At 36.4% G+C, this 288,358-nt stretch overlaps 3 protein-coding genes, 1 non-coding gene and 2 pseudogenes across 15 annotated transcripts; 5 read left to right on the plus strand and 1 right to left on the minus strand.

The window, feature by feature from the left end:
• Nucleotides 1-55,075: 55,075 nt before the first annotated feature.
• Nucleotides 55,076-109,693, plus strand: G2E3 (G2/M-phase specific E3 ubiquitin protein ligase). 6 transcript variants are annotated; one of them, XM_077908886.1, is made up of 17 exons: nucleotides 55,095-55,227; nucleotides 64,219-64,343; nucleotides 68,799-68,890; nucleotides 69,552-69,592; nucleotides 74,589-74,686; nucleotides 77,081-77,182; nucleotides 79,879-80,003; nucleotides 81,183-81,348; nucleotides 88,207-88,313; nucleotides 89,012-89,128; nucleotides 91,984-92,108; nucleotides 92,210-92,342; nucleotides 95,020-95,327; nucleotides 97,491-97,672; nucleotides 101,399-101,571; nucleotides 105,226-105,416; nucleotides 106,255-109,693. In XM_077908886.1, the coding sequence occupies exons 3-17, from the start codon at nucleotides 68,829-68,831 to the stop codon at nucleotides 106,509-106,511; spliced, it is 2,187 nt and encodes a 728-aa protein (XP_077765012.1). In that variant the 5' UTR covers nucleotides 55,095-55,227; nucleotides 64,219-64,343; nucleotides 68,799-68,828; the 3' UTR covers nucleotides 106,512-109,693. The 6 variants fall into 6 exon arrangements, with proteins under 6 accessions (XP_077765016.1, XP_077765012.1, XP_077765017.1 ...); XM_077908891.1 differs by lacking the exon at nucleotides 68,799-68,890; XM_077908888.1 differs by lacking the exon at nucleotides 64,219-64,343 and having other exon boundaries at nucleotides 55,136-55,227.
• On the minus strand, nucleotides 61,002-66,428 carry LOC144320403 (large ribosomal subunit protein eL31-like). Of its 2 annotated transcripts, none has more exons than XM_077908900.1 (2): nucleotides 65,048-66,428; nucleotides 61,002-61,458 (listed from the first exon to the last, which is right to left on the minus strand). In XM_077908900.1, the coding sequence occupies exons 1-2, from the start codon at nucleotides 65,136-65,138 to the stop codon at nucleotides 61,070-61,072; spliced, it is 480 nt and encodes a 159-aa protein (XP_077765026.1). In that variant the 5' UTR covers nucleotides 65,139-66,428; the 3' UTR covers nucleotides 61,002-61,069. The 2 variants fall into 2 exon arrangements, with proteins under 2 accessions (XP_077765026.1, XP_077765027.1); XM_077908901.1 differs by having other exon boundaries at nucleotides 61,004-61,458; nucleotides 66,125-66,427.
• Nucleotides 109,694-111,624: 1,931 nt separating the features above from the next.
• Nucleotides 111,625-218,269, plus strand: SCFD1 (sec1 family domain containing 1). Of its 6 annotated transcripts, none has more exons than XM_077908893.1 (25): nucleotides 111,626-111,761; nucleotides 117,419-117,489; nucleotides 120,150-120,238; nucleotides 123,472-123,562; nucleotides 128,020-128,142; nucleotides 129,451-129,538; nucleotides 133,273-133,362; nucleotides 135,241-135,296; nucleotides 136,302-136,387; nucleotides 138,553-138,652; nucleotides 148,080-148,219; nucleotides 151,229-151,319; nucleotides 151,866-151,939; nucleotides 152,638-152,719; nucleotides 172,055-172,151; nucleotides 176,769-176,839; nucleotides 179,041-179,120; nucleotides 182,319-182,381; nucleotides 188,529-188,604; nucleotides 196,775-196,828; nucleotides 198,823-198,875; nucleotides 201,250-201,283; nucleotides 202,774-202,839; nucleotides 212,746-212,814; nucleotides 218,051-218,269. In XM_077908893.1, the coding sequence occupies exons 1-25, from the start codon at nucleotides 111,704-111,706 to the stop codon at nucleotides 218,072-218,074; spliced, it is 1,926 nt and encodes a 641-aa protein (XP_077765019.1). In that variant the 5' UTR covers nucleotides 111,626-111,703; the 3' UTR covers nucleotides 218,075-218,269. The 6 variants fall into 6 exon arrangements, with proteins under 6 accessions (XP_077765022.1, XP_077765019.1, XP_077765021.1 ...); XM_077908894.1 differs by having other exon boundaries at nucleotides 111,704-111,761; nucleotides 120,167-120,238; XM_077908895.1 differs by lacking the exon at nucleotides 123,472-123,562 and having other exon boundaries at nucleotides 120,167-120,238.
• LOC144321383 (U6 spliceosomal RNA) lies at nucleotides 131,152-131,251 on the plus strand (annotated as a pseudogene).
• Nucleotides 218,270-244,029: 25,760 nt separating the features above from the next.
• Nucleotides 244,030-244,147, plus strand: LOC144321470 (small nucleolar RNA SNORA18). Its single transcript, XR_013387127.1, has one exon. It is a non-coding gene; the product is annotated as a small nucleolar RNA SNORA18 (small nucleolar RNA).
• Nucleotides 244,148-270,811: 26,664 nt separating this feature from the next.
• Nucleotides 270,812-272,872, plus strand: LOC144320404 (transketolase pseudogene; annotated as a pseudogene).
• Nucleotides 272,873-288,358: the final 15,486 nt, after the last annotated feature.

Raw genomic sequence — 288,358 nt, forward strand, 5'->3', positions numbered from 1 at the left:
GAGTAAGTGACATAGAAGACAAGTTGATGGAAAAGAAGGAAGCTGAGGAAAAGAGAGAAAAACAACTAATTGACCATGATGGGAGGCTTCAAGAAATCAGTGTTGTCATAAAATGAAACAATATTAAAATTATTGGGGTCCCCAAGGAAGAAAAAAGAGAGAAGGACAGAAGGTATATTTGAGCAAATCATAGCTGATAACTTCCCTAATCTGGGGAAGGAAACAGACATTCAAGTCTAAGGGGTAGAGAGAACACCTCCCAAAATCAATAAAAATAGATCAACACCCTGACATATATTAGAGTAGCTTGCAAATTTCAGAGATAAAGAGAAAATCCTGAAAGCAAGCTTGAGGCAAGAACTCCTTAACCTACAGGGGCAGGAACTTAGACTGGCAGCAGATCTATCCATAGAGACTTGGTAGACTAGAAAGAGCTGGCATGACATATTCAGGGTACTAAATGAGAAAAACACACAGCCAAGAATATTTTATCCAGCAAGACTATCATTCAGAATGGAATGAGAGATAAAAAGCTTCCAGGATGGACAAAAAACTAAAAGAATATGTAACCATTAGACCAGCCCTGCAAGAAATATTAAGGGGGAATCCTGCAAGCGAGGAGAGTCCAAAAATAACATAGACTAGAAAGAAATAGAGACAATCCACAGAAACAGCAACTTTACCAGTAATACAATGGCACTAAATGCATATCTTTCAATAGTTACTCTGAAAATAAATACGCTAAATGCTTTAATCAAAAAACATAGAGTATCAGATTGGATAAAAAGCAAGACCCATCCATATGCTGCCTACAAGAGACTCATTTTAGACCTAAAGACACTTCCAGATTGAAAGTGAAGGGATAGAGAACAATTGATCATGCTAATGAACCTCAAAAGAAAGCTGGGGTAGCAATCCTCATATCAGACAAATTACATTTTAAACCAAAGATGAGGGCAGCCCAGGTGGCTCAGTGGTTTAGCGCTGCCTTTGGCCCAGGGCGTGATCCTAGAGTCCCAGGATTGAGTCCCATGTCAGGCTTCCTGCATGGAGCCTGCTTCTCCCTCTGCCTGTGTCTGCCTTTCTTTCTCTCTCTCTCTCTCCCCCTCCCTCCCTCCCTCTCTGTGTCTCTCATAATAAATAAATTTTTTAAAAAAGATTTAAGCCAAAGATGATCATAAGGGATGAAGAGAGACACTATATCATACTTAAAGGGTCTATCCAACAAGAAGATCTAACAATTATAAATATTTATGCTTCTAACAATTATATAAACCAATTAATAACAAAATTAAAGAAACATTGATAATACAATAATAGTAGGAGACTTCAACACCCTACTCACGGCAATGGACAGATCATTTAAGCAGAAGATCAACAAGGAAGCAAGGGCTTTGAATAACACAGTGGACCAGATGGACTTCACAGATATATACAGAGAAATCCATCCTAAAGCAACAGAATACACATTCCTCTCAAGTGCACATGGAACATTCTCCAGAATAGATCACATACTGGGTCACAAATCAGGTCTCATCAATACCAAAAGATTGGGATTATTCCCTAAATATTTTCAGATCACAATGCTTTGAAACTAGAACTCAATCACAAGAAGAAATTTGGAAGGAATTCAAAAACTTGCAGGTTAAAGAGCATCCTACTAAAGAATCAGTCAACCAGGAAATTAAAGAATAATTTTTAAAATTTATGGAAACAGATGAAAATGAAGACTCAACTATTCAAAACCTTTGGGAAAAAGCAAAGGCCATTCTAAGAGGGAGGAACATAGCAATTCAAGTCTCTCTCAAAAAATTAGGAAAATCTCAAATATACAAGCTAAATGTACACCTAAAAGAGCTAGAGAAAGAACAACAAATAAAGCCTAAACTGAGCAGGAGAAGAGAAATAATAAAGATTAGAGCAGAACTCAATGAAATAGAAACTGGAAGAACAGTAGAACAGATCAATGAAACTAGAAGCTGGTTCTCTGAAAGAATTAATAAGATCAATAAACCCCTACCCAGAATTTTCAAAAAAAATAAGAGAAAGGACCCAAATTAATAAAATCAGGAATGAAAGAGGAGAGATCATGACCAAAAGCAAAGAAATAAAAACAATTTTAAGAACATATTATGAGCAAGTATATGCCAACAAATTAGGCAACCTGGAAGAAATTGATGCATTCCTGGAAACTTCTAAACTACCAAAGCTGAAACAGGAAGAAATAGAAAACCTGAACAGACCCATAACCAGCAAGGAAATTGAAATACTAATAAAATATTTCCTGACAAAGACTCCAGGGCCAGATGGAATTCTACCAAACACTTAAAGAAAAACTAATACCTATTCTTCTGAAGCTGTTTCAAAAAATGGAAATAGAAGGAAGACTTCCAAACTCATCCTATGAGACCAACATTACCTTGATCCCAAAAACAGGTGAAGACCCCATCAAAAAGGAGAATTATAGACCAATATCCCTGATGAACATAGATGCCTCACCAAGATACTAGCCAATAGAATCCAACAGTACATTAAAAGGATTATTCACCACAACCAAGTGGGATTTATCCCTGAGCTACAAGGGTGGTTCAACATTCACAAATCAATCAGTGTGACACATCACATTAATAAAAGAAAGAACAAGAAATATGATCCTCTCAACTCAAACAGAAAAAAACCTTTGGCAAAATACAGCATCCTTTTTGATTAAAAGTCTCCACAGTGTAGGGATAGAGGGAATATACCTCATAAAAGCCATCTACAAAAAGCCTACAGTGAATATCATTCTCAGTGAGGAAAAACTGAGAGCTTTTCCCCTAAGGTCAGGAACACGACAGGGATGTCCATTGTCACCACTGTTATTCAACATAGTACTAGAAGTCCTAGCCTCAGAAATCAGACAACAAAAAGATATAAAAGGCATTCAAATTGGCAAAGAAGAAGTTGAACGCTCCCTCTTCACAGATGACATGATACTATATATAGAAAACCCAAAAGACTACACCCCAAGATTGCTAGAATTCATACAACAGTTCAGCAATGTGGCAGGATACAAAATCAATGCACAGAAACCAGTGGCATTTCTATACACTAACAATGAGACTGAAGAAAGAGAGATTAAGGAATCAATCCCATTTACAATTGTACCAAAACCCATAAAATACCTATGAATAAACCTAACCAGAGAGGTAAAGGATTCATACCCTAAAAACTACAAAACACTTCTGAAAGAAATTGAGGAAGACAAAAAGAGATGGAAAAATGTTCCATGCTCATGGATTGGAAGAATAAATATTGTTATACTACCCAGGGCAATTTACATGTTTAATGTAATCCTTATCAAAATACCATGGACTTTCTTCACAGAGTTGGAACAAATCATCTTAAGATTTGTGTGGAATCAGAAAAGACTCCAAATAGCCAGGAGAATACTGAAAAAGAAAACCAATGCCAGGGGCATCACAATGCCAGATTTCAAGCTGTACTACAAAGCTGTGATCATCAAGACAGTGTGGTACTGGCACAAAAACAGACACATAGATCAATGGAACAGAATAGAGAACCCAGAAATAGGCCTTTAACTCTATGGTCAACTAATATTCAACAAAGCAGGAAAGACTATCCCCTGGAAAAAGGACAGTCTATTCAACAAATGGTGTTGGGAAAATTGGACAGCCAAGTGCAGAAGAATGAAACTAGACCATTTTCTTACACCATACACAAAGATAAACTCAAAATAGATGAAAGATCTAAATGTGAGATAAGAATCCATCAAAATCCTAGAGGAGAACACAGGCAACACCCTTTTTGAACTTGGCCACAGCAACTTCTTGCAAGATACATCTATGAAGGAAAAGGAAACAAAAGCAAAAATGAAGTATTGGAACTTAATCAGGATAAAAAGCTTCTTATGCACAGCAAAAGAAATGGTTAACAGGGCAGTCCCGGTGGCGCAGCGGCTTGGCGCCGCCAGCATTCTGGGCTGTGATCCTGGAGACCTGGGATCCAGTCCCACATTGGGCTCCCTGCATGGAGCCTGCTTCTCCCTCTGCCTGTATCTCAGCCTCTCTCTCTGTGTTTATGAATAAATAAATAAAATCTTAAAAAAAAAAAAAGAAATGGTTAACAGAACTAAAAGACAACCTACAGAATGGGAGAAGATATTTGCAAATGACATATCAGATAAAGGGCTAGTATCCAAAATCTATAAAGAACTTATTAAACTCAACAGCAAAGAAACAAACAATCCAATCATGAAATGAGCAAAAGACATGAACAGACATTTCACCAAAGAAGACATACACGTAGCCAACAAGCACATGAGAAAATGCTCCACATCACTTGTCATCAGGGAAATACAAATCAAAGCCACAATGAGATACCACCTCACACCAATGAGAATGGCAAAAATTAACAAGACAGGAAACAAAAAATGTTAGAGAGGATGTGGAGAAAGGGGAACCCTTTGCACTGTTTGTGGGATGTGAACTGCTGCAGCCAGTCTGGAGGTTCCTCAAAGAGTTAAAAATAGAGGTACCGTATAACCCAGCAATTGCACTACTGGGTATTTACCCCAAAGATACAGATGTAGTGAAACGCCGGGACACCTGCACCCCGATGTTTCTAGCAGCAATGTCCACAATAGCCAAACTGTGGAAGGATCCTCTGTGTCCATCGAAAGATGAATGGATAAAGAAGATGTGGTCTATGTATACAATGGAATATAACTCAGCCATTAGAAATGACAAATACCCACCATTTGCTTCAACGTGGATAGAACTGGAGGATATTATGCTGACTGAAGTAAGTCAATCAGAGAAGGACAATCATCATATAGTTTCACTCGTAGTGGGAATATAAGAAATAGTGAAAGGGATTATAAGGGAAAGGAGGGAAAATGAGTGGGAAAAATTAAAGAGGGTGACAAAACATGAGAGACTCCTAACTCTGGGAAATGAACAAAGGGTAGTAGAAGGGGAGGTGGGCAGGGGGATAGGGTAACTGGTGACCAGCACTGAGGAGGGAACTTGATGAGGTGTTACACTATATGTTGGCAAATCGAACTTCAGTAAATAAATAAATAAATAAATACCCAATAGACTTCATTCCAAAATTGCTAGAACTCATATACCAATTCAGCAGTGTGCACAAATCAATGCACAGAAATCACTTGCATTTCTATACACTAACAAGAGACTGAAAAAAGAGAAATTAAGGAATTGATCCCATTTACAATTGCACCAAAAACATAAGATACCTAGGAATAAACCTAACCAAAGAGGTAAAATATTTGTACTCTAAAAACTACAGAACATTTATGAAAGAAATTGAGGAAGACAAAAAGAGATGGAAAAATGTTCCATGCTCATAGGTTAGAAGAAAAAATATTGTTAAAATGTTTATGCTACCCAGAGCAATCTACACATTCAGTACAATCCCTATCAAAATACTATCAACATTTTTCACAGAGCTGGAACAAATAACCCTAAAATTTGTATGGAACCAGAAAAGACACTAAATAGCTAGAGGAATATTGAAAAAGAAAACCAAAAGTGGGTGGCATCACAACACCTGACTTCAAGCTATAGTACAAAGCTGTGATCATCAAGACAGTGTGATACTGGCACAAAAACAGACACATAGATCAGTGGAACAGAATAAAGAACCCAGAAATGGATCCTTAACTCTATAGTCAACTAATCTTCAACAAAGCAAGAAAGAATATCCGATGGAAAAAGGACAGCCTCTTCAATAAATGGTGCTGGGAAAATTGGACATCCACATGCAGAAGAATGAAACTGGACCATTCTCTTGCACCCTACACAAAGATAAACTCAAAATGAATGAAAGATCTGAATGTGAGACAAGAATCCATCAAAATCCTAGAGGAGAACACAGACAGCAACCTCTTTGACCTCAGCTGCAGCAACTTTTTACTAGACACATCTCTAAAGGCAAGACAAGCAAAAGCAAAAATGAACTATTGAGACTTCATCAAAATGAAAAGCTTCTACACAGCAAAGGAAATAGTCAACAAAACTTAAAGGCAACCTATGGAATGGGAGAAGATATTTGCAAATGACATCAGATAAATGGCTAGTATCCAAAATCTATAATGAACTTATCAGACTCAGCACCCCCCAAACAAACAATCCAGTCAAGTGATGAGCAGAAAACACGAACAGACATTTCTCTAAAGAACACCTGTACATGGCCAACAGACACATGAAAAAAATGCTCAACATCACTAGACATCAGAGAAATATAAATCAAAACCACGATGAGATACCACCTTACACCAGTCAGAATGGCTAAAATTAACAAGTCAGGAAACGACAGATGTTGGCAAGGATGCACAGAAAGGGGAACACACTTACACTGTTGGTGGGAATGCAAGCTGGTGCAGCCACTCTGGAAAACAGTGTGGAAGTACCTCAAGAAGTTAAAAATAGAACTACCCTATAACCCCCAGCAATTGCTCTACTAGGTATTTACCCTAATGATATAAATGTGATCCTAACAGGCACCTGCACCTCAATGTTCATAGCAGCAATGTCCACAATAGCCAAACTGTAAAAGGAGCCAAGATATCCATCAACAGATGAATGGATAAAGAAGATGTGGTATATCTATACAATGGATTATTACTCAGCCATCAGAAAGGATGAATACTTACAATTTACTTCAAACTGGGGGGTATTAGGCTGAATTAAATAAGTCAATCAAAGAAAGACAATATCAAATGGTTTCATTCATATGTGTAATATAAGAAACAGTGCAAAGGATCACAGAGGAAGGGAGGGAAGACTGAATGGAAAGAAATCAGAGAGGGGGACAAACGATGAGAGACTCTTAACTCTGGTAAACAAACTAAAGGCTTCCTGGAGGGGAGCTAGGTGGGGACATGAAGGATTTGGGCAATGGGCATTAAGGAGGACACATGATGTGATAAGCACTGGGTGTTATACTCAACTGATACATTATTGAACACTCCATCTGAAACCAATGATGTATTATATGTTGCCTCATTGAATTTAAATATTAATTAATTAATTAATTAATTAATTTAAAAATCTGAAATAAAATAAAACAAAAATGGACTGAAAAACTAAATGTAAGAGCTAAAACCATAAAACCTACATGTAAGACCTAAAACTTCTAAAAATACACAAACAATTGGAACTATATCCAACTAAAAAGTTTGTACAGCAAAGAACCATCAACAAAATGAAAAGGCAAACATATTTGCAAAGGATAAACAGTAAGGGGCTAATAGCCAAAATAAGTATAACCCCAGCTGTTTATCTTTGTGTTTGTTTATCTTGCCTGGGGAGATATATCCGGAAAGATATTGCTAAGATTGGTATCTAAGAGTTTACTGTCTATGTTTTCTTTTAAGAGTTTTATGGTTTCCAGGCTTACATTTAAATTTTTAATCTATTTTTAGTCTATTTCAGTGTGTGGTGTAAGAAAGTGGTCAATTTCATTCTTTTGCATGTAGCTGTCCAGTTTTCCCAATGTCAGTATTGAACAGGCTATCTTTTCCCCATTATATGTTATTTCCTTCTTTGTTATAGATTAATTGACCATATGAACATGGAGTTATCTATGGGTTCTCTATTTTGTTCTATTGATCTATGTGTCTACTTTTGTATGAGAATCATACTGTTTGGATTACTGTGGCTTTCTGGTGTAATATGAAAAATGAGATTGTGATACCTCCAGTTTTGCTCTTCTCTCTCAAGGTTGCTTTGGCTTTATGGAACTGGATTTTACTAACCTGCTTTTTGTCCTGACTATGGATCACATTTTCCTATATCTTTGCATATCTGTTGTGTTTTTTCCCCATCATATACTGGACATTGTGAAAACTATATTTTAAATACTCTGGATTCAGTAATATTTCTTTGAAGGGTATTGATTTTTATTCCATCAAGCAGTTAACTTGGTTCTTCTTAGAATCCAAAAATGTATCTCCCTGTTAGTGGGCAGCAGCTAGAATCTCTGTCCATGTCTTTCCTCTTCCAGCTGCTGCATTTCACCAGGCAAACCAGAGCATCTATGGAGCATGTATACATTTATATACAGATCCTGAGTTTCACTTCTTTCGCAGCCTCCTTTCTTTCTTTTTTTTTTTGCAGCCTCCTTTCTTTCAGGAATTCTCCCTAATTTTTTCTATCTTCTCTGCCAGCCTAGAACTCTGTCTTCTTTTACCTCAAGCCATAAAGTTGCAACTTTCTGTTACCAACAGCTTAGTACAGATTGGGATGTACCCTCAGGCAAAAAGTACATATTCCCAAATCTTACTAGTTGCAATCCTTTCAAGGGTATGCTTCCTCCAGTGTGTGAGGTTTTTGTGTTTTGTGTTTCGTGTTCTTCAGTACTTTTAAATAGTTGTCATGGAGGAGGTTGTTATATATATATTTGTTATCTGCAAGAATATTATACTGGCTAAGTTACTCTGTTATTCTAAAAGTCTAATATATATTTTCATATTGTTCTTTTTTTCAAATTATTATTACATCATCTGGCTTTTCACATAGATGTGTTTTGTGTGCTCTGATAGGCATATTCATTACATCTGTTGGTTTTCTGGATGGAGAGCTTTTAAGTTGACCTTCACATAAAAAAAGTGTGAAGTCCTAACATTAGTCTATGCAAATCAGCTCAGTCTATAAAACCTGGCAAAGCATTATTAGAAGGTAAAAAATCATTTTATAGCATTAATCCAAATTGAATCCCTTAATGAATTCAACTTATAACAACATAATTTAATATAAATAATGGTATAGAGCCACAATCAATAACAATCAATAACAAAAACTTTTTCTGGTCTTTCTCCTTAAAAAATTTTCTCATTCTTTGGACTTTAAAACATTGATTTTTGTTCTTCTATATAAATTTATAAAGAAGTGCTATTTGTCTGTTTTACTTTTGCAGTCCTCAGCAAATTTTGGTATAAAAGCATTCAGTAGTGTTCAGTAGTTGTCTTTGAGGCAAAAAGTTCACTTTCCCACAGATCATGTTAAAGTTTATGCAAGAAAGATTCAGATAAAGCCTCTTCATTCATTTATTCAGCAAATGTTGCGTATTATTTATATATATAGATAGATATAGATATATAGATATAGATATATAGATATATAGATATATAGATATATAGATATATAGATATATATATAGAGAGAGAGAGAGAGAGGGTACTAGAATAAATAAGACACCATCTAGATCCTCCAAAGACTCATAATCTACTAGAAAAGTCAGAGAAGTAATTTAAAATGACAACAAATTAAAAGGATAAGTATTTTTTAAATGATAAATTCAGGGGCACCTGGGTGGCTTAGTTGGTTAAGTGTCTGCCTTTGGCTCAGGTCATAATCCCAGGGCCCTGGGATCAAGCCCCACATGGGGTTCCCTGCTCAGCAGGAAATCTGCTTCTCCCTCTCCCTCTGCCCCTTCCTGCTGCTTGTGTACTCTCACTATCCCTCTCGCTCTCTCAAGTAAATAAATGACTGTTTAAAATAAATAAAATAAAATGATAAATTCACAGGAAGAATTTAATTCTGCATGGAGAGATCTAGAAAATCTCGTTAAGGATCAACAGTGTGCATGAGCTTGAAAAATGACTGTGTTTGCCAGAAACAAGAACTTGAGGGAAAACACTGCAAATCCAGGACATTGCAAGTACTTTTTTCATGCTAGAAAACAGTAATCAATTGGGAAAATAGTAGAAGATGAGACCGGAAAAGTAGACAGAGGTCAAAAAAAAATAATGGCCTGGAATTATACGTGGTATACAGGTATATGAATTTTCTTCTATGGATAATGGGAAGTTTCAAGAGATGTTAGGCAGGAGTAATCATCAGATTTGAGTCTTTGAAATATCACTCTGGCTGCAGAGTGATATTGGATCACTATACTATGATCCAATATTGATATTGGAGAATGAATTGCCAAATGTTTCTGAAGGGCCAGATAGTAAATACCTGGGGCTTTATGGGCCATGTAGTCTCTGTCACAACTACTCTACTTTGCTGTTATAGCATGAAAACAACTACAGACAATAGGTAAGTGAATAGACATAACTGTGTTCCAATAAAAACCTTATTGGGGGGGGGAACAGGCAACAGGCTGGATTTGGCCCATGAGCTATATAGTTTGCCAATCCCTGGATTAAATTATTTGTCCCAAAGCAATGAGATCAGTTAGGAAGTGATTGCAATAATCCACATGAGTGGTAATGAGAGCTTGAATTAGAGTAGTGGACATGAAATTACAGAGGAGACAATTCCAGACACATCAAGAGGGTAGAAATGGCAAGACTTGGTGACCAATTGGATATTGTGGCTGAGGGGGGCAGAAATTTGAGAGGACTCCAAAGTTTATAGTTTAAATAACTGGAGAGATTATGCTTCCATCAATAAAAAGGGGGGGGGATTAGAGGATCAGGATGTCAGTGATGCCAGTGATGCCAAAGATTTCACCAGGTCATGAATTATAGTTTTTTTCTAATTGTTGCAATACATTAAGTATTTTTAATTACAAAGTATATACTAAACATCTTAAATAGAAAATTGTATTTTTCCACCTAATCTGTAGAATTGTTATGAGAAGTTAAATCTGCTCATTTAAGCTGTACATGAGCTAACTCAGTAGTCCTGTATTACTTAGGTTCCCTTGATAAACAGAGTAGTTAAGACTCTCTTGGTCTAGTTTTTCTTATGGACTGCTTGAAATAAAGAATACTTCTAGCAGTTTCAAATCTACAAAACACTTTCTCCTACATCTTGGAGGCCCTGTTTAAACAAAATGTTGGGTTGAAAGACCATAAATCTCACCCAAATGCAGTAATTCCTAAATTCCTATATAATACGCTTGATCTGTAGTACTTTCATAAGAATGAGCATTAGATCATGGGAAGGGGGATTGTGTACAGTGTAAGACAGAGAGGAGGAAACTCAGAAATAAGTAAAGCCACAGAAAATTAATCATTATACTATGTATCCTACTCATAGATATTGTAATTTATGAAAATCAACTGTTAGTAACAATTTATAAAGCCAGTTAGTATTTTTTCCATCCTCTCCTCTTGCTTTTTTGTTTTGTTTTGTTTTCTGCTAATTCCTTTCTTTTCTTAATTCTCTTCTCCCTTAATTTTCTTTCTTCTCCTTTTCAAATTTCACTACCCCTCTTTTCATCTTTCCCTCATCTTCTTTATTTCTAATCTTCTTTTGAGCTCCCCTTCTTCACTCAAATACAAGTCTTTTTGAGGAGCTATCACAATTTTTTAACAATTAACTTTCGTCAACTAAGGATTTCCTTCTAAATTGGAGAGGGAAAGAGACAGAGAGATAATTGTTTCCTGATTCTTTTAATCTTTTTTTTTCTTTTAAGATTTTATTTATGTATTCATGAGAGACAGAGAGAGAGTCAGAGACACAGGCAGAGGAATAAGCAGGCTCCATGCAGGGAGCCTGATGCAGGACTTATCCCAGGACCCCGGGATCATGCCCTGAGCTGAAGGCAGACGCTCAACCACTGAACCACCCAGGTGTCCCCTTATGCCTTTAATCTAGATTAATATAATGGGAACATATAAAAGAATACTGCTCTAATTCATTTTAGGATCTGTATATCAAGGAGAGAGCCAGGTTTTGTGTGCCTACAGCTAAATAGTACAAAATTAAGTATGAAAGCAAATATTGATTCTTAATGAGAGTAATCAAAACAATTTAAAAACATTAAAAGTTTACAAATACTATGTATATCTCAAGTTCCAGAAAAATAATTTAAAATTTTTGTGAATTAATGACCTGACACACCTCTATGATACTTTTTCCCCACATCTTTTGGCTTCATATTCTTTGAATCCTTATTCATATGGCAACAATTTTACAATACTCCCTATAGAAAGAATAATACTATTGCTACAAGTTTGCACCCTACAGATAGGAACATGAAATAAGTTCTATCTTATGCAATTCCTATTAATAAAGAAAAAATGAGTGGCACATTTGTAATTGTAATTGTCTCTGCTCTATTATCAAATATATTTCTGACAGGAGAAAAATTGATTTGTCAGTGAGAATCAAATCCTATAATTTTCCACAGATGATGACTGAAAGAATGTTCCACAGATAGTTCTACTCAATATGTGTCCAATGTATTTCTCTTCCACTACCCATATGTTCCTGGTGGTAGCCTGCCATGATGATCCCAAGCAGAGGAGGACTGCAGGCTTAACAAGAAAGGACACTGAAGGACTCCAAATAGGACTTTACTCATCCAACATTTCAGAGAAAATTGATAACAAGAAATTGAACTGTCCTGATGATTTACTGAGAATAGTTGACTTGTGGCAACACACTGCTGAAAACCTCCTAAACTTCTCAGAGAGGGAAACATTTTCATCCTGGGGAAAGTTTTATTTCTTTTAACAATGTTTGGGTGCAGCAGAATTGTCGAAAAACAGTCCCCAGTAATGCCAGGTAATAAATATTGCCTATTTCCCCCCTTTCTTATGAAAGTTCTTTTTTTTAAGATTTTATTTATTTGTTCATGAGAGACACAGAGAGAGGCAGAGACATAGGCAGAGGGAGAAGCAGGCTTCCTGTAGGGAGCCTGATGCAGGACTTGATCCCAAGACCCTGGGATCACAACTGAGCTGAAGGCAGACACTCAACCACTGAGCCACCCAGATGTCCCTCCTTTGAAAATTCTATCAGGTAACAATTAGCAATTAGCACACACCAACCTCTAAATGACTGAGAAGAGCCTGTCTCAGTCTGTGGTCCTTGGAACACTAGTTTCCAGCCATGTTAATGGCTGTAATATGTTTTAGTTATTGACTTCTTAATCTCTGACTGATTCTTGTTTATGTTTTCCATCTCTTTGTTGAGGGTCTCGCTGAGGTCCTCCAGTCTTTCTCTAGTCTGGCAAGTATCTTTATGACCATTACTTTAAGTTCTGTATCAGGCATGTTACTTACCTCTGTTTCATTTAGCTCTCTTGCTACGATTTTGTCCTGTTCTTTCACTTGAGACATATTCCTCTGTTTTCTTATGTTGTCTAATTCTGTGTCTGATTCTATGTGTTAGGAAAGTCAGCTACGTCTCCTGCTTTTAAAAGTAGTGGTCTTATGAAGAAGAGATCCTGTTGTGCCCTGCAGTGCAATGTGCTCTGTTCACTAAAACCTGGCACTTCATGGGTGTCTTCTGTGTGGGCTACATGCTCCCTACTGTTGCAGCTAAGCTGCGTCTGCCTTCAGTCCACCTGTCTGCAATGGTGCTGTCTGCCTGTTGTGGGCAGGGTTTGGTCCCTGTGTTATCAATGGGCCAGTCTGGGGAAGACTTGGGCTTCAGTTGAGTTAGCTATGTTATAGGAAATGCTGCATACTCTCTTCTTTGAGAGTCAGAAAACATTTGTATGTTAAAGGCTTTGTAAATTTTGCATAAATAAACGTATTTAACATTATTTACCTAGGTTTTCCCCAAATTTATATGACCACAGAATCAGACATACATACATACACACCATACCCCCCCATTTCTGGGTGTGATGGGGTGGAAGGGGGTTAGTAGAACAGCTATAAAGCTAGTAGTGTCCTGGGGTGCCTGGGTGGCTCAGCCTCAGTGTCTGCCTTCAGCTCAGGTCGTGATCCTGTAGGATCGAGTCCTGCATCAGGCTCCCCACAGGGAGCCTGCTTCTCCCTCTGCCTATGTCTCTGCCTCTCTCTGTGTGTCTCTCATGAATAAATAAATAAAATCTTAAAAAAAAAAAAAAAAAAAAGGAACTGTGGATTGTAGAAAATGACCTCTCCCAAAGGCACAAAACTAAAGCTGCAAGAATGATACTGCAGGTTGGGATTCTAGGCATATGGAGACAATAGGCATTCTTATTACTGCTAAAATCATATCAACAGGCAGTCGTTTGTCATTTTTCAGTATAAAGACCCTGATCAAGCCTACTGCTATGTCATTAATTCTAAAAGGATATGGCCAGTTAATTTACTCCATCTGATTTCCCAGGCCTTAGGAATATCTGTTTCATTATGACACACAGAAAAGCTATAGCAGATTGGGCATATTTTGAGCCACAGGCAAAATATTCTAAGTTCAAGTACTTACTGAATTTTACTTGCCAGTTTTCATGGCATGTGTGATATTTTTAGCTGACTACTGATAGTCATTAAACCTAACAATAGTGCACATTTGATATGAGAAATGCGCTAGTGTTTTGACAAAGACTCTCTCCTTGACCAAACTTTAGTCAGCCTTCTCTGAACTATCTTCTCAACTAGGCTTCAGCCTTCAGACTACCCTGTCTACCTTTATATCACCCAATTTTTGCAAAAACTCTGGTAAGCCAGTTTAGCAAGCATCCCCACCCTCAATGTCTGATCACCCTTGATATCTGATCAAATTCCTCATTCCCCAGGTGATATCTGATGACCCAGGCCTGTGGCAAGAATCCTATCAAGTCAGGTTAGCTGGAAGCATTCCTTACAGTTGATGTTTCCTCTTAGTCATTCTCCATCCACTGCCCTCTACTCTGCTCCTTACCCATGCTGTATTTAGAATTGATCCCAGTTTTCTATCAAGGATTTTTTTTTCTCAAATTGCAACAGTTCCTGAATAAAAATCTGGTTTTACTGCTTTAAATACAGCCCAGCTCTGGTTTTTCTTCAACAAAATACAAACTTGCAATATTACTTTGCAGCAGAAAGTAGTGAATACTTGCCTCAACTTGGAGGCGCCTTATTAAAAAGTACTTGAGTATATTGAAAAATTAGACTGACAGCTTTGAAACACAAGTCTTCTGTTTATCCATAAAACATATATATGATTGCCACCAGCAATTCTAAGTTTCCTTTATGAATGAACCTCTGTCTGCCCTTCTAGAAAGTGAGAAGAGGTTCAGATCCCAGGCCCGTTCGATTCTTGGCTCCTCAGCTAAGACTGCCAATTAGAGCATTTTGTGGTATGGACATCTGTCCACTGGACTGAAACCAGCTCATTTCACAAAATAGTTGTCAAATGGTATCAACTTTCTCTGACAACCTTCGTTGGATTCAAAGGCATGCTCCTGGAAATTACATGGCTTCCTCTTCTATCACTAAATCCTTTAAATACTCAGAATAGGCACACTAATTTTCAAAACTAACTAATTATAAAATCAGAAAGTCATCCTTTTTCCCTTAATTCATGTAAATTTTATTAACGTTCACATTTATTATAGAAAAATGATTCCCTAAACACATTTTTATTCTTGGAAATCTTGGCATTTTTTCAAGTCATTTTGAAAGAAATTTATGTATTTAACATAGCTTTGATGAGTGCTTTTTGAGCACCTACTAACTGTTGAGCACCTACTAACTACCAGTTAGTACCAGTAGAAACTGGTAGAAAATACTACCAGTTTCCATTATTTTTTTCTAAATATATCTGCTGAATAGCTGAAAAATTCATTTCATCTCCTCACTATAACTATTTCTTTTAATTCAGTATAGTGCAAGTTAAGAAGAGCAAAAAGTTTCATAAGGGGAAAGGTAATGTTTGAAGTTACATTAGTTTGAAGGCAGTTTAGTTTTTCAACTATATATAATTACTTTGAAAGGGAAAAATCGGAAGAATAGCTTTATTGTTATATTTTTGCCAGTGGGTGTGTGAAGTGATTTAACTTACAGGTAATGATTATGTAATTGTATTGATACAGGGCATACAGCCTACCAAGCTTAGTGAATCATCCAGACTGACAAGAGGAGGTGTAAAAATTATGCCTGCTTCTTTTCTGTTTCATATCCCTGCCTCTACAAAGGAGAGAAATCTTTCTCACAAGGTGGGGAGGGCAGTGGTAAGTGAAGCATCAAAGCTTCAAGATCACAGATATAAATGCATCAAGACAATGTGTCAATTCCTTGTGGTATAATTTAAAAATTAATTGGGTGGTGGTGAAACTACCCAGCCCAAATGACGACTCTGCCATAAAGAGGTACAGTGCAAATGGCTGTCAGAAGCTACTTACCATTCAGAAATTAAGTTCTAAACTTGACAAAGCTGAACTAAGATACAAATTAATCTCACTGAACTGTTCCATGTTGTCTGTCCCTGTTTTACCTCTTTAGGACACGTTTGTTGCCTAAATGTAACCATTTATTTGAACAGGAAGAAGCAACACAAAAATATGAAGGTCTAGTGGTAGCACTGTATCCTGAAGTAATTAAAATTCCTATTTGTGCAGCCAATGGCCCCTGCAACCATAGCTGATTAAAAGTACAAGAATTTAGATCTGGAGATTAATCGTGCCAAGGACAATGCTTGACCAAATGTAATTAGCTGAATTTAGATAAATTCTCAATCTGGCTTTCTTTAACTTGAATAGAAAAATCACACACTTCATTGAACATGAATGGATTTGAAAATGAACATTTGGATTATATGTGAGGATATTTTCCCAGAATAATAGGCTCAAGATTTTTCAATGTGCTAGGTAGAAGCTCTTTGTTGGCCCAAAGACTATATTGGCCTTCTGTTTTTACTCTCTAGTTCTATTTGCTGATTTTTGTTAATATTTATAATAACAGAAATAGTAGGTGAGGGAAAGCAGGAGAATAACAGATCCATTTAAATCTTTATTCTTTGTTTTTTCAGTGCTTCTTGTTCTTTTTCTTAGGGATAATTAGAGATAAATGGTATGGTATTATATTTGCTCAGATAGCAATACAAAAATGCCTATTTCCATCATTTTCAGTAATAGACTTTCAAGCTATATTTTCCTCAAACTTGATCCTCATTATTCCAGTAATATTTAAGCTATTAATTTCTCCAGAGAGTGCTTTTTGAAAATGGTAAATTATAAGACAAATCCCAAAATTACATTTTCTTTAATTTAGAGTATTGTTCAAGCTCTACTGTTAGCATAAATGAATAGTCTGAGCTGCAAGCCGAAATAAAGCCTTGAGCATTAAACAGTTGGCTTGGAAACAGAAACATTAAGAATATGATTGAAATTTTTTACAGAAGATGAAATAACAGCATGCGCAAAAGCTCATTTATGATAATTCTAACATTTCTGCTAGAGTTATAGAAAAGTAACAACATTTACAGAAAAAAAAGGAAGAAAGAAAGAAAGGTGAAGGGTTTCACTTTCTAACCAATTGCAATGATACCAATTTTGCTCTCAGTGAAAAGTGATTTTCACCGTTACATAGACTTCATTTTTTTCTAAGTTGCAAGTTTACCTTTTTGAAGGAACACAAAGGGCTTTTCAAAACAAAAGTAAATTGGAGCAAAAGTTGGCGTGTTTGATGTCTAAAATGCAACACTAGTAATAAATACAGTCAAACAGCGTGTTACCCTGAAAGACACTGAAGCCTTTAAATGTCTATAAACATCAGCACGTTTTTTTCTCTCATTATAAAAGGACACTAATTATGCTAACATGTGATGAAATCATAATGAAATTTTTTCCTGAGTCTAATAGTATATTTTAAATCACTTATTTAGTGGGTTTCATTTCACATAAATCATATCTGTTTGCCTTTTTTTGTTGTTTTGTTTTGCCTTTGCTAGCAGTGGGAGTTTAGAAAGGAAGACAGAAAATCCTCTTTATAAAACTACAAAGAAAACTAGTTTTCTTAAAGATATTGGTAATCTGATAAATTCCTATCCAAAACAATTTGAGGCCTAAACAAGTATTTGTAATTCTTCAAAAGAAAAACTTCAAATTCAAAAACTAAGAAAATCACTTCCTCCATCTAGTGGTAAATGATTGTAATTCTCCCAAATTCTAAAATACATTTCACCTTTTCTTAAATGTCATTTTGTTTTTATATACATGCTTATATCAGATAATTGCATTTATGTGAAGAATTAGGCTAAATTTGTAAGTCTTTTGAGAGATTTTATTACAGTCTGTAGAAACATGGCACTGCTATCTATAATATTTCTCTCTTCAGTCCAATGAATAAAACACAGTCCCTGGTTACAAGTCAGAGAGACTTGGGGCACCTGGGTGCCTCAGTCCATTAAGCATCTGCCTTTGGCCCAGGTCATGATCCCAGGATCCTGAGATGGAGGAGATGGAGCCCTCCATCAGGCTCAGCGGGAGGCAGTCTGCTTCTCCCTCTCCCTCTGCCCTCCTCCCACTTGTGCCGTCTCTCATGCACTCTCTCTATCTCAAATAAATAAAACCTTCAAAAAAAAAAAAAAAAGAAAAGAAATCAGAGAGACTTGACATACGGACATATAAAAAGGTGATAAAAGAGAAGATGTATTATCAACTGATAAAGACAGATATCATAAGAACTCTGAGGAAGGTGTGGTTTTTGATGGTCACCTTTGCTTGAAAAAACTTCAAAGGATACATGGAAGTAAAATGGTCTTTGGGCCACCTGGGTGGCCCAGTCAGTTAGTTAAGCAGCCAACTCTTGATTTCGGCTCAGGTCATGTTCCCAGGGTTGCGAGATCAAGCCCTGAGTTGGGTTCCATGCTGAACATGGATCCTGCTTAAGATTCTCTCTCTCCATCTTGGCCTTTCTCTCTGCCTCTCCCCTTCTAAAAATTAATTAATTAATTAAAATAAAAAACAAAATGGTCTTTAAAGACAGGGTGAGAATTACATAACCAGAGAAGACTTAGAATAGTATTTCAGGCTGCTGGAACAGTTACAAACAAGATTGGGAGACAAGAATTTTCTGGGTCCAGCATTTTTGAAAGACAGTGGATAAATCCTTTCCCTGCAAAAATGAGTCTATGTGTGTGATCAACAGGTAGGGAGGATAGAAAATGAAATGTTTGTAGATCTGTTGTACAGGGTCTTAATGTCGAGATTAAACTGGACTACATTTCATTAGATTCAATCCCAGGAATTATGATAGTGGCATCCATACATGGTTCATAATGGGTTTTGGATGTGTCCAAGAATTTCTTAGAATATAGGGAAGGTAATCTGTTCGTAAATATATATGCATTTCTCTAGGGAGGATATCCATAACTATCGTCAGATTCTCAACAGGGTTCATTGCTCTATTAATAGGCAAATATTAAGGGTTTTGAGTGGCAAACTGACATATTGAGATTTGGGAAGATTTCTCTGGCATTGGGATGTAGGATAGCTTGATATGAGCAGAGAATTTATTATTGACATTTGGGCCCATATAATTTCCCTAGCATGAGCAATGATGAGATGTCTGCTGCCCTGGCTACATAGTACATTGTTCCTCCCCAGTCTTGGCTTAATACTTCCTTATAATGTGTTATAAGTCTCGAATTAGCTCTATGATAATTTATAGAACCATATATTATCCCTTCAAAAAATATCCATAGGTATGTCTAAAATTAAGTTTGGTGAATACATCTTTCTCAATACTGATGTTCATTCAGGCTGTTCTTATATTTGGGACTCAGACATCATAATGATAGTAATAATCATAAAAAAGTTCTATTTGTTGAGGATTATATGCCAGACACTAAACTAGGTACACTTGTTCAATAATATTTACTGAATGCTTATTATGTGCCAGGTAGATTGTTAGTAATTCTTTCTTTTTAAAAGATTTTACTTATTTATTCATGAGAGACACAGAAAGAGGCAGAGACATAGGCAGAGGGAGAAGCAGGCTCCTCGCAGGGAGCCCGATGTGGGACTTGATCCCAGGGTCCTGAGCCAAAGGCAGATGCTTAACCACTGAGCCACCATGGTGCCCCTCAGTTCGTAGTAATTCTTATGCTACTTCAATGAGCTGGTTATGGTCCCTCAATTTTATAGATGAGGAAACTGAAGTTTAAAGGGGTTAAATAACAGTGCCTTGGTCACCTTGTTGATAGCTAGTATAGCTTTGACTTCAACCCAAATCTCTCTGATTCAATAAGATGTGTCAAAGGTGGAAGTTAAACAGTATTTGGCCAGGATGCAAGATTTTTGAATACCTTCATTTTGTCCTGCCGTAACCATCCCTCTTCTTTTCCTTCCCTTCCTTCTGTCCAAACTACCCCTACTTCCCTAGCAACCTTTGCAAGTTGCTTTAAGGGATTTAAGCAGACCCTAAAGCTGGGTAAATTTCCCTTCTTTATTACTATGAAGCTTTTGCCCAAAGCTACAGAGTTTGGACTAAGCATGAACCAGTAGCCCAGTCCCTTTCTATAGCTTGATGTTTCTCAAACTCTTTTCCTAGGAAACTGTTTAAAAGATGTTAATTGGTATGCCATATGAAAATATCCTACGACTAAAAATATAATGGAAATACTGCTTTGTGTGTTTCCTTCTTGGCATTTAAAATGCATATTAGGAAAAAAAATAAAATAAAATAAAATAAAATGCATATTAGGAGCACCTGGGTGGCTCAGTCAGTTAAGAGCCCAACTTGTGATTTTAGCTCAGGTCATGTTCTCCTGAGTCCTGAGATCAAGCCCCACAGCTTGATCAAGCCGACACCCCAAAGCCCGGTGTCCAGGGCCCCACTCAGCAGGGGGTTTGTTTGAAGATTCTGTCCCTCTCCTCCAAAATAAATAAACCCTAAAAAAATAAAAATGAAATGCATATTAACAGATTAAAAAACGGAGACGTTCTGCAGGAAAAGAAAAATGGGGTAAGTCTGCTCAAGAGAGCTTTTTTTTCCACACTTGTTTAGCCATGAACTCTCTTACCATAACACTTCTACTGAAGGCACTGAAGAATAGTTTCCTGTGTTTGGGAAAAGTTGGTTATCACAATGATAGGCTTAAGCAAGCTACAAATGCAAAAATAGGCCCCCTGCAGTCTTCCACTAAAATTAATATAGCTCCTTCATCTACAAAAATTGAATTTCTCTGACCACAAACATATTATGTCTACTTTCTTTTAGATGCCAGAGGTACAGCACGGTGGAATAAAGAATATGATTGCAAACCTCACACTCAACAAAAAAAGTACAAAACACAATTAACTTCCAGAATAAATGTGACCAGTTCTTCAGCAATTTACAACGCAAGCATCAATTACTTGTTAAATATCATTTCCCAAGCAAAACCAATGCAATCAAATCAGGAAATACTAAAATCAGGACCCACATGATGCTTGCCAGCCATAAACTATAGCAAAAAAAAAAAAAAAAAAAAAAAAAACAGGAGAGAGGGGAGAAAAAGCTTCTTGGTTTCAGTTTCACTGGGATGCTGTCTGTCAATCCATGCCAGTTGTCGCATCGTCGCAAGTCTCCCAACTGTGAACCTAAATTTCACTTGGGAGAAAGAACTCATGAGGAGGTGTGACCCTAGAATTCCATATCCGGAAGGAAAGGGAGGAGCCAATGGGAAATCCACCATTTATGCATACTGCATCACTGCCTCTCTCAAAGAATACATACTTGATTTTAAAAATTGCATTTTGGGCACCTCCTCTCATAAAGTGTTTTCTTAGGCCCCATTCTCCACCTACCATCTATGACATTTATTTAAAACCTCAAATGTTCTCTTTCCATCTCTCTTTGGTCCCTGAATTCCTGGCACCAGAGTCTGAATTGACAGTGGTCTCTCTTGTAAACAGCTTCTGTGCCTTCTTATGAGCAAAGAGCACCATATTTATATCAGGCAATTCACACACTCCTGATCTCCTGCACTTCCCTCCATGTATCTTCATCCCCAGTGAGATCCCAGGATGTTGATGGCATATGGCTGCAAGAGGCTGCTGCCCCTGCCTTCTCTGAAATTCCTGCAGGCCAATCCTCCTGTCTCATAGCAGAAGTCATTGGTCCCACCTTTGCCCCAGCTGAAAAGAATGACTCAACAGGTTCCTGAACTGGACCTGCTGGTGGTGATGTAGTTTAAGGGGTCAAATGATGTATAATCTCACTGTGCTCATCATACATCTAGGCCTGTATTGCTGTTTTTAGCTGAGAGTTCTTAACAGAAGTCATGTGGAGAAAGCAGATAGATCCCAAATATGGAAGAGAGAAACGTAAGAAAAACCTCATACTTTCAAGTTTACCAAAGTATTTGTCAAATTAACCTGGGAGAATAAGCTAGAAGAAACTCTAGGAGGAATTTATCACTAGAGTATTTTAATTTACCATTACTTGGTAACTTTTTTTTTTAAGATTTTATTTATTTGTTCATGATACACAGAGAGAGACAGAGACAGAGACAGAGGCAGAGACACAGGCAGAGGGAGAAGCAGGCTCCATGTAGGGAGCCCTACGTGGGACCCCATCCGGGACTCCAGGATCACACCCTGGGCTGAAGGCGGCGCTAAACCGCTGAGCCACCCAGGGATCCCCCGTTAAGTGGTAACTTAATGGACAGGGCTTTAATTTTTGTTTTGTAGAAAATACAAAAAGAGCTGATGAGGCTTTTAGCTTTAAAGACATATTCTCCCACCTTCCATAATTTATTTTGATACTTTTATGTATCCCACAGTATTTGCTGCTAACACTACATAGTGAATGGCAAGCTCAAAGTTACAATAAATTATGCATAATTTAGTCTCTTGGAATGTCTATAAATACAGTGTGAAGTGTTCAGCTTGTTATTTGATGCAACATCTGAAATCAAATTACTTTGATGCAAATGTTTATCTCAATGTTATAATTGTGGCATGAATTTTGCCGAATTTACTTTGTTTGCAAAGAGCATTTCATTAATTAGATACCCCAGTCTCAAGGGTATTGGATTTTTTTAAAGACATCGTGTCAAAAACTCTGCAAATATAAAGTGATAACTCATTTTTATTTTTAAAGGAAGAGAAATTTTATTAAGTGATTTAAAAAGATATCATTTGAAAAGCATAAGTACTCCTAAGAGGTATATTTTCCAAACAATTCTAAGCATTGAAGAATTTACTATTTTATTATTTATTACTTCTCATTATCATCCCATATTCTTTCTTTTGACAAAACTAGAATCCAAGGATCCTATCTTTGTGTTGTTGTTATGAACTAAAATACCCAAGAAATTTTACCTTATTTTATGATAAAATTATCTGTAATTCTTGCTTTCGTTCCATTTATATGCATTATCAAACTATCAATTGTGATGAATCTTTGCATAGGACAGTATTGTTCCATTCCCATTTACGGGTATGACTTTTATTGTTGAAAGGCATATATTTCATGTGTTTTATGATTTTCTTTATTGTGAACTCACACTTATTGGAACTTTGCATATGAAATTTGAGAACCAAATTTAAAGTGAGTTTCTTCGGAAAGATTTGGGTTTGCATCTAAAAAGTGCCCATTGAAACTACCAACTTGGAATCACTTTAAAAAAAAAAAAACCTCACCTTTGATTTGGGGGGCAGGAGCACACAGATAGTAGGAATTCCTGCTTCACAACCCCACTCTCAGGACTAGTCATGTTAGTTCAGGTCTTCCAAAATTCAAATGCCCTCCCCAGAAAAAGACTAGATGTATAAGAAACTACATGGGAAAACAAACTAAAGAAAACACCTCTCGGGGATCCCTGGGTGGCGCAGCGGTTTGGCGCCTGCCTTTGGCCCAGGGCGCGACCCTGGAGACCCGGGATCGAATCCCACGTCGGGCTCCCGGTGCATGGAGCCTGCTTCTCCCTCTGCCTGTGTCTCTGCCTCTCTCTCTCTCACTGTGTGCCTATCATAAATAAATAAAAAAATTAAAGAAAAAAAAAATTTAAAAAAAAAAAAAAGAAAACACCTCTCAAAGATAAAGGGGGCAAGAACAGGAGTAGATGAGAAGAGCTTTTGGATCACAAGGCAGGAACATTTTCAAACTACAGTGTCATTCTGAGAAAGCCTTGACCAAGCTGGTGAGCAAAGGTTGCCCTTAGAGGAGTTTCATGTTGGACTGAGGTAGCTCGGTTCTAGTACCTCAGCCATGCTCAGTCATTGACGGGGAGCAGCCCATAACCTCTGCATAAATGCCACAGCAGATCCAAAGGGGCAGAAGCTGGAGGTTATCAGTCAGTAAGCACATAACAACAGATTATCTTGAAGGGACATGTAGGAGGCACACCTCCATGGCCACCATACAAGTACTGGGGAGAGTATTTTTTTTCTTATTTCATCATGATGGTGTCTCCTGAATTAGAATGGAAGAACAGCCATGCCACCTTCAGAAATTTCAGAGTTGTTATCTCAGCATTGTCATGGGAGCTCCATGAGGTCTCCATGATGAATATGAAAAATCAAGGAATGAAACAGAAACAAGAACTGTCTTGAAGAATCAGTGATGGGGTGCCTGGCTGGCTCAGTCAGTGGAGCTTGTGACTCTTGATCGTTGGATTGTGAGTTTGAGCCCTATGTTGGGTGTAAAGATTGCTTAAAAATAAAATCTTTAAGGAGCACCTGGGTGGCTTGGTCAGTTGAGCATCTGACTCTTGATTTCAGCTCAGATCATGATCTCTGGCTCATGAGATCTAGCCCCATGTGGAGCTCCACACTCAGTGTGGAGTCTGCTTGAGTTTTTCTCTCTCCCTTTGCCCTCCTCCCCACTCTCATTCTCTCTCTCTCTCTTTCATTCTCTCTCTCTCTCTCTCTCTCTAAAAATAAATAAATAAAATATTTTTTAAAAATAAAAAAGAATCAGCACTCAACCACAGTACTAGTTCCTCATATGGATAGCACCAAGGGAAAATGCTGCAGGGCAGGAAGAAGTGGTTATTACTACCACCTGCTAGGACACATTAAACAGCTCAGAAATATCATTACACCAGGAAATAAAACAATATGAGGCTAGATTTCCAGTTAGTTGGACTCTCATTTGAATATTATTTTATGTCCCAACCTATGGCCCCTAGAAAAACCAAGGCCACATACATCCAAATGCCAGATGTGAGTGGCTCACACACAAAGCATATCCTGACCTCCATATTTTCTCTCATTCGATGATCATAATCATCATCTAGTCACCCAACTAGAAAACTAAGAAGAATCCTCACCTTCACTTTTAATCCCTAAGATTTAATCTAGTTATCAAATCCTATCAATTCCATCATCAAAACTTTCTCTTTGGTCTTTTATCTCTTCCTCTTACTTCTACTGTCTTACTTTACTCTTGCAGTAGCTTCCAAACCAATCTGGACTACCAGGGTTCAATCTTTCCCCATCTCAATCCATTCTTGTTGTTACAAGAGTTCTTGCTCTTAAACACATCTCTAATTACATCACTTTCCTGTGTAAAAACATTATATAGCTCCATATTGCATGTAGGATACAATCGAACATTCTTTACATGACATAAAGATTCACAACCCAACATAACCTCACTTTTCTAGGCTGACCATCCAACACTCTTCATCCATTCATTTATTCAGCAGTTTATTTTCTGAATGCCTACTCTGTATCAAGGATATATTTTAGCTAGTCATCTGAACTTTTGCAGTTCTTTTACTCAATCATGGTCTTTTGTGCTTTTATATTTTTGCATATATTTCTGATGCCTCTTTATTATTCGAGATCTAATTTTTTAAAGATATTTTGTCTATTTTACAGAGAGAGAGAGAGAGAGAGCACACAAGCCAGGAGAAGGGCAGAGGGACAGAGGGAGAGGGAAAGGGAAAGGGAGAGAATTTCAGGTAGACTCAGTACTCAGTGCGGAGCCCGATGCTGGGCTCAATCTCTGAGATCATGAGCAGACACCAAGAGTCAGAAGTTTAATCGACTGAGCCACCCAGACACCTCCAGGACCTAAATTAGATCCCACATCCTCTGCAAAGTTTTCCATGATCCCCTTATGGTATATTTCTCTTTCCTCTGTACTTCCTCAAATATTTGTATATAACACTTGTTACAGTAGAATATTCAACTGCCCAACATTTGTTAAGTATCTAATATGCTGCAGGGACAGTGCTAGGCACTGAGGATGCATAAGTCAGAAATGGGCCCTTCTATTGACGACCTCATAATCTGTTTATGTATTTGCTCTTCATTAGATCATGAGCCCTTCAAAGACTTAATATTTGCATTTTGGGGTTCCTAAAATGTGACAAGGATTCAGCTGTTTGTTCGGAAAACAAACTATCAAGTTTGGTTCTGGTGCTTTCTCTCTTTTTTAACCTTGTATTTCACATGCTTTTCTTCCAAAACTATCTTCTTAAAGCTAAGCAAAGAAAGTTTGTTTTATCACGGCCTAGAGATATTACTAAGGCCGTCCATCCAATCTGTCAACTCAACTTGTCTCAGAGTGGGCTTTGATGTTCTTCCTATCAAAAGGTGGCCACTAATTCCCTGCCTCCTGAATATAGGCTGGCCTTACAAACTTGCTTCTAAGGACTAGAAGACACCAGAAGGATTGTTGCATGACTTTCAAGGCAAGGTTAGAAAAGGTGATATCGTTTCCATGTGGCTCACTCTTGAAACCCGGCCACCATTGGGATACTGGCTCTTAGAACTATGCCACCATGCTGTGAGGAAACTATGGAGCTACATGGAAAGATTACATGTAAATATTCTGACCACAACCACAGCCAAGGACCCAGCTGACAGTCTCAAATGCCAGATGTGAGTGACCCAGCCTTCAGATGATTCCAGCCCTCTCAGCTGTTGCCAAATGGAACAGAGATCTGAATTGACAAGCCCTGCCAAAATGACAGATTTGTGAACAAAACAAATGTCATTATTTTAAGCCTCTAAGCTTTAAAGATATTTATTAGGTAGCAATAGATGACTGGAAGAATACCAAAATGAATTTCAACCCAAATGCTTAGAACAGTTCCTCAGAGAAGCTGCCAAATGGACACAAAGGCCATTTTACAGAGCTGCAAACCCAGAAAGCTCTAAGGTAGCAATGGTTCAGTTGCTCCTTAAATTTATACTTGGATTATATTATCAGCAGAGCACAAGGTGCATAGAGTTGATGCACAGCTTTTCTATGTCATGCTATTTATCTTTGTAACATGTTTCCCTGCTACTTCTCTTGATGCTCATTCACTCTATTCTCAACAGAATGGCCGAAGTTATACATTTAAAACACCAGTCAAATAGTGTCCCTTCCCTGCCCCAAACCTGTCAGTAGCTTTCCATCTCACATAGAATAAAATGTGAGTCATTATTATAGACCAAAAGTGTACATAATCTGCTTCCTCCCAACTACCTCATCTCCTCCAATTCTGTCTCATTCACTCTATTTCAACCAGTTGATACCCTTCCTATTCCTAGTACATGTCAAGCACATTTCTGTCTCAGGGTCTCATTCTCTGACCTTATTCATATCTATTAAAATGTCATTTTGTCAGAAAGGACTTCAATGATTTCTCACTTTAAAACCTCCCTCCTCTCTATTGCTTTTCTCTGTTATATTTTTCTTCACAATACTCACCATCATCTGACTTATTATATATAAATGATCTACTTATTTTATGTCCCTTTCCACTAGAATATAAGCTCCATAAGAATAAGAATTTTGTTTACTCTCCTCTCTTCAGGACTTAGAACAGTACATGGCACTCAGTAATCATTGTATGAATGAATATTTTTTTAAATAAATGAATGTTTTAAAAGAGGAGATCCAAGAAATAAATAGGTTCTCTTTTTTTAGGGGGAGGAGTGGAAGAGGGAAAGAGGGAATCCCAAGCAGACTTCATGCCCAGCACAGAGCCTGACACAGGGCTTGATCTCACTACCCCAAGATCATGACCCGAACCAAAACCAAGAGTCAGATGCTTAACTGACTGAGCCACCCAGGTGCCCTAAAACATAAATGGTTTTAAACCATATATTACTGGATTTTGTTCAGTCAAGATGCTATTTATACTCATTCTGATTATCATCAGAGTTTTAGTAAACGATGTTAGCCCTATGATTTATGTTTCTGTTTACAGAACACAAGCACTTGTAAAGTTATTTTTTTAATTTTTTTAAAGATTTATTTATTTATTCATTCAGAGAGAGCGAGAGACAGGCAGAGACACAGGCAGAGGGAGAAGCAGGCTCCATTCAGGAAGCCCGATGTGGGACTCGATCCCGGTTCTCCAGGATCACACCCCGGGCTGCAGGCGGCGCTAAACTGCTGCGCCACCAGGGCTGCCCTGTAAAGTTATTTTAATAGGAAATATTGATATGAATTCCATATATAAGATGAAAAATATTACATACATAAAAGATATGGCTTGAAAAACTTGAGGTGTACAAAAATGAAATGGTAATATTTTGGAGGATAATAGGAAATGTTTTTCCATTTATCTTATCTATCATAAATTTTCTCAAATATATTTAAATTTTTATGGCATAATTAAAGGCTGAAGAGGCATGAGTAATGGACAATTCCTGGAAACAACTTATAATGCTGTGCTCATTCTAACCTATTTCCAGAACACTTCATCTCTTTGCATAGATCTAAATCCCCATCTGGTATCATGTATATGTTCTTTCTTTCTGAAGAAATTTCCTTAACATTTCTTATAATTCAGGGCTGCTGGCAATAAAAGTCTGAAAAAGATTGGAAATATTTTTATTTCTCTTTTATTTTGAAAAAGATTTTCATGAGGCATGGAACTCTGCTGGCAATAAAAGTCTGAAAAAGATTGGAAATATTTTTATTTCTCTTTTATTTTGAAAAAGATTTTCATGAGGCATGGAACTCTGGGTTGACAGTTATTTTTATTTTGGAGGGTTTTTTTCAATACTTTAAGGAAGTTGCTCAACTGATTTCTGGGTTTGTGCAATTTCTATGGAAATGTAAAAGGATAAAATATATATATATATATATATATATATATATATATATATATATATATTTAATGCTTACAATAAACAAGCAAACCAAAAAGCTATCATTGCTATATTAATATGTTAATATCATATAGAATAGACCCTAGAATAAGGATTACCAGAAATATAAAAGGCCATTTTATAAAGATAAAGGTGTAGATCCTAAAGATTATGTGAAAATCCTAAACATATATACACCAATAACAGAGTTTCAAAGTAAATAAAAGAAAAACTGATAGAACAGCAAAGAGAAATACACAATTTTATAATAACGAGCAGAGATTTCAATACCACCTCGGCTCCATAACCGCATGGAGTCTGCTTTTCCCTCTCCCTCTGCTCCTCCCCCCTGCTCACTCTCTCAAATAAATAAAACCTTTTTTAAAACCTAAACAACTGTATTATAACAGAAGAAATGTCTCAAATAAAAGGGCCTCAGTTCCTACCTTAACAAATTTTTAAAAAAAGGGAGTTAAATAAACTCAAGTAATCAGAAAGGAAATAATAAGGAAAGAGTAGAAATTAATTAAATAATAAGTATAAAAACAATAGAGAAAATGAGTGAAACAAAGAACGATTCATTAAGAAAATCAGTAAAACTGACAAACCTCTAACCAAACTGACAAAGATAAAAAGAAGATACACATTACCAATATCATGATTACCTTCAAGTGACATCACTACAAATACTACAAACATGTAAAGAAATACAATTAATGACACCATTAATGACACCATGAAACAAATTTGACAATTTAGACAAAATGGATAAATTCCATTTAAAATATAAACTACCAAAACTCATTCAAGAAGAAAACCAAAAATAGCCATATGTATATAATATTATATAATTAAAGAAATTGAATTTGAGGTTAAAAACCTTCCCAGAAACAAAACTCAAAGTCCAGTCAGCATTCCTGGAGAGTTATATCAAGCATTTATAGAAAAACTAAAACCAAATCTACAAAAACTCTTGCATAAAATTGAAAAGGGGATATCTCAAATTATTCTATAAGATGCCAAAATTACCTTGACACCAAAATTTAACAAAGACATTACAAGAAAAGAAAACCATAGACCAATATCTCTCTTGAACATATATATAGAAATTCTAAATAAAATTATAGCAAAAGAAACTAAATAATATATAAAAAGAATTATACATTGTTACAAAGTAGGGCTTTTTCCTAGAAATGTAAGCTTGGCTTAGCATTAAAAATCAATCAAATAAATAAATAAATAGAAAAATAAATAAATAAATAAATAAATAAATAAATAAATATCAATCTAGTTCAGTATATTAATAAATTTTAAAACGACAACCATTTCATCATCTTAACAGACCAAGAAAATGCATTTGACAAAATCAAACATCCATTCCTGATCAAAACTCTCTGCAAGTTAGAATAAAAGAGAACTTTATAAACTTGATAAAAAGAATCTACCAAAAAAAAGTCCTCTAACATCATATTTAATGATGAAAGACTGAATAATTTTCCCCTAAATTCAGGAATAGGACACGTGTTACTTCTGTGCAACATAGTATTAGATTTGGGAGCCAGTGCATTAATGTAATTAAAAGAAAGAAAAGGCATTCCCACTAGGAAGGAGGAATAAAATGTCTTTATGCACATGCAATGTGATCATCTACACAGAAGACCAGAAACAATGTATACAAAAACTACTAGAACTAATAAGTGAGTTTAGTATTGTTGATGCACAGGAAATATATCTGTTCACTAGAAATAAACAATTGGAAATTAAAATGAAATCATTTATAGTAACATAAAAAATATGAAATGTTAAGGGGAAAACTGACAAAAGATGTGCAAAGCTTATATGCTAAAAACTACAAAACATTCTGAGATATAGTTAAAAAAAACACATTAAGATATATACCGTGTTCTGTGTTCATAGTCAGAAGACCCAATATTGTTAATGTCTACTCTCTCCAATTTGATTTATAAATTCAAAGCAATATCAACCAAAATTCAACACACTTTTTTTGTAGATATTAACAAGTTTATTCTAAAATTCATATGGAAATGAAAAGATCAAGAAATAGCCAGAACTTTGGTAAAAGAAGAATTAAGTTGGAAACCCAAATTACCAGATTTCAAGAGTTGTTATAAAGCTATAGTAATCAAGAAAGTATGGCACTGACATCAAAATAGACAAATAGATTAGTGGACAGAATGGAGAGTCCAGAATTAACCCACTTATGTATTCAAAACTGATTTTTAAAAAATTTTAAGTAATCTGTACACCCAATGTAGGGCTTGAACCCACAACTCGAAGCTTAAGAGTCACATGCTCCACCGACTTAGCCAGCCAGGCACCCCGGAAAACTGACTTTTGATAAAAGTGCAAAGGCAAATCTATGGAGAAAGGATAATCTTTTTAACAAGTGCTACTGGAACAATTGTATATCCATATACAGAAAACAAACACAAAAAAGAACCTCAGTACATATTTCTTACTATATATAAAAACTAACCAAAAATGGATTATAGAAAAAAAATATATAAAGCCTGAAATTATAAAATTCCTAGAAGAAAATACAGAAAAATGTTAGTGACCTTAGGTTAGACAAAAGTTACTTTGATACAACACCAAAAGCACAATTTATAAAAAAAAAAAAAAATCAACGACGTGGGTATCATCAAAATTTTAAATTTTGTTTTTTTTTTTAAAGACATTGCTAAGGGAATTAAGGACAAGCTATAGAGTAAGAGAAAATATTTGAAAATTGTATGTCTGATAATCTTCAGTCCAGAATATGGAAAGAACCCTCAGCATTCAGCAATAAGAACAGGAACAACTCAATAAAAATTATATATATATATATATATATATATATATATATATATATATATATACATTTCATTTAATAAAGTACATACATAGAAGATGCTCACAATCATTAGTTATGAGAGAGGGGCAATTTAAAATCACAATGAGATGCCACTATACACCTATTAAAATGACTAAAATTTTATTTATTTTATTTATTTATTTTTTAAAAGATTCTATTTATTTATTCATGAGAGACACACAGAGAGAGGCGGAGACACAGGCAGAGGGAGAAGCAGGCTCCACGCAGGGAGCCCGATGTGGGACTCAATCCCGGGACTTGATCCCGAGACCCCAGGACCATGCCCTGAGCTGAAGGCAGGTACTAAACTGCTGAGCCACCCAGGGATCCCCTAAAATTACTAAAATTTTAAAGACTGGAGTAACTGGAACTTGCATTACTACACACTTGTTACAATAACTAATATTAAAACGCCTAATTGGGGTGCCTGGGTGGATGAGTCAGTTAAGCGCCTGGCTCTTGATTTTGGCTCAGATTATGATCTTGGGGTCATGGAATTGAGCCCCGTGTCAGGCTCTATGCTCAGTGGGGAGACTGCTTAAGATTTTCTCCCTCTATCCCTCCCCCTCAAAATACATGAAATAAATCTTTTTAAAAAATTTTTTTTTAATTTTAAAAAGCCTAATCATGCCAAGTATTGTCAAGGATGGAGAAGAACTGTAACTCTCATGTGTTGGTGATAGAATGTAAAAGGATACAACATTTTGAAAAACTTAAAAAGTTTCCATACACCACACCTATAGTCCTAGGGGTTTATCCCAGAGAAATGAAATGCTATATCCATACTTGTGACTTACATATAAATGTTGTAGCAGCTTTATTTGTAATAACTCAAAAGTGGAAACAATCAAGGGTTTATCAATAGGATAAACAAATTATATATCCATACAAAGGAATACACACACACACACAGACACACATAAAATTGGTGCATCTCCAAATAATTACATTGAGTGAAAGAAAATATAAAAAAGAGTACATACTTAGGGCGCCTGGGTGGCTCAGTTGGTTGGATGGCTGAGTCTTATTTTGGCTCATCTCATGATCTAATGGTCATGAATCAAGCCCAGTGTCAAGCTCCCCACTCCACCTTCAGCTTGCAGTCTGCTTGGGAATCTCTACCCACCTACCCTTGCTCGTGCACACACACACACACTCTCTCTTTCTCTCTCTCTCTCTCAAGTAAATAATTAAATAAAACCTTTTTAAAAAGAGTATATACTCTATGACTCCATTCTTATAAAATTCTGGAAAAGGTAAACAAATCTTTAGTGTCAGGAAGCAGATCAGTCATTGCCTTAAGACAAAATAGGACAGTGGAATAGGTTGGATTAGAGGGAGGTACTACAAAAGGGTCCAAGAGGAAACTTTTGGGGATGATGGATATGTTCATGCTAAGTTAATATAGCATGTGGTGATAGTTTCACAGGTGTATACATAAAATGTACAGTACTGTATGCCAATCATACCTTAACAAAGCTGTTAAAAATGGATTTAACAAGATAAATAATAGCTTGGATATTTAAATTTCGTCCAGTTTTATTAAAATACCATTGAGATATAATGCCTGGATATTAAAGAAATATTTTTTTAAAAAATTCTTTAAGTAAGCTCTATATCTAATGTGAGGGTTGAACTCATGACCCCAAGACCAAGAGTCACATGCTTTACTGACTGAGCCAGTCAGCAGCCCCAAGAAATATTCTTTCAAAGGATTTTAAAGTGATTGAAGATGGGAATTTCTGAAAGTAAGGTAAGAAAATATACTTTATAAAATAAATATAAATGTATATTATTATTTATTCTTTAACATTTCAGTTGACAATATGCCAGAAACACTTGTGCTATGTGAAGTCAAGGGCCATGGCCTATTTCAATCATACCTACCAGGTAGAATGATACTGAGAGATGGCAAGAATCCAGGTCCCCAAACACCCTAATTTCATTATGCCATAGCTATATGCCCTTGACAGACTCCCCAGAAATGTATATGCAGAGAAGATAATGCTTGACAAATGTATAATCTTTTTTACCATGAAGCTTTTGTTCCAAACTTGGAAGTCCTCATTTGAGGGGTGTCTGGCTGGCTTAGTTGGTGGAGTATGCAACTCCTGACCCTTGGGTTGTGAGTTCAAGCCCCATGATGAGTGTAGAGATTACGTAAAAACAAAATCTTTTAAAAAACAGGCCTTGGGACACTTGGGTGGGTCAACGGTTGAGCATCTGCCTTCGGCTCAGGGCGTGATCCTGGGGTCCCAGGATCGAGTTCCGCATCGGGCTCCCTGCATGGAGCCTGCTTCTCCCTCTGCCTATGTCTCTGCCTCTCTCTGTGTGTGTCTCATGAATTAATAGATAAAATCTTCAAAAGAAAAAGAAAAACAGGCCTCAATTGAAATGGGCATGACCCATTATGGTCTTCTTTTGTGTAGGCTAAAAAAAGTCCATGTGTTTGGCAGAGCTGCTACTGCTGCTTCTTTTTCCTAAAGATTTATTTATTTATTTATTTATTTATTTATTTATTTATTTATTTATGAAAGAGCTCATTGCATGAGCTAGGGAGGGGCAGAGAGGTAGGAGCAGACTCCCTGCTGAACACGGAGCCTATAGTCCAGCTGAATCTCAGGACCCTGAGCTGAAATCAAGAGTCAGATGCTTAACCAACTGAACCATTCAGGAGCCCTCAGAGCATCTTAAACCCTTGGAATCTCCTAGGTGACAAGAGGATAAAGGTGTGTTTTGTTATGTTAATGAGATGACTTTTGGACCCCCACCTAAGGAGAAAAACTGGCTGCCAGGAGAACTTACTATGTGATTAGACCTACTGACCTCCAGGAAGGGGAGAGGTGCTAGAGATTGAATTGATTGATGCTGATATAATGAGGCCTCCATAAAACCCCAAAAGAATGGGATTCGAAGAGCTTCCAGTTTGGTGAACAGATGGAGATTCAGGGAGAGTGCTGTCTGGAGAGGCATGGTAGCTCCACCCCCTTTCCTCATATTGTTGGCTGTTCCTGAGTTATATCCTTTTATAATAAAATGGTAAGTGGGTAAATCTAGTGAGCAAATGAATTTCCTGAGTTCTCTGAGCTATTCTAGCAAATTAATCAAACCCAAGGATAGGGATGTGAGAACCTCTGATGTGTAGTCAGTTGATCAGAAGTACAAGTAATGACCTGGACTTTTGACTGATTTCTGAAGTCCAAGGATGGGATTGTTGGAATCCCCAATCTGTAGCACGTAGGTCAGGAGCAAAGGCAATATGATGGGCTTTGACTGGCATCTAAACTTGAGACAAAGAAGCAGTCTTGTGGGACTGAGCCCTTAACCAGGGGAATCTGATGGTATCTACCAGTAGTGTCAGAATTGAGTTGAATTGCCAGACATCCAGCTGGCATCTGAGAGTTGCTTGGTAGTGTGAAAAACTCACCCCTCTCCCCAACACAACACACTGGAATTGGGTTCAGAATTGGGCTGTGTTGGACATCCTTTATGTGTTGTCTTACATGGTCTTGGCTTACATTTTGTTCCAGAACTGTTGCCACAAGAAACTATATGAAGGTGTGCCCTGGCAGCACCTTGTCTGAGGTGCATCAAGGCTCTCTTGGTTTCTGCCAGTCTTCTCTTCTGTCAACATTTGGGATGCCCTTTAGGAGCCTTTTCAGCCATTCTGGCACACCTTCAGAACCCTCGATAAATGGGAGAACAAGAGCTTGAGAATAAACATCATCTCTTCTGTCTCTCCAGCAGGTAATTCAAAGGCACATTCTACTCAGTTCTTTTCTCATCTGCCTCACAATAGAGAGAGAAAAATTCAGAAACTGAATGCCTGGGTGGCTCAGTCAGTTAAGTGTCTGCCTTCGGTTCAAGTCATGATCCCAGAGCCCTGGGATCAAGCCCCAAGTCCGGTCTCTACTCAGCAGAGAGCCTGCTTCTCCCTCTCTCTGCCTGCCTGCTGCTCTGCCTACTTGTGCTGTATGTCAAATAAATAAATAAAATCTTAAAAAGAAAAAGAAAAAAGAAACTAAAGCTCAAGAAAAACCTTGGTGGGGTAACGAATAAAAATGAGGGGCAGGAGAGGAGTCTGACTTCCTCTCTAAGCTATGTCAGCATATTATACGTTGTAGTATCCCTCTAATAGTTAGCTAAGTATAGCTAACATTTAATAAATTTGTGTTGAAAAAGATAATACATGAAGTACAGTAAGGTAAAATGAAGGCAATATTTTTCTGGCATATACTTGACTGCAAATTTTTTAAATTTTTTTAATTTAATTTAATTTGCCAAGATATATAATACCCAGTGCTCATCTCATCACGTGCCCTCCTTAATGCCTATCTCTCAGTTACCCTATCCTCCCACCTACCTGCTCTTCTGCAACCCCTTGTTTGTTTCCCAGAGTTAAGAGTCTCTCATGGTTTGTCTCCCTAATTTTTCCCCACTCAGTTTCTCTCCCTTTACTTATGGTCCCTCTCACTATTCCTTTATTCCACATATGAGTGAAACCATATGATAATTTCTTTCTACGGTTTATTTCACTCAGCCTAATAGCCTCCAGTTCCATCCACGTCGATGTAAATGAAAGGTATTCATCTTTTCTGATGGCTAAGCAATATTCCGTTTTATAGGTATATCACATCTTCTTTATCCATTCTTCCATTGAAGGACAACATGGCTCCTTCCACAATTTGGTTATTGTGGACATTGCTGCCATGAACATTGGTGTGCAGGTGTCCCATCATTTCACTACATCTGTATCTTTGGGGTAAATACCCAGTAGTGCAATTGCTGGGTTGTAGGGTAGCTCTATTTTTAACTTCTTGAGGAACTCCAGACTGTTTCCTGAGTGGCTACACCTGCATGCATTCCCACCAACAGTGTAAGCAGGTTCTGCTTTCTCTACATTGTCGTCAACATTTATTGTTTTCTATCTTAACAATGTTAGCCATTCTCACTGGTGTAAAGTGGTATCTCATTGTGGTTTTAATTTGTATTTCCCTGATAAGTAGGAATATGGAATATGGAGACACATTTTTCATGTGTCTATTGGCCATATGTATGTCTTCTTCGGAGAAATGTCTGTTCATGTCTTCTGCCCATCTCTTGACTGGATTGTCTGTTTTGGGGGTGTTGAGTTTGTTAAGTTCATCATAGATTTTGGAAACTAGCCCTTTAACTGATATGTCATTTGCAAATATCTTCTCCCATTCTGTAGGTTGCCTTTTAGTTTTGTTGACTCTTTCCTTTGCTGTGAAGAAGCTTTTTATCATGATGAAGTCCCAATAGTTCATTTTTGCTTTTGTCTCCCTTGCCTTCATAGATCTATCTTGCAAGAAGTTCCTGTGGCCAAGGTAAAAAAGATTGCTACCTGTGTTCTCTAGGAGTTTGGATGGATTCCTGTCTCACATTTAGATCTTTCATCCATTTTGAGTTTATCTTTGTGTATGGTGTAAGAGAATAGTCCAGTTTCATTCTTCTGCATATGGCTAACCAGTTTTCCCAAAACCATTTGTTGAAGAGATTGTCTTTTTTCCATTGGATATTCTTTCCTGCTTTGTCAAAGATGAGTTGACCATAAAGTTAAGGATCCATTTCTGTGTTCTTTATTTTGTTCCATTGATCTATGTGTCTGTTTTTGTGCCAGTACTATACTGTCTTGATGATCACAGCTTTGTATTTCCCTGATGACAAGTGATATGGAGCCCCCGGCTTTGGTTTTCTTTTTCAACATTCCTCTGTGTATTTGGGGTCTTTTCTGATTCCATGACTATAAATTCTATGGACGATCTAATGTATTAGCTTTCTAGAAAAATCTGCTTTAAAAAATCATTTAAAATTAAGAGCCCTGGGGCACCTGGTTGGGTCAGATGGTTGGACATCTGCCTTTGCCTGAGGACATGATCTCCAGGTCCTGAGATGGAGACCTAAGTCGGGCTCCCTGCTCAGCAGGAAGTCTACTTTTCCCTCTTCCCATCCTCCTGCTTGTGTGTGCTCTGTTGCTCACTCTCTCTCACAAACGAATAAATAAAATCTTTTAAAAATATAAAAATAAAGTAAATAAAGTTAGGAGTCCAGAAAAATACCATGTGTAGTATTTGGCTTCTAATCAGAATTTTTATTGGAATAAGCCTATTATTTCTTCTTCAATGAAAATTTTTATTTACATTTTCTCTCTGCAAACAAGATGTTAGCAAGAGTTAGCAAGGGTTGATTGGAGGCAAGAGAAGGATAGCAGGAGGGAACCTGAATAAATGCTGGCAAGGACTCCTCTCCTGCTGACTTTACTGTTTTCAAAAGGCAAATGAGGAAGTATGGAATTTATTTAGTGGATGGTTAATAGTTTTTTAAAAGCTTAGTTTCAATGTAAAAACATTGATAAGGGCTATTGACATTAATTTACTTGAATAGACGGAAACATAGTGAAACTTTTTTTCCAGAATGTTATAAACAATAAATTTCATGAATATTTATTGCAAAATCACTAAATTATAATTCTTTACAGTGCATTGTTCACCTAAAATTTCACTGTCATAAAGTCATAGCACAGTCAGAGTCTGGAATGCCTGGTATAAATATTTACTAAATGAATTAGAATCGGGGAAGCTTCAGTATTCTCACGCCTTCTAATTCCACCAGGGTTTTCCCTTCTTTACCACCATCACCCACAGGGACGGTAGGAGATTAAGGATCCCATTCTCCAATAGGGGAAGAAGCTTACTAATGTTCCGCTAAGAAAAACAAAGTGTTCATACAGTGCATTAATTTGTATCCTCAACAAAGTCTTAGGGCAGAGCGAGGTGTCCTGAGGAGGTGGCAAAGGGCCTTGGAAGAAATTAGGTATATCTGCATCTATTTTAGGATTTTATCTTTGCTTTGGCACTAATTTTGTGTTTCTATCCTTTTAAGACTCTAGTATTTTATTCTTAAGAGACTTAACTGAAGGGGCACTTGGGTGGCTCAGTCAGTTAAGTGTCTGCCTTCAGTTCAGGTCATGGTTCCAGGGTCCTGGGATCGATGCCTGGATCAAGTTCCCTGCTCAACAGAGAGCCTGCGTCTGCCTCTCCCTGTGCTGCTCCCTCTGCTTGTGCTCTCTTGCTCTCTGTGTCAAATAACTAAATAAACAAACAAACAAATTAAAAAATGAAATAAAATTAAAAAGAGAGAGAGACTTAGTTGAAGTCTTAAAAATAGTAAAACTTGGATTCATTTCTACTGTAACAATTCTAATGTTCTCCAAGACAATAAAGATAATGTGGTTGGGGAGCAAGAATTCCTGTCCCCTTCAAGGGTCTTCTAACTGGACTAAGAATCAAATGGGCATGAGTCAGATTAGCAGGATTAATCACATTTAATAGCGTACACATTTAAAATCCACACAGACATGGAAATTCCAAAGACGGGCAAAACAAGGCATAGTCATTCTGGACTAAGGGGATGGGGGTAGTGGCTGGGACTTCAGAGGAAAGAACTGCACTTCACAAGGCAATAGGAAGAGTACATGTTTAGTAATTAGATTTTTGCCCTGTCAGATAGAGGGGTCACTCAGATGAAACTTATCTCTGCTGATAACCCTTATTCTGGAAAAAGATACTCAATTTAGATCCTTCTATATAGTTTGGGGAGGGGGGGGAGGAGTTTCTCTTGAGCCTATTAGGTCTGTTGCCCAAGCTTACCCTTGGCGCCTACCTGTCAACTAGAAAATAAGTTAGGAAATTCAGGAAAGAAAAAAAGCACAATGAAAGAATGGATGAGTCAGAGAATCACAAAATTTTAGTGTTGGAACCTGCTATAAAATAGTGGCTCCTAACTACTGGTCCATGGACCAATGCAGAAGAGTGAAAGAGTTTTTACCAACCTTTGGTTGATGAGAGAGAGAGAAAAAAAAGAAGAAAAGGAGAGAAGAATAAAAAGGAGTCACATTATTTACAGGGTTTCTTTTTGAGGTCATCAAAATTGGATTATGATGATGTTTAAACAAATCTGTAAATACACTATCACTACATTGTACACCTAACATGGGTGAATTTTATGATATATATATATATATATATATATATATATATATACCTCAATAAAGATGTTTTTTAAAAGTTAAAGAAAGATCAGTAAATTCAAGAGTTTGCAGAGCACTGGCAGGAGATGCGTTGTTCTGATGTCTAGAGAGATGAAATTGAAGAGCTCATTTAAGGCCTTAGAGAAATATTAACTAACAAAGAACCCCCTGATTGCATTAGCTGTTTCCTTTACTGAAATGCTCTTCCCATTCTTCCACCCACTCCGACCTCCATATTCACAAGGCTGGCTCCATTTTGGCATTAATATCTCTGGTTTTGTAAGTAAAATAAAAAAATAAAAGGTGTTTTCATGGGGCACCTGGGTGGCTCAACAGTTGAACGTCTGTCTTTGGCTCAGGGCGTGATCCCAGGATTCGGGATCGAGTCCCACATCCGGCTCCCTGCATGGAGTCTGCTTCTCCCTCTGCCTGTGTCTCTGCCTCTCTCTGTGGGGTCTGTCATGAATAAATAAAATCTTTTTTTAAAAAAATGTTTTCATAAAATTCTTCTCTGAATGCTACACCTAGAATAGCCACCCATTCACTCTATCACACACTATATTTTATTTTTTGCATTGCAGTTTTAACACTCTGATGTGTGTATGATTGAAATATATGTAATATTGGTTTTAAAAACTGAAACTGTAAACCCCATAAGTTAACCGTCTGCATACATTGGCTTTACTATTCTGCTGTCTTCACTAACAAAACTTTATTATTCCTTTGTCTTTATTGACATGACTTATTTTTCCAGGAAACTCTTATCCAAAAAGACAAAAGTTACAATTTTTTAAAGTAGCTTTACAGATATGTAATTTATGGTAATTTACATACCACAAATTCATTCATGATAGGTCTACAATGCAATGGCAGTTATTGTGTTTAGAGACTGGTACAAAAATCCCTACAATCTAATTTTAGGATATTCTGATCACTCAAACAAAAACTTGTGCCCATTAGCAGTCAATCCCCATCTCCTCCTGACAGCTCCAGACAATCACTGATCACTTTCTGTCTCTCTATAGATTGGTCTTTTCTGGACATTTCATGTAAATGGAATCATACAACGTATGATCTTTTATATGTTATTTCTTCCACTGAATATAATGCCTTTTGAAACTCATCCATGTTATAGCATGTATCTGCACCCCATTCCTTTTAATTGCTAAATAGTATTCTTTGTGTGGATACACTAAAGTTTGTTTATCCATTCAACAATTGGTATTACATTTTGGTAATTATGAATAATCCTGCCATGAACATTTGTGTACAAGTCTCAGTGTGAGTACTCATACTTCATTTCTATTATGGAAACTCCTAGGGGTAATTTTGTTGGATCGTATAATAACTCTGTTTGACACTGTAAGAGACTGCCAAACTGTTTTTCTGAAGAGGCTGCACCATTTTGCATTCCCACCAGCAATGCATAAGGGTTCTAATATTACCTAAACCCAAATTCAGCTTCTTGTCCCTGAACACCCAATACTCCAGAGACTAGTGTTGGTTAGAAAGGAAAGGTTGCTTTATTCAGGAGGCCAGCAATCTGGGAAGGTTGCAGATTAAAGTCCAAAGATCATCTCCAGGGTTCCCTGGGTGGCGCAGCGGTTTGGTGCCTGCCTTTGGCCCAGGGCGCGATCCTGGAGACCCGGGATCGAATCCCACGTCGGGCTCCTGGCATGGGAGGAGAGAGCTCCTGCCTCCCTCTCTCTGTGACTATCATAAATAAATAAAAATTTAAAAAAAAAAAAGGAAAAAAAAAAAAGAAATGAACAAAGATCATCTCTAAAGTTCTAGACCAAGCAGGTACTTTTTAAGGGGAGATACGGTGAAGTAGTAAGCGTTCACATTCAGGGGAAGCAGTGGTATAGTGGTTAATCATTCTTGATACGATCTCAAGCAAATTTGCTGGTATCAGGGAAGGTTATTTTATAGCATGGTCAAGCTTGATCTTCTAGGAACCTCTGGTTTCTTGTTTCCCAGAGTCCGTTTTCTATTGAAATCTCCAAGAGGCTATATATAATTAGCCAACTTATAAGCTAAGTACCACAGATCAGTAAATTAGAGATATGTAGCCTTTAGGATGCTTGGGACACAGGTACAAATCCCCATTGTCATTCCTTCATTTTGTTTCTATGGAATATGGGCAGCTATAGAATAGAATTCAAGTTGAATCTGGACATAGAAGGGATTTTAGAATCAAAGATCTTGACATGGTGTAAGATATAAGTCTTGGTCCCTTGTTTTAAAGGGGGAGTATATCAGAGGTAGTAATTATATAACACTTTGGACTCTTTTTGCATAATCTGTTGGCAAATAACATTATTAGTTTTGCCACTAAGTATATTCTAATAAGTATTGGTAATATTCTAAGACCCATCTTTATTATTCCCTCTAAAATAGATCTGATACTAGAGCATGTCCAAGAAAATAGGCCAGTATACCAGTCTTAACTCCCACAAAGCAGAGGGGTGTGATGGTCTAAGCTCTGCTGCAAACAAGTGACCTGCTGTCTAATTTTGTCTACTAGTTTTAACCTGTGTGGCGGTGTTATTGTAAGTACAGCAGGAAGAGTTTGCCACTACACATGTACCTCCTTGTTCTGCTAAAATAGTCTAAGGGTATTTGGTTGTCTAGTACCACTTTAACCAAGGAGTCCAAAGATTTTTGCAGGATGATAAGAGAGTTAATTTTTTTAATTTTTTTTTATTTATCTATGATAGTCATACAGAGAGAGAGAGAGAGAGGCAGAGACACAGGCAGAGGGAGAAGCAGGCTCCATGCACCGGGAGCCCAACGTGGGATTCGATCCCGGGTCTCCAGGATCGCGCCTTGGGCCAAAGGCAGGCGCCAAACCGCTGCGCCACCCAGGGATCCCAATTTTTTTGTTAGTAGTAAACAAATTTTCTTTTTTCTTGATTTCTAATTTAAATTCAATTTAATTAACATATAATGTATTATTAGTTTCAGGGGTAGAATTTAGTAATTCATTAGTTGCATATAACCCAGTGCTCATTATATCAAGTGCCCTCCTTAATACCTAATAGACAAATTTCCTAACACATGTTTATGAATTGTAACTCCCCACTAGGGGAGCAAAGTATACCCAACAGAATATTCATCTCCATCTAGTATTTCCCCAGGGAGGTCCCAAATGTTCTGGATGAATAATCTGAAAGAGCTAGTCCAACAGGCAATTTTAGACTTATCATGGACTGAGAAAGGAGTGAGAAGAAAGCCTAGCAAGCACAGCCTCCCATTGTCCAACTGTTCAAACAACCATAGCCCATGGAGTCCTCTTATTATCCCTACAGCTGAAAAGGTGTTAAGGCATAGTAGGTGTTAAATTTTGGAACCAGGATTTTGTGTGGGGAGTTTACTTCCTCCTTCTTAGCTGACAGGCAGTTAATTTCCCCAAATCCTAGGGAATATTCTTTACTGAAGTATTATGTTACAAATGGGGGTCTGATAATCTCCATCTGAGTAGTTCAAGCGCTTCTTAATAAAATAGCTTAGAGAGGGTGGTTCTGCAAAGACCGTTAGCAGTAGAATTTTTACATGGGTAATTAATTTAGGGATTCTGTTTGGCCAATAGAAATTTGTAAGCTTATGGGGACTTCACTACTGCTTTGAACAAGATGTTTGATGAGGGATTGAGTAAGGAAGAAACAGGACTTCTGGGTGGTGGGTTACTAGATGGGCCCAGTTAAGTGACACAGGAAGCAGATTTCTGTAAATCTATTGTGTGAGGGGGTACATGAGTGAGATTATATACAGAAATAATGGTAGGATTAGAATAATCATACTGACAAAGGTTTTCGATGACTGATCCAACAATTGGTGGCATTAGCAGCAGTGGCTAGTGTTCCTTGTTTCCCCAGAGTCAGTGTTCTATTGAAATCTAAAAGAAGTTATAGGGGATCCCTGGATGGCTCAGCGGTTTAGTGCCTGCCTTCGGCCCAGGGTGTGATCCTGGAGTCCCAGGATCGAGTCCCACATCGGGCTCCCTGTGTGGAGCCTGCTTCTCCCTCGGCCTGTGTCTCTGCCTCTCTCTCTCTCTCTCTCTCTCTCTCTGTTTCTCTCATGAATAAATAAATAAAATCTTAAAAAAAAAAAGTTCTAAAAAAAATAAAAGAAGTTTTAATTAGTCAAGTTATAAGCTAGAGGCAACCTCTAGGCTGCTTGGGACACAGTTACATTATTTTCTCCACAACTTTGCCAGCACTAGTTATTTTATGTTTTCTTGTTTGTTTGTTTGTTTGTTTGTTTGTTTGTTTTTACCACTATTCCAATGGTTATATTTCTTGTGATATCTTTTGTGGTTTTTTAGAAGATTTTCCTTATTATTTATTGGAGAGTGTGAGTGGTGGGGAGAAGAGGCAGAGGGAAAGCAGACTCCTCACTAAGCAGGTAGCCCAATATGAGCCTTGATCCCAAGATCTCGAGATCATGATCTAAGCCCAAGGCAGATGCTGAACCAACTGAGCCACCCAAGCACCCTTCTTTCTGGTTTTTGATTGGCATGTCCCTACCGCTTAATGATGCTGAGCATTCTTTCATGTGCTTTTTGACCATTTGTATATTTTTCTTTGAGAACTGTTCATTCAAATCTTTTGTCTATCTTTTAATTGGGTTGTTTTATTGTTGAGTTAAATGTTCTTAGTATATTATGGATATAAGTTCCTTGTCATTGTTACATGACTTGCAAATATTTTCTTCCAGCATGTGGGTTTGTCTTTTACCTTTGTTAGTGGTATTCTTTGAAGTGCACGTGTTTAAAAATGATGAAGTTCAGTTTATCAAATTTTTTGTTTATCACTTGTGTTTTGGTGTTGAGTCTCAAAAACCATTACCTAATCCAGATAATTTCATGGATTTCCATTTCCAAGTGTTCATTGCTAGTATATAAAAATACAACTCATTTTTGTATATTGATTGTATATCCAAAAACCTGTTAAACTCATGTATTAGCTCTAGCTGCTTGTTTGTGGATTTCTTCGAAATTTTATGACAATCATATTTTCTGCAAATAAAGTTTTACTTCTTTCTTTCCTATCTAAATGCCTTTTTTTAATTTTTCTTTAAAAGCTCTTGTTCTTAATATTAGTTTTTGTGCTTTTAGTCACTTAATGGTATGAATCCAACACCTGGCTGCAATTTACTCATGAATTGACTAAAGCATACAATCTTACTGTATACATTTTGTATACATTTTGGGAGACACTCAGCATTTCTTGGCACTAGTTTCTTGTAATGAATCAAGGAAATCCAGGGTTCCTGGGTAACTAACTGGACTCAATCATTAGATGAATATTTAGATGGTAAACAACATAATAGACCAGATAGTCATAAATCTAAAATCCCCTATCAGCACTTGATGGGATGAGCACTGGGTGTTATGCCATATGTTGGCAAATTGAATCCCAATTAAAAAAAATAAAAAATAAAAAAATAAAATAAAATCCCCTATCATATCATCTCTACGATAGATGGAGTTTTCTATCTTAGCTAAAATAATAATCAGGGTGCTTCCATAGGAGCTAGCTTTTATAGCCAATTATTTAGAGGAATAGAACTTTAAAAAGTTCTAAGGAGCAGAAAATGTATATTTGAAGGTTGTCTGACTGCCACAGATTTTATAAATGAGACACACTACCTCTCTTCTGCTTTAAATCTACCTAAGCATCCCTATACTACAGATAGCATTGCCTGATACCAGCAATGCTGAGATGTTTACACACTATTTGACAATTCCTGTGAGTATTTTAGTAGAAAAAAGATCATCAAGTGGTCCTTAACAACTGGTATGGAATTTGTGCTATAAAAGCATACTGGTCACTATCTGAAATTTGGGTAGGGACTGTACCTTGGTAAAGTGATGCCAGACATCAATCAGGGTTCATTTTAGACATTGATGCCACTCTTAGAAAAAGAAATATTTAGATAATTAAATGAGCAGAAAACTGGAGCTTGATTTGAGAACTGATTCCCCTATCTGCTCAAAAGGAATTCTGGACCTCTTTCTTTTTCCCTCAATTCTCTTAAATACATGTTTTACCTAAGGCCCAGAAAGTTGGGAGGATTTTACATGCTAAGGGGTAGAGAATAGATGATATATCTAAGATCTTTTACCAAATTAATGTCCTATAATTGTGCAGGTAAGTAAACAGATTTCCCATAAAAGTCAAGCTATACTATTAGTTGATTATTTTAGATTAATGTCAGGTTTCTTACAGCTGGTCCTATCTCTCATGGAGTATATGAATTAAAATACTGTGATGCATAAAGAACAATCTTCGTATGTAAACGAGCTGGAGTTAAATACCAGTTCTGTCTACTGTGGCCTTGGGCAAATTACTTAATTGCATTAAAACCTAGTTTTGTTACCTATTTTATTAGTCAGGATTAAGTAAATCAACTTTTGAATAGTTTTAGTATGGTGTTTGGAATGTGGAAAGTATTAAATAAATACTAGTTCCCTTTTTCTTTTCAAATCATATGCCTTTCATTAGTTAATCTCATTTATGAGAAATCTGATTGTCCTTTATATTCACTGCCCACATACTAAAGTTTATTTATTTTTTTAAAGATTTATTTATTTATTTTTATGATAAACATAGAGAGAGAAAGAGAGGCAGAGACACAGACAGAGGGAGAAGCAGGCTCCATGCCGGGAGCCCAACGAGGGACTCGATCCCGGGTCTCCAGGATCGCGCCCTGGGCCAAAGGCAGGCGCTAAACCTCTGAGCCACCCAGGGATCCCCCATACTGAAGTTTAATATCCATTACTGTACAAATGCCAAAAAAAAAAAAAAAAAAAAAAGATGTGAACTGCTTCTAAGTTACCAGATTTGTAAACCCAAACTATGGGGAAAAAGAAGAGGGAGACTTAGATGCCAAACATCGTATCTGACTAGCCACAAATCTCTCACTATCCTTATGAGCTACAGGTAGTTTATTAAAACGAATCCATTGGCTCTTTATATTAACAAGAATAAATTTTCATATTAGCTACCAAGGTAGAAAGTAGAGAACAAGTCACTGAGGAATTAATCATAGGCTCTGAGGGAAAAGGAGAGGAGCCAGGTAAAGATCCACTTGGGAGGAAAGTCTGGACAACTCAAAGTAGACTACCCACCTAAAGGAACTGGACATGACATGCTTCATGCCACCAAGAGATGGAAGAGGATGTTGACTATATGAGATGCCTATTTTGCCTGCTCATAATTGGCTATAAACATCCTGACATGTAAAGTTTACAACAAATCTGTGAGGTAGTTACTATGATTTACATTTTATGAGCCAATAGTGATGCATAGAGGATTGGGTTCTTCATAATTAGCTTGTAAGTAACAGTGCTAGTATTTAAATCTCAGGTTCTCTGGATCTATAGGCCAGTTCTTAACACTGTACTATTGGTCTACTTGAAGAATTTTCCCTGAAGACCAGCCATCAAGGTCTAAGCTAGGCTTTAAGCAAGTGGCTGCTTCCTAACTGGCAAGTCTGTGCCCTGGACCTTAGTGAGAATTTGAAATTTTCTTCCTCTTCTATCAAAACACGCAGGTGAGAATCCGGCTCATTATAACTGAATCACTTTATCAATGCACTTGAGAAGTCATTTCCCTAGAGTATTCTGAGAGGGATTAAAAAAATCAAAGTACACAAAATAAACTGAAACAGTTTTGATTGCCAGCAATTGTATCCAAGAATTTTTAAGATTCAGTTCAAACATGTTGTTCATTACTTGATTTATTCTGGATGGCATTACCAATGTGAGTGCCTACATGTAGAATTACTCGTAACTGGAAAAGGGCTCTGATTTCTATATAAACACTTCAAGCCAAAAGACAGCAACTATGAAAAGCAATCCAGACAACTATTTGACACCCCAACCTGGAGAGAAAGAATATTAACAAAACAGATCATAACTTTGACCTATGTTAGAACACCATGTCTCATACTGGCTACAAGCAAACTTCAAGCCCTTCTTGCTAAAATCATGCAGTTACCCAGCAGGAATGGTATCATTCCAAATCACTGTTGTTAATAAACCTACTTATTATCCAAACAACCCTGAAACAAGAAACCTGAAATTGCTGTTTTGGGTGGTGCTTCCTGCTGCCAGGAGGTGGTGTGTTTGACTTAAAAGACAGCAAACCACAGTTAGATTAAAAATTTAGATCAAAACATTTATGTGACTGAGACATTGAGAAAAAGAATTCTGTTTGGTAGCAAACAGCCTACTTCTCCTAAACTGTATGCTGATTCAAGTTCAAAAATTGATGTAAAAAGACTGGTCAGGAAAACTAATATAAGGAATATTTTTAATGTACACAGTGAAAACTCCATTCAGAAATTTATTAGTAGTGATGATAGCATAGTAGATGCTTAATAAATACTTCCTGATCGTGCAGTCATACACTAATAATGGTCAAATACTTATTTTGTACAGTATTTTCATTATGACTTGTACACAAGAAGGGATCATTAGAAATGGTCTAATTTGTTTTACAAATAAGTATATTCCAAAGTATTTGAATATTACTGAGAATCATAGAAGAAAGCCTATAGAACAGATAAGGAAAATGAGCACAGAGAGGGTCAAAAGAGGGAAGTAAAAACAACAAACTTGAGGTATATATGGAAGAAGTAATAAGATACTCCTACTCATAAGTAGAGTAGGAATAGTTAAGATATAAAATTAGTTGGGGAAAAGATAATTACTTCTATTTCATACTTTGAAATGTTTGTTAGAAGTCATAGAAATAGAATTTGGGAAATAGAGTCTCTTGGTAGCCTGTATTCTTCAGAGGGACTAATTGTGACATATTTTAAACCTGGCCAATATAGAAACCACTAGTCACATGTGGTTATGAACACTTGAAATAGGACTAGTACAATTAAGATGTGATATAAATGTAAAATATAGAGTTGACCCTTGAACATTGTGGGGGTTAGGGACACTGACCTCCCCATGCAGTCAAAAATCCATGTATGACTTTTGACTCACCAAAAACTTAACTACTAATAACCTACTATTGACCAGAAGCCTTACTGATAACATAAACAATTAACACATATTTTATATATTGTATGTATTATACACTATATTCTTACAATAAAGTAAACTAGGAAAAAAAGTGTTAAGAAAATCATAAGGAAGAGAAAAGACATTTAGAATGCTATAACTGTATTTATTGAAAATAAAAATCCACATATAAATGGACCTGCACAATTCAAACCCATATTGTTCAAAGGTCAATTCTCTATCAATTTTGAAGACTCAGCACCAAAAAAAAAAAAAAAAAGAGAGAATGTAAAATATCTCATTGCTAATTGGTTCTATCAATTACATATTAAAGTTAAAATATTTTAAATAAATATTTAATAAAACACATTATTTTAGTTAAATAAATTATTTTAGTTAATTGCATCTGTTTCCTTCTTTATTTTTTTAATGTGGCTACTAGAAAATTGAAAACTCTATTTGTGGCTAACATTCATGTTGAGCAGTGCTGTTCTAAAGAATTGCCGAGAGACTAAATGGGACCTGTTCTAGTTTGTTGCTTTCCTAGCATAATTTCCAAAAGAAATACCTTTTTGGTAAAGCAGTATATTGATATTAGAGCTAAGTCTATAATGACATAATAAAAGATGTCGAAAAAAGAAGTGTGAAATCAAGACTGGAAAACTTAAAAGTGATACCCTTTTTATGTTTGCTTACTCCCTTACCTACCTACCAACCACTCCCTCTCCCTGCCTCCCTCCCTATCCTAACCCAAACAGAACCATGCTCTGTTTCTAGGCTAGGTATCCTATTGAAGAACCTGAGTAGGCCTTGATTAGACTCTTTTTTAGAAAAAAATTTTTTATTTATTCATTTGAGAAAGAGAGAGAGAGCACGAGTGGGGGGGGGTGCAGAGGGAGAGGGAGAAGCTCCCTGCTGAGCAGGGAGCCCAATACAGGGCTCAATCCCATTACTCCGAGATCCTGACCTGAACCGAAGGCCAGTGCTTAAACTGACTGAGCCACCAAGCCACCCCTGATTAGACTCTTTGAATGGTCCCTTCTAGAAGTATACTTATCATTGTATGACTCTAGTAGGGCTCTGAGTAGCAGGAAACTTGAGCTGATAAAAAGTCTTATTCCAAGTTCTCAGGGACGGTAACTAGTCAAGGGAAATAGGTGAGGTAACCTTGGGAACCAGGCACAATATTGATAGGGATGAATAAGAAATGATTTAAGGGCCGAAAGCTAGAAATTTATCCTCAAGGTGAACAGATATTCAGGGATCTATCAGGGAATAAGAAGGGGAGACCAGAGTCTGCCAAAAGTCTGGGTCAAGTGTTTGCTTTAAGTGTGAGTAGGAGATGAGGATCAAGAAAATTGGGGCACCTGGATGGCTCAGTCAGTTAAGTGGCTGCCTTCAGCTCAAGTCATGATCTCAGGGTTCTGGGATTGATCCCCTCCCTTTGGTGGGTTCCCTGCTCAGTGGGAAATCTGCTTCTCCCTCTCTCTATGCCCCTCCCCCTACATGAGTGCTCTCTTTCTCTCTCTCTCTCTCATTCTCACTCCATCTATCTCTCTCAAATACATAAAATCTTGAAAGAAAGAAATATTACTCATGTGAAAGGCAGAAAGGATTATCAGAGGTTCAATATGGCTAACTCAGAGGAGGAATTAGCTGCTGTAAAGGACAATTTAGTCCAGCAATGTGTGTCAATTCTTGGTGAATGCTAATGTAAGAATGAATGCCATTTTGCAGGGCCAGGTTTATCAGCATTACTGCGGAGCAGAATATTATTACTTTTTAAATTAAGTAATGTCATTCTTCATTTTCACTTTATATACTTTTGAGGGTTCAGTAGCCCAAAGTTTGGAGGCAATAATTGAAGAGGCAAAGCAATACACCTTTGTGAAGTCTCTTGATAGTATAGATGTACCCTAACTTTCAATCACCTCCTTCCTGATGGACAGTTTTTTCTAATTAGGAGTGCCTCAAAACACACTATCGTGTTTATTTCTATAAGAGAATCACGAAGTTGAGAAAACTTGGTCAAAGAGTTATTTTTCAAAAGAGTTGTAGTAATGATGGCAGGAATGTACATTTTACCACCACACCCTCTCATTATTGGATGTTATGACTTTTTAAATTTTTTCCAATCAAAGGAAGAAAAATTAGTTTTTGGTTGTGTAGTAGTAACATTGAGGGTCTTTTTGTTATTTTGTTTTTTCTCCTTCTCATTTTCTCTTTACTTGGTCACTTCTTTTGCCCATTTTTATTACTTTTTGAAATAACTGAATTATAAAAATTGTTTAGAGTTGTTAACCCTGTATCATAAATATTATCACAACTCTTTCATTTATCTTTTGAGGTTTTATGGTGAATCTTGCCAACTGCCAACTAAGTACTTTAGAGTTTAACATAGCCATGTGTTGTATTTGTGAGGGAGGAAAGATTTTTCCTCTGCCCTCTTGGTAGAACTTGGAGTCCTGCAAATTAAACTGGCAAAGACAGACTAAAGGCATAAAAGTTTTCTTTTTAATGTTACACGCACAGTGGTCCAGGGAAAAATGTAAAACTCAAATAAGTGGTTAGGCTTGAGAGCTTATATACTATTTTAATGAAGGGTGGTAAGTTGTGAAATAACTAGACAAAAGAAGAAGGGTGTGGGCTTCTAGGAGTGGTAAATTGAGGGAAGGTAAATATATGGGGGAAACTAATGGTAGATAAAAGTTATTTAGTAAGACTTTTTTATGCAGACTCCTCAGTGTCATCTCCATCTCTAGTGCTAAGGGATGTTCTCCTTTTGGTAGGAGAGAGGAGGGGAACATCTCCACAAAGGGAAATTTATGCCCTGCTTTTGTTAGATGGCGGAACGCAGACAGTTCTTCCTGTGTCTGCTTCTCAGATGCCTTCAGCTCAAAATAATTTTTATGCCAAAGTGGCATATTTTGGCATGGCTTACTCATCTTTTATTTTATGGCTTCTAAGTTTCCTTCCTTAAGAAATCTCTTTAGGGCAGCCCTGCTGGCTCAGTGGTTTAGCGCCACCTTCAGTCCAGGGCGTGATCCTGGAGACTGGGGATCGAGTCCCAAGTCCGGCTCCCTGCAGGGAGCCTGCTTCTCCCTCTGCCTGTGTCTCTGCCTCTGTGTGTGTGTGTGTGTGTGTGTCTTTCATGAATAAATAAATAAAATCTTTTTAAAAAAAAATCTCTTTAACCTACAGTTAGTTATTCTTCTAATTTTTCACCCAATACATTTTTGTTATATTTTTTATATTTCAACCTATAATTCTTGTAGAATTTACCTGTGGTACAAGGTAGAGGCCTAACTTTTTATCTTCCAGATAGCCAGTTATTGTCATTTCTTGCTAATTTATGAGTGAAAATATTCCTTACCCACTACACTGTAATGCCACCTTTATATTAATATTCTATGTACAATTGAATTTTTCTGGATTCTCTATGTATTTATCTTTTTTATGCTAATTTTTTCATTACTACTCCTTGATCATAGTAGCTTTTTGTGAAGTTCTATTATCTAGTAAGACACATTGCCTACTCCCAGCCTCTGCTAATCTTATTCTAAACCATTCTTATTTATCTTCCATTTGCAGACATTAAAATCACTTGTTTCCAATGACAATGTTTTTTACATATCCTATACTTTAAGCAAATTTATTTCTAGGCATTTTATTGTTCTTGTCAGTAATGTTGCTTGTGATAAGAACCTTTCAAAGTAAGTTCTAGGAGCTCTTCTGCCAAGGCACTTTTGTATAGGCTCTTGTGGGTGAACTGATGACCATTGGTCCCAGAAGGTGTTTTTGTCTTGTGTCTGTAGTACGAGGAGTGAACAGAAGGAAGAAAGCAGGGAAGAGAAGGTTATATTATCTATGATTAAAATTTTCTATGGATTCAGTTCTCAGTTAGTTCAGATTACTGAGGGGTTATCAGAAACTAAGACTTTTTTGTGTGTTTCTTCAGTTTTTGCAGCTTTTAGTAGGTGGAATACTCATATCAATGCATTTTACTGAATTTAAAACTTTTTTAGCTCTCTGAATGCTGGTTTGATGGCCAGATTTGTTAGATTTAAATATATCTTGCAGGGAATATTTTCTTTAAAATGTTAAGTTTGCAGTTACTCAGGTTCCTGGATTTAGTCAGTGGGTATTTATTGCAGTGGGTATTTGTTAATGAAATGCCACAACATTACTTGAATACTGACTGTATTCAAATTCATTTATATTCACTCTTTGTGAGGGGAGCAAGGAGTAACAGTTTAAAAAGTGCAAATAACCTGATATTCCACTCAATAAACACTAGCCATAGACAATTTATACAATCAAGCCTGGCTAGTCCTATGGGAAAAAATATGTCAGTGTCTTTAAGGGACCTTCTACTGGGGATGAGAAATCAGTATCACTGGTCTGACTGATGGCAGGGCTGCCATCATCAATATCTTGGTGGAAGAAATTGAAGACTTTATTGAGAGTCCAAAAAGAAGAACTGAGTAAGGAAAACTTAGAGGACAAACATTTAAATAAAACATTAGAACAAAACAAAACGTATGCCTATACAGTTGTATAAAAAATCATATTTTTATTATATTTTATAGTTGTCTTGGGGACTTTTCAAGGGCAATTTGAGTATTTAACTTTCGTTTGCTGATTAACTTGAGAATTTCATTCATGTGAGGGATGAAATTTAATGGTGCGAAGGTGCCAAGAATGATGAGAGACACAGGAAAATACATGACATCCTTTCCGCCTTGAAAGAACCCGAAGGAGCAATATATTTAATGGGGCCACATTAGAAGTGTGGCGACATTAAATAATGCAACATATCATGAATGACAAAATGTGTGATCAAACCATTACCATATAATTGTTGAAGGAATGTATGAATGAATGGACACAGACTATTCAAACGTTATACCTTTATACATTTATTAAACGATACTGTATCTAGAATACATTCGATTTCTAACCACCTTCATTTACAAAACACAATTGCAAGAGTAAAACACGTTATTATTTTTAAAATTCAGCTGGTTAAAAGGCAAAAAATAAAAAGCTTCTTCACATCCCCATTCATCAATCTACCAGAGAAATAAATTTTTACAGTTTACTATCCATCTAGAAATTCTGTATGCCATGCACATACTTTTTTTTTTTTCTTTAAGGATTTTATTTATTCATGAGAATACGCGGGGGGGGGGGGGGGGGGGGGGCAGAGACACAGGCAGAGGGAGAAGCAGGCTCCATGCAGGGAGCCCGAGTCTCCAGGATCACGCCCTGGGCTGAAGGCGGCGCTAAACCGCTGAGCCACCCGGGGCTGCCCGTACACGTACTTGAAAAGGATACAATGTAGAGTCCTTCTGCAGTGGATTTTTTTTTTCATTATTTCATTTGAGTACCTACCGCTATACGTCATTATTTTTAGCGCCTGTACAATGTCAGTGTATTAGATCCTAAAGTATCATAACTCATTTAATCATTTTCTTATCGAGAGACACAGGTTATTTCCCATTCTCTATTGTTCAAAGAGTACGCTTGTTAATAGCTTTACACTCTCTCCTGTCGGATTATCCGTACGATAAATCCATAGAAATCTAATCTTTCCAATTGCAGTCTTGACAGAGGCTGAAGGCGTTCTGGCTTGGTTTGAAATGATGTTTTTAAGTTAAGTCAATACTATTAGATGCGAGGATGATCCGGTGGCCACCTCAGAATCAGAGCAGTTTAGCTTCCTGGGGGGGGGGGGGGGGGGGGAGGTGCTAAAACACATCCGACCTCTCCTTTCCTTTCTTAGAGCTCCCAGATGTGTCCCTTCGGAAGCGGTCGTTGGGAAAGGAAAATGACACTGTTGTGCTCAGAATCTCCCAGGACAACTACGTAATAATCACGTAAAACAGTCTCGATTATTATCAGAGGGGCCCAAAGATTCGTCGCTTTCCGACACCTGCCCTCCTTGCCCTCGTGTATTTTATCTGGGACCAGGCACGAGTTCGCCACCCCGCATCTTCGACTGTGGTTCGAACCAGTGTGCCTGGCGCCCTTGGCTTTTTGTCTCCCCGAAACGGGGGGTGGGGGGGGCGACAGAGGTCAGACGTCCCGACGGCGCCGGGATCGAGGAGCGTCCAGGGAAAGCAGGTTTGCGCAGAGTTTGCTGCTTCCTCCGCCGCAGCCGTGGTTCACGCGAGAGCGGCGCGGGGGGTAAGAGCGTCAGGGGTCCCTGAAGGAGTGACGGGCGTCGGCGCGCCTCTGTCCGTTCCAGAAACCAGGGGATCCTCTCCAGTCACCGGGCAGGAGCACCGACTCTGGGACCTGTCCAGGAAGCACACAGACAAGGGACACTGCAGCGGAGGCGGCGCGGCACAGGCGACCCCCGCCCCCGGGGGCAGAGCGGGGGTCGAGGGGGTCGCGGGGCCCCTCCCCCTCCCGCTCCCGCGCCCGCGCCGCCCGCGCCGCCGGCGCCGCCGGCTCCCACCGCGGGGGGGCGGAGCTTAGCGCACCTTCCGGATTGCAGGCGGAAGTGGACGAATTTGAATCTTGTGGGCCGTTGCATGGGGCTGCTCGCCGTCGGCTTTGCGGCTCGGCGAAAGGAGGGCAAGGTGACACGGCCTTTCGGGAACCTCCGCCCGGCGCTCCTGGGTGAGTGGATGAGGAACGGGAAGAAACTAGAGTTTCCCAGGGAGAGAGTTCGAACGTGGGACGGGGCAGGGCTCGGGAGGCGGGAGCGTGTAGCGGAGGCCTCGGAGCGCCCTCGCGGACGTCGGGTGGCGGAGCCGGGCTCGCAGACGTGGAGGAGTCGCCCGGGGCGCTGGGAAGCGTCTCCCGGGCGGGCGCCCACGACCAGCGCGGAGCACCGAGGGCTCCTCGGCGCCCCCGGCCCCGAGGTTAAGCCTCGTTTAATCCGCCCTTCCGGTCGGTTTCGTATTCCCGCCAATGCGACTCGGAACGCTGAAGCTGTAAGAGTACTTGGGTCTAACTGCGAAAGCGTTCCCGCAGGCAGGAGAACCTTCCTTTATGAAAGATGGAAGGCTGGGGGCAGGTTAAGAGCGAGGCGACGCGGTACGTGGCTCCAGAGTTCCTCTTAGGGAAGTGACAGTCTTCGAAATGCCCGGTGGGGATTTAAACTGAAATCTGAGTATCCTTTGTGTTGAAAACCCGGATATTTTTCTTTCACGATTTTTCTTGTGCCGCGAAAATCCGAGACTCCTGTAGGAACCGCGGTGCTCCCCGGAGGTCTTGGTTTTCCCTAACAATAGGGGTAAGGTTTGGGGAGTCGCACGAGTCGGCCTTTTCACCTCCTCCTCTCGCTGGCCAGCTGGGTCATTGTGCGGTCTTTGTGGAAGCGCTCCACCAACGCTTCCGGGACTCGGGCGGGTTTTGTTTTGTTGTTTGTTGTATTTATTTTTAGTGATGAACTGCCTCAAATATCAAATTGTCTGACCCCATAGCAAAGTCTGCCTTCTGGAACAGCTTAAATGCGTACGCTACAGCTAAAATATAAATGAGTTTAATTATATAGAGATTTTCTATTTTGCCTTATGGAAGACTGTCAGATTAATAGTGTGCTGTTTTATAGGAACTGATACTTTATGTTCCTTTTAAGATTTTAACACCAGGGTATCATACCATGGAAATTGCACAAATATCTTTTAAAAACTAGGCATTCCTTCTTCCTTTACTGTCTGCTCCTACTCTCACGTCCCTGCTAGTGAACTTTTGTTTCATTATTAGCCAGGAAAAATAGGTTGAAGTATTCAGTATTTCTGATTGTTGAGATTTAAATATTTGTGTGAGATTGCAGCAAAAGCATTAGCTGTACTTTCCTAAGAATTGCAGACAGCTGTTCTCATTTTATGGAAACTACCAGCAAATAGTAATTTAAAAAAAAAAAATAGTCTCTACATTTTAATCTGTTTCTTGCCCGTACTTGGACTTTCTTCATTGAATTTCTGCTCTCTCTACGTAAATCATTAGCGAATTTCAAATTTTAATGTGTATACATTATCTCGAAGGGTTTAAGTGCTGATTCCTACACTTCAAATCGCATAGATTCTGGGCCCCTTAAGTCTGCAGGAGGAGGAATCTGTAAACTTAATTGGAAGGTTAGAACATTTGACAAGAGTTTTTTTGTTTTGTTTTGTTTTGGTTCTGTTTTTTAAAAGATTTATTTGTTTATTTGAAAGAAAGAAAGTCCCAAGCAGACTTCATGCCCAGTACAGAGCCTGTGGAGGGGCTGGATCTCCCTACCCAGGAGATCACCACCACCGGAGACCAAGAGTTGGCAGCTCAACCAAGTGCTCCACCTTGGCGCCCCTTGACAAGAGTTTTTAAGAGCACTGGCTTGATCTTTCCTATAGAGACATAATGATACACTGTTAAGGGCATGGAACTGGAGTCAGATTGCCTCAGTTCGAATTCCATCTCCACCAGTTGGTAGCTGTATGACCCAAGGAAGCTGTTTTACCTTCCTGTGTTTCAAATTCCTGACCTGTATAATGGAGTGATAAACAATACCTGCCTTGTAGGATTATTGTGCGAGTCAAATGATGCCACACATATAAAAATCTTAGAATACTGTGTGACACATAGTAAATGATTCATATATCTCCAATTATATTGAGTTATTAAGCATTGGACAAACCACATTACATACATTATCTCAATCTTCACATATAGCACTGCAATATAAAATAGATAAAACAGAGGTCAAGAAGGTTGTCACACAACTACCAAAATGTTTGAACCAGGTTCAGCAACTAGATGTGTTTAGAAAGTTTATGCCTCTTTTTAAATTATTATTATATTAAATAATACTTCCTGCTTTTCTCTGCAGTCTATCCTTTCAAATGTTGCCTCTTAAAAATCTCTGATGGCTCCTCCAATATAATTCGGATTTCTCAACTTTTTTCCTTTCCTTCCTTCCTTCCTTTCTCTTCTCTTCTCTTCTCTTCTCTTCTCTTCTCTTCTCTCTCTTCTCTTCTCTTCTCTTCTCTTCTCTTCTCTTCTCTTCTCTTCTCTTTTCTTTTCTTTTCTTTTCTTTTCTTTTCTTTTCTTTTCTTTTCTTTTCTTTCTTAACAAAGCCCTTGTCAATTTGGTTCCAACCTCTGTTTGCAGGCATCAACTTCATAATATTCCACTACTCTTTTCCAACCTGTGATGTTCTATCCATATTGCTACCATTATCCAAATCTGTTCTCTCTCACTTTTATATACACTTAGCCACCAACATTTTATGTCCCTTTAAGATTTTACCCAGTGGGTTTCCAATACTTTCCTAGACTTCCCCAGGTGGAGTTCTTCCTGTCCTGCATGGGGCTCCCTGCAGGGAGCCTGCTTCTCACTCTGCCTGTGTCTCTGCCTCTCTCTCTCTCTCTCTCTGTCTCTCAAGAATAAACAAATAAAATCTTAAAAAAATTTTTTATCTTGTGGAATTTTTTTATTATAAGAATAATAAATGTTTAGTATAATTAGATAATTAACTTTGTAATAGGGAAGTACATATAAGAATATTCATTTCTATGTTAATTCAATTCTAAATTAAAATATTGGAGAGTTAAAAAATAGCAAAATTTGCCTTTCCTTTTGAGTTTGAATGGCTGTTACTTGATGTTTTTGACCATAACCTTTTCCTTAAAAAGCTGCCCCAAAATAGACATCATTTTAAATGCCATTGGGCAGGGTTTGGTAAAAGGAGCTTATGATCCTAATATGCTCCCTCCCATTCCATACACCTTCTCCAGCCAAAGTAGTACCAGGTATTTGAATCTGAGCTGAATATCTAGACCATTCGCATTATTTCTTCTTGAATTTTGGAATTGGGATACCAAAAACTATTAGAGCTAAGCCAGAAAGGTCTTTATATCCCTGAGATCACAGTGAAATCATGAAGAAACAAAAAAAATGTGGCATACGGAGCCAATGACAGTGGGGTATGGCAACCTGTTTTCCAGAGATTAATTATAAAAGTCAGCAAAACTTATAACATTATTGCTTCCCTTTTTGGTTTTTTGTTAAGACTGTATTTTTTTTAGTGCAGTTTTAGGTTCACAGCAAAATTGGCGGGAAAAATAATAGTGATTTCCTCCACATATGCATAGCGTCTCCTATTATCTCTATACCCCACTAGAGTGATGCATTTGTTGAAATTGTTGAACCTACATTGACACATTATAAGCACTCGAAGTTCACAGTTGAAGTTAGAGTTCACCTTTGATTTTGTACATTGTTTAGGTTTAGACAAATGGATGACAGGTGTCCATCTATGGTATCATACAGAGTATTTTCACTGTTTTTTTTAATTTTTTTTTTATTTATTATTTATGATAGTCACACACACAGAGAGAGAGGCAGAGACACAGGCAGAGGGAGAAGCAGGCTCCATGCACCGGGAGCCTGACATGGGACTCGATCCCGGGTCTCCAGGATCGCGCCCTGGGCCAAAGGCAGGCGCCAAACCGCTGCGCCACCCAGGGATCCCAGCATCCCTCAAATTTTGATAAGTTGTGTTTTCCTTTTTATTTAGTTCAAAATATGTTTTATTTTTTCTTGAGATTTCTCCTTTGACTCTTGTGTTACTTAAAAATGCGTTAAGTCTCCACATATCTTTCACATTTTCCAGCTATCTTTCTTTTATTGATTTCTAGTTTAATTCCATTGTGGTCCGAGAGCAGACATTGTGTGATTTCGATTTTAAATTTGTTAAGGACTGTTTTATGGCCTAGTATATGGTCTGTCCTGGCAAATGCTCTGTGTAAGCATGATAAGAATCTGCATTCTGTTGTTATTGGATAAAGTAGTCCATTATATATAGTAGTTTGATGATGATGTTGAGTTTAGCTGTCAACTCAGTTCCTTGCTAATTTTCTGCCTACTAGGTCCATTTCTGATAGTTGTTAAGGTCTTGTTTATCTTTGCAATTCTATTAGTTTTTGCCTCCCATAGTTTGCTTTACATAGTTTAACACAGTTACACCTAGTTGTTAGGCATATACATAATAAGTACTGTTAAATCTTCTTGGGGAGTTGACTCTGTTATCATTATTTAATGCCCTATTTATCCTTTATAATTTCCTTGTTTTAAAGTCTGCTGTCTCAAATTAATATATCTACTTCTGCTTTCTTCTGATTAGTGGTAGCATGTTAAATTTTTCTCCATTTATGTTTAACTTCTATTTAAAGTGGATTTTTTTTGTAGAAAACATATAGTTGGGTCTTATTTTTAATCTACTCTGCCAAATATGTCTTTTAATTGGTACATTTAGACCATTGACATTCAGCATGACTGTTGATATAGTTGGATTCATGTCTGCCATATTTGTTATGTTTCTATTTGTTACCCTTGTTTTTTGCTTCTTTTTGTCTCTATTCTTTTTCTGCCTTTTATAGTTTTAATGGAGCATTTTACATGATTTTATTTTTTTCCTTAGCATATCAGCAATATTTCCTTCCTAACTTTTTTTAGTGGTTACGTTAGATTTTGCAATATGCATTTACAACCTAATATAGTAATTGAGTATGTTGTTGCTATTATTATTTTGAACAACTGTTAGATCAATTAAGAATAAGAAAAATAAAAGTTTTTAAATTATATTCACATTCAGTAGTCTTCTTTATGTAGATCTGAATTGCTGAATATTATCTTCTCTTTCAAGAACTTCTTTTAACATTTCTTGGAAGACAGGTCTACTGGCAACAAATTCAGTGTTTGAGAAGATCTTTGCTTTTTCACTTTTTTTTTTTTTAAGAGAGAGAGAGAGTGTGTGCGTGTGGGGGTGAAGGTAGAGGGAGTGGGGGAGAGAGAGAATCCCAACCAGGCTCCATGCCCTCACAGAGCCTGATGCACAACCCTGAAATTGTGACCTGAACTAAAATCGAGTCAGATGCTTAACAGATTGAACACCTAAATGCCCCTTCTTTTTCATTTTTGAAGGATAATTTTGTAGGATACAGAATTTTAGATTGGAACTTTTTTCCCTCAACATTTTAAGTATTTCAGTGTACTCTTCTTGCTTGCATGGTTTCTGAGGAAATATCATTGAATTCCTTCCTTTGTTCCTCTATAGGTAAGGTTTTTTCCTCCCTCTTTCAGGTTTTTTTTTTTAGATTTCATTTATTCATGAGAGACACAAAGAGTGAGGTAGAGACATAGGCAAAAGGAGAAACAGTCTGTCTACTGGGAGCCTGATATGGGACTTGATCCCAGGACTCTAGGACCATGACCTGAGCCAAAGGCAGGCAGACACTCAACCCCTGAGCCATCCAAGTACCCCTCAGAGTTTTTTCCTTATCTTTGATTTTCTGTAGTTTAAAATGATATGCTGAGGTATAGTTTTTTTTTTGTCATTTATTCTGCTTGGTGTTCTCTGAACTTGGTGGATCTGTGGTTTGAAGTTTGACAGTGATTTGTCTAAATTGTCTTTAAAATTTTTTTTAATTAAAAAAATTTTTTTTGCAGTTTTATACCTTTATTTGACAATCAGCGATTAGTTCTGATCCACATTAACAGTCTGTAGATTTTTGAAAGTGGTGACAGGTACGTAGGTAACCAGCATGCAGAGCTTGTTTGGTGAATCTTCATCCTCGTTACGTTTTCTGGACAACTGCACATGGATACGGTATGGAACATTCCTTATTCCTTTGGCCCAGACAGCTTTGTTGAGCCTGGTGTCAATGTGCACATCTGGAGTTCCCATCTCCTTCATGGCAAATTTCCGGATCTCTTTGAGTGCCCGAGGGGCACGCTTCTTGAAACCCACTCCATGGATGCGTGTGTGAATGTTGATGGTGTATTCTCTGGTCACTACCTCGTTGATGGCAGAACGGCCCTCCTTCTTCTCGCCACCCTTCTTTGCGGGAGCCATTCTGCCAGGCCCTAGTTGGAAAGGAAGTAAAAAAATTTTTTAATGAGTTATTTATTTGAGAGAGAGATAGAGATTGTGACAGAGATAATGAGCAGGGAGCTCCCCACTCAGCAGGGAGCCTGATACTGGGCTTATTCACAGGACCTTAGGATCATGACCTGAGCTGAAGGCAGATACTTAACCAGCTGAACCACCCAGGTGTCCCTAACTTTTATTTTTTAATTAGGTAAGCTTTATGCCCAGCATGGAGCTTGAATTCATGACCTCAAGATCAAGAGTCACATGCTCTACCATCTGAGCCAGCCAGGCACCCGCCATTAAATTGTTTCAAGAATTTCTTCTGTTCTTTTCTTTCTTCTGGTATTCCCAAAATGTTTATGTTACACCTTCTGTAGTTGTCCTGAGGTCCTTGAATATTTTGTTCTGTTTGGGTTTTTTTTTTTCCTTTTCAGTATTTATTTATTCTCTTTGTTCATTTTTCAAAGTATCTGTTGAGATGTCTTCAAGCTCAGAGATTCTTTCCTCAGCCATGTCCAGTCTACCTGGAATCTCCTCAAAGGTATTCTTCATTTCTGTTACAATGTGTTTGATCTCTAGCATTTCTCTTGATGCCTGCTTGGAATTTCCATCTTCTTACATTGCCATCTGTTCCTGTACTGTGTACTTGATCTGTTAGAGCCCTTAGCATATTAATCATAGTTGTTTGCAATTCCCAGTGTGATAATTCCAACATTCTTGCCATGTCTGGTTTGGATGCTTGCTCTGTCTTCAAATTGTGCCTTTTGCCACAATGATTTGTAATTTTTTCTGGACAGCCATACTGGGTAAAGAAATTGTTGTAAAAAGGCCTTCGGTAATCTGGTGGTGAGGTGTGGTGGAAGGGTGAAGGGGAAGAGTTCAGCAGTCCTCTGATTAGATCTTCGCCTTTTCATGAGCTATGTCTGTGGTTGGTGAACTTACAAGTATTTCTCAGCTTCCCTCGCATACTCCCTTACATGGGATAGGATGGCTAGAGTACCTTGGAGTCAGTTATTTCCCTGACTCCAGGTCAGGTGATGCTCTGGCTAACTAGTTTCTCCTTTGGGCAGGCCTTATTACAAACAGAGTGTTTTGACATGTTTCAAAATGGTACCTTTCTCCCCTCCTCCTGCCAGAATGACAAGATTTTTCTCTGATGTTTACTGTGGGATCCTCTAGTCAAGATCTTGGTCAAGTTCCTGGTGATAAATCTCAACAATATGGTAGAAAGTCCCCCTGAAGTTTTTAACTCTCAAAATTGTTCACACTGAGCCTCTAGCCGTTAGTCGATTACAGTTCAGGTTTTCCTATTCCAGAACTGGATCCAGCAGTGGTTCCAGCTGATTAAGTCTCTGCTGAAGTAAGCTGTGACTCCTGTGCTCACTTATCTCTCCATTCTTGGGGGCAGTGGTTCGTCTGGTGTCCCTCCCTCCTACTGATCCAAAAAAGGTTGATTTTTCAGTCTTTTCAACCTGTATTGTTAGGATGGAGTGGGGACTTAGAAGCTTCTTGCATGCTTTTTTAAGCAATTCTTTTCTTTTTAATTTAAACAAATCACCTATTTTTAATGAAAGTATTAACTTTATGTATCTTTCTAGTGGTAGAGTTGTATAGAACAAAATTCACCCATTTATGGGTACAGTTTAGTTTTAATAAATGTATTCCATTATATGGATATATCACAATTTATTTTATCCATTGTCTGTTGATAGGCAATTGAGTTACAGTTTTTGGCTATAAAAGTAGGACTTTTTTTAGCCACTATGGACTTCTGTGTACAATGCACATGTCTCTGTTACTATTGGCTGCATCATATGATTGGTATACATTTAACTTTAGTGAAGTAAAACTCATAAAATTAATCATTTTAACTACTTAATGATATTTAATACATTTACAGTGTTGTACAATCACCATCACTTCGATCTAGTTTCAAAATATTGTATGACCCCTAAAGGAAAACTCATAACCATTAGGCAATCATTCCATATTTTCTATTCCCCCCAGATCCTGGAAACCACAAATTTCTGTCTCTCTGGATTTACCTATTCTGATTATTTCATATAGATGGGATTATATATGTGACCCTTGAGTCTGCCCTCTTTCACGTAGCTTGTTTCTAAGATTCATCCAGGTTGTAGCATTTATCAGTGCTTCATCCTTTTTTATAGCTATGGATATATACCACATTTTGTATACCATCAGTTATATGGACAAATGAGTCCTTTCTATTTTTTAGCTATTATGAATAGTACTGTTATTAACATTTGTGTACAAGTTTTTGTTTGAAAATCTTTCAATTCTTTTTGGATAAATACCTAGTATAATTGCTGGGTGATATAGTAGTTCTACATGTGGATGTGTTGAGCAGCTGCCAGACTATTTTCCATAGTAGATGCTCCACTTTACATTCCCATAAGCAATGTATGAGGTTTCCAATTTCTCTATATTCTTGTTTTTTAAATTAAATCACTTGAGTGGGCATCAACTGGTATCTCATTGTTTAAATTTGCATATTACTAATAATTAATGATGTTGAGCATCTCTTCAGGTGCGTATTGTTTATATAAATATTTTCTTTGGAGAAATGTCTATTCAGACCATTTGCCTGTTTTTAAATTTGGTTGTTTTGTTGATGAGTTCTAAAAGTTTCTTACATATTTCTGGATTTTTGCTCTTTATTAGGTATATGATTTCCAAAGATTTTCTCCCATTTTGTGAATTGTCTTCTCTCTCTCTCTCTTTTATTAAAGATTTTATTTATTTATTCATGAGAGATATAGGCTCCCTGTCAGGAGCCTGATGCCAGGACTCAATCTCAGGACCCCAGGATCGTGACCTGAGCCAAAGGCAGATGCTTAACCACTGAGCCACCCAGGTGCCCTTTTTACTCTCTTTATTGTGTAGTGCCAGTTATTTTTTTCTTTTTGTGTGTGTGTGTGTATGTTTTGGTTTTGTTGTTATTTTGTTTGCTTATGGTTTTGGTGTCATACATAAGAAACCATTGCTAAATCCAAGCTCATGAAGATTTACATAACCCTATGTTTTCCTCCAAGATTTTTACTATGTATTAAGTCTTCAATCTGTTTTTTTTTTTTTAATTTTTATTTATTTATGATAGTCACACAGAGAGAGAGAGAGAGAGAGAGAGAGAGAGAGGCAGAGACACAGGCAGAGGGAGAAGCAGGCTCCATGCACTAGGAGCCTGACGTGGGATTCGATCCCGGGTCTCCAGGATTGCGCCCTGGGCCAAAGGCAGGCGCTAAACCGCTGCGCCACCCAGGGATCCCCTTCAATCTGTTTTTAGTTAATTTTTGTATATAGCGAAGATAGGGATCCAACTTCATTGCTTTGCATGTGGCTACCCAGTTGTCCCAGTACCATTTGTTGAACAAACTATTCTTTCCCTATTGAATAGTCATGGCACCCTTGTCAAAAAATAATTGGTCACAGATGTATGGCTTTATTTCTGTACTTTTATTTTCACTTGATCTATATGTTTATACTCATGCCAGTACTAACCTTTTTCAATTACTATAATTTTGTGGTAAGTGTCCAAATTAGGAAGTATGAATTACTCACTTTTTATTTTTTGAATCCAGAGTTCCTTGCAATTCGTATGTGGAGAGACACTCCACATTTTGTGTTTTTTTTCCAGCTTTCCTTCTTTCATTTGCTTTTCAGCCTTGTTCTATTTCTTTTCTAAAATATATGTTCAACTCCCAAACTCATTTTATGAGGCCAGCATTACCCTGATACCAAAGCCAGATAAGGGCACTACAAGAAAAGAAAACTACAGGCCAATATCCCTGATGAATGTAGAGAAAAAATTCTCAACAAGGTACTATCAAACCAAATTTAACAGCACATTAAATGATCATAATACCACATGTTCCAGTAGTTCCACATCTGGGTATTTGCCCAAAGAAAATGAAAACAACTTATTCCAAAAGATACCTGTGTCCCTATGTTTATTGAATTATTTGAAAGATGTGAAAGCAACCTAAGTGTCCCTCTATAAATAAATAGGAAAAGAAGATATGATGTGTGTATATATACACATTGGAATATTACTCTGAATTTTAAAAGAATGAAATCTTGCCATTTGTGACATGTCAACTCTACTTCAATTAAGAAGAAAGGATCATATACCACCATCAAGTGGAATTCATTCCCAGATGCAAGGATGGTGCAGTCTATGCAAATCAATAAATATGACACATCATTTTAATAGAATGAGAAATAAGCATCAAATGGTCCTATCAATAGATCCAGATAAGGCATTTAAGAGAATTCAACATCCTTTCATGATAAAAATTCTCAAGAAATTGATACAAGAGGAATATATCTCGACATATTAAAGGCCAAACATGACAAGCCCACAGCTAACATACTGAATGGTAAAAGGTTGAAAGCTTTTCCTGTAATATCAGGAATAAAACAGAAGATGCCCATTATCACCATTCCTATGTAACATGGGTAGAATTCTTAGCCTGAGCAGTCAGGCAAGAAAAAGAAATAAAAGGCATCCAGATCAGAAGGGAAGAAGTAAAATTGTCTATTTGTAGATGACACAATCTTATATACTGAAAATCCTAAAAATCTCACCAAAAAGCTTTTATAAAAGCAATCTGGATATAACAAGGGAATTTGGCTTACTTTATTGTATTAATTATCTGTTGCTGTGTATAACAAATCATCCAAAACTTGGTGACTTAGAAAAACAAACATTATCTGACAGTTTCTGTGGGTCAGAAATTTAGCAGCAACTTAACTGTGTGGTTTTGGTTTAGGCTTTCCCATGAAGTTTCTCTCAGATTGCTAGTCTTTAGTCATATGAAGGTATTTTAATTGGGATTGGAGGATTTGCTTCTAAAATGGCTCACTCAAATGGCTATGGATAAGTGCCTCATTTCCTTGGTAAGTGGGCCTTTCCAAGGAGCATCTTCAAAATCTCTATGACTTTGCAGCTAGCTTTAACCATGATAGAGAATACGGAGGAAGTCACAGTGCCTTTTATGACCTAGTCATGCATTGTCATTTCTGCCAGACTTTTTGGTAGAAACAAATTACTAAGCGTGGCCACAATCAAGGAGAGGGAAATCAGGCTTCCCCTTTTGAAAGTATCACTGACTGATCAAGTGGAGGTAAGCAGTGGAAGAGACTCAGAATACCTCTTGACAGTGGCTTCTTGGAACTCTTTAGTAAATTGTTCATGGTGTCTCAAGTTTGGTATTATTTAGAAGACCAAGTCTTAAGACTTGGGCTATTATTGAGACATATATTTACATAACATTGTTTTATTCTTTCCACTTAGAAAGTCTCAAAGTTCATGCACTGGTAGGAAAACATGATAAAATTAATTAAAAATATGTGAATAATCTTTTTTTTTTTTTTTAGGTTTGTTTTGGATACTGTTTGAAATAAAGCAATTATCAATCAGGCTTAAGAAAAAAGTTTTATTTCAGTTCCTGAGGATTAGGAAGAGGCTAATGTCAGCTGGTCAAAAGTATGAATTACGCACTGTCTTTAGAACATCAATTTGGGAGGAAAAAAAAAAAAGAACATCAATTTGGGGATAGCTTTTAATTTTGATATAATTTTAAGCTTAGAGAAAAAATACAAGAATAGTATACAGAACTCCTGAATAATTTTCAGCAATTGTTTGTTTTCTGTCATTTGCCTAACAATTTTTTTCTCCTAATATCTAAAAGTCAGCCTAAAACCATAGGAACATGTCTTAACATATTAAAGGCATGGTGCCTCCCAGGCACTCCTATTGCTAAGTAGTATTGTATTTTATCAATAAACTGCAGTTTGTTTATCCATTTTCTTAGTGGTGAACTACTGGGTTTTCAGCTTTGGAGTATCATGAAGAAGGTTGCTGTGAACATTCTTGAATAAGGTTTCTGTCTATATATGTTTTTATTTCTTTTGAATAAATAACTAGAGGTGAAATTCTTGAATCAAACGTATGGGTATACGTTTAACCTTAAAGTGTCAGAACTCTATTTTACATTTCCACCAACAATTTAGGTGAGTGTCTCAGTTGATTCATATCCTTTCCAGTGTTTGATGTTGATAGTCTTCTTAATCTTAGCCATTATTTTGGGTATGAAATGGTCTGTCATAGTAGTTTTAATCTTTTTTTTTAAATATTTTATTTTTAGGGGTACCTGGGTAGCTCAGTTGATTAAGCATCTGCCTTTGGCTCAGGTCATGATCCCAGGGACCTGGGATTGGCCCGAGTGGGGCTCCCTGCTGAGGAGGATGTCTGCTTCTCCCTCTCCCTCTGCCCCTCCACCTCCCTCATGTTCTCTCTCTCTGTTCTCTCTCTTTCAAATAAATAAAATCTTTAAAAAGTTTTTATTCTTAAGTAATCTCTAAACCCAGTGTTGGGGCTCAAACTTATAACCCTGAGATCAAGAGTTACATGCTCTACTGACTGAGCCAGCCAACAGCACCATGCTGTTGAGCAACTTTTCATGTGTTTATTAACCATTCACATATCTTCCTTTATGAAGTGTCCATTCATATTTTTTGCCCAATTTTTTTTATTGGATTGTTTGCTTTATATTTATTGAGTTGTTGGAGTTCTTTATATATTCAATGTACAAGTCTTTGCCAGACACATCTTTTATGAATACTTTCTCCCAGTCTGTGGCATGCATATTTACTCTTAATTATATCTTTTGATGAGTGGAAGCTTTTAATTTTTATGTAGTATAATTTACTTATTCTGGTAAAAGTTTTGTAATTGTACCTTTTACAGTTAGGTCTGTAATCCACTTGAAACTAGAATTTTCATGGTGTGAAGTATGGATCAAGGTTCATTTGTTTTCCATATGGATATCCAATTTTTCCAGCAGTGTTTGTTAAAAAGATTTTTCTTTTCCCCATTGATTGCTTTGTTACCTTTGTTGAAAATCAAATGACTGGAAAATATCTTTCTTGGCTTTCTAGTTTTGTTCCATTGGTCTATGTGGAATTGTGTATACTAATATACTTTGGAAAACTACATAAAGTGCTTATTAGATATTGGCATACATAGGATAAACCTTTCCTATACATGTTTTGCTAGCATTGGAGATCTTTCTTATAATCAACTTCTAGCTAATGAATGACATTTGGAGGCTTTTCAGCATGATTCTCTACATACTCCTATGGTACTTTTCCCCATCATGTAAGGTTGATGTTCACTTTTAATTCTTTTATATTTATTTTTAACTATGAGAAAGCTCATTTAGGGCAGGATTCTGAGAGTAGGAATAACAAAAATATTTAGACACCTTTTTTTTTTTAAGGTAAACGTAATTATCTTACAAATATCTAGGCAGAACTTCATCACAGTGTCCACCAAGAGATGCCTTGGGTCCTTGCAGTGAGAAGGAGAAGAAGAGGAGAAGATGTAACCACATACAAAATGTAATTTAGAACCTTGCCCATCATATCAGTATCTCTGGAATAAGTGCCGGTCCTATTCAAATATTTATTAACACTGTGCTGAATGATACAGAATTTTACCCTTGGGGAGTTTGCCGTGTAGCTGAAGAATTTAAAAAATTCAAATAAACATAATACAAAGTAATATGTGATAATGTTTGCATTAAGGTCATTGATAAAATTTAAAATATTTTTATTATAGTTGTTTGTGTTGTGGACCTGAATCATTATTCTGAATTATAATTTTAAGTTTTAGGTTAATGTAATTACAATAGGGTTTTGTTTTGTTTTTTTAAAATATTCAAATGTCCAGCTGGAAATTTGAAAATTTAGACTATTGTATCTTTTTGGTGCATTATAGGATATCCTGTGATGACCTCTTTCCACTAAATGCCAGTAGTCATCTTAATCTTTTTGACAACTAAAAAACATTCCCTTCAATTTTAACAATGTTCCCAGACTTTAACTTGCTTGTTGAAAACTAATGCTTTTAGATGTGTGAAAGATAAGGAAATTAAGTACTACGGAAAGAAATAATTATGCAACTTATTTGTAATTTTGCAGTGACTAAATTTTATTAAAGTGGATAATTTGAAGCTTTAGAAATTAAGATGGCTATATTGTATGTTCTTATTTCTCCTAGTAAAATGAATGAAAATAAACCTGGTGCCTCACAGAATCTTGGTAAGTAAAATATTTAAGACATTTTCAAAGCTAATTTAAAATATTAAGATATTTTACTCTTGCTTTTTTATTACAATAAAACTTTTTGGAATGTTGACTGAAGGGGCACCTAGGTGGGTCAGTGGTTGAGCTTCTGCCTTTGGTTCAGGTCCTGATCCCAAGGTCCTGGGATCGAGTACCACATCAGGCTCCCTGTGGTGAGCCTGCTTCTCCCTCTGCCTATGTCTCTGCCTCTCTCTGTCTCTCTCATGAATAAATAAAATCTTTAAAAAAAAAAAAAAAAAGAATGCTGACTCAAAAAGTAGGAATGAGTTCCTTGATCCATGCTTTGTTCATACATCTGTATACAAAAGTATAATATTATGTGTATTCATTTCAACAAAAATCTGTTGTAAGAGGACAGTTTGCCAAATTTTTTTTGTATCCTCTATATGTATTTTTCAGATATGCTTTGTATCTGAATAAAACAGCATTATTTATTTAATAAACATTTTTTTTCATCTTTTTGTATGACTTTCTTACATAAGGAAAAATGCAGGTGAGACCATTTTAAACACAAAACTTAATATGAAAAGGAAAACTTATCTGAAGGTGCTCATAACAATATCAAATAGATTCAGAGACCTTTGTCTTTGTTGATTTCTTCATTTATAGTTTGTACAGTATATGTTAATTTGCTAACATGGAATGTGAGAAATTTAAATTCTTATTTTATACTCTTCTGCCACTGCTCCCCTCATCTATCCTCTTTTTAAGATTTATTTTTTTATTCCTTCACAAATTAAAATATTACACTTAAAACTATCTTAACCTTCACTGATAGAGAATTATTTGTTAACTCTTTATCATCTCTCCATCATACTGGATGAGGAAATTTGTGCTCTTCTCCCTCTGCTTTGCTTTTCTGCTTTTACCTAGCAGCTTCTATCAACTGTGCTAATTGTTCTGAAACTTAGTAATTCATGGACTACCTTCATATATTTGTGGACTGCAAACACTACCTTTACTGTTATTTACTTAATATTTTACCTAAGATTGGCTCAGTTTTTTACTTATATGAATGTGTTTATATCATTATTTTAATACAACCAGTATGATTTGCCATAGTTAAAAGGTGATCTTAATACAATGAAGTCAGAACAATGTTACTGAATTTTAAATATTAAAATTAAAAAACAACTAAGTGCAAATACAAACAAAAGCAGTCTACTTAAAAAAGCATGCCTGTCTATTTTGTATCCAGTGTCTCCATATACTGGGTGAAGGGAGGAAGGGAACAAATGGAAAAGCTGCTGGTCCACAGCATAATAGCAAATGCAGCTCCATCCAGCGCTCATCATGAGTACTTCTGTTCTTCTGTTCTGTAGTCTCAGCTAATTCATTATATTCCTTTTCCCCTTGATAGTTGCATGTACACTAGACGATCTACAGAACTAGAACTAAAAATATAGGCACTGGAGATGAAGGAATTAAGATGAGAGCTGCTGGTATAAGATGTCCAGTAAACAAATGGCAATTTGCTGGAGTTGATGTGGTCAGAAAGAAAAGGAGTTGAAATCTTTTGAAAGATTGACGAAAGGGCTTTCGTTTGTGGCTTATCTTATTAACCTGTAGTGAGGGAGGGCAAATATAGAGGAGGTATTTTACAACATTAAATATTATTAGCTCATGACGTTTTTTTCCAGTCCTGGAATCATTTTGTGAGTAGCTTGTTAACGAACATACCATTTCATGTATAACATCCATTCTTGATTACATGTATTAGTTAAAGGTAAATAAGACTAACTGCTAAATAGGTAAATGCCCAGGTCTTACTGGTTTAGCACAACAAAAGTTTATTACTTCCTTATGTTACTATTCAGTGTGTGGTTTGGTTAGGGGAGTTGGAATAGATGGGGAGTTTCTGCTCCATGCAGAGATTCAAGCTCCTTTCATCTTGTATTGGTTTGCTGCCTTGAGATTCTCAGTCTTTTCTCTTCAGCTAGTGATTTTCTTATTGTTTTATTTGTATGTTATTAGAAATTTTCTGTACAAGTAAATATCATAAGTTAGAAAAATAATGTTTATTCAGTTATATGTAGCTGTCATACATTTTAATTATATTTGTCACTTTTCCAAGGTTACACGGCAAGAATGTAGTGCTGAGATTTTAACTCAGATCTCCCTGACTCTACAGTTTGCCTTTTTAAAATTATTATTGTGGTAAAATACACATAACATAAAATTCACCATTTTAACTATCTTAAAGTGTACAATTTCGTGGCATTTAGTACATTCACAATGTTGTAAAACCATCACCAGTATCTAGTTCTAAGATATTTTCATCATCCTCAGAGGAAACTACCCATTAGGCAGTCACTTTTCATTTCCCTTCTCCTTGGTCCTTGGAAGCCACCAATCTGCTTTTTTGTCTGTCTTCTGTGAATTTACCTATTCTCGATAATGTGATCTATTTATATGGAGTCATATAGTATGTGAGCTCTTGTACTTGGCTTTTACCTTCTTTTACTTAGCATAATGTTTCTAGGCTCATCCATGTTGTAGTATGTATCAGTACTTCCATTTCTTTTTATAGCTGAATAATATTCCATTGTATGGATATAACATTAATTTATCCATTCATCAATGGACATTTGGTTTGTTTTTCCTTTTCAGCTATTGAGAACAGTGCTATTATTAATATTAGCGTACAAGTACTTGTTTGAACATAATTTTCAGTTCTTTGTCATATGCTACACAGTGGAATTGTTGGGTCATATGGTAACTATGTTACACGTTTTTGAGGAACTGTCAAATTATTTTTCCTAAGTCACTGTACCATTTTACATTTCCACCAGCAGTGTAAAAGGATTCCTATTTTTCCAGATCCTTGCCAACATTTGTTAATTTTTGACATTTTAATTGTAGCCATCCTAATGGATGTGAAGTGGTATCTCATTATGGTTTTGATTTGCATTAACCTGATGATTAATGATGCTAAATATCTTTTAAAATGCTTATTGGCTATTTATGTATCTTCTTTGGAAAAATGTTTATTTGGATCACTGCTCCATATTGTTGAGTTATAAGAATTTCTTATGCATTCTGGACACTTGTTGAGTTATAAGACTGTTGTTTTTGAGTTTTGAGAATTTCTTTTGTTGAGTTATAAGAATTTCTTATGCATTCTGGACACTAGACCTTTAACATGTGTATGGTTTCTAAATACATACTCCCATTCTGTAGATCGTCTTTATACTTTTAGTGTCCTTTGATACACCAAAGTTTAAAGCTTAGTTTGAATCCAATTTATCTATTTTTTTCCCATTTTTACTTTGCTCTGGGTTTCATGTAAACGCTAAGAAACCAATCCAAGGTTATAAAGCTTTGCCCCTATATTTTCTCCTAAGAGTTTAGTTTTGATGCTTACATTTAGGTCTTTAAAATGTGTTTTCTTAAAGATTGATTGATTTGAGAGAGAACGTAGGAGAATGCAAGCTGGGGGAGGGACAGAGAGAATCTTAAGCAGACTCCCCTGCTGAGCACGAGCTTGACGTGGGGCATGATCCCAGGATCCCAAGATCATAACCTGAGCAGAAATCAAGAGTCAGACACTTAACTGACTTAACCACCCAGGCACGCCATCTATAATCTGTTTTAATTTTTGTATATGGTGGCAGGTAGGGTTTCAGTTTCATTACCTTGCATGAAGAGACTATATTTTCCCCAGTGAATGACCTTGGTTGGCATCCTTGTTGAAAATTAATGTCTATAGATATATAGATTTTTTTCCTGGACTCCTCCCCCACCATTGATCTGTATCACTGTTCTTATGCCACTACAACACTATTTTGATTTCTGTAGCTTTTGCCTAAGTTTTGAATTTTCTTTCTTTTCTAGATCAATCTGGCTAAAGTTTTCTTAGTTTTGTTGATCTTTTCAGAAAACCAACTTTGGTTTTTATTTTCTATTGTTTTTCTGTTTTCAATTTCATTTATGCTATAGTCTTTATTTTTTCCTTCTGCTAGCTTTTGGCTAAATATGCTTTTATTTTTCTAGTTCTTTAAGGTTAAAATTGTTATTGATTTTTGGGGGCCTTTCTTTTTTCATATTGGCTTATATGAGGATCAGCCAGAGGTGAAAACTTAAGTGTTTCTGGGGTCTTTTCTGAGCATGCATCCAGTCTTGACCATGTGTGTCCTCCAGATTCCCTGGTATCTTTGGGAGCTTTTCAAATCCCTTATCTATCTATGTTTCTCCTTTTTCCCAGCCCTTTGTTTCCTAGGTCTTTTGGTCTGTCACCTACTTGTCTTGTCTTTACCCTTTACTCCATGCTGCTTCATCTAGTATATTTGTCTTAAATGCTTTTGACGGAGAAAGTTCTGAGACCAGCAAATCAGGGCAAGTATCTGAGCCCATCCCTCAGGATTCCACCACATAGATCAAAACACACAATCACTTTTCTTTAAGAGAAAGGTTCATTTTCCTCCTCTTGAACAATCCAAACCAGGAACATGGGCATGGGCCATCATACCTAAGACCATTGCTCAGCTGGAGAGTGGGTGATGGTAGGCAGGTAAGTTAAAATGAGACAAAGTGCTCATCAGAATATATCATTCTATTTCTTAATTGAGCATTCTCCTAATTTTATAAGTTTTAAAATTAGATTTCAGTTTCTGAAGAATTGATTCTGACAGTTTTTGGCAGCTTAATTGTTGCTTTAGTGGGGCAGTGAGAATTTTGTAGTTTCCTAATCTTATTTTCTGTGATATTACCCTGTAAGTTGCCATTTTAATTACACACTGAAATTCATCTTTAAAATGTAAAATCTAAAACAATGATGTTTATTGTTTTAGAAATAGGTGTTAGAAATTTTAAGTTACTGATAATAATATAATGTGATTTGCTGTCTCTGAAAGAATGGAACACATCACTTGAGAGAAGCTCCAATTCCATAGGTTTTATTTTAAAAATTTAAAAATATTTTTTATATCTATTTACTTTTTTCCATTGTTAGCTTGTGTTTTTTGTCGAAAAAATGATGACTGTCCTAATAAATATGGAGAAAAGAAAACTAATGAGAAATGGAATATCACTGTACATTACTATTGTTTGGTAAGTATAACTTATAATTAAATCCTGGAAATTTTATATTCTTCTAAAGAAGACAATTAGATCTTGGTGGTTGGTTTCTGAGATTTGGATAAGTCATTTTACTTTTTCTTGATCTCATTTTGCCTCTATGTAAAATAAAGTTTTTCATTTATCAAATCCTAAGATTGTGAAATTAGTTCATATGTATGAAGGAAGACCGGTCATCATTATCTATATATTTTTGCCTAACCTTTTAGGGCCAAAGTGAAAAAAGGAAAAAATGATTAAACCTCTTAAGGGAATTGTCTTTTTATCACTTTCTTGTTTCCATTGTTGCTAGTGATAAATCTCAGAAAAGAGTCCTTTGAAGGTTCAGGGAGTAAAAGGAAAGTATTTTATTTCACAGAGAACTTGGAAGAAAGGTTCTGAATAAAGAAAGAAATATTTGTGGAAAAGGAAGTAGGTGAATATATGGGCCACTCAGAAGAAAGAAAAAGTGATTTCATACTGAGAATTAGTCTCATTTGTTTGCCCTTCCTTCTACCAACTTTTCACTTACTGAATCTATACCATAAGATATTAATGGCACCTTCACTGCCTTGGTGTGCCAAGGCTGCAGTCAGTAGTAGCACAATATTTCTCGATACTCTTTGAGTTACATATTGCTACTTAACAAATTATCCTGAATTTTAACAGCTTAAATAGTTATTATCTCAAACATTTTCTGAGGGTCAGGATCCTGGTATTGGCTGAACTGTAGTTCTGGCTCAGGTTTCAGTCATATGGAGGCTAGACTTGGGCTGGAGGATCCACCTCTGATACCTCACTTACATGTCTTCTGCCCTTAGTACTTAATTAACCCTGTTGTCAAGAGGCCTCTCTATTCCTTACTTCCTAGGTAGCTCTGTAGGGTACTCACAGCATGTTATCTGGCTTCTTCCAGAGCAAGTGATGAAAGAGAGGGAGAGAGGGATAGACAGACACCAAGATAGAACCATATGACCTAGTCTTCACAGTTGCATACTACTGTCACTTTTACTTTATTCTATTTGTTAGAAGTGAGTCATTAAGTCTAGCCCATGTTCAAGGGGAAAGGAATTAGGATCCACAAATTTGTAGATCTGTTTTTATACCTACCGCAGCATCCATGTTAAAATTCTAGATGCTTCGAGAAAACATCTAACATATTTCTTGGTGGTTCTTTAAGACTATAGTTTTGTGTCTCAAGTGCCCTGTGCATTAGACAGACTTCTAGCTAATCTAAGAACCTAATTACTTTGTACCAAGATTTAAGAGAACATGAATTTGGCATTCCAAATTTATTTGTAAGTTGGGAGTCTTAAATTTTGTATCACCAAAGAAAACCTTTTCATTTATCTGAGAGTTTAGTTTACTTTTTATGCAGTAGAATTAGGAGAGCTATTTTATTAATCATTGTTTTTTTTCCATAACCAATTCTTAAGTAATGTGTATTTTTTGTTTTCTCTAGGATATATTATTATATTGATAACAATAATCTTCTCTAATCACAAATTTGAAGTATTTTTGAATTATTTAATATATTTAATTTGATGAAAATTTCCTTTATATTGTTTTTCATTAATGAGTATAATAATTCAAAACATACCTACCCTAGGCTCAACACTTATATAAGATTCTATTTCACTATAAACAGTACAGTAATGTTACAAATGGAATGGCAGAGCTTAGAAAGACAATCTAGTCCACTGTTTTTATTTTTGTGTTTAAGATGAGAGACATTAAATTACTTTTCTGTAGTTTCAGAAAGTTGGACATAGAGCCTGGTTTGCAAACCAGGATTTCTTATTCACAGTTCCATGAGTTTTCTTGATTCATATTTCCTTAACATTTTTAAACTGAAGTTAAAAAATTTTTATTAAAATTCAAACTTCTATGTTAACCACGATTCAATAGGTTTCTATAAATACACCTTTTATGATCCAAAATCAAGCTAGATTTAAAGTTAGCCTGAAATGTCACTGATGAACTGAATTATTTCCATAATATTTACTGTACTGTTACTACATTTATACCTTTTAGTATTTACTACTTTTTTTCTAAAGCTTCATTACAGGTGTTTTTTGCCTTGTATTTTTTCTTCTAGTTCCTGGAATACTTTTAGAACCTGTTTGGTTAAATGTATAGTGTTAATGTATAGTGTCTTCCAAATCAAAGAATGTGATTAGCATCTTACTTTGACCATGAAAAATAACTATAAGAGGTCCTTGAAATTCAAGTTACGTCCATTTTTTTTATTGGAACATTACATATGTGTGTATATATATTATATATTCATGCAATATATGTATTTTTATACATTCACAGATTTTACATATATATGTATTTCAAGCTAGTTTCTTAGAATCTGTTTTCTAATTGAAAATATATTTACAGTTGATGTCAAGTGGAATTTGGCAGAGAGGTAAAGAAGAAGAAGGAGTTTATGGTTTTCTAATAGAAGACATCAGGAAAGAAGTGAACAGGGCTTCTAAACTGGTAAGTAGATTGTTTTACTCATTACACTAAATATGAAAAGTGTCATCATACTAGGGAATGTTTTTTCCACCAGTTTCCCCATTGGAAATTTATAAGACTTTTATGTTTAAATGCTTATTTCTGTCAAATAAGATAAATTTTAGAAGAACTTTTTGAAAATTTGCAAATAAAAGCAAGGTTAACCAACCCTGAATAATACGTATGACAATGCTGATTCTATTTATTTTATTCCTGACTTCACTCTGCTGTTCTTCAAACCTTTAACCCTGAGTCAACCCAGATGTTTACTTTTTATTTTTATGCCTCGGTTGCTGAGTTGGCATAGTGGGTTGAGGTGGAAATTAAACAGTTATGCAGACCAGTAATTTATGATATCTCCACCTCTTGTGACCATCCTGTGATACTATGTACCTTTGTTCATTGCCTTCTCATGTTCTCCAAAATAAGTATTCTAAACTTTAACCCTTTTTTCATTCCGTTATAGTTTGTGAATCTATGGTATGATACCTATTGTATTAAATGCAAGAAAAGGATTGCAGGGTTCTATCTGGTCTGAGTAGAAGTAATAAGAGTTAGAAAATGAGAAGGTTAAAAAAAAATGAGAAAGTTAGAAGTATAGAGAATTCTGTCCAGAGAATGATAACTGGAACTGATAATGGTGATAAGAGGATTCATTGTTACTCTGGAGTAGAGATGAAGGACATTGACACATTATAGTTGAAATCAAAGAAAGGTTGTCTCATCAATGTAGGGGTTATTTACAATGGTAACAAGAATTAAGATACAGAGAAAAGTGCCAAAGTCTGGAGGTGGAAGAAGTTACATCCTACAGAGGGTGTAGATGTCATTAGGCTCAAAGAACCAGATTTTGAAAAGTATAAAGGCAAAATTGTGACCTACAACCTGCAACAGAGAACTGAAACAATGTTGTGATTGTCTCTTGCCTTTTTCCATATTCTATTCCCAACCCTTGTCAAGTCTGGATGAAAATTAAGGAGGATGGGAAAATAAGGATAGTTTTATTCAAGAAATTCTGTAAGGGAAGCAAGCATTTAGAGATCTTTTTTTAGTTGATGCAAAAAAAAAATGAAGGCAATTAGTTTTGAAGATGTTGAGGATACTGGAGATTAGATGGTAAGATAGAGTCTCTGGGATGCAAGAGAAAACCTTGGGAGAAAGGTTATCAGTGGCATTTTTCTTAGGACGGTGTGAGAGTATTTGTATCAAAATTCTTCAACCTCCTGATGATAGTGAGCTTGTGAAAGATGACTTCAAAAGGTCTCCTTGTAGGGGGATCCCTGGGTGGCTCAGCGGTTGCGCACCTGCCTTCGGCCCAGGGCGTGATCCTGGAGACCCGGGATTGAGTCCCACATCGGGCTCCCTGCACGGAGCCTGCTTCTCCCTCTGCCTGTGTCTCGGCTTCTCTCTCTGTATCTGTCATTAGTAAATAAATAAAATCTTTAAAAAAAAAAAAAAGGTCTCCTTGTAGTTTGGAAATAAGTGGCTTTTAAAAACATTTGAATTTTCTCTGAATATATTACGAACCTTTTTTTTCTTCTTTAATATTTATTTATTTTAGAGAGAGAGACAGAGCACAGCAGAAGGTGGGGGGGGAGAGAGAGAGAATATCAAGCATGCTGCACTAAGCGTGGAGCCCAACTCAGGGCTTGATCCCACAACTCTGAGATCTGAAAACCAAGAGGTAGACACTCAACTGTGCCACCCAGGCTTTCCCGTTGTGAACCTTTGAGAATATCTTGATCCTGAAGAAGTTCTTTTCATCTGTGACATTAAGCTAGAGTTTCATATGCGAGTTTACTGAAAGAGCCACAGGTTGGCAAAGTTATCTCCAACGACCTAGTGGTACTCCATGGGCCAGCATAAGATTGTATGAGTAACCATTTTAAAATGGCTATCTCAAGAGTTCTAAGATGTTTTAGATTCCACTCTGTATTTTAGTAATGATTGAATCATCTAATAGTCTTTGTGTTCTTATTATGAACTCTCTCTAAAAGAAATCTTTAAAAACAGAAACAAAGACCCTAATTATGAACTCTCTCTAAAAGAAATCTTTAAAAACAGAAACAAAGACCCTATTTCTAAATAAGGTCACATGCATAGGTACCAAGAATTAGGACTTGAACATATCTTTTGCAGGGGATTGGGGTGGGGTGGGGGGGCAGGTGTTACTATGTAACCTATTATGGGTATCTTAACACTTTCATTTGGTTAGGATAGGGTGATCCTAGCCAATTTTTTTCACAGATTGTTTTTTTATATTGTTTTGCTATTCTTCTTGATGAATATTTCCTATTTGTGTTTTTTTATTGAGATTTGAACTTTAATGTATAGCCATTGTATTTATACAAACCCTTTAGTTGAAAATATTTCAGCTAGGTAGAAAGGAAAAGAAGCTTCTCTGTCCCATCCACATGTTAGATTAGAGATGACTCTTTTATCAGAAATTGTTACAGGAATGAATCTTTAGTGTCTTTAGACTGTTTCTAGGTAGAACATTTTTTTTTTTCAGAAATTGTTTTAATAAGCCATCATCATAGCTGTAGTATGATGAAATAATTTTCTGACTCCCCACAGGAATATTTATATTCCTGGTATAAATAAATATTTATACCTTGGTCATATTATATTACTCAGATTTTGTATGTTATGACCTCTGTTTTCATATTTTCTTCTAGAAATGCAGTATTTGCAAGAAAACTGGTGCTTCAATTGGATGTGTTGCACCCCGATGTAAACGAAGTTATCATTTCCCCTGTGGACTTCAGAGAGAATGTATTTTCCAATTTACTGGCAATTTTGCGTAAGTTAATTGTTGAATATGAAAGATGAATGTTAAGGAAAAGGGGAAAATGGACATGGATAGCCCAATGATCTAAATCCTTTGTAAAATTTCTCTTCAGAGCTACACTGAGTTTACACATACATGCTACATATATGTTGTTTTATATATATGTTTAAAATTGCTCACTTCTTCCTTTATGGAGTCATTTCTATCTGCAAAGTCTTGGGAATTGCCAGTCTTCAATGGACTTAACAATTAATATTCACCTTCAATTTTCCGCTCTAGGATATAATATGAAACTTTATTCATATTATATGAATATTCATGTTTTGTAAAAATTTCCACCTTACATAAGTTTAGATTTTTATATCACTCTTCAGATTTATGGTCCACTTTTTCCACAGGGCCGGGCCATATGTATTTCTCATTGAGTAAATTGACAGCATTTAAATTTGGAGGAGTCCAAAAAATAAATCACCCCAAGGCCCGAAGTGCCCCTGACAGTATTTACTTCATGAATCCAGCTTTAAACATCCAAGATTTATGAATTTTAGTATTTTTTAAATATTTTATTTATTTATGAGAGACAAAGAGAGAGAGAGAGGCAAAGACACAGGCAGAGGGAGAAGCAAGCTCCATGCAGGGAGCCTGATGCAAGACTCGATCCTGGGACTCAAGGATCACGCCCTGGGCCAAAGGCAGGCGCTAAACCACTGAGCCACCCCAGCGTCGAATTTTAGTATTTGATATTACAAGTGTTCTATTTCTTTTAGTCTTTGTGTTCTTGACCTGTTTAATGGATTGTTAGCATGTACAAAACCACAGTTTAGAAAATACAAATGGAAATAAATTTAATGGGTTAGGAATAAATTTTTATTTGCATTTTATATACTACATGATTAAAATATTTATTTTTAAGGTCCTTTAATTTTGTACATTGTTGAGTATAATGCTGTTGCTAACAATATTACATAGGGTTCTCAACATAATACTAGTTATTGGAATTCTAGGAGTTTCTGAAAGTCCTACTCTCCTTGGTCAGAGATTATGAGACTGATTTACAGTGCCAAAGTTCCAGTCTGTTGTAGGTTAATTATGAGAGAAATACAAATGAATTTCCTCTTATAAATGTGAATTGCAGTTCTATCCTCATACTTTGTAACTTATTAGATGTTTCTAAATGATTTACACTTTTAGGTCATTTTGTTGGAAACATCGACCTGTTCAAATAATTACATCTAATAATTATAGAGACTCCATGCCATGTACCATTTGCTTGGAATTTATTGAGCCTATTCCATCTTACAGTATATTACGAAGTCCTTGTTGTAAGAATGCTTGGTTTCATAGAGACTGTTTACAGGTAAGTAATTTTGTAAGCCTTTTCTGATATAAAATTTGTTCCTTGCTGATTTAAATTTTATTTTATTTTAACATTTTTTATTAGAGTTTATTTACTTATTTATTTATATAGTCTCTACACCGAGTGTGAGGCTCGAACTCATGACCCCAAGATCAAGAGTCACATACTCCTCTGACCAAGCTAGCCAGGCACCCCTGCTTTGAATTTTAAATTGTAAAGATTTGACAGTTACTTTATCTCTACTTATAACTTAAAAACAGCTTTATTAAAGCATATTTTATGTAAAAAGTTTACTGTATTGAACTGTACAACTAATACTTTAATAAATACTTTAGAGTACTACCCACTTAAAAGATTTTGTTGTTTTAACCTAAGGATTTTGTTTGTATTTCACATGATTAAAACAGATTTAATCCCCAAGTTTATTTACATTTTAAGCTTAAAAACCAAGACATGTGAAATGATAATTTAACTGTAAGCTAATATATTTAAATGTTGAGGCCTTTGAAAGAAAAAAAAAAAACTCTGGTATACACTTTATCACAGCTTCTTGACAGAGACTGATGACCGTTTAATGATTTAAAGGACTCTTTGAAAGCCACCTTGTATGTGAAACTCAATGACCAGTTTGAGTTTTTTTTAAGATTTTATTTGAGAGAGAGAGTGCATGCGTTGTGGGGAGGCAGGGGGAGAAAGAGAAACAGACGCCCTGCTGAGCAGGGAGCGCAATGTAGGGTTTGACTCCAGGACCCCAGGATCATGACCTGGACTAAACACAGACACTTAGCCAACTGAGGCACCCAGATGCCCTCAATGACAAGTTTTTAAGTAAACATCATGAAACACGTAATATTAAGCAATTTAATATTTATTTTGATTCAGAAGATTCATGAATATTTTAAGATCTTGCTTATTGATAGCATCAAATATAATAGTATACATGCATGAAAGTGCCAACTGAGAGTTACAGTTAATAGAATGCCAAATAACAAAGGATTAATTAAATTTGACCTTTTTTTGGAGCTTGGCTTTTATTATTGTTTAGTAAAAAAAGTTATTATTTTTTTAATGTTATTATTGATTACAGGTTATCCACAAAAGTATTTTTTAGAGTTAGGAGATATTATAAATCCTCTTGTATTTCAAGAAAGTCTTAAAAGTAATAATAGTCAAAAGTATGTGAGTCAAACAATAGACAATAATTCTTCTTGAGTAGTGAAGTAGCAACTTCTTGAGTAGTGGTCACTCAACCTAATACTTAGATATACTTTCAAAATTGTAGTTTATCCTAATAAACCACCTGCAGTTTCATCAGGAGTGGTTGTCGTCTGCCTTTGAATTTAAAAATCTTCTAAGCTGTCCTGATCACTATGTAGAAACAGAGAATATTCAGCACCTCATGGACCCTACATGTGGATAGAATGAATGATGCACAGAAGTTGAGTATGGGTTCTTTTGCTGCTGCCTACACTCAAGCTCTATTGGTACGCCCGAACGCCAGAATAGAGTAAGGAGATTCTTCAAGGAGAATTTGAGATTCAAAAGAAAAACTGGTTAAAATAGAATCAGAGGTCAATGAAATGGAAAATAATCTAACTCAAAGGCTCCTGAGAAGATCAAATCCATATCCCAAATCCCTTCACTCAAAGAAAGGCAGCAGTTGAGTTCTCCAGATTGACGTTGACATTAACCAAAGAAATCATCTTTTTCAAGCCCGAGGACCACATTTTAATTTTAGCACTATTCATAATTTTTATAGACAATATTGGATTTGTTGATCCTCTACCACCCAAACTCCAAGGACTCAAGACACAGAAAATGACAAGGGGTCTCAGTGGAATTGTACTGCTTGTATTTTTTTGAAGTCCGTCCGTCCTTCCTTCCTTCCTTCCTTCCTTCCTTCCTTCCTTCCTTTTCTTTTTTCTTTTCTTTTTTCTTTTCTGTTCTTTCTTTCTTCTTTCTTTCTTTCTTTCTTTCTTTCTTTCTTTCTTTCTTTCTTTCTTTCTTTCTTTCTTTCTGCATGTGTGAGCAGGGGGAGGGGCAAAGGAAGATGGAGAGAGAGAATCCTGGAGCAGACTCCACCTCTTGACATGAGGCTCAGTACCAGGACCCTGAGATCATGGCCTGAGCCAAAGTCAAGAGTTGACTTAACCTACTGAGCCACCCAGGCACCCTTGTGGCTTGCTTTTTGTTTGTTTGTTTGTTTCAAAGCTCTTGGTGAAACACTACTTATATGAAGAAAAGAAATAAGTTTTAGCTCTTTAAAAACTGTTGACTGCATCATGGTGCCTGTCAATGGGCAGAGGAAGAACTTCAGAATTTCATGGTACTCTTGGCTTTGTCTTTGTCTTCCCTAAAAATTTTCTACTCTGCGAAGCCAACATCTAGGATCTAAAGATGGAAAGGAAAGCATCATGCATTGTCTGTAAAAAATAGGCAGTGAAATATCCCAAAGCTTTTCCCACTGTCTAGTCTCTCGAGTTTGCTTTAAATGATTTATTTTTCTTATTTTCTCATATTTCTATAAGTATAGTTTAATAGTCTTTTAACTGATTTTCTTTCCTTTTAGTGATTAAGCACAATCACGTCCTTTTTTAAAGCTGTATCTGAGAGAAACTGTGCCTTAAAATAAAAAAGCTTTAATGAACTGAAACTGCACAAAATAACTTTCCTATACTTATTCTGTACTTTGTCCTCGTGAGTGCCGATTTTCTGTGAAGACATACAGACAGATGGTGCCCAGTGAATTGCAGGAAATATTACAAGACTTCTGTCTATAAAGTCACACTGTATGCTGACTTTAGCAGTGGGCGACACATCACAGTGTGCGTTTTTTGTTAAGATTTTATGTATTTATTCATGAGAGGCACTGAGAGAGGCAGAGATATAGGCAGAGGGAGAAGCAAGCTCCCTGCAGGGATCACAACCTGAGCCAAAGGCAGATTGGCACCCTTTTAAAAAAAAAACAAAAAACACAGTGTTTAATCTTCCACAGGGAAGATTGAAAGATTTTTAACCCACTGACAGAGCAACAAAGTTAAGCTTTCTTCACCTGCCCGGTGTCCCACAGAACTTTCACAAGAGATTTCTATTGGGAAAGTACAATTTTCAAAACTAGCAACAGTACTTACACCCCTGGTTTCAGGAGAGATTTACATGCTTTACTGTTGAGACCATCAGTATCTAATATGGACTTGATGGTAGTCCCATGTATTTATAAAATGAGGCTATCCAGATTTAGGACAATTGAAGAAAAGCTAAAAAAAATTTTAAAAACAAACTTGAACACTGAAGCAACCTTAAGCCATCTCTTTATTTTGATGATATATTTTTATAAAGAATGTAAATATTCAGATGGTCAGAAATGTATGTAAGTAAATGAAATCAAGGAGAAGAAATAACTTATGCATTTTAAAAACCAGAATTAGAAAGTTACATGTCAGCGCATACAGTGGGGCAGGGGGAAGTGCTGAAAATATAACAAAAGGTAGGAGATAATGATGACTATTGCCCAATGGAGATGTTTGCAATTTTTAAATAAGTTAGGATTATTGTAGGTGATCTGTAAGAATGTCAAAGCTTTGACTTCCAGGCTTTGCATCTAGTATATTGGAAGAAATATGACAATCCTAGTTAAAGACCACAGAACCAAAGCCCTTACATATGGTGCATTTTGTTTTAAAACCAGGCCTTCATCTGCAGTTCTGTGTGAAGATTGATAAATCAGGTTTGTTTGTTTGTTTGTTTGTTTTTAAAGATTTCATTTATTTATGAGAGACACAGAGAGAAAGACAGGTAGAGACACAGGCAGAGGAGAAGCAGGCTCCATGAGAGAGCCCGACACGGGACTGGATCCTGGGTCTCCAGGATTAGGCCCTGGGCTGAAGGCGGTGCTAAACTGCGGAGCCAGCTGGGCTGCCCAGTTTTTATTTGTTTTATTAATAAACTAGTTTGGGTAAAGAAAACTACTTGAGTATATTTTTTTGCATGAGCCTTGAACTTTTTTATATTTAGGATTATGCCATTAAAGGTGGCAGGATGGAGCCTATTTTGTCGGGTAAATTTTATAAATTCTGTTAGTTCTTTTTGTTTGTTTGTTTTTCTGTTAGTTCTTATAAAGAAGTGTTTTGTAAAAAGGATCCAGGGAGTGTAGTTCATAAATATCATGAAAATTTATCTTTACCTAATAAGTTTAAACTGAGAATTTTACAAAGGAAATTTATCTTACGAGTTTGTATTTGTGTCATCTTGTTAATTTTGGGAAGAGTATGTTATTTTTCAAAAACAGTTAAGAGGGATCCCTGGGTGGCGCAGCGGTTTGGCACCTGCCTTTGGCCCAGGGCACGATCCTGGAGACCTGGGATCGAATCCCACGTCGGGCTCCCGGTGCATGGAGCCTGCTTCTCCCTCTGCCTGTGTCTCCGCCTCTCTCTCTCTCTCTGTCTATCATAAATGAATGAATGAATGAATGAATGAGTGAAAACAGTTAAGATCTGCCCCAATCAATATATAAGAAAAAGGAAAAAAAAACTGCTTCAGTTTTTAGTAACAAAACACAGAGAGGTTCTCAAACTTGACTCTATTTTCCATAGGGCTTTTTGTGAGCACTGAAAATACAAAATTTCTAATCCTGTCATTAAAAAGTCAATAATACAGAAAAATAAAATAAAAAGTCAGTAATAATACTTACAAAAACGTAGGTCTACTTTATGCAAATAAAAAAATCACAGCAACAGGAGCACTTGTTTATGAAATAAATAGGAACATGCAGTTGTTCCTTCATTAGAGACCAGTAAGAACTAATTCTCGAGTCATATTCTATAAAGGAGCTACAGCGCCTTTTCCATTCTGTCACAAGTCTTAACTGAAGTAGTAAATGAAGTCTATCCTATTAAATAACAAATACCTGAAGAAAAATTTTTAATTCTCTGAACTTCATTAAAGGAAGAACAGTCCTATGCAAGAGAATGAGAATTGTATGTAATTAAGCATATTTCGTCATTTGTGACCACTATAAATGCAATATGCTTTCAGATTTTGTAAAAGAAGAGTGCAGATTAATATCTTAAAATTGATGGAAACTTTTCACTCTGTATGTAGAGAATTGCCACTATACTTGGTCAGTTTGGATTTCTCCATCATCCCAGTGGTCATGTTCTATCTTCCTTATCTCCTATGTTTTTTGTTTTTTTTCCCCCTCCATACTATCCATTTCCTTGTGTCATAGCTAATACTAAGGTATTGATAGCAGTGTACAGTTGGCTCCTGAAGGCCTTTAGGTTCAGAGATTTCAGTGATTTGTTTCCCTCCCACACTCTGTGTATGTGTCCCACTTGCTACTAGTGGGTTGTTTTTGTTTTTGTTTTTGTGTGTTTTTTTAAATTTTTGTTTAAGCCACTGGGGCTCAAACCTATGACTCTGAGACCGAGAGTTACATGCTCTTCTGACCAAGCCAACCAGGTGCCCTGCTACTAGTGTTTTTGAACCTCAGTTCTTCTGTTTTCTTTATCATTTATAAATCATTCCCTAAGTCTGTCAAGTCTACCTAATAGTTATTGTGTCTTTTTTTTATTGCTAACCTCTGCGACTTAACTTTAGATGCTTTCAAAAAAAATAAATAAATATCTAGACTTTTGAAGGAGCCCACTAACTGGCTTTTTTCCCTGCATACCTTATTCTGTATTAACTTTTTATATACAGTGCTGGCTTTGATTTCCCTAATTCATAACCTCATTACAGAATTAGACATGCAATGCAATTCTTATCATGTAATCCTAAACATATTATTAATTAGTTCCCTAATCATATTGTCCTTTCTCTTACCATGGAGACTTGATACGTGCAATTCCCTATCCTTATAATGCCTTTTGTTCTATTTCCTAGCAAATCTTTGTTTCCTCTTCCAAACTTAGCTTTGACCTCACCATTCTTGTGACATTTTTGTCAAGGCTCTTAGACTTCCATGTTTATACTTGAAATGCACACACACTTTTACAAAGTGTTGTATCTCATCATTCCAATCTAAGTTATTTGTTTCTATTTTTGGTACATAGCATAATGTTTGCTACCTATACAGCAGGGGTTAAATAGTTGTTAAATGAATGTGTGGTACTAGTTTTCTGGGGGGGAGGATTGGCTACTCTTTCTAGTAGGTTTGTAGTTTTCTGTCCCTGAGAGTACCCTCTGCCTGCTGGTTCTGTGTTTCTATTTACAGAAGCAGTGAGAATAGCTTAAAGCTTTTCCCCTTTTAGGAAGAACACTAGCTTAGAGATTGAGTTAAAAACAGAACCAAGGATATTTTATAATAACATGTATTTAAACATCCTTCCTAGGTGAAGTAAGTCAATATTTTTACTGTTTTAATCAGTAAGTGATGGACAACATGATATGTGGGGACCGAAATGACATTGGATAGCAAAGGTTGAGAAAAAAATATGAGATAGATGTAAAACTAAGAACCGTCAATTCATTAACTTAATTTTTTGGTGATTAGGAAAAAAGATCTCAGAATTTTAGCAGAATAACTTCATTTATCAAAGCCTGAGAACTAGCATAGAAAGTGTTTTCATAATAAAGTGAAAAGTAGCACATGTTCTGTTAGCTATTATAATCTATAACCTGATACCTTGTTAAATTATTATTATTATTTTTTTAAAGATTTTATTTATTTATAGAGACACAGAGAGAGAGGGGCAGAGGCACAGGGAGAAGCAGGCTCCATGCAGGGAGCCTGACATGGGACTCGATCCAGGGTCCCCAGGATCAAACCCCGGGCTGCAGGCGGCACTAAACCCCTGTGCCACCAGGGCTGCCCCCCTGTTAAATTATTAACAATAGGTTTTCTCTTTTCCACTATAGGTTCAAGCAATAAATGCAGGAGTGTTTTTCTTTAGGTGCACAATATGCAATAATAGTGATATATTTCAGAAAGAGATGTTGAGAATGGGAATTCATATTCCTGAAAAGTAAGTAACCATTTAGCCTTTTGACAAAAAGATAATTTAAATGTAAGATTTTAATAACAATGGAAATAATTGTTTATGTTTTGATTAAGTGATCATGGACAAGTAGTCATCTTAAATGGGGAAATATAAAGCTGCCTCTACCACTGCCTCCTTCTCCTTCCCAGATTGCTAATTCTTGAGAGCAGGGACTGTGACTTCAGTATCTCATTAGTTGATTTGTAGTCTCTTAATAAATCCTCAGGTGTGTACAATAGTAATTTTTTTTTGTACAATAGTAATTAATTGACTTAGATACTAGCATAATAGACTTTTAAATGGTATGTATAAATTATCTAAAAGAATCAAGATATGGTTTAAAATATATAACAGGGATTTTCTTTAATACTTAAAGATGAGGAATCTGAAATAATGTTACTAAACTTGAAATTTAAAAATTAGAAGTGAAATATTGGGAAAAATATAAATTTTAGAACATTTCTAATTTTTCATTTAACATTTGAAAATTCACTGTGGAAATAATCAACTGCAGGATAAAATGACACTGACAGATTTATATCTTGAAGAGAATGATTAATCCTGAAAAGAAATAGGTTTATCCTTATTCCTAAGTATGTGAAAAGTTTTTGTTTTTAGATTTCATTACTAATCCTTTTATGTAACATTTTAGTTGAAAGTATATTTTATATCTTCATTTACAGAGATGCATCTTGGGAATTAGAGGAAAATGCTTATCAAGAACTTCTGCAGCACTATGAGCATTGTGATGTCCGAAGATGTCGTTGCAAAGAAGGGCGAGACTATAACGAACCTGATAGGTATAATGGGAAGTCCCAATTGTGCTTACTGTCCTTATTTAAACCATCAGTTGAAGAAGTAGCTTTCTAGTTAATAAAGTGTGGTTTTGCTTTTAGGATGTTTGAAGTTTTAGCTTGAGAGGAAATATATTTATTAAATGCATGTTTACATCTGTTTACAGAGAAATTATTGCTGTCAGCATGGTTGTAACTGATTTATGTGGTGTATTTTCATGAGGCTTCATTTTCTAGAGCTGCACTGCCTTATATGATAGGCACATGTGGCTGTTGAATACTTGAAATGGGGCTATTCCAAATTGAGAGGTGTTGCAAGTGTGAAATACACAGTGAAGACCCATTTTCTTAATTTACTAAAGCTGCCGTAACAACAGAAATTTGTTTTCTAACAATCCTAGAAGTAGAGGTATTGGCAAATTTTATTTCTTCTGAAGCCTCTCTCCTTGGCTTGCACATGGTTGATTCCCTGCTATGTCCTCACATGATTATCCCTCTGCCAGGTCCTAATCTTCTTTTCCAATAAGGACACCAGTCATATTAAATTAGGGCCCACCCATATGACCTCTTAATTTATCTTAATTATCTCTTTTAAAGGTCCTAGCTCCAAATATAGTCACATAATGAGGTGTAGTGGGTTTTAGGACTTTAACATGAATTTGGAGGGGACACACAGTTCAACTCCTAGCAGTAAGACAAAAAGAACTTAGAGTATCATGTTAATAACTTTTTATATTGATTACATGTCAAGCAAAATGATATTTTGGAAATGTTGAAATTCATTTCACCTATTTCTTTTACCTTCTTAAATCAAGTTGCTAGAAAAGCTTAAATTCGTTAAATGACTTGCATTATATTTCTATTGGATGGCACTGTTTTGTTGAATTTATGGAGGATGTTTCAATAAATTTGTAATCCCAGTTACACAATCATACATGGCAAGCTGAAACTTAAGTGCAAAGCAGAATATTGGGAGCCTTATTTCTCATGGAAGGTGATTTGGCTGGGTAAGCTATCTTATTTGCAAAGACTCAGCTGCCAGCTTTGAAAATTTTCCGAAAAAAAAAAAAAGAAAATTTTCCGTAAGCAGCTCTTACCACTACCATATCCCTGATTTCCCGTTCTGAACTGGGCTTTTTCTTTTATGTGCATGTTACAATGTAATTTACATTATTTGAGTTTGTTTTTGTCATTAGACTAAAAATTATTTAAGAGCAGAGATCTCTAGATTTCTAAGAAGCAATATATTCATTAATATTGATATTTTCTAAATTTATTTTGGGCTATTTTAGTTAACCTACATATTTGCTTATATATCACTGGTCGCCCAGTCAGTAGTTACCAAACTCCCTTTCTCTTTCTGACGGCTATTTGAAATTGCTATCCTTTGTCTTTTCTTCTGGGACCTAATACCTGCAATCTGAATGTTTGGGGGTGTTTTTGTAATCTCACTCTCTCATTCTAGTGATAGGAAGATGGTTTTGCTGAGAGGCACCATGGTGTAGTGGTTAGGAGCATGGGTCTCAAGCCAACTAAACTAGGTTGGAAGCCTCACTATGAGACTTAACTAGCACTGTGAACTTAATTGGACAAGTCATTTACCCCTCTGTGCCTTGATCTCTTCTCCTTTAAAATTAAGGATAATAAGGACTTTTCCTATCACTTAAAATTATGAGGATTAAACTTTTTGTGTAAAGGCTGAGAACTGGGCCTGGCGTATAGTAAGCACTAATGTTAGCTGTATCTTTCATCTTTCTCTCCATTATTTGGCAGAACTCTTTGGGAAAGTGGGAGAGACACACAGAGAAGACATATACCTACATACCCATATCCACACAGAAAGATTCACTTAACATCTTATGGAGTGAAGAGTATCCAAATACCTCTTTTTCCTTCTTCCTTTTCTTTTTCTTTTTCTTTCTTTCTTTTTTTTTTTTTTTTTGAGAGAGAGGATATATGTGAATACATGGAGGCAGGGAGCTTGAGGGAGAGGGAGAGAGAAAATCTTAAGCAGGCTCCACACCCAGCATGGAGCCTGACACAGGGTTCTGTCTCATGACCCTGAGATCATGACCTGAGCCTCAAATCAAGAGTTGGATGCTTAACCAACTGAGCCACTCAAGCATCCCCCAACTACCTCTCTTATCACCTATATATCCACACACCTAGGGAGTATATCCATTATTTATTCATAGAAGGAATACTTATAACCAAATAAAAAATAGGCCCCACACCACAACCCACACCCACACCTACACCTATACAGAAAATGTGAGTGTGGACTGGCATATATCACAATTCAGTGGGGAAACTTGGAGGTGGGATGGAAGGAAACAAAAGACTCTAAATATGGGCAAGATCATAAGTCTGGATATTGTTGAGCTAAGCAATACTGGATTTCTAAACAAGCATTTGTAGAAAACAATTCCTCACATTGAATATGAAAAGTAATATTTTAGGTAAGATAATATATTTTCTGATGCTTCTTCAATGTTGGATGCATTTATATAGCAAATTCCCTGTGAGCTAGTAATTTCTAGATAATAAAAGAAATTTTTTTCTTTCTTAATTATATTCTTTCTGGTGTATATATTCCTGTGTATGTACATGTACATGTTGATATTAAGGTATTTTAAGTTAATGAGTATTTAGAAGAGGAGGTTACAAACATAATAAGTGAAATAGAAAAAAAATACTTTAAGAAAAAAATATAGTGCAAAGCAGGTAATCTGTTTCCCCTCCTTTGGTTGAAGGGTTGATTTTATGTGAGATGGACAGTGTAGCCTGTGGCAGTGCTAGTGGTTGGAATTAGACCAAGTTAATACCAAAATGTAAATATCTGCTTCTCTTTATGTCCTCAGCAAATGGGAAATAAAGCGCTGTCAGTGTTGTGGTTCTAGTGGAACACATTTAGCTTGTTCCTCATTACGGTCATGGGAACAAAACTGGGAGTGTTTGGAATGTAGAGGTATCCTCTACAATTCAGGTAATATTTTGTAATTGTGAATAAAGATTTTTTCAATTGTGTATTATTTAAAAATTTCTTCTGTATCTCTGTAATGCTAACATTGGGTTTTAAATCTACAGAGGATTTCCAAAAAGCCAAAAAGCATTCATTACCCAACACTAATAATGTGGGAATAACTGATTGTTTGTTGGAAGAATCATCACCTAAATTACCCAGACAGTCACCTGGAGCCCAGCATAAAGATCTGCTGAGGTATGTATTGTATGTATTTTGAATAGAAGAAAAATATAAAACTCTGTTTTTTTTTAAAGTAAGCTCCTTGTCCAGTATAGGCCTTGAACTCATTACCCCAAGATCAGGTATCACATGCTCTATTAACTGAGCCAGCCAGATACCCCTATAAAGCTCTGTTTTGAGAAAATTACAATAGGAAGTGGATATATACACACTTAGAATATTGATCTTAATATTCTGGACAAATGTTTTTTAAACTGCAGGACCAATGTTTGGTCATGAAGTCAATGCAACCAGCATTAAAAAAAGAAAACAAAATAGGATAGAATAGAATTATAAGATTGCATTACACATAGAATGTATATAAAATTTATTTTGTATACTGAATCATGATGTAAAAAATATAGATCATTTTCAAGGTAGTTTAAAATATATCAAGTATACCATGTAACTTGGTTCAAAGGAAGGAATTGTATTTAATATAACGATTTTTAAAAAAAATTGTCATTTGCTTGATATATTTGCTGTCAGTGTCAGAGGTCTAAGTATTACCTATTTAGAAAGTTTAAGGTATACTTACAAGTATTATTGTATTAATGCCTAAATATTTTCCTACCTGGGCTGATTCATTCCATCCTTAGGCAACTTGGTGGTACCCAGCTTCTGGAAGGTCACCATACTGATGCTACGCTTAGTGCAGACACCCAGTTGCCATTGCACACTACAGCCCAGAACTCCTGTGCTCAAGCCATCCTCATGCCGCAGCCTCCTAAGTAGCTGGGACTACAGGCATGTGCCACTGCACCCAAAGCAAAATAAGTAATTTTCAAAATCATTCATAAACATTTAAATAAGACTAGAATTAGAACTTAGTATCAGGTATTTACTCAGCTGAAGTTAAGATTTTTAAGTATGTGTGGCTTTGCAAAGGTGTTTATAGAAAAATTAGGCAAAACTAACATTAGTAGCTAAGCATGATGAACTACTTTTTTGTTAAAAATAGTATCAAGTAAAAAAAAAAAGGTATCAAGTTAGTGGCGCCTGGGTGGCTCAGTTGTTCACATCTCTGTCTGACTCTTGATTTTGGCTCAGGTCATGATCAGGGTCCTGAGATCTAGCCCTGCATGGGTCTCCATGGTCAGGAAGGAGTCTGCTTGAGATTCTCTCCCTCTCTCTCTCTGTCTCTCCCCATCTCCCTACCTCCCACCTTGGCCCACCCTTCATATGCATGAGGGCTCACTCTCTCAAATAAATAAAATCTTTTTAAAAAAATAGTATCAAGTTAAAACTTAGAAGATAAAGAGAATTTCTGTGATATTTGATAACTAGATTTATAGATAGATAGAAGTGGAATATGAAGTACTATTAAAAAAAGTGAAGAATTGCTACTTAAGATACCACTTGTTAACTGAAAACTTGTTACAGAAGTTTTTATAATATTTTTAGTATCAAGAAGGATGTTCACATTAGTTTAAAAAATTTTAGTATGTAGGTTTCTAAACATGTTATACCAGGAAAGTTTGATTCCTTGTTCCATGCTTTAACATCATATTTTAAAAGAATAGCATCAGCATTTCTATTCCAGGCAGGAGCAAGGAATCAACCTGCTACATGAAGGCATATTTCTGAAGAATTGTCTTACTTCCAGAAGACTTTGGTTTTCCTGCAACCTGGATTAATGAATAGGGGTGTGTGAAGAAAGAAAAAGCAAAGCCTGGTCTACATTGGAGCATTGTAATGTTTAATCATGAGAAGGATTTATACTTGCTGTGGAAAGATGATCCATAGACATTGTTCCAAACAAGATTATTTTGAGTACATTAATTTCAGTTACAGATAGAAAAATTGAGGCCGAGAGCAATTGATTTGGTCCATGCAATTGCCAGGAAGTATTGATAAGTACAGATTGCTAGGCCTCATGCTCAGAGGTTCTGATTCTGAGAACCTCAAGAATTGCATTGTGGCTCAAGAATTTGCATTTCGGGGGCACCTAGCTGGCTCAGTCAGTGGAGAGTACGAAACGAAACTCTTGATCTCAGGGTTGTAGGTTTGAGCCCCACAGTGGGTGTGTAGATATTACTTAAAAAGAAAGTCTTGGGGGGGAATTTGCATTTCTAACAAGTTTCCATATGCTGCTGTTGGTTTGGAACTAAACTTTGTGAATTACTGCTATAGGCTAAAAAGTACTATTTAAACGGTTGTGAATTGTGTTTATAATATTAACTCTACTGTTAAAACTAAATTTATAATTAGAAATACATTGTGAAATCTTAAAACTGTGGTTCTCACATAGAGTAAGCAGAGGTGACATTTGTTCTATTTCTAAAGGCTCTAGTAAACTTCAAATGCCTGTAAGTAACTGATTGTTATAGCCATTGGCCAGGAGTGTGAGATTCTGAGCTTCTTTTATATCTGAATCCACTGAATTGATCAAATTTGATATAATCTATCAACATTCTCATGAATCATTTATGACATTAGATTTTAATTGGTAGGAAATTGGGGAAGGAGTCAAAAATTCAGAATTAAGTCAAATAACTTTTTGGTTCTGGTGGCAGCTATTGTCTGATTTTGGGTTGGAGTTGGGGAAGAATTTTCTTCTTAATTTTTCTATTTTTTATTGGCTGAACTACTGCTGTGTCATGTAAAGTACGTGGAATACTTAACCTCTATGTTTTAAATTCATGTTTTATAGGCAAGGCAGCAAATATAGAAGAGATATTTCAACAATTATAATGGAATTAGGATTTCAAATAAAAAAAAAAACTAAAAGATTATGGATTAATAAAGCCAATATCTGGAATAGTGCCTTAGATGGATTCAGAAATCAAAACTTTAATCCTTCACATACAATTGAAGTAGCATATGTCAATGAAAATGATAATTTTGGAAGAGAGCATCCTGGATCAAAGCAAGAATTCCTATGTCTCTTAATGCAACATCTTGAGAATTCACCAGTGTTTGAAGGTTCCTTGTCAAAGAACTTGTCTCTAAATTCTCGAGGTAATTTTATTTATTATTGTATGTACTGAATATTACCGTGTGAAAGAGGTAGCTGGTTAGAATTAATATTCAATTCCTGTGGTCAAAATGTATAGTTCGCTTTGTTAGTAAGCTACTGATTGAATCACAGAAAAGTGGAGAAGAGGGAGTGGTATTTTTTAAAGTAAATTTTTAAAGTAAATTTTGTAGTGAAACATTTTCTGTTTAAGAATATGCTTAATTTCTTTTAGCTGTATCCTCCTTGGAATGAATTTATAATTGAGTGTAACTTCTTTAAAAATGTACTTTATATTCATTCTAATTGCATTTGAATAGAGTGGCCAAATGGAATGGATGATTATTTGAGCCCTTTTTGTTCACTTCTTTGGAAGTTGCAGATAGGATATTTCTTCACAGCCTAGGACTTTTATCACATAATTTTCTGGTCCACATGTAACACATTTTTAAATATACTTTTGCTTTCAGGAATTTTTCATGCACATTTATGCATGTGATACTTTTCTGCCTTCTGGTGAAGAATTAAAACATGCATTTCAGAAGAATGATTAATTCTAGCAATTCTTTTTTAGGAGCTTTTATATCACTTTTGCTATAATAGGAAATTTGAAAGAGTGTGAAGACTTCTTTCATTGCATTTGAATTTTCTCCTGTATATTCCCTAGAACTTCCTTACTATTGCCTGAAGCATCATTAAAATAATTGAGAAACTACCAAGGTTTATTTTTAAACCTTCTATATTATTTGTACTATACTATGTATAGTACACAGTTTAATTCTAAAATCCCTTAATAAAAAGATCACTCCAAATAATCAGTAATGTTGACTCAAAACAGTTTTGGTATAGTGGATGAGTGCATAAATTCACAAAATCTAAATTCAGTTTTGTACATTATATCTTTAATTACAGAGTCTCTTTGGAACTCAGTTTCTGTATCTGTAAAATGTGACTGCTATGTAGCATATAGGTTATTGTTGAGTTTTTATTATTAGTTCATGTATTGATAATATTAATAATTTGCTCTGAACAATATTAAGAAAAATAAAAGAAAATTTACATGATATCTTTTTGATTTATCAAAGTAGCTAAAACATTTTATTAAGTTTTTATTTTAATTCAATTAGTTAACATACCATGTTGTGTTAGTTTCCGATGTACATTATGGTAATGCAACACTTCGTGCATTACCCTGTGCTCTCCTCAATCCCCATCAGCTATTTCACCTATGCTCCTACTCCTCCTACCTCTCATACCCCTCTCCCCTCTGGTAACCATCAGTTTGTTCTCTATAATTTAAGAGTCTGTGCCTTGATTAGTGTGTGTGTGTGTCTCATTTTTTTTCCCTTTGCTTATCTGTTCTGTTTCTTAAATTCCACATAATGTGTGAAATTATATGGTATGTGTCTTTCTCTGACTTCTTTTGCTTAGTAGCTAAAACATTTTAAATGATAATTTAAAAAATATTGAAAGCTATGAAAACATGGTATGACTACATATACTCTTGGGAGTAAATTTGTGCCATTTTGGAAAATAATTTAGCCCTATTTATCAACAACCTTAAAAATGTTTGTATCCTTTGAATTATTAATAACATAGGTAGGAACCTATACTCATCGAATAATAAAAGATTTATAAATAACAATATGGAGGTAAATACTGATTATAATATTATGTCTCATATGGTTGAAAATACAGCTTACCCAAGGTAGCTAGTAATAAGGAGATGATTTACATTGCAATGCATCTATAAATTAGTCTTAATGCGGTCATTAACTGTAGATTTGAATAATTTTGTATAATATAGAAAAAGTTTACAATATAGTAAGTAAAAAAAAAACCCAGGAGTCAAACTATTTGTGTAGATACTAATATGCATTTGAGAAATACATATCAAAGTGTGCACACGGGTTATTATGGTGATAGGATTATAAATAATTTTTTTAAAGAGTTTCTGTATTTACATTTTTTCTATTATGTTATTTTGTATTCAGAAAAATCTAGGTAAGATCTTTATACATGATTCTAGTTTCTATGAATTATTTTACATTTATCTAAGTCTTAGTTTTTTGCAATTTTTAATTTACTGTATATATATTCAATATATTTGGTAATTATTTATAATAATAAAAGAATTATATTTGATGTATTTTAATCTGTATTTACAGCTCTGGAGGAGAATCTTTACTATGAAGCTGGCAAAATCCTTGCCATTTCTTTGGTTCATGGTGGTCCTTCACCTGGTTTCTTTTCTAAAACCTTGTTTAACTGCCTTGTTTATGGGCCAGAAAATACCCAACCAATTTTAGATGATGTTTCAGACTTTGATGTGGCACAAATGATAATCAGGGTAAGAAATGTACTTGTTAATTAAAATATAGACTATGTTCTAGTTACATTTAATGTAAATTATGGATCTACAATAGAATAATATTCTGTGCAGTAGTCAAGGGATAACAGTATTTCTGTTTACCAGCAGAGTTCACAGCCAATTAAGAGATTTTTTTTAAAGATTTTACTCATTCATGAGAGAGACAGAGAGGCAGAGGCATAAATAGAGGGAGAAGCAGGCTCCCTGCAGAGAGCCTGATGCGGGATTCAGTACCAGGACCCCAGGATCACGACCTGAGCCAAAGGCAGGTGCCCCCCAATTAAGAGATAGATGTTAAAGTCATACAGCTAGAGATCAAAGAACCAGGTTTGATGTTACTAAAACCAATTAGATAATATGACTTTGTGGGCAAAATGGTTTTTTAATATTCCTCAGAATTAGATGGATTTATCTTTCCTGCCAGAGACAATATAAGGCAGGTTCCTTTTTTTTTTTTTTTTTTTTTTTAATTTTTATTTATTTATGATAGTCACACACAGATTGAGAGAGAGAGGCAGAGACTAGGCAGAGGGAGAAGCAGGCTCCATGCACCGGGAGCCCGACGTGGGATTCGATCCCGGGTCTCCAGGATCGCGCCCTGGGCCAAAGGCAGGCGCTAAACTGCTGCGCCACCCAGGGATCCCAGGCAGGTTCCTTATTGTCTGCTACAGAGCAGATGAAAGTGTGCTTTATAGGCAGATAGATCTGCAGAGGAAGGACTTGGCTTACAAGTCAAAAAACTTACTCTAATTCCTACTGGGAGATAAGTGTGATAGGTGGAGAGAAGAACCAGGATAAATTTCTTCTTATGGAGCAAATGGGGAGACTCGGTGTTTCTACCTAAAAATAGTTACCATTTATTAAGTCCTATACTACATATTACATGTACAAACTCCATTTAGTTCTCATAATGCTCTATAAGTATCATTACCTACATGCTACTCATTTGGAAACTAATGGAGACAATGAAAGTCATCCAACTTTTTTTCCCTTAACCTCTTTCCTGCTTAAGCCTACTCTATCCATTGTCTCCATTAATACATAGTATAGTTTAACAGTTAAAAGCAAATGCCCAGGAGTCAGATTTTAGTTTGAAATGACTGCTATAAGCTGTGTGACCTTGGGCATGTTAGTTAATTTTGTTAAGCCTCAGTTTCAGAACCACAAAGTAAACAACATGGACATGTGTTCTTTCATTTGGCCCAAGGTGCCTCATCCTAAAATGGAGTTTAAATTGACCCTTTAACTCTTCAATTTATTTCTCCTTTACTAAAACATTTACTTTAGTATAACTTAATTGTCTCAGCTTCCTCTTTCCTACCCATTTCTTAACTTTTTATAGTCAGGCTTCCATTCCTACCACCGTTCTTCCTAGTTAGCTAGTTTGTAGCTGATATCCAGAAATCTAAATTACTACATTCAAAGGCCTTTCTTTCCTAATTCCTCATCTCCTCCTTTTGTAATTACCACTGTCTTTGAATTCATCTCTGCTGTTTTCTTTAATATTGTATTTCTTCCTACTATTGAAACTTGGGTTTCAAGTGTTATCTTAACAGTCCTCTTTCTGTATATTTGGAAAGCTTCTTCTTGACCATAACCTTTCTGAATGATTCTCAGACTTGTGTTTTTGAGCCGCTAGACTTTTATATCCAGATAGGGTCTGAGTCTTTCTCACACACTGAGCCCAACATGTTTAGGACAAAACTGTTTTTTTCCCCAGAATTTATTTTTGCCTGATTTTTCTTTATTAAGAGATTTCTTATTTCCGTGCCTTTCTAGAGAAAGGGTCATTTTCATTCTTCCATACTCCATTTATCAGTGTGCTAAGTTATCTGTATCTAGGAGTGTTTATTATCTTCAGCTTTTCCCTCTTATTTCTAATGTACTTACTATACCAAACTCAAATTATTTCTAGGCTTAAACAATTAGGATATTATTTAATATTCTTATTCAGGATGATTCTTATAAAAGTATAGTTTTGACAACATCCCTTTCTTCTTCGGGAATCTTCGATGGCTTCTCATTGCCTATTGAAGAGAGTTCAAGCTATTCATTAGGGCATTTAAGACTTCCTGTTCTTCTCATGGCTTTATCTACTCCTGGTTCTGTGCTCCTATCCAATGTTTGTTCATTTAGTCAATGAATAATTATGTACTCCATATTGTTTCATCACTGAAGATACAATAGTGATCCAAACTCCCTGCTTCCTTGAAATTTACATTTCAGAGGGAACACAGAAGATAAATAAATATATAATATACTGTCATGTATTAAGATGTATTATAAAAAGAAAAAAGAATAAGAGAAAGGAGATACTGTTTGAGATATAATAAGTGGAGCCTAGGCTAAGTTTTTGTAACAGACCCCAGTAGATACATTTTTCAAAATTTGTTATCTAGATTTTAGTGTAGGGCTTGGCAAATTATGGTTATTGGCCAAGTCTGGCCTGCTGCCTCTTTCATTGTAAATAGAGTTTAACTGGAACACAGCCATACCTATTTCCTATTTGTTGTGTTATGCTTTCACACTATAGTGGCAGAGTTCAGTAGTTGTGACAGACATCCAATGGCTCACAAAGTGTAAAATGCTCTCTGGCCTTTCAGATGGCGTATATTTTAGTGGTATAGTTATGATGATATACCAAGTTATTTAGGGAATTGGATTCCTTCCTCTCCTTGTGTAATCACTTAGGATATTGTCTTCATCTATATGAAGCTTTTTCTTTTTTTTTTTTTTTTTTTAAGATTTTATTTATTTATTCATGAGAGCCACAGAGAGAAAAGCAGAAACTTAGGCAGAGGGAGAAGCAGGCTTCCTGCTGAGATCATGACCTGAGCTGAAGGGAGATACTCAACCATTGAGCCACTCTGACACTCCATGAAGCTTGCTCTTAAGGGAGGAAATAGAGTTCAGGAAAGCTTGACACATTTTCACTCACATTCCTTTGGACAGTTCTTAGTCACATATAGCCACATATAGCTGAAAGGAAAGTTGGCTATGTGCCCAACTAAAACTCAGGGTGGTGGTTTTGGGGGCATAAGGTGATAATATTTACCCAACTATTAGTCTCTGACAATGTGTGAAAGTAGTATTTTGAACAGGATAGTCAAGAAACTTCTGGAATTTCAACAGAAATCTAAAATGAATGAGGGAAATCATAAATCACTGGAAAAAGAATTTTTTGGAAAGAAGAAATAAATTTTACATTCAAATGGGCCATTGCTTCCTGTTTTTAATCTTTTTTCCCCCATGTAACTTTATTAAAAAGCAAGCTATATGGAAGTGTCTGGCATATAAATGGTCAAGTATTGCTTTATACTATTTCCCAAACTATTCTCTTTTGATTCTATCCTTCCCTCTTTGAAGTTCCTCGTTAAGTCTTTAAGGCAAGACAGCTGATAATTCTTTCTCTTTCATGAAATCTCCGGTTACTTCACTTCTCTAGCACTATGTAACTGTTCTGTGTCAATTATTAATATCTTTTATGTTAATTTCTTATATTAAGGTGTTATTTTACTCTAGATTTCTTGAAGGCAGAAATTTACAGTGTTTATTAAACTAGATTGTCATTTATTCTAGAAAAATAATTGAACACTTCATGCTGGTGCTCTCCAGAATAAGTATAAAGTAATAAGTGTCACTTGAAATGTAAATATCATTCACAAGTAAATGGGCAAACCGGATATATTTTCTAATTTGTTGTAGGTAAATACTGCAACAAATGTGGCTGACTTGAACTCAGTAGTAAATGAATGCTATAACTACCTAGAGCTTATTGGATGTCTAAGAATTATAACATCATTAAGTGATAAATATAGGTTGGCCGAAGACATACTGGTTTACCATGTAATTAAGAGAGTCCAAGCACCCTTTGAAAGGTAATTTGTTTATATGAGATTCTCTCAAATTACATGTTTAAAGTGATTGTCATATAATGTGAGATATATTTGATAAAAATTTAAGTGCTTTTTAACATAACGCTTTTTTTTTAACATAACGCTTTATAACTAATGTCTTAAGGATGATTACCGTTCTAACCATTTTATATGGAATTGTGCACATGTGTGATGCTTGGATAGGAAAAGTAATCCTTAACTTAGTTACTTTTCTAAATCAAAACAATTTTAAAATTCTTAGCATGTAAACCAATTATTCCATTTCTGCTCATCCATTTAATAACTATTTATTGAGAAAAAAATAATGTTATTGAGGACCTGTTATCTGCTAGGTAATAGATACTAAGCATTCTTTAATTAACAAGGTAGATAAGAGCCTTTCTCTTCATTAGCTGAGAACACTGATCTTTAAACTTTTTGTTCTAGTAATCCTTAAAAGTTGTTTAAAAATATACATTTGTTCTCACATTTTTCTATTTTTTTAATAATATAAAATGTATATGAAAGTAGGCAGAATGGTACACTATGCAATTACCACATAGATCTATAATTATTAGTCAACCTATGGCCAGTCTTGTTCATCTATCCTACCTTTATTATTGACTCCAGGATTATTTTCTTTTTAAATTTTTTTAAAAGATTTATTTATCTTAGGGAGAGAGCATGTGCAAGCACTAGTAAGGGGAGGGGCAGAGGGATAGAATCCTTAAGCAGACTCCCCGCTGAGTGTGGAGCCCCCACATAGGGTTCAGTCCCACAACTCATGAGATCATGACTTGAGCCAACCAAAGAATTGGCTGCTTAACCCACTTGATCACCTAGGCGCTCTGACTCCAGGATTATTTTCAAGCAAATTCTAGACATAATACCATCTCAGAAGTGATCATTTTTTAAAAAGATTTCAGTATCATTAACTCATAGATTTAAATATATTTGATGTGTTTTCAGACATTATACTTAACTAACCTTACTGAAAGTTCTCATTGTCTCCATGTTTGGTCATTGCAAATCTTTTTATGTTGTTTTGTTTTGAGTTCTTTTGATGTTGACCTTTTCTTGGTATATGGTAAAGTATTTTAGGCTCAATTTGTGCATTTTGGACTAAAGAACTTTTGTTTCTTTGAATGGGGAATGGTATTTCAAAACAACAATCTGGATGCTAGGGATGCTTATTTTTGCCAGATTGGTCATTGTTTCTAGGCCCTTTCAGTAGACTTGGACTAGGACCTATGGGGTTTTTTTGGTTTGGTTCTGGTTTCAGTTTTTTAAGGTAAAATACATCTTGAGTTTTACTGATACTTCAAATTCACTACTAAAAGATTTTTAACTTTTTCTTTGTCCCATGTTGAGAATCTCCATTATCAACTTAAAACAACACAGGAGAATTTAAGAGTATGAAATAATTACTCACTTGATTTATTCTATGTTTCATAAACAGTAGTCTCAAATAATATTGCCAAAATTATCACCAATAACATTATTATTGAAAACAGCTTAACATTTTTCTAGAGTTGTATAGTCAAATTACTGTATTTTAAAGACATTTGGAATATTTATAAACGTTTTCATTTTTTATTTCATTTTTAGTGATTTTTAAAAATTTTGTTTTATTTTAAAATTCTGTAAAATATTTGCATGGTTCCAAAGCCAAAGCTGTAATAAAAGTATATTGAAAGAACTCTGCTCTATGATACAAATTGTTTTCAAAGAAGTATAGCTTTCATCCTTAACACATCTACTTTTCATCCCCCTATAAAGTCATCATTTTAGTGGCTTTTATTGTTTGTCTTTGTATTATTTGTGGGTTTTTTTAATGATAACAGATAAATATATATAGGCATGTGTACTAATTTCTTTTATTAAGTAAATAGTAACATACCAACATTTTTTTCTAGTCATTTTTTAAAATTTGCAATATATACTGGAGATCACTCCATAGTAGTAAATACTTCTGCATCACATGGCCTTTTTCCTCTGTGTGTGACATTTGTCATTGAATTTTGGGCCAGCCCAAGTAATCTGGATAGGGTGATCTCAAGATCTTTAATTATATCTTCTTAGACCCTTTTTTCCAAATAAGATTGCGTTCATAGGTTTCAGGGAGGAGGATGTAGACTTATTGGCAGGAGGTGGGGGGCCTGGGGCTCCATACAGTCTATCTCAGGATGAATGACAGTATTGGAATCTATTTCTGGGACATGCCTAGAGCTGCAGCATGAAATGAGCTTGGGAATTCCCACACCTGGTAAAATAGTTCCTCTGCAGGTGGTTTGTAATAGGGTGGTGAAGGGGTATATGAAGAAGTGAGTAGATAAAAGGGATTTCAGATAAGGAAATTCATAGGACTTGGTAATAAGAAATGGAAGAGAAAGTAGTTGAGGACTTTTAAAAAGATTTAGCTATACTAATTTGATGGATAATGGAGGCATATACGATCAGTTATGGTTTAGTTTTTAGTAATAAGGTGATTAACTTTCTTTAGCACTTAATAAGTTTGGGTGTTTTGAACATTGTACCCATTAGGCTGTTGGATATATTTCTGGACTAGAGATAATAGATTTTATCATGATGAACGTATACCTGCTAAATACAGCCATGGGAGAGAATAAGGGAGATGGGAAATTGGCCTTGTTACAGATCCATGAGGCACAAACAGCAACATTTTAAGGCAAAAAAAAAAGAAAGAATAAGCCTTATAAGAGACTTAAAAGATTGGGCGAGAGAAATAAGAGAAACCAGGAAGACTGATGCCAAAGAAGGAAATCATTCATAACTTAGGGCAATTTTTCCTCAAGAGTGGAATAAAAGTGAATAGGAAATTAGCAAATGAAGACGGTGGCGACAAGTCTTTCAAATAGCTTTTCTCAAAGGAAAACATGGAATGAAATGAAATTTCTTTTTCTATTTAAAGATTGGAAAGATAAGCATTTTTGTGCCCTTGAGAAAGCCAGTAGAAGGTGATAAATCTGTAGCAGGGTACCTGAGGAAGTTGGTAGGGGATCCAGAGCCATAGGTAGGACTTAGTCAATCTACTAGACAAAAATATACCTCCATTCGTTCCTAACAAGTAAAAATGTGCATTTAAAAAAATTTACTTGTTATTTGTATTTTGTAAATTATCCATTCATATTTTGCTAATTTCCTATTGTTCTTTTAGAAAAATGATTTATATTTTGTATATTAGAGAAATTAGTTTTCTGTCATGTATATTAAAATATATTCCCACTTTGTTTTGTCTTTGGTAATTTTTTTTAGCAGTACATAAGTTTAATTTTTTTATGCTTAACATTTTATTTATTGCTTTTCTTGGCAATTTCTAGGAAACTTCATTTTCATACTAAATTTAGCTTTGAAGAGTAAAAATACTTCATAGTGTACTTTTTTTCCTCTCAAAAATTGTTAGCTAATTTTACTTTTTTATTGTTTGAATTTTAAAACTTATAAAATCAAATAATGTAGGCAGATAAAATTAATTTATATAATATACTTGTTATTGATTTAAAACTATATCATATATATGTCATATATTTTTCCTTGTATCTAATATATGTGGTAGTAAATTAACTAGAAATGTTAATTTGTAATTTTAATACCAAACGTGTATAAATGTTGACTTATTGTTTATTTTCTCTTAAGTTTTAAGCAGGGTCTGAAAACTCTTGGTGTTTTGGAGAAAATTCAGACTTACCCAGAAGCATTTTATAGCATCTTCTGTCATAAACCTGAGAATCTTTCTGCAAAAGTCCTTAGTGATCTTTTTACAGTATGCACATTATCTGATGTCCAGGCTTTGGGGTTTTGGAACAATTATTTACAGGCTGTTGAGGGTATGTGGATGTTTTATTTTTACTTAACTGTCGTGGAACATTTATTTCAGTATATTAATCTATTTATTTGAGTTTTGTTTTTTGGTAATGAGAATTTCATCTGCTAACTCTACATTTATAAAATTTATTTCAAGACAAGTGTATATGACTGAGTTCAGTGATGAGGAAAGATTACAGAATTCAATTCTGCAATTTGTTTTCCTCTAGATAATTTGAGGTGAAAGGCATTCTTCCTAGAAAACTTTAAATATATGGGTGATTGCCACAGTATAGAATAATCTTAAAGCTAATTATCATCTATTTCATCTTTTTCAATTTTAAGTTGAATTATTCTTCATCTATTGCTTAGGGCTGTGATGATGAGATTTATAATGGAGCATTAGCTATCTATAATCGTTCCATTTAATAGAGCGGGAAAAGATTTAACCTTGAATTGAAACTTCGTTTTTAGCCAGTTATTCAGTTGTTTTATACTGTTTAGTTTATCACTTTGCATTTGATGAACTAGCATATCAAATAGTGATGACCTAGAAATGGCTTAAAATTATTTTTACTATCATGCCCACTGACCTCTTGGATTATATGATAATTTTATCTTAGAGAAGACATTCAAATATATAATGAGTAGTTCAACTAAATGATTTTCTGAGTTATACTTTGAAGTTCAAATAAACATTTATTGAATGTACTGTTTTCCTGTTACTACACTTGACCTGGTGATTTATTTTGCCCAAGATAGATGTGAGAGTCTCTTAAATATTCCCTGTCTAGTTGGGAAACAATCTATGATGATAGTAATATATATAACACAGATTTTCTTTTCTGGTAAACTTTTCAGATGGTAAATCTGCAATAACAATGGAAGACCTTCTTATTTTTGCAACTGGTTGCAATTCCATTCCACCTGCGGGATTTAAACCCACTCCTTCAATTGAGTGCCTTCATATGGATTTTCCTATTGGAAACAAGTGTAATAACTGTTTAGCTCTTCCAATCACCAATACCTATCAAGAATTTCAAGAAAATATGGACTTTGCCATAAGAAACACTCTAAGACTAGAAAAGGAAGAAAGTTCTCATTACTTTGGACATTAAAATGTTTTGAACAAAGACATGCTTCTTTAAAAGCTGCTATTGATATTTTTTATTTCGGAAATCTGTCAATTTTTAAACAAACTTGTCAGCTTCTTGGCCCAATAAAATATACGATATGATCATAAAAGAATGTTTTGGCCATTTAAGCTAGAAAAATTTTTGTTAACATGTGCCAGTCAAAGTTGATGGTATTTTTCTATTAATATACATGTGTCATAAACTGTAATATAGTTTTAAGACAGCTTTACAGACTTTTTTCAAGTATACTAGCATGATGTGTATATATATATATATATATATATATATATATATATATATATATACACACACGGAAAAAAACCTTATATTCACTGTTTCTCCAAATGAGGATTAGCTATACGATGCCACAATGATTTTTCTAGTTTTATGTAATCTTTGAGTTATTTCTTATTTTATTTTAAAGCATTAAATAGAAAAGCTAATTGATAAATCCTGTTATATGAATCAAAGGCATATTCTGGAGCATGTGTTATAAGCATTTTTTCAAGAATGGCACTAAATTGGTTAAAAATGTTTTTAAATTACTGGTTTATATTAAAACAGATCCACACTGCAATTAGATTATGCCTGATAGGAAGTATTATATGAGAAAGCAGAATTGCACAAATATTCTAGAACCTACGGAGATTCCATAGTCTTCAGAACACTTCCAAGGTGGAAAAATAGTTGAAAATATCTAAAAAAGTGTTTAAAGGCTTGGCTCTAAGCATAGGATTTTTTTTCTCTGTATCCCATGTGTGGTATTAAACCACATTATGTCTGATCCAGCATCATTTGGGTGTCTCAGTTATCTCTGTGGATTGCCTTTTGGTAGGTTTGAGTATTTGACAGTTATTTATTATCTAGTTGGTTGTATGATAGGTAAACTGGCACCATTGCATTATATAGTTGCCTTCTTTGCTCTTGAAAGATATGTTATTGTATAAGCAATGTAGAAATATGTAAGAGAAATACAGAATGAAAAACCCACTCTAATCTCACCATGCAGAATTACCTACCGTATTTCATTGTATCTTACTATAAACTACCTTTCCTTTCCTTTTAAGCTTTATTAATGTTACTAAAAGTCAAAGAATACCTAAAAGTAACAAGAAATCATGTAATAATGATTTGAAGATATATAGTCCTATAGTCATGTCCCCATGTTTATACTCTTGCAAAAGAAGAAAGTGGAAGTTTTATGTTCCTAATCTATTATCAAATATAAATGAGTTTTCCACCAAAGTAAATTTAAATTGGATGAGAGGTAAATCATTATGAGAAGTTGGACTTAACCACATTTTTTTTTTACTTATATACAAAGCAGGTATCAACTATAATCATAATCTCATCCTCTTTAAGACATCTTTAAATTATTGAAATTTTCAAAGAAAAACAGCATAATACTGGTGATAGATCTAATACCAAAGGAAAACTAAAACATAATCCTGGTATAATTTTCTTTGTTATATATATTGACAGACCCAGCAAATTAAAGTTTCATTTTAACATGAAATTTTAAAGAACATTATACAAGGCATTTCTTTGTCTTGTCTTGAATTGTTAGATCATCAAAAGTAACTAAAAGATTAAGAGTTTTGAATATCTAATATAAACTTCAAATATGCCATACAGCTTTTATTCCAAAAGTGTTGATAAATTGGATATTTTTCAGTTATACCTAGTTTTTATAAAATTTAAAAAGCCAGTAAACCATTAGAAACCAAAAAATTAATTAAAGCTATTTTCTGGTCCTTTGTAGTTTTAATTTTTCCTACAGTGGTAATTAAAACTAATGAACATTCACACAGTTGTGGGTGGGGGGTGGTAGGGAAGCAATGTGCTTGGGTTGGCTATTAATAAAAACAGTTATTTCCGTTCTTCATATCATTATTTTATATGTAGACAGGGCCTTCAGGATAAGGTCTGATGTAAATAATAATTTAGGGTATTGACATTTTAAAGTGAAGCATACTCATTACAAAGCATTTTCTAGGTTTAAGGATGTTTCCATTAGCTTGATTTTTAGGTTAGTCTGTATAGTAAAGGAGAATCCTATAGGTTATTTATTTTCTGCAATGTTACTATGTCAAATGGTTAATATTGTGATATTCTTTTTCTATTCATTGTTCTAGCCAGTGCACAACTCTTATTGACATTGTTAAAGTAATTATGCTATAAAGTCTTATAAATGTATATTTGTATTTCTTAACTATTTCAATCCTCTAAATGCCATATATTTCGAGTTTGTTTTCTATTGCTCTCTACTGAGGAAAACCATAAAGTCATCTATTGTATATCTACTGTTAATCTTTGATTAGGTTTAAATTCATTGTTTTTAGACACTTTTTAAACCTTTTGGTATGGGAACTTCATTTAAAGGCCTTTTATACAATTCTTTACTATTCTTATGCTTCATCATTTTAATGCTTTAGTATTTAAGGTTAAAATTTCTTTAAAATGTCTCATCAGAAGCTGGGTTATGATTTTATACTTTATAATATTTAATTTCCATATTATGAATAAGCCATTATTTGGGTCAAGTAAAAAAACCTGAGTAAATCAGTCAAATCACTTTGACTTCTACTTTATGCCAGAACTTTTAATAATTTTTTCCTAAATTTATGGAAGCTATTGGAACTTTTGTATTCCATGCTGAATGCTAAGTAAAGGAGATAATAATAGGTAAGTTTTCTCCGTGACTTTGCCTTTAGTATTTAGTCATTATAAGAAAATGATTAGAACAAAATTATATTTTATGATATGTAATTCTTTTATATAGGGATTATCACATTCTTCTAGTTTTACAATAAGCTATTAAACTAGTGTTTATGCTTTAAGTAATGCAATACAAAGTTTTATGCATTCAAAGTAATGCAACACAAAGTAAAGAACACATTGAATAATGGATTACCTGAATGTATATGTAATTTAGAAAAATTTGGATTGTTTTGAAAAGACCCAATTTTCAGGTTCTCATTTTGACTGTTATCGTTTCCAATTGCCAAACATATTCCAATACCTACTGTATGCCAGGTATTTTGCTAGGTGATACTTGATGTGGCAGCCTATTCCCTCTCCCCTTTTTAAACAATTTCAGATGTAACCAGAAAACATGATACTTATAATGACGTTTCCTAAATAAATATGTTCATGCTACTAAATGTGAAGTGTTTACATGACCTAAATTAAATAACACGTTAGGATTTACTGAAGTTAAGATTCTGACAACACTAAATAGATAAAATATCTTTTTCATATTTGAGAGATCCTAGAAGAGTTGTTGGCTGACACCTGAGTACCTCTCTTGAATGAGCCTTTCTGAGGCATTCTGTGTTAAACTATTCCCTATTGGAAACGAATAAATTATTTAAATCAAAAATCAGGGTAGGTAGGGCCAGTTAAAAGTCTACAGATTAACTATCTGAAGCCATAGTTTGATTCTTCCTGATTCTAAGAGCGCATAACAAATTCCTTTCTCAGTCATGGCCTTACTGGAGTTGTCTACTGCCACCATTTTGTGGGGTGTTTGTTTTTTATGTCTTGTGCCCACCCCGTGTGCACTCCTTGGTCAGGACAGTTTTTATCATTTCATACATAGAAGCTGTATATAAATGGTAAACATTGGCTTAATGTTTTAGATTAATATAAGTTATAGTTTTGGGAAGAAATTTGTGATAGAACTGAAATGGTTAGCTAATTGATTTACATTTGAAAGTGAAAGTACCCAAATGAACAAGAATCTGCTCTCAGATGTTGGAAAATGGGAAAGTGTATATTTTACATTCCATGAAGACAGTAAAGTAGAACTTTCCCCTAGGGCAGGAGTTGTCATTTCTGTTTCATTGCAGTACACCTAGATCATTGGTGATTCCTTAAAAATACTCGATCAAAATAACACTGAAAAGAACAACAAATATTCCAATAGTAAATTTCTTGGTGAATATGCCAATTAGCTGTAAAAATGCAAGGATAGAATTCTTAAAGGTAAAAGTTCATAACTTTATCAACCTCCCTATTTTTCCCCACCCATCAGTCCCTAGAGGCCACTTTTTTTGTTTTCATGAATTAGACTTTTTTTTTTTTTTTTTTTTTTTTTAAGATCCTACATACATAGTTCATTTGATGCAGGAACAAACTCTTTCAGCTTTAAGATACAAGGTCTGAGACCTAATATATAACATGGTGACTACAGTTGATAACTGTATTGTATAATTGCAGTTTGCTAATAGATTTTAAATGTTTTCCACCAAAACGAAGATAAATATGTGAGGTAATGGATGTGCTAACTACATGGGGGAAACCTTTTCACAAAAGTGTTATATACATCTAGCAAATCATCACGTCGTAACTTTACGTTCCAAATTTTGTCAGTTCTACCTCCATAAAGTCGAAAAACTTTTTTAAATTAAAATAACTAAAATTAGTTATCAATAGCAGATACGTCTTGTCATCATACAGCTTCACCTGTACATTAGAATACCAGCTGTGTCTGCTATCCTCCCACACCCGTTAGGTGATTTTTGCAGTTACTTGAAGGAAAATAGGTATCAGTTTGCCGATTTGCACCTTTCTAGCTCCTGTGTTCATGTAGGCAAAACATTACCATAAAACTAGACCATTTTGCCTAACAGATGAGATTGAAATATCTGCCAGATTAGAGCAATGCTCCAAAACCGCCTGTTTCCCGGAAAGGGGGGGAGGGGCAAAGGGGAGACTTCTCTTGCTGCTCGGGGAAACAGAAATGAGCTCGCATTGAAACGCCTACTTTGTTCCTGGAGCTTCATTTACTTTAGTCCAGTGATCCTGAAACCCCTAGCTCAGTCTCAACATCTAAGACATCTGAAAACGACCAATTTAGTATTTAATTAACACCACGACCAATTTGGTATTTATTACAAACCCCACGCTCCTCCCCAAGAGTTCGGCTTAAAGCAGCTACCATTTGGGAAGCTGTGGCTTCTTCCTTAGGGTAACAACCCTGGTTCCCAGCTGGAAAGTAAACCCCACGAGGTGCTCGGGTGTGAATCCCCTGGGTCTCCCGAGTCCTGGGGAGAGCGGAAGCCGCCGCGATCCGGCCCCCGAGAGCCTCCCTCGGCCCCGCCCCGTGGCCTTTGCTTCCGGGGCAGTCGGGCGGCCACGTAATCGGGCTGTGCTCGCCAACCGGGCAGTGGATGGTGGGAGTCAAGATGGCGGCGCCTGCAGCGGCGAGTATTCGAGACAGACAAACCGGTACGATCTATTCCCTTCTCCCAGCGGTTTTATGCCTGCAGTGGGGACATCCTTCTTTGCCTGTCGCCCCGCCTGGGTCGCGGTGCGTGCAGCTTGGAGACGGCCTTCCAGAGGCTCATTCCAGGTCCTAGAGCATCGAGAGCCCCTCCCCTTTTGAGTTTTTAGGGAAGAGATGCCGGTAGCTTGAGAACCCGGCCCCTCTTACGTGGTTCAGAAGAAGGGGCTTCCAGGTGGGCAGTTTGCTACAGCCCTGCTCTTGCCCCTTTTCTACTGGGCCTTAGAAGGCCATCGCAAAAAGATCCGGCAGCTGGCATTTCTCCCCCTCTGTTGCTACCCATGAAGTCTCCGGGTTTGTTTCTCTGCGGGATTCAGTTCATTTAGTTTTAATGTTGGGAGTTTTCCGTTTTAACGCTTCCTCCACAATTACAAAATTTAGATATTCTTTCTGAGCAGCTTGCGTTCTGCCATTTCTCTTTGGGCCAATCTTTTGGGGGTACCTGAATAGAAATGCCTAGTGGTAAAGATTTCCTTCTTTAGTTCGCTGGAATGGAATTGAAGAATAGCCAAAAAACAGTGGATTAGTAGCTTTGTCATTTTAACCGTTTGACAGATTAGTATTTTAAAACTTTTAGTTTCATCCTCGATAGAGCAGTTATATAGCTTTCATTTGTACAGTGAAATGTTTTTTAAAAGTACAGATTTTTTCCCTTAAGCTTCGATATTTTTTCCGTCTTAGATATTTTGTTGTTCCTTATTTTTTGTAAACTTCTGATAAACATGGTTTATACCTGTTAGCTCCAAACCAACTAGCTAATTGGCCTGGAAGTTGGCAAGCTGTTCATTCTGAGGAGCTAATAGAATTTGTAAATGGTCCCTTGTATTATGTTCTTTTGCATGTTAATCTGAATTGGAAAATAAATGGTTACAATTGATATGGTTTACAGGAGGGGTTTTGGTTGTGCTTGATTCCTTCCTTTAGAATTCAGAGAAAAAATTAATAGACTTTAGTAACGACAGAGAGTGAATTTGGAATTGTGTTCTGCTTTTCCCATTAGATCATTTAGTATAAGCTATCAGATGAAGTTAGGCATAATTTAAGTAAGATTTGGGGAATACCTGCCACATATTTTATATGTAAGCAAATAGAAGCCCCACTTGTCTTTGCAGTATGGTTCTGACAGCTTAATGAAGCTCAATGAACTAGGTCATACTACATATTAAAACAACATAACAAGGACAGCTTAACCAATACAAAGGAGACTTTCCAAAAAAATGGAACTTGTAGTAATTTTTATATGAAGAAACTTTTTGGAATATTAAAATCTAGTATAATTTTGATTTCTGTGAAAATAAACCATTATAGTGAGATTTCACATTATAACTAGATAGTTGATGCCACATTAATCATTTATCAAATTGATACTCTAGTTGAGTTCTCTTATTTTCAGAGAAAGGTAAAACCCCATATGTGTTATAGTAGCAGAAGTAAACATTTCCCTGATGTTCCCCATATTCCCTGATGCATAAGAATATCCTGGGAAGTAGCTCAAAATCAATTCTCAAATATTCTAGATACAGGACACTGTGATACAGAGGAATTTGCAATCTATTTGGGTAGAGAATAGCTGATACTGAGCATTTAGTATAGCTAGGCATTGTTGTAAGTGATTTTACCAGTATTATTTTGTAGATGAGGAAACTGAGGTATAGAGAGGGTAACTAGCATGCCTGTTTTTTGCTTTGCCTGCTTGAAGAATATTTGTCTTTTAAAGGTCACCTTAAAAGTCATCTTGTTTGTGAAACTTTCCTGAAACACTCCCCTCTTTATTCTCACCTTTAGTTCAACTGGCAAAGTCCTGTGTTACCGTAGTCTTTCATGCATGCCTCCTCTTTGGTGGTTCTTGTTCACCATCCCCACTTCTCAACATTGGAAAGCCACACATCAACTGCTTTCTCTCTTGCAGTGATCTCATGTGGCCTCTTGGCTTTAGGTACTATAAATATAGTACCAAAATATCGTAACAAAATATAGTAACAAAATATCGGGGACTCCAGGGGAGCTCCAGTGCTGGACACTCACAGGCATTCAAGCAGAATTACTTTGAAGGCTACGCTAGTGTTTGATTTTTAATAGTTTTTTTCAATCACTGACTTACTGATCTAGTTTTCCGTATATTTGGGTAATTATCAAGTAATCTGAAACATTTGGCTGGAATATACAACACTTTTGGCCTAAAAATTATCATCAGTTGCCACAGTAATTCTTACACTGTAACCAAAGACAGTTTTTAAAAGGAAACACCTTTCCACAGACCTATTCCTGGGTTATTTTTCGTACTACTTTTTCTGTCTTACCTGGAAATAATTTACAAAAATAACTTCCTGAAATTTGCACTATATGTACATATGCTATATTATGCTAGTATACTAGGACAGAGTTGCCAATTAGCGGATATGGGTGGATAGAGTTCCTCTGAACTCTTAGATTTGATCTAAGCAATTAGATCAACTCTTAGTTGCTTAGATCACCATGTCAACTCCATCCTTGTAGATAGTTGCTCAGGTCAAAGCTTTTAAGGTTTCTTCACTTCTCTTTTTCATATCCCATATCAGACCTGTGGGTAAATCTTATCAGCTCTACTCTGAAAATATATCCACAATATGACTATTGTTACTGTTATCACACAGGTCCACAATACTATGAATTTTTGCAGTGACCTCTTATTTAGTCTCCTTGCTTTTATATTCTTGTTCTTCATTTTTCTTCACACAGTACCAAAGTGTCAATACATATTTGTCACCTTTTGCTCCGAATTCTCCAGCAGCTTCCCATTTCAATCATGGTATAAGCCAAAATAATCTTACAGTGGTCTGCAAGGCCCTATATGATCTGCTCCCCCCTTAACTTTCTGACCTCACTTCCCTCTTACTCTCCCCTTCCCTTGAACACACCAGAATGCTCCCACTACAGAGCCTTTTTTGTTGCCTCTTTTTGGAATATGCTTTCAGAGATATTTGCATGGTTCCCTGCTTCACCTCCCCTAGACCTTTACTTAAATGTTACCTTCTTAGGAGGCCTTTCTTGGCTACCCTATTTAAAATTACACTGCAACTCTCTTTTCCCTCTGTCCTTTGTTTTTCTCCATACCACTTACCATGATCTCACATGCCATGTGTTTAAACTTACTTTGTTGTCTTTTTCCAACTAAAATGAAAGCTTCTTGAAAAAGGTCATTTTTTTTCTTCAATCTGTTGTGTTTAGTGCCAACAGCTGGAGCAGTGTCCAGCAGATAGTAAACAATCATTAAACATTTGTTGAATGAATAGTAAGTATAGTTGATCATTATAGCAAATGAGTGACGAAAACATTCCAGGTAAGGGTGAAACTACATTAACCAAGTTTTGAACTGTAGATGGTATGTTTAGGGTCAGTAAAGAAAACTGGATTACCTTTTAAAAAAAAAAAAAAAAAGAAAACTGGATTACTATTTCAGTTAAAAGCAATGATTTAAGACTTTAAGGAGTTACTCTGATGAAAGTAAAATTATATTCTTCCACATTTTTTTTTTTTTTTTAAGATTTATTTATTTATTCATGAGAGACACAGGCAGAGGGAGAAGCAGGCTCCATGCAGGGAGCCCGACGCGGGACTCGATCCCAGGTCTCCAGGATCAGGCCCTGGGCTGAAGGCAACACTAAACTACTGAGCCAGTGAGCCCCCCGGGCTGCCCTTTTTTTTCCCCCACATTCTTTAAACATAGGCCCTATACTTCATTAACAAACCCACTGTGTCAAAATCTCTGTTAAGATAGCCAAGGGTCAGAGCTGAAGAAACTTGCCTAGATGCGACTGAGAAGGCAAATGCGGGAATATCTGCTGAGCCTGGCTCTAGAGGACTCTATACACCTGGGATTCACATGCAGTCCAAACTGTAGTTTTTTCTAGTTGTCCTGTGTCAAGAATGTGAACAGCTATTCCCAGAAACAAGATTTTTCTACCTGTTGGCCATGGGTGCCAGGGTGGTGATGCTTGGAAGTGGGAGGAGGAACTCATTAAAGTTCAGTGAGCAAGTTAATTCAGCAGCACTCTGTGTGCCTCTTATGTTATTTCAGGTTTAAGTACCAAAATGTTTTTTGTGTATGTTTATGTGTTTCTCATGTAATAACATCTGTAAGCTTTTGAAGCAGCTATAAGTTATTAGCCGTGTGTGTGTGTGTGTGTGTGTACCTATATATAGGCATTAGCTACTAACATTTTACAAAAAAATCATGTATGTATGCACAAAGATACTATTTTTACATATACTGTAAGTAGTATATAGTATTACATATTACATAGGTAGGAGTTTGACTTGTAGCTTATTTTGCATCACTTAAGAAAGCCTAATACAAACGCTTTTAAAAATCAACCAAGTAGATTACGGGATTGGCAATCTTAATTAAATTACCTGAGTAACACCCTTCCTTGAATATTGACATTCTCAGCTTTACATAGAAGTATATTGAGATTTTTAATTCCCTTAGAAAAATTTCTGAATCTACTATGACACATAAGGATGAGCAATAAAAACCACAAAGTGCAGTAACATATAGAACATAATTGCTTTGATTTTAGAAACAGTATATTTTCTTAGCAAGTTATCTACCCTATCTATGGGAAAGTCTCGCCTTTCCCATGGAGCATGTGATATTAAACAGTACAACTTTTCAGTGAATCTGATGAGATAAATTGGTCACAAAATGTACTACAAGATAACTACAACATAGACTTGCTGTATGAAGGTTTTGTATATGAACCACTTAAATATATTATACATAATTTTTGTTTTTCATGTGATTCTGGTCTTTGCTTTCAGCAAATAGACAACAGCTCTAGTTATCTATTGAGACTACTGCAAGTTTATAATTGATAAAATTTCTTTTTGCATCTATGTAAAACATAAGATAGGGAAATGTCTGTTCATGTCTTCTGCCCATTTTTTAATTGGATTATTTGTTTTTTGGTTGTTGAGTTGTAGAAGTTCCTTATATATTTTAGATACTAAACTTTTATCATTTGCAGCTACATGGATGGAGCTAAATACTATCATGCAAAGTGAAATAAGTCAGAGAAAGATAAATACCATATGATTTCCCTAATATGTAGAATTTAAGAAACAAGACATGCAAAGGAAAAAGAAGACAAGCCAAGAAACAGACTCTTAACTATAGAGAACAAACTAAACCAAGGGGCAGTGGGTGGGTGAAATAGGTGAAGAAGATTAAAGAGTACACTTACCATGATGAGCACTGAGTAATGTATAGAATTATTGAATCACTCTATTATTGTACACCTGCAACAAATGTAATACTAGATGTTAACTATAGTGGAATTAAAATTTTTAAAACCTTTTAAAAAATGTAGTTTGGGATTGTCGGGAGGAATGAAAAAGGCTTCTTCCTGAACATTTTTCACATTTTCATCTGGGGACAGAAAAATCTCAAACACTTGCCAATTAGCTGTTGATGGAATGGTCTTACAAAGTCTGACCCTGATTAGTCAGTTTTACTGGGATGACTTTTGCATTTTGTTTTGAGGTGGTAAGTAATAAATGTGGGGAACATTGAATGAAATCCGGAAAAACAATGATAATATTTAATAAGACTTTTCATTTCCAGTGGCTTTGAAGCGTATGTTGAATTTCAATGTGCCTCATGTTAAAAATAGCACTGGAGAACCAGTATGGAAGGTAAGAGACTTTATTTTAAAAGAGACTGTTTTCCTTTTTCTTGGCCCTTACTGGTTGTCATCGGAGGGAATTTCTTATTAATGCTGAACATAGCACATTTTAGTTGTAATGCGTGAATAGTTTATTTAACATGGTTTCTTTCTTCCTTTCTTTTTTGAGAGAGAGAGAGTGAGCGAGCACAAATGTGCAAGCAAGCAGTTGGATGGGGCAGAGGGAGAGAGAATCTTAAGCAAGCTCCAAGGTCAGTGAGGAGCCCAATGTAGGTCTCTCACTACTCTGAGATCATGACCTGAGCCAAAATCAAGAGTTGCATGCTCAACCAACTGAGCCACCCAGGCGCCTCTTAACATGAATATTTTTAATAAACACTTTATGAAGAGAGACAGGCAAGGATAGTAATACTCATCTAGGGAATCCAGCTGATCTCTTGGTCCCTCACTGGTAAGTCTTTACTCTGATTGATGTTATATTCCTTAGCTTTGCAAGTCCAGAATTTGGATCTTGGAAGCTTGTCCAAGGTTAGGCAGATTCAGAGGGGGACTGGCCCATTTTAACCAACTCATGAAAGAGTGATCTGTAAACCGGAATGCCAGTAATAAACTGGCATTTATGATATATAAAACTGTCAGTGAAATTGTTAATTGGACCAGAAAGCAATCTGTAATCGTTGTCCTTTGAGAAATGCTGGAGAACCTTTAAAAATTCATGTCCTTTGAGCTGCTTCATTCTAAACTTCCTACTGTCTTTCTTCAAGGAGATTAGAATACAGCTGATTACTTGTATACTTAGTAGTTTATAGTCACTTTATACTTCTTTTTTGATAATAATTGAGAACATGTCAACCTAATTACTATTACAGGTGTTTTGAAAACTGATGAGTCCTTACAAGTCTTTTGGATTAACTCTCAAAGTGGTTAAAGTCATCTATTTTGAATTCATAGGTTAAGCTTCAGAGTATCCTCTAATTTTTGCCTTCATTCATTTGTGGGCATCCTCTTATTGCCCTTTGCATTAACAATGCTATTTATTGTTTCTAAATCGTGAATTAAGCTTTTGCATTAAATAGCTTGAGAATTTCTTGGGTACAGATTCATGTCAAATTCTCTCCCTTCCCATTACTTCTATATTACAAGATTAATAATACAAATATACTGAGACTTTTGAGAGATGAAACATCCAACCTCTTATAGCTAGAACAGAAGAGTTTTAGCTTTTCCTTTTTTTTTTTAAGATTTTATTTTTAAGTAATCTCTACACACAGTATATTAAGAGTTGCAAGTTCTTCCTTTTGAGCCAGCTAGATGCCCTAAGTTTTAGCTTTTCTAATGGAAATTCTGGCATACAGGAAAAGCATATTTTTATGAAAGGATATTTCATCCTGTCATTAACATTTTCTTATTCCATAAAGAATTATTGAGATAGTTATGGAAAACCACTAATTGAAGTTTCTCTTGTATTTGCCTTAACTGTAAAACTAATTTTGAGTTAGAAGACTCAAGAGTTCGGGACAGCACAGGTGGCTCAGCAGTTTAGTGCTGCCTTCGGCCCACGGCCTGATCCTGGAGTCCCGGTATCGAGTCCCACATCCGGCTCCCTGCATGGAGCCTGCTTCTCCCTCTGCCTGTGTCTCTGCCTCTCTCCCCCCGCCGCCCCCCCCCCCCCCCCCGTCTCTCATGAATGAATAAAATCTTTATAAAAAAAAAAAAAAGAAGACTCAAGAGTTCTTACTACTACTTTAAAGATGTCAGTTTTAATATTTTAGAATGTGAAGAAATGTATGTGACAAAATAAGGCTAACAGGTACTCTTGAGGGACTTAATTTTTTTTAAAGATTTTATTTATTTATTCATGAGAGACACAGAAAGAGAGGCAGAGACACAGAGAAAGGAGGAGCAGGCTCCATACAAGGAGCCCAATCACTCTCTGAGCCAAAGGCTGCGCTCAACCACTGAGCCACCCAGGTGTCCTAAGGGACTTAACTTTTTAAACGAGTATCTTATTTAATCCCTGATACTTAAATTACCAAATTTTCTTTACACTTGTTACACATTAGGTTTGAGAGGGACTAATTTGTAAAATTTCTCTCTTTAGAAAGGATATATGCAAACTCAGTGAGGAAGTGTATGTGACTTTGTATGTTTAAAGTCCTTTATTACAGCATAAGATGAATATTTTATAGTTTCTAGTATGCTTTTTTATCCTAGAAAAATATTTTAGGAGAATAAATTTATGTAATATTGTTTTAGCCTAAATGATCATGCTTTTAAAAATAAATTATGACATGAATGGACATTTTGGTAAATGATAGAAAATATTAAATTGAGGTAAGTATAAGAGTTCAGCATACATTGGGGAACCTGGGTATCTCATTTGGTTGAGTGTCTACTTTTGGCTCAGGTCATGATCTCAGGGTCCTGAGATCAAGCCCCAAGGCAGGCTCTCTGCTCAGCGGGGAGTCTACTTCTCCCTCTTCTCCCTCTCTGTGTGCATTCTCTTTCTCTCTCAAATAAATAAATAAAATCTTTCTTTTAAAATTCAGCGTACATGATTTACCAAAATAAATTATACTTCAACATTGTCTTAATATGCATTCTTCATCAGCTGTTCACTGATAATGATGTTTCAAAAACACTATTTTTTTTAAATTTTATTTTAACTAGGTGCTCATTTATGACAGATTTGGCCAAGATATCATCTCTCCGCTGCTGTCTGTGAAAGAGCTGAGAGACATGGGAATCACTCTGCATCTGTGAGTTTTAACATATTTGTAATAATGCTATTTGTTTTCAGATACATTATTAGAGGATACTTTTGGCCACGCTGAAATCAAATGATTAAGGGACATTTATGGAGAAAATAATATTAGGATATTAGGTACAGTACTTGTATAAAACAATTTTTTTCACATATTGCCTTTTATCTAACTATTCTGAAGTTAAAAATAATTCTCAATCTGAGGCTTTATAATTTCAGAATTTAAATTTTCTCTCTTGTGTCTTTTCGTATAGACTGGTTTACCCTCTTATGTGAAGGAAAAGAACTGGTTATGTTAAGATCTCTTCCATCTCTGGAAATTTTTTATTCCTTCAATTTAAATATACTTTTTAAATAGAAGAATATCTAAATTAGGTTATCATTATATGAAAAATGTAAGTCTCTGTGATACAATGCAGTTGATCACCAAAGGAACTATGTTGCTTCTTAATACTGACTGAATTTGATTATATTACTTCTGGTATGTTTGATAAATAAATTGCATTGCTTTGTAGACTTAGCTGAATAGAACGTTTGGAGAAGGGCTGTATTCATGTATACATACTGATACTTTATGTACTGAAGGAGTCCAGTTTTAAGATATCCTATCCTATTTGCTTTTTGTTCTATTTATGATGTTATAACCAAGTTCCATTCTATTGTTATATTGGATTGAAATGTGCTCTTTTAGTGGCAGTGTGGTTTTAGATTTCCAGTTAGTGACATATCAGAATGTGATTAAATTCTTTAATTCTTCAATTTTATGTTAAGCATTTGTTTGAAATTAGTAGAATATTATATTGCATTCATTCCACAATGTATTTTTTCACTTTTTTATATTTCTGAAATTAGGATCTATCTTCTAATTAATGCTATGTAATGATTAAATTGGCAGCATTTTTCTGCCAATTTTAACAGAAATTATTTTAATATGTTTTAAAATTGATAGCACCTTAGGTTTGATGAAATATGCAATACAAATTTTCCTTTCATTTTTATTTCAGACTTAAAATACAAATTTGTTGTTGGTAATGTGTTAATTCTTATTACCTGAATATTTAGCTTAATGCCATCCTTGAAAATGATGGTTTATTAGGACACCTGGGTGGCTCAGTGGTTGAATGTCTGCCTTTGGTTCAGGTCGCGATTCTGGAGTCCTGGGATCGAGTCCTACATCAGGGATCCTGCTTCTCCTTCTGCCTATGTCTCTGCTTCTCTGTGTGTGTCTCTCATGAATAAATAAATTTTTTAAGTGGTGGTTCCTTAATAAGCATTAATTACTATTGCTGCCTTACTGATTAACTCCTTTATTTTACTAATAAAAAGATTAAAGTTTATAGAGTTTAAGTGATCGTCCCATGATTGGACAGCTAGTTAATAGCAGTGTTCAAACTGCTTGACCCTGGATTCTGTACCTGTTTGTCTTCTGAACCATAATGGCTTAGTAACAGTGACTAACAGATGTGAGGCTTTAATACTTCCTTAAAGGGTAACAAGGCAGTATGCCAGTTTGAGAGTAATAGATTCTTTCTGCCCACCTGTTGCTGTTGTCACCAGAATATAAAAAGAATCACACAGCTACCCTTGTAAATTTCTGTGCACAGTACCTCTGACTGTCTTCCCTATCTGCTGAAGAATGCTTCATCAAGTATTCTATGCTCTGCAAGCTAGTTTAGGCTGATTTGTAGGAAATAATAATTAAAGCTTTCCAGAACATGAAATGGTTCATGTTCATGGTGGTTGTAGCTCTTCAGGCAGTTGGACAGCCAACATAAGATAATAACCAATGGCTGTCATAACAGTGTAATCTTTCTGGTGTCAGTAGCAGTAGTTAAACAGATAGAAAGAAGTTCCAGCTTCCAGAAGTGGCAGTCTCTTTCACTCTCATCTTTATAGAAAGGTGACTACAATATCATGTATGGAAGCATGTATAGGAAGATTGTATATAGAATATTGTTCATAGAAGGATGACGAGAATATTGTACAAATAGCATGTTAGTCATATTTCCTGATATAAGCATAGCAGAAGCTTAACAGTGAAAAATAAAGACATTTTGTGACTTGATATTGTGGTATTTGAATCAGTATACTCCCTGAATTGTTGGAGAAAATGATCAAGTGATAAAATCTATGAGATACTTAGGTGATCTCTTGTGCATTCTCTTATGATGCAATAAATACAAACAAAATAGATTATCTTAAAGTTTTAAGGAAGCACTCATAAATCTTTCATTTAAAAATTATATTTGATTTTATTTATGGTTAATTTTTTTCATTGTTTTGTTTGTTTTTAAAAATTTTATTTATTCATGAGAGAGAGAGGCAGAGACACAGGCAGAGGGAGAAGCAGGCTCCGTTCAGGGGAGCCTGATGTGGGACTCCATCCCAGGACGCCAGGATCACAACCTGAGCTAAAGGCAGATGTAATGCCACTGAGCCACCCAGGCGTCTCTCTTTCATTGTTTTTAAAGACTCTTCCAGCTTTCTGTTATCCCTTTTAGAGAACTGCACTTTCCTCCCACCCACCCTCCTCCAGCCATATTTCTGTGAAAACTGTAAATAAATTGATATTCAATGTACTTTAGTTCTTCTTCAGGAAGAATATTGGTATTAGAAATAAGGTGATTTGGGTGCCTGCATGGCTCTGTAGGTTTAGTATCTGCCTCCAGTTCAGGTCAATATTCTGGGGTCCTTGGATGGAGTTCCGCATCCGGCTCCCTGCTCAGCAGGGAGTCTGCTTTTCCCTCTCCCTCTGCTCCTCCTCCTACTTGTGATCTCTCTCAAAATCTTTAAAAAACAAAAGAAAGGAAATAAGGTGATTATAATAGAAGAGATGAAGACTGACATTAGGATCTTACTAATAAATAATACTAGCACTGATATAAGTTTAAAACTGGATTAAGTGATTAATTAATTTAATCCCTGGGTGGCTCAGCAGTTTGGCCCAGGGCATGATCCTGGAGACCCAGGATCGAGTCCCGTGTTGGAGCCTGCTTCTCCCTCTGCCTGTGTCTCTGCCTCTCTCTCTCTCTCTCTCTCTCTCTCTCTATCATGAATAAATAAATAAAATCTTTAAAAAAAAGAAGATTACTTGCAGCAGGAGCTTTTAGTGTACTGATCCTTCTCCCTGAACTGGTTAATTCCTAGTTTGAGAAATACTGTTTTAAACTATATTTTTAGATAAGTGATTAAGAAAAAAGTGAATTTTATGTTCTTAATATCTTTTAGGCTTTTGCACTCTGATCGAGATCCTATTCCAGATGTTCCTGCAGTGTACTTTGTAATGCCAACTGAAGAAAATATTGACAGAATGTGCCAGGTAATATAAGTTGTTTTCCTGACCCTAGAATGTGGAAACAGGTTTTTTCCCCCCAAATTTCTTAGATTTCCAGTGTGAAAAATTAGAAATTGCCTTACCCAATTTCCCACTTTGATTTTTGAGACTATCTTTGAATTTTAAAAGACTGAAAGATTTAAAATTTTTTGGCTGTAGAAGCATATTAAGAGTTAGCCTGGCTTTAAAAAACAGAAAATTTAATACATATATATTTTTTTATTAAAGTTTTTTTTTTAAGACTTTATCTGTTTATTCATGAGAGACATAGGCAGAGGGAGAAGCAGGCTCTCTGCGAGAAGCCTGAATGTGGGACTCGATCCCAGAACCCTGTATCATGACCTTAGCCAAAGGCAGATGCCCAACCACTGAGCCACCCAGGCATCCCTAAAGATTTTATTTATTTATTTGAGAGAGAGCACAAGCAAGGGGGAGGGTCAGAGGGAGAGGGAGGGTGGGAGGGAGAAGCAGACTCCCCACCGAGCAGGGAGCCCAATGCAGAGCTCAATCCCAGAACCCTGGGATCATGATTTCATGACCCAAGCCAAAGGCAGGTGCTTAACCAACTGAGCTACCGAGGCACCCAGAAAATCTAACTCTATTAACTTTAAAACTAGGGTTTTATTTTTCTAATATAATAGGAAGTTCGGGAGTAGGAAGCCCAAGCTTGTATAGTAGTTTTATGAAGTAGTCAAAGACCCTGGCTCCTTCTGTCTTTCTGATGTTTCCTTTGGTTTCTCATTTTGCATTGTCTTGATTGGTGCTTCCTAGAACTACGTGGCAGCTGAGACCAATTTTACATCTATGTTCAAAGCAAGAAGGGGGAAATAAACTATTCCAGTCCCAATTGTTTGTTTTGATGAGGAAAGCAAAGATTCCCCAGAAGCTCCCAGAAGACTCATTTATTTATGTTTCACTGGATAGAATTAACTTCAAAAGAGGTTGCAAAAGTTAATATTTAGATGAGTATATTGTCCCCAAACAAAATCTGGATTCTTTTAGCAAGGAATGGGGGGGAAATGTGTATTAAATAAGTAGTTAATAATGTCTGCCACAGACTCAGAAGCATCTCATTACTGACTATTGAATCAAATTACTGCAGTTGGCCCTTGAACAACACAGGTTTGAACTACACAGGTCCACTTATAGGAGGCTTTTTTATGGTACTCTAAATGTATTTTCTCCCTTATGATTTTTCCTAATCTTTTCTCTAGCTTATTTTATTGTAAAAATACAGTATATAATATATATACATACAAAATATGTATTAATTGACTGTTTATGTTACATTAAGGCTTTTGGTCAACAATACACTATCAGTAGCTAAGTTCCTGGGGAATCAGAAGTTAAACGCAAATTTTCAACTGTGCAAGGTGTCAGTGCCTCAGCCCCATGTTGTTCAAGGATCAGCTGTATTTAAATTGTTAGCAAAGGTCACATATTTTGTGTCCTTTTTAGCTGATGATGCCCAGCTTTCTCTTTTATCTTCCATAAACCTTACTTTGCCATTTTTTTAAAGAGATAGGATTTATCAGCCCCTTCCACATTTGTGGCTATTATGAAAAATGCTATAACATATAATAACCTTATAAACATTTGTACATATTTCTGTGTATATATTTTCATTTTTACCCGTTTGGCTCTTATATTTAGATCTTTGATCCAGTTTTTATATATGGTACAAGATAGACATCCAGCTTCATTCTTTTGCATGTTACCCAATTGTCCTAGCATCGTTCACTGAAGAGATTATTCTTTCTCCCATGAATGGTCTTGCCAGTTTTATTGAAAATTAATTAACAGTAGATACCTTGGTTTATTTTGGACTCTCAGTTCTATTCCACTAATCTCAATATCTGTCCTATACCAGTACCACACTGTCTTGACTACTCTTGCTCCGTAGCAAGGTTTGAAATTGGGAAGTTGAGTCTTCCAACTTACAGTCTTCGTTTTCTAGATTTTTTTTTTTTTGGCTTCTCTAGGTCCCTTGAGTTTTCATATTAATTTTAGGATTAGGTTGTGAATTTTTTCTTTTATTCATGAGAGACACAGAAAGAGGCAGAAACATAGGCAGAGGGAGAAGCGGGCTCCTCACAGGGAGCCCAGTGTGGGACTCAGTCCCCGGACCCTGGGATCACGCCCTGAGCCGTAGGCAGGTGCTTAACTGCTGAGCGACCTAGGCATCCTTAGGTTGTGAATTTCTATAAGAAGCTACTTGGAGCTGATGGGGATTACATTGAATCTATAGATCAATTTGATGAATATTATTATCTACAATATTAAATTTTCTAATCCATGAACATGGAGTATCATTTTATTTATTTAGATCTTTAATTTCTCTCAATAATGTTTTATAGTGTACAGATAAAGATTTCACACTTCTTTTATTAAATGTATTCATATTTTTAATGCAATATTGAATTTTCTTAATTCTGTTTTTTATTTATATACTTGAATTGAGCAATTGCATATATATCATCATAGATATATATGTTGATCTTACATCCTACAACCTTGTTCAGTTTCTGTGTCCTTTTGAAATGTCCCCATCATTCTTTGACCACTTGTTTACTTTGGGGCACAGTAGGATTTTTCAGTCTCCTCTCCTACTTACTCTGTCCTAGCCTGAGATTCAGCCATTTATCTAAAGAGTCTGGTTGTTTTTTGTAGAGAATGGTATTTAGAAATCAGCAACTGAGAATAAGGTGTATTCATTGCTACAGTTCTTAGGATATCTTAATGGACAGAACTAGGAAATACATACATATATATATGCGTGTGTGTATGTGTGTGTGTATATAAATATATATGTATATACACACACACACTTTTATATCGATATTCAACTCTAGAAATCTTTATCTCTCTAGGTAAAAAGACATATAGTAAATATCCAAAACTGTTTCATTTCAGAAATATAGGTTCATCCTAGTTTTTCTCTTTTTCCCTCTACAAATCTGACAGTAAGAAACATGACTCCCAATATATTCAACATACTTATTTTTTCATTCCCCTTAATTCTCAATCCTTTATCCTTTTTTTTTTTTTAAAGATTTTATTTATGACAGAGTACAAGCAGGGGGAGTGGGAGAGGGAGAAGCAGACTCCCCGCTGAGCAGGGAGCCCAATGCAGGACTTGATCCCAGGACTCTGGGATCATGACCTGAGAGGAAAGCAGATGCTCAACCAACTGAGCCACCCAGGCGCCCCCTCAATTCTTTATCCTTTAACCAATCCCCTAACGTTTCTTAAATCACTACTCTGCTCAGCAGCCTTCCTCACACAAGCTCCAAACCCTCAGTTTTTCACACCTAAAGATCTCTAATACCAGATGTATCTTAAAATTGATGATGTGTTACAGAATTTTATTGGCCACATTAATTCTTTCTTGGTGTTACATAATGGTACCTCTTTCAATCAACACTATCTTAGGTTCAAAGAAATAGAGGCATACCTTATTTTATTGAGCTTACAAGTATTGCACTTTCTGGAAATTAAATGTCTGTGGCAACCCTGCATCTATCAAGTCTGTCAGTGTTGTTTTTCCAGTAACATTTGCTTAGTTTGTGTTTCTGTGTCATATTTTGGTAATTATCACATTGTTTCAAACTTTTTCATTATCATTATGTTTGTTATGGTGATCTGTGAGCAGTAATAACTTGCTGAAAGCTTGGATGATGGTTAGCATTTTTTAGTAGTACTTTTTCATTAAGGTATATACTGTTTTTTTAGACATAATGCTATTGCACACTTAATAGACTGCAGTATTGAGTGAACATAATTTTCATAGGCACCAGGAAACCAAAAGATTATTTTGACTCACTTTATTATGTTTGCTTTATTGTGGGGTTTGGAATTGAATCCTCAGTATATCCAAGGTATGCTTGTCTGGTTATTTAGATTCTATTTGCCTAGGGTTTAAGAAGAAGTAAACTGGATTTAAGAATTAGCATAACTTTAAATTATACTACTTTTGCATGATTGAGAACTAATGCTTCTGGAATTGGTCATTGGAATTATGTCTGAACAGCGAAGGAAGTATGTTGTATTATTCTATGACCGGAGCTGTAGAAAATAGTATCTGCAAAATATAATAAGCATTTTACTATTTGAGAGAGAACCATTTCTGGATATTTTTAAGGAAAATACAGATATACTCTTTCAAGCAGTTTTATGTGATTTTGTAATTAATAGAATTTTATTGATAATATAGATCATAACTTTATTAATATATAGGTCCATTATTTCTGGCAACCAAGTAACCAAGGTTTCTTCATGACTTTTTTCTCTTGGGATATTTTTTGATTGCCTTTTGCATAATCCATCTTTTAAATACATATATTATCCTCCAAAATCTCTCTCTTACAGTTATCTAAAAGATTTTCATTTGTGGTCATCCTTTATACTTGCCCATAAGAATGAAGTATTCATTATATTTATAGGATCTGCGAAATCAACTCTATGAATCATATTATTTAAATTTTATTTCTGCTATTTCAAGAAGTAAACTGGAAGATATTGCAAATGCAGCATTAGCTGCCAGTGCAGTAACACAAGTAGCCAAGGTAAGAGATTTTGGTTGACTGATGACATTTTGTTAATGTAAAATTTAGCATATTCTGAAACCTGTTAATTGACTTAGATGCCTAATTTACAGAGGACCAGATCAACCTAAGAAATATTTAGACTCAATGTTTTTAGAAAAAGTTCTAATAATGCAAATTATTACAATATGGAGTAGGCAAAATAAACCAAATTGAAGGTGCCTATTATTCAATGAATTTGAAAGATAAAAATAAAACACTGCATTGGTCTTTGTTTTAGGCTAGGACTTGTATAATCTTTTTAGCTTGACTCAAAAATAGTTTGACAGTTGTGTTGTTATAAATTATGCTAAAAATATATTGATATTATTTTATTTACATATAATCACTATAGTCACCACACTATCTTCAGATCTTACTTAGAAGAGAGAATCCAAAGAAGTTATATTGCGTATTATAACAAAGAAGGAACTTACAGCAGGCCAGCAGTTCTACATCACAGTTACTTTTTAGATAGATTCAGGTTAGTATAAATAAGTCTGTAAGTTTATTCTTAGTTATAATCCTACATGTGCCCTGTGCTTCTTGAATTTGAACAAGACGTGAAATTCTAGAGAATGATATAGGACAAATAAAAGACTAAGCAACTATATGTATTGTTCTTTTCAAAGTTTATCATTAATTTTACATAAGTAATGCAAATAGTTGTGTTTGTTTAAATAAATTCAGTCTATTTTAGGGATTTTTAAAAAATTTTTTCCTCTGATTTGTACTTCTAAAGAACTAGTGTAGCTTTTTTCCCCCTTATAAGTATTCATGGTAGAAAAATAGTTACTATGGCTTTCTTAGGAAGTGTGATTAAAATGAATATAAAAATTGTGATTTTTTTTTCTTCAAAACTGATATACATTCTCATCCCAACCACAGTTTTTCTTTTTTTTCTTTCTTTAACCACAATTTTTCAACAAATTTTTATATCTTAAATTTTGTTTTCTGAAAATATTACTCCCCTTCTTGATAATTTATTGCCCAAAAGCTTGTTTATATTCCTTTTTAGTATTAACTCCTCATTCTTACCTGAGGCAATCTGGTACATAGTGTAATTTTTAGTTATTGAATATAATTATAATTTCCATTTTTACCATTGGTTGACTAAATCAAACTAAATATGCTTTCAGTATTGTAAAATTGGGACACCTGACTGGCTCAGTTCGTAGAGAATGTGACTCTTGAATTCAGGGTCATAAGTTCAAGCTGTACATTGGGCATGGAGTCTACTTAAAAAATGTATTGTAAAATTGACTTGTAAACCTTTTCCTTTGTTTCTAGGTTTTTGATCAGTATCTCAATTTTATTACTTTGGAAGATGATATGTTTGTATTGTGTAATCAAAATAAGGAGCTTGTTTCATATCGTGGTATGTAAAACAGGAATATTATCATTTGTTGTTAACAAAATGAATGATGTACTATATTAAAAGAAAAATAGCATGTTTAGTACAATCAAAAGGCAGTTTGTTTACAGCAATAGAACTCTACAAGATTTTTTAAAGCACACAAAACAAACCTTAGACTGAATTCTGTCACAGATAAGCAAGATGTAATAAAGTTGTTTTGTAAGCTTGATGAAGTACCAATTCTCTGACCTTATATGTACCACATAGCAGCTTGCATAAGTGGTTCTTTCATGGCAAGTAAAATAGTATTTTAGTAGTAGGATTCAATGAATCTTCTAGTAGTTTGACTCTTGGACAAGATTAATTTACTCTGCTTCTCTGCATTAGTTTCCTCATCTGTAAAGTGAGGATAGTGATACTATCTACCTCATAATAGTTTTTGTGGAAATTAAATGGATTAGTGTATGTAAAATGCCTTTCTGGCACATAATAAGTACTCCGAAAAGGTTGACTACTATTGCTATTTGTCAAGGAGTCAACAGCTATTACAGCACTATTAGAGAATGAAGTATAGGTGCCATTCTCAAATACAGGTTGTTAGATTCCCTTGATTCTTATACCCTGTTCAAGTACTAGTGGATTGAATATTGATATTAATCAAATGCTATCTAACCACGTTTGGAGTTTGTATTCAAAATTTTGGTAAACTGATTCCCAGATGTAGATTAAAACTAATAGACACACATGCGTACTCACACACACACACACACACACACACACACACACACACAGATAAAATACCCAGACCCCATTTTATTATCTATGTTGCTTTTTTTGCACTTTTTTTTGTCCCTTAATCTTTTTAAATGTACAATATAGTATTGTTGACTCTAGACACAGTATTATGTAGCAGGTCTCTAATAAAAGTTACTCATCTTGCTTAACTGAAATGTTATGTCCATTGATTATGTTGGATATTTTAAAGAAAAATGCAGACTATAGTAGATATGATTAGCCAGTTCATTGAAATAATCATTAATTTGTTACTTAAGGATTGAGATGTTTGGGGTTGACTAGAATTTCATTGGTTCCTAAGTGGAGAGTATGGCCCCATAAAGGGGCATTTGGAAATGTATAAGGATGTTTTTGGTTGTTAAATTAAGTTGGGCTGCTACTAGAATTCAGTGAGCAGGGACTAGGGATGCTAGATGTTCTGCAGTGTGTAAAACATGCTCATAACGGAAAATTGTTCTGCCCAAAATGTCAGTGGTACCCTATTATGAAATACTGGGCCAGATGTTAAGCTGCATGGGAGAAGGGATAATCAATTTTTGTTTTCTTGAGCTCTGTAACATGCTGTCTTTTAGAAATTGAACAACATCCCTAAAAACTCTTAAGCGTTTGCTGAATTGCCCTGTCAGAAATTTTTGATAATAGTTGTTATTTACAGAAGTCCATGTACAATTAATTTTTAATTAATTAGCTACTTAAGTATTTAAATTACATGTTTAAAACCTAGTTTTCCTTAAGCCTTTTATTTTTCCTTAAGCCTTTTTTTTCCCTTAAGCCTTTAAGCTAAACTTATCAATTGTTAAATTATTTATAAATCGGGTTGTATAAAAACAAAGCACCTCGTGCTTAAGCAGTACATATAGTCAAATTAGAACAATACAGATACTAGCATGGCCCCTGTGTAAGGATAACATGAAATTTTATGAGATGTTCCATTAAAACAACAATAACAACAATAAACAACTAAGCATCTTAACTTTTTCTTTGGTCAATTAACTCAGATTGAGCAGACTGGATTCAAGTCATTCCCAATTAACAAGTTTAATTAGCAAACTTCGTTTGCTGAATTTTCTTTAACAGTTTAAGTTGCATTTGTAAATTCAGTATGTTCATTTTTAAGTACTTTAAATATGAGACCAGGCAAATTTATAAATCTAATAAACAAAATCTGCCCAAAAATTTAAATATTTAAGAATAAATTTATAGTGAGTCTAAATTCATTACATTCAGTACTTATATAATTAATTTTTTATACTTCTTGAAGAATCACAGATCTGAAATTAATTATTAAATTTAAAGTATAAATTTATTAATTTTAAAGTATAGTTGTATGGTTAATTGCCCAGATTCTCAATAGTCTATTTATAATAATTATAAATTGTTCTATAAGCACTTTACAGTGTAAGTTCATTTACTCATAGGTAACTTTGTGAAGTAGATGGTATTACTATTACTATTTACGTTTTCCAGATGAAGTAACCAAGGAACTAGATACTGAGTAACTTGATAAGGAAATGGTAGAACCGGATTACTAAACCCACTTCAGACACAGTGCTCTTAACCATTATGTAATTATGTGCCAAATCCTCTCAAATATCACAAGTATTTTAACTGATAATCTTAAGCAGATTAGCCCAAACATGTTATTATTGTGGGTTTTATTTATATCACCTACTTTTCATGGATTGGAAATTTATTTATCCTTTTAAAGGAAGCAGATTTTATCTTCCCAAAGTCAGGCTACTATCTCAAACCAAGTTGTTAACATAAGTGAGTTGAGGTTATTGATGGACAATTTTTTGACCCTTTGGGTTAGTTCTGATTTAGAGGTGTGAGACCAGGGTGTAGGAGGGACCTAAGGGCTAAAGGCTTCCATTTGGATTTTACCTGTACCATTGATTAACAAAATGAGCTGAGTATTTCCCTTGTTTGGTGTCCCTTGAATTTACATGATTCACATTGTATCTTTTAGCCATTTCTGTCTTCTGATTTGAATCTGCAACATCAAGTAGCAGCACCCTCCCTCATCCAGATTCTGTATTGCCTGGTTGAATTCCTTATTATTTTATGCTCTCTGGATGGCCCATACTTTCTTTAAACACTTTGATATATACGGCTGGAATCTGTTTTCCTCTCATAATAATCACAAGTTATATTGAATTTTATGTTTGTTTCCAAATTCAGAGTGTTGGGAAATTAAAAATATAGATATTTTAGTCTGATCTTTTAACAAATGTTTATTGAGCATCTACTCGTCAAATACTAAGCATAAGTATTGTAAGAGCTGAGAGAGGAGTAAAGCAATATCTTTGTCAAGTATAGTCTTCACAGCAGTGTTTTTGTTTTTGTTAATGTAGCTCTAAGAGTCATCTGTGGTGCTAATCAGAATTGCAGATTTCTTAGAATTATCCAGATCTATTGAATTGAATCCCTGAGAGGAAAAGGCTAAGAATCTTGAATTTTTATTCTGGACAAACTTTCTCTTTCATATTTCTAAAGTGATTCTTATACCCACTGAAGTTTGGAACTCACTTAGGTACAGTATAGTAATCAGAAAAGAAATTCATATAACTTAACTACAATACAAGAAAAATGATATGGGACACTGGTCTTATAATAATTGATTGGCATTGTCCTTTCTGGCAGTACTTGGGTAAGAAGTTCAGTAGTTTCTTGAGGCCATCTAGTGTTTGTGAATGAAAGTATGGAATATGATATTTTTTACTTGCTCTGGCAAAAATTTTGTATACTTTTTATGGCAGATTTGTTTTCTTAGCACTACTATGATTTTGATACTGTTCAGTACTACAGATACTGAAATGCTGTGCAGTTTTTTTGAGGTATAATTTTTAATGGATATTTATTCACTTAAAGGTGTAACATAAAAAATTTTACTTTTTGAGTATTACAAATGTTATCAAGACGTAGAGTTTGGTAAGTTTTTTCTCTTTATGTTATTTTAGCCATTAACAGACCAGATATCACAGACACAGAGATGGAAACTGTTATGGACACTATTGTTGACAGCCTCTTCTGCTTTTTTGTTACACTGGGTAGGTCCTCAAATCTTTCTGGTTATTTCTCAAAATGTTTAATATTCTATTAGGAAGAATTTCAAATACACTTTTAAGTATAGAGATAAATATAACTGTTAAGGCACACTCCCAAGGTTCCAGAAAACACTAAATTTAGTATACTATTAATCCACTGTACTCAGAATTTTAAACCTTTTTTTGGTACATCTAAATTTACTTAGAGCTACTTTGTGTTCAGTATCTATTGTGTGATTTTTATGGTTTCTTACTAGTAGATCTCTTTAGAAACCTTCTAATTGCAATTTTAATTTTGCAGACACTGAAAACCCCATTTAAAGTGATCCTTACACTAAATTTTTAAAGTTTCTCTTTATTTCACAAATGAGAAAATTGAGAAGGGAGATACCATGAATAGTTTAGGATACAGTCAGAAGTTTTTTTTTTTTTTTAAGATTTTTTTTTAAATTTATTCATTCATGAGAGACACAGAGAGAGAGAAAGAGAGAGGCAGAGACAAAGGCAGAGGGAGAAGCAGGCTTCATGCAGGAAGGCCAACGTAGGACTCAATCCTGGGTCTCCAGGATCACGCCCTGGGCCCAAGGTGGCGCTAAACTGCTGAGCCACTTGGGCTGCCCCACAGTCAGAAGTTTGAAGAGAATTTGCATGCAAGGTTTGGGCCTCCCTTGTGATTTTCTCCTTTAAAAAATCCTGCCCTGAATGCCAGGCTTGGATTCTTCTGTTTTCTGCTTGAGCTCTTTCTTTTCTGTGCCTTGCAAACTAGAAAGTACTCTCAAGAGAAAAGCTAGTTAAAAATGTATCTTAATTTTTAAATATATCTTTTCTTTCAAAATTTTACCCTCCTGCACTTTCTGCACTTTCAAATATTTTTAGTACCTTCAAGTGGGGTTGTTATTGCTGTTGTTTTAAACAAAGCACATGTATATGCAATTTTTAGTCATTAAACTGACATAATTAACCTTTCTATTTTGCCATCCTACATATTCTCCAAGATTTCACTGAATGCAAGGGTTTTTGTGAACATTAAGGTTATTTTTTCTTAACGATAGTTATATTTTCAAGGTAAAGGTAGATTGAAAAAGATAAGTATAAAAGACCATGGAAGTGTTAAAGCAAGCTTTCTTATAGAATATCAGAAAGTGATTTTTTCAAGAGTAATTGAAATTACTGCCCATCTGACATAGAAGGATGTCAACCAAAGATTAAGTGAAAAAGGCAAATTTAAGAACAAAATTTATCCTATTTTTTGTACTCTTCACAAATACATTTATTTAAAACTACATGTAAAAAATAATCTGAAAATATCCATATCTAATTCTCAAGGGGGATTATTTTATTTTAGGGTGCTGGAACCAAAGGGTTAACTTTATACATTTCTAACATTATTTAGAGTTTTTATGACAAGCATGTATAACTTGCCATTGGAAGAAAGCAGTTTTATAAAACTTGCTAATATTCTACAATTTTTTGCAGTTGACTGAACGTTTTGTTTAGAATCTAAAATGCAGCAGTTTCAGCATGTTAAGATTACAGTATTCTCAGTTTGTTTTCTGAGATATTCAATGCAATTGGATTTTTTTCTATCATTTTAGGATTTCAGCCTTTGATAAAACTTGGAGTAATAAACAAAGAGAAATTAAGAGGTCTAATGAGCTGATTCAGTAATGAGCTGAGGCCACCTTTTAGAACCTTTCATATTAATGGAAGATATGTTTTATCTTTTAAGTTATTTTTTTAACAAGACTATATTCCTTCATTGTTAATTTGTAAAATCAAGAATAGTACTACCTTTAGAAGTTTGCTTCTAAATTAAGCTCTTTTCATTCTTTTCCGTTATTGAAAGCTAAAAATCATTGCTAACATCTAATGTTAAAATAGGTGCTGTTCCTATAATCAGATGTTCAAGAGGAACAGCAGCGGAAATGGTAGCAGTGGTAAGTTCATACAGATATCCATTGATGACAAATAACATTGTATCAATGTTTTCCGTAAGTACCTCAAGTCTTTTTGTTAATATGAAGTATATGATTGCTATGGGCCATATATTAAGTACCAAAGGCAAATCTTTTTTACAACATTGAGATTACACCAAAAATAAGAAGTAATCATTGTATAGTGTTATGGGGTGGAGAAAAATGATTTACTCCAACATGCTATTCCAGCTCTGTTTCTTTTTTACTAAAATGTATATTTTCTTTCTGCCTTGTTTCTCCAAGTAGTTTTTATACTTATTTGATCCCCCAGGTCATTTTATATTTAACTTCATTTAGTAAATGTTTATTGACAATCATAACTTTATTTTTTTTTGACAATCATAACTTTAAAATGAAGCCATTTGCTCTTCCACTATATTGGAGTAAAATATTCAATATAAATTGAGCATTCAAAAATTTGCTTTAAAGATTAAAGTGTAAATAGAGAAATTAGAAAAAATAGGAAAGATCAAGTAGTATGGAAAGATGGAAGATACACTAACATTTTTTAATTTTATTAGCTGAAATGAATCATTGACTGATGGAGGGCTGCTTTCTTTCACATATTCCATTTCTGTTCTGGAGCCTCTTGGATCTGTCAGTAGATAGAGACATTCTTTGTAAAACAGAGTCATGATTGGGTAAGAAAGTGGCTCATTACTGCAAATCGTTCCTGTACCTAATATAAAAATAGTCAGTGAAAAGTGATTGTTAGTGAAATCAGGCCTGAGTCACAATAGAAAAGGTATTGATCTTTTCAAGTCCAAGTTATAATGATATGAAATAGTAAAAAAACTAAAATATTTAGATTTTAGATCTGTTATTTTGTAAAGAAGTTGCAAGTTTTTTACTTATGAAACTAAGAACACATTATGTTCTCAGTGTTCATAATAACACGTTTTATTATCCTATATAAGGTTCTGTGAAATTTTTCTTTAAGGGTTATTATCAAATTTGATTTTTCAGAAACTAGATAAGAAACTTCGAGAAAATCTAAGAGATGCAAGGAACAGTCTTTTTACAGGTGACACACTTGGAGCTGGCCAATTCAGGTATTATGTTTTATCAGGGTTTTGACTCAGTTTGTTCTTGAAATATAAATGAATTATTTAATTAATTTACCTTCTGTTAGAAATTTTTGTTTTGAGGGCACCTGCGTGGCTTAGTCAGTGAAGCATTCAACTCTTGATCACAGCTCAGGTCATGATCTCAGGGTTATGAGGTCAAGCCCTGTGAAATTGTTTTCCATTTTTGTCATCTGTAGGAGAGATTTTTCTGTTTATATGGTTTTGGAGGTCAGTAGCCCTTTTATTTCAATTTTCATTAAGCCTCTTGTTAATGACAAAAGTAAGTGAAAAACTTGTGATGCTTATGTCTATTTCTACCTAACAACTAGTTTCCATTTTTACATTGAAATGCTTATTTAAAAAAATATACAGTATTGGGGTGAAGAAGTAGAAAAAAACTCCACACAAATGGCTGAGAATTATTTCAAAGGAGATAGGCAATATTTTGGAAAATTAATCCCTACCCCCAGTTTTAAGTGAATTAATAAATAAAGCCTATAAAAATAAACAGATACTTACTATAACTGCCCCCTCAGGGATAATAATTCTGTGGCAACTTTCCATAGACTTATTTCAAGTGACTTTAGGTGGCTTCTCCTGTCTTCTGTGTTATTTTTACAATTGGGAGTTAACACTAACATTATGTTTCAGTTTGTTCTGTCTCAGCCCCACATTAAACTCTTTTATTTCATTGCTGGTCTTAAATCTTCTTCAAAATGTTTCTCTAAGGAGAACAGAAACAACAAATTCTCACCTGATTTTTTTTTCAACAGAAGCACCCACTATTGCATCTCTTACTTGACAGTTCCCTTTCTATAGTGCTCTCATAAAAGCTTTCAAACCAATATAAAGACTCTGTTTTATTTGGATAATTTCTAAAAACTTACTTATGTTATAGTACAGTTGTCTTTTTAATTTGTTGGTTGCATCTCTAAATTAATTAGGGATCAGCAACTTTGTTGGACTCTTTTAGACATTTGAATCTAGTTTAAGTTAATGATCCTCAATAAGAATTTGGTAATGTCTGCAGTCATGTTTTGTTTGGTTATCACAACTGGGTAGATGCTACTAGAATTTAGGGGGCTGGATTATAGGATGCAGCTAAATGTCCTACAGTGCACAGGACAAGCCCCCAAAATGAGGAATTATCCAGCCCCATATCCAGTAGTGCTGAAGTAAGAAACTTTACCACAGGCTATCTTTCCTTGCCTTTTACCTAGCTCTGGAGTAATAAATGATAGTAGGTAGAAAGGGTGTACCTCCTACTTATTTATCACAGAGTTTTATCATCAGTGCAGTGTATTTATAATCAGTGCTGTGTAATGAGTTACTAAAATGGTCAGAGATCTCTTGCAGGAGAAAATATGAATAGTTAATATAACCAGGTAACAGTATCTTTTGCAAATTGATGTATACTCTTGATACAGTATTGCCAAACCAGACCTTTACAACTTTTGGAGACACGGTGGCAACCAGATGACTTCGTGCCTCACTTTGCTTTAAGTATAGTCTGTTTTACATCTTAGTTGTAATAATGCAGTAAACAACATATGAAGTATTTAGTAAGTGAATATTTACATGATTAGGCACCACTGTGGCTTAATGTTTTAGTTATATATATTATAATGGGGTACAGTTTCATGAAGCTCTTCTCTAGAGTCTACTTTTTGAATTTTTGTTTACAGAAAAAAGTTGTGATTTGTAATTTATGAAACTATCAAACATTTGTGTACATTTGTCATCAGATTCTACTTAATAGTTTTCCCTAAAACTGATAATAGCTATTCCTTTTTTCCAAAAATGTGAAATACAAATCTAAGTAGAAGCAACTTATTCTTACTTCGATAGCTATAAAAATTATTCTGTAGAAACAGTACTTGCACAGATTTTTTTTCCTTTAAGATAGTTCCTCAGGACTTATAATCTAGCATATACACAGACTTAAGTAGTCCGAAGCATTACTTTACTTGACTGGCTATACTAAAAAAGTTTTCTTAAAGTAAACTATTATGGAACGTCAATATTAGCATACTTATTGTTCATGTCAAAATTATAAAACCAGAAAGTTTTAGAAAACAGGAAGTTTTAGAAAAATTGAGATATATAAACTGTTATCAAGAATTACATAATTTTTTTAAATATATTTACAGCTTCCAAAGGCCTTTATTAGTCCTTGTTGACAGAAACATAGATTTGGCAACTCCTTTACACCATACGTGGACATATCAAGCCTTGGTGCATGATGTACTGGTAAGAGGCTCAATATACCACTTTTTAGTAAAATGTAGTAGTGTTTAATGGTCCTTTTAATATAAAATTAATGTCATGGCTACAGAATCACAGGTGAGAAGGGTGGAGCTGAGAAATATTAAAAAAGTGATGGAATTTGGTATCACTGGGTGTGGATGCTGAAGAATAGTGAAGCATTGAAGGTTAAAGTTCTAAATTTATGATCTTTAAAGTATACGAATAATTTGTATTATTGGCAGTGTTGGAGAGAAAAAGGAATGAAGGAAAATGAGTTAGTGGCTTTTTTTTTTTTTTTTTTTTTTTTTTTTTTTGGAGAGAGCACAAGAAGGAGATAGGGAGTGGGGAGGAGGGAAGGGAGAGAATCTTAAGCAGATTCAGTCTCATGACCCTGAGATCATGACCTGAGCCCAAACCAAGAATCAGACACTTAACTGACTGAGCCACCAGGTACCCCTCAGTGCAGTGAGTGACTTAAAAGTTTTTTCATATGAAGTAATTTTTTACTTTTTTTTGCCATGCTGAGGAAGTAAATAAATATGTTTCTCCATGGGGAGGAAAGCTATAATTTCCATTTTTCCTGGGAATCAGTTAAGCTCATTTTATAATAAAAGTAAATAGTATTTTTTATTTATACTGTATATTTTCCACATATATAAAATCATGCTTAAAACTAAAATCTATATTTATATTTATGTATATATTCATCTACTAAATATTGTGGATAGCATGCTATATACACAGATAAACAGAATAGCCCCAGTCTTTAAAGGCAATGGGAAGAAAATCTGTACACAATTAAATTCTGTACCAGGCACTCTGTAATAAAGCCAGAATAGTCCCCATTTGATAGAAAAAATTTAACACAGAAATTAAATGATTTGAACCCAAATTATTGGCTCTGTCAAGACTTAGCACTCTAATTTACTAACTTCTAGCCCAGGCCTCTAGGGTTTATAGTGTATAATGATATCATTATTGCAAAGAGTGCCTGAAATGTCATATGGAAAGGAAGTGAAAAACATATGATAGATGATTTTTTGTTTGTTTGTTTGTTTTTCTTTAAAACCCAAATTGTAGCTGTAAGATATATTTTTAAATCAGATTTCAGGATTACTAATGAAAATTGGCAGTTCTACACCCTTTTGTATTCTGGAGTCCTGTGTCATTTTAGACTCAAGAATGAGTGTCAATGAAATAGTAGGCAACTCTGATTCATTTGAGAGGACAAGAAGAATTGAAGGGGCTACTGAATTAAACCCTGAGTAATGGAACATGGAAGCTAGTTTTAGGAGGTCAAGTAAGAGTCTGAGGAAGAATTCAGCCAGTACTGGAGAGCCTGCTGTCTGACCAAACATCTTAGACCCTGGTTTTAGCAATAAAGCAATGAAAATATTAATTTCTTCCTGGAGCTTACATTATGATAGGGGAGACAGACAATAACTAAAATAAAATATATGACATTTTCGAAGGTGGAAAATACTCTGGAGGAAAATAATGCAGGTAATGGTGAATAGGATTGTATTTAAAATAGGAAGACCTCACTGAAAAAAGACATTGAGGAAAGGACTAAAGGAGGTAAGGTAGTGAATTACAGAGCTAAATGGGAGAGAGAACAGCATTCTAGGCAGAAAGATGCTTAATAGATTTAAAAGATAGCAAAAGAGCCAAGATGGCCAGAGCAAAGTAAGGCAAGGGGAATATAGCAGGAGACGAAGTTAAATAGGCTATGGGAAGCAGTATAGCATAGGACATATAGGATATTATAAGGATACTGACTTCCAGTTTGAGGGAAATGGGGAGCCAATGCAGTTTTGAGTAAAGGAGTGACATCTGATACACATTTTAAGAGTATCACTCTCGCTGCACTGTTGAAAACAGACTTCTTGAGAGGCATAGGTTGAGTCAAGAGACCAATAGGAGGCTGTTGCAATTATCTTAGCAGGATGGTGGCTTACAACAGGATGGAAATGATGAGAGTTGTGATAATCTATGAAATGCAGAGCATAGGATTCATTGATGAATTGAATGTGAAACTAAGAGAAAGAAAGGAGTCAAAGATGAGTCCAGAGTTTTGGCCTTTGCAAATGGACAGACGTCATTTATTGAGATAGAGACATAGAAGGAGAAATTTTGAGGGGAAGGTCAGATGTTGAGTATTAAACATGTTAAATGTGAGATGCCTATTAAAATATTCAAGTAGATATCAGATAGATAGATGATAGATAGATAGATAGATAGATAGATAGATAGATAGATAGATAGATAGATGATAGATAGATAGGTGTATGTATGTATGTATGTATGTATAAATGAGTCTGGAGTTCAGGAAATACACCTGGTCTCAACACATAAATTTAGGAGTAGTCCATTTATAGATGGTATTTAAAGCCAAGAGATAAAATGAGATCACCAAGGGGATGAATATAGATAGAGAAGAGATCCAAGAACTGAACTCTGAGGCATTTCAACATTTAGAAGTTGGGGTGATGAGTAGGAACTAACAATATAATGTAGAAAGAAGCAGCCAGTAGTGAGATATGAGAACTAGATCTGTGTTGGTTTTGTAAGCCAGTGAATTAACTGTTCTCAGAGAAAATGTAGGAATTAGATTGAACAAATCGGAGGACTGAGAAGTCACCAATGCATGTGGCAACATCAAGGTTTTTAGTAACTTTGGTAAGAGCAGCTTTCATAGTATAAGGACAGAACACAGAATTGGATTTAAGAGAGATTGAAAGGAGACAGAGAATATAGGCAAACTCTAGAAGAGTTTTTGCTGTCTAGGACAGTTGAGAAAAGTGGTAATTGCTGGAGGGGAATGTGAGGTCGAGAAATTCTTAAATGAGAGAAATTATATCATGTTTGTGTATCAGTGGGAATGATCAAAAGAAAAAGTTGATGCAGGCAATGAGATTGTGTAAATCTGTAGGAGGTATTAATGATCAGGATCACTATAGACCAGGATTTCTCAACCTTGGCATTGACATTTTGGGCCCAATAATGTTTTTGTTGTGCAGGGCTGTCCTGTGCATTGTGGGATGTTTAGCAGCATCTTTGGTCTCTACCCTCTATCTAGATGCCAGTAGCACTGTCTCAGTTGTGACAATCAAAATGTCTTCACACATTGCCAAAGATACCCAGTCTATGAAGAGGGGCAAAATTGCCTGAGTGAAAACTGCTATTAATATAGGCTGATGACAGGAGTTTCAAAGCTTGAGTTATTTTAGGGAAGAAGACAAGTTAGAGCCTGGAAGTAGGAAGGAAGGCAGCTATCTTAAATCCTGGGTCCAGCCAATTGGAGTTCAATTATTATAGCAAGAAAGTACGGTGGAAGTTTAGATGTTCAGAATAGGAGATTTTGCTGTTGACTGAATAGGAGTTCTAAAGGGTAATGACAGATGAGTTTTAGGAATTTGTTAATAAGAGATGGGATTTAAAGGAGGTGGTATAGGGAGTCATATAAAGATGGCATGATGAGATGGTTTTCATAATCTCAAATTAGTTTTGGTTGATGGGGTTCTAGCTTTTGGGTGGGAATGAGGGATGAGACAAATCAGGAGTCATCTCTTCACTTCTGGTTATATGTGGAGGCTGTGTAGAGCATTGAGGTACTTTGATCTTTCTAATTCCTTTTCTAATGAAATTATTTGATGCTTTAAGCACTGGAGGTAAGATATTTATATAAGTAGTTGCACCACGAAGGAATATGCTCTTATTCCCCATTTGTTGGAAGAAAAATTTGAGAAACATAGCTTAGGGCAGAGATTTCCCCAAACCAGAAAAGGCTAATACTTTGATGTCTTCACTATTCCAAAGTGAAATGAGAATACTAAGGGCTATGAAATTAGGTTTTTTTGAACGACTTTTTAACTAATTGTGTGTGTGTGCTTTTTGTGAGATACATAAGTTACTGATTTTTTATTTCATATTCTTTAGTGTTAAAATAATCCTCTTAGAAATACAAGGTTAGGGTGCCTGGGTGGCTCAGTTGGTTAATCATTCAACTCTTGGTTTCAGCTCAGGTCATGATGACAGGGTCAAGAGATCAAGCCCCGAGGTGAGCTCAGTGCTTAGTACCAAGTCTGCTGCTCTCCCCCTGTCCCTCCGATCAGGCTCTCTCTGAAATAAATATAAATAAATCTTTTAAATAAATAAAACTACAAGGTGGTAAAAATAAGTGGTAGGGTTTTTTTGGTTCTGCTCTTCACAGAATTAAAAATTGGCAACCATATGTCTCCAAAAATGTAGCTCAATAAATATTTTTTAAGTGCCTGCTCTATACCAGACTGGGATACCTGGTGAACGAAGCAGATGTTAATCCCTGTTGCATGGAGGTTAGACTAGTGTTGGTTTTATAAATAATAAATAAATAATAATAAGTTTTTGTTATAAATAATAGAGCAATGCACATCTCTAGCTAACTTTCATAGGCTAGGTTCTTAGCTTTAGGCAATCTTTTCACAGCATTATTATCAGAATATTTAGGTCTTATAAAAATAGTCTCTTTAAAGAGAGTAGTCAAGAAAAACTACACAATCTATATTGACTTATTCCTGTTCATTAATTTCATTTTTTAATTTTAAAAAATTTTAAATTAAGTATATTCCAGAATACTTAACAGTGTTATAGTTTCAGGTGTACAATATAGTGACTTAACAATACTGTATATTACTCAGTGCTTATCAAGATAAGTGTACTCTTAATTCCCTTCACCTATTTAAACCATTGTCTCACTCACCTCAGCTCTAGTAACCATCTCTTTGTTCTATATAGTTAAGAATCTCTTTTGGTATGTCTCATTTTTTCCTTTGTTCGTTTGTTTTGTTTCTTGAATTCCATGTATGGGTGGAATCATATGGTATTTGTCTTTTCCTGACTGACGTATTTTGCTCAGTATTGCACTCTCTAGATCTATCCGTATTGTTGCAAATGGCAAGATTTCAATCTTTTATATGCCTGAATAATGTTCTGTTATATATATATATATTATATATATATATATATATGCCACATCTTTATCCATTCATCTATATATTTTTTAAAGGTTTATTTCAGAGAGAGCGAGAGTGTGCACGCACATGTGTGCACAAGCAGGAGGAGGAGCAAAGGGAGAGACAGAATTTCAAGCAGTCTCCTAGCTCAGTGGAGAGCCCACTGCAGGGCTCAATCCCATGACTCCGAAATAAGGACCTGAGCTGAGATCAGGAGTCAGATGTTGAACTGACTGAACCACCCAGGCACCCATATCCATTCATTGGACAGTTGGGCTGCTTTTATCATTTGACTACTGTAAATAATGCTGCAATAAACATAGGGGTATATATATCCTTTCAAATTAGTGTTTTCATATTCTTTGGGTAAATATAAATACCCTGTAGCATAATTACTGGATCATATAGTAATTCCTGTTAATTTTAATGTAGTTTCTAGATGTGGAAAAACTATAACTGGGATATCATAAATTGTTATCATGTCATTTTTTTTGTTGTTAAAACTGCTACTTTTGAAGTTGGTTTAGTTTTTTAAATTCTTAATAATTATACCCTTTATCTCCACAAGATGGAGTAAAAGTTCTAGATAGGAAATGTTAACTTGTAATTGGAGCTTGCTTTTTATACTAAATAACTTTGCCTGAAAATCTTGAATGCTGATAGTATTTATATTTTAGATTATGGAAGCAACTGAAAATTCATATAGCTTCCCTGTGTGCTGGGAAAGATTCTTGTCATTTAATGTGAGAAATACATTCTTCTGGTGAAAAACTTGGCAGTGCCATTTTCCTTTTACTGGGATATAAGAAGCAGAACTGATAATTAGAAAGTCATGACTCCTTTTATTATACCTTGGTTATGGGAGGGGTGGTTTTGATTGTTCATCTGCCATGGGTAGTTACCATTAGCAAAGGGATGGGCATTATTTCATCTGAGTATCTTGTTCTTTAGTTAGACTTGGTTTTTCATATCTTAGGTATCCTTTTTGTGTGTTTGGTTCTCTGCTACTGACTCTTATTATTTGAAACATTAAATCACAATTTATATTAATATATAAAAGTGGTTTTTTGCCACTTAAGATGAAAAAAGGAAGTGGTTTCCAAATACATATTTTTAAAAGGTTATTAGAAAAGCATTTTAAGAAGCACTCATTTTTTTTAAAAGGTATATGACTGCAGTATAATGGATTTAGTTCAGAGTTTCATGTTTGAAGATGGATGCTTTGTTGATTCTGTAGTCTTTACAAAACCTCTTGGATAGCACTATGTTGCTCTAGTTTCAGGCATTTGCTTTAAAGTCAAAAGTGTAATGTAAACTTAGTCACTTAAATCAAAGTTGTTCATGAAAAGTTCCTACTAAAGGTGTGTATGTAGACTATGTAAAATTCAAAAAAAAAAATCCTTGATTTCATTCATTTATTTAAAAATGGTATTGTTTCAGTATTTCCGTATTCATTGCTGTATGTATTATTTGGTACTTACTAATCTGTAAATTAACCTGTAAATATTGTAATCACAGTATTTCTTATTTATTGTCCAATGTGGATGGGCAAGGAGGACTTATCATAGTCACTCCCAAAGTAAGGGTAATGAGATCCCATCTCAACATGTGCTTTCACAATCACTATGCCAAGAGGCAAACAATTGTGGGTTATGTTTTAAATCCTGTTTCAGTGTCACGAATAAAGTTTTAAGACTTTTATTAGGGAATATTTCATATAAAAACACACCCATACAATACTATAATGAACCCCCATGTGCATCACTCCGTTTCCCAGGCAATATGCATCTTATCCTGGGCATTATATGATCTAAGCATAAATATTTCAGCATTTATCTAAACAGCAACAACAACAAAAAAGTACTGTAATTTTATTATCATAACAACAAAATTAACAATTATTCTTTGGTAATATCTATTGTTATCTCTATATTCAGCATTTCCTAATTGTTTCAAAGACACATCTATACAGTTGGTTTGTTCAAATAGAGATCCAAACAGTATCCATACATTGCATTGGTTGATATATCTTTAAGCTTTCAGTTTACAACAGTTCCTCTTTCTACTCCTTTTTTATTGCCATTTTTTAGTTGAAGGAATTGGATTGGTTTTCTAAAGAATTTCCTTCATTTCTACATTTGGTTGATTGTATTCTTGTGAGAGACAATTTGACATGGTTCTCTATCCTCAGTATTTTCTATAAACTGATCTAGAGACTTAATTGGATTTGGCTCAGTTCTTTACCAAAATATACTTTGCTTTTTTTCCATGTGAATATAAATCTTTGCTATAAATGGTTGTCACCTATATCACCCAAACGTAATTTTCTCATTAGCTCTATTTGGGTTGACTGGTCTGCTTTAACTTGTAAAAGGAGACTAAGACTACTGAAGACTTATCCATGTTTTTAGCACTTCTCAGTGGGATTTACTTGTATCTTATGATTTGGGACACCATTGTCTAGTCTCTAAGTCAAGAAAGAAAGTATGAGTATTAGTAAGAACAGGTTAGACTCTATCATGTTAAAACTAATTCTGTTGTCTTTTATTTGTCTATAAAATGTTCACTTTCTTTAACATGGCTAAGTACAGCACAGAATGTTCTAATTTCCCAGTTTTCAAGACTAAAATTTTCCTTATTTGCCTGGCTGTTATGCAAACAATGGAAGTGTTCTTTCCACTTTAATGTTATTTCTCAAAATTCTTACCATTTTTTATTCCTTTATCATTTTGTATTTTCTTTTAAGTGTTTCATCAGTACTTCAGTAATAGTGTGCTCTTATTTTTCAACCAGTAGTTTTGTTAATGTTACTTGTATTTTGAATGAGCTGTATCATCACCATGAAATAGTACTTTACTAGAAATTCTGGTTAATAAGGCTCAACTACTTAACTACCAGTATCTTTTTTTTTGTTAATTTTTAAAGCAAGATTTCTCATATTTAGCTGTTAATATCTATTGTGTTTCCTTCCTATTTGAGTGAGCTGTTGTACAAACTAAGGTTACAGTATGGGGATGGGAAAGTAAGAAGAATTAAGTAAGGTTACTGATGTATGTATCCTATGATGATACGAAGAGTCAGGAAAAACATAGTATTAACAGGCTGAAATATAACATTATATACTCTTTGTCAACTTCTTCATCAACTATGGCGATTGGACATCTGTGTATTTCACACTCATGTTTTGTGTCATAAGAGAAAATAGCAAGGAAATAAACACAGTAGTTTTAAAGGATAAGTTGCAGGGTATGTATGGTCTAATGTACTAGACTCAGTATTGTTGACCTAGTTTCATCAAAAGGAGATTAAGTTCTATTAAGTACACTTAATCTGCTAGGTCCTAGAAGTTTAATTATTAGTTAAAAATTAATAATATAGCCATATTTTGTCTTTAGCTCACTATTCTTCAGAGTAGAGTTGAACCATAAAATGCTATTACATGAGGAAACCCCCCAGGTCTACGGCAAGAAGGAAGGATTAAAAAAATACTTTTATTCTGGTTTTTGTGTGTTTGTTTTCTGAGAAAGGGCAAAAAAATCAAGCCTCACATGAATAAAATTAGTTCTAGGCAGAAAAGCTTATAATGCTCCGACTACCTCTTAGAAATTATATAAAAGGGAGTGCTATTATTATTGTAGCTTCTATTGTAATTTTTTTTAAATGCAAACCATCAGTTAACAGATCAGAATGTTAAGACTCCCTAAGAGTTTTAAAATTATATTTAAGGGGTACATGGGTGTTTCAGTAAGTGTCCGACTCTTGATTTTGGGTCAGGTCATGATCTCAGGTTGTCAGATCGAGTCCTGCATTGGGCTCCACACTCAGTGGAGATCCTCTTTCTTCCCCTCCTTCTCCCCTTGCCCTCTTCTGTTTCTTTCTCTCTCTCTCTCCCTCTCTAAAAAAATTAAAAATAAAAATACTATATTTATGATTATGTTTGTTACTGGAACCTGGTAAACATCAAAAGGCCTGGTTAAATAAATGGATATGTCTAAATGTTGGACTACTGTATAACTATGATAAAGATGAAGTAGATGTACATATACAGGTAGAGAAAGAGCTCTAAAATACATTATTGAAAAAAAGTACAAAAATACATAATGTAATCCAGTTCTTTAAAGTAAAATTAAAAGGATATGTGTATGCTGGCACTTGCAAAAATATTTTTCTAGAAGGATACACAAGAACGTTAACATGATTTTTATATATTTTTTGAAGTTTTAATCATTTGCATCTACTACTTTAATTAAAATACATAAATATTAAAAGTACATTTGTGTGTGATGAAACATTGGAAGGAGGTCTTTAAATTTCAGATGTATATTTTGTCCTTAGAATTATTAGAAAGGGCAGTAAGAATCTGTGTTATTTTCCTTGTTGTAGGAAATATTATCATTCTTGAAATCTTACTTTAAAAAAAGATTACTTTTTCTTAGGATTTCCACTTAAACAGAGTTAATTTGGAAGAATCTTCAGGAGTAGAAAATTCTCCAGCTGGTGCTAGACCAAAAAGAAAAAACAAAAAATCTTATGATTTAACTCCAGTTGATAAATTTTGGCAGAAGCATAAAGGAAGGTAAGTAAGAAAAACATCAGTAAGTGAAAGATTCACCCCTTATAGGGAAATGAAGATGACATCTGACTTAATGAAATTGATGAAGTAAATAAAAAAGATCATGGTGGTTCATCCACACAATGAGTAGGGGCTATAATTAAATAGTCCATAGGGATATATCTATTTCTCCCTGATTCCTAGGTTGTTTCTTGTTGGTTGTTTTTTGGGACCACTTCTCTTTTCAGTAAACTCATACTATATGATTTTGTAGATTTTAGAGATAGTCTTTCTAAATTTTTTTGCTGTCCCCATTGACCCTCTACAAAACCATTTCTGCCTTTCACTAAAATAGATATTTGTGATAGAGAAACATTGAAATGTAATCTTCCCTCTCTGTTCCATGTTTGCCTTCATACAAACCCAGTTTTAGATATCTGTGGAGAGAGAATACCTAATCCTGAAAAACATTTATTTAAAGTACATTAGAAATACTAATTTGTTGTGTGATTTTTTTATAGGCAGATATATAGATCCCATGTATTGCTATGTCCCTTAAAGTTTAGCATACTTCATGGGCTCAGTAATTGTTTAAAAAAAAAAAAAAAAAACGTGATCTAGTGGTCATTATGGCTAAACAAACCATTCTGAACAAGCCGGAAAAAATCATTCTTAGAAAAAGAATGCTGCTCATCAGCAATTATGGAAATACAATGTTATTTATTATTATAATTTTGAGTATTTCAGGTATTACTGTACCTATGTATGTGACCAAGTCCTTGATAGGGCTGTTCTTTTTGGCCTCATTTATGTTTAAAGAGAAGTAAGATATAGACGTGATTCAACCAGCTGGGTTTTTTGTGTGTTTTGTCGGTTTTTTTATAACTATTTTTTTTTAACATTGGAAAGTCACATTGCTTATAACAAGGAATTTTATTTTCTCTGTAGAGAAAAATTATTTTCCTCTTTCTGACTGGCAATTTGGGTACTGTTGTAATTTGTTTTTTTTTTTTTTTTTTTTTTTTTTAATTTTATTTATTCATGAGAGACATAGTGAGAAAGAGAGAGAGAGAGGCAGAGGGAGAAGCAGGCTCCATGCAGGGAGCCTGACGTGGGACTTGATCCGGGATCCCCAGGATCACACCCTGGGCTGAAGGCAGGCGCTAAACCGCTGAGCCACCCAGGCTGCCCCTGTAATTTGTTTTAAATAATTTTCTCCTTGGAATTTCATAGTCTATGCTCTTTTACATAATGGCAAAGTACAAGAAGTTACATTTACATTATTTATAGAGGATGCAGTATATTTTAAAATTAATTTTAAGATTTAGATTTTCTAATAGTAAAAAGCTTTATAAAAGTCTTCATTCAAATCTGGAAGATATGAACTTTTTAATGTGTATATTTAGGAACAATCTAAAAAGTCAGTTGAATATTAAAGACTTTAATTTTTTGTTTGTAAGTAAGAATAGCCCTGAATAACTCTCACTCACATATCGTACTACAATATTCTAGAACTATAGTAATAGTAATGTGGGCACAAAGACACTGGCAGATAGTTAGAGTAAAACAAGTAACTTAAACCTCTCTGAACTTCAGTTTCCTCATCGGTAAAATTTAGGGATGATAATTCTACCTCTTGCCCTATTTCAGAAGGTTGTGATGAAGATGAAGTGAAATAATATAACAAAGTAACTTTCCCAAAGTCATCCGGTTATCATCGTTAAAAGCAAGAATAAATCCCAATTTTAGAAGATCCCAAAAGGCTCTGGTCCTAATTAATAATAGTGTGTACCTCACCAAGACAGTGGTTAGATTATATATGAGAACAGAGACACATTCTTAGCATTGTGTTTGGCATACAGTAAATACTCCGTAAATATAAGCAGTTATTGTCTGTTAGCCCTGAGACCTGAAGATACTGGAGATTTCAGGAACATCTGGTTCAACCAGCACGTTTCAATAGGTTCAGTGCTCTGTTCTGCCAGCATAGGGGCTGCGGAAGCTGAGGTTTGTGCCTGTGGTGGTTATGTAAAACTGGACCATGTTCCTCAAAATCCTCTCAGGGATTCTGTCATTTCTCTCAGTCTCTACTGGATAGTATGTGCTGTCATTAATCAAGTGTTATCAAGTCTCAGGGCAAGGATTTCTTTTTAATTGCTGGTCCTGTTCTCTCAGTCTCTACTGGATAGTATGTGCTGTCATTAATCAAGTGTTATCAAGTCTCAGGGCAAGGGTTTCTGTTTAATTGCTGCTCAGACAGGACCTCAGGACCTTTCATTTCTTAAAGGAAGAAAAGCTTCTGGCCTCTACAGCTATAAATGAAAAATACTTATGTTAGGAACCCTTTTATGGTCAATGTACATTTATTTAGAATTATTCAAGATTAGTGCCCTGTGAAATTTTTTCTACCAAAGCTATCAGTGTTTGCAGATCACTTGTGTCTGAAGTCTATGGAAATTACTGCTAAACCACACTTGCCTGGAGGAAGACATCAGGCGTTAGACCAACAAAAGTGGCCTATATTCTACTTTTACTATAAGATATTAAGCTTACAGAATTAAAAGATTTTTCTCACAATTACTTGCATGAAATATTTTTTAAATGCCATCTTTGTAATTATATGAACCATGTGACAGTCGTATTAATTTGGGTAGTAATATTTAATTGATGTTTCATATACCATGCCTTCTCTTTTTTGTTTTTCAGTCACTTTAATATTTTACTTTTTTTCTAACAGTGTATAGGTAAAGAAAAATGTGATATGGTTAATGAAAATAATAGAAATAAATTTAAATTTGCTTAGTTGTATAAGAATTACATGCATTTTAAAGAAATAGTATTTATAAGTAGATATCCAAGGATATGTATATTTTTTATGCTAAATATGCTGTGTCATATATTAAATATATTCCAATCCAGATAGGTACATTTACAATAAAAATAAATCCTCATTGGATGTTTTTCAGAATTCACACAAAAATCAATATTTTAATATCATACTCACAGTTCCTCTTGTTTTCAATACTATTTCAGTCCATTCCCAGAAGTTGCAGAATCAGTTCAGCAAGAACTGGAATCTTACAGAGCACAGGAAGATGAGGTTAAACGACTTAAGAGCATTATGGTAAGATTCCGTTTGCTTTCTTAGATCTACAGGGAAGCAGAAGAATATCTGGAGAGAAAAAGCTTTACTTTGTTTTCTCATGAAAATTTGAAACCATTCGTTGCTTTAATAACAAAAGTATTCTCAACTTAGATAAAAGATCTTTTTTAAAAAGAAACCTAAAGAGCACAACTTAAAAAAAAATTCTGAATTTATAATCTGAAAAAAATAGATAATGTGGCTTTATTTTAGAGATATCTTTTCCAGTGCTGCTCATTCTACTACACTTTGACCTAACCTCAGAGTTCAGCTCTACTATTTATTACTACATGAGCTGTGGCAAGTCTCTGGACCTATTTCTTTATCTGAAAATACCTGCTGGTCCATCATCATCCAACTTACTAGACTGGTGGTGACCAGAACTTTTCTGTAACTGTCAAAAATGGATAGGCTCGTTCCTTACAGGAAAAAGATTTGTTACTCTGGGTGACCTAAATCTTAGTGTTTATCAGTGATCTTAGGAGTATATTGATTTTTATGCTTCTGAGATCTTTTTTCCCTCCTCAGGGACTAGAAGGGGAAGATGAAGGAGCCATAAGTATGCTTTCTGACAATACTGCTAAGCTAACATCAGCAGTTAGGTAAGTAAGCAATATATGCTCTTTAAGCCTTTATTGATTATTGATAAGATTTATTTTGAACGTTAAAAACTTGGCTAAAGTTTTTAATAATAAGAAATAGTAGGTAATAGTATAGACCTTAAAAAAAAAAAAAACTAAACTGTTTTTAACTTGTTCAAACTGAGTTAAATTACCTTCATACAGCAGATCATTTACTTCTTTAACTAGTTAAAATTGTATAATGGGGATATATTTACCAAGAAGATAGTATTGGTGGTAATAATACAAGTTATTATTTATTTTATCATTGCTATTATTTTATTAACTAAAGGTTAAGCACAATTTCTTTCTGATACTTATGAAATGCTATCAAGGAGAGAAGAAATGTGTTTTAGATATATAAGTAAAATCATATTTCCATTAATCTGATTATGTTCTGAACCTCCAGATTTTGGAATCAGAAAGTGAAATGGTGGAATAATGATATTTAAGAGACAGATTACTTTAAAACAAGAAGCATTTAACCTGTATTAAAGTAGTGAATACTGTATAGAGTAAAACCTAGAGGTTAAATTCGGTTGACAGTTTAATTTGTCATCTTGTAACTTTTTTACTGTTCTAAGTTTCCTCAGAGGAAACACTCAGCTGTGTTTTATTAAGGTCTGTGTCATTTTCTTAGAAAATTTAATGGTTAATTTTCAATTTTTTGGTACTTGTAGTTCTTTGCCAGAACTCCTTGAAAAAAAAAGACTTATTGATCTCCATACAAATGTTGCCACTGCTGTTTTAGAACATATAAAGGTAAATTTAACCCCCTCCCTACAGTATTTATGTATTCTACTTATGTAGGGTTTTATACTTAAGATGATTTCATATTCATTCTCTCGTTGAGGCCTCAATATAACATTATGAAATATAATTACCAAAGGCAACATTATTATCTTCATTTTTTGCAAATGAGAAAGCTTAAGAATCCAGAAAGAATAATGGTTTGCCAAGGTCACATGTTCAGTAAATAGAAGTTATAATCTCTGGTATTTCTATTATATTGCTTATTATTGCCTCAATAACTATCTCTGCATTTACTACTCTGTTAACAGTAGACTTGTGTCTAACAAACCATCAGGAATATAGATTTAGACACTCCTTTTACTATAGTACTATCTAAAATATCCATTAACTCTTAGTTTTTAGATGAGTCTTTTAGCATTAAAGCTTCCATCTCCTGTTGTACTGTGATTTTGAAAAAAATAGGTTGTATTTTCTATATGTTGTTATCATAGTTCTATTATCTTATTACTTTGTTCATAATAAGTCACCTTGACTTAATTAATCCTTCAGTATTCTACTGTCACTTATTCTCTGGACATGGAGCTGAATTTCAGTGACAGATTGACCATACACTAGGACATCATTATTACCGACCCCTACTTTCCATGTGATATGTTACATTTCAAAAAGCAATGTGAAAAAGTTAAATATGCTTGTTCCAAATTCAAGGATGTTGATAACAGCTTGGATTTATGGAAAGGGGACTTAAACATGTTTTTCTTTTTTAATGATCTAAAGAGCTATAGAGAATAAGAAGGAGCCAGTACAAATGGATAATAGACATTGTGCAGCATGGAATTTAAACATGCATAATTTCTTTTGTTCCACTTCTCAGTATTGATTGATATTTGCTATTTTCATGTACCTACAGGAATAGATAATTGTGCTGTTTATAGATGACTCTGCTGATGATATTTTCCCTTCCATATGTAGCATCTTTATAAAATTGGAAAAGGCTGCTCAGGTCTGTAAACACCTGAGGTCACTGTCTCCTGTGGACATAATGTATATAACCAGGTGAAATACAACAGAGAGCTATACTGAGAATTTCCTTCAGTAGGAAAGACAGGCTTTGCTTACAAGGTGAAGAATGAATCTAATATAAAAAGTTTTTAAAAATTTATTGCATCAAGACAAAATATAAGTTCTAGTTTATATCTGTTAAACTGTAATTATATACTGAGGAACTTATGATCCATTAAACATTTTTCGAGTACTTGCTGTGTGCCAGGCAGGGTGCTAGGTGCTACATGCAAATAAATAGACAAGAAGTAAAAACAAATTCTAAGCTATGATAGTTAATAGTCCTATATGGGCTTGAAGATTTAAGCTGTTCTATGGATTTTCTGTGACTTTAGGGTTTTTTGCTTATGTATTTCATTAGTAAAGTTTATTGATTCTTATATTTTATTTTCTGACCCCAGGTCTCATAGTTCTAAAACCAGGAAAATGCCAAGCTCAGCTCCTACCACCAAACCTGACTTGTGTAACCCAAAGTAACTATTATTGTACCTATAGAAAGCACACAGTTTCATCCTATTCATAAAACTTCACAAAATTATCTTGCTACAGACTTATATGAATATACTCTAGGTCAGAGCTTATGGTGTGAAAAAATTCTACCTAAAGTAATTGATTTATTCAGTCATGTTTATTCAGTCATGTTTATTTTGTGTTGTGCTAGGCCCTGGAAGTTTTGTGCGAAATAAGACAAGTTCTCTATTCTCTTGGAGCTAATATTGTAGTAACAATAAACAAAGTACCCAAATTAGAAACCAAGATAATTTCAGTCATTTAGGTGATGTGAAAACAAAAAACAGGGTGATATGAGGTGATGGAGAGCAGCTGAGAGGGCTACTCTAAGTGGTTAGGAATAGGTAGTTAGAGAAATCACCTTTAATGTGATGTTTGAGATGAGACCTAAATCACAAGGAGCGACTTAATAAAAATCTCAGGGCCAGGCATTCCATCAGAGGAACTAAAAAGTGCAAAGGCCTTAAGACAAGAAACAAGGTTGGTATGTTTAAGTATGTAAAAGAAGACTAATAGTGATTATGGTGAGGAGGGGAAAAGTGATAGACTATGGGATCAAGAGAAATAGCAACTTAAATATGATGGGAAGTCATTGGAGATTAGTGACATCTGATTTACGTTTTAAATGGATAATTGAGGAGTGTGAGTGATGGCTGAGTTCTGGACATAAGTGTGGTGTTGAAAGATAGCTATTACTGCTGTTTAGGTGAAAAATGGTGTTTAAAGGCAAAATTTAGTATAAATGCTTCATAATGTTTGTTTGTAATTTTACCCTAATGATTTTATGAGTTTTTCAAAATATTTTGTGGTAATAGAGGCCATCTATCTGACTTTAACATGCTACCATGCATGACACATATATTTCTGCTCTAAGAACTGGTCATTTGGCTCTCTTTATAAAAGAAGTTCAAACTAATTTGGCATTCAGTGTGTTAAGTGACTTTATATAAAAGCTACACATTTTGGGGATAATTTTTTGCTGTAACTCAAGGAAAACACCCTTCAACGGGGTCTGATTTAAAGAAACCATACTATAAAATCACTTGCAGAAGGAAAATGATGTCCTCTACAGGATATACTGTTCCTCACTTAGTCATTCTAAGAAACCCAGTCAACATCAGAACATCTTTAAATATCATTGATTAAGGAGCATATTTATCATAAATATTTACATGTCAGTCTATACTTGTATTTAATAAGCTGCATACTCTTAAGAAACATTCTGATATAAATTCTTTTAGTATAGAAAATTTTAAATGTTTTTATGACAAGTCCTTTGTAATGTTGGCCAACTCTTTTAAGTTATTATTTCTTGTCAGAGTTAGCATATAAATTCTTCTATTCCCATTATTGCTTATTACTGCTAGTTATAAAATTTCTTCTTAAAGTTTTTATAATAATTAAATTTTCAACCTTATAATATTTACTTTTAAGTGGCTTGGTTATTTGTACTATGACTATTCTATGCCACGTACCTCTGGCTATAATGTTAATACTAACATTAAGTACTTTTCTATGTGGTCTCTTGCTCTTTTCACCAGAATTTGTTAACTATTTGAGCCTCACTTCTTTGTAAACTTTTAATCACCTAAGTGGTAAATATTTTTTATTACTATTGGCAAGAATATTATGACTTTTCATGCAGAGATCTTAGAACATTTCTCTGGGTATTCATCCTCATTGCAGTTTTGCAAATTTTTCTTTTGGGAAGTTTAGATCATAGCTGCTTTTTTACATTTCCTTAGATTATTTTCTAAAACAGAGTACTAAAAGGAAGTAATTTCTTTAGAAGTCATGACAGTTATCTGTCAATCAGTATTTTGGTGGAAAGCTAGAAATAGTGCATCAATTTGCAACAACTTTGGCAAATATTATTACCTATATTAATATTCAAGGATTTTAGATTTTAACTTTAGTTTAATAGATTAAAAGAGTGAATTGTTGAATTCTCATTTGTTTTGAGTATTCCATACCTTTTAAATCTCTTCTTTAGCTATTCTTTCATTTCTGACACAAGTATGGCTTTACCACTTGCTGGTTGTTGGGAAATGGCTCCTGGGATGAAGTAATTTTATAGACACAATTTATTTCAGTTCTTGTTACCTCACCTGCATAGTCAAACTGAATTAAGTATTCTTTAGAAGATACCTAAGAAAATGAAAAGACACCTATGTGTAAGTCATAGTAGATGATGGGACGCCTGGGTGGCTCAGCGGTTGGGCATCTGCCTTTGGCTCAGGGCGTGATCTCGTGGTGCCGGGATCAAGTTCTGCATCAGGCTCCCTGCGTGGATCCTGCTTCTCCCTCTGCCTCTGTCTCTGCCTCTCTCTTTCTGTGTTTCTCATGGATGAATAAATAAAATCTTAAAAAAAAAAAAAGTCTTAGTAGATGAGAGAAATAGCAAGATGCGTTCTTTCCCTTAATGCTCCCACCTGAAAGGAAGATCTCTAACATCTGAACACTTCATCTGAATACATCCAGCAAAAAACAAGCTGTTAATAAACTATTATGGATTGAAGCTTCATTGGTGCTGAATTCTCATTTTTGTTTTGCTCCTTCTTGTGGAGAAAGTTCAGGGGTACTGAATTAGAGCTAAAGACATAGATCAAGCAGATGTACTGCCTTAGGTCTATATTCTGAATAAGGCTCAGCCCTTGGTAGCAATGCTGCCTTTTAACTATAGCATCTCCTCTGGGGTACTTATATTTCTTTGGCTCAACTTCTCTTTTCTACGGGAAGATAAGCTTTAAAAATAAAAACTCTCTTTATTGATTTCCACCAGTCAATAGACAAAATTAACCGATGCCTTTTATTCCTTCTATAAAACATAGCAGCTGCTGGCCACATTATGACATGCTAACAACTGGCAGCTAGGATGCCTCACAGATTGAATTTTTTGTTTACCTAAGAGTTATTTATGTTTGATTCCAGTCTATTTATGCCAATTATATGAGAAGAAAGAAGGATTGTTTCTTTAAAACTAGGTTATACACCTTAGATTTACTGAAGATTGTGATTTAACTATTGTTTAAATCAGTACTGGCTAAAAAAGGAAAAACTTAACTAAAAATTGGAAAATCTTGAAAAATACTAAAATTGCTTTGCGGATGTCTAGAAGTTTTTTGGTTCCACTTCAAAGAAACTAAAACTGGAAATTATAGGTGATCCCTTATAGGTGTGCTTTGTGCAGGAAAGAATAAAAAATTCAGTGAAACCTCTGTACTCAAAGAAGAGGTGTTGAACCCACATCAAGATTGACAGACAATTGTATATCAAGATTGACAGACAATTGTATATTTTAGGTCTTAAGTTAAAAGGCAGTATTCAGAATATATGTATATACACACACACAACACATGAGGGGTTTTTTTTTTTTTGTCATTCTTTACAGTAACTGACTTTGATTAACTGGTCACTACTCCCCTATCACATTAGGGAAGAAATTTTACTGTACTAGAAATCAGAACATTTCTTTGGCTGTATTTTAAATTATCTCTCTCTCTCTCTCTCTATATATATATATATATAGATATAGATATAGATATAGATATATATATATATATATATAGATATATATATATATATATATATATCAAGTAAATGTTCATATAACTTTGGTGTCTTTTCAAGGCAGGGGGACAATATATTCTGTAATAGAAAGACCCAGTGGATAAGCTATCATTGTATTTTAACTCTTCTTACCCAAATAAGGTTAGTCACTATCAGAACTTGAAGGGTTTTTTTTTATTATGACCAAAGATAGCTCTCAAATGAGTGGAATATCCTTTAACTTCTCACTATGAATTTCGGGAGTCTTTCCACATCTCAAAAAATAAAAAGTGTGAAATTACCTTTCTCTAGTTCTTTGCTCTCACTTCTCTGCCATCTGCTTTTGCAGTGATGAAGGATTGTCATTGAGACCCAATTATAAAGGTTAAAATCAAAGAAATAAAGACTTCTCAGAACATTTGATAAGAAAATAACCTAATTAAAAGGGCAAAAAGACTTAAACAGAGACTTATCTGAAAAAGATATCTAGATGACAAGTTCAACATCAATAATCAGTAGAAAAATGGAAGCAAAACCACGAGACATCTCTACACGTGTATTTAAAATGTCTAAAAAGGGGTGCCTGGGTGGCTCAATCAGTTAAGCATCTGTCTTCAGCTTGGGTCATGATCCCAGAGTTCTAGGATCAAGCCCCACATCTGGCTCTTAGCTCAGTGGGAAGCCTGCTTCTCCCTGTTTCTCTGCCTGCTGCTCCTCCTACTTGTGTGCTCTTTCTCTCTGTCAAATAAATAGTCTTTTTTTTTTTTAATGTATAAAATTTAAAAATCAATCAATCATGAAATATAAAATGGTATTCCACTTTGGAAAATAGTTTCTTGGTTTCTTAAAATGTCAAACAGAAACCAGTCATTGGTCCAGCCATGCCATTCCTAGGTAGTTACACAAGACAAATGATAGTCTATGTTTATTGTACACATATATTCACAGCAACTTCATTATAATAACCAAAAATTGGAAACAACTCAATGTCCACCAAGAGCTGAATTGTGTAAATAAATCCTAGTATTTCCATAAAATGGAATACTATTTGGCAATAAGAAGGAAGGTATTATTGAAAGAATATGGATGAATCTCAAATACACTGAGTGAAAGAAGCCACATTAAAGAAGAGTACATCATCTATGATTGCATTTACATAAATTTCATAAAAATGCAAGCTAATCTATAGTGACAAAATGCATATCAGTGCTTGCCTGGTAACCTGGAGAAGAGTGTTGGAGGGCCAAAAGGGAGGCATTACAACGAGGAAACTTTACTGGATAATGAATGATAGGTTCACTATCTGGATCGTGTTCATGATTTTATGGGTGTATGTATGTTAAAACTTAATAAATTTTGTATTACATCAGTTATATTGTCAAGTTATACTTCAATAAGATAAAAAAGTAACAAAACAAAAACATTTTTGCCTAAGCCATTGATTGAGAAAGCCAAGATTAATTTTAATAATGTGAGTTTTTTGGCTTCACGTTGAAAGAGACCTAGAGTAGCAAGAAACAGGATATGCTGTGTAATATATGAATAGGTAAGCCCAGGAGAATTTTATAAAAATTTTTCCCTTACAGGAATATACAGAAGAATAAATGCAGAGAGTAGAAGCAAATTGAGATAAGGAGTAAAAGGAGACGACTTGCATTCCTTATTTTTTTTCATAAACTTCTCACATTTTATTTATTTATACCTCACCTAGTTCTACAAAATTTGAGGTAGGTTATGATAACAGTACATGGAACAGCCAAAGAGAATAATTAATGAAAGTCAAAATCAAACATAACCCTTAAAGAACTTCTCTGTCCTCTGGCTCTTGTTTTCCACAGTCATTTGTTTTTTGTTTTTTTTTTAATAAACTAATTTTTTATTGGTGTTCAATTTACCAACATACAGAATAACACCCAGTATTCATCCCGTCAAGTGCCCCCCTCAGTGCCCGTCACCCACTCACCCCCACCCCGCCCTCCTCCCCTTCCACCACCCCTAGTTCGTTTCCCAGAGTTAGGAGTCTTCATGTTCTGTCTCCCTTTCTGATATTTCCCACACATTTCTTCTCCCTTCCCTTATATTCCCTTTCACTATTATTTATATTCCCCAAATGAATGAGAACATACAATGTTTGTCTTTATCCGACTGACTTCACTCAGCATAATACCCTCCAGTTCCATCCACGTTGAAGCAAATGGTGGGTATTTGTCGTTTCTAATGGCTGAAGAATATTCCACTGTATACATGGACCACATCTTCTTGATCCATTCATCTTTCGATGGACACCAAGGCTCCTTCCACAGTTTGGCTATTGTGGCCATTGCTGCTATAAACATTGGGGTGCAGGTGTCCCAGTGTTTCACTGCATCTGTATCTTTGGGGTAAATCCCCAACAGTGCAATTGCCGGGTCGTAGGGCAGGTATATTTTTAACAGTTTGAGGAACCTCCACACAGTTTTCCAGAGTGGCTGCACCAGTTCACATTCCCACCAACAGTGCAAGAGGGTTCCCTTTTCTCTACATCCTCTTCCACATTTGTGGTATCCTGCCTTGTTAATGTTCCCCATTCTCACTGGTGTGAGGTGGTATCTCATTGTGGTTTTGATTTGTATTTCCCTGATGGCAAGTGTTGCAGAGCATTTTCTCATGTGCATGTTGGCCATGTCTATGTCTTCCTCTGTGAGATTTCTCTTCATGTCTTTTGCCCATTTCATGATTGGATTGTTTGTTTCTTTGGTGTTGAGTGTAATAAGTTCTTTATAGATCTTGGAAACTAGCCCTTTATCTGATACGTCGTTTGCAAATATCTTCTCCCATTCTGTAGGTTGTCCTTTAGTTTTGTTGACTGTATCCTTTGCTGTGCAAAAGCTTCTTATCTTGATGAAGTCCCAATAGTTCATTTTTGCTTTTGTTTCTTTTGCCTTTGTGGATGTATCTTGCAAGAAGTTACTGTGGCGGGGTTCAAAAAGGGTGTTGCCTGTGTTCTCCTCTAGGATTTTGATGGAATCTTGTCTCACATTTAGATCTTTCATCCATTTTGAGTTTATCTTTGTGTATGGTGCAAGAGAGTGGTCTAGTTTCATTCTTCTGCATGTGGATGTCTAATTTTCCCAGCACCATTTATTGAAGAGACTGTCTTTTCTTCCAGTGGATAGTCTTTCCTCCTTTGTCGAATATTAGTTGACCATAAAGTTCAGGGTCCACTTCTGGGTTCTCTATTCTGTTCCATTGATCTATGTGTCTGTTTTTGTGCCAGTACCACACTGTCTTGATGACCACAGCTTTGTAGTACAACCTGAAATCTGGCATTGTGATGCCCCCAGCTATGGTTTTCTTTTTTAAAATTCCCCTGGCTATTCGGGGTCTTTTCTGATTCCACACAAATCTTAAGATGATTTGTTCCAACTCTCTGAAGAAAGTCCATGGTATTTTGATAGGGATTGCATTAAACGTGTACATTGCCCTGGGTAACATTGATATTTTCACAATATTAATTCAGCCAATCCATGAGCATGGAATATTTTTCCATCTCTTTGTGTCTTCCTCAATTTCTTTCAGAAGTGTTCTATAGTTTTGAGGGTATAGATCCTTTACGTCTTTGGTTAGGTTTATTCCTAGGTATCTTATGCTTTTGGGTGCAATTGTAAATGGGATTGACTCCTTAATTTTTCTTTCTTCAGTCTCATTGTTAGTGTATAGAAATGACACTGACTTCTGGGCATTGATTTTGTATCCTGCCACGCTACCAAATTGCTGTATGAGTTCTAGCAATCTTGGGGTGGAGACTTTTGGGTTTTCTATGTAGAGTATCATGTCATCGGCGAAGAGGGAGAGTTTGACTTCTTCTTTGCCAATTTGAATGCCTTTAATGTCTTTTTGTTGTCTGATTGCTGAGGCTAGGACTTCTAATACTATGTTGAATAGCAGTGGTGAGAGTGGACATCCCTGTCTTGTTCCTGATCTTAGGGGAAAGGCTCCCAGTGCTTCCCCAATGAGAATGATATTTGCTGTGGGCTTTTCGTAGATGGCTTTTAAGATGTCGAGGAATGTTCCCTCTATCCCTACACTCTGAAGAGTTTTGATCAGAAATGGATGCTGTATTTTGTCAAATGCTTTCTCTGCATCTAATGAGAGGATCATATGGTTCTTGGTTTTTCTCTTGCTGATATGATGAATCACATTGATTGTTTACGAGTGTTGAACCAGCCTTGTGTCCCGGGGATAAATCATACTTGGTCTAGATGAATAATTTTCTTAATGTACTGTTGGATCCTATTGGCCAGTATCTTGTTGAGAATTTTTGCATCCATGTTCATCAGGGATATTGGTCTGTAATTCTCCTTTTTGGTGGGGTCTTTGTCTGGTTTTGGAATTAAGGTGATGCTGGCCTCATAGAACGAATTTGGAAGTACTCCATCTCTTTCTATCTTTCCAAACAGCTTTAGGAGAATAGGTATGGTTTCTTCTTTAAACGTTTGATAGAATTCCCCTGGGAAGCCATCTGGCCCTGGACTCTTGTGTCTCGGGAGGTTTTTTTTGATGACTGCTTCAATTTCCTCCCTGGTTATTGGCCTGTTAAGGTTTTCTATTTCTTCCAGTTACAGTTTGGGTACTTTGTGGCTTTCCAGGAATGCGTCCATTTCTTCTAGATTGCCTAATTTATTGGCGTATAGCTGTTCATAATATGTTTTTAAAATCTTTTGTATTTCCTTGGTGTTGGTAGTGATCTCTCCTTTCTCATAATGATTTTATTAATTTCAGTCTTCTCTCTCTTCTTTTTAATAAGGTTGGCTAATGGTTTATCTATCTTATTAATTCTTTCAAAGAACCAACTCCTGGTTCTGTTGATCTCTTCCACAGTTCTTCTGGTCTCGATTTCGTTGAGTTCTGCTCGAATCTTTATTAACTCTTTTCTTCTGCTGGGTGTAGGATCTATCTGCTGTTTTTTCTCTAGCTCCTTTATGTGTAAGGTTAGCTTTTGTATTTGAGTTCTCTCCAGTTTTTGAATGGATGCTTGTATTGCGATGTATTTCCCCCTTAGGACTGCTTTTGCTGCATCCCAAAGATTTTGAACGGTTGTATCTTCATTCTCATTAGTTTCCATGAATCTTTTTAATTCTTCCTTAATTTCCTGGTTGACCCTTTCGTCTTTTAGCAGGATGGTCCTCAACCTCCACGTGTTTGAGGTCCTTCCAAACTTCTTGTTGTGATTTAGTTCTAATTTCAAGGCATTATGGTCTGAGAATATGCAGGGGACGATCCCAGTCTTTTGGTATCGGTTCAGACCTGATTTGTGACCCAGTATGTGGTCTATTCTGGAGAAAGTTCCATGTGCACTTGAGAAGAATGTGTATTCAGTTGAGTTTGGATGTAAAGTTCTGTAGATATCTGTGAAATCCATCTGGTCCAGTGTATCATTTAAAGCTCTCGTTTCTTTGGAGATGTTGTGCTTAGAAGACCTATTGAGTATACAAAGAGCTAGGTTGAAGTCACCAAGCATAAGTGTATTATTATCCAAGTATTTCTTCACTTTGGTTATTAATTGATTTAAATATTTGACAGCTCCCACATTCGGGGCATATATATTGAGGATTGTTAAGTCCTCTTGTTGGATAGATCCTTTAAGTATGATATAGTGTCCCTCTTCATCTCTCACTACAGTCTTCGGGGTAAATTTTAGTTTATCTGATATAAGGATGGCTACCCCTGCTTTCTTTTGAGGACCATTCGAATGGTAAATGATTCTCCAACCTTTTATTTTCAGGCTGTAGGTGTCCTTCTGTCTAAAATGAGTCTCTTGTAGACAGCAAATAGATGGGTCCTGCTTTTTTATCCAGTCTGAAACCCTGCGCCTTTTGATGGGGTCATTAAGCCCGTTCACGTTCAGAGTCACTATTGACAGATACGAGTTTAGTGTCATCATGATATATATTCAGTCCTTGTTTTGTGGATTGTTCCACTGAACTTCTTCTTAAAGGGGAATTTTAAGAGTCCCCCTTAAAATTTCTTGCAGAGCTGGTTTGGAGGTCACATATTCTTTCAGTTCTGCCTGTCTTGAAAGCTCTTTATCTCTCCTTCCATTTTGAATGAGAGCCTTGCTGGATTAAGTATTCTTGGTTGCATGTTCTTCTCATTTAGGACCCTGAGTATATCCTGCCAGCCCTTTCTGGCCTGCCAGGTATCTGTGGAGAGGTCTGCTGTTACCCTAATACTCCTCCCCATAAAAGTCGGGGATTTCTTGTCTCTTGCTGCTTTAAGGATCTTCTCTTTATCTTTGGAATTTGCAGGCTTCACTATTAAATGTTGAGGTGTTGAACGGTTTTTATTGATTTTAGGGGGGGAATCTCTCTATTTCCTGGATCTGAATGCCTGTTTCCCTTCCCAGATTAGGAAAGTTTTCAGCTAGGATTTGTTCAATACATATTCTGGCCCTCTGGCCCTTTTGGCGCCCTCGGGAACCCCAATTAAACGTAGGTTCTTCTTCCTCAGGCTGTCGTTTTTTTCCCTTAATCTATCTTCATGGTCTTTTAATTGTTTGTCTCTTTTTTCCTCAGTTTCCCTCTTTGCCATCAACTTGTCTTCTATGTCACTCACTCGTTCTTCCACCTCGTTAACCCTCGTCGTTAGGACTTCTAGTTTGGATTGCATCTCATTCAGTTGATTTTTAATTTCTGCCTGATTAGCTCTAAATTCTGCAGTCATGAAGTCTCTTGAGTCCTTTACGCTTTTTTCTAGAGCCACCAGTAGCTGTTTAATAGTGCTTTCTGAATTGGCTTTCTGAATTGACATTGAATTGTAATCCAGATTTTGTAACTCTGTGGAAGAGAGGACTGTTTATGATTCTTTCTTTTGAGGTGAGGTTTTCCTTCTAGTCATTTTGCTCAGTGCAGAGTGGCCAAAAACAAGTTGTATTGGGAAAAGGAGAAAAAGAGAGAAAGAAGGAAAGAAAAAAGAAAAAAAGAAAAAAAGGAAGAAAAAAAGAAAAAAAAGAATATAAAGAGAAAGAAAAAGAGAGAAAGGGAAAAAAAGGGGGGTGGGGGAAGCAAACAAATCAAAAAGCAAAAAAACAAAAAAAAACCACGGGGGAGTATCTTCCGATTCTGTATACTTTAAGTCCCTTGACTTCCCCTGGAACTGGTCCGTCTAGCTGGTCTTCTGGGGGAGGGGCCTGTTGTGCTGATTCTCAGGTGTTAGCACTTGGGGGAGCTGCTCTGCCCCTGCCTGGTGCAGGGCTCAGTGGGGGTTGTTTACCCCGTGAGGCCCCAGGAGGAACAACCGCAGTGGCGGGGCCAGCTCTGCAGCCCTGGAGTCAGCCCCCGCAGTAACCCTCTGCAGCCCTCTGCAGGGCCTGGAGGCTCGGGGCGGGGCCGCTGATCTGCTCAGCTCGGGGCAGGAGAGTCCTCGCTGTCCTGGGCCCTCCCGGCCTCTGCCTGTCCCGGGGGAGGCCGGATCCCGGGCTGTGTCCCGGAGCCCTGTGCTCCGGGGCCTGCGCTGTTGGATTCGCGCTCCCACCCCGCAGCCCCCTCCGCGGAGCCGCCGCCCGAGCCCCCCCGAGCCCCTCCGAGCTGCTCCGGGTGCCGTGCGCGCTGCAGCCCTTAGGGAGCTCGGCACACTCTCCCGGGCGCAGGTGTCTGTTAGTGTCCCCCGGAGCCCGAGGGCATCCCCACCCTCCTGGGTCCTGCTCCAACTCCCTGCGGGCCCCTTTCCGCCCAGGCAGGTTGGTGCAGCTCCTGCTTCTCCAGGACGGGGCTCTCCTGTCCTGGGGACACTCGCCCCGGCCTCAGCCCGGCTCCTCGCGGGGCCCCTCCCCCTTGGAGGCCTTTTGTTTCTTTATTTCTTTTTCCCCGTCTTCCTACCTTGATAGAAGCGCGAACTCTTCTCACTGTAGCATTCCAGGTGTTCTCTCTTTAATTCTCAGGCCGAATTCGTAGATTTTCAGGAAAATTTGAAGGTTTTCTAGGTAATTTGGTGGGGACAGGTGATTTGGGGACCCTACTCTTCTGCCATCTTGCCCCTCCCCTCCTATAGTGATAATTCTTAAATTTGGCTTTGTAGTTTCAGGCAACCAAGATTTTAAAGAGAGAGAGATGTGATTAAGTTGAGGGGGGAGGGGAACTTCTTACCAGAAAAGAGAATTTGTTTTTTATTCTATTTTTAAATTTTTTATTTAAGTAAGCTCTACTTCCACTATGGGGCTTGAACTCATGACCCAGAGATCAAGAGTCACATGCTCCAATGACTTTAGCCAGCCAGGCCCCCATCTTAAATTTTTTTTATTTATTTACTTATTTAAGTTTATTTTTTATTCTAGCAAACTTTCCATAGCATCATGTTGCAAAATACATTGCTCATATTGGGCTTTATCTAGAATAAATTGAGTGATGTAATGATATAGTATATTAATATCAGCTACACTCTTAGATTTTATATGACAACTTTAATGAAAGTCAAGGGTGTGATATTAAAAGATAATTCAGGGGCACCTGGGTGACAGTTGGGTGTCTGACTCTTGATTTCAGCTCATGTCATGATCTTAGGGTCATGATCTCAGGGTCATGGGTTCCAGCTCCCACCCTCTTGCATCAGGCTCTGAGCTCAGCAGGGAGTCTGCTTGAGGTTCTCTCTCCTCCCTCTCTCTGCCTTTCCCTCCACTCACGTGTGCTCACACTCTCTCCCTCCCTCTCTAAAATAAAATATTAAATATATATATATATGTATACACACACACACACACACACATATATATATAATTTAATTAGGACACGTTTATGAGTTTCCAATGTAGTAAGGTCTCAATTTATAACATTTTGGTATCTAGAGTGGAAAGTCTGCACTTTAAATATGTTACTACTTTTTTTTCAGTTGGGCTTTTGGTGAGGATTAGATAGCAGAGAAGTTAAAGTTACCTATTTTAATTTGGGGCTGAAATGCTAGAAATTCAATGTTTTTAGTTGAGAGAAAAATGCATCTATTTGAAAATGACATAATCAAGTTGTAAGATTGATAGCCTGTCATAAAAATTGAAGATCCTAACCAAATTTCTCACCCTGACAATGCAGTCAGTGTCCATCACTGCATAGAAATGAGGTAGAGGTATAAGGATGAATTTTATTCAAGATTTCTGAGTTACTCTGTCATTTGAACAAGTATGTCAGAGTAAATATATTCATCCATCTGTGTTATAGAACACCTTCAAAGATAATTAATGTATTATCTGGGTTTTGTACCACATAATTTTTTATGACACCAAACCCATTCTGATCCACCAGTATGAAATGCAACATGTACCCCCAAATAATGGAAAATATGTTAACATACTATTTTGTTTTATCATAAAAGCAGTTAAGATTTGGAGAATTCCAGTTACCTTGCAGGGGACAGGACATATAGTAATAAATAAATAGTCACAAGGAGTTTATATTCTAGTAACAGACCAACTGCAGACTATTATAATACAGTGTACAAATGTTACCCATCCTGGGGATGGGATATCCAAATACAGCACTAAAAGATGATAGGTATTAAACATGTGAAAAAGAAAGAAAAAACAGGCAAGGCTAGGTTATAAATGATCTTCAACTTAGATATAGGTTGTATTCTAAATATATAGTTCTAAGTTGATCTTAGCTTAGGCTATACTTTCCTGTAGATAAAATGTGATGTATAAATCCATGTTCTTCCCAATGATGTTTAATTCATCATGTGGGATATTTCTAATACTGTCTTTGAACAGAGAAGGGCTTATCATCCCTTCCCTCCCCTCTGAGAAGTAGGGAATATTGAGATTCGTAATAGTAAAAGGAAGTATAATTCTAATCCTTCTGCTTTTCTTTTTCTTCTTTTTTTTTTTTTTTTAAGTGGGCTCCATGCTGGGCATGGGATAGCATGGGCCTTGAACTCATGCCCTTAGTTTAAGAGCTGAGCTGACATCAAGAGTCAGACACTTAACCGACTGAGCCACCCAGGTGCCCCAACTCAAATTCTTTCTTACCTTTACTTTCACTGCTGATTTGTGGTAGGGGATCAAATTGGGGCTTGAAAAAGAGGGAAAGACCAAGAAATACTACTCTAGACTTTGTCATCAAGCAGTCATAGACTGAGGTGAGGAGTGAGAATTGTAGTGAGCAGGGAGCACCAGAATGGTGGTGTTTGTAACTAGAATGGAAAGAAGAATGGTTAAGAGAAGGAAGACTTCCCCACAGTTATAGAAAGGAGAAAGGAATTCATTTCATGCCCTGTGCTGTCATCTGACAAATATCCCCCAAATGGATTTTCAAAAGACAAAATATAAATACTACTTTTACATCCCAGATGACTCTTAAGAGTTCTCCATTTTTGTGAGTGAAGGGACAAGCTAGTTTTTAAAATTGCCCCCTTCTTCATGATGAGATGAGCACTGGGTGTTATACTATATGTTGACAAATTGAATTTAAATAATTTTTTTAAAAAATAAAAAAAGTGCCCCCTTTTGTTCTTTTCAAACCCAATAGGCTGTCACCAAGTGTGTGTGTGTGTGTGTGTGTGTGTGTGTGTGATGTTAATATAAATGTTGAGGTAGTGTACTGAAAAGTGAAAAACATCTAGCTGATTTTCCACTGATACCTCTGAAATTGAGAGAAAAGCACTAGAATTTTTTTAAAAACCAGATTTTTCACTTAGCCCTTTTAAAGGGATTTTTGAAAACTTCATGACTTTCAGAGTTTATATTCACTAGATGTAATTTGTGTTCCATTCATAGTCCTTTGGTTTTCTATAATCCCTTATTATTTATTCTTGATATTTATTGAAATTACCAAAAATCTGTTTATTATCTTGACGTTGTTATTTTATTTTATATTTTTAATTTGTCTGTTTTCCATGTAACTATTTTTATCCAAATTGTATTCTCCTTTGAACTCATATTGTATAAGAATTAATCTTTGGGATTACAGAAGTCTTTTCTCTTAGTATTTACCTTTACACCAAGAAATTGAGAAAGGATCTCTAGATACTATATATCTGGCCAAAATAACCTTTTACCCCATATATATAAATTATGTGTATTACCAAAAAAAAAAAAAACCCTAATATGTACTAATTGACAAATATACTTTCTTTTATAAAGCATGTACAAAAGAAGCAATAAATTGTACTTGAGGAAAATGTAATTTTCCCTACTCTTTATCTGTGGTGTACATTGGAGTCTGACCTGGATTTGAATCTCAACTCTCTACTACTACTACTCTGGTAACCTTGAATAAATCTATGTTTCTGTGTGTCTGTTTCTTCATCTTCAAAATGGGACTAATAATTCCTGGCTCATAGTATTACTGGGAGAATTAAATGAGATTATCTAAGTTAGTAGTTTTCAAACACTTTTCTCTGGTAACCTAGATCAATCTAGAGACATTTGATGAATGATTTGTATCTATTTTATGTTTAGGATTCTGCAGAAGATTTGGTTTGAGAGAGTGTCCTGAGGTTCTCTGTTTAAAAACCTTTGAAAGCCATAGCTGCAAGTAAACAGCCTTGCACAAATAGATCCTGAACAAAGATTAGTTCTCATGTGCAGGTTAGAAAATCTCCACTTCAACTCCATTCTCTCCTACATGAGAATCAGTATATTAAAATGCTAAGTTACTTTTCTTTAATTGCTTTATCGGTGTATAATTCACATACCAGAGTTCACCTATAAAGTGTACAATTCATTGGTTTTAAGTATATTCACAGAAAATTTACTTTCAGAACATTTTTGTCACCTCCAAAAGAAACTGCCTACCCATTATTAGTCAAACTTACTTTTGGATTCTATTTCCATTGCCTATTTAGAACTTTAAGTTAATATATCAAGAAGAAAGCCAAATGAACCTAAGGAACCATGCTTCTTCACTGATTTGTAGGTACAGACATTAGAGTACATTATGGCATTTAGCATACACAATTTTATATATTAAATCACTAAAGACTTAATTCTTTACATTTTTCACTTCTAGAAGTTCATTTATCTACTTTTATGACTTCTAAAGAGGACTACTTGATTTGTGTATGTCTTGGTCTTAGTTGAGAAATTCAACAAATACTTTGTTAAGTACTTGTTATGAACCACGTACTTTGTTAGACCCCTAATGTTAAAAGATGAATTAAACAGTTTTTAGAAGGGTGGCATATAAACAAAGGAGAGTAATAAAGTGTGATTGTTCATATGGAGAGGTATGTAAAATGCTATGGTATACATTTAAGAGAGTAATAAATTCTCCCAGTCAAGAAGTAGATTGAGGGAGGGGAAAGGAGAAAGAACAGAGATAGAGTTTTGAAGAAGTTGGTCTTTAAAGAATGAGTATAATTCACTGCACAGGTGAGAGGAAGGAATATATTCTTTAAAAGCCAAGAGAATGACCCATACCTATGCTTAGAGGACTAAAAGCATACACAACATTTAATGAAAAGTCATTGAGATATTTGATGTGACTAGAAGAAACTATACACGGTGAATAGGAGTGGAACAAAAAAAAAAAAGGTTGACTAGAACAGATCATGAGGGCCTGAATGTCAGCTTAGTACCTTATTTTATCATCTTTCTCCCCTCTTTTCTGGCTTCACCTTACAGATAATTAGCCTTTCCCAATGTAATATTCGTTCACATTAACATAGTTCCTACTGCCATCATCCTAGTTCCCCTGGAGTTATATTTGACTTTTTTCACTACTTTGCTTCCCATATCCATTCACATATTAATTATTAAATAATTCTTTGTTTCCATTCCCACAGCCACTACCATGGTGTCTTTCCTAGGGTCTCTTTTCTATTTCTTTTGTCCATTTTTAGTAATTAGATTTTTCTGTTCCTAGGACTTCACCTCTTAATCTGTTTTCGTATTGAGAGTAGCTTTATACAGTAGGTGAAATAGTTCCTGTATCATAGAGTCCGAAGACTATGAAAGCTAAAGGGTTGATAAAAAGGCACTTTTACAGAGTTTATTATACTCGTATCAAGAGTTGACTGTGTACTGATACAGAATGTATTGTTGAGTTAAAGCAAGGGACAGAAGAGTAAGGTATATTCCTTTAGTGTCAGAAAGCAGAGGATTATTAGAATATAGACCCTATTTCTTACATTTTGCATGAAGGAACTGAACAACAATAGAAGAAATAATTGAAGTAAATATCCATAGGCATAGGATAAGAGAAGATGAGTGAGGACAGGTCTCAAAGTATACCTTCTATGTTGTTTTGATTTTTAAACTATTTTATCTACTTAAAACTCTGGCCTTGTGTACTGCTGCAGGGAAGTGGGATTGAGGGATTCTAACTGATTTTCTGTTGCCTTATGTATGAAATCACTCTTTAGTCTACCATCCAGACATCTCCACTCTGATTATGCCATGGTGTGATCCCTTTCACTGAAATGAACTCTATTCATGTCCCCAAATCACTTTCAAAGCTTCAGTCAAAATTGATTACCTCCTTCTCTACAGTCGATTAACTTTATTTCATTCTGTCATCTTAGCTTTATATTTTGGTTCTTCATTGGTATCTCTGAGTATTCTAATTTATCACATGAATGGTTTCTACTCCCACTTAGATTATTAACACTTCGAATAGAAATCATATTCTTTTCTCTTTTGTATTATTGAAGTATAATTTAGTAGATGCTTGATAGTGATCATTTTTATTTACTTTGGAGGATCCTAACTTTTTAACTTCATTTGGATAACTTTAATACATTTTAAATTAGAAGAGGTATTATATAGAAAAGCTAAGTTTGACTACCTTCCCATTATCTAACTTAAAGTATTAAGTAGGAAAATTAGTTTCATTTAAAAGCCACTGAAAATAATTTATTTAGGATAATTTTCTGTCCAGTTAAGATAAAAATGTGTGGATTTGCGCACTAAAAAAGTAAACACAACATGAACACCTGACATTAATTTGCATGGAATACAGTATGATTTATATGCTAGTTACTAATTAATATAATAATTGAGATTGATGTAATTTTTATCTCTGCTAATATACATATATAACATAGAGTTAATTCTGAATTTGTAAGTGAGGTGATAAAATAATCAATGTTTTTTACATTAAGTGTATGATCAAAGTAAAAAACTTAAAAATCAATTCTATTAGGAAATAAATGCTTGTTTTTTAAAAATTGATCATAGAAAATAGAATTTTGTAAGCTGAGAGGCCCTCAGTATGTTTTTATTACTGGATGTAGCCTAATTTAATATTTATTTTGAAACAGGCAAGAAAACTAGATGTGTATTTTGAATATGAAGAAAAAATAATGAGCAAAACTACTCTGGATAAATCTCTTCTAGATATAATATCAGACCCTGATGGTATGTACCATAAATTTGAGGTTAATGTTAAGTTTCACAGCTGATAAATCCAGCATTTTCGATATTCATAAAATCTGAATAGAATTTTTTTTCCTGACCCCATGCTAATACTGAAATCATTAAATGAGCTATTTTCTGTTGAGAAGTTTGTGGCATAGCAGTTCCTGAAGTGGAAAAATGATTTATATTTTAATTCATTGAATTTTTCTTTCATGGTGTTTAAGAACTTGTTATATTCATTATTTAAAGTGATATACCTGAAGTTCAATTTCTGCTGATTTTAGGAAGATTTGAAGGTATAACATTCAAAGCAGCTGTCTTTAAGTGATACACTTTCTAATTACTTTGGTTTAACCCCAACAAGTTTCCTAAAAAATATCAAAAACTGAATTTTGTTTTAAATATTTAGGGAATTTGCTTTTAAAGAAACTCCTTAATCAATCCCATTATATTTACATTTAACTAAATATTTGTATGTTAGATTTTCTTAAAGCAAGATACGATTCTTTGTACTTAGAAAATGTGTTATAATTATTGCTTTCAGTTATAATGATCATGAGATCCACATAGGTTTTAGCCTCTGAAATTAAATAAACTTTAGAGAATTGATCATTTCAGAATAGCTTTCAATTCAAATCTCAGTGCTTTTCCAAAATTAATAAAGTATATAAGCTGTTCAGTTTATATTTTGCATATAAGTTATTCAGCTGAATGATAATGATTTTTGAGTTGAGAGTTTGGTATGTTTTATTTAGACTTTATTCCAAGTTGAAAAATAATAAGTTACAAATTATAGTTGAAGAGTCTATTCCTAAAAACTTCTAAGAAGCTGTAAGTATTACTCAAACTTTTAAGAAGCTAGATTTGTAAAGAGAGCAAAGCATTTTGAAGATTTTTACACTTGTGATCTCTACCCCCAATGTGGGGCTCAACCTCATGAAGGTATTCGTACTTTATAATAAAGAAATGCAAAATATATAGGCCTATCACTTCAGAGCTATTCTTTGTTATTTACAATAAGTTTTGAGTAAATAAATGTGTTAATAAACCAGAACCCTTCTCTTCTTTCCCCTTCCTTTCTCAGTTTATTTTTAAAGACATTAAATATGACAGAGCAAGGTAGGCATTTATGCAAGGTGGAAGTCTGATGCCACCTCGCCTAGAAAAATATGTTGGCATAATATATAAAAGTCCCAACAGGTTAAGGAGAGTGACTGTATGCAGGAGCAACCCAGCATCAGTCCACGTGAGGTGAAAAGTGTGACCAGGCATGTGAGCGAGTCCACTGAGGGAATCAGAGCCCAGATGGAGTGAAAAGGCATCCATGCAGGCAAGGAAATGGCTGTAGAGATAGTATATTTGTTACATATCACAGACTGGTTAAATAAGTGCATATGTCAGATAATACAAAGGGAACCAGGTTTCCTGTTGTCAGAGAAAGAAGTTACAAATATGGAAAGGGAGAAAACTATCATGAGCTCTGCAATGTTGGATTGGAATTGAAGGTGTTAATGTGGACCTGTGTTTTCACTATGTATTTGTCAGATAGAGAAATAAATATAGATACTGTGTGTGCACACATTTATGTATTCCCTAGTCAGCCAACTAAGCAGGGCTGGGAGCAACAATATTCCACTAATAAAATTTTTAGCTTATAAATACCATTTTCTACTAGGACTTACTGGAGAAGTAGTTGACTCCAAGGCTGAGGTAGGTAGGAAAAAAGAGTACAAAATGAGCCTAGAACATTTTGTTGTGTCAGAAAGCAAGGAAAGCACTCAGAAAGTGATGGGACATATCAGAGGTCAGCTTGAAGAGGCCCCAGTGGGCCAGATCATGACCTTATAAGAACCTCAATAATGATAACAGATTATAACTCCCTGAATGAAATAGGAAGCTGTGAGTTCTTAGAGATATAATAAATGAATAAATTGAAATTTTACGGGATATTTAGTTTCAGATTACCTCCCTACAAGATACTTGTTAATTACAAAGAGAAAAACTAATCTTACATTGGAGAAGCATGATAGATCCCTTAACTAAGTAATTGCAGTGAACATCATCAGTAATGACACATATGAAATAATACCCCACCCAGCAGGATGTAATACAAAGAATACATTATTTCTTTTGTGATATTCCTGCCAAAGGTGTGCAGCTTGAATCTATCATGAGTAAATATCAGAGAAAATTAAATTGTGGGATATTCTACCAAGAAAACAAGCAAACAAACAAAAAAACAGCCTGTAATCTCCAAAAACATCAAGGCCATGTAAATCAAGGAAAGACGGGAACTGTTCCATATAGAAGATAACCTTATGTTGTGTCAGTTATGTATGTATACCACATGATTCTGAAATTGATCCTTTTGTCATAAAGGATGTTATAGAACTAGTGGTGAAACTTGAAATGACATCTGAGGATTAGATGTTAGTAATACATCAATGCTGATTTCTTGATTTTGATAGTTGTTATATTGAGCATATTATATTGGAGAACATCTGACATTTGGGAATGATGGGACAGTTTGTCAACAACTTACTCTCAGATTGTTCAGGGAGATATAAAGCTTTCTGAATTCTACTTAAAACTTTTTTCTAAGATATATCAGATTACTCAGTAAGGAAACTGACTTTAAAATTGAGAGCAGTTCCAATGGGAACTTAGGTGTGACAAAAGGATCCAGGTTACTAGTTGTAAATTCTAGAGTACCTGCATTTGTAAAGCATTCCTTTTTACAATTTCCATTTGATTCCTCTGTGACTAATGTCATTATAAGCATCAGAATATCTTCCAACCCTATCATCATAATATTCTTAAAAACCTTAGAAATTTGTGGGGCTTTTATTTACACTATAGCAACTATAAAATATGTTTCTCCTTAAAGAAGAGCGGGAACTCTTTCTTCTTTACAGAGTAAGTGCTTGCTATTAGAATGCTATGCTAGATGCTGAGGATATTAAAAACAATAGCAAGGATCTAGAGGTCCCTGAAACTCTAAGGGAGGAAAGACTTTTTCTCCCGTGTTAGTAGTGGTAGTCCCAGCAGCCTGCAGCAAGCCTCATTGCTCTTCTTTTCTTTGTCCTCTCGCTGCTTAGTCATAGTTGCAGGAAATGCACAATGGATCAGGGTAACTAAAGCCAAAGCTTTCTGGATGGAGCACCAAAAATGGAAAGTAATAAAAAAAAAAAAAAAAGAAAGAAAGAAAGAAAAGGGGAAAGTCAAAGGAATTGGCAAGTACCAGTGAGATTGCAGAAAGGAAGGAGCTAAGGAAAGCAACCTCATAAAGTTGTTTATGAATTCCTGGGCTCACCCCTTAGCTGCACATACATGAATCGAATCCTAAACACTATTCCAAAGACAAAGAGTTGAAGGGCTAGACAGTTTCCTGGTTCCCACTGTGGCCACTAGATGGTTGGACAGATACCAGTAGCACTGCAGAGGATTTTGAAGAGATTGACGGATGAAGGAACCACAACCCACAGAAAGCTGTAGGAACTTTGAACCCCAGTTAGACTAATTATCTACTAAACAAAAATAGCAGCTTTCTCCTAAGACTTAAACAAGACCCTGATTTTCATAACCTAGTATTCAAAACATCCAAGATACAATACTTATTTGTAAATATCAGAACTTTTCAAAACCCACTATTCATCTTTATTACCATTCTTTGTCATATTTAAGGAGTAAGGATAATTTGAGAATGGTTATCTAGATTCTAAACACACAAGAAAAGTTCATTAGTCATGTTTTGAAAAAATTTTTCCTAGTTTTTATTCTGTAGTAAAGTATTGGAATTCCAAGTTCTTGACTATTAGAACATACTTTGAAGTGAGAGTGCATATTGTTATTTGTTGGTGGTAAAACTGAGTTACTGCTGACCAGTGTTTTATCATTTTTCACCAAAGTACACCCAGTAGCAGAGAGGAGAATAAATGAATTTCTCTATACAGTTTTGAGCTCTGAGAAATAGGAATAGCAGATCAAACCAACTGCAAGCAAGAAATTTCTTTGAAATCTTATGTTTTGTCTTGAACAATTTCAGTTAAATGTATTTTGCATAATACAACAGTGTTTATTTTAATATAAATGTATTCTTTTCCCAAAACTTATAAGTGATACAATACCCTTCAGAAAGAGACATATATATATATATTTAGTGACCCCACTTTTGAGAAGTATTAAAGTTTTATAACCCAACACCTAGAATGACCATACAGCTATTTTCCCAGAACAGTCTCATTTTTATATCTGTTGTCTTTGCATAATTACTACTGGCATCTGCTTTCCATCTCAGAAGTATCCTGTTTTACAATTGTATGATTACCTTACCTATGCCTTTCTTTCTTTCTGTGTTTACATCTAACAGGTAAATCTTTTATAGACATTTTGGAAGATAGACTGGAGATAGATAGTTCTGTATTCCATTCCTTTAATCTCACAGCATTTAATCTTTTTTCCATATCTATATTGTACATGATTATAGGTATAGTGCCTATAATCCTAAGTCAGCTGAATCTCACATTTATCTATGCCTTAAATTTTTATATACTTGTGTTGACTATAATGCTTAATCAGAATTATGGAAGTTTTTTTTATTTATATTCCCCTATGTAGCAGGAACGCCAGAAGATAAAATGAGGCTATTTCTCATTTATTATATAAGTGCACAGCAGGCACCCTCTGAGGTATGTCCTCTTTATTCATTTATTGGGTAGAAGGGGAAATACTTGTTTCAAAAATAGAAGACAGATCACTATGGCCAAATAACTACCTCATTCCTTTCTTTAAAAGAAAAACAGCTTGTTAAGGTTGGTTCTATTTACTGCTGAGTTTTACAGCAATATTTATTGTCATCAGAGAACTATCCACTCATGAAATGTGTGACCACTTTTAAGTTGTTGGAATATGAGTTGAATTCAAGTGGCCAAATTTTTATTTCTGGAAAATAGCTATATTATAAATCGAGTTAATCAAGTTCACTATGCTTTTTGAAACATTGGTCTTCTTTCTCATTACGTGATAATCTTAAAAGTACTATTTCTTTGAGCTATAGCCACTAATGCCTTCCAATTAATTTATGTTTGACCTAAAGTAAAAATGCAGTAGTATTTTAAAGTTATTAAAAATTAATGTCTGTTACAGAATATAAGGAATCCATTGAAGGAAAATAGAGTTCCAAAAAGTTATATAAATACTGTACTGTAATGAGATTAAACTTCAGATTTATATCTGTCACATGATTTATATAAAAATGAAGTTGACTTTTTTTGTATTACAATTAAATAACTTACATCAATACATTTCTCAGAATGATTGGAAAATGACAAATTTTCCTTTCTAGAATATTTTTTTCCTCACTGGAAGAGTGGATTGTGGGTAATTCTGTTGTTTTCTTTTTCTGTGATGGGCTATCAGTTGCTTTTTAAGGAAAAAAAAATTGGGGACATCTGGGTGGCTCACTGGTTGAGCCTCTGCCTGCAGCTCAGGGCATGATCCCGGGGTTCTGGGATCAAGTCCCACATTGGGCTCCCCGAAAGGCACCTGCTTCTCCCTCTGCTTTTGTCTCTGCCTCTCTATGTCTCTCATGAATAAATAAATAAAATCTTCTTAAAAAATTAAAAGTATACATAGGTAATCGACTTTGAAGGCAAATGGCAATTTTAGTATCAGTGTTGTTACCAGGTTAGAGACCTGCTAACTCTCTCTAGTGGTAACTCAGTGAAATTTTACTGGATGAGCAACAAGCATAAGTAGTTGAGAAGACATCTAGAAATATATTCTTGTTGTAAACTTCTTTCCTATGCTGGTAACATTTATTTGTAAAAGTCTGGTAGATCATACTGCTTCTTTTGGTCAAAAATCTCTGGCATGTTAAAACAGTAAACTAAACTCAATATTTGCTTTAGGCCAATTCTGCTTTATTCTGGGCATATAGCTTTTATTTTAATTGCATAAGAAAGTGTGTGGTTTTCTTTTCAGAATTATCTCATACCTGTATCGTAGGGGACTCTTACAGGCTTATGTATATAAGCTTACATATGTAAAAAGGGATTATAGCCTATTTGTAATATTTTCTAAGAATTTATGATTTTAAAACTTAATTCCATATTCCCTTAATTTGACCACATTATTTTATTTTTATTTATTTTTGGTAAGGACCATGTCTTTTCATAATTTTAAATGATCATTAAGAGGCTTAAAGTAAATTGTGACTAATGATGTTAGCTACTGATAGCCCCAAAAATGCAAAGTAGTAAACATCTCTGGTTGAAGGTAAGCTTTAAATTTCTGTCTTGTAAAATTTTTATAATGGAGTCACTCTGATAGTAGGCTCTTATAAAGTATAGTAATTCAACTAAACTTACTCATCAGGTACTAAAAGAGTAAAGAAGAGAAAACAACAGTTTAAAAAGTATAAGACACCTGATACTCAGTAAATGACTTTGGACCACAAGAGTGCATATGAAAAGGGAAAACCTAAACCTGCATTTCTCCTCAGTGTCGCATCAGTCACACTGTCCTCTTGTGTTTTCTGGTCTTAAGATGTTCTTGGTCAAATTAAATGTTTCATTCAGTGCTTATCCCAAGGAAAGGTAGTCTGTTTCAAAAATGGAGAAAAAACTGGCTCTATTGGATTCACTGAGGGATGATGAAATACTGGATATGTGATTTGGGAGCCTGTCAAAAGTAATTTTCATTAGATGTGATTTTTGTCTCAGGTGCTCACTTACATACTCACTTAAAATATGACTCCACTCTACTTGGGTACCTCGAATTTAAACTCATGCCATTGGTCTAACTTTTTGATTAATCAAATAATAACAAAACGGTCTTCTCTTTCACAAAAGTACAATTTTTTATGATGCCATTTCTTTGTTTATTTCAGGCTGATTTGGAGCAATACAAAAAAGCTTTAACTGATGCAGGATGCAACCTTAATCCCTTACAATATATCAAACAGTGGAAGTAAGTTTTATTTTCTTCTTATATAAGAGAGCACAATGGAAGTAGAGTCCACAAGAAACTGGAAATGTTCCAAGATACAACTTAAAATTACATAAAATGATAACTTTCTTTCTTAGACAAGTTTATATTTTATTTATTCATTAGATAAGAGTGTCAAAGACTGAAATATTTGGGTGAACTGTCTCAAAAACAATAGAATTTTTAATTTCATTAGTAAAGAAATGCAGATTAACATAGGGCAGAGATTTAGTATAGTGCTATGCCAAGGGGTATAATTGGTGCATTTATATTCTGCTATTAAAAATATAAGTTGTCACAATTTTTGCTAGATGGTATAAAAGTAATTTATTAAAAAAAAAAAAAAAAAAAGAAACTATGCCTACTTCTCCTCTTAAGGATATATCCCAAAGAAGTAATTGGTGTCGTAAAATCTTAGAAGCAGCTAAACTAAATGTCCAATAGTAGGCATTTCCATAAGATAGAATACAATTGAAAATTAAAAATCATGTTGTTGAAGACTTAATGACACTGGAAAATGTATATGTTATATGATAAAGTGAAAAAATAGTTTATACCACTATTCATTGATTTTATTGATTCCTCTTCTCTATGCGTAGAGACTCTTCTAGACATTGGAAATACAATAATGAACATATGGAGGGCCCTTGTGCTCACTGAATTTACATTGTGTCGAGGGAACAGTAAATCAACCAATAAGCAAAAAATGAACAGAATAATGTTAAACCATACTAAGTGATATAAAGAAAATACCAAGTGATAAGAATTTTTTTTAGATTTTATTTAAATTCACATTAATTAACATATAGTATAGTATTGGTTTCTGGGGTAAGATTTAGTAATTCTTTAGTTGCGTATAATACCAAGTGCTCATTCCATCGAGTGCCCTTCTTAATGCCCACTACCCAGTTACCCCAGCCTCCCACCCATCTCCACTCCAGCAGCCCTCAAGTTTTCTCATAGTTAAGAGCCTCTTTTGATTTGTCTCCCTCTCTGTTTTTATCTTATTTTATTTTTCCTTCCTTTCCCCTACGTTCATCAGTTTTGTTTCTTAAATTCCACATATGAGTGCAAGTGATAAGATCTTAACTTGGGGGGTGAGAGTTAAATTTGTTCAGAAGATCAGGGAAAGTCTCTGAGTAGGTGATATTTGAGCCAAAACTTAGATGACAATATTTACTGTGTCATTTCTATTTCTACACATTTATTTATCCATCTCTGCATGTACATATATATGCACATATACCTATAGACATATAATTACATAGCTGAAATGGCATACATTAAAATGTTAATAGTGGATAATTCCAAGTGGTAGAATTTTTTCCTTTTTTGTGCTTATCTTTATTTAACAAATTTTCTACAATAAACATTACCATCAAAATATTTCTTAAAATAGTTAAGACTATAAAATTGAATATGCTTTCCAAGCTCAACTATATTAAGAAATATGCCAAGTTGTTATCAGGGGTCATCTCTGAGTTTTTGAGTTTGAGTGCTTTATATCATCTATACTTTTTTTGCTTTTTCAGATTTTTTATGAGGTTTGTTTTGTTTGTTTGTTTGTTAAGTAATCTCTACACCTAATATGAGGCTCAAATTTACAATCCCAGACAGAGATCAAGAGTCACACACTCCACTGATTGGAGTGTCAGCCAGGTGCCCTTTTTTTTTCTTTAAGTAATCTCTGCCCCCAATGGGGGGCTTTAACTTATAACCCCAAGATCAAGAGTCATATGCTATATTGACTGAGCCAGCCAGGCACCCTTGCCTTTCCAAATTTCTTACTTGATTGTGTTCTTACAGTAAGAAAAACATAAAACAAGCATCTGTTTAAAAGAGAAACTGAAAACTGCCTTATAACACATACCCTTTACACATTGGCTATGTGGCATATGTCATTGTTTTTTACGTTATGATTTGTGTGGAACTCCTTAATCAACTCCTTGTTGATATGAGGAAAGCCAGTTTTGGGCATCACTTTATATGGTTATAAATTTAAAATTTCTAACAGTTTTCTTTCTAATTATGAATAATACCACTTTTTCAGAGAAAATTTTAGAAAACTCAGGTATAAAGGAGGTAAAAATGTATCTGTAATCCCATCACCCAGAGCCTACAACAGAACATTGGTATCTTTTTATATGCATATTACATGTATTTTTTAAGACTTGGAAATCCTTATTAGAGATAGAATTTTGTATTTTAGTTTTCCATTAACTTTCATTTTACCGGTTCATTTTCTTAAATAACTAGTGTTTTTTTTTTTTAATTTTCTTCAGTGGTGGTATTTAGTGTTTGCATAATGTTGAGGCATAAAAATGTACCATTATATATTTAACTCTTTATTGTTTAGATACAGTTGATTATATAGAAAAATGATTATATGTAATTAAGTAGAAAAGTGTGTGTTGTAAATGTGTGTTTAAAAAAAAAAAAACTAGGTAGTAGAATTAGAACGTGAATGAAGAAAGTGGTTTTGAGCTGAGTCTTTTTTTTTTTTTTTAAAGATTTTATTTATTTATTCATGATAGACACACACAGAGAGAGGCAGAGGGAGAAGCAGGCTCCATGCAGGGAGCCCGATGTGGGACTCGATCCCGGGACTCCAGGATCATGCCTGGACCGAAGGCAGGCGCCAAACCGCTGAGCCACCTAGGGATCCCCTTGAGCTGAGTCTTAAAAGGAAATGTACAATTTCTATTGGAGAAGGCGGCAATCAGTTTATCCCCCTCAAAGGACAGCATGAACAAAGACGTGTCTGTGGATGAGGGAGTGTGGAATGTGGGGAACAATAAAGAGACCTAATCAGTACATGATTGTTCTTTTAAGGCATCAAGTCTGTTTCATGTTAATGATCAGATACAATAAAAAGAAAAATCTTAAAAGTTCGGGAAATTAATGCATTCATGCATTTGTGGGTTTTTTTTTAAATCTCTGTTTCAGTACTAATTGTACTATACTTGGATGTCATTTTACATGATTACATACCATATAACAATATTTTATATTTATTCCAGTACTAATTGTACTGAAACTTTGTATTATATTAGTTGAAAAATGATTATTTTCAGAAAATATCTGCATAGTGAAAGTTACAGTCAGTAGAGTTTTTAATACTGTGGTGCTGAATGTTAGCTCTGATAATCAACTTTTTAATATAATTTTCTTATTTCATAGGGCTTTTGCCAAGATGGCCTCAGCTCCTGCCAGCTATGGTAACACTACCACTAAACCAATGGGGTATGTATTTTTAATAACTCTGATTGAATAAGTCTAATACTCCAGATCATTATTAGACCCACATGCCTTAAAAACACACTGACACTTAGTTTTTTGAGGGGCTTGGGGGCTTTTTATTATAATTTTTTTTAAGATTTATTTATTTTAGTGAAAAAGAGTGAGTGGGGGAAGGTCAAAGAGATAATTTTCAAACAGACTCACAGCTGAGTGGGGAGCCCAAAGCAGGTCTTGATCTCAAGATCCATGATGAGATCATGACGTGAGCTGAAACTAAGAGTCAGACACTTAACCAAGTGATCCACCCAGGCGTCAGAAACTCACTGACACTTTGAATGCAGAATATTTTCATTGTGTTATGAATGTCAACATGCTTTTGCCTTCCTTAATTTTAAATTCTCATTTTAAAATGTTAGTTAAGCCTGCTTCTCCCTCTGCCTATGTCTCTGCCTCTCTCTCTCTCTCACTCATAAATAAATAAAATATTTTTTAAAAATAAAATAAAATGTAAGTTAATATATTTTACATGGTATGAGCTGTTGGCTGCTCTGCTTCCTTCTTCTTTAAGAAGGAAGTAATGTGGGACGCCTGGTGGCTCAGCGGTTGAGCGCATGCCTTCGCCCCAGGACGTGATCCTGGAGTCCTGGAATCTAGTCCTGCATCGGGCTCCCTGCATGGAGCCTGCTTCTCTCTCTGCCTCTCTCTCTCTGTGTCTCTCATGAATAAATAAATAAAATCTTTAATAAAAAAAAAAGTAATGTAAGTATTACATTATGTATTTACATTACAAAAATGTAAACATTACATTTTTCATTTTCAGAAGCTATATGAAGGTTAAAGCTATTCTCATATGTGTGTTGACAAGTAATACAAATTTGGAGGGTGGCATTTAAGACTTAGCTTCAAGATTGACTTAGGCTTACTATTAAATGACAGAGAGGAAGTCCCCAGGGCTGGGTCTGACTTCTAACTCCAGAGAAACCTATAGTGTGCATAATTTTCAAAGTAGCTGAACAAGGTAATTCTAACAACTCTTTTTCATGCCATACTTATTTCAAATTCCTTAATTTTTAGAGTTTAGAATAAAAGTGTATAGCCCAGAGGAAAACAGTTGTATTCTAGTCTCACTCTGAGCTTCTGGTTTTAATGAAACAATTTGAAAAAGCGAAAACACTCACCTAAGGCTTGTAAGTGCTTGACAACATGAATCTAGCTAGCCTCACCTTCATACAGTACTGTGTAGGTTAGCACTCCCTCAGAGTTGCCTAGTACTGCCTTTGAACTCTTTATTCCCAAAAAAGATTATTTGTCTTGTTTCTTTTAAAGAAAGGATTTTCCATCTTGTACGGCTCTTCATTTCAGAGAAGAGTGAGGACAAGATAGGGAAAAGGGAATTTATTTGGAAAACTACTCTCATGTATTTAATAGACTTTCCAGTTTCATGTCTTAAAATCCTAACTGAATATTAAAAGCCCTATTAGATTTCTTATGGATTTTGTACTTGAGAATTTTAATAAAATGTGTTGTAAGAAAATCTTGATTTGAAGGCTATCCCTAGCCTTTTGATAGCATAATATAGGATTACCATTCTATCCCACAAAGCATCCTTTGGTCCCAAGTGAGAGACAGAGCCACAAATATAAACCCAATGTGGCAGGTCATTTATTGGTGTTATTTTGTTAAAAATTTAGACAATAAATATTTCTTCAGAATTATGGTAAAATTCACTAGGTTTATTGTGCTTCACATTTTTATATGATAGATTTTATGTATTGCGAGGAGATCGTATAAACAAAGGATTGGATCTAGCTGCTGTGATATAGAGAAAATAGTAGCTTTTGACCTGTTCGTATCACTTACACTCATACATATTTTCAACTTGGTAGTATGTTTTGGATTCCTAAAACAAGTTCTCTTATTTACTATCTTTAATTTTATTATTTTAGTATTAAGGGAATTAGAAAAATAAGGAATTATATTCAAATTATAATTTGCCTAAAAACTATAGGCATACCTCAGAGATATTGTGGGTTCAGTTCCAGACCACTACAATAAAGCAAATACCACATTAAAGTAACTCAGAATTAATTTTTTGGTTTCACATGCATGTAAATTACATTTGCACTATACTACCCTCGATTTAGGGTGTAATGGCATTTTGTTGGAAAAAAATGTACATACCTTAATTTTAAAATAACTTACTGCTAAAAAAATGCTAACCATCATCTGAGCTTTCAGCAAATTATAATCTTTTTGATGGTGGTGGATCTTGCGTTGATGTTGATTGACTGATTAGGGTAGTGGTTCCTGAAGGTTGAGGTGGCTCTGGCAATGTCTTTTTTTTTTTTTTTTTTTTTTTAAGATTTTATTTATTTATTCATGAGAGACACAGAGAGAGAGGCAGAGACATAGGCAGAGGGAGAAGCAGGCTCTCTGCAGGGAGCCTGATGTGGGACTCAATCCTAGGATCCTGGGATCACAACCGGAGCTGAAGCCAGACCCTCAACCACTGAGCCACCCAGGTGCCCACAATTTCTTACAATAAGACTACAGTGAGGCTTGTTGCATCGTTGGACTCTTCCTTCACAGTTTCTTGGTAGCAGTGCATACAGCTTGATAGCATTTTACCTGTAGTAGAACTTCTTCCAAAATTGAGGTCAGTCCCTCAAAACCTGCCACTGCCTTATCAACAAAGCTTATGGAATATTCTTAAATCCTCTGTTGTCATTTCAGCAGTCTTCACAGCATCTTCATCAGGAGTAGATTCGGTGTCAAGAAACTACTTTCTTAGCTCATCTGTAAGCAATAACTCCTTATTCACTAAAGTTGTATCATGAGATTATAGCAATTCAGTCATATCTTGAGGCTCCACTTCTAATTCTAGGTCTCTGTTTCCACCATGTCTGCAGTTCCTTCTTCCATTGACGTTCCAAATCCCTCTTATCTAGCAGGGTTGGAATCACCTTATTCCAAACTTCTCTTCTTGTTATTATTTTGACCTCTTCCTATGAATCATGAATATTCTTAGTGGCATCTAAATGGTAAATCGTTTCTAGATTTTCAATTTAGGTTAGTCAGATCCATAATGATATATGATAGCTAGCCTTACAAAGTATATTTCTTAAATAAGACAACTTGAAAGTCAGAATCACTCCTTGATCCACGGGCTGCAGAATGGATAGTTTGTTAGCAGGCATGAAAATAACATTAATCTCATTGTACATCTGCATCAGACCTCTTGGGTGACCAGGTATACTGTCATTGAGCAGTAATATTTGGAAAGGAATCTTTTTTTCTGAACAATATAGTTCAATAGTGGTTTCAATAGTGGGCTTAAATATTCAGTAAATCATGCAAACAGATGTGCTGTCTGTCATCCAGGCTTTGTTGTTCCATTTCTGGAGCACAGGCAGAGTAGATTTAGCATAATTCTTAAGGAATAATTCCTAGGGATTTTCATAATGGCAAATGAGCATTGGCTTCAATTTAAAGTCATCAGCTGCATTAGCCCCTAATACGAGTCAGCTTGTCCTGAGGTTTTGAAGCCAAGCCTTGATTTCTGGCTGTGAGAATCCCAAATGGCATCTTCTTCCAGTCGAAGTATATTTTGTCTGTATTAAAAACTGCTGAGTGTAGCCACCTTCATTCATTACCTTAGCTAAATCTGGGTAACTTGCTATAGCTTGGACATCAGCATTTGCTGCTTCACCTTGCACTTACCTTATAGAGATGACTTCCTTCCTTGATGTTTTGTTTTGTTTTGTTTTGTTTTGTTTCCTTTCTTGATGTTTTTTTAACCAACCTCTGCTAGCTTCATATTTTTCTTCTTCAGCTTCCTCACCTCTCTCAGCCTTCATAGAACTGAAGATAATTAGGGCCTTGTTCTGAATTAGGCTTTGGCTAAAGGGAATTTTGTGGCTGGCTGAACTTCTATCCAGGCTACACAAACTTTTCCCATATCAGCAGTAAGTCTCTTTCACTTTTCTTATTCATGGGTTCACTGGAATAGCACTTTTAATTTCCTTCAAGAACTTTTCCTGGGATCCCTGGGTAGCGCAGAGGTTTAGCGCCTGCCTTTGGCCCAGGGCGTGATCTGGAGACCCGGGATCAAATCCCATATCGGGCTCCTGGTGCATGGAGCCTGCTTCTCCCTCTGCCTATGTCTCTGCGCCTCTCTCTCTCTCTCTCTCTCTCTGTGACTATCATAAATAAATAAAAATTAAAAAAAAAAAAAAGAACTTTTCCTTTGCTCAAAACTTTGCTTACTGTCATAAGAGGCCTAGTTTTCAGCCTGCCTCAGCTTTCAACATTGATTTTTTTTTTTAAGATTTTATTTATATATTTGAGAGAGAGAGTGAACGAGAGAGAAAGAGAAGGAGCAAGGGGGAGAAGTAGACTTCCCGCCGAGCAGGGAGCCTGACATGGGGCTTGATCCTGGGACTCTGGGATTATAACCTGAGCCAAGCAGACACTTTACCAGTTGAGCCACCCCAGTGCCCTTCGATATGCCTTCTTCCTCACTAAACTTATTTCTAGCTTTTGATTTAAAGTGAGAGAGAAGTACTCTTTTTCTTGGCTCCCAGAGGTGTAGGCTGCTTTAGGATGAAACTGAACATCTCTTTCCCAACTACTGGCTGCCAGAAACTCCCTGAAGTGGATGATAAGCTTTGCACCTTTTATGAGAAGTGTATGGCCACAGAAGTTGTTTTTAATGCTCTGGGTGAAGAAGGATTACATGATCTGAATCAGTGGTGCCAAGGACAAACCAGGCTTCCCAATAAAGCAAGGTGTCTTGACACATGGACATGTCTGCCTGCTGCTAAATAAGAGGCATTCTGCTACACACCAAGGAGTACCGGAGAAAGAAAGCACAAATCTGTTTGAGGTTGTACTATGGATGCTAATCTCAGTGTTCTCAACTTGGTCATTGTGAAAAAGGGGGAAAAGAATATTCCTGGACTGACTGATACTACTGGGCGTCATCACCTGGGGCCCAGAAGAGCTAGTAGAATCAGCAGACTTTTCAGTCTCTCTAAAGATGATGTCTACTAGTATGTTGTGAGAAAGCCCTTAAACAAAGAAGGTAAGAAAACAGGAACCAGAGCACTGAAGATTCAGCATCTTGTTACTTCACATGTCCTCCAACACAGATATCGGTATATTGCTCTGAAGAAACAACATACTAAGAAAAATAAGGAAGAGGCTGCAGAATATGCTAAACTTTTGGCCAAGAAAATGAAAGAGGCCAAAGAAAAACACCAGGGCCAAGAGACCAACCTCTGCCAAGAGACAAAGGCTGTCTTGAGAGCTTCTACCTCTAAGTCTGAATCCAGTCAAAAAGGAGATTGTCAAAGAGTAACAAATAAATGAGATCAGACATCAAAAAAATAAAATGAGAAACATGTGACTTTTCTTTCACCTGAAAACTTAGAGGCCATATAGGGCTATTAATTGGCCTAACTTTAATATTTTTGTATCTCAGGGAGGCCCAAGGAGAGGGAGACAAGGGAACAGGCAGTTGATAGATCATTCAGAGCACAACACACCTAGCACTTATCAGTCAAGTTTGCTGTCTTATATGAGTGAGGATCATGGCACCCCGAAACAATTACAGTAGTAACTCAAAGATCATTGATCACAGATCACCATAGCCATTAGAGTAATAATAAAAAAAGTTGAAATATTGTGAAAGTAACCAAAATGTGACATAGGGACATTAAGTGAACAAATGCTGATGGAAAAATGGCACCAGTAGACTTGCATAACACAAGATTTCCACAAACTTTCAGTGTGTTAAAAAAAAAAAAAAAAAAAAGTACTTATCTGCAAAGTGCGCTATAATGAAGCATGATAAAACAAGGTATGCCTAGGTAGCTAAGACCTAAGCAATTAAAATGTTCAATTTGAAGGCAGCTTTATTTTTTACGTTTTATCAATAATTATTGACTAGTCAGTATTTTATCACTATATTGTTAGATAAAATTACAGCAATGATATCTTTGGAAGCAAAAATTCTCAAGTCACGTATGTTTAGTGAGAATAAAAGTGGTAGGTACAGTGAGCATCAGCAGGTCATGTATAATCAGGCAAATATTTTATCAGTACCACATTGGAAAGATAATTAATGTGATCCTCTTCTTTTGCCTCTAGTCTCTTATCACGAGTCATGAATACAGGATCACAATTTGTGATGGAAGGAGTGAAGAACCTGGTATTGAAACAGCAAGTGAGTATACTTGTTAGAAAACATTCTGCTAACTTTTCTTTTTTTTAAGACTTTATTTATTTGAGAGAGAGAGAGAACAAGCAGTGGGGAGAGGCAGAGGGGGAGAGAGAGAGCGAGAAGCAGACTCCCTGCTGAGCAGGAATCCTGATGCTGGCTTGATCCCAGGACCTAGAGGTCATGACTTGAGCTGAAGGCAGACATTTGACTGAGCCACCCAGGCTCCCCTATTCTGGTAACTTTTGAACGTAATTGTTAATAGGTTGATTGCTCAAGCTAGAGCAACTTTCTAGATATACTCAAGTTGTAAATATTTGGAATAAAGTAAAATCAAAGGGTCTTTTTCCTGGTATATTTAAGAATATGGTAGTATTTTTACATATGCAGTTCAGAGCTCTGTAATTTAATGTTTTTTTTTTTCTAATTTGTTCATTTGGACTTTATTGACATTTTGATTTTCCTTTACTGTCACGTTTATGGATGTACATTAACTGAAAAATGAGCTTACTCTATTTGGAATAATGAACTGCTACCTAATGCTTATGATTTAAGGTTTATCATATATTAGGAGAATAAGTGAATGAACTTGATAGTCTGAAAGTCTGTATAAATTTGAATAAAATATTTTAAGTAGAATTTATATTTTGAGATAAACTGTAGCTTGATTTTACACTACATCTTGGAATAAGTTTTAGTTTTATACAGAAGATGCTTTTTAATTTTTGTATTTCTGTTATTCTCATATATAGATGTATTCTGCTTCAGAGAGTCATCACTAATTTGGTTTCTTTTCAAACAGGTTATATTTTTTACTTTTAATTATGGAAATTTTCCAATACACATTAGTATAGCAATCTTTCTTGAACCCTTCACCAAGCTTCAGTATTCAACATCCTGTCATTCTTGTTTTATATTCCCTATTATATTTTTTAAAATTTATTTTTACTAAGATAGTTCAAGGAAAATCTGAGACATAATATTTCACCCATATATATTTCAGTTTATAATGAGGATTTTAAAGGCCAAATTTTAAAAAGAGATTTAATTTGCAGTTATTCAGATGTGAATATTAAGTGTTTACTTGTTTTCAGAAAAAAAAATAGATCTTTTCTTTCTCTGAACTTATTCCATACTTTTATCTTTCTTATAATATTTATGTGTATTATTTTGTATTGATGTTATTTTTTACTCCCCCACCCCCACATACACACACACAGATTTATTGAGGTAAGATTGATATAGAAAGTTTTACTTCTTCTTAATAAGATCCTTGAGGGCAAGGAATTTTTTCCCCATCTTTGAATTTTCCATAGCACTTTGCATATAGTAGGTATTCAGTTCTTTATTTGGTAACATTTTAATATAAAAACTATGTAGCAAAGAACAGTGAAAAAATTCTGGTTTGCTTTATTTAAAAGACTGATGATTTTCCAAACTTAAGATACATTCCTGATAGATTGCATTATTTCTAATTATTTGGGAACACTTTTGTCTGTTCAGTCCCTCCCAGCGTACCTCTCCCCTGGTATGGAGCTACTACTAAGTACTTAGTCCACTCTTTACTGGTTTATAGTACTTTGCTGAGCTAGTTTATCTTTACTCTCTTTGACTACAGAAGGCGAAAAGGCACAAAATAGAAAATAAGGTACATTAGAAACCAATGTATTGTACTTTATAGTTTAACTTAGCACCTGTTAAAGAGACAGTTACTCATGACACTTGTTAAAGAGCAGTAAGACAGATGTTTGGTCCCAGAATTTGGGACCACCACAGCAGGGTTCTTTCTCCACCTGGAGTAGAAGATTGGGCTCAATTCCAAATACATCAAGGAAAAGTGGGAATTTATAGCCAAGGAGCAGGGTAGGGATCAGTGGTTATAAAATTACTAAAAGGAAACATCAGGGATAAAAGAGGATTCTGGCTAAACCAACCTAACAGGATCCTTGCTGAAGGCAGGCCACGGTGACCAGACACCACCTGGGAGATGGCAGAGGATGAGGAATCTGATCAGGTATCAGGATGATCAGGTATTAAAGATGAGAGATTCTCGCTAAACTTCTTGAAACAGGGTCCTTTCTAAATTGGACTATGCAAAGATGGACACACGTCAGAAGTCAAGGCCCCATTGAAAGAGAGCTCAGGGAAGCCTGAGTGGAGTTTTGTCAGAGAATCTGTTACGCCACTCAATTTATCATTAACTGTGAACAAGATGATCTTGTTCTGTGAGACAAAAGGGGAGCCACCAACCCCAAAAATAATGTCTGCCTTTTGCTAGACCGACTGGCTGTTGTATACCACTGTAGATAAATTTATGTGTAAGGAGATTTACATATTTTTCCTAACTGGTCACTCTTTTAAGGAAATCATAGAATAACTTCTGGAATGGAGAAATTACAGACTTCAGTCTTTGAAATGATGGATTTTTGAACTTCTTACTTTAGAGCCACAATGATGTATGTCCACAAGTGATGTTTGTAAGAGGTGTCAGAACTGATCAACTTAAATATTTTTTTGTGTCAAACCAGGAGTTGGTTTGTTTAAAGTGCATTCAATATAAAAACAAACTGGTATCTGTAACCACAAATTCCTTTGCTTTTTTTAACATTGCATGCAACAAATTACTTTGAAATAGGCAGTTTCTCACTTATTAAAGTTTGGAGTGATTAGTGTTTATGTCCATTTGTAGGGTATCCTGCTGCCACTACTGGAAGAGCCATGCCATTTTTTAACGTGTGTTAATAAAACATATACTTCAGGCTCAAATTAGAGGAAGTATTTATTGATTTTTTTGGGGGGGGTGGTCAGAGTGAAGTTCATTTTTATGTTGTGAAGTAAAAAGAAATGTCATTTAAAAACATGAAGTCTATAATATGTTATTTCAAAAAAGAGAAAAATGAGTATACTGAAGGATATGTACCTAATTTTTAGACGTTAGTTTTTCCTGGGTGAGTATTCATCTCGATTATTTCCATATGATAAATTCCCGTAGTTGCATTATGGAATCAAAGGGGTGAGCGCATCTCATTGCTCTTAGTAAATATTACCAAATTGCCCTCAGAAAAAATGTACCTGCTGACTGGCCATGACTTATATATAGCACTTGTTTCTCTACATCCTTTCCAAACCTTGGCACATGCATGTATGTGTGTATATGTATGCAATCTTTGTCAATTTAATAATTTTTTAAAAGAATTAATTAGCATGAGTGCAGGCAGAGGGGCAGAGGGAGACGCAGACTCCCCACTGAGCAGGAGCCTGACATAGAATTCAGTCCCAGCACCCCAGTATCATGACCTGAGCCAAAGGCATATGCCCAACTAACTGAGCCAGCCACCCAGGCGCCCTGTCAGCTTAATAATTTAAAAAGTGTCTCTGGTTCTAGAAGTGTTTAGTAGCAATCCAGTTTAAAAGTTACAGTGTCCTAAGTTTCTAATATTTGGCAGTACTGCAATTGGGAACTAAGAGGGAAGAGATGGTCAGAGAGGAGACTGCTAGAGATGAATTCTGTCACTTTCACACTTGTAGAGTTTTGAGTACTTTAAGCCTCTTAAAATCTCTAAATGTCATTTGCATTTTTTAATCTGAATAAATGTTTGACTATAAATGAAATAAAGATAATAGGATGTCTCATTATGTCCACTTTCCTGTGTTGCTTGTAAGAGCTTTTTATACTTTGTTTATTAGGCAAGTTATGCATCACAAGTATCAGCTATCACATAAAACCATCTGAATGATGTTCACAGATTTGGAATTTATTTCTCTGAGGATAATTGTACAAGATGTGATGAATAATGTAGCACAAAGTTGCATAATTTAGAAGTCTTGATTTCACTTTGGCTTGTTTGCTAAAATAATCCCTCTTTTAAAAATTAATAAATTACAAGCAGTAGTAATCAGTAGGTTAAAAAAGAGTTAAAAGATGTATCATCTGGGGGCACCTGGGTGGCTCAGTCGGTTAAGCATCTGCCTTAGGTTCAGGTTGTGATCCCAGGGTTCTGGGACCGAGCCCCATGTCATTGGGCTCCCTGCCCAGCAGGGAGTCTGCTTCTCCCTCTACCCTCCCTCTGCTCATGTTCTTTCTCTCAAATAAATAAATCTTAAAAAAAAAATGTATTATCTAATTGCAGTCTATGGCCTTTTAGGATTATGATTTGAACAAGAAAACTAAAAAATGTTTGCCACAGGGAAATTTAACATTGTGGATATTACTGTATTAAAAATTATTATTTTAGGTGTACTAAGTAGTATAGGTTTTTATGACTTCCTATAGCTTGGAGATATGTACTGAAAACATTGTTAACTATAAAATCATTTTATATTGGGGACTTGTTTTAAAACAACATAGGAAACGGAGGCATAGCTGAGAGTATAGATGAAGTAAGATTTGCTATGAGTTGATCACTGTTGAAGCTGAGTGATGGAGAACTGGATTGTTTTATTGAGTCCCATATTACCTTACTTTCTTGATTTTATTGCCATTAATATGCTATGATTTGGGGGAAAAAAACACCACTATAATTTTATCATTTCCTCATCTGTTAGATGTTGATGTGAATATTGGATTCACCCATAGATCCCTTTCTGATTATAATTTTAAAATTTTGGAAAAAGATAATCTATCCCCCCCCCCCCTTTCTATCTTTACTTCACTGACAACTTTCTGTCCCTTACATCATTGATAATTCCTCATTCCCAGTGTGTTTCTGGTATCCACACCATCTTATCATCTTACTCTACTTGGCTAATACAGCCTTCAAGATAAGCATTCTCTTCAAGTCCACATACTAGTTTTCATTCCCCAAGGCTTTGATAATCAGGATAGCAGCAACTCCTGTCCCAACCTCAATGTTGACTTCAGCATCAGAATATCATCCCTTCCCCTGGGCAGGGCTGCAAGGAGAGAATTACAGTCACCATACACCACATGGCAATATAGAGCAATAAGTGGCTAATTCTAGGAAAACTAAGGGGAAAAAGTTCTTTAACTGTTTTGGGTGTAAAGCTATATTACTTTTCTGAAATTGTTTTTTAATTTCTGTGCGTATTTTATTTCAGTTTTGTTTTTTACACCATCAAAGATTAACATTGTTTTTGTTTAAACTTTCCAGTGACTAAAACCATAAAACATGACTATGGTCATAAAGCCAGTAAGGGCTTTAGGAATAGGTTTTTTTTTTTTTCTCCAAATAAAATTTCTAGCTTACATATCTGAAATTTGAGGATTTTAGAAATAGTGATCCTTAATTTAAGATATTCGTGTGCATGAAACTTTTTTGTCTCTCAAATTTATGTCTATAGTAAGGCTTTCTGCTACTAAAGATTTAGTTGCTGACCTATATGCTAATATCTTACTTTTTTTTTTCTAAAATAGTTTCCAAATCATTGAAAAATATGCTTGGAAATTTTTTTAAACAATGGGGCTTTTTTATTTGATTAAATTTCCTTTTAGTGATTTTTGATTAAATTTCTCTTTTAGTGAATACAGAAATTTTTTGTTTCTAACTATGAGTAAGATAACATTCATTGAACAAAGAAAATGGTATGGTTTTTGTTGTAATGTTTTCCCTTTATTAGTATTTAGCTGCCACAGTTCAGTTTCTTCAGTCAGTAAAAGTTGATTAATCTTGTACATAAATTATTATTAATATAAAATTTATTTTGGGGGCTCCTGAATGGTTCAGTTAAGCATCCCACTCAGTTTCAACTCAGGTCATGATCTCAGTCATGAAATTCATCTTCACGTCAGGCTCTGCACTGGGCATGGAGCCTTCTTGAGATTCTGTCCTCTCTCTCCCTCTCCCTTCTCTGCCCCTCCCTCTGCACCCTCCATCCCCACTTTTGTTCATTCTCTCTCAAAAAAATTAATGATTAACTCAGTTCAAGTCTCTAGGTAAAGAACAAAAGCTGGGTAGAGCATTAGTTGGTGACAAAGATCTCAGAAGCTGTTTTCCGAAGTACTTTTTCTAACGCTTTTTAACAACATCATGGAAAGGAAATTATATATTTCCTTTATCATTCTCTACACTTGAAGTTTTCCTTAATCTCTGATAGTATGTGAATATCATGTGGTTCACAAGTGGTAGATGATTTTTTGGCTATTGTATGGTTGTAAAGACCAAACAAAAACATAAAGAATTGTCTCTAGGCTCAGGAATTTTCTGCTAGAAAGAAATTTTTTTTATGCTATTTAATTACATATTCACTGGTAGGCTTGTCTTTAAGTATTACAGAGCTATAAAATACAAAGCAAAATTTAGTTCTAACTTTTAGAAAAATCTCATTTTTATACTGCATGAGGATTTATTATGAGATATTGATATAAATATTCAAATTTCCAATTATTTTCACAAATAAAGTCATATGACTCATGGCTTTATCATTACATTATGTCTTTTCTGAATTTTTCTCCATGGCACAATACAGGGAGCTCAGTGGAAAGCTGCATGTAAATAGAGAAATTGGTATAAAATTATTTTTAGTAAATTTTTTTTTTTTAAGATTTTATTTGAGAGAGAGAAAGCAGGAGCAGAAGGAGGGGGAGAGGGAGAAGCAGGCTCACCACTGAGCATGGAGCCCGATATGGGACTCAATCCCAGGTCCCTGGGATCATGACCTGAGCCAAAGGCAGACACAGAACCAACTGAGCCACCCAGGAACTCCAATTTTAGTAAAATCTTATAATTTTTAATGTGTTCTTACTCCAGATGTTTTTAAAAATTATGCCCTCCTTTTATTTTGCAAAGTTTGTTAATGTTACTTGGAACAAATATATAACTGTAGTTTTTTTCTTTGGGATAAAGCATTTCTATAGATTTAAATCTGCCCCCAGTCATTCTTCAGAGAAAGTCATGGTTTAGACTTATTCCTACAGGGACAAACTCAATTTTATTTGATACAAAACTTAAAAGGTAAACTTTGGAGCTACCGTATTTTTTTTTAATTCCAAATAATAGAATTCAGGGAGTATATTCAGTTAGATTGAACCTTTGGTGCTTTTATTTATATTAAAAAGTTTCTGGCCAACACAAATATAAGGGAATAATGAAATAGCTTTAATTTTACTTGGCTAAGAGCATCTTAAAAGGTTTTTACTTGCTAATCTAGAGAAAGAAAAAGAAAAAAAATTTTCTGCATATTTTCTGTTTGGCCAAAGCAGCATTTTCTCTAGTGGTAGTCCATTTTAGTAACAATAAAATGTTTTATGGCCTAAAGAAAGCAAAACTCTTGTAAAAAATAGTAGTGTGTTATCTACATTTATATAAATAATCAGATTTAATGTTGCCTTTGTTGTATGAAGTCTCAAGATACAAAATATTCTTCATAGAACATCCTGTACAGTTCACAAAGGAAATATCAGTTCAAAGTAGGCAGAATGCCATCTCATTAGGAATGCATTTTGAATAAGTGTAATAGTCACTTAGTAAATTTTCTGTACTCCATGCTTTATGTTCAAAATAATGCTAAAAATCGTCAGATTGAAAGACAAAAATAGTATTTCTTATCTCAAGACATGTAAGCATGTCAAAAAGCAATCTTCTGCTAACACCAGTGTTAAACATTTCATGTTCAAAGTAGAATTTGTTCTGTAAGAAGACAATGTAGTATGTCATTGGAAATTTGGAATTTATCCAAGACAAAACAAAAATGGTCACTAAAGTTTGTATGTATCCATTTCACCAATTTTCAAAGAACACAAGTATCTTTTTGGCTTAGAAGAATATACATTAGAAATGAAAGACTCTTGAGTTTAAGAATGTCATACATTTTCAGACTTTAAGTTACTCTGTTTCTGAAGAACCTCTTATACTACCTGCAGAAAGGAAATAGGGAAAAAATGGGATTCTTATTTGATCAAAAGTTTGCGATTACTAGGATTAAAAAGCAAATATCCAACAAAGTGAAAAGCCCAATCATGTGTTTGTACTAAAACCTGGTTACGCTTTCACATTAAAAGGACTTTTTGATTTAGAATTATATTTTTTCTCTGAAAACTTGAGTTGTGCCAGGAGTATTTATAGTTATGACACCATTCACAGAATTCTTGATTTTAGAATGTGTTTAATGGAGAAGGAAGCATACTTAACTGTGGGATGGATGATTGAGTTGGTTTGTTAATAAAGTTGTTTTGTTTTGGTTATTCTAATATTTAACAAAATACTTATCTTTTCCACAGAATCTACCTGTTACTCGTATTTTAGACAATCTGATGGAGATGAAGTCAAATCCTGTGAGTACCATTTAATATTGTACTTGTAAATTCATGAACATATCAAACTCAGTGCATGAAAGGCAGTAAAATCTGGGTTCATTGTGGGCTTAATCAGAGCAGACTACATGAGAGAAAGCAAACAGTCCAGGTTCTCAAAGAGCTTTTTTAGCCATTATCACAGATAGTGAGAATTGGTTTTCTCGGCTGCTATAACTATTCTGGCCAGCTCTCATCCAAATTAAATGTAGATTATATTCTGTATATATAGTTAAATGTAAAATATATCCCAAGAAGCAAGTTTCTTGAAATGACAAAGGACTAGTGAGCATCAGCTGGTGTGTAGTATGAAGAGTACAAGACTAATTTAACTTTATGAAAATTAGAGAAGTACACAGTGAAATTTTTAAGTGTATGTGTTCCGATGGGATGGAAGTCTTTAGGCTACAAAGTAAAATTGAGAGAAATTGTTGGACGAATAGACAAATGGGTAAATATTGTTAGCATTTACTGGGTTTCCAAGCTGTTTACATTCAAGAAAGGAATGTGAAAATTATCACAGTCCATTTCATAAAACAGCTCATCCTGTTACCGTGGTGACTAGAACGTGGTTATCACAGGAGTCTAGAATCAAGAAAGGCAACATCAGAACCCTAGTTTAGGTTGATCTGAATCTCTATAGATTTTGGCAGCAGGGCTTTAGATTCCATGCTAAGAAAGATTGAACAGGATCTTCAAATCAATGTGTCACTTTTTGTAATTGTTAAAACATGATTATAATAACATTAAAAGAAATTAACAAAATATATTTTAAAATCTTGCCATGTGAAAACAAGTAATAAAACATCCCCAAAGGGGATAATTACAATTATGAGAGGAATGAGAGAATGGTCTATAATGATAAGTTAAAAAGGACAGGATTCTTCAGTATAGGAATTGATACAGAAAAAATGGTATATAATGTAGTAACAATGTTAAAACATCCTAGAATATATGAAGAAGTAGCTCTTCTTGAAAAGCCTGAAAGCCTAAGAAAAGTATACATTTATAACTATCTTTTTTCCACCCTTTGGCAAAAGAACAGATTCCTTTGGCTGACTGTGCTGGAAAAGGAGAGGGAAGCAAAAATGAGGGAGTGAGAGCACACTTGCAGGCAGTAAAACAGTACTTCCCAGGTCCTTTAATATCAAGAAACTAGTTTCCAATTTAGAAAGTACACAACCCCTTATCTGAAACTTCTGAAATCTACAGAGTCCTGAAACCTGAAAGATTTTGTATGATCCATTTGGTGGGAAAACCTAACCTTAACTCAGTTTGAGGCTCTTTATAGTTTTTATCATACTTTATATTAATATTCATCTATCTAGCTGCAAAAATAGTAATACGTTAGATGATGGGGTGGTGCCCACTGGGAGTGTTACATTATATTTAGTTTATGCATGATATCATCTAAAAAATTTTTAAATTCAAAATTCCAGAATACATCTAACTTAAAATGCTTCAAATAATAGAGATTATAACCTGTACTAAGTTATTCTGTATAAAATCATGAACATATAATAAAATTCTAAAACAGAAGCAATAAAAATAATTATACTGGTTTATAAAATGATTATATTTTCAATATAGTATAGCAGTATAGTGTGGTTAAGAGCATGGGCTTTGAAACTAGACTACCTGGGTTCAAATCCTAGAGTTCCCATATTACTTAGTTACGTGACCTTAGAAAAGTTAACATAATTTTTCTGTGCCCCAGCTTGTCCATATGAGAAAACAGAGATAAAAATAAATACCTCACAGATGTTATGAGAATTTAAATGAGTAATTTCATCTAAAGTATCTAGAATTAAACATTTAACATGTAAATAAGTGTTCTGTTAGTGGTGGTGGTGACACAGATTTATTTAATTAATCTACCAGATTAATAGCTTAATTAAATAAAATACTCAAAGCCAAATGGTAACATTCTAAAGAGAAATCAAGTTCCAGTTTTTTGTTTTTTGTTTTTTAACTAGGAAACTGATGACTATAGATATTTTGATCCCAAAATGCTGCGAGGCAATGACAGGTAAGTAGCTCTTGACTTGTGTGATTTGTTTGTAGGTCTTCCCATCCCACTAAGAATGGAAATAACATAATTTTTTTTTAGAAATAATTGCTTATTAAAAATTCAAACTAAATGGAAACCTGGTAAATAAACAATATGTATAATCTTACTACCTAGAGATAATCACTACTAATCTTACTTAACATTTTGGTTCTTTTCCTTTCAAGTATATACACTCACACACCAGAAAAATACATTATGTTGTTTTGTTTTTGTTCTTCATAACAAGACAGCTGTATTACAAACTAACTATATGAAGGAGGGCAATTTGGATAATGTGTTTTTAAATGAATATTCTTACTGAACCAAAGCAAAGATGGGAACTTTATGTTGAATACCAGTTGTTGTTGTTGTTTTTATTTAACTGGCCCATAAAAGCCAAGCCCCCATGGATTGTTGTAAATACTTCTTTATGGCAATGAAACATTCTACAGATACTTTTTTCTAATTTATAACAAACATGATATGTACTTGCTTGCTTCATTATGGATATTACTTTTCAAGATTTACTTCATGATAGTATGAAAAATAGCCTACAAGACATAGAGAAAGAATAGACAGAATTAGGAGGAAAAAAAACGTGCTTAGAAAGATCACTTTCTCACCTAAATTTGAGTGAAGCTGGTTTCTTGCCTACGTCTTATGTTTTGGATCTTTCGAACTTTGTCTCTGCTTTATCTCAACCTCTTTGTCGTTGGAATAATTGATCACTAGATAATTGATTACTAGATTGTTTTAGATTAGATTATAACTTAAAGGAAATTTATTTTCTTAATTTACCAGAAATATTGCTAAAGTTGCAAAAGAAGCTGCTAATAGCAGCTGCAGCTGGCAAAGGAGAATTTGACAAAGAATAAATTCTAGAAGGGAGAGGATGAGGAGTGACAGCTTCTTTTGAGGGTGGTAAAAAATGTTCTGAAGTTAGTGGTGACAGTTGTACAATTCCGTAAATATACTAAAAACCGCTGATTTGTACCCTTTAAAACAGTGGACTTAGAACTCTTTTCATATCTTGATATTCTCCAGCTTACATTTTATCCTTCCTTGTATTTGCATATGGCTAACAAGTAGATACATTTTCCTTAGAAATTCTCCTTTGCCTGCTCTTGAGCTATTTCAGCACAATTAATCTCACTTATTAATAACTAGTAATACTGTGCTACTTAAAATCTCACCTCATTCTATATGTACTCTTTGAGGAACTTAGAGCACTCTAGAAGGAAGTTGATCACTGATGAGGTGTTTGAGTCAGTTGGGCTTTTGGTCCTTTCTATGGAATATTCATTCAGACAGGCCATAGAAATGAGCAAAAGATGACAGAGTGGTTGGATTGGCCTTTCAATCATTAAACATGGTATAATAGCACTCTACTCTTCTTTGAGATTTTCAGAAATTGCTTGTGAGGAAAATCTAAGTTCTCTTTTTATATAGCCTGTTTTTAACACTGAAACAAATCCACGTCTGACTCACAAATGCTTTGAAGAATACCTTAATTAAAAGGTCTCGTGGAAAAATAAAAAATAAAAAAATAAAAGGTCTCGTGGACACCAAATATTTTTTAAATACATTATAAGGGGATCCCTGGGTGGTGCAGCGGTTTGGCGCCTGCCTTTGGCCCAGGGCATGATCCTGGAGACGCGGGATCGAATCCCACGTCGGGCTCCCGGTGCATGGAGCCTGCTTCTCCCTCTGCCTGTGTCTCTGCCTCTCTCTCTCTCTCTCTGTGACTATCATAAATAAATAAAAAATTTTAAAAAAAAATAAAAATATTAAATACATTATAAGTATGTGGCTAATATATGTAATAATATATAATGGCATATATAAATACAAAGAAATAAGCTACAGCAAAATGCAAATCCCTTCTCCCATCCATTTCCTTCTGTTACTTACCATACATCTGTTTACATAGTTTTTTCACAAATGTAGGTACTGACAAACTATAAAATTATGTTGAGGATAGTAAAATTTTATATGATTTAGTACTAAAATATATACTTTAGCAATTTACCTCATACCCAGATTTTATCCTTCTGAGAGCTGCTGCTCAGTGTTTCCTTCTCCCTCTCAGTTTTCTCTTAGATTTTATCTTAAAGAGAAAAATAGTCCTACTCCCTTTTAGATACTGACACATGTATCTCTTCTAGTGTATTCCTCTGCATCCCAATTCACTATTTGGGTACACAAAACTAAAGGACCCAGCCTCAAAGAAAGTGAAGGAAGAAAAATTATAAATACATATCTAATTGTAGGTGCATGTGTGTGTTTCCCATACCTCTTTTGTTTGTAGTGAAAGCCTTGGGTGAAATTTTCAGTACATTTTTCTTTGTTGCAGCTCAGTTCCAAGGAACAAAAATCCATTCCAGGAGGTAAGTTCTATCTAAAAATTGTGTCTCTAAAACAAAAGGAAGATGGCCAAGCAGTCTTGAAGAATTATCTTCATCTTTATGGCTTTATTACCGTTACTGTATGGTAATCTTGACAAATCCAGTTCTGTGTAACCATATTAGTAACCATATTTTCCTGATTTATAAAATTACTTAGAATAATTCAAGCTAAAAATAACTGATACAGTCAATGGACATGGGCTGTTTCCATAGTTTGGCTATTGTGACAATGCTGCTATATACATTGGTGTGCATGTATCCCTTTGAATTAGTACTTTTATATTCTTTGGGTAAATACCTAGTAGTACAGTTGCTGGATTGTAGGGTAGTTCTTTTTTCAACTTCCTGGAGAACCTCCACACTGTTTTCCACAGTGGCTGCACTAGTTTGCATTCCTACCAACAGTATAAGAAGGTTCCCCTTTCTCTGCATCCTCCCCAACACTTGTTTTTTGTGTTGTTGATTTTAGCCATTCTGACAGATGTGAGGTGATATCTCTCATGGTGGTTTTAATTTTTATTTAATTTGTATTTCCCTGATGTATGATGTTGATTGCACATCTTTTCATATAAGTGCCCATCAACTGATGAATGGGTACAGAAGATATATATATGCATTGGTATACTACTCAGCCATAAAAACAAAATCTTGCCATTTGCAATAACATGGATGGAGCAAGAGTGTATTACACTAAGTGAAATCAGTCAGAGAAAGAAACACTATATGATTTCACTCATGTGTGGAATTTAACAAACAAAACAAATGAGCATAGGGAAAAAAGAGGCAAACCAGGAAACAGACTCTTCACTATGGAGACCAAACTTAGGGTTCTAAGAGGGGGAGGTGGCAGGTGGGGGTGGGATTAAAGGGCAATTGCTACGAAGAGCACTGGGTGTTGTAAGGAAATGTTGAATCACTGTATTGTACTCCTGAAACTAATATTAAAAACGTTAAAAAAAAAAAAGAATGGACACAAGATTGGGTAACTTACAGAAAAAGAAGGCTGTAGTAAAAGTTTTATATGTGTGGAACTTGGTTCTAAAATTAGATTCCAACCTTTTGTGAAGATATGACTTTTCATTTGAAATACAAGAAGCTTCTCAATAAAAATAAATACAGTAAAGCACATTTTAGAAATTATGTAAATGCCAAGTTTTGTTTTTCCTACCTACAATAAATAACCTCAAATTTTAAAAAGCATTTTGGAGAAAGCCCTTTAGATTTATTTGCTGTTACTTAACTGAAGAATGAATGAAATTTGTTTTCCTCTACACACTTTATAGAAACAAATTTCTTTTAATTGAAGTAGCACTAGGCACTTAGAATGTGACCTTTTGCTATCTTTTTTTTTTAATATATAAGTTGTGGAATATGCTCCAAACTAAAAACCATATTGTGTGCAAGTTAAAATTCTGTTTCTTTCAACTTACCTGGTTGTTTTTGTTTTTGTTTTTTTCTGTTTGCATTTTTAGGCAATTGTTTTCGTGGTGGGAGGAGGCAACTACATTGAATACCAAAATCTTGTTGACTATATAAAGGTACATGTTGGCCTTTTTATTCTTTAATCAGTTGATGTTTCACAGTTGTGCTGTGTTTTTAGCATACTAACATTCTCTGGTGGCTTTCTGATTCGTACATACCCTCTTTTCTAGAGGTAGTTTAAAAGTCCTCATATAGAAGAAAATGCCCATATGCTGTTGTTTTCCTATTCCCTATCACATTTCTGGTCTAAAATTGTAGTTGATCTGGGAAATAATGTATCTTATTGATGTAACGTACTTGGCAGCTATGTATCTTATTTTTTTTTACGATTTTATTTATTCATGAGAGAGAGACACAGAGAAAGAGGCAGAGACACAGGCAGAGGGAGAAGTAGACCCCCTGTGGGGAGCCTGATGTGGGACTCCATCCCAGGACCCCAGGGTCATGACCCGGGTAGAAGGTGGATGCTCAACCACTGAGCCACCCAGGCACTCGGCAGCTATATATCTGAATTTGATTCTAAATGTTCAAAGACCATGGGGTGTCTGGGCATCTCAGTCTGTTAAGTGTCTGACTCTTGATTTCGGCTTAGGTCATGATCTCAGAGTCATGAGATGGAGCACAACTTCGGGCACCATACTGGGCATGGAGCCTGCTTAAGATTCTCTCTCTCCCTCTCTCTCCCCCTTCTCCTCTCTCTCTCTCTCAAAAAAGTAAAATAAATGTTCAGAGTCCTCAAATAAGCTCCTCTTCCAAAAAGTCTCCCTTGTTGAAAGGATTTACAGAACCCTTTACATGAATAATAAGCACTTTTCTCCTATCCCGTTACTTAAATCAGCAACATACTTCTAACACACTTGGAATGTCTGCTTTTTTAGCAAAAAGGAGATAGCAGATTAGAAGTAGAGTGCTATTCAAAGCTGACAGCAGCAGGGAGTGACAGACAATTAAGCAAAAGAATATTAAGTAAAGAGTGTAACTTGAAGAGCAAAACAACATTTAAAAGGTAGGGGCAACAGAATTATCAGTTGTGTGACATTTGTAATCTTCATTTATTCAGTAAACATTAAATAATGATCATTCCTTATGTCCTATGTTATGTAAGGCTTTAAAAAGGTTGAGATTTTGGTACAGCAGGAGATTTAAAAGAAAAGACAAATGTAACAGAGCTTCAAAACTATCAGGCACAACTGGGATCCTACTTTAGTTACATAAGACATACTTCATCTTCAGAGTGTGAACCACCGAGATCTGTATAAGATGCCACAGTCTTCAGGGAGCATCCATCTTGAACAAGAAGGTGTCTTTTATATCTCTCTTTGGTCATACAGCCAGAACCAGGCTGCATGACCAGTTCAAAAGCAGAAACCAAGGGAACATAACAGGAACCAGGTACAAACCATCAGTCTACAATTTCTATAAATGGGTACTGACAGGTGCAAGTTGTCTCCTGGTCTCTCTATGAGCCTTGCATGGGACTGTATTAATCACTAGTTGATCTGTTTTGTTCAGGTTTGTCAAAGGGTCAAAAATATGACTGTTCTAGGTGTTCTCTGGGATAAACACAGGGCTGCAACAGATCAGCTGAAATTACTCCTGTACTTATACATTCCACATACCCCCCCCCCACCATCTTGGTTCAGCTTTCTTAATTCCACTCATCAACATTCTTTTTTCTGCTTTTTTGTAAATATTTGTACAACAGAAACACAAAAAGGATAAACCCAAAATATTAGTCATTTGTATAGTGGCTGAGATGCAGGCATAATTTTGAAGGAACATTGCAGTCTACTAAATATTCTACTGCAAACCTGTTTTTAATCATATATAAGCTTGACAACTTAAGTCTTTCTACTATAGAAATTTTAATTTTGTGAAATGTGTTAATAAGTTGGTTCTTGTAACATAATTATTAAGTCTAGTTTTTTTTTTCATTAATCACTTTTATCAGAAGAATATCAGATTATCACTGAGAGATGAGTAAGGCCTGTATCTTTTACTTAGTTTCAGTTTACGTTTTTTTTTCCTGTTATTATCCTTTAAAGCCCAAAAAAAAACGGTGTGTCAGTAGTAGGGCACATGATACTATGACTAGTCAGGCACGCAACAGATATTTTAAGTTCTTATATCCAGATGCCGTTCCTTTTTTTTTTTTTTTTTTTATTTATGATAGTCACAGAGAGAGAGAGAGGCGCGGAGACATAGGCAGAGGGAGAAGCAGGCTCCATGCACCGGGAGCCCGACGTGGGATTCGATCCCGGGTCTCCAGGATCGCGCCCTGGGCCAAAGGCAGGCACCAAACTGCTGCACCACCCAGGGATCCCCCAGATACCGTTCTTAATAGATCATCATTTAGGTTAACAGTTATGCAGTGGTCTTTGGTTTTGTTGCTGAACAAATTTTCTTATATACATTTTGGTGGCAGTTGTATCCTAATTTTGCCTCCCCCGAGGGGTCTTACAGAATATATAAAACCTGTAAAATGAGAACCTGTCAGAGAAAAAAGAGGGATTAGAATTATTCTTAAGTGTTTATCCCCTAGATGTTACTAGCATCATCAGGACATACAATATGGGTAATTGCAGATTTAATCTTTCTTTAAAATCCTGGAACCCATCTTGGACCTTCAGCTTCAAATAGAGGCAATTTCTACAGGCCTTGGGCATGTCTAAATATAGCTCAGAGTATTACTTCTTTGCTCTTGGCCTCTTACAAGGTACAGAGATAATGTTCATTATGCACTTACTGGCTCCTTTTCAGAGTCAAGATTTCCTCCTTTCATTTGTTGGTCATTTTTACCCAGAATTCGGCCCCTGGTTTAGAAGATTTACTGTCAGATTCAGCAAGTTGCCTGATCCATAGAGCTAGCAGCAGTCTGAGAGTGGCCAGTGCTTTCTCCTTTGTCCATTCCCAGAGATAGGAAGTAAGGCTAAGTTAGTGTGACCATACATATAGGACGGTCTGGTCTACCTATTAATCCCAGTTTAGACAGGCAGAAAGTAGAAACAGCCCTTTGCATCATTCCTCAGACAGATTTAGAGGTAGTGTCTTGGTGTCTGTTTGCATATCCCTGAACACATAGAGAAACATTTTTAGAAATGCAGAATAAATTTTTGTTAGTTCCTGTGTTATTATCCCTTTTCATCTCTTCCTTATTTTCTCTGCTGAATCTCAACAATCTATCCACTTTTAATTATCCTCTTTAATTGTATCACTTATATTTTAACACACGTTCCATCCTACAAAGCCACTGTGTCTCAGAAAGACCAGCCCAGTTTAGAAAAAAGATGTTTCAAATGTCTGTTACAGTTTGCAGTCAGTCTCCTACTTTGTGTATGTTAAGGTATCTGAGTCTGTTGTATACAATGTTTCATAACCCGCTTGTTGAACTGGCACTTGCAGCAAAACTTTGTCAAGTGGTAATATAAGAAGGGAGTCCACATTGAAACAGTTTCTGCTGAGGCTTCTAATAGAATATTAAAGATGTTTGTTCCAATAATCAGGTCTACAAATCCAAATCCAAAATGATTGTCTATTCTGGATGAAACCTGTTGCTGTCAACTAGAAACCTTAAGTAATAAGCTAGTGTTATTCTGTATGTTTCCATTTCTCTTAGGTATATACCTAGGAGTGGAATTCCAGAGTCGTCATAATTTTTATTGTTAACTGAGGAACTGCTAGTCTGTTTTCCAAAGTGACCGTACCATTCTGCATTCACACAAGCAGTGTATGAAGACTTTGATTTCTCCACATCATCACCAACACTTGTTACTGGGCTTTTTGATTCTGATTATCCTGGTGGGAGTGAGGTGGTATCTCGCTGTGGTTTTGATTTTCATTCCCCTGGTGAATTAGGATGTGAAGCATATTCATGTGCTTTTTGGCCATTTGTATATCTTTGGAGAAATGTCTACTAAGATCCTTGCCCATTTTTATAGTTGAGTTATTTTGCCTTTTTATTATGGAGTTTTAAGAGTATGTAATCTAGAAGGAAGTCCCTTATCAAATATGTGATTTGCAGAAATTTTCTCCCATTGTTTAGGTTGTCTTTGTATTTTCTAAATGGTGTTTTTTAAAGTGCAAGAGTTCTTTTTATTTTGATGAAATCCAATATATGTTTTCTTTTGTTGCTCATGCTTTTGTTGTCATATCTAGGAATCCCAAATCCAAATTTGACAAAGTCAAACCCAAGGTCGGAAGATTTACCCCTATGTTTGCTTCTAAAAGAAAAGCATTTTTACTCTAAAATGTAGGTCTTTGATCCGTTTTTAGTTAATTTGTCATGTAGTATGAAATAAAGCCCAGCTTCACTCTTTTGTATATGGCTGTCCACATTATCCCTGCATCATTTATTGAAAAGACCATTTTTCCTCTATTGAATGGTCTTGGTGGCCTTGTTGAAAATAAGCTGACCATATATGTATATAAGTTTATTTCAGGACTCTCAGTTCTTTTCTTTTTCAAGATTGTTTTTCTGGGTGTTTTGCACTTCCATAGGAATACTTGTCAATTTAGTTGGGATTCTAGCAGGAATTGCATTGACTCTATACATCAGTTTAGAGACTATTTTCATCTTAATAATGTTATGTCTTGTGCTTGGGTGGCTCAGTGGTTGAGCATCTGCCTTCAGCTCAGGGCGTGATCCTGGGATCCAAGATCAAGTACCATGTTGGGCTCCCTGCAAGGAGCCTGCTTCTCCCTCTGCCTGTGTCTCTGCCTCTCTCTCTCTCAGTCTGTCTCTCTCATGAATTAATAAATAAATCTTTAAAAAATAATAATGTCATGTCTTCTGATCCATGACATGGGATTCTATTCTGTTTGTGTGGACCTTCTTTAATTGCTTTCAACAGTTTTTTGTTGTTGTTGTTGTTGTTTCATTGTTTCTGTTGGTTTTTGCTGTTTTCAGAGCATAAGCTTTTACACTTCTTTTATTAAATTTATTTCTATATATTTTTATGCTATTATGAATGGAATTGTTTTTATTTTATTTTGGGATTGCTCATTTCAGTCCAATAAAAAATTATTTTTATGTATAATCTTGTATCCTGCAGCCCTCTTGAACTAATTTATTGGTTCTAAGGTATTTTAGTGAATTTTTAGGATTTTCTGTATAGGAGATCATGTTATATGTGAATAGAATTACTTTAAATTCTTCCTTAAACTATCTGGGATGTTTTTCCTTTTTCTTTTTTCTTTTTCTTTTTGCCTAACCACCTGGCTAACACCTCCAGTGCACTGTTGAATTGAATAGACTTCTTTTTCTTCTTCCTGAGTCAAAATATCCAGTCTTTCATTACTTGGTATAATAACAGGTACGAGTTTTTCATAGGTCACCTTTATGCCATTAAAACCCCTTATCAGTACAACCTTATAGTATGAAACAAAACTTAGGACTGTACCTACAAGAATGGAGAATAATCTAGCGTGGCCTTTAATTTACACTGGTTCACATTCAGCAAATGCCAGTTTTGTTAGGAAGGCAAAGAAAATAATACAGTAATTTAACTCATAATGTAACTGCTATTTGATATGTCAGCAATGCATTTGATGAAATTAATTTTAAGAAAACATTCAATAAGACAAGTATGCCTGTTTCTGCTACTTTTATTCAATATAGTATTAGAAGTTCTAGCCAGAGCAGTTACACAAGAATAAGAAATAAAAGGCATCCAAATTTGAAAAGAAAAGTAAAACTCATGTCACTATTAGCAGATGGCATATAGAAAAAAAAAAAAAACTGTCAGAACTAATAAATTCAGTAAAGTTGCAGGATACAAAAATCAGTGCCCAAAAATCTGTTGCATTTCTATACACTAATAACAAACTATCAGATAAATCAAGAAAATAGTCCCATTTACAATCACATTTTAAAAAATTAAATACTGAGGAATAAATTTAACAAAGAAACTGAAAGACTTTATTGGAAACTATAAGCCATTGATGAAAGAAATTGAAGACACAAAGAGATATGTTAGGTTCATGGATCAAAAAAACCCTCAAAGCAGTCCACAGGTTCATTTTAATCCCTGTCAAAATTCCAATGGCATTTTTTCACAGAACTAGAACAATCCTAAATTTGTATGGAGGCACAAAAGACCATTAATAACCAAAGCAATCTTGAGAAAGAACAAAGCTGGAGGCATCACGTGCTCTCATTTCAAACTGTATTACAAAGCTATGGTAATTAGAACAGTATGGTGCTGGCATAAAAATAATCACATAGATCAATGGAAGAGAATTGAGAACTCAGAAATAAACCCATGCAATATATGATATATTAATTTACAACAAAGATGTCAAGAATGTACAATGGAAAAAGGACAGTCTCTTCAATAAACAGTACTGGAAAAACTACACAGCCACATGTGAAATAATAAAACCAACCTCTATTTCACACTATACACAAAAATTAGTTCAAAATGAATTAAGGAAAAAAAAATAAAAAAAAACAAAATGAATTAAGGAATTGAACATAAGACCTGAAATCATAAAACTCCTAGAAGAAAACAAGCCGTAAACTTGACGGACATAGATCTTGGCAGTGATTTTTTTTTAATCTGACTCCAAAAGCCAAAGCAACAAAAGCAAAAATAAATCAGACTACATCCTGGTAAAAAGCTTCTCCACAGCAATGGAAATGTCAACAAAGGCAGCCTACTGAGTGGGAAATATATTTGCAAATAATGTATCTGACAAGGGTTAATATCCACAATAGATAGGGAACTTACACAACACCAGAAAATAATAATCAATTAAAAATGGGCAGAGGACCTGAATAGACTTTTTTTCCAAAGAAGACAGAGATGGCCAACAAACATGAAAAGATGGCTCAACACCATTTATCATCAGTGAAAGTCAAAATCATAATGAAATTCACCTCACACCTGTTATAATGGCTGTTATCCAAAAAAACAAGTGTGGCAACAAGGTAGAGAAAGGGGAACTCTCATGTGCTGTTGACGGGAATGTAAATTGGTGCAGCCACTATGGGAAACAGTATGCAGATTCCTCAAAAAAGTAAAAATAGAACTACTGTCCAGCAATTCCACTTCTGAGTATTTATACAAAGAAAACAAAAACACTAACTGGAAAAGACATTTGTACCCTCATAGACATTGCAGCACTGTTTACAGTAGCCAAGATATGGAAGCAACCTATGTATCCATTGATAGATGAATGGTAAAGAAATTGTGTGTGCATGCATTATCCTACGACAAGAGAAACACAAAACCCATATCGTTCTCTTATGTGTGGACTCATTTAAAAAAAAAAGCTCATAGGGTGCCTGGGTAGTTCAGTCGGTTAAGCATCCACCTCTTGAGTTTGGCTCAGGTCATGATCTCAGGGTCATAAGATTGAGCCCTGTGTCAGGCTCCACGTGTGGAGTCTGCTTGAGATTCTCTCTCTCCCTCTGCCCCTCCCCTCCTGCTGTTCTCTCTTTCTCTCTCTGAAAATTAACTTAAAAATAAGCTCATAGACATTGAGAACAGATTGCTGGTTGCCAGAGGAAGAAACAGGTGGAGGTCAAAGAGTAAAACAAAACAAAAATGTACTCTTAGTCTAAGCCTCAACTTACAAAAAAAAAAAAAAAAAAGAAAACTGTGATTGATACATAGACATGCTGGCTCCACCACATTAGTGTGTACCTAAAAGATCCAAAGATAAATGACACTCTAGTACCCTCCCATGATGTGCTTCACAAAGGCACATCTCTGAAGAAAGATGCACCTGCCTTACACATGAGATATACTGGGGGAAAGAACTGCATAGACATTGACTTTTTTTTTTTTAGATTTGATTTATTCATGAGAGACACAGAGAGAGGCAGAGACACAGGCAGAGGGAGAAGCAGGTTCCATGCAGGGAGCCTGACGTGGGATTCGATCCCAGGTCTCCAGGATCACACCCTGGATTGAAGGCGGCGCTAAACCACTGAGCCACCCAGGCTGCCTGACATTGACCTTTTGAACATACTAGTAGAGCCAGTTGTGAAATGAAACCGGTAGTCAATCCTTTAATCACATAAATAACTATCTTAATTTGTCTAACTTTGAGAGCAGGCATTTACATGTGAAGGTGTATTTATTAAAGCACAAGTATTGTTTAGGAATTTATAATATCTGATTCTCCAATAACATTATCAGACATTTTGAGGTTAGAAGACACATTTCCAAAAGAAATCACAGTTGAGACTCTCAAAGGTATTTGGGAACTCAGTCATTTGCATACATGCTCTGGACAAATACATAAAGCACACAACAGGCTTTGAATAGCTGTCCCAGTAGCCTTTTGTTTCTTTTTATAGTTGCAGAAATAATATGTACTAATATGCAAAAGCAATTTGGGAGTAAGAGTGTGCTGAACCCAAAAGGACAAAAAAAAAGTTGGTAGTAAGTAACCAAATGTATCGGTAGTTGAACTTGACGCCACCACAGGCTGTTCTCTTGATGGAAGGTGATTGGCTAGAGAATGAACTAGATTTAGTTAATAATTGTTACCTTGAATCCAGTTATTGGTACATTTCACAAAGTTCAGTTTTTGATGGAGGAAGTACCAAGTTTGTGCATAATTAAGAATAAGTTTGCACTGGAATATGGGTAGACTGCAACGTTTAAACTTACAGTACAGGATTCATCTCCGCTAGTTTGTTTCAGCCCTGTGCTTATCTCGGGGAGCCTTGAGAGCCATGATGCTGACATGTGAATATCATGTACTAACTAGTAGTGAATAGAGTCTTGTGCTAGGGACCAACATAGATTGGGGGCAACCTGCACTGGCGTGTCAGCACTGTTTAATAGAAAATGAAAATATTGATGATTTGCACCTAATTTCTGTCATGTTTTCTTGCTTCTGGTGTTGAGCCTGGTCCTGTAGCCTGATTTAGGTTACATGATCAGAGAGGTATAAAAGACCCTTCCTTTAGAAAGACCGGGGCTCCCCTGCAATTGGGGCATGTCTATCTTCTCTATAATTTGGTGGTTGACAATTGAAAATAAAATGTGTCCTGTGCTGAGATGGGATCCTGGGAGTTGTGCATAGAATATTTGGACCCTTCTAATGTTTCCCTCTGCTTTCTTTATCCTACTATGCTGTGATCTCTACCTTTACTAATGCCTTGTGTAAGTATAACCTATGTAGCCTCAATAATCCCACTTATATGATCAACCCTGTTATAGTTATTGCACATAACATCTCATTTTTCAAAAATGAAGTGAGGTGTGACTTGTTTTGCTCAGAAATGGCCAGTGAGGACATTTATTCAGGGAACTATTTTTATTCAGCTGATACAAAGCCATATTTCTGTTTCTTGATGAATTACTGTATTTGTTATGGAATAAGCTTTTTACATTAAAGAAGAAATGAATTTTCCTTCAAGTACACAATACATATAATAATTTCAGCATTAAGGACTTAGCAGAATTCTTCAGTAGAAGTTTTGACTGCTGTAATTGGGTTATAGCATTCTGCCAAAATTAGGAATGAAATTCATTCATGAGGGGTCATAAAAATGGATTACAGTATGTTGATATGTAAATACTGTATTGCACAAATGAGACTGCAGTGACAGTTCATGCAACTTATACTATATCCTACTGCTAGCCTAACAAAACTCCAGGAATATTTTCTTCAAGTAATATAGATCTTACATTGGAAGAATGTTGGCCTGGGATTTTATAAATAATTGTTCCTGTGAAATGTGGCTGTCATCAGATGCCTTCTCTTTTCAGTATAAATGATACCAGCAGTGTATGTATGTTAATACATTTTTTAAAAATAATTTATGCCTATTTCACCACTTTTATTCCATGCAATTTTAGGATAAATATGTGTATACTAAAATTTTATAACCTCCCCCTCAAAAAACCTTTAAGAATAACAAAAAGTCTTATTAGACTTGATCACTTTTCTTGGGAATATTGAGAATATTACTTGTTACTTGTATGAGTTCTCTTCTTTTACAGGGGAAGCAAGGCAAACACATTTTATATGGCTGCAGTGAACTTTTTAATGCTACACAGTTCATAAAACAGGTAAAGTATACCTTGTTAGTTTCTTTTAACATACCATAACTTGCTGTTGTTGTTTGTCAAAAGAGAGCAAGAGAATCATCATATTCATTTGACCCAGCTTGAAGCCAAAAGCCATAGAGCTATAAAAATACAGGTTTTACCATGAAAACTATACAGAAAACTCTGGTAAATAATATTATTTCTATTATTCCAAATCTATGAAAAGGTAAATTCAGAGAATTTAAAATTGGAATAGTGTACTCAAGCAAAATCACCATTTCTTATACGCTGTCCACATTTCTGACTTTACCAACCATATCACACATTGGGCTAAGAAATTAAGTAACTCTGGATGAGGGTAGCGGAATAGTTTTATGCAGTAGATACAATGGAATTACATTCACTTGAACATTAAGGACAGCAGTAGCTGAGATGTACATAGGCTATACATTCTTTTTCTTGAAGGAACTGCTAATGTTCTGTTAATTACATTAACTTTAGCTTTTTTTTTTTTCTTTTTTTTCTTTTTTTTTTTTAAGCTTAACTACTGGGGATGCTCAGTAGTCTCACCAGTAATGTTCACTCACCTCTGCATTGGCTGCCATAAAAATCACAACAGCGTGCTATACTCATTTTCAGCTGCTATTGCTAGCATCATTTTCCAGAACAACTTTCTTATCCTCATTATGTGATTCTTGTATTTCTAACCTTAATGTAGTTGCCCACTGACAGAATACAGAAAAGTTCAGGAAGATACAGTGAACACATGTATACTCCTCATTAACATTTTACTGTATTGCTTTATAAGACACCTACTCATTTATCCATTCTTCATTCATTGCTATAGTTTTATTCATTTCAAAGAAAATTAAAGATATCAGTGCACTTTCCCCTTAATTCTTTATTGCCTAGGGGTTTTAGTTTTTGAGGGTTTTTATTGTTTTGTACTGTTTGGAGGTAAAATTGACAACAGTGAAATATACAGATCTTAAGTGTATATTCCTAGGTATTGTCAGATGTGTTCACTTGAATAATTCAGCACAAACTCCTATTCAGGGTGTAGAACCATCACACCTCAGAGTTCCTTTATGATCCATGCCCAGGCAGTCCTTGCCCTTAGTTCCTGCCCAAAAACATGCTCTTGATACTTTTCCACCACAGATTATATAATGTTCTAAAATAGGCAAAACTAAATGGAATATTTTTTTTCTTGGGTTTACTAGATGATTCTCAATTTAATTAATCTTTTTCATCTACCAGATGTTTATGCTAATTTCTCTATTCATTGATTTCCTTTGTTTTGATTACTTTGGGATCTTATCAAGTTCTTTAGTTTTTCTTTTCTTTTTTTAATTTAAAATCAATTAATTAATATGTATAGTGTATTATTAGTTTCACAGGTAGAGTTTAGTGATTCATCTATTTGCATGTAACACCCAGTGCTATTACATCAAGTGCCCTCCTTAATGCCCATCACCTAGTTTACTTCATCCCCTCCCACAACCATCAGTTTATTTCCTATAGTTAAGAGTCTCTTATGGTTTGTCTCCCTCTCTGATTGCATCATTTTTTAAATTTTTCCTCCCCTTCCCCTATGTTCATCTGCTTTCTTTCTTAAATTCCACATAAGCATTTAAAGCCATAAAATCAGGGGCACCTGGGTGGCTCAGTAGGTTAAGCACCTGCCTTCAGCTCAGCTCATGATCTTGGAGTCCTTGGATCAAGCTCTTCGTCAGGTTCCCTGCTCAGTGCAGAGTCTGTTTCTCCCTCATCCTCTGCCTCTCCCCCTGCTTGTGCACTTTCTCTCTGAATAAAATCTTTGGAAAAAAAAATAATAAAGCCATAAAATCCAAACCATGTTTTAGCTGCATTTCACAAATGTTAATGTATTTTCATCACCATATTCTATATTTTTAATATACGTGGTGGTTTTATTTTTTTTTTAGCCCATGTATAATTTAAAGATTTGTTGTTTTCAAGTATTTGGGGTTTCTAGATATCTTATTATTGATTTCTAATTTAATTACTTTGTGGTCATAGAACATTCTGCACATTATTTACTGTTTCAAAATTGATTTAAATCTCTTTGGGATCCCTGGGTGGCGCAGCGGTTTGGCGCCTGCCTTTGGCCCAGGGCGCGATCCTGGAGACCCAGGATCGAATCCCACGTCGGGCTCCCGGTGCATGGAGCCTGCTTCTCCCTCTGCCTGTGTCTCTGCCTCTCTCTCTCTGTATGACTATCATAAAATAAAATAAAATAAAATAAAATAAAATAAAATAAAATAAAATAAAATAAATAAATAAATAAATAAATAAATAAATCTCTTTTATGGCCCAACATATGGTCTCTTACTAAGCACTCCATGTGCACTTTAAAAAGAATGCATTATGCAGCAGTTGAGGGAAATGTTCTATAAATTTCAGTTTGGTCATGGTAGTTAACAGCATTACCTAAATCCTCTATGTCTTCATTGATTTGTTGCTTTGTGGGTTTTTTGGTCTAAATCTATTTGGTACTAAAAGACTAATAATAAAATCTCCAACTATGTTTGTGAAATTAATGCTTTCCCCCTTTAGTTCTGTCAGGCTCTCCTTTCAGTCCTGTCAATGTCCACTTATTTTTAAGCTCTATTAGGTATACACAGATTTATGATTGCTGTGTCTTCCTGATGAGTGTACCCTTTTATTATGTAATATTCTTCTACTCAGCTGGTAATCCTCTTTCCTTGAAGTCTACTTTATGTGGTATTAAATTAACTACTCTAGTCTTAAGGCTTGCAGGTTATAACTTTCCATCTGATTGCTTCAGCTTACCTATGAATTTATATTAAAGGTGTTTATCTTGTAGGTGTCATATAATTGGATTTTTTTTTTTTTTTTTTTTTTTTAGAAAACCATTCTGGTAATCTCTGCCTTTTAATTGGTGCCTATTGGTCTGTTAACATCTAATGTAATTATTGGATCTACCATTTTACTGTTTGCTTTCTTAGTTTGAAATAGTTTGGCCATCTTTCTCCTTTCCTACCTTCTTATTATTTAAACACTGTTTTATTTGAGCTGTATCTCTGCATTATCGATTTAGCAGTTGCTATATAGATCACAATATATATATCTTTAACAGTTTATAAGCTAGAATTAATACTGTGCCACTTGCGTTAAATATGGAAACCTTGCAACCATATAGACCCATTCCCTCAGCAATTATTCTGATTGTGATATATTTTACCTCTACATACATCATTAACCCCATAAGACAGTGGACATTCTTATCATTTGTACCTCAGTTATCTGTATCATAAAGAAATCCTTTGTATTTACACAGATAGGATTTCCAGTGTTCTTTATCTCTACCAACTCTAGTAGATTTTGATTTCCATGTGTTGACTGCAAAACTTCTGTTAGCATTCAGTATAAGCTCAGGAGCTAGCAGTGAATTACCTTAATTTCCTTTTATATGAAAATGTATTTCACCTTTATTCTTAAATATTTTGGCTGGATAAAGAATTCTAGATTGACAGTTTTTCAAACTTTAAAGATGTTATTTCACAATCTTATACCTTCCATTATTTCTGATAGGAAGTTAGTAATACTCAGATCAATATAATTTTACATATCATGTTTAATTTTTCTCTGGCTGCTTTCAAGATATCCTCATTATCTTTGGTTTTCAGCAGTTAGGATGTATTTATGTGTGAATTCTTATACATTTATCTTATTTAGGGATCACTGAGCTTCTTGAATCTATCATCAGTTTATATGTTCCAAATTTAGGGAATTTTCAGCTATTCTTTCTTCAAATATTTTTATGTCCAATTTTCTCCTCTCCCTTTGGGACTCCATTCACCTATATGATCAGCATTTTATATTATGCCACACATCTCTGAGTATTCTGTTTGGGATTGGGGGGGGGGTAAGAATTTTTTTTTTAATTTGTTTGTTTACTTATTTAAGTAATCTCTACACCCAGTGTGGGGCTTGAACTCCTGACCTCAAGATCGAGAGTAGCATGCTCTTCCAACTCAGCAAGCCAGGCACCCCTGATTCTGCTCCTTTAGAGTGTCTAATTTAAGTTGTCCTATCTTCAGATTCACGCTTTCCTTTGTTATTTCCCTTCTGCCATTTGAATAATGTTGTATTTACCAGTTCTTGAATATTCATTTGGGTTTTTTTTTTAATATAGTTGTATTCTCTGCTCAAGTGTTCTGTCTTTTCATTGTGAACATAGTCTCCGTGATTTCACTGAGGATAGTTGTCATAACTGCTTTTATACCCTTTTCTATTAATTACAGCCCATAGATCATCCATTTCACCATCTGTCTCCACTGTCTTTCCCCCTAAAGAATGGGTCTGATTTTCCTGCTCCATCATATATTAATTTTAGATTACTGAATGTTTTAGAAACAATGTTTCTTTGGAAGCTGAATTCTGATTCTCTGGAGTGCTGATCTGGGCCTTTAGCAGACACTGACCCTGATGAGACTCAGACCTCCAGGTGTGTCGCACAGGCAACAGCCCAGTCTTGCTTCTTAATCTCGCTCATTGTGTGGTTCAGGGTTTCCCCACAGATTTGGTTAAAATTTATACATAGAATATAGGGCTCCCTCACTCTGTCCTTCTTGTTTCTAGGATTTCCTCTCACCTTCAGTGGCTTTAGTTGGCCCCACCAGCTCTCTGGTTCTTCAGGTTGAACTCACCAGTGGGAGCCTCTCCTTCCTAGTGTCTGTTCCTTCCCCACCCACTGGCTGTCAGGTGTTCTCCACTGTCTTCCAGGAGTTGGTTTTTGTATTTTGTTTAAAGTTTATAATTGCAATCCCTGGGAGTATTAGGCCAGTAGAAGTTTACCCAACCTTCCAGAATTGAAGGCCTTTCTTTTTCTTTTTAATGATGTTTTAGAAATATCAAACTAATTAAAATATATGGAGAAGTAAACTGTGAGCATTAAAGCTGCACATGAGATTTTTTTCTTGACATTTACATACTGGGTTAATATTAACTTTATTCTCAGGGTTTTTATTTTCCATTAATTGAATTTCTACCTATGTTGGTGATACTTTTTCTTTAAAGATCTACAAAACTTTAAACATTTGAAGTGGGGGTAAACATTGAGTGAAAATTTATTCTAGATACATGCAGTGAACGAAATAAGCCTAGATTTTACCATGATTAAAGCATTCGTTTTTAAGGTGTTTACAAATATGTTTGAATGCATAAATTTCTTTTGTGATTAAAATAAAGCCATTCTTATGTTTTGTTTTAGCTGTCACAACTTGGACAAAAGTAACACAGAAGAACCTTAATATGAGAATCTACTTGGATAAATGTAAAAAGAAAAGTCAAAAGAGCCAGATGTTTTCTTCTTCATACCAGTGTCCAAATAGTGAAATTTAGAGTTAATTTTTAAGGAAATTCTATACTTAATATAATGTGTACTAATTAAAAGAATAAAGCAGTTCAGAAATAAATTTTTTAAATTGTACGTTCTCTCTCCTGTTATGTTTGATAACTGAGAAAGTAAGTACTTAGGAAGGCAAGAAAACTCTGCCTGAATATAATGTTAAATTATCAATACGATAACTGATTTATTAAGATTGAAGCCAGTGTAAAGAAATACGCAAATGTTGCTTGACTGGTTCATGAATTTCCTACATACATGCAATTTTTTTTTTCACTTGTATGCATTTTAATTGTAAAATTACCTTCCCATGGTTTTCTGGTCTCTCGTGTTGCCTGTGGACTTTGAGTACTTTTTTTTTTTTTTAAGATTTTATTTATTCATGAGAATTCACAGAGAGGAGAGAGAGAAGCAGGCTCCATGCAGGGAGCCCGACATGGGACTCGATCCTGGGTCTCCAGGATCACGCCCTGGGCTGAAGGCGGCGCTAAATCGCTGAGCCACCCGGGCTGCCTAACTTTGAGTACGTTAATGTCTCTTCTTCGTCTGGCACACCTTTGTACATTTTATCACAAAATCCCTTTTTTTTTAAATGGCAACAACATCATCTAGCAAACTTCCCATAAAGTTCTAAAAAAATTTGTAAAATTAAGTGTTCACTTTGGTTCAAACCTTCCTGTCATGCAGCAGGAAGGACTGTTGATCTTAAAACTCAAGGCAGCTACAAGATAAAAGCAAGCCAGTTGCTCCAGAGAAAAAAATTCTTAAGGCCAGAGACCCTTTCCTCCTGATAAGCCTCATCAAGAGGAATCTGTAATGTTATAGATAACATCCTAATAGATAAAACAGCAAGATTCACAAGACTGTTTCTGCACTCCCAACCCTCATGAGTCAATGCCATCATACAAAACTCAGGTCAAACAAAAGATTTCTATTTGGGTAGTGGCCTACTAATCTGACTTGGTTTGGAGTTAAAATTTCAAGTATGTTTGGGCAACTATAACAAATTACCATATGCCAGCAGCTTATACATATGTCACACAGCTTGGGAGGCTATAGGAAATCCAGCAGATCAGACAGCCATCTTCTTGTATCTTCACATAATAAAGAGTCATAATCCCTCAATCCCCCTTTAAGGAGCACTAATCCTATCATGGGGGCTCCACCCCTGTGATCTCATCCAAACCCAATTACCTCTAAAAGGCCTCACCTCCAAATACCATTATATTGGGAGGAAGGGCTTCAACATAATTTATAGGGAACAAATATTCGATCCATAGCACCATATCATCTGCCAAAGTTATCAAAGTGGTTTCATGCTCAGGGCTTAAGGAGACAATGTAATAGAGACAATAATGTTAATCGAGGTGGTAAATTACAGAGAAGATAAAGCAATATCCCAGTTTCCTCAGTAACAGAGAAGCTAGACTTTACGCCCATAAAAAAAATTTTTTTGGTTAAAACTACTTGAAAGACAGGAGGTGGTCACTTATGTTGTGTTTGCAGCCAAAAAAATTAAAACTAGTCTCATCAATGCATGATTTTTTTTTCAAGTTTGCCTCAAGTTCACATAAAAGATCATTGCCAGGGGATCCCTGGGTGGCTTAGCGGTTTGGTGCCTGCCTTTGGCCCAGGGCGCGATCCTGGAGTCCTGGGATTGAGTCCCACGTCAGGCTCCCGGCATGAAGCCTGCTTCTCCCTCCTCCTGTGTCTCTGCCTCTCTCTCTCTCTCTCTCTCTCTCTATCAGTCATAAATAAATAAATAAATCTTTAAAAAATATAATTAAAAAATATATATATCATTGCCAAGGTTCTGAGATAGAAACTTTTCTGTGGGGCCTTTTAAAAAAAAGTCTCGGGCAGCCCAGGGTGGCTCGGTGGTTTAGTGCTGCCTTCAGCCCAGGTCGTGATCCTGGAGTCCCGAGATCGAGTCCCATGTCAGGCTCCCCGCACGGAGCCTGTTTCTCCCTCTGCCTGTGTCTCTGCCTCTCTCTCTCTCTCTCTCCCTCTCTCTCTGTGTCTCTCGTGAATAAACAAAATCTTTAAAAATAAAAAATAAAAGTCTCTGGGGAAACTTAGCCCTTTCCCAAACTGTCCACAGCCTAGCCCCATCTGTCCTAGTGTGGTTCCCCAGCAGGCCATCCACAACATGGTGAGGGTCACTGTTGCTGCTGTCTTGGGCTGGGCAGCTCAACAGGTGTATCCAGCAAGTCCCCAGCTTGGCTGATTCAGAAACCAGTTTTACTTGCCCCCAAAGGGCATTCTCAGAGGAATTGATGCCTGCCACGGTAAAATGCATACCAGGGGTAGAGGTCAGTAGGAAAGGGAAATGCTGTGCCAGGTGATTTACAAAAGTTACATCAGTCCTCTCAACAACACTAACAGGTGGAATGGCACCAATTTTATAGATGGAAACAAAGCTCACAAAGTCCTAGCTCGTACATGGTGGAGCCAAAGATAGAATGCACACCTGTCTGCTTCGAGTCCATTCTCTCCACTGCTCAAAATTGCCTGAGGAAGCAGAGGGCTTGAAGTCTTGCCAAGCCACTCCTCACTGATCAACCTGAGTCAGTCACTCTACCTTTCCTCTATGGTGGAATGAGCTGTGCAAAGTGGGACATCCAACACGGCCCTCAAGGTAATCAGCTCACGTGGACTAGCCAGTGCAGGATATTCAACAAAACAAACACCTCATGGGCTCATACACATCACTGGCAAGCATAGCCCCCTAAGAGAATTTGAGTAGTTAGGCATTCACTTGGGAAAGATCGGTTCACTTGGCATAGATGGGGCTCTAGAAAAAAAGGAAAAGGCAAAATAAAGGATTGAAAAGAAATTCAAAACAAAATTTGCTCTGAAACAGACTTCTGTTTCAGCTCCATCAGGTAATTTTGTCCTGTGACAAACTGTAAGACAAACTCACATCCTAGTATCTAAATTGTGAATTTTTGAATTATGCCCTTAAAACTTAAAATTTTTAGGTAATATTCAAAAGAATTTGAAGCTGGGTGTGAAGATTTAAATTCAGTTAAATATACCCAGATCATCAGACAGTGGACTTTTGCAGAAAAATTTTTTTTTAATTGTGAGGCACACAGAAACACCTAGCTATACAGGCTGATGAGAGTGTACTGATGTGACAGGTGAATAAACTGGAAACAATTTCTCATTTGTCATAGTGACCATATCAAAATAGACATAAACCAAGCAGAGAGAACTAGGAACCATTCAACTTCACTTTGTTGAATACCCTGGGTTCAACAGAATCATAGAATTTCAAAAATTAGTATCCAAAGAGATCATGAATGTTGATGAGTGTGTGTCAGACTTTAAATATTTGTAGCTGCTTTTTAAAATGGAAACCTCAGGATGGTTCTAAATTACCAAGCATCAACCCCATCAGCATGGCTCACTTTCAACAGGAATAGCTGATTGTTCTAAAAAAGCAAGCTCCATGTACCAAAATGACACGGTGTCGTTTTGTCACCAGAGACAGCCACAGGAACTCTATGATCTCCTGAAGGATTATAACTGACTGTCATGTGCTGATTTGCTTATCAGCATCATTTTCCCTGATTTCTGTCACCCCAATTTTACCTTCCTCCTCATTCACTCGTTTCAGGTGGAGCTGACGATACACCTGACAATAACAGTAATTGATAAAGGGATAGAGGAGTAGTCAAACCTAGCCAATAGAGAAACAATTAGATTCCTGCCGAGGTCATCGCTTAAAAGGCACAAGAGGGCCACTATCTGCCAGACTTAACCTGAAGGGTCTTAAAATGAGGCAATAGGTATGGCCACAAGGTACCTGAGAATGAAGACAATGCAGAGCTTCAAGATGTCCTAACGACATCTTTTGTTTTTTTGTTTTTTTATTTTTGTTTTTGTTTTTGTTTTCTAACGACATCCTTTGAACCACTGGGTCTATCATTAGTATAATGTGAGTGTTGCAGCCAGCAGCAGACACAGCCTTACAAAGAGAAATCGAACTCTAATAAAAAAATATATATATACATTTAAAAAAAGTAATAAAAGCACTAAAAAAATAAATTACACTAGAAGAAAATAAATAAAAATAAAAGAGATACAAAATCCAATGGATGATTTAAACATCCTAAAAAGCCAAAGAAATGCCACCCAGAATATAAGAAACAATGATTCTCAGACATTAAACATCAGTAAGCAAAGGAAAGTGATCCCTAAGAGAAGGAAAGCAAACAAGAGGAGTCCTGCAATTGCCCCTTCTTACTTCCTGGTGAGATTTTTTTTTCCCAGGCTTCAGCACAGGTAGTGCTGAGAGAGAGGGATCCCTGAGTTGCTGAGACAAAGTTGGGTACTTGGCAAAGTCAAGGTAGAATTCACGGGGCAGAATAATGGAGAAAAGAGAGCTACACAGGAAGAAAGTTCTAGAGATCTGCTGAGGGTCAGATGAATGCTGATGGTGCAGGTGGTGAGGAAACAACCGGAGGCTAGGGAAAGAACCTCCTACAAGGATCCCGCAGAGCAGGAACAACCTTCTTGGCTCAAATGGGGCCACGAATAGGGTCTGTTCCTATCAATCACCTCATATTTCACGGAGGACTGGCATTGTACTCCAAAGGCCTTTGCCTCGATAATAGGAAAGATTAGCCCTAGACTGAATGCTGTTCTGGCCCCACCTAACAATCCTTGAAAGCAAAACCCAAAAGGATCGAACCGTTCCAAGTAGCTTAACCATGTGCAAAAAAGCTCAAGAATAGAGGAATACAAGAGTAAGCACCCAACAAAATAAGTTTAGTGTCTCCAATCCAATCAGATCTTACCAGATGAGACACAGGGTAATAAAGCTCATTGTGAAGAGAAAACATTTTTTTTAAAGTTTTTATTTATTTATGATAGTCACAGAGAGAGAGAGAGAGAGGCAGAGACACAGGCAGAGGGAGAAGCAGGCTCCATGTACCGGGAACCCGATGTGGGATTCGATCCCAGGTCTCCAGGATCACGCCCTGGGCCAAAGGCAGGCGCTAAACCGCTGCGCCATCCAGGGATCCCAAGAGAAAACATTTTAATAGAAACAGACTCAGAAATGCCACAGATGACAGAATTAATTAACAAAGACATTGAAACTATTATAACTATATTCCATATATTCAAGAAGGTAGAACATTAAGATATAGAAAATATTTTTAAGGCCCAAAATGGACTTCTAGAAATGAAAGACTTCAATATCTGAGAAGAAAAAAATTGCTAGATATATCTGTAGAATAATATCATTTATAAATTGAATTCAAACCTTAAGAAGAACTGGGTTTTTCAGATTAGGTTTAATGAACCAAAGGTCAACTTTTAAAAAATGTTTATTTATTTTAAAGAGAGAGAGAGCACATGAGTAGGGGGAGGGGGAGAGCAGACTCCCTGCTGAGTGGGAAGCCCAATGTGGGGCTCAATCTCACGCCCCTGAGATCATGACCTGAGATGAAATCAAGAGTCAGACACCTAACCAACTGAGCCACCCAGGCACCCTCAGAAGTCAACTTTTTAAATAAAAATAGCTCCTAGGTACTTTTTGTGACCAAAAACTTACACTGACAGGATCAAGACATACCTGAAGCTCTTTTTTTTTCTTTCCAATTATTAATATCAGTAAGCTTACTTTTTGGCTTAAGTCAGTGTGAGAGGACTTTCTACTACTTGCGGGAAAAATAAGTCATGAAATAGTTGACAAATTCTGGACATCGATCTAACTGGTTTTGAGGAAACACAATCTATTTCAGAACTGCCATTAGTGATGCCGATGTGGACATAGATTCAGAATTGAGATGTGCCCAGAGAATATAAGCCACAAATCAAGAACTCCCTAGTCTGTTAGATACCAGAATTCTCTCTCCATTTATTTGAGAGGGAAGGAGGGCGGGGTGGCAGAGAACGAGGGAGAAACAGACTCTACTGAGCAGGCAATCCGACCCGGGGCTCAATCTCCCAGGACCCTGAGATCAGGACCTGAGCTGAAGGCAGATGCTTCACTAAGCCACCCAGGGTCCCCTAGATACCAGAATATTCATTGATTTTTATTGCTTGACAGTCTACAACTATAAACTTTTGTGAGGATAAAACTGATTAAACTGTTTTTGGACTACTTTTTGTTTGTGCTGCTGAAATATATTGCTGGGTTTGGGTTTTGTTTTTTGTTTTTGTTTTTTTTAAGATTTTATTTATTCACTCATGAGAGACACCGAGAGAGAAGCAGAGACATAGGCGTTGAGAGAGGCAGGCTCCCCACAGGAAGCCCCATTCAGGCCTTGATCCCAGGACCCCAAGATCACTCCCCGAGCCAAAGGCAGATGCCCACACTGAGCCACCCAGGTGCCCCTAAAATATGTTTTAAATTGTTAATTCTGTGAGCATTTTTTAAAATTATGCAGTTCACACACAAGTTTTTGGTATCTTCTACTTTAAAAGACAAAACTCAGATTATGTAATCTTCAAGTATGCTACCATCATTAATATTCCAAAATTACAACCAAAGTACAGAAGACTAACTTATAAACATCTATTCCAATTTATAAGTTAACATATACCAAGAATCAGCAATGATCAATCGCATGGATATCTTATAAGAGGCAGAAAAGCAAAGAAGAAGAAATGAACAATTTTAAACCTCTGTTATCTGACAAGAACTTTGTTAGGTGCTCTAAACATTTAATGCTCATTTAATACTAATTTTTTTAAAAACTTAAGAAAATAGGTAATATAATCCCTGCTTTACAAATAAGGAAATACACGGTAAGAAAGAGTTCGGTTACTATCAAGGTCATTCATTGAGTAAGTAGTGGAATTTAAAATGGCCAGATCTGAGTCTAGAACCTTTTCCATTTGACATGAGGAATTAGAGGATAATAGGAATATTAGGATATTAGGAATTAAAGGATAGAAAAATAAGAGATACTTAGATACTGGGGATGCTAGAGTTAGAAAAACAAAAAGATTATAACTTCTCTCATTTCCCAAAAGTCTGGAGACAGTATCTGGGCTGCTTCTAGCCAGTGTATAGGAGGTTTGCCATTTTCAGAAACTAAGTTTCTAAATCATAATTCAGGGTGGTAGTTCTTAAGAAAGCCCCTCAGAAGTATGCTTTTTCTGACTAGGTTCAATTAGACCTAGGACAGACAACCCTCAGCACATGAATGCTCCTCCTCTCTATCTCCTTGCTCCAGTTAGCACATCTCTGTCCTTGAAAGAAAAAGCCATTTCCAGTACCTTTGCTAAATGTTGGTGGGTTTTTCTTGGGGGGGGGGGGTGGATGGTCAGCTGAAAATATGCCTTCATTATATAAGTTTGAATACATCCATACCATGGCACCCCACGCAGCTGCAAAAAGTCATGAGGAAACTCTTGCTGTACTACTATGGGATGGTCTACGAGACTACAGATATATTGTTGAATTAACAACAGCAGAAAGGTGCAGAACGCTATATACAGTTTGATGCTGTATGCATACAAAAAAAGAAAAGGAAAGTTATAATTGCTTATTATGTGTATATAGAGCGTCTCAGGAAGGATACACACTAAATTGGCAACTGTTTGCTTCCTGGAAAGAGAACAGGGTGCCTGGGACCAGGGATGGGAGGGAGAGGCTGAGGCTTTTCACTGTAGACCTCTTCTATGCTTAGAACTGAGTTCCAAGTATCTGCTTCATTACCAGTGAGAGGGGAAAGATCCCTCTTACTATACAAGAAGACAATAGGTAGTTTGAGCTCACAAAATCTAATCACGAGTCTGATGGAGTCTTCTCATTTCCTACTTTACTCTCTCCCTCTATAGCATGGAACACTGTTGGCTATTCCCTTGGCCTCCTTGACTTAAAATGTCAATTAGACTCATTTGATTTGCCGTATGTCCCCATCATTCCTGAGATTCAGATATCCTGGATAAAAATCAGGGTAAGAGGGGTGCCTGGGTGGCTCAGTTGGTTGAGTGTTTCTTGATTTCAGCTCAGGTCATGATCTCAGGGTTGTGGGATGGAGCCCCAAGTTGAGTTCCTCCCTCAACGGGGAGTCTGCTTGAGATTCTCCCTCTGTTCCACTCGTACCCCCAAAATTAAGAAACAAATCTTTTTAAAAATCAAGCTAAGAAAGTGTCACTGGATTTGTCAAAGAACACTTTGTACAGTACAGTTCATTTCACTCTATCTTGACATGAGTGAAAAATCAAGAACAGGTATTCAATACTACCAAGGTTGTTGCTAGTGTTTGTATCAAAAAATATTAATCCCCAACAGAGCGTCTGGAGCCAGCGGCCTAAATTCAGCCGCAGCCTCAACTCAGTGATTGTGTGGCCCCAGGCGGGCTATTTAATTTCTGTCAACTTCGCTGTCCTTGTCTCTAAAAGCAACTTCATAAAAGTGCTGTGCAGATTAAATGACATCTCTGAAAGGGCCTTTACGGGGTCTGAAGCTCAGTGCAAGTCAAGTACAAGCAAGAGCTTCACCCCAAGTTCAAAGGGCAGGACTGTGCGTTCCATTCAGGAGGCTGCTAATTTGTGCAGGCAGAGATCTTGACAGCTGCAAGGTGCCGTGGGTTGTTTTGGAGTGGGCCTCACAGGCAAGAACCCAGGAGCTGCCCCTCAGTGCCACCATCTTTGGGCTCAATGTGGCTGCATCAGAGACACCCCAAGACCTTTCTAAAGACTGACATCCCTGTTGTTCAAAAGGCTGCCATGACACAAGCTCTAGGGCTTGGGTGTACAGTTCTGTAGACAGCAAGGCGAGATTCTGTACCCCGTTCTGCACCTCTGCCAGCTGCTGGAAGTTGGGGTCAAAGGTGCAGCCCTACGTATACAGAATCATATTCCTCCAGTTAGGGAGGAAGGTCTCCCTTACTAGCCTCTGTGTAGGCAGCAGTTCAAACAGCTCATCTTGGAATACCACAAAATGTCCCAGGTTGTCTCCAAGCTGTAGTAACAGGAAGGGAAGGAAATAAGTCAACCAATTTTCTCCTTCCTCAGGTGCCATCTGTGATTTGCTCCGAGTCCCTCCTGGCACAGAGTCTGGATGTGATCAGCCCCGTGTGGTCTGCGTGTGGGTGATGCATGCCAGCCGCCACCTCTCCCTTGGCTGCCCATGGGAACAAATCTGCCAGGGTCTACACCCCGTGTATCTGCCTTGGTGTGGACTCTGAATCCTGACGTGCCATCAAGAGCCTGCTCCAGGGTCTCAACAAAGACCAGGATTCAGCCTTATAATCCCTGGCACTTAGGCTCCCTGAATTCAGAGAAATGTTTGATGGCAAACAACTATCATGCTGACATCAGAGCAGATCCAGCCCCGGAGACAATCCTTTGGCTCCAGAACACGTGATGCTCAGGTTTCTAATAAATTGCTTGCGTTTGGGAGGAAAGCAATCCGAAGGTGAGAGTGAAGGAGACCACTTCGAATCTGAAGCTGGTAAAAATAAAGATAATAGTTTTCAAAGAGTAGAAATCAACTCCTGCCTGAAAGGGACCTTTATCCTCTGTCCTGTCCTCTTTGGGCATCAACTCTTCTCACCTGGTATTTGCTTTCCCTCCTCCACCTCCTCATAGATCCAAGCTTCATAACAAAAGAGAACTCCACAGTTGAAAGATTTATCCCAAATACATACAGAAACTAGATGCCCAGGGATAAGCAAGATTAAAAGAGCTTATCTGAATTGCTTTTAAATATTCCAATTTGTGTTCTATCTGGGGGTCCTCATCCACTCTCATTAAGGAGCAATAGCAATGGATCATTTGACCTCAGGCTATGTCCTCATCTCTGCATATCCAGACTGTAGGTCCTGTTTTCCAAAGCTGTAATGAAATTATTTCATTTTAAAAGAAAGAAAAAAGAGAGGATGATAATAAGTGAACAGAACACATCAGGCTTTGGGAGCCCTTGCCTTATTATTCTCTTACATAAAACCTTCTAAAGTTATCAACATTTTTCTTAAAGATTTTATTTAATTATTCATGAGAGATGGAGAGAGCGAGGCAGACATAGGCAGAGGGAGAAGCAGGCTCCCTGTGCAGAGCCTGATGTGGGACTTGATCCCAGGACCCCAGGATCATGACCTGAGCCGAAGGCAGATGCTCAATCACTGAGCCACCCAGGCGTCCCTGAAACTACAAAATTAAAGCCATTCAGAATTGAAGGGGACCCCGAGTGGCCTCGAGGAGAGAAGCTTCACTAATTCTCCTAAAGTCTTCCGTTCACAAGGCAACTGTGAACCCTGACACAGTATTTATAGGAGTTCCACTTACTGAGAATCATCTCTGTGGAGTAGCATGGGTAGTCCTGAAGAGCAGCCTCCACAAATGTAATAAATAGTTCTGCTGGCATCCTTGCAGATAAAGGCACCTGCCACCATGAGGAGAAAACACTAGGAAAGCTTCGTCATCACGAGAAGACGCCGGCATCAGATTGCAGCCAACCTTCCTGTTGCTTATCTGCTGTTTCCTCCGGTGGGTGCCCCATGTACCTGAGGAAGGGGCCCCTGGTCATCAGCATCACAAGCCACAGCGGGGCTCAGCAGTTCGCTCACATTAAGTTTCAGTGGAGATGTTCAGTTGGGTACAAAGGAGAACAGAACAAGGAAAATCAAAATGCCCTGCAAAAGTTCTACCTATTATTACCTGCGCGGTCCAAGGTTGATTTATTTCCCCTTAAGAAGCTTGTGCCTTGGGTGCCTGGGTGGCTCAGTCCGTTAAGCTTCTGCCTTCCACTCAGGTCATGATCCCAGGGTCCTAGGATCGAGTCCCTTCTCTCTGTCCCTCCTCCCCCTCATAGTGTGTCTCTGTCTCTCTCTTTCTCTCTCTTGCAAAATAAAATCTTTCTTTAAAAAAGAGGAGCTTATGCCTCTTGCTGAAGTTATAAAAGCTTGACACAAGTCACTTAAACATCCTTGAAAATATCAAGTATGATGAGCAACCAGCAAGAGTGGTGGCAGTTATTTCAAAATACTGATTATATATGTGTATGTGTCCATGTGTGTATAACATAATATGTGTGTATATTCTGGACATTATATATATACAAACTTATTATCTATAATATTTATATGTTAGAAATATATTAAATACATAATATGAATATATTTTTATACACACACACAGGAGATAGGATAGTGGGATGTTTAATTTTGTGTCAGCTTGATGGTACCACACAGTGTCCAGGTGAAATATTGTTTCTGGATGTGTTTTTGAGGGTGTTTCCTGATGAGCTTACATTTGAGTCTGTGGGCCCAGCAAAGCAGACCGCCCTTCCCTTTGAGGGTGTGTATCATCTAATTCATTGAGTTGTGGACAGAATAAGGGGTGGAGGAAAGAGGAATTTGCCCTATTTTCTTCCTGCCTGCCTTCTCGTCCCTGCCTCCTTGTGCTGGGACACGGGTCTTCTCCTGCCCTTGGACTGAGACTCACACCATTGGCTCCCCTGGTTCTCAGGCCTTCAGACTCAGACTAGAATTCTGCCCTAGGCTTTCTAGCATTTCCAGCTCGCGGACAGCACACTCTAGGACTTCCCAGCCCCCATAATCATGTAAGCCTAGTCCTCAAAATAGATCTCCCATTACACATGTGTTTACATGTATAGATACACATTCATGCTGGAATATATCACATGTAGATATATAAGGATATATATACTTATAAGGATATAGGAATATTCGGTTTCCTATTTCTCTGAGAACTCCAACACAGAGACACTAGATAAACTGGATGGCTAGATGGATAGAGTAGGTTAGACAGACAGAACCAGAGAGCAATAATTTTAAAGTAGCCTAGGCAGCAATAAAAATAATGATTGTCAGGACTCCTGGGTGGCTCAGTGGTTGAGTGTCTGTCTTCAGCTTGGGTTGTGATCTCAGGGTCCTCGGATCAAGTCCTGCATCAGGCTCCCCACAGGGAGCCTGCTTCTCCTTCTGTCTATGTCTCTGTCTCTGTCTCTCTCTCTCTCTCTCTCTCTCTCATCTCTCATGAATAAATAAAATCTTAAAAAAAATAATAATAATGATTGTAACCACCACTGACTGAGCCTCTTCCCATGCTGAGAACTGGCCAAGCACTTTACATACAAACCTGGGGCTGCAGCCATGTGGGGAGAGGACTGAAAGGCCCTGCTGTGGACTTAAAGCATCACCATCCTTCAAGAGCTCTACTGCATCCATGACACAGCCACAACAGCTATGTTCTTTTTTTTTTTCTTGAGATTTTATTTATTTATTCATGAGAGACACGGAGAGAGAGGCAGAGACACAGGGAGGAGAGAAGCAGGCTCCCTGTGGGGAGCCCGATGTGGGACTCGATTCCAGAACCCCAGGATCACACCCTGAACCAAAGGCAGACGCTCAGCCACTGAGCCACCCATGCATCCCAACAGCTGTTTTCAGTATCGAACACCGTCTCAGTTTTCTCTGAGCCACATGACAAAGAACTGAATCCCTTAACATTGCTTGTATTTAGATGTGGGTGAGGACAAGGACAAGAGTGAAGAGAAGCCACTGGAGGAAGATCATCACCAGTAAAGGGGGAAGAACTAGGGTTGATTTCATGAAGTCCTGATACTAAAGAGAGAAGACTATGACACTAGAGTCACAATGAGTCCTCACTGACCTTTTGGAGACTGAACCCTCCTTGATCCATGAAGCCTGGCCACAGATGTTCCTAGGCTCCATGGGCCTGGCAACAGGATTGTTATCTCGGTCTGTATGAGTCCTCACAGTGAAGCCACCTAATCTTTTAAGACCATCAAAAGAATTATTACTGGTTTTATTTTATTTTATTTACCTGAGAGAGAGAGAGAGAGAACACGGACAGAGAGGGAGAGGCAGACCCCCACTGAGCGCAGGGCTTGATCCCAGGACCATGGGATTATGACCTGATCCAAAGGCAGACGCTTAACTGACTGAGCCACCAGGCGCTCTTAAGGGTTATACTGTTAAACTATCAACCAACCAAGGTCAGTTTCTAGTTCAATGAAATCTGAATTATTTGAGGAATGATCACTTCTTCCAATACAACCTCAAGACCGCATTGGCAGGGCGGGAAGCAGACAGTGCTGCAGACACTGTGTTTCATGGGGAACGTCTGGCCTGGCTTCTCCGTGCTGGTCTTGCCTTGTTGCTGGTCCTGGTCCTCGTCCCAAATCTCACAAGCACTTCTCTTTAGCCTCAGTATCTCTACCAACTTATCCACACTCGCGGCCTTACTTCCTTTCTGACAATGAGATTCTGATCCTCCTGGAGTTGAGAGGCAAAAAACACTGATTTTAAAAAGGGGAAAAAAAATATATCACATTGACCAGAGCCTTCCACGGCCATCTCTTTCTTGCACACATTACCAAGTCTTCGTTGACTTTTGTCTACTTCCCTCAGCCAATCTACAACCAAACAAAAGCCACAGTGGTCTGGCCTCCTTTCCAGGGACTGCCGAAAACCTCAGGCCAGCCCAGGTTTGTCTGTGGGGGGGGTTACCCTCTTTCGAATGTTAACAGATGGGATGCTCTGAGGCACACCGCTGGCCTTAATCGAAAATCATTTTGTGTTTTTCTCATGCCTGGGACTTTGGATGGCTATGGGCCTAGGGAGATTTCAGTGACCCCTTAGCCTGGACTCAGATCTGTTGCTGTTATTAGGAAGGCCTGAAGATATGTAAAACTTGATTTTGAAGAAGATACTATTTCTTCGGGTGTGAAAAATGCTTTGCGTTAGTTTAGGTCTGTTAACATATTATTCGTAGGAGTCCCTCTCCACCAGGCCAGATCTTCCAATGCCTGTTACAGAATCTAAGTGCTAAAGGTTCACAATATATACACTTCCCTACTCACTAAGCCATAAGGTGTTACCCAGTACAAAATCAAAGTTTTAGTCATCTCGGTCTCCCCCCCACCCCCACCCCCCGCCTACTAGCATGAGGCCTGATATTTGAAAAAGGCTCAGGAATCATGAGGGAAGGAAAGTGGAAGGGGTGAGAGGGTGGCACGAATGAAAGCATTTTAGGACCAGACATCGAAATTATATGTTTGATATTATAAAATCTCCTGAACACACCCATCATGGAGAGGAAGCACAAGCTGTCCTCACTTTTCCTGACCACTACAGTTTTTTCTCAGGTCAAATTATCCTTTGAACCTGTACATTCTGTCACATTAGGGAAAAAAAAATGAAATCATCAAAGTCCTCAGCCAGCCTCCACGTAGGACCAGGACTGACCTGTTTGTGCTAACAATGTGGCTATTCTCTTCGTGTTTTTAAGGAAATGTTTGGAGATGTCACTGGGCTGTGTGGTCTAACTGGGTGTCCTCTTAGATGTCATCCCACTGAGAGTTATTCTAGAACAGTGCTACTCTGGCTATAATAAGTACATGAGTTACTTTTAAGCTAAAATTTAAATGTTAAATTATGTAGCTAAAGCTTCTATTTAAAAAAGTGACTTGTACTAGCCAAACAAGGTCTATTTTAAGAATTGGCAACATCATTATCTATGTTTTCCAATGTGCTTGAAATTGTACATACTGTGCTTTCAACTACTTCACTGAAGTTCAAAATCAACATTATTAACATGCAAAACAAAAACTAATTTTTACTGAGAAGATTTCCACAGAAGTCAGGTGTCTATGAATTGGATTTCCAGCAGAAATGACCTTGGTGAGGTGAGCAATGATAACTTTTGGCTAACAGCAGGATGACATGATAGGTAAAGTTACCTCTAAGTTGGCAGAAAGTCAATATAATTTATCCTGAAAAGAATTCTAATTTCTCACAAGTGAAGGACAAGTAGATCACCCTCATGGACTTTATACTCTAGAAAGAGGACACAACATAAATAATAAATTTGATAAATTACCTATTATATAAAAAGATTATATAATTCTATTGGAAAAAGAAAAAGTTCTACAAGGTCAGGGATGGGAAATGGGTTTGGGAAGAGTAGTATTAAATGGTCCAGGGCTGGCTTTGTTGACAAAGTCAGAGTTGAGAAGAGACTTGAAGGAGATGAAGCTTTGAAGAAATGCTTTGAGATTTCTTCAAAAAAGAAACCTTCCACCATGACCTCAGCATACAGGATCAAGTGGCCCTCCAGGATTCCAGTAGAGACACAGGGGCTAAGGACAAGAAGGCAAACAGTCCTAGCATTTTTCTGCTCTTCATCAGGGTGAGACGCTGGTGCAGTTCCACATCAACTATTTAGCAATGTTCCCAACCATGCACATCAGTGGTAGTGAGCTTGTATGCAAGCATGTGTTCCAATGACAAAGTCCCTTCTCTTTCTACTGGCCCTGCCTGCATCTCTAGTATTTTGGGGTCCCTAGCATCATCCTCCATGGACAACTATAAGGGAAGCTTTATATTAGGGTCATTCTTTTTTTAAAATATTTTATTTATTTATTCATGAGAGACACACAGAGAGAGGCAGAGACATAGGCAGAGGGAGAAGCAGGGTCCCTGCAGGAAGCCCAATGCAAGACTCAATCCCAGGACCCCAGGATCATGACCTGAGCCAAAGGCAGATGCTTAACTACTGAGCCACCCAGGTATCCCTATACTAGAATCATTATATGAATTTCTATATCCATATTTGAGATATAGTAATGGCAGTAAAAACTGGAATCAGGACTTGTTTCCATATTTACAAAACTGAACTTTCATCTGAGAAGTCTACCACTGAACAGACTTAAACCATACTCACAATTGATAATAAGTAGATCAAGTGATCACCCAACACTATATGTCTTAGGCAATTTAGGCTGCTATAACAAATTACCATAGGCTGGGTAGCTTAAACAACTAATATTTATCTCTCACACTTCTAGAGGCTGGGAAGTCTGAGATCAAAGTGCCAGCAGATCCAGTGTCTGACAAGGGCCCCTTTCTGGTTGGCAAATATCCATTTTCTTGTTGTATCCACACATGGTGGAGAGCAAAGGAGGAAACAAGCTCTCTCTCATCTTTTCTTATAAGGGCACTAATCCCATTCATAAGGGCCCAACCCTTATGACTTAATTATCTCCCAAAGGCTCTACTACCTAATACAATTATGTAGAGAGTTGGGATTTCAACATATGGATTTGGGGCGGGGGAATACACTCAGCCTATAACACTATAAAAATCATTTTTAACAATATTATTAATGTAGATTGACTGCAAGTCTATAAATGTCTATATACTTCAGCCTTCATTATATTACACATTCAGTTGTTGCTTGTGCTTTCAAATTTTAAAAAACCATTGCTCAAGTTCTCATTTCTCTTTGAGTATCCATGAGGGCTGCCAAATATCCGGTTAACCTTAACCCAAACCCCAGTGCCATGGGCTGAAAGAGTCAAAGGCCTTCCATGTCTCTCTAGATATTCCTGTAATTTAATCCCTCTGATTTCATATCCCCTGGTCTTCCCTCACTGCCCTCTCCAACCCATGTGCATTCAGAGCCCAGCTCCTACACTGGGTGCATGTGGTAAAACACACTATAATAAAATTTACTATATTGGAATGTACCATCAATTGGCACTATTCACAATGGTGTACAACTGTCATCACTATCTGGTTCTAGTTTTCATCACCCCAGACAGAGACCTCATAATCATGAAGCACTTGCTCTGCAACCACTACTATACTTTCTGTCTCTATGGATTTGGCTCTCCTGGATATTTCATGGAAGTGAAATGATATACTATGTGGCCTTCTGTGCCTGGCCTCTTTCACTTAGCACAGTGTTTCCACAGTTCGTCCATGTTGGGGCATGTCTCAGTATTCCATTCCTTTCAATGGCTGAGTAATATTCCCCACCATATGGATATACCACATTCTATTCATGCGTTCATTCACCAATAGACCTATGGGTTATTTCCACCTTTTGGCTACCATGTATAGTGCTAGTATAAACATTCATTTGCCAGTTTTTTGTTTTCAATTCTTTCTTACATTAATTTTTGTTTCTTTTTAAGGCCACTCATTCCAAGTATGACAGGAAGCTGGTAGGTTTCCTAATGATGTGGGAGATGGTGAAGCAGTCAAGAGGAGTCACATTACAAAGTGAGCTGCCTTCCCTCATCTCTCTGGCTCCAGATCTGGGTCTCCTACAGGCGCCAGGGACAAACCTCCCGTCTTTTCACTCCTATTTGTTCTCTTCCCAGTGAGGTCCCTTGAGGTCTCTTTTTTTTTTTTTTTTTTTTTTAACCCAAGAAAATTTGTCAAGGAAATTCTTCTAAACAAAATAGGCTTCTTGCTGAAAGGAATTCTGCTAAATATAATTTTCTTCATCTTGTTACATAAGGACCTACACATAGGAAATAAGCTGATAAACCCTAGAAGCCAGAAAGCACATCTCATCATGGTTTCCATATGATGAGGGTAAAGACACTGAGCAGAGGTCATTTCTGCCCTTTAGGTAACCCATTAGTTAACTGGGTACTAATAGGCAATGGAACTGGGACCTAAATCAAGAAAAATATCTTTGTGGAATGTAACATAAATAGAAAGTAAAAGAGTAGGAAGCTCTCAAACAAATCAAAACATATGTATCACTCTTTTCCCTACAGAACACCAAGAGGTAAGTCAAGATCACCAGAAAATCTAGAATCTGGCTAAAATCAAAATGCAAGAGTTAGCTTGACACAGCCAGTGGAAACATTCCAACAATTGAACATAGAACAACAAGTCAATCTCAACAGTGGCTGTACTAGCAAGAAAGAAAACAGAACAATTTTTCGGTTGAGTTACAAAATATTTGCTGATGCCTACTATATGCCAGATGCTGTATGAAGCTCTAGGGGAGTCACACTCAGCCCATCCCTCAAAGGATTCCCATTGAGGAGAGAGAGAGAGAGCCATCTAGACAAACAATTTTAAGGTTATAGGCTACTAGACTGAAAAGACATTAATGAAAAATGTAGACAAGTATAGGGATGATAGCAGAACAGGCACATTGCACCACACAAGAGAACTGTTGATTATACATAAGCCTTTTTAACTTCATCTCTTCTAGCTCTTCTGTTGCAGTCTTATTTCAAGCCCTCATGACTCTCATTTCATCTCCTGAATGTATTTGCTAATGGCTCTTTCAGACTCCTCAGCTCTCCTCCCTGCAGTCTGCCCTCCACTCTCACCTCGCTTACTCACACAAAATTTAAATCTGGTAATAATGACCATTCACTGACCATTTTCTAGCATCAGGAATTGTTCACCATTTTACATTACGTCATTCAATCCATCCTTTACAAATGAGGAAAGTGAATGACAGAATTGATAATTTGCTCAAGATCACTGAGCTAGTAAAATTAGTAAGCTAAGTGGTACAGCTGAGATTCAAAACCAGTTGTGTCTGAACTCTTTTGCTTAACTATTGCCATATATTGCCTCCTTTAGCAGCCAAAATTCTTGATATGTAAACTGATTTAAACAGAGAAGGGTTTTATTTTAAAAAATATTAAGCATAGTCCTAATTCTACTTAAGATATAGAAAATGACAAGATACCCTAACAATATGAAAACTGAATGATTTAGAATATAAAATTTTTCCTTTCGTTGAGATAATCAGATCACAAAATTCTCATAAAAGCTGCAGATAGAGAATATACATTGAAAAAAGCCCTCCAGGATCCAGGGCAACTTACTACACATAGGTCATAGCAACTTACTACCAGAAGAATTTTAAGTCTGTGGGATATCACAGGTAAACATACAAACAACAAAACTGAAGCCATCCACACTTCTGATTAGACTAACCCAACTCTCCACAGTAATGGACTGATAGAATAAAACATGTACCTATTTCTGGTTTATCTCATTCTCTACTGCGCTATCCACAATGTCCAGCATCCGGTGAAAAATTACAGGGGCAGCCCAGGTGCCTCAGTGGTTTAGCACCGCCTTTAGCCCAGGGCCTGGTTCTGGAGACCAGGGATTGAGTCCCACATTGGGCTCCCTGCATGGAGCCTATTTCTCCCTCTGCCTGTGTCTCTGTCTGTCTCTCTCTCTCTGTGTGTCTGTCATGAATAAATAAATTTTTAAAAATTACAAAACATAGTCATACCTCAGATACTGTAGGTTCAGTTCCAGACCACTGCAAAAAAGGGAATATGCCAATGAAGTGAGTCAAATGAGTTTTTTGGTTTCCTAGTGTGTATAAAAGGTATGGTTACACTATATTATAGTCTACTAAGTGTGCAATAGCATTATGTCTAAAAAATACCTTCATAAAAAAAACCATTGCTAAAAAACTTTATTGCTAAAAAATGCACCTTTTCACTGGTGAAGGGTCTTGCCTCAATATTAATGTTTGTGATGGATCAGAGTGATGATTGCTGAGGTTGGGATGGCTGTGGCAATTTCTTAAAATAAAACAATGAAGTTTGTGAGTTTCCTTCCACAAGTGATTCTCTATAGCACGAGATGCTATTTCATAACATTTTATCCACTGTAGAACTCCTTTCAAAATTGGAATCAATCCCCTCAAATTCTGCTACTTATTTATCAACCGAATTTGTATAATATCCTAAATCTTTTGTTGTCATTTCAGGAGTCTTCACAACATCTTCACTAGGAGTAGATTTCTATCTCAAGAAACTACTTTATTTGCTCATCCATAAGAAGCAACTACTCATCTGTTCAAGTTTTATCATGAGATTGCAACAATGCAGTGACATCTTCAAGCTCTGTTTCTAATTCTAGCTCTCTTTCTATTTCCACCACATTTGCAGGTACTTCCTCCAGTAAAGTCTTAAACCCCTCAACATCATCTGTGAGGGTTGAAATTAACTCCTTCCAAACTCCTTTAAATGTTAATATTTTGACTTCTTCCCATGAATTATGAATGTTCTTCATGGCATCTAAAATAGCAAATCCTTTTTTAAAAGGTTTGCAAATTCAGTTTTCCCAGATGCAGCAGAGGATTCACTGTCTATGGCAGCTATCACCTTACAAAATATATCTCTTAAATAATAAGACCTGAAAGTCAAAATTACTCCTTGATTCATGGGCTACATAATGCATGTATTAGCAAGCATGAAAACAACATTCATCTCATTCTACATCTTCATCAGAGCTCTTGGGTCACCTGAAGCATTATCGATGAGAAGCAGTATTTAGAAAGAGTTGGATTTGTTTATTTGTTTGTTTTTGAGCAGTAGGTCTCAACAGTAGATTTAGAATACCCAGTAAACCATGTTGTAAACAAAGTGTACCCTCCAGGCTTTGTTGTTCCATTTATAGAGCACAGGTAATATAGAGTTAGCATAATTCTTAAGAGCCCTAGGATTTTTGGAATGATAAATGAAACTGGCTTCAACTTAAAATCACTAGCTGAATTACCCTATAATAAGACAGTCAGCCTATTCTTTAAAGCTTATTTGAAGAAATAATAGCTGAAACTTTCCCTAGCCTGGAGACATCCAGGTTCAGTCATCACAGAGAGTTCCAAACAAGGTGAACCCAAGGAAGCCCACACATGACATATAATAGTTAAAATGTCAAAAATTAAAGATAAAGAGAGAATTTTTAAAGCAGCAAAGAGAAGTGATTAGTTGCACATAGGAGAAACCCTATAAGGCTGTCAGCTGATTTTTCAGCAAAAACTTTGCATGGCAGGAGGGAGTAGTATGAAAATATCCAAAGTGCTGAGAGGGGGGGAAAAAAAACCCTATAACCAGGAATACTCTAACTGGCAAAGTTATAATTCAGAATTGAAGGAGAGAAAAACAGTGTCACAGATGACCAAGTTAAGTTTATCTCCACTACCCTGATCTTACAAGAAATGTTAAAGAAAATTCTTTAAGTGGAAAATAAAGGTAATAATTAGAAGTAAGAAAATAATGAAAGGAAAGGAGATTCACAGAATAAAAAGCTGGAATAGGCAACATTATACATCAAACAGGGAGGCAAGGAGTAAAAATGAGGTTCTTTGAAAATGTGTTCAACTTAGACCATCAACTTAACATAGACTGCCATATACTCAGGATGTTATATGTGAACCTCATGGTAACCACAAACCAGAAACCTATAGTAGATACACAATAAACAATTAGAAAGCAAGCACACTACTATAGAAAGTCATCAATTACAAGGAAAGAAAGCAAGAGAAGAAGAAACAAAGAAGAACTACAAAAGCCAATAGAAGATAATTAACACAATGGCAACAAAAACCTACCAATTATTACTTTAAATGTAAATGGTCTAAATATTCCTTTTGAAAGACTAACAAGAGACAAAGTACACTAAATAATAAGGGATCAATCAAACAAGAAAATTTAACAATTATAAATATTTATGCACCCTACATTGGAGCACCTAAGTATATGAAGAAAATCTTAACTGACATAAAAAGAGAAATTGACAATAATACAGGTGGACTTGAGCAGGTGGACTTCCCAGGTGGACTTAATAAATACATATAGAACATTCCATCCAACAACAACAACAACAGGACATTCATTCTTTTGAGGTGCACATGGAACATTCTTAAGGATAGATTACATGTTAGGCCACAAAACAAGTCTCAATGAATTTAAAAAGATGAAAATCATATCAAGCATCTTTTCCAACCACAATGGAATGAAACTAGAAATCAATTACAAAAAAAAAAAAAAAAAAACTGGAAAAACACAAATACGTGGAAGCTAAGGCACACGCTACTAAACAGCCAATGGGTCAATGAAAAAAAATTCAAAGGATATCAAAAAATACACGGAGAATTATGAAAATGAAAACACAATAGTCCAAAATCTTTAAGATGCAGTGAAAGCCACACTAAGACATTTAGAGCAACAAAGGCCTACCTAAAAAAAAAAAAAAAAAAACCACACCAGGAAAAATCTCAAACAATCTAATCTTACACCTAAGTGAACTACAGAAGGGACAAACAAAGCCCAAGGTTAGTAGAAGAAAGGAAGTAATACAGATCAGAGGGAAAATAAATGAAATATAGATTTAAAAAAATAGAAAAGATCAATGAAACCAAGAGCTGTTTTTTTGAAAAAAATTAAACAAAATTGATAAACCCTTAGCCAGTCATCCAAAAAACAAAACAAAACAAAACAAAACAAAACAAAATAGAGAAGACCCAAATAAATAAAATCAGAAATGAAGAAGTACAACCAACATCACAGAAATATAAAGGATTATAATACTACAAAAAATTACATGCCAAATAATTAGACAATTATATGCCAAATAATTAGACAACCTACCAAATGGATAAATTCCTAAGAACATATAATCTTCCAGAACTAAATCAGGAAGAAATGGAAAATCTAAACATATCAATTAGTAGTAATGAAATTGAATCAGTAATGAAAAGCTCCAAGGGGCGTCTGGCTGGTCCAATTGAAGAGCATGAAACGCGTGATCTCAGGGCCATGAGGTCAAGTTCCATGTTGGGTGTAAAGATTACATACTTATACACATACATACAGACATACACACACAAAATTTTTAAAAAACAACAACTCCTAAACAAAAGTCCAGGACCAGATAGATTCACAGGAGAATTATACCAAGTATTCTTTTTTTTTTTATACCAAGTATTCAAAAATAGTTAATAGCTATTCTCCTCAAACTATTCCAAAAAGGAGAAGAGTAAGGAATGCTTCCAAATATGTTCTACGAGTCCCGCATTATCCTGATATCCTGATATCCAAAACCAGACAGACACGACAAACAAAGCAAACTATGGGCCAATATCACTGATGAACATAGATGTAAGAATCCTCAACAAAATATTAGCAAATTAAATTCAACAATACATTAAAAGGATCAATGGGGTGCCTGGGTAGCTCAGTCAGTTAAGAATCTTACTCTTGATCTCAGTTCAGGACTTGATTGCAGGGTCATGAGTTCAAGCCCTGCATGGGCTCCATACCCAGCATGAAGCCTACTTTAAAAAAAAAAAAAAAAAAGGATAATTCACCATAATTAAGTGAGATTTATTCCAGGAATGTAAGAATTGTTCAATATCCACAAATAAATCAAGGTGACATATATTAATAAAACGAAAGATAAAAATCGTATGATCATCTCAATAGATGTGGAAAAGCATTCGACAAACTTCAACATCTTTGTGATTAAAACTCTCCACAATGTGAGAAACTTAAGGGCCACATAGAAAAATTATATAGCTAACATCAGGTTCAATGGTGAAAAATTGAGAGCTTTTCTTCCAAAATCAGAAAGACAAGGATCTCCACTCTTGCCACTTTTGTTCAACATAGTACTGAAAGTCCTAGCTACAGCAATCAGACAAGATATAAAAGGCATCCAAATTGGTAAGGAAGAAGTAAAACTGTCACTATTTGCAGATACCATGATACTATAGAGAGAAAACTCTAAAGAGTCTACCAAAAAGCTATTAGAGCTGATAAATAAATTTAGTTTCAGGCTACAAAATTGATGCACAGAAATCTGTTGTGTTTCTACACACTAAAAACAAAGCAGCAAAAAGAGATTAAGAAAATAATCCCATTTACAACTGCATCAAAAAGAATAAAATACCTAGGAATAAACTTAACCCAGGGGGCCAAAGATCTGTACTCTGAAAACTACAAAACAGTGATGAGAGAAACTGAAGATGACGCAAACACATGGAAAGATATTCTGTGTTCATGGACTAGAAGAACAAATATTGTTAAAATGTAGGGCCATTTTACTGCCCAAAGCAATGTACAGATTCAGTGCAAACCCTTTCAAAATACCAACAGCATTTTTCACAGAACTAGAACAAATAATATTAAAATTACAGGGAACCACAAAAGCTAAAGCAATCTTGAAAAAGATTTTAAGATATACTACAAAATTATAATAACCAAAGCAATACGGTACAGGGACAAAAACAAAACAGATCAGTGGAACAGAATAGAGAACTCAGAGAACTGAGGGCTAGAGAACCCACACTTGTATCATCATTTAACTATGGCAAATAAAGCAAGAATATACAATGCAGAAAAGACAGCCTTTGTAACAAACGATGCTGGGAAAACTGGACAGCTACATGAAAAAGAATGAAACTGGATCACTTTCTTACACTATACACAAAAATAAACCCAAAATAATAATGAAAGACCCAAATATGAAACCTGAAGCCATAAACTCCTAGAAACTACAGGCAGTAATTTCTTGGACATTGGCTTTTGCAACATATTTATGGATCTGTCTTCTCAGGCCAGGGAGACTACACCAAATTAAAAAAAAAAAAAAAAAACTTCACTCAACAAAGAAAACTATCAACAAAATGAAAAAGTAATCTACTGAATGGAGAACATTTTTGCAAATGATATATCCATTAAGGGGTTAATATCCAAAATATATGAAGAACTTCTACAACTCAACACCAAGAAACCCCAAATAATCCAATTAAAAAATGGGCGGAGGATCTTAATAGACATTTTCCCAAAGACATACAGATGGCAATCAGATACATAAATTGCATTTCCCTGATGATTAGCAAGGAGCATATAAACACCACAATGAGAAACCACTTCACACTTGTCACAATGGCTAGTATTGAAAAGGTAAATCACAAATGTTGGTGAGGATATGGAGAAAAAGGAACATCTGTGCACTGTTGGTAGGGATGTGAACTGGCACAACTACTCTAGTAAACAGTACAGGGTTTCCTCAAAAAATTAAAAATAGAAATGCCATATGATCTAGTAATTCCACTACTGTGTATTTATCCAAAGAAAATGAAAACTAATTTAACAAGAACAACAGATGGAGAATTTCAGCAGATAGATGAAAATTTTAAGTCAAATGAAAACTCTAGAAATAAAAACATATCGGATATGAAATATTCCTTTAATGGGTTTATCAGCATACTCAACAAAGCAGAGAAAAGATTTAGTGAATCTGAAAATAGGTAAATAGGTAAATAGAAATTATCCAAACTGAGGCACAAAGAGAAAAAAAGAGAGGGAAAAACACATTCAAGATCTTGTGAAATCATTACAAAAGGAGAAAAGATAAATAATGGGGCAAAATAAATATTTAAAAATAGTTATACATTTTTCAAAATTCATGAACCACAAAACCAAGAAGCTCAGAGAACTCCAAACAGAATTAAACACACACACACATATACACACACCCCCACACACACACATCAAACTGCTGGAAATCAATATTCAAGAGAAAAACTAGACAGCAATCAGGGAATTAAGAAATAATGACCTTGGGCAGCCCCGGTGGCGCAGCGGTTTAGCGCCGCCTGCAGCCTGGGGTGTGATGCTGGAGACCTGGGATCGAGTCCCACATCGGGCTTCCTGCATGGAGCCTGCCTCTCCCTCTGCCTGTGTCTCTGCCTCTCTCTTCACTCTCTCTGAATGAATAAATAAATAAATCTTAAAAAAAAAAAAAAAGAAAAAGAAATAATGACCTTATATAATAAGGAAGAAAGATAGCAAACTTTCTCAGAAAAAAATTGTAAACCTGAAGATAACATAAGTGACAATGTCTTACAGTGCATAAACAACAGCAAAAAAAATAAGTCCACTCGGAATTTTTATGCCCAGAAAAAAATCTTCCAAAAATAATGATTATATAAAAATTTTTTAGACAAAGAGAATGCCTTACCAGCTCTTGTGCATTATGAATGTTAAAGGGTAATTCTTCTGGCAGAAAGATTGAAACTAGATTGAAATTTGGATTCATACAAAGGATTGAAGAGTCCTAAAGATGGTAAAAAGTGGAGATAGATTTTTTTTTAATTTTTGTTTAGGATTTTTGAAACATTATTAGTTGTCTAAAGCATAAGTAGTAACTATGCATTGTGAGTTTAATAATATACAGAGAGGCAAAAAGTAAATCAATAGCACAAAGGATAGAACAGAAGAAATGAGACTATACTATTAGAAGATAAATTATTTGGTTGAGGTCTGTCCCAATGGGGCTTTTTCTATAGACCTATATTGTTGGAAACGTCTCATAGTTTCCTTTTTTCACAGAACTGTGTGTTAGATCCGTCTGAAAGAACTACAAGATATATCTGCTAAAACTCTGTGAAAGACCTAATAGAAACATTTTAAAATCTTAGATATTGGCATATCCCAATAATCTGTATAGTTCTAGAGTGTAATAGTTTAGGGGTGAAAACTATTTGAACTCATTCACATTGAGGATATTTGAAATTGAGAACCAGCCAGATCCATCTACTAACCCTAAACGTGGCCCTGAAGTAAATAAACTGAATCTCAAAGATTACAGAACTGATAGTGACAACTGTGGACTAAATAAAGTTCTTTTTAAAAGAGCTATTTTAAAGATTATAATTCTGACTTTGGAGGAACTACAGTAATTGGCAGTGGAAGGAATCACATGTAAAATTCCTTAAATAAAAATTTGTTGACTTTGGAGTGCCTGGGTGGCTTAAGATATGCTCTCTCTCTCTCTCTCTCTCTCTCTCTCTCTCTCTCTCTCGTGCGCACGCACGCGCTCTCTCTCTCTCTTTCTCTCTCCCTCCCTCCCCCACACACACTAAAATAAATCTTTAAAAAACGTATTCACTTGGCTAAATGTGAAAAGTTAAAGATGTTTATTGTGAATCCAAAGCAAGCACTTAAAGAAAAATACAAGATTACATGTAACTAATAAGCCAATAATAGAGACAGATGGAATTATTTAAAATACCCAACTAATTTGAAAGAACATAGGAAAACAGAATGAAAGCAGAGATAGGATAAGTAGAAAACAACTAGCAAGATGGAGATATAAATCCAACCATAGCAATGATTATATAAAATATAAATAATCTAACACAATTAAAAGGTAGAGATTGTCAGATTGAAAGAAAAAACCATCCACAAGGATGTCACTTTATTTTTTTTTTTTAAGATTTTATTTATTGGGGATCCCTGGGTGGCGCAGCGGTTTGGCGCCTGCCTTTGGCCCAGGGCGCGATCCCGGAGACCCGAATCGAGTCCCACATCGGGCTCCTGGTGCATGGAGCCTGCTTCTCCCTCTGCCTGTGTCTCTGCCTCACTTTCTCTCTCTGTGATTATCACAAATAAAAAAAAAATTTTTTTTAAAAGATTTTATTTATTAATTCATGAGAGACGCAGAGAGAGAGGCAAAAACATAGGCAGAGGGAGAAGCAGGCTCCTCAGAGGGAGCCCCATGTAGGACTCTATCCCCAGACCCAGGACCAAGCCCCGAGCCAAAGGCAGACAGACTCTCAACCACTGAGATACCCAGGCATTCCAAGGTGTCACTTTAAACATAAAGATACAAAAATTAAAAAATAAAAAAATAAACATAAAGATACAGATATATTAAAAATAAAAGAATGGGAAAATATTTACTATGTGAACACTAGTCAAAAAGAAGTTAGAGAGATTATATTAATGTCAAACAAAGATAACTTCAGAATATTTCCAAAGGTAAAGAGAAGCATTTACCTATGGATAAAGGCGCCAATTCATCAAGAAGACCTAATAGTCCTAAATACCTTTGCACCTGATAGAGCAAGTTATGTAACGGACAACTGATAGGACTAAAAGGAAAAAACAGACAAACACACAACTATATATGGAGACTTCAATGTTCTTCTTTTACTATTTGATAGAACAAATACCCCCCCCAAAAATCAGCAATAATACAGTTGACTTGAGCAGCACCTTCAGCTAACTTGACCTAATTGATATTAATAGAATACTCCACCCAGAAGTAGAATAAGCATTTTTTTTCAAGTGAGCATCAAACACTCATCTGCATAGACAATATAGTGGGCCGTAAAACAAATATTAACAAATTTAAAAGGACTGAAACCATACAAAGTAGGTTGTCTGAACAGACTGGAACTAAACAAGAAATCAGTAACACAAAGATTTTCAGAAGGTCCCCAAAGATTTGGAAACTAAACAATCCACTCCTAGATAACCCTTGAGCCAAAGGAGAAATGGCAAGAGAAATTAGTACATATTTTGCATGGAATGAAAATACAACATATCAAAATGTGTTGAATGCAGCTAAAGCAGTACTTGGAGTGAAATTTTATAACCTTAAATGCTTCTAGTTAAAAAAGAATAAAAGTCTTAATAATTAAAGTTTCTATATTAAAAACCTGGAAAAGAGCAAGTTTTATCTGAATATGCAGAAAGAAACAAATGATAAAATAGAAACCAGTTAAATAGAAAAGAGAAAAATACAGAACATACATGAAACTAAAAGCTTCAGAGGCATATTCAAATTTTCTTTGAAAATTTCAATAAAATGTAAAAACCTTTAGCCACACTGATCTAGAAGAAGGCAGACATGAATTATTTATATTGAGAATGAATGAAAAGTCACTACAGATGTCAAAGATATTAAAAGGATAGTAAGGAAAAACCAGGAATGTAAGGCTAATAATTTGATAACTTAGATAAAATGGGTGATTTAAAAGGCATTCAACTACAAAAGCTCGCTTAAAAACAATATATGACTTGAGTAGTCCGGTATTTATTAAAGAAATTGGAGGCCTAGTTTTAAAAGTCCCCACAAAGAAAACTTCATGCTCAGATAATTTCACTGATAAATTCTACTGGACACTTAAGGGGGGAAAAAAATACCAGTTCTACTCAATCTCTTCCCAATTCATTTATGAGGCCAGCGTTACCCTGACAACAAAACCAGACAAAACAATGAAGAAAAATAAATTTGAAAAGTCTTCAACAAAATATTAGCAAGTTGAATCCATCACTATGAAGGAATAACACATCATGACCAAGTAAGGTCAAAGCAAAATTTGTTCTACATTTGAAAATCAAGCAGTGCAATCCACCACTAAGGAGGGAAAAAAGAAAAAGCCCATGAGGATCTCAATAGATGCAGAAGATAACATTTGACTACATTCAACATCCATTTGTGATAAACATTCTCAGCAAATGAGTATAAATGGCATCCCTAAAACTGGTAACAAATGCATATGAAAACCTATAGTTACCATCATACTCTGTGGTGAAAGACTAAATGCTTTCCCCTATCAGATTGAGTCTGTTCTCACTGCTTTCATTCAACAACCATTAAGGACCTCAGTAGAGCAATAATTTGATAAGGAAAAAGGCACCTGCGTGGCCAGGGACCAAGCCCCAGGCCAGGCTCTCTGCTAAGCAGAGAGCCTGCTTCTCCCTCTCCCTCTGACTGCTCCTCTGCCTACTTGTGCTCTCTCTGTCAAATAAATAAATAAAATCTTTTGTAAAAAATGGAGTCAGGAGAGAGGAAGGAAAACTGACAAATTCATTCTACTAGGACTGCATCACCCTGATACCAAAACCAGATAAAGACACCACAAAAAAAGAGAACTACAAGCAAACATCTCTGGTGAACACGGTGCAAAAAACCTCAACAAATGAAATCCAACAATACATTAAAACTATCATTCACCAGCCATCATATGGGACTTGCAGGTGTGGCTCAGTATTTGCAAAATCAATGCGATACATCACATCAATAAGAGAAAAGATAAAAACCATATAATCATTTTTAATAGATGCAGAAAAAGCATTTGACAAAGTGCAGCATCCATTCCTGATAATAACCCTCAACAAAGTAGGTTTAGAGAGAGCACACCTCAACATAATAAAGGTCTGATGTGAAAAACCTACAGCTAATATCATACTCAATGGTGAAAAACTAAGAGCTGTTCCCCTAAGATCAGGAATGCCAAGGAGGTCCACATTCACCACTTTTATTCAATACAGGTCTAGAAGTCCCAGCCACAGCAATCAGACAACAAAAAGAAATCAAAGGCATCCAAAATGGTAAGGAAGAAGAGGAAAACTTTCACTCTTTGCAGATGACATGATACTATATATAGAAAACCCTAAAGATGCTAACAAAAAACTACTAGAAATGATAAACAAATTCAGTAAGGTCACAGGATACAAAATCCATGTACAGAAATCTATTGCCTTTCTAACATGCAAATACTGAAGCAACAGAGAGAAATTAAGAAAGCAATCCCATTTGCAATTGCACCAAAAGAATAAAATACCTAGGAATAAATTGAACCCAGGAGGCCAAAGACCTATACTCAGAAAACTATAAAACATTGATGAAAGAAATTAAAGATGACACAAATGCATGGAAAGATATTCCAAGCACAGGAATTGGAAAAACAAATATTATAGAAATGTTTGTATGACCCAAAGCAATCTACACATTTAACACAATCCCTATCAAAACAGGGATTTAAAAAAAAAAACAAGGATTTTTCACATAATGAGAATATTCCTAAAATTTGTGTGAAACCAAAAACAGACCCTGAGTAGCCAAAACAATCTTGAGAAAGAAAAAGCTGGAAGTATCACAATTCCAGATTTCAAGTTATACAACAAAGCTGCTGTAGTCAGAACAGTACAGTACTGACACATAAATAGACACATTGATCAGCCCAACAGGATAAAAAGCCCAGAAACAAAACCATGATTATATGATCAACTGGTATTCAACAAGAATATGCCATGGGCAAAACACAGTCTCTTCAACAAATGGTTATGGGAAAACTGGACAGCTACATGCAAAAGAATGAAACTGGACCACTTTCTTTTACCGTACACAAAAATAAACTCAAAATGTGTTAAAGACCTAAATGTGAGACATGAAACCACAAAAATCCTAGAAGAGGGCAAGGCAATAATTTCTCTAACATTGGCCATAGCAACATTTTTCTAGATATATCTCCTGAAGCAAGGGAAAGAAAAGCAAAAATAGAATACTGGGACTACATCAAAATAAAAAGCTACTGCATAGCAAAGGAAACAGTCAATAAAACTAAAAGGCAACCTTTGGAATGGTAGAAGCTATCTGCAAATAACATATCCTAAAAAGGGTTAGTGTTTAAATCTATAAAGTAGCTATCAAATTCAACACCCAAAAAACAAAATCATCCAATTATAAAATGGGCAGAAGACATGAACAGACATCTTTCCGAAGAAGACATACAGATGGCCAACATACACATGCAAAGATGCTCAATATCACCTATCAGGGAAATGTAAATCAAAACTACAATGAGATACCCTCTCACTCGTCAGAATGGCTTAAACCAAATCCACAAGAAACACTAAGTGTTGGTGGGGAGGTGGAGAAATGGGAACCACCATGTGCTGCTGGTGGGAATGCAAGCTGGTGCAGCCACTGTGGAAAATAGTATGAAGAGTCCTCAAAAGCGTTAAAAATAGAACTACCCGATGATCCAGCAATTGCACTACTAGATATTTATCCAAAAAATACAAAAACACAAATTCAGAGGGATACTAATCACCCCTATGTTTATTGCAACATTATTTCCAATAACCAAATTTTGAAATCTTGCCACTTGCAACCACATGGATGGAGCTAAAGAGTATTATGATAAGTCAAGTAAGTCAGTCAAAGAAAGATAAATCCGTTGTGATTTCACTCATATGTGGAATTTAAGAAACAAACAAATATCAAGATAAAAAGAGAGACAAACTAAGAAACAGACTCTTAACTATAGAGAGCAAACTGACGGCTACCAGAGGGGAGATGGGTGAGGGGATGGGTGAAATAGGTGATGGGGACTATGATGAGCGCTGAGTAATATATAGAATTGTTCAATCACTATTTTGTTCATCCATAACTAATATAATATTGAACATGAGCTACACTGGAATTAAGATTTAAAAACTTAATTTAAAAATAATTTAAAGGAGGAGTGAAGATGGTGGAGGAGTAGGGGACCCTAAGTTCCCTGATCCCTGGAATTCAGCTAGCTAGACAGTTAGCAAATCATTCTGAACACCAGCAAAATCTATCAGAGATCTGAGAAAAGAAATGCTGCTATCCTACAAATAGAAAAGTGACAGCTTTTAGGAGGGTAGGAGGTGTGGAGGCATGAATGTAGGGTGTTATATTATCGGGGTGCTGCGAGGGGAGGGGGCCCTCTTAAGGAGGCTACTGCGGATTACTATGTTCAGGGGAGCACAAAATGGGAACTTTTCGAAGTCGGCTACCGCAGGGGGCGCCCCGGCCTCGCGGGCCTCGGGTGGTGAAGCAGGGCCGGCGCAGGTGGGACGGCGCGGCCTCAGGCTCCCCAGGGTCAGAAGAACTTTGCCTCCATCCCCAGGCAGCAAAGTTCCCAGGCATCAGAGCGGGAAGCCGACCAAAGGCGCAGTCTGCGCGCCAGCTTTCTGCTCTCCGTTGCCATAAGCGGTGAACTGCGGCACCAGCGCACCGCCGCTCTCCTGGCGGGGCCCCCCAAAAGGCAGAAGCGTGGCGAGGACCAGCCCCCCCCCCCCCCCCCCCCCCCGAGGAGCAGTGCAGGTGCATGCCGCAAGAGTCCCTGAAGTTTGGAGAATGGAACCTGCGTCAAGTGCCTGAAATAAAAAACCCGCAGAGTTTGGACAGAAACCAGGGAGACACAAGGGTGACTGACTGCCTTCCTGTGAGGGCTCCCCGAAGAGTGAGGGGCCGGACCTTTCAGCTCCAGGGCTAAGGAGTCCGGCGCTGCCGTTTTCATCCCTCGCATCAGTGCTGGAAGGAGCAAAACAGCGCCACCTAGTGCGAGCCCGAGCCACTTACACTGAGCCCAGCCCCCTGGCCAGCGGAGCACGATTCCACCGGAGCAAGGACACCTGAGAATCAGGGCAGCAGGCCTCTCACCCCAAAAGGCCAGCAGGAACAACCGGCTAATACCAAGTTTAACCATCAGAGAGAACTGCAAAACTTCAGCTCTTGGGGAAAACAGTATATAGCATTTGCAGTCTATTATTCTTTAGTCCTTCAGGGTTGTTGTGGGTTTTTTTTTTTTTTTAGTTATATTCTTATTTTTCCAATTCTTTTTTAAATTTTCTGGTTATTTATTTACTTTATTGTTTCCTTGCATTGTATTTTATTTTTGTATATATATGTCTTTTTTAAAAAAGATTTATTTATTTATTCATGAGAGACACAGAGAGAGAGAGGCAGAGACATAAGCAGAGGGGGAAGCAGGCTTCTCGCAGGGAGCACGATGTGAGACTCGATCCCAGGGAATCCAGGATCATATCCTGAGCCAAAGGCAGACATTCAACCGCTGAGCCACCCAGGCACCCCTATATATAAGTCTTTCTTTCCTATATTGGCATCTTTTTTTTTTTTTTTAAGATTTATTTATTTATTCATGAGAGACACAGAGAGAGAGGCAAAGACATAGGCAGAGGGAGCCTCCCCTCAGGGAGTCTGCTGTGGGACTCAATCCCAGGACCCCGGGATCATGACCTAAGCCACCCAGGTGCCCCTGGAATCTAGTTTTTTTTAACAAACAGATCAAAATATATCCAGGATCTAGTTTATTGTTTTGTTCTATTTTACTTCTTCTTTGATTTTTTTCTTGTTTTGTTTCTGTTTTCTTCTAGTTAGTTTAGTTTGTTTGTTTTTATGGCATTGTTTTGTTCTTTTCTCTATCTTTCTTCTATTCTCTTCTGGGCATAATGCTAAGACAGAGAAACTCACCCCAAGAGAAAGAACAGGAGGAAGTACTCCCTGCCAGGGATTTAATCAAATATGGATACAAGTGAGGTGTCAAAAGTAGAATTCAAAATGATTATGAAGATACTAGCTGGGCTTGAGAAAAGCATAGAAGACACTAGAGAATCCCTAACTATAGAAATAAAAGAACTAAAATCTAATCAGGCCAAAATTAAAAATGCTATTACTGAGATGCAGTAAAAAAATGGAAGCTCTAACAGCTAGGATAAATAAGAGAGGGAGTCAGTGATAAGGAAGATAAAATGATGGAAAATAAGAAAGCTGAGAAAAAAAGAGAAAAACAACCACTGGAATATGAAGGGAGACTTCAGAAATCAGTGATACCATAAAGCAAATTAATATGAATGGCAGGAGTCCCAGAAAGTGAAGAGAGAGAGGCAGAAGGTTTTTTTTGAACAAATTATAGCTGAGAACTTCCCTAATCTGGGGAAGGAAACAGGTATTTTAGACCTAAAGACACCTCCCAATTGAAAGTGAGGGAGTAGAGAACCGTTTATCAAAAGAAAGCTGAAGTAGCAATCCTTATATCAGACAAAAAGGATTTTAAACTGAAGGCTGTAATAAAAGATGAAGAAGGACACTATATTATAAAAGGGTCTATCTAACAAGATCTAACATTGTAGATATTTATGCCCCTAACTTGGGAGCAGATAATTATATAAACCAATTAATAACAAAATTTAAAAACATATTAATAATAATACAATAACAGCAGGGGACTTCAACACCCCACTCACAGCAATGAACAGATAATCTAAGCAGAAGATTAACAAGGAAACAAGGGCTTTGAATGACACACTGGGTCAAATGGACTTCACAGATATATTCAGATCATTTCATCCTAAAGCAATAGAATACACATTCTTCTCGAGTACACATGAAGCATTTAGCAGAATAGACCACATACTGGGTCACAAATCAGATCCCAACTGGTACCAAAAAACTGGAATAATTTCCTGCATATTTTAAGACCATAATGCTTGATTTGTTTGTTTGCTTGTTTTCTCTAAAACAAGGTTTTATTTTATTTTAAAACCTATTTTGGGGGGCACCTAGGTGGCTTAGTGGTTGAGTGTCTTTAGTTCAGGTCATGATTCTGGGGTCCTGAGATTGAGTCCCACATCAGGCTCCTCATAGGGAGTCTGCTTCTCCCTCTGCCTATGTCTCTGACTTGCTCTGTGTCTTTCATGAATAAATTAAATCTTTAAAAAATAAAAATAAAAAAGAAACTTATTTTTGTTATAACATTTTCTTTTTTATTTTAATTGCATTAATTAACATATTATTAGTTTCAGAGGTAGAGGTCAGTGATTTATCAATCTTATATAATACCCAGTGCTCATTGCATCATATACCCTCCTTAATGTCCATCACCCAGTTACCCCATCTCCCCTCTAGCAACCCTCAGTTTGTTTCCTATGATTAAAAGTCTCTTATGGTTTGTATCCCTCTCTGATTTTGTCTCATTTTATTTTTTCCTCTTTCTCTGTAATCCTGTTTTGGTTTTTAAATTTCACATATGAGTGAGATAATATGGTAATTGTCTTTCTCAGACTGACTTAATTCACTTAGCATAATACCCTCTAGTTCCATCCATGTCATTGCAAGTGGCAAGATTTCATTTTTTTTGATGACTGAGTAGTGTTCCACTACATACACCCACACATACACACACCCCACATCTTCTTTATCCATTCATCTGTCAGTGGACACCTGGGCTCTTTCCATAGTCTGTCTATTGTGGACATTGCTGCTATAAACATTGGGATGCAGGTGCCCCTTCAGATAATTACATTTGTATCTTTGGGATAAATCCCTAGTAGTGGAGTTGCTGGGTCATAGGGTAGCTCTATTTTCAACTTCTTTTTTGGAGAGTTTATTTATTTGAGAAAGAGAGGGAGATTACAAGCAGGGGAGAGGGACAGAGTTCCCTCCTACTGAGCAGGGAACCCAATGTAGGACATGATCCCAGGACTCTGAGATCATGACCTGAGCTGAAAGCAGACATTTAACCAACTAAGCCACCCAGGTGCTCTATTTTCAACATTCTGAGGAAACTCCATACTGTTTTTTCAGAGTGGCTGCATTTCCACCAACAGTGCAAGAGGGTTCATCTTTTCTCCAATCCTCACCAGCATCTATTGTTTCCTGACTTGTTCATTTTAGCCATTCTGAGTGGTGTGAGATAGTATCTCATTGTGGTTCTGTTTGTATTTCCCTGATGCCAAGTGATTTTGAGTGATCACAATGCTTTAAAACTTGAACTCAATCACAAGAGAAAATTTGGAAGGAACACAAGTACATGGAAGTTAAAAAGCATCCTACTAAAGAATAAGTCAACCAGGAAATTAAAGAAGAATTTTAAAAAATAAGTGGAAGCAAATGAAAATGAAAACGAAAACATAATAGTTCAGAACCTTTGGATGCAACAAAGGAGGTCCTAAGAGAGAAGTATATAGCAATACAGGCCTTTCTCAAGAAACAAGAAAAGCTAAAAAACACAAGCTAACCTTACACCTAAAGGATCTGGAAAGATAACAGCAAATAAAACCTAAATCTAGCAGGAGAAGAGAAATAATAAAGATTAGAGGAGACATCAATGGTAAAGAAATCAACAAAAACAGAACAGATCTACAAAACTAGGAGCTGATTCTTTGAAAGAATTAATAAGTTCAAAAAACCTCTAGCCAGACTTATCAAAAAGAAAAGAGAAAGGACCTAAATAAAGTCACGAATGAAAGAGGAGAGATCACAACCAACACTGAAAGAATACAAGCAATTATAAGAGAATATTACGGGCAATTATATGCCAACAAATTAGGCAATCTGGAAGAAAGGGAAGCATTCTTAGAATCATATAAAATACAAAATTGAAACAGGAAGAAACAGAAAACCTAAACAGACCCATAACCAGCAAAGAAATTCAATCGGTAATCAAAAATCTCCCAACAAACAAGAATACAGGGCCAGATGGCCTCCCAGTGGAATTTTATCAAGCATTTAAAGAAGAATTGATACTTATTCTTCTAAAGCCATTCAAAAAATAGAAATAGAAAGAAAATTTCCAAGCTCATTCTATGAAGCCAGTATTGCCCTGATCCCAAAACTAAAGACCCCACTAAGAAGGAGAATTACAGACCAATATACCTAATGAACATAGATGTAAAAATTCTCACCAGGATACTAGCTAATAGGATCCAACAGTACATGAATAGGATTATTCACCACAACCAAATGGGATTTATTCCTGGGTTGTAAGGGTGATTCAGCATTCACAAATCAATCAATGTGATACACCACATTAATAAAAGAAAGGACAAGAAACCATACAATCCTCTCAATAGAGGCAGAAAAAGCATTCTACAAAATACAGCATTCTTTCTTGATAAAAACTCTCTGTAGTGTAGGGATAGATGAAACATACCTCAATATCATAAAAGCCATATATGAAAAATCCACAGTGAATATAAACCTCAATGGGAAAAAACTGAGAGCTTTTCCCCTAAGGTAAGGAACATGACAGGGATGCCCACTCTCTCCTCTGTTGTTCAATGTAGTACTAGAAGTCCTAGCCTCAGCATTCAGACAACAAAAAGAAAATAAAAGCCATCCAAATTGGCAAAGAAGAAGTCAAACTTTCATTCTTCACAGATGACATGTTACTCTATATAGAAAACCAGAAAGACTCCACTCAAAAACTTCTAGAATGGAAAAAAGAAATTCAGCAAAGTGGCAGGATATAAAATCAATGCACTGAAGTCAGCTGCATTTCTACACACTAACAATGAGGTAGAAGAAAGAAAACCAAGGAATCGATCCCATTTACAATTGCACCAAAAATCATAAGATACCTAGGAACAAACCTAACCAAAGAGGCAAAAGGATCTGTATTCTGAAAACTATAGAACACTTAAGAAAGAAATTGAGAGAGGTACAAAGAAATGGGAAAATGTTACATGCTCATGGTTTGGAAGAACAAATATTGCTATAAAGTCTATGCTACCTAGAGCAATCTATACATTCAATGCAATCCCTCTCAAAATACCATCGACATTTTTCACAGAGATGGAACAAATAATCTTAAAATTTGAATAGAATCAGAAAATACTCCAAATAGCCAAAGGAATGTTGAAAAAGAAAACCAAAGCTAGAGACATCACAATTCCGGACTTCAAGCTGTATTACAAAGCTGTAATCATCAAGACAGTATGGTATTGGCACAAAAACAGACACATAGATCAATGGAACAGAATAGAGAACCCAGAAATGGACCCTCAACTCTATGATCAACTAATCTTTGATGAAGCAGGAAAGAGTATCCAATATAAAAAAGTCTCTTCAACAAATGGTGTTGGGAAAACTGAACAGTCACTTGTAGAAGAATGAAACTGGACCACTTTCTTATACCTTACACAAAAATAAACTCAAATAGGATGAAATCCCTAAATGTGAGACAAGAATCCATCAAAATCCTAGAGAAGAACACAGGCAGAAACCTCTGTGACCTCGGCTGCAGCAACTACTTGCTACACACATCTTCAAAAGCAAGGGAAACAAAGGCAAAAATGAACCACTGGGACTTCATCAAGATAAAAAGCTTTAGCAAAGCAAGGGAAGCAGTCAACAAAATAAAAGGCAACCGATAGAAGAGGAGAAGATATTTGTAAATGCCTTATCAGATAACAGCTACTATCTAAAATCTACAAAAAAACTTCTCAAACTTAATGTCCGAAAAATCCAGTTAAGAAATGGACATGGATAGACACTTTTCCAAAGAAGACATCCAGATGGCTAATAGACACATGAAAAAAATACTCAACATCACTCCTCATCAGGGAAATACAAATCAAAACCAAAGCAAGATGTCACCTCACACCAGTCAGAATAGCTAAAATGAACAAGTCAGGAAATGACAGATGTTGGTGAAGATGCAGAGAAAGGGGAACCCACTTACACTGTTGATTGGAATGCAAGCTGGTGCAGCCACTCTGGGAAACAGTATGGAGGTTCCTCAAAAACTGAAAAATAGAGCTACTCTACAGCCCGGCAATTGCACTACTAGGTATTTATCCAAAGGATACAAACAGTGATTCGAAGGGGCACATGCACCCCAATGAAAAGAGCCCAGATGCCCATCCATTATCCAGATGAATGGATAAACAAGAAGTGGTATATATATACACACACACACAATGGAATTTTATTCAGCCATCAAAAACAATGAAATCTTGCCATTTACAACAACGTGGAGGGAACTAGAGGGTATTATGCTAAGTGAAATCAGTCAGAGAAAGATAAATACCATATGATTACACTCATATGTGGAATTTAATAAACAAAACAGATGAATACAGGGGAAGGGAAGGAAAAATAAGACAAAAACAGAGAGGGATACAGAGCATAAGAGACTCTTAACTATAGGAAACAAACTGAGGATTGCTAGAGGGGTAAGGGGTATCTGGGTGATGGGCATTAGGGAAGGCGTTTGATGAATGAGCACTGGATGTTGTATGAAACTAATGAATCACTAAGTTCTACTTCTGAAACTATTACACTCTATGTTAATTAAAATTAATTTAAATTAAAAAATGTTTAAATAATAATATTAAATTTAAAAACATGCAGTCAGGAGGCCAGATGGGGGAGTTCTCATGTCCTACCACTCCATGGCCTCAATTGCAGTCCCTAATAAGAAGGAAGACTTTCTCCTTGCCCAGCAACAACCTCAGCTACTTAAAAAATTACCACAATTCAGCCAATAAGAAACTGTCCCCACTCTGAACTCTCACTTTTCTCCAATGGACTTTTATTCAAAAAGCCCCTCTCAACTTCCCCCTCTTCTCTATAAAGTATCATTCTTTTCATATGATCTCCAGACTTGCCTGTGGTTTGCCAGAGTTTGCATGCCCTGAGTTGCAATTCCTCTGTTATTCCAGAATGAACCCATTTTGTTGGTAAAATAACTGAGTGCTTTACTTTTAAGGTCAACATTGACCATGAACCATTGGAAACTGAAATTTTCTAACAGTATAATTTATAAGCACATTATAAAACATGAGAAATCACAAGCACCAGAAGATACCACTACAGATCTGCTAAAATGAGTACAATTAAAATGACTGACAATACCAAATGCTTTTGAGGATGCCAAGCAACTGGAACATTCATACTTTGATTATAACCTTGTACGTTTCCATCAGCACTTTGGAAAACAATTTAGTGGTTTCTTATGAAGTTTAACATATATTTACCATATGACCCAATGAACTCATTCCTATGTATTTACCTAAGAAAAACTTATATCCATAGAAGGACTTTATGCACAATAGTCAAAACAGTTTTATGACAACTTTCCAGTCAAAAACTGGGAGCCAAATGTCTATCAACTGGTAAATTGCTAAGCAAATTGTGATGTAATCAAATAGTATCAGATTATTCAACAATAAAAAGGAATGAACTGATACCCATAAAAATAGGGATTAACCTCAAAAGCATTATGCTAAATGGAAAAAAAAAAAGAGACAAAAGCCTCATATTGTAGGATCCATTTATGGAAAGGCAGAACCCCAAAGACAAAAAGTCAAATCCCTGAGGTGGGGATCCCTGGGTGGCTCAGCGGTTTAGCACCGCCGTCGGCCCAGGGCGTGATCCCGGAGTCGCAGGATCGAGTCCCACGTAGGGCTCCCGGCATGGAGCCTGCTTCTCTCTCTGCCTGTGTCTCTGCCTCTCTCTCTCTCTCTCTCTCTCTGTCTGTGCCTCTCATGAATAAATAAATAAATAAAATCTTTAAAAAAAGAAAGTCAAATTAGATTGGGGCTGGAAGTAAGGAGAGGAATTGACAAAGGGGCACAAGAGAATTTGGGGGTTGGCGGAACAGTCTGAAAAATGTCCATTACACCTCCCACATCATGACACTGATGAGGAATTCTAGGCGAATGCCCAGATAAAATCTGAACTCCACTTGTATAGGACCCTGACCTCACTGACTTCCCTTGCCCCACCACCTGACTGGCTGTCCTCACTCATGAATTACCACTGCCCCTTTCAAGTCCTTCTTTTTCTTGACTTTGGGACTCAGGTATCCTTGAAATGTTCTCCTCCCTCATTTCCACCTGAGGGGCTTTTCTATTCAATTTGACAAAGCCCACTTCAGGGAAACCTTGCCCAAAGCTATGTCGACACAAACCACGCCCTCTCTACCTTCTGCTCTGTGATGGCACTTGGTAGATCCTAAATTAATGCTTGGTGCATGAAAATTGTCCTCCAAAATCACAGAAGAGAAAGATGTACTTTAAAAATAAAAGCATTAGGGGATCCCTGGGTGGCTCAGTGGTTTAGCGCCTGCCTTTGGCCCAGGGCGCGATCCTAGAGTCCCGGGATCGAGTCCCACGTCAGGCTCCTGGCATGGAGCCTGCCTCTCCCTCCTCCTGTGTCTCTGCCTCTCTCTCTCTATGTCTATCATAAATAATAAATAAATAAATATTTTTTAAAAATAAATAAAAATAAAAGCATTAAAATTCATATAAGCAAAAGTAAGATTTTCACGTTTTCCAGAAAGTCCATACCAACAGAGGGAGCTTTGGCCCAATATTCTCACTCCTCATTGTGTCCTCAAGATTCTCGCTGAACAAATGAGTCAAGTTAAGACATATCTGAAAATTCTCACCAAAGCCAAGAGACATAGAGAAATGAAACGTCCTCAAGATCCCAAAGGGGGCACAAGAGCAGGTCCAGTCTCAGCCTGGAGCTGAGATGAGAATGTGGCATGGAGTTGAAATTTGTTGTGAAACGCTTCTTACTGATGATGGTACTTGTGCCAGGTGCAAAGTCACTGATGGGGCAATTCCATTTCACCTGGTCCTCAAGTCAGCCTTGTATTCATCTCTGTGTCTGGACATTCTTCCTTCTACAAAGACTTCACAATAATTTCTTCTGCCCTCCTTGTTTAAGATGGCAGGGTGCCCTCTGCTCTCTTTCATCTTTGCTTTTCCCTCTACAGAAGCTTTCTGAGAACATAAGGTTTTGAATCTATTTGCGGATTTTTTAAAATTTTGATTCCATTTTTTTCAAGGCCTCTTGAAGTCTGTAAGGAAGGCCTTGACTCCCCCAACACATAGTCTATGTTGCCCTCTTTCCGGGTGGGCTTCAGTTATACTAACTTTGATGAACCCGCGGAATGCTAGTGGAAGCTGATGGCCAAGAGGCAGTAAGAAAAAGCAGCTCTCAAAGTGCAAGTGTTCGGCCCAGGGTGCATGAGGTCTTGGTAGGCATCCAGAGAGGCCCCGGATACCGGGTTGGAGCTGGAGGAGCTGCTAGAACCGTCCCGCTACACCTCAGCCCATCTCCAACACAGGGAGCCACGGCTGCCCCACCAGTCTCTCCACCTCCTAGGGCCTGACAAGAGCTCCTGAGCAAGAGAGAGGATCCAGCGTACCCAGCACCCCACAACCATTCTTAAGAACTTTCAGAGCAGAAAGGGTTGTGGTTTTTTGTTTTCTCCCCCCATAAGGGAGAAAGGAAAGTCATTAGCAAAGGAAAATCCCAAGAGATATCACTGCTTTCCCAAACAACCTCTCTAGGCTTGGGAACACGTACCGTACCCATTCTGTACCCAGGGAGAAAAACTTTTTATAACCTTACAAAAAAGTTACATAAACAACACTATCCCCTTTGTTAGTTTCTCTTTTTTTAAGGATTGTTTTGAAAATAGATAATTTTACTGATCCAGGAGCCAAGAACTGTTGCTCTGTCTTGAGGAGCTGTGGGATGCCCCTCCTGGCAGGCCTGTTTGTTTGCCTACGATTATGCATGTTGGCTGCGGGCGGAGAGCGGCGCTGCGCTCAGGGTGGGCAGAACCGCACCTGCGGCTGGTTGGGCCCGACTGCCCCTCGCCCGCCTGCTCCCTCGCCCCTCGCTCGGATTTCCTCAAATCAAAGCTCTCCCTTACTGAGGGTACAAAGGCGTGGGGGGGGGGGGGGGAGTGGAGGGCTGAGGACATCTTCACGGGCAAGCTGGCCAAATAAATGATCCACAGAAAAGGAACATACACTTAGTGTCAAGAGGCAAGCAGGCCCGGGGCAAGCGAAGCAAAAAGACGATCTGCCAGGGAAAACCTATCCCGCTAGAACTAATAGTCTTAAGGCTTTTACTTCCAGTAAAAGGAGACAGCAAAGCCAGACGTGAGCAAAGCTCCAAGGGAGCCGTGGTTTTAAGCAGGTGTGCTCCTCCACAGGAACATGGTTAGGTCTCCTTCCACATGCCCTGCTCAACCTCAAGGAGAGGTTCCAGAGTCCCCAGAGGAAATTGTTCTGGCATCTCTGCGGCTCTGAGGTACAGTTACTATTATGCAAAATAATAGGATACAACATACTGAGAAGGGACCTTGAACTGGCCATTAAGCTTGTGCCTTGTGTATGAAAGTTTGCCTGAAATATAAGTCAAGGAACTGTGAATGTACGCTTCGCAACCCCAAAACACAGAACAGTTAGCTGGGAGAGAGGACGAAAGCTAAATTTCCTTCAACTAAGAAAGCATCCCACAGATGTTCCTTGTGGGGCAGCTGAGAAAAAGCTCTCCTACCATCACAAGCCTCTGGGGTTTGAGTTTTCTTCTCTTTAATTATGGCCACTCATAATAGCAATTTTGATATTGATGTTATTCCCTAACAGAAGTATGAAATCTTTGAGGAGTTATACATAGCCCATAATACCACACAAGTTTTGTTTAGTGTTTAACTTTGCCATTCAATACCACCTCAAAAATAATCAAGACCTTCCCTTCAACACCTGCACCCCGATGTTTCCAGCAGCAATGTCCACAACAGCCAAACTGTGGAAGGAGCCTCGGTGTCCATCGAAAGATGAATGGATCAAGAAGATGTGGGCCATGTATACAATGGAATATTCCTCAGCCATTAGAAACGACAAATACCCACCATTTGCTTCAACGTGGATGGAACTGGAGGGTATTATGCTGAGTGAAGTAAGTCAATCGGAGGAGGACAAACATTATATGGTCTCATTCATTTGGGGAATATAAAAAATAGTGAAAGGGAATAAAGGGGAAGGGAGAAAAAATGAGTGGGAAATATCAGAAAGGGAGATATAACATGAGAGACTCCTAACTCTGGGAAACGAACTAGGGGTGGTGGATGGGGAGGAGGGCAGGGGGTGGGGGTGACTGGGTGATGGGCACTGAGGGGGGCACTTGATGGGATGAGCACTGGGTGTTATTCTATATGTTGGCAAATTGAACACCAATAAAAAAAAAAAAGACCTTCCCTTCAATACTGAAGCTTCTGAGAGTAAAAACCTGTTCACCGGGAGAGTAAAAACCTGTTCACCTGGGATCCCTGGGTGGCGCAGCGGTTTGGCGCCTGCCTTTGACCCGGGGCGCGATCCTGGAGACCTGGGATCGAATCCCACGTCAGGCTCCCGGTGCATGGAGCCTGCTTCTCCCTCTGCCTATGTCTCTGCCTCTCTCTCTCTCTCTCTCTCTCTATCATAAATAAATTAGAAAAAAAAAAAAAAAAAAAAAACCTGTTCACCTGCCTTTGGCTCAGGGCATGACCCTGGAGTCCCAGGATCAAGTTCCGCATCAGGCTCCCTGCATGGAGCCTGCTTCCCCCTCTGCCTGTGTGTCTACCTCTCTCTCTGTGTCTCTCATGAATAAATAAATAAAATCTTAGAAAAAAAAAAAAAAGACTTGCTCACTACCCTGATCCCAGGACCTCAGACTGGTGCTCAATCAATATTAGTTGAATTGTCATTAATATGAACAAACATACACAAAGTTAGGGCTAACTCCATCTGCTTAATGGCCTCTCTTGCAAACACTGTCAGCAGAGTAATGTTCTGAACAGAGGGGAATGCTTTCATACTGGCACGCCAACACTTAAAGAATGAACTGAGGATTTGTATTCATTGATTTACAAAGGCACATCGATTTTATTCGTTTTGAGCTGAGAATCAGCTTGGGAACATGAGAGGAGGCAGAAATGCTGGCATGCTGATTCTTGAGAGACGGTGCCAGTCAGCAACTCCCGTACCCCAACACAAGTGCATTCTTTGCTATTTTTCTTGGAAAACCATGAGAGTGTGCAGTGCATCTGTCTTATCAGCTTCCAGGTATGGGCAGTCCACCCAGCCACTTCAAACAGGGAAATGAGGAGGGAGGGGGCACCCAAGTAATGGAACCCAGGATGTGCCTGCTGGGCCAGAGCCTTTCCCGACACAATCCCTCGATTATTTCCATGTCACCTGGGCTTCCCACCGGTTTTTGTTTGTTTTTTTGTTTTATTTTTAGAAGACCCTTAGTAACACATATAAGGAAGGGTTTTATTTACCCTTATAGAGGAAATAACTGGAAACAAATAGGCTGCACTGCTTTTTCTCACTCTATCAAACGACTATGTTAACTCTTTGTGATTAAAACAAAACAAAAAAACACAATAGTTTTCCAATCTAAAGCAGATGTGCCTTCTATGAGGATTTTATACTTACATGGTGTTTAAAAGGCTATTTTATGCTGATCTGAACTTCCAGTTATAAAAAAAAATAAGTCAGGGAGATGAAAAGGACAGCACAGGGAATATGGTGAATATTGTAATGACTGATGACAGATGGTGACTTCACTTATGGTGGTGAGGCATTGCGTAATGTACACAAGTGTCAGATCGCTACATTGTACACCTGAAACTAATACGACATTGTGCGTCAACTAGACTTCAATTAAAAGTAATTTTTTTTTTAAGGATGAACTTTTCCTTCTGTGTCCCTTCCATGTGAAGCACATCGGCTGGGGAGGGAAAGCACGTTTCGGACTCTTTCCTGTCCTCTTGTATTTCTTTTGATCTTTATTTCTTCCATCATTGCCACTGACGCACTGGGTTCTCCCGGGGGTCTGCACTTCTGAACGTATTATTTTTCCAGCACCTTTTAAGTGGCTGTGCCCTTTCACATGGAGAGAAAACCGCTCTTGCAGCCTTCTCCCCAACAGCTTCAAAATCTACAACGACCTTCTGAAAACAACATTTTCCTTGCTATGGCAATAGAATCAAGTGTAGCCACGCTTCACATGTGGCACCGACTCTGGAGCTGATGACTCCCATGTGTGAGTCATTGCTGACTTCCACTCTCTTCAGTTCTCAGAACTCCTGCTATTTTCTGCAGGGTTGAGATGAGTACCCCTCGCAATCTCAGTTAACTTCTCAGAAGGCACTGAAGTTGTGCTCCAACTTTTTTCTAAGATCCCAGGAAAAGGTCTCCTGGATTAGTTTCTCACCATCATTGGTTGAGAAACATTCTGTAGCTTCAGACAACTTAGGTGGGGTGATATAATCTTGGCTATGTAACAGGTAGAGGAAAAGAGCAAGGAACAGTATCAAGGCTTTATGGAAATTTTTAACACAGTTTGCAGAACTTGACTTTGAGAGCTACTAATTAAATGTGTTCATTTGTTCACACATCTATTCACACATATTTTGAGTGCATATTCATTGTCATACATTGTGTTAGGGGCTGGGGAACAGCTTCTGTGCTTCAGCCGGTGGCATAAAAATATTCCCCGGCATTTTCCGATTGCATGTGTGAAATGTAGAGTGCTCTAACTTCATCGATGCAACAGCAGCGCAGCGTAATAGATTTTACTTAATAAACCCTATGCCATCTCCCTTGGGAGTACACATTTGCACATTCCAAATACTGTGGAAACAGCTTTCTCCTTAACCTACTGTGATCGTCAAAACACTCTGAAACTGCCCTGTTTTGTCAACTGCGTACAGACAAATACAAACAACTGATCCAGGCCCATTTGGTGCATTCGCTTGGTAACAAGGACTGAAGCCTAAGGCTGGCTACGGTCACAAAGCACACAGCTTACATAAGGACTCGGCCAGCAACACTTTCTGGTAATGCAGAGCCACTTTCTGGTAATGGCGCCACTACACTCTGCCACACAGGCAGCATACTGTCCAAAACACACGGGTCATCCAAAAAATACTAAGCCAAATTAGGAAGGCCAGCATTCCCTTTGAAAGGCCAGCAGACAGCATGGCGCCAGCATGGCCCCAAGCTCCAGACCAACATCAACTTCTATAAATCAGTGGTAGCACCTAACCTCTTCTGGTGCAGGGTAAAACTTGGACCTGCCACAGATGCCAGCAACCGATTTGTTCAGCAGTTCTACTAATGTCACCTGAATATTAAATACCAAGACAGATCCAAAGTCACTGAGGTCCTGCAATGTGATTGGTTTATCAAAACCAATGCTACATTTATTATAGTGCAAGTCCACAGGTCAGATAGCCGCACCACCAAATTGTCCCAGCAGTGGATTTTGGAGGGTTATTGGCTGGGAGGAGACAGGAGGTGGACTTCAGAGTGGTGGTTACAGAAGAAATACACACACACAAATGCAATTTCTAACTAGCACAGCATCGATTTCATATGAATTGCTTCTTAGAGAACTAAGAAGTTTGGGTTGGGTTTCTTGGTAAAATTTGGGAGGGGGGGGTACACAAATCTGAATCTCTTACTCTACTAATACCATTATTCTACTAAATACCTCCCCATCCTCCTCTACACCTCGCTGAAATAGCTGATGAGTAAAAGCAAATTCTGATCGAAACCAACAATAGTATTATCATTATCATATATCAGTATTAAATCACGTGGACAAGGGCTTAACCCCATATCTCTGCTATCTGATTTTTTTCCCTTGAGGAAACTGAAATATCGTCATGCACTTACTATAACAGAATACAAATTCTTTTTTAAGTTTCCACATCTTCACCCAAAGGCTCCCCTGCTAGATAAGGGCAAAGAGATTTAAAACTAAGCTAGGCTGAGCTACTTTACTGATGAGGCATTCCTAGTAAAGCCTGCAACCTATAATATTTAATTGTAAGTTACAAACTAGAAAACTAATGACTTTCAGCTAGCTCAGTGTTTCTGGGAGGAAAATAAAGCACACTAATTAAGACAGAATGCCTGATTGCACTCAGGTACTCCATTTGGGAATTGCAATTTTTAATCAAAAAGTTGGGACGGGAGGTATTTTTTAAAAATATGATTCCAACAGAGTAAAGTTCAGTAGAGAATAGAGATGGTGAAAATGGAAAAACAGGTTCACAAGTTTGGTGCTTTCAATTTGTATTGAATTCTTAATTTTGAAAAACCAAAGCGTATTTCAGCACATAAGCCCCCAAATGATAGCAACATTAATCTGTAAATTCACAGTGAAAAGGTAATGGCTATCAAAGGTAATGGTGAGCTATACATTCCATTGGAGCTCATCAGCCCCAGTTTTATGGATGAAAAGAAGAGAAGGCATATCAATGGATTAGAACAAACCATGGGCGATGCTGCATGGCTATTTAGCAGACACAGCCACCTTAACATGGCACAAAACCGGAGGACCTTTGAGACAGCCTCCCCGCTACACTGGCTTTGCCATTTTTCCAAAACGACATCTGGTTTGTGGAAAGCTTGAAGATGGTCCAGAGAAGAGAACAAAACTTTCTGGAAGAAGGGAAAGAGGGGCCACAAAGAGAGACGAGAAACAAATAGGAAATAAAGCAAAGAATCCTGTGGACAGTGAAGTCCCTGGGTAATGGTTTCTTAGCTGTCTTCTCAAGACATGCCTCTCTATGCAAGTAAGGGATTTTTTAATCATCCTGTTTTTAAATGGGTACTTTAATACCATCAGGTACACATTATGGCACTACCATCCATCCACAGAACTCTTTTCATCTGGCAAAATCGAACCTCTGTATCCATGAAACAATAACTCAACTGGGCTTCCTCCCTCCTGGTCCACACAACCAACATTGTACTTGGTACCCAATGAGTCTGACTACTCTAGATACTTCACAGAAGTGGAATTATGCAGTACTTACCCATCTGTGACTGGCTTATTTCACTTAGCATAATGTCCTCAAGCTAAAGGATTATTTTTAAGGAGGCATTTAACAAGTATTAGCTGAAGATGCTGCCCAGCTGTTTTCCATCTTCCATAAGGACAAAGAAAATAAGAGAAAATGAGTTTAAATGGCAAGGGTAGAAAAAGCTGTCGGACACTGGAATAGAAATTCTTAAAGACTAAGATTTTTCTTAGCACTTAAAGAAGTACTATAAACAATGTGTTAACACATATTAAGTTGTTTCCTTATGATAAAATCTCTTAAAATCATAAAATTAATTCAACAAGCCTTAATTGAACCTCTCATTATAACGTTGTGGGAACTACCAAAGAAATAGAACATATTGTCCTTTTCCTTGGAAAACATACAGTTTATCCTGGGAAATAATGTAACTCTCTTCAAGTTCTTAAGGTACTTAACATATTTACCATAGACTAGGGATAGCAAACAGCTTTTAACTCAAGCATCAACTCTTACAAACTGTTGGAGAAAGCCTGTGATGAATGCCAAGCCCCAGACTGGGCAGGTAAGAAAACATTGTGGCTAGTTACTGTTGTTTGTCATGGGTCAGGAAGAGACAAGCAAGGGTAAGAGTGTCCTTCCAGTCAAAATTCTTGCACTTTGTTATGCATTACTGATCACTTAACACTGATCAGTATTTGTTTCTGTTTATCTCTCCAGCTAAAGTGAACTTCGCAATAATCATAGGACCGTATCTTCTACTTACCTAGCGTCCTCACAAAGTAGCACCATATTAAGAACTGTATAAATACACAATAATGTGACAAACAGTTAAGGAGAGGGCTTCTGGAAAGATAGCAGAGCAGGAAGCACCAGGAATCTATCTCCCCACCTAGACAACAATTGCACCAGCAGAATCTGTCTGATGTAACTATTTTGGAGCTCTGGAGTCTATAGGCGCCTGCAACTTCCAAGGGAAGGCTTAGATGGGATACTGTAGTTAATTTCAGGATATTTCGGCTCTTATCACGGTACTATCCATACCCCACCCTCGGGGCTGTAGCGGACAGCTGTGTACCTGTTCCCAGAGCAGCATGCACACAGCTTGTGGGAGTTGGGGTGGGCAAAAGGACCCTGTGCTCCCAGCATTAGAGGTCTGTGCTCTAATGGTTCATTGCTGATTGCTGCTTCTGATCACAGAGGTGCAAAGAGGTGGGTAGCCAATGTTGTTGCATTTTGGGGCCTCTCCCCCCTTTATTGCAAGCTCCCTTCCTTGCAGCTGAAGTGATTCCCAGGAGATTTAAAGGACTGGCACCCTTCCCTGCACTTCCATCATTTTCTCTTTTGACTCTTTTGGGAGCCAGACATTACAAACTAGGATATTCAAAAACAATTGAATATATGGGGAAATTAGAAAATTAGAAATGTTCAGGGAATGGATCAGAAAAACCTCAGAAGACCTTGAGAGACAGAAACTGGCCGAGAGAATATTTGAAGAAATAATGGCTGAAAGCTTCCCAAACTTGATGAAAAACATGAGTATAAACATCCAAGAAGCTCAATGAACTCCAAGTAAAATGAACTTGAAAAGACTAATACTAAGACACATTATAATCAAACTTTGGAAAAACAAAGAGAGAATCTTGAAAGCAACTAGAGAGGACTACTCATCACATTCAGGGGCTTCTCAATAAGATTATAAGCAGATTCTCATTGGAAACTGTAGAAGCCAAAACATAGTGGGTGCTAAAAGAAAAAACTCAACCAGGAATCATATATCTGGCAAAACAGTCCTTCAAAAGTGAAGGAAAAATTAAGACATTCCCAGAAAAACAAAAGCTGAAGGAGTTCATTACCACTAGACCTGCCCTGAAAGACATGCTTAAAGGAGTCCTGCAGGGTGAAATGAAAGGATGCTAGACAGTAACCCAAAGTCACATGAAGAGATGAAGATCTTGGCTGCCTAGGTGCCTCAGTCCATCAAGTGTCTGCCTGTAGATTTTAGCTCAGGTCATGATCTCAGGATTATGAGATAGAGCACTGTGTTGGGCTCCATGCTGGGCATGGAGCCTGCTTAAGATTCTCTGTCTCTTCCTCTGCCTCACTGTCTCCCCTCCCCACTTGCTCTCTCTTGCTCTACCTTTCTAAAAAAAAAAGAAAAAAAAAAGGAAAAAATAGAGATCTCAATAAAGTAAATATATGGGCAATGAAAAAATCTAGTATTATTGTAACAACTTTTGTAACTCTCCTTTTTTTCTACATGATTTAAGAGACTAAAATATTTTTTAAAATATTGTCTAAAGACTGGTATTATTGGAACTTTGGTTTGTAACTTCACATTTTGTGTTCTACATATTTTAAATGTTCACATTTATGTTCTACATAATTTACCTTCACATTTTATCTTCTACATATTTTAACTAATCGTCTTAAGAGAATTTTTTGTTTATGTTTTGGGGCAACCATGTAGAAAGATCTAACTTTGTAACATTGACTACTGAAAAGGATGGGAATAGAACTGTAAAGGAGAAGAGTTTTAGTACATTATTCAAGTGAAGCTGCTATAAATTCAGATTAGAGTGTTATAACTTCAGGATGTTAGATGTAAGCCCCATTATCACAAAGAACATAGCTATGGAACATATACAAAAATAAATGAGAAAGAAATTTAAACATTTCATTACCAAAAAATCAACTAAACACAAAAGGAGACAGTAATGCAGGAAATGAGGGACAAAAAAGCTGTAGGCATAGAGAAAATAAATATTAAAATGACAAAAGTTAGTCCCTCCTTATCAAGGATTACTTAAATGTAAGTGGGCTAAGCTCTCCAATCAAAAGGCAGAGATTGTCAGACTAGATAAAAACACATGATTTAACAATATGCTGTCTAAAAAGTGAAAAAACGGGAAAAGATATTTCATGCAAATAAATGACCAAAAGAGAGAAGTAGCTATATTAATACCTTAAAAAATAAGCTTCACTTCTAAAAAAATTATGAGACAAAGAAGAATTTCATATATATTTTTTTAAAGATTTTTTTTATTTTACTTTATTTGACAGAGTAAAGCACAAGCCAGGGGAGTGGGAGAGGGAGAAGCAGGCTTCCCGCTGAGCAGGGAGCCCAATGCGGGGCTCGATCCCAGGACCCCAGGATCATGACCTGAGCCGAAGGCAGATGCTCAACTGACTGAGCCACCCAGGTGCCCCAAGAATACCATATATCAATAAAATCTAAAAAAAAAAAAAAAAAAAAAAAGGGATCCCTGGGTGGCGCAGCGGTTTGGCGCCTGCCTTTGGCCCAGGGCGCGATCCTGGAGACCCGGGATCGAATCCCATGTCGGGCTCCTGGTGCATGGAGCCTGCTTCTCCCTCTGCCTCTCTCTCTCTCTCTCTCTGTCTCTGATGACTATCATAAATAAATACAAATTTTTAAAAAATTTAAAAAAAAATCTTTAATAAAGCAAGAATTTAAAACCATTATAAACATTTATGCACCTAATGATAGACCAAGTGATATTTATTCCAGGAACATAATGATGGTTCACACATAAAAATTGATCAATATAAAACATGGCATTAACAAAATAAAGGGAAAATCCACCTAATCATTTCAACTGATGCAGAAAAAATTTTCTAGGAACCCTTGTGCACTGTTGGTGGGAATGTAAATTGGTACAGCCACTGTGGAAAACAGCATGGAGATTACTCAAAAAATTTAAAATAGAAATACCATATTTACCCAAAGAAAATGAAAACATTAGGGGACCCCTGGGTGGTGCAGTGGTTTGGCGCCTGCCTTTGGCCCAGGGCGTGATCCTGGAGACCCGGGATCGAATCCCACGTCGGGCTCCCAGTGCATGGAGCCTGCTTCTCCCTCTGCCTGTGTCTCTGCCGCTCGCTCTCTCTCTCTGTGACTATCATAAATAAATAAAGAAAAAAAATATAAAAAAAAAACATTAGAAAATGAAAACATTAACTTGAAAAGATATATACAAGGCTATGTTTATTGCAGCATTATTTCCATTAGCAAGCAATAGAAGCAACCCAAGTGTCCCTCAATAGGCAAATGGATAAGGAAAGTGTGAGATAATAGATAGATAGATAGATAGATAGATAGATAGATAGATAGATAATGGAATATTACATAGTCACTAAAAAGGGTGAGATTGTGCCATTTGAGACAACATGGATGGACCTAAAGGGCATTATGTTAAATGAAATGTCAGTCTAAGAAAGACAAATACCATACAATTCCACTCATAAGTAGAATATTTTTAAAAATGAATAAACAGGCCAGTCCCGCCGCAGCCGCCGCCCGTGCGTGTCCGCGTCCTGGTCCTGGTCCTCCGCATCCCACCGCCGCCGGCCGCGCCATGGAGGGCTACCATAAGCCTGACCAGCAGAAGCTGCAGGCCCTGAAGGACACGGCCAACCGCCTGCGCATCAGCTCCATCCAGGCCACCACGGCGGCCGGCTCGGGCCACCCCACGTCATGCTGCAGTGCCGCGGAGATCATGGCTGTCCTCTTTTTCCACACCATGCGCTACAAGCCCCAGGACCCTCGGAACCCACACAACGACCGCTTTGTGCTCTCCAAGGGCCATGCGGCTCCTATCCTGTACGCCGTCTGGGCTGAGGCCGGCTTCCTGCCCGAGGAGGAGCTGCTGAACCTGAGGAAGATCACCTCTGACTTGGACGGGCACCCCGTCCCGAAACAAGCTTTCACTGATGTGGCCACTGGCTCCCTGGGCCAGGGCCTTGGGGCCGCTTGCGGGATGGCCTACACAGGCAAATACTTTGACAAAGCCAGCTACCGCGTCTACTGCATGATGGGAGATGGGGAGCTGTCGGAGGGCTCCGTGTGGGAGGCCATGGCTTTTGCCAGCATCTACAAACTGGACACCCTGATTGCCATTCTTGACATCAACCGCCTGGGCCAGAGCGACCCCACCCCACTGCAACACCAGGTGGACGTCTACCAGAAGCGTTGTGAGTCCTTCGGCTGGCACGCCGTCATCGTGGACGGACACAGCGTGGAAGAGCTGTGCAAGGCCTTCGGCCAGGCCAAGCACCAGCCAACGGCCATCATCGCCAAGACCTTCAAGGGGCGGGGGATCCCAGGGATCGAGGATAAGGATGGTTGGCATGGGAAGCCCCTCCCCAAAAACATGGCTGATCAGATTGTCCAGGAAATATACAACCAGATCCAGAGCCAAAAGAAGATCCTCGTGACTCCCCCACAAGAGGATGCCCCTTCTGTGAACATTACCAACATCCGCATGCCAAGCCCACCCAGCTATAAAGTTGGGGACAAGATAGCCACCCGCAAGGCCTACGGACAGGCCCTGGCCAAGCTGGGCCGCGCCCATGATCGCATCATCGCTCTGGATGGGGACACCAAGAATTCCACCTTCTCAGAGATCTTCAGAAAGGAGCACCCAGACCGCTTCATTGAGTGCTACATTGCTGAGCAGAACATGGTCAGTGTCGCAGTGGGCTGTGCCACACGCAACAGGACGGTGCCCTTCTGCAGCGCTTTTGGTGCCTTCTTCACACGGGCCTTTGATCAGATTCGCATGGCGGCCATCTCCGAGAGCAACATCAACTTCTGTGGCTCCCACTGTGGTGTGTCCATTGGGGAAGATGGGCCGTCTCAGATGGCTCTGGAAGATCTGGCCATGTTTCGGTCCATCCCCACTGCTACGATCTTTTACCCAAGTGACGGGGTGTCTACAGAGAAGGCGGTGGAATTAGCAGCCAATACAAAGGGCATCTGCTTCATCCGGACCAGCCGCCCAGAAAACGCCATCATCTATAACAACAATGAGGATTTCCAAATCAAACAAGCCAAGGTGGTCCTGAAGAGCAAGGATGACCAGGTGACTGTGATTGGGGCCGGAGTGACCCTACATGAGGCCTTGGCTACTGCTGAACTGCTGAAGAAAGAGAAGATCAACATTCGTGTGTTGGACCCCTTCACCATCAAGCCCCTGGACAGAAATCTCATTCTCGAAAGCGCCCGTGCGACCAAGGGCAGGATCGTCACCGTGGAGGACCATTACTATGAAGGTGGCATAGGTGAGGCAGTGTCCTCTGCCTTGGTGGGTGAGCCTGGCATCACTGTCTCCCGCCTTGCAGTTGGCGAGGTACCAAGAAGCGGGAAGCCAGCTGAGCTGCTGAAGATGTTTGGCATTGACAGGGACGCCATCGCACAAGCTGTGAGGGACCTTGTCGCCAAGGCCTAGGGAGGGTAGGGGGTGTGAGGTAGGGGTTCTACACATTCCTGAAATTCTGGCAAAGGTGCTCAAAGATGTACGGAATGGAGTGATAAAATATATGTTTTAAGAAAAACGAAAAAAAAAATAAATAAAAAAATAAAAATGAATAAACAACCAAAAAGCAGAATCAGACCTATAAATACAGAGAACAAACTGATGGTTGCCAGAGGGGAAGGAGATGGAGGGTTGGGCAAAATGGATAAAGAGGAGAGGAAGATATAGGAATGAATAGTCACAGGAATAGGCACAGCATAAAGAATACAGTCAATGATACTATAATAGTGATGTAATGGGACAGATGGTAGCTACATTTGTGGTGAACACAATATATAAACTCGTTAAATCACTAAATTGCACACCTGAAACCAATATAACACTATATGTCAACTATACTCAAATTTTAGAAATAAATAAATAGGAGTGCCTGGGTGGCTCAGTTACTTAAGCATCTGCCTTTGGCTCAGGTCATATTTTTAGGGTTCTGGGATTGGCCTGCATCAGCCTCCCTGCTCAGTGGGGAGTCTGCTTCTCCCTCTCCTGCTCCCGCTGCCTGTGCTCTCTTTCTTGCTTGCTCTGTGTCAAATAAATAAATTAAAACTTTAAAAAGTTTTAAATTAAAATTTAAAAAATTTTAAAAGCTTTTGATAAATTCAACATCCTTTGTGATTTAAACACACACACACACACACACAACAAATGAGGTTTAGAAGGAAGCTACCTCAATATAATAAAAGCCATATGTGCAAACCCCACATCAAACATTATTCTCATTGGTGAAGGGCTAAAAGATTTTCCTCTAAGATCAGGAACAAGCGAGGATATCCACTTTCACCACTTCTATTTAACATAGTACTGGAAGTTCTAGCCAGATTAACTAAGCAAGAAAAATAAGTAGAAGGCATTCAAATTGGAAAGGAAGAAGTAAAATTATCTCTATTTGCAGATAATATGATCTTATATGTAGAAAACCCTGAAGATTACACAGGCACACACACATGCACACAGAGTTAGAGCTACTAAATACATTCAGCAAAGTAAAAGGATACAAAGTCAACACATAAAACCCCATTGCATTTCTATATACTAACATGAACAATCTACAAAAGAAATTACAAAAATAATTCTGTTTACAATAACATCAAAAGGAATAGAATAACCAAAGAGGTGAAACATTTATACACTGAAAACTAAAAAATACTGCTTAAAGAAATTAGAGAGGATGTAATAGATGAAAAAATATTCCATGTTCATGGAATGGGAGACTTAATACTGTTAAGATGTCAATACTACCCAACACAATCCACAGACTCAATGCAATTCCTGTCAAAATTTCATGATTTTTTAATAGAAACCCATCCTAAAATTCATATGGAATCCCTAGGGACCCTGAATAACCATAATAACTTGATAAATAAAGCTGAAGGATTCACACTTCCTGATTTCAAAACTTAGCAAAGCTATAGGACTCAAAATGGTGATATTGGCAAAAAGAAAGACATACAGACCAATGGAATAGAATAGAGAGTCCAGAAATAAACCCTCACATATATAGTCAAGTAGGCTTTTTTTTTTTTTTATGATAGTCACACGGAGAGAGAGAGGCAAAGACATAACAGAGGGAGAAGCAGGCTCCATGCACCGGGAGCCCGACATGGGATTCGAACCCAGGTCTCCAGGATCACGCCCTGGTCCAAAGGCAGGCGCCAAACCATTGTGCCACCCAGGGATCCCCGTAGTCAAGTAGTTTTTGACAAGGTTAACAAGATCATTCCATGGGGAAAGGGCATTCTTTTCAACAAATAGTGCTGGGGAAACTGAATACCCACATGTAAGAGAATGAAGTTGGATTCTTTTTACTTAACACCACATACAAAAATTAACTCAAAATGGATCAAAGACCTATTTACAAGATCTAAAATTAAAAACCTTTAGAAGAAAGCATAGGACAAAACTTAATGTTGGATTTGGCAATGATTTCTTAGGTGTGACACTAAAAGACAGGCAACAAAAGAAAAAATTGATTTAAAAAAACTGGATTTCATGAACACTTTAAAGTTTTGTACATCAAAAAAACTGTCAAATGACTAAAAAGGCAACCCACAGAATGAGGAACAAATATTTGCAAATCATAAGGAATTTACAATGATAATAGATTAATATTTAAAGCATTTAGTGAACTCCTAAAATTCAACCACAATAAAACCCAATTCAAAAATGGGTAAAATACCTAAATAGATATTTCTCCAAAGAATATATACAGATAGCCAATAAACACATGAAAAATGCTCAATATCACGAATTGTTAAGGAAATGTAAATCCAAATGTCAGTGAGATATCTCCTCACACCCATTAGAGCAGCTACTATCATCACAACAGAAAACAACAAGCCTTGGCAAGGATGTGGAGAATTTGGAACCCTTGTGCACTGTTGGTGGGAATGTAAAATGATAGAGTCACTGTGGAAAACTGTATGGCAGTTCTTCAAAACATTAACAATAAAACTGCCATATGACCCAGGAATTCCACTTCTGGGTTTATACACAAAAGCATTGAAAGCCAGGTCTTGTACACCCATGTCCACTGCGGCATTATTCACAGCAGCTAAAATGTGGAAGCAATGCAAGTATCCACTTCACACATTGAAATATTATTCAGTCTTAAAAAGGAAGTTTTGACATATGCTACAACATGGATGAACCTTGAAGATATTGTGCTAAGTGAAACAAGCCAATTGCAAAAAGACAAGTACAATAATGGCTCCACTTATATCAGATACTTAGAGTAGTCAGAATCATAGAAACAAAGTAGAATGGTGGTTTCCAGGGACTGGGAAGAGTGAAGAATGGGGAGATTCTGTTTAATGAATGTAGAGTTTCTGTTGAAAAGAGTTATGGAGATGGATAGTGGTGATGCTGTACAATATTATGAATGTATTTAATACCACTCAAGTATACACTTAAAAATTATTACGATGGTTCATTTTATGGTATCTGTATTTTGCCACAACAGAAAAATTGGAGGGGTGCTTCGGTGGCTCAGTGGGTTAAGTATCTACCTTCGCCTCAGGGTCCTGGGATTGAGCCCCATGTCAGACTCCCTGCTCAGCGGGGTGCCTGCTTCTCCCTCTCCCTCTCCTGTTCTCCTTGCTTGTGGTCTCTGGCTCTCTCTCTCTCTCTCTCTCATTCTGTCAAATAAATAAATATATTCCTTTTTCAAAAAAGGAAAAAAGAAAAATGGGAAAAAAAGAAGAATCACACGAGGGCAATCACTTTGTCCACTACTTATTTATTTGCCTGTTTTCTGGATCCTATCCTCCACTCCATCTTTTTGGTCCTTGCTAAATCAATATTCCTCCTCTCTCCTTTATCTTCATGCTTTCCTTCTTCAGTGACTCTTTGTCCACTACGCATGAACACGTGTGCTCCCAGCTTCCTGGCTATTTTTTCTGTTGTCCTTCACAGATAAACATAGAAAAAGAGTTGTCTAAACTGGACACCCACAAGTCCTCACCTTCCACACCTCTTCTGAGCTCCACAATCTGGGCCTTTCCTTCATGGAGTCTCTGAAACTTTTTTTTTTCATAGATCACAAGCTATCTATCCATTAGTGGCCAAATTCAATGCACTTTTTTCAGCTCTTACAAAGCTCACCCTCTTTAGAATATCAGACACCTTTAACCTCTCCATACTTCTTAGAATTATTTCATCCCTTGATTTTGGTCATTTCATCCCCTTGGTTATTTCTCTTCTTTCTCTTGTTATTCCTTCAGACAACAATTTAAATGGCTACATCTCTAGGAGTCAATACTTCTTTTCTCACCTTACAACCTCTTTCTGAGAACTCTCTTCAACAAAGATTTAGATCTGCTTCCTGCATAATCCAACTGAATAACCACCATATACTTCTGTCTCAACATAGCTAAAATTAAACTCACCATCTTTCTTCCCATTGTTCTCCCTCCCTATATCTATCCCTTCATACTTGTACACCTTATTTCCTATCTTTATGATTAGCACCTTCATCCTTTGGCTGTCCAAACCAGAAATCTGGGAGTCATCCAGATTCCTCCCTGTTCTCTTATTCTCTACATCTTTATCACTCTTAATTCTTCCTTCTATATCTGTCCTATATATTTCCTTCTCTCCATTCTCAGTGTCAGAGTCCTGGATCTGGCCTTTATCCTCTCTTAGCAAAACAACCGCAACTTGAGCTACACCTGGTGTTTTTGTCTCCATTCCGGTTCTTTTATGTTACTATTAGAACAAGTGTCCTGGCCCATAAATCTGCTCATTTTGCTCCCTTGCTTGAAATTCTCACCTGCAATAGAAAACCTAAACACCTCAGAAAGGCATGGAAAGTCCTTCATGATTTGATCTGCATATCCAGCTTCATCTCTTACCTCTTCTTACTATAGTCTCCAGCAATAGTGAAGTCGCTGCTATTCTCAGAACACACAATGTTTTCATCTGCTTCCATGCTCTGTCCCTCATACTTGCTATTCTCTCTGCCTGGACCCTGTTCCCTCCCTTGTCTACATAGTATACAGCCATAATCTTTTGAATCTCAGTGCCAATATGAAGTCTCTGCATTAGGTAGGACTCTTTAAGCCGCAAGTGATAGAAATGTTCCTTAACTAGCTTGAGCCCTAGAGGAATCTACTGCATTATATAGCTAGGAAGAGTCCTAGGAAAGATCATAGATGTGGTTCAACATTTCCTCAAATTCCTGCCCCAGCCCACCCTCTCAACCCAGAAGGTTATTAACCTCATGATTCTATTCTACTCTAAGTTTTGAATCAGTTAAGCTGCTTAAAGAGTATTCTTAAAGACAACAGGTAGTAATCTAGACATGGAAATGAGACATAAAAGAGTTTTTCCCTAGTTGGCTGTCCTATCACGTGTATCAATAACTAGTATTTTATAGGCTCTTCCACTGTAATAGAAATGAGATGCACCAGAAAAAAAGTTTAAACTGATCAAAAATAATGGATTAAATTAATGGAATAATTAAATAAATATCTATGTGCTCTCAGACTTTAAGAAAGAAAGAAAAACAGAAATAGCCAAAAAAAATGAGAATAAGTTGTTCTAAAGGTGACTCTGAAATTGTCTCTGATCTAGTTTTAAATGCCTCAAAGATGCTGTCCTAGCAACAAAAAAAAAATTTTTTTTAAGGAAAGGGACAAATAACCTCTGCAAAATTAATCAGTTGACCCACCCAGTGAAGTAAGAAGCCAAGTTTAGTTGTAAAACATCTGTGTAGGAAAAATAAAAAAGCATCCCCTCGTGTTCATTTTCAGTTACTATATAAACATCTTCCCAAGAATCTCCCATTTCTTCTACATCAGAGATCTGCAAACTATATCCTATGGGCCAAATTTGGCCCAAAGCCTGTTTTTGTAAATAAAGTTTTATTAGAATGCAATCACATCCATTTCTTTAAGTATGGTGTTTGGCTACTTTTGCATTATAACTGCAGTGTCTGAAACAGCAACTCTATGATTCACAAAGCTAAAAATATTAACTACCCAGCTGTTTACAGAAATGGCTTGCTGACTCCTATCTATGCAAAGAGAAGAAAGATTTTCCTTGTTTACTAGCGACCATGAAGAGAGACTTTTGATCTATGATTCAAGACTTCGGCAACAATACAAGATTGCACCAATTTTTTTCAAATCAAGTCATGAATCTATGGAGTCTCTTACTAAGGTACCAAACTCTTTTTTCTCTTTTTCGTTTTCATAAGTTGGGGCAGGGTGTGAGCAATGTAATTTGGAGTGACATGTGACCAATATGTGCATTAGATCAGAAATGATGAACTAGAACACAATTTTTTTTTTTTATGATAGTCACAGAGAGAGAGAGAGAGAGAGAGGCAGAGACACAGGCAGAGGGAGAAGCAGGCTCCATGCACCGGGAGCCCGATGTGGGATTCGATCCTGGGTCTCCAGGATCGCGCCCTGGGCCAAAGGCAGGCGCCAAACCGCTGTGCCACCCAGGGATCCCATAGAATATAAATTGATGAGATTACAAGGTCTGAAGGAAATGAGTAAGTCCACTTGCCTTCACAGTGTTTGCCCATCTCAGGAAGAACTGATGAATGTGCTCCAACAGTAACATGCTAATAGGCCATTTGCAGAAGGTTCTCTCTCCTCAAGCATCCACTGTCCATATTTCGCTGGGATTAAAAGAATCTTGGTTAATGCTCAAACCATTAGCCATCAGGAAATGCAAATTAAAACCACAATGAGATACCGCTTCAACCCCAGCCTGGCCATAATAGAACAGACAGATAATAATAGGTGTTGGGAATGTTGTGGAAAAATCAGAAGCCTCATACACTGCTGGTGGAATGTAACATGGGATAGCCACTTTGGAAAACAGTCTGGCAATTTCTCAAAAGTTTAAGTGTAGAGTTACTGGATGACCCAACAATTCCCTCTTAGGTATATACCCAAGAGAAATGAAAACATATGTCCACATGAAAACCTGTACATGAATATTAATAGTGGTACCCACAAAAGTCAAAAAATGGAAAGACTCCAAATGCCCATTAACTGGACAAACAGTGGATGAATAAAATTTGGTTTATCTATGCCATGGGATATTCCCCCACAATAAATAGGAAGGAAGTGGTGAGACATGGTGTAACATGAATGCAATTTGAAGCATTCCCCTAGCGTAAGAAATGAGAATGATTCTCTCCTTGACCCAACTTTAGTCAGTCTCTTCTAAGACCTCTTCTCCACTGGGTGCCATCTTTGGGCTTTGTCCTCAGGTCTATATAGCTTAGTTTTAGAAAGAATCCTCATACTTGATATTGATCAAATTCCTCAGCATTGCTCTCTCACGGGGATATCTGGTCACTCTGGCCTGCCTTCAGCAAGAAATCTGATAGTTCAGTTTAGTAAGAAATTCCCTTACCTGCAATATCTCCTCTTAGCAATTTTCCATCCACCAACGTCCACCCCCACAACCTCCTGCTTAGCTATAAAAATCCCACTTATCCACACCATATTCAGAAGAGCCCTGTGTTATATTGAGGTCTTATTTCCCCTACTGCAATAGTTCCTGAATAAAAACTGTTATTACCACTTTAACTGCTGTCCAGCTCTGGTTTTCTTTAAAGAGAAGCCAATCACAAAAGGTCACATATTATTGTATGATTTATATGAAATCTCCAAAGTAAGTGTATTTATAAAGATGGAAAGTAGATTACTTATTGCCTAGGGAGAACAAACTTTGAAGATAATCAGAGTCTGCTAATGGGTACAGTTCTATTTTGCGGTGATGAAAATTTTCTAAAATTGATAATGGTGAAGATTGTACATTCTGGATATAAGTCACTGAGTTGTACACAATGGGTGAATTACATGGTAAGTGAATCATACCTTAACAAAGCTGTTAAAAAAAAGCACTGGTTATATTCTTTGGATGATGGAAAAGAACTTGGAGAAATCCAGGTACTTTATGATCAACATTTTTTGGATTTTTAAAAATTAGAATAGGACAATATATAACATGGCATATTATGTTTCCAAAAACACTAAGTAATTCCAATAATATATTTTATAGAGTGTAACAGTTTATAAAACATTTTCAGATCTTCATCTGATTGTGACAACTAGTAATTACAACTTCTGCTTTTGAGCATGTACAACAGACCAGGCAATATGCTGGATGCTTTGCATGCATTACCTTTGCAACTCTCCTGCTCCCCACATTAGTACTGATTATTCATATTTTACAAATGAGGCAACAGGTGAGAAAGGTAAGGGGCTTGCCCATAGTAAGTTGTAGAGCCAGACTTAAAAACAACTTCCTAGGGATCCCTGGGTGGCGCAGCGGTTTGGCGCCTGCCTTTGGCCCAGGGCGCGATCCTGGAGACCCAGGATCGAATCCCACGTCGGGCTCCCGGTGCATGGAGCCTGCTTCTCCCTCTGCCTATGTCTCTGCCTCTCTCTCTCTCTCTCTGTGACTATCATAAATAATAAAAAAAAAAAAAAAACAACTTCCTATCTCTAAGTCCTATGCTATGCTCTCTGAATAAATATTTTTAGAAGAGGGGGAAAAATGGGTTGATACCAAAATTCAAGAAAAGTATCTAATCCTCTTCTATTTACTGAAACTAGAAATGAGATCACACTTAGTATAGGAGCCTAGCACAAAATAAGCAACCAATAAATATCAATCACCAGTTATTATTCTCCAAATTTAATGGCCCTTTTGCCTGATTCATCCTTCCTGAATCTTTGGCAAGTTTTGGCACTAGTGATTATCCTCCTTCTTTATAAAACTTTACCTTCCCTGAGTTTCCATAACATTGTGTTATCTTAATAATATCTTTACCTCTCAAATAGCTTCTCAGTTTCTTAGATATGATACCAAAAGCATGATCCATAAAGAAAAAAAAAGATAATTGGACTTTTTCAAAAGGCATCATTGAGAAAATGAAAAGGTTGAGGAAAGAAATATGTCCTAATCTCATAAAGGACATATAACCAGTAAATGATCTGAAAGGACATTTCACAGAAGACATATGAACAGCTAATATGTAAATGAAAAGATACTCAACATTTTTCATTAGGAAAATGCACATTAAAACCACAATGAAGCACCATCACGCACTAGACTGGCCATAAAGGAGACAATAATGGGGTCCCTGGCTGGCTCAGCCATAGAACATGCAACTCTTGATCTTGGGATTGTAAATTCGAGCCCCAAGCTGGGTGTCGAGATTGCTTAAAAATAAAGGTTAGAAAAAAACTAAAAAAAAAAAAAAAAAAGACAATAACAATTGTCAGCAAAGATTGCTATCAGTAGATTGCACAGTCCTAGTGGGAGTGTAAAATGGTACAGCAGCTTTGGAAAGCAGTTTGGTAGTTTTTTTACAAAGTTAAACGTAAATTTACCACATCATCCAGCAATTCCGCTCCTAGGTATCTACCTCAGAGAAAATAAAAATAGATCTAAACAAAGACCTTTATCATAGCAGCTTAGTCAGAATAGCCCTAAACTGGAAACAATCCAAACGTCCCTCAGCCAGTGAGTGGATGAACACAATGTGGTGTACGATGGAATACTATTCAGCAGTGCAAAGGAGCAAACTACTGATAGAGATATACTAATATATACAACATCATGAATGAGCCTCAGAAACATTATGCTGGGGGCCCTTGGGTGGCTCAGTGGTTGAGTGTCTGCCTTTGGCTCAGGTAGTGATCCTGGGGTCCTGGGATAGAGTTCTACATCGGGATCCCCACAGGGCACCTGCTTCTCCCTCTGTCTATGTCTCTACCTCACTGTGTCTCTTATGAACAAATAAATAAAATCTTTTTTAAAAAAACATTACACTGAATGGAAGAAACTAAACACAAAATGCCACACATTTGTTTTATGTGACTTCATTTATATGAAATTTCTAGAAGAGTCAAAAATAGAGACAGAAAGCAGATGAGTGGTTTCTTGGGGCTGGAGTTAGGAGTTAGGATAGACCACATGTGAGTATGGGTATGGTTTCACAAGTGTGTACATTACTAAACATCATCAAATTGTACATTTACTGTGGAAGAATTTTATGGTATGTAAATTATACTTCAATAAAGGTGTTAAAGAAACTTAACGAAGTGAAAATTTTTTACTATGGGCATTTTAATAATTGAACTTTTGGAAGGACTAAAGTGACCAGAAGACTTTTCATTACCTTAAAATAACTAGAAAAGATAGAATTACCTGTGGTTTCATCTAAGGGGCAGGGAAAGACTAGCTCTACAGGAAATACAGTTATGATACAGAATGAGGGAAAAGAGAAACTGGGATAATAATGAAGCAATAGTGATAATGGCTGAGAATTTTCCAAACCAACAGACAATTTAGGACCTGCAGCCAACCCCAGAACACATCTTAGTAAAAATTCTGAGAACCAGAGACAAAAAGAAAATCCCCTTTAAAAGCATCCAGAGACATAAATTCAAAAAGAGACAAAACTAAACTGTATTGATAAGGGATGCATACATAGAGACTATAACTTTGGGAAAAGGGAGGAATTATTATTTTAAAAATTAAGGCATCTGTTAATCTAGATGGGATGATGGGGCTGTGCTAGCAAAGTTCAACTACTTCATCTGAATGGTGGTTGCCTTACGATTATTCTTGCAGTTGTCTATACGTGTTGTGTGTGCTTTTCTGTATATATTTACCTTGCATACTAAAAGGAGAATAATTAAGATGGGCCTTTGGAAGTATGTTTTATAAGTATTGTTGTTGGTTTTTTCCTTAGAGACTGTTTGATGACAAAAGAGTACTTTCTGAGGAAATGTTTTTCATGTTGATGGTTTCATTAACATCAGCACAGTGTTATTTTGACCTGTAGAAGTTATTTCCCAGAATTTAGAAATATCTATTTCTTGTAGATCACTCTAATGAAGGAATTTGACCAAAGACAGTAATTTCAAACTTAAGGGAACAGTTGGTGAAAGCAATGACTACCAGATATAGTTGCAGAAGCAATAGAAACCTATACTACAGATCAAGGATAGTATTTTGTGGTGAGTGGGTGGGCAATTTTTATCTCCTTTGGCACTGAAATCTGTTCATTTCAGTGTCTGCATGAGAGGTATTTATTTTTAAAAATCAAAACAGATTTTAATGCATAATACATTTTTGTTGTTGTTATTTGAGCCTGCATAATTAGTCTCTTACTCTTTCTTTCTTCAACCAGCAGAAAACTGTTTTGGTGCAATAAAACTTCAGCTTTCCCATGTAAACATCCCATGTGGAACTTGTGCTTCAGTGGATCATAGCATTGTTAGGGCTTCTTTTATTTCTGAATCTGGTCTCGCTCCAACCTAGCCCCAGTCCTGAGGGCTGCCCATTCTGAACTGGCCCAATTCATACGGTTTGGCAATGAAGTCAAGCTTCCAATGCTCCGTGTTGGTGTGGCAGGCACACAGAGGGTAGAAAATTAGTGTTTCAGAGCTACTTCAGAGAGTTAGGGTTGTATTTACATCCGGCAACAAGAATAATTGGACCTGAGGAATTAGCTGACTCCTGGATTCCTCTTAAAATCTAAATATACCTTAAAATGTCAGGGAATAAATAAGCCATGGTTTTTCTCCCAGTCATGTGTGAAAATTCAACTCCAATTTTACAGGACAAACTATTACTACTTGTCCAGTCTCACTCACTCCTCAACTTGGGATGCCGCTCTCACCGAGAATATTCTCCGAATATCCCCACCACTTGGTTAATTTTGACCTGCCTCTATTTTGTGTGTAAAGATCTACTGAACTTCCTGAGACCTCCTCTTTGGTGCTCTGTGGGAAGATGTCTTATAAACAAAAGTGGTTTGTTTGTTTGTTAAAACTCGGTTTTAGAAACAATAACACATCAGACTTACTGGGAATGTGAGTTAGAGACCCCACGTTGTTTGTATTGTATTGTATTGTTCTGTTCCAGTGGTTCCCAGATGCAAGTTCTGCTCTAGTCGGGGATTAACTTTGCACCAATGCACATCAAAAATGCTACCCCTTAGCACAAACTGTCTTTTACCCTATGATTATGACCTTCTCCATTTATGTAAAAAGGGTTTTTTTTCCCTTTTATGAAAATGGGCTAGATAAGAGATTGTAGTGTTTTAAATGGTCTTATTTATTTAGTTCCCTTAAATATTTTTTGAACTATTACTGGTCTGTGAAATTAAAAAGTCTGGGAACCACACTTACTAGATCTCTTCCTATTCCTATGGACTTTTCACTGAATCACCGAACATTACAACCACCCAGGGCCTGTTTTCACCCTCTTTAACCAACGCTCTCATATTTGACATATTCAGTCATCCTCTTCTTCCTTAAATCCCTTCAAGGAACAGACTTCAGTGACACCAACCAACCAAGGAGCAGTTTTTCTCTGGTTGTTTTCTTTTTTTTTTTAAATTTTTCTTGTTTGTACATCTATTTCACCAAGTGAAAAGTTATAGGTGGGGGCATTCCTAAAGACACTCTTGTCTCTCTATCTCTGTCTTTATCATTCTACTCCCCCGAGCCTCTCGTTCACTCATGCACCAAATGGTAGTAAGGACACTTAATATAAAATCTACTCTCTTAACACAGTTTGAAGAGAATGTCTGCTTCTCTTTATGTTTCTACTCATTCCTTCTGGGAACTGTTGTCTTCAGGCTTTAATTACCACCTCTATGCTGATGACTTTCAACACTTTAGATCTGAGAGTTTAAACCACAAGATTTCCATCAATCTACAAACCATCTGCACTGGGATGGCCCACCATCAATTCAAACTTTCCATCTTCCACAACAAACTCATTTTGCCTCCATCAAACTAGCTTACCCTCGCAAGTTTCCAGTTTCCATCAAGCCCTTTCCTGGCAACCAAAATCTCATGATTCTTTTATTCCTTCCTTCTCTTTCATTTTTTTAAGGTTTTATTTATTTGGCAGAGAGAGAAAGAGCACAAGCAGGGGGAGCAGTCGTCAGAAAGAGAGAGAGAAGCAGGCTCCCCGCTGAGCAAGGAGCCCAGTGCAGGACTCAATCCCAGGACCCTGGGATCATCACCTGAGCCAAAGGCAGATGCTTAACTGACTGAGTCATTCAGGCACCCCTCTTTCATCTTCTAGATCCAATCACCCCACAAGTCATTGTGATCCATTTTTCAAAATTTCAACAAAAATTTTGGAATAAAAAAGATCTAGGTATGATTGCAGGCTTTGGTACTTAATAGCCATGAGAACCTCTGGATAATTCCTTACTATTATAGACTGAATGTTTGTATCCCCTACAATCCCTATGTTGAAGCCCTGACCCCTAACGTGATGGCATTTGGAGATGGGGCCTCTGGCAGGTATGTATGGTTAGATGAGCTCATCAGGGCAAAGCTGAAACAGCCACCTGAGTTCCATATTACCAGTCTTCCCTTATTCCAGTCCACCCTGAACACCACAATCAGATTAATATTCAATGAAATCAAATCAACCATGTCACTCCAATTCTCACAGCTGTCAGTGGTTTCCCACTTAATCATCGGATAGTGTTTAAATTCCTAGACCTGGCATTAAACTACCTCAGAGTATCTTTAATAGTATCTATTCAGTTTTTTTATCCAACAAAACCCTCTTCATTCTAGAGGATAGCTTCTCCTAGTGCCTTTTAACCTAGGCATATGAAGCTTCTCCAGGATGGAAGGTACTGAACTTTCTTTCTCTCTGCCCAAATTCACTTTTCAAGTTACCTGTCCTCCAATAGGTTCTCCAGCTGCTCCAGGGACTCTAATTACCATGCTTTTACTCCTCATTTTGATACATAATTACATGCCTATTTACATGCCTCAACTGCTTTATGTAGGTATACATTATCATCTCAAATAAAAAAAAAAAAACCGATTTCTAAGCTTGGGACCCCTGGGTGGCTCAGTCAGTTAAATATCCAACTCATTATTTTGGCTCAGGTTATGGTCTTATAGGTCATAGGATCGAGCCCTGTATTAGGCTCCACACTCAGCAGGGAGTCTGCTTGGGTTTCTCTCCCTCTGCCCCTGCCCCCACTTGTACTCGTGCATGCTTTCTCAAATAAGTAAGTAAATCTTTTTTTAAAAAAAGCAGACTTCTGAGGAGCAAGACCCATTTTTTTTAAGATTTTATTTATTTATTCATGAAAAACACACAGAGAAAGGCAGAGACATAGGTAGAGGGAGGAGCAGTCTCCCTGTGGGGAGCCCAATCAATGTAGGACTCGATCCCAGGACCCCAGGATCATGCCCTGAGCTGAAGGCAGATACTCAACCACTGAGCCACCTAGGCATTCGGCAAGATCCATGTCTTACATGAGTTCTCTATAATCCTCTACCTCTAGCACTATGACACACACATACTATTGAATTAATGTGGCATGTCATCTCTTGATATAGATACAGCTCACATAAAATGTTTCAAATATATAGCAAACCCTAGAGAATAACAACACCTTGATTTTTAAATTGTATGTTGGCTTGCAAAATTTTAGGGAAAGAAAATGTTTTAGATGCTATTGAAGACTTTTTACCAGTCCCTGATCCCATTCCCCATCTTCTTGCCCTAGAAGTTTCTACTTAGATATGTATCTTTACCATCAATGCCAAATTGCTCTTTTCAACTCATTATTAGATTTTGAGATCTATTCACACTGCTAAATCAAGATCTTGGGCAGCCCAGGTGGCTCAGCGGTTTAGTGCCACCTTCAGCCCAGGGCGTGATCCTTGGAGACCTGGAATCAAGTCCCATGTCAGGGTCCCTACATGGAGCCTGCTTCTCCCTCTGCCTGTGTCTCTGCCTCTCTCTCTCTCTCTCTGTGTGTGTGTGTCTCTCATGAATAAGTAAATAAAATCTTCTAAAAAATAAATAAAAATAAATCAAGATCTCTAGTTTAGTGATTTTACCCTTCCACAATGCTCCATTGTGGCTATAGTATAATGTATTTACCGATTCCCATACTGATGAACATTTAAGTTGTTTTCAATTGTTTTCTGTCATAGGCAATATTGCAATGAACATTCTCTAGAATGTGAGGCGGCCTACTTCCCAAACAACCCACATTATAAAATCTATAATTCCTCAAGAATGGTTCACATGTGTTCTCTAATGTTTTAAATTTTCAAATATTCTAATTAGACCTTAGGCTGGCTCATAATATTCCACAGCTGACATAGTGTAAATATCAGGACCCAGGCTTCCAGTCTCAGTACAGATGCTTTTTCCTGACATCCATCAACCTCTAAATATCAATAATTACTGTATCCCTCACTATTAATACATCACAGCTAATATCCACTAGCAATGTAAAAATGAGTACACTTTGTCTAGGTAAACATTTCTCTTCCAAACCCAAAGCTCTTCAATATTTATCAACCATTATTGAATAAATATTTGTTAAACTCATCAGTGTCAGACACAGTTCTAGGCACTGAGAATCAGATGGTGATGCAGAATCTGCTCTCACAGAGATTACATTCCTATAGGAACAGATAGGCAATAAACAAATAAATGAACATAAAATATATCATACAGGAATAGGTTATGATAAAAATTTAAATGCTGAGATGATAGGATATAATTAGAAAAGGGATCTTAAGTGTTCTCACCACAAAAAAAAAAAGGGTAATTATGCGATGTGATGGAGATGTTAACCAATGCTATGGTGGTAATCATTTTGCAATACATAAGTATACTGAATCAACACTGTCACCTTAATTTCACATAATGCTATATGTCAATTACGTCTCTATAAAGCTGGAAAAATTAATAAATAATAAATATTTAAAGATAAATTACTTTTTAAAAAGAGTACAACTGGGGTGCCTGGGTGCCTCAGTTGGTTAAGTATCCAGCTCTTGATTTCAGCTCAGGTCATGATCTCAGGGTCATGAGAGTTACCCCAATGTCAGGCTCTGTGCTCAGTAGGGAGTTGGCTTGTAATTCTCTCTTTCTCCCTTCCCTCTGCCCCTACCCCCCCATGCATGCACCCTCTCTCACTCAAATAAATAAATCTGTAAATAAAAAACAAACAAACAAAAAGAGCGTG

This window comes from Canis aureus, chromosome 9, assembly GCF_053574225.1.
Source record: "Canis aureus isolate CA01 chromosome 9, VMU_Caureus_v.1.0, whole genome shotgun sequence".
In the NCBI taxonomy this organism is placed as follows: Eukaryota; Metazoa; Chordata; class Mammalia; order Carnivora; family Canidae; genus Canis; species Canis aureus.

Excerpts from the sequence above, each read along its gene's own strand:
- LOC144320403 (XM_077908900.1), bottom strand. The coding sequence starts at position 65,138 with ATGAAAGAAGGAAAGCTGGAAAAAAAACACAAAATGTGGAGTGTCTCT. Across the intron at positions 61,459-65,047 it reads CTGGATTCAAAAAATAAAAA|GGCCTGGCAGAATGGCTCCC; the intron begins GTGAGTAATTCA and ends CTTTCCAACTAG.
- G2E3 (XM_077908886.1), top strand. The coding sequence starts at position 68,829 with ATGCCTTGGGTCCTTGCAGTGAGAAGGAGAAGAAGAGGAGAAGATGTA. Across the intron at positions 74,687-77,080 it reads CTGTACATTACTATTGTTTG|TTGATGTCAAGTGGAATTTG; the intron begins GTAAGTATAACT and ends ATATATTTACAG. Across the intron at positions 81,349-88,206 it reads TTCATAGAGACTGTTTACAG|GTTCAAGCAATAAATGCAGG; the intron begins GTAAGTAATTTT and ends TTTCCACTATAG.
- SCFD1 (XM_077908893.1), top strand. The coding sequence starts at position 111,704 with ATGGTGGGAGTCAAGATGGCGGCGCCTGCAGCGGCGAGTATTCGAGAC. Across the intron at positions 138,653-148,079 it reads CCTTGGTGCATGATGTACTG|GATTTCCACTTAAACAGAGT; the intron begins GTAAGAGGCTCA and ends ACTTTTTCTTAG. Across the intron at positions 172,152-176,768 it reads TATAATATCAGACCCTGATG|CAGGAACGCCAGAAGATAAA; the intron begins GTATGTACCATA and ends TCCCCTATGTAG.